The sequence below is a fragment of the Schistocerca cancellata genome, unplaced genomic scaffold (assembly GCF_023864275.1).
Source record: "Schistocerca cancellata isolate TAMUIC-IGC-003103 unplaced genomic scaffold, iqSchCanc2.1 HiC_scaffold_426, whole genome shotgun sequence".
NCBI classification, from domain to species: Eukaryota; Metazoa; Arthropoda; class Insecta; order Orthoptera; family Acrididae; genus Schistocerca; species Schistocerca cancellata.
The window spans coordinates 7,376,340-7,664,697 of record NW_026046443.1 but is presented as its reverse complement, the minus strand read 5'-3'; positions in this window follow the sequence as shown (position 1 = coordinate 7,664,697).

Sequence of the window (288,358 nt, the reverse complement as noted above, 5' to 3'; positions counted from 1 at the left end):
TGAGCGTTTGTAATCTAATCAGTTATTCAAAAACAGTCTTAATCGCATTTATTGTTATTATACCGCCAAGCGGTTTCAACCCGACGTAGGGGTCATTTTCTGGGCGTTTACACCATTGGTCGAGTGCTGGTGGTGTCACTCCTGTTGACATAGCTATAGTTTGCTGCCCCTATGTGAACAGGAGTGACACCACCAGCAGCCGATCAATGGTGTAAACGCTCAGAAGATGACCCTTACGTCGGGTTGAAACCGCTTGGCGGTATAATAACAATAAATGCGATTAAGACTGTTTTTGAATAACTGATTAATCATACAAATCGCTGCTTCATCTCCTCAACCATGTTGTCCAAAAATCGTTGTAGTCTAGTTTGGAGAGAACGATGCATGACCTCTATCCGTCATTGCTACCTGAACAGTCCGCTATTTTGCGGGTAAGACATTGTAAGATTCCCTCGAAAATCGTGCAGGTCCTTTATTTATCCATTTCGAGACGACTTGAAGCTGTTTCGAATGCCAACCGTGTTTTTGCACCATATTGGACATGAAAATACGTTGTCTTTTTAGTGGTTCCTTATTTTTGCTTTGATTATCTTTGCCTATCCACTGAACAACCTGTAATCAACCATGTTATTCAGAAATACCTCCTCGCTAGTAGCGCAGAGAGACTACCGACTTTGTAGGAATTTGACTGTATAAATTAATACGTGGCTGTTGGGTTGTTTTTGAGGGAGGAGACCAGACAGCGAGGTCATCGGTCTCATCGGATTAGGGAAGGACGGGAAAGGAAGTCGGCCGCGCCATTTCAAAGGAACCATCCCGGAATTTGCCTGGAGTGGTTTAGGGAAATCACGGAAAAGCTAAATCAGGATGGCCGAACGTGGGATTGAACCGTCGTCCTCCAGAATGCGACTCCAGTGTGCTAACCACATAAATTTATTTCAGTACAACACTAATGAGTATTTCATAACTTCATACTGCAGTACGAGTTAGCCTATCAGCAGGCATTGAAAACGACCGACAAAAATGGTTCAAATGGCTCTGAGCACTATGCGACTTAACTTCTGAGGTCATCAATCGCTTAGAACTAATTAAACATAACTAACCTAAGGACATCACACACATCCATGCCCGAGGCAGGATTCGAACCTGCGACCGTAGCGGCTGCTTGACTCCAGACTGTAGCGCCTAGAACCGCACGGCCACTCCGGCCGGCAACACCGACATTAGCACGATGTTGTCAGTAGTGGAACAAAGTCGAAATGACGCCAGTCTGTATTGTTGCCAACTTTATCAAAGATGTCAGCAATTTTAGAGTGGTCTGACCCCGCCTCTCCTTGCAATGTAGATGTGGCAACATCACAGTTAAATTTCATGCAAACTAATTAAATTGACAAGCAAGTTAATGAAATTAGTTACGCAAATTAATTGCATTAAAATTTAGAGGAAATTAAAAATGGCAGGAATTTAAAAAAAAAGTGGGAAATTCAAAATGCAAGAATTACAAATTTTGGAGCCCTAGTTCAGGTATTGAAAGTTGTAAAAATTACCGAACTATCAGTTTAATAAGTCACAGCTGCAAAATACTAACGGGAATTCCTTACAGACGAATGGAAAAACAGGTAGAAGCCGACCTCGGGGAAGATCAGTTTGAATTTCATAGAAATGTTGGAACACGTGAGGCAGAACTGACCCTACGACTTATCTTAGAAAATATATTAAGGAAAGGCAAACCTATGTTTCTAGCATTTGTAGACTTAGAGAAAGCTTTTGACAACGTTGAATGGAATACTCTCTTCCAAATTCTAAAGGTGGCAGCGGTAAAATACAGGGAGCGAAAGGCTATTTACAATTTGTACAGAAACCAGATGGCAGTTATAAGAGTCGAGGGGCACGAAATGGGAAGCAGTGGTTGGGAAGGGAGTAAGACAAGGGTGTAGCCTCTTCCCAATGTTATTCAATATGTATACTGAGTAAGCAGTAAAGTAAACAAAAGAAAAATTCGGAGTAGGAATATAAATCCACAGAGAAGAAATAAAAACTTTAAGGCTCGCCGATGACATTGTAATTCTGTCAGAGACAGCAAAGGACTTGGAAGAGCAGTTGAACGGAATGGACAGTGCCTAGTCGAATTAAATCGGTTGATACTGAGGGAATTAGATTAGGAAATAAGGCACTTAATGTAGTAAAGGAGTTTTGGTATTTGGGAGCAAAATAACTGATGATGGTCGAAGTAGAGAGAATATAAAATGTAGACTGGCAATGGCAAGGAAAGCGTTTCTAAAGTGAAGAAATTTGTTAACATAGAGTATAGATTAAAGTGTCAGGAAGTCGTTTCTGAAAGTATTTGTATGGAGTGTAGCCATGTATGGAAGTGAAACATATACGATAAATAGTTTAGACAAGAAGAGAATAGAAGTTTTGGAAATGTGGTGTTACAGAAGAATGCTGAAGATTAGATGGGTAGATCACGTAACTAATGAGGAGATATTGAATGGAATTGGGGAGAAGAGAAGTTTGTGGCACAACTTGACAAGAAGAAGGGACCGGTTGGTAGGACATGTTCTGAGGCATCAAAAATTCAAAATGGCTCAAATGGCTCTGAGCACTATGGGACTCAACATATTAGGTCAGAAGTCCCCTAGAACTTAGAACTACTTAAACCTAACTAACCTAAGGACATCACACACACCCATGCCCGAGGCAGGATTCGAACCTGCGACCGTAGCAGTCCCGCGGTTCCGGACTGCAGCGCCAGAACCGCTAGACCACTGCGGCAGGCTCTGAGACATGAAGGGATCATAAATTTAGCATTGGAGGGCAGAGTGGAGGGTAAAAATCGTAGAGGGAGACCAAGAGATGAATATCACTAAGCAGATTCAGAAGGATGTAGGTTGCAGTAAGTACTGGGAGATGACGAAGCTTGCACAGGATAGAGTAGCATGGAGAGCTGCATCAAACCAGTCTCAGTACTGAAGACCACAACAACAACAGTTCACCATGAGAGGACGCTGTTGCACTGTCCACTCTTCCCCTCTCCCTTTCCCCAATTCCCCACTCCCCTCCCACCACTTCCCACTTGCGAATTCATGGCAAAAAGACTCAATCTGCGCTCAGATGCTTGACTGGAACGTACGATATTTATTTAGTTATTTTGGCCGGAAAAATGTTCTTGGTGACGTTATTCTGCTGCTGGATTGTCCTAAAGCTGCCTCCACATTCTGCAGTCACCCAGGGCGCCAGGTTGGAATGGTCGTAAAAGGATGGAGTGGAATGTAAAACCTTTATCTTTGGCAGGAAATGTGTTCCATTGATGTTTTGGTGTTGGACAGAGAGGACTTTAATAAGTGTATCACCTGCAAGCGCACAGCATCCTACACAAGGGGTGGGGGGAGGTGACAACATAGGTCTGTGACTAAAAAACTGCATCGTATTTTTTAACATTTCCTTATAGATTTTGACCTCTCAAATATAGAAAAAAATATGTAAAAAATTCTATCACATAGGTTTTAATGTATGTTGCAGTATTTATGATCATTAATAATAAACCTATGTGTTTTCTTAATTTAGTAATTAATAAAAATTATATAAATTATATTTGATAAAATAAACTAAAATTTAAAAAATTACAGTGTTAAGTATTCTTTGTTACCACTTGCAGGTTTTACTGTGAACTCCTGGGCGCCAGAAGCAAATGCAAACAATCCTATTGTCCAGTTTTATCGTGTTGCGACAAGTCAAATGACGATTTGTATCATCTCTCAGTACACATATTGCTATTCAAGTGAACAGTGCTGTTGTTTCTGTCTAGTCATGGCTACAAGAGATGGTGTTATTTCTCAAAACAGTTTTTGATATATCTGTGGTGAATACTCTATTAAAAGTCAACAGAGAAATCTAAGTGATTTTGTGAGGAAAGTTTATTTTGCTTACTTTAAATTAAAACTTGGTGATTAAGATAAATCATGGGCCTTCTCCTCTCATGGAATAAAGGGTGTAGTCTTAAGCTTTTAAAACGAATACTGTGACAGCAACACTGCAAATAGCGTATATACGAACAACTGGGAAAGTAAGTTCCAATCGGTTGTAAAATGGAAACCATTGTGAAAATCAATTTTTTAATTGCAATAGTTAGCTGCATCTTCCAGCCACTTCTGTACATAGTAACTGCTCCAACATAGATGTTTCTGATAGCGTTGTACAGACTTTCTAATACTCATTACATAGAAGGTAGCCACCTGTGCTTTCCACCAGTTCTCTACGCTTATTTACAGCTCGTTGTCTCCAAAATGTTGCCTTCATAGCCAGTTGTTCATGTGAACAGAGGTGAAACTCAGTGGGAGACAATTACTGGCTGTTTTGTGTGTGATCAAACACTTCCCATCGAAAACGCTTCAGGAGCATCTTCATTGCCACTGCAGACTACAGCCGAGAATTGTCACGAAGAAGGAACCGCATGACAGTTTTTGTGGTGTCACCGCCAGACACCCCACTTGCTAGGTGGTAGCTTTAAATCGGCCGCGGTCCATTAGTACATGTTGGACCCGCGTGTCGCCACTGTCAGTACTTGCAGACCTAGCGCCACCATATGGCAGGTCTAGAAAGACGGACTAGCACTCGCCCCAGTTGTACGACGACTTTGCTAGCGACTACACTGACGAAGCCTTTCTCTCATTTGCCGAAAGACAGTTAGAATAGCCTTCAGCTAAGTCCATGACTACGACCTAGCAAGGCGCCATTAGCCTTACAGTGATTGTAATTAACCGTATCTGGAGATAGACTCATTTGTATCGTCAATAGCGATGTACCACAAGGATGAATTAAAGTTAAGTATTCAAGGAGCTGCATACTTTTCTTATAGCATTAATTAAGTATCCTGTTCCAGAACTCACGCCAGCCGGCGTGTGTGTACGCGTGCCTTTCGGCTACCTCCGAGTAGCGTGGCTGTCTTGCTACGCCACAACAGTTTTGTTATGTGGGATGCATGACATCAGGCCAAATGTCTTACCAGGTCCTCATACTTGGCGTGAGACACTATTTTCTAGGCATCTTTACGTGCTCACCGTGTGCTCAGAACTGAAAAGAGCGAGTGACACAATCGATGAGCATACGAGAGACATTGCCCAACACAAAGGTGCAAAGTTTCAACAGAATTTCACAGTCGTTTCCATTTCGTAGCTGATCGGAATTTACTTTCCGAATAGCGCTCGGTAATACAATGAAACCTCCAACTAAATAACTGTAAACTCACTATTGTGGTATTAACTACTGCTTGCTAAAATGAATATTGAACTGAGAACATTAAATTGTGTTGAATATACAAAATAAGCACTTAAAACCATCCAACAGTTCTTAAAAATACATTCAGCTAGCAAGTTCAGCACACTATGGTGAGCAAACAGTCTGGGACAGATAGACACATTTTTCTTGTGACTGGTACCAATGCATGTTAGGAGGAGAGAGACGTAATCCCCAAAAGAAACACGATAGTAAATTCTAGGTTAAGCTGTGTGTGCACACCGTTCTGGGTTCTAAAGGAAGACGAAACAGAAAACCGATGCTAGTCTCGCTATGTCGATGTTCACATTAAAACTATACGTGGTCTTTTAAACTGTGATTGTCAGTATAGTATGGAGATGCGATATTGCTTCCCATGATTCATTAAAAAACTATGCTCTTTCATTACCAACTACAAATGCCGCACTGCTCGTTGATTGCGATCACATTAGTCACGTATAGTCACCTAGTGGGAAGTGCAGGATCATGCCACCAGAAAGCAGGAAGCCACATGGAGTTAAGTCGTAATAAAGTGAACCATCTTGAAAGTTAACCTGTTTGTTTTGTGGCGGCGTTCGTAGCGACAAACACTTCGCTGTACAAACGGCTTACGAAGTCACCGCCACACTTTTAATAGCGGGCCGACCGGTCCGCTGGAACAGTGAACAGAAGATGAAAACCCAAACACTCTGATTAAATAAAAGTCGGTACTTATCTTTATTAACGAAGATACAGAAACACAGTAGTGAACTCCGTGTCTACAGAAATCTGTCTAGTTCGAGTCGGAGCGGCTAGGTCAGCGTCGGCTGACGACAAACAACAACTCTGCTGCGATGAACACACAACTGACTAGCAAGTACACAAATCGGTGGCGAGTATACAACTGAGCGGCGAATACAGAACTGTCCTAGCGCTCGCGACTCCAGCGCTTAAGAAGCCAGAAACCAGCGGTGGCGCGCGCAGACTTGCGGCGATTTCCTGTATCGCTGGCGTTGCTTATGCGGACGGCGTCCGGACTTTGATGCTGCCAACCTTTTGGCAGCGGGCTCGGTTGGCATTACTGGCTAGGATATAACACTCCTCCCCCCCAAATCGCCGCACCGTCGTTGAATAAAGACGTGGCGAGCGTCGACGGCGGGGGAGAGGTCTGGCCGCAGGCGGAGCAGAAGAGACCGGGGCGGAGACTGTTGTCGGTGGCAGTCCCCGGTCCGCACCCCAGCACTGGCTGCGCGGGGCCTCGGGAAACACCGACGGAAAACCGAGGTCAGGGTGCACGCCTGTGACCACGGGCGCAGCTTCTGGTACTGGACGCGATGGGGCGTCGGGTCCCACGAAGAGAGGCAGCGTCTCCTGACACTGCGTCGACGGCTGCTGAGTGGGCGCCGGACAAGGCGCTGCGGTGTCATACTCCTTGGGGGTGCCTAAGGAAAGCGGCGCCAGGACAGGCTGCACAGCCACCGCTTGGGATGGCGGCCCAGCTGAGGGGTCGACGTCCATCTGCTCCGAAGGCGGTGGCGACTGAAGAGGGACCGCAGGCGCCGGAGCGACCACCTGGGGCGCTCCCGGATGAAGCTGCGCGGGAGGCATCAACGGGACGGGCTGTCGGCGTGGTAGCGGCGACGGCTGCTGCTGCTGCTGCTGCTGCTGCTGCCCTGGTGGCGGCAGCGAAGTCGGAAGGCGCGGCTGGAACCCGCCGCGGACCAAATCTGTGGACAAAGAACGAGCGGCAGAATCCGGGCGGCCAGCGCGGCGCAACTGGTTCTGATGCCTCCTGTGCACCCCAGTAGCACCTTGAACAGTATAAAAACCGCGACCCTGGACACTTATCACGGTGCCTCGTTCCCAACGACGGCGACCGTGATAAACTCTGAAAAAAACGGCGTCGTTGCGCTGAAAACGCGTGCGATGCTCATAAGCGGCGGGTCGATCCGGGGGGTGCAACAACCGTAGTAGGGTGCGATGACGACGGCCGTGGAGAAGCTCCGCAGGCGAAGGGCCGTCGCGTGGCGTGGTCCGGTACGACGACAGGAACGTGATGAGGGCCTGCTGACGAGAGTGCGTAGCACGAAGGCGGTCCATATGATCCTTGAATGTGCGTACAAAACGTTCCGGTGCACCATTCGATTGAGGGTGGAACGGCGGAGTAAGAACATGGCGAATGCCATTGTCAGAACAAAAACTTTCAAATTCAGCAGAGGTAAATCGTGGACCATTGTCAGACACTAAAACTTCTGGAAGACCCTCAATACAAAAAATTGAAGTCAACGCCTGTATAGTTTGTGCAGACGTTGTAGACTGCATGGGCACAACAAACGGAAAATTACTAAATGCATCTATCACGATGAGCCAACGAGAATTCCAATATGGACCAGCGAAATCAATATGTACTCGCTGCCAGGGACCGGCAGGGCGTGCCCACTCAAAATAGCGTTGAGGCGGAGCAGCTTGGTGTTCGGCACACGTCGAACAATCTGTAGACATCTGCGTAATCTGCTTATCAATGCCGATCCATGTACAATGACGGCGGGCAAGCTGCTTGGTGCGGACCACTCCCCAATGACCTTGATGCAACAAGTCGAGGACCTTGGATTGGAGCACTTGGGGAACCACTACACGAAGCTGGTAATTCTCGGTGCGTAACAGCAAAACTCCTTGTGAAACAGACAACAGATGACGTTGCGGATAATAGCGACGAACCACAGGATCCGATATGTCCTTTGCCTTGGACGGCCAACCACGTTGAACAAAACGTTATAGTAAACTCAGATGAGGATCCGTAGCTGTCTCACGTGCCACCTGACGATAATCAATCGGAAAATCCCGGAGGGATTGATGCTCATCGGCGTCTATCTGATGGCAAGAGTCTTCAGAGGAATCTGAGACATCATCCGCAGCAATCGGCAATCTAGAAAGCGCGTCAGCGTTTGCATGCTGAGCTGTAGGGCGATACAGTATCTCATACTGGTATTGTGATAACAAAAGAGCCCAACGTTGTAGTCTCTGAGCTGTCCGCTGAGGAACTGGTTTAGACGGATGAAACAGTGACGTCAGAGGCTTGTGATGTGTTACTAAATAGAATGGTCTACCATAGAGGTAGTGATGGAATTTTGTGACACCGAACACAATAGCCAACGCTTCCTTGTCCAATTGGCTATAACTACACTGAGCTTTGTTTAGCAATTTAGATGCGAACGCAATAGGACGTTCGGTGTTACCGACTCGGTGAGACAACACAGCACCGAGGCCGAAAGAAGAGGCATCACAAGCTAACACTAGAGGCTTGTTTGGGTCGTAATGGACCAGACAACGATCATTCAATAAAGCCTCTTTAAGCTGCTGAAAGGCTGATTGGCAATCAGCTGACCACACAAACGGAACATTCTTACGGCGGAGACGATGCAACGGTGCAGCAATCTGTGATGCATTAGGTATAAACCTAATATAATATGTCAATTTGCCAAGAACTGCTTGTAATTCATGCAGATTGCGAGGGGCGGGCAAATCACGAATAGCTGCTAAATGTGACTGGGAGGGATGAATGCCTTGAGCATTAATAACATGTTCCAGATACTCCATCTCCGTAAGGAAAAATGAACATTTATCGATGTTGCAATGTAGGCCTGCCCGAGACAACACTGTAAACAAACACTCCAAATTACGGAAATGTTCAGCAGGCGTCCGACCGGACAACAATATCGTCTAAATAGTTGCAACACGATGGCACATTAGCCAGAAGTTGTGACAAAAAACGCTGAAAAGCAGCTGGAGCTGACGCACTACCAAAAGGCAAACGCAAAAAACGGAACAACCCCAACGACGTGTTTATGACAAAATACTGTTGTGATTGCTCGTCGAGGGGCAATTGCAAATATGGTTCACGGAGATCAATTTTGGAAAAGAAACGAGCTTCCCTTAACTTATCCATCAGCTCGTCCGGTCTAGGCAAAGGAAAAGAATCAATGACAGTCTGAGGATTAACTGTCGACTTAAAATCAGCACACAAACGTAACTTGCCAGACGGTTTCTTTATAATAACTAAGGGAGAAGCCCACTGGCTCGCTGAAACGGGTTGAATAACACCGTTGTTTTGCCAACGACGAAGTTCATCTTCTACAGGTGCCCGGAGGGCGTGAGGCACTGGACGAGCACGAAAAATTCGAGGCTGAGCATTATCTTTTAACGTAATATGAGCGGCAAAGTTCGCAGCACAACCTAGTTCGTCTTTAAATATGTCACCGTATTGTTTACACAAATCGGTTATGCTGTCTTGAGGAACAACAACAGAATTAATTTGCAACACATTGCACAGGCCAAACAAGTCAAAACAGTCTAATCCGAAAATGTTTACACTGTCTGCAGCGCGGAGCACTGTGAATGAAACTGTTTTTGTATTGCCACGGAATGTGTCTGGCACGCTACATACACCTAACACAGGAATTTGTTCTCCACTATAAGTAGCCAAAGAATGTTTTGCCGCTGAAAGTTTAGGGCGGCCGATAGCCGCATACGTAGCACTATTTATTAGAGTCACAGACGCGCCAGTGTCTAATTGAAAATTGAAGGTCTTATCCTGGATGCGTAGCTTCACAAATAGTTTATTACACTGTCTCTGGATCGGTGCAGTGGAGGCGGAAGACACAAAATCAGCGCGTTTAGCGCGTGTTCGCTGCTTACGACAACTCGTGGGTTGGGCGGGTGGAACAACAACGCCCGCTTCACTTGCAGTCTGTACATTACTTTTTACAGCGTTTGAATTACGCTTGGGTCGCATAGCAGAGGGCTGGGTGGGTGGCTTATTGCGAACAAGTTTATTACCCACACGAACCGTGGAAGAGTCTTTAAACGCGACCTCCTGGGCGGGCTGGCTTTGAATAACATGAATATCCATGGGCTGGGCAGCACTAGAATTGTTCTTGCGTTTACGCAAACGAACAGTCTGGATGTGTCCTTTCCTTTGACAAAAGTGACAAACCGCGTTTCTTAACGGGCAACGTTCACGAGGATGAGCAAGAACACACTTAGGGCAAGACTTAACTATCATTTTGCACACGCGGCTGACGAATGTGTTTAACATGACGCGGCCGGCTAGTGTTTACAGTCTGACTCTGCCGGTGGGGCCGCGGGCGTGACATAACTTGCTTAGCACAGGCAATTTGAGAAATACATGGCTGATCGAAGTCACACTCAGCATAGTCAAAAGTATCTTGGGCTTCAATGATGTTCATCACAGTCTCTAATGACGGGTCAGGCAACTTTAAGATAGCAGCACGAATACGAGAATCTGCAATGTTTTGAGTAATAGCGTCTCGTAACATGACATCACTGTAGGAAGCTCCACACACACAATTAAATCGGCACTGACGGGTGAGGCCCCGTAAATCTGTTAACCACTGTTTATTAGATTGATGTGGCAGTTTCTTTAATCTGAAGAACTTGAATCTGGCTGCTGCAACATGAACTCGCGACTCAAAATACTCAGCAAGCTTGTTAACAACGTCATAGTCTAAAGCTTCTGGCTTGGATTCCGGGAACAACTTACAAAGTAGTCTATAGACTTCCACGCCTGCAGTGGAAATTAAATAAAGCTGCCGCTTATTACCTGTGATTTTGTAGACTGTCATGTGCGCCTGCAACTGCGCGAAATATTCTCGCCATTCTTCTCTTGATGCATCAAAAGCACGGAAAGGTGGTGCTGCCTGTGCTTGTTCCTTTTGTGTTGGTGGATTAGCCGCTTGTTTGACGATTGCTTCCGCCAGACTTTGTATTTGCTGACTCTGTAACAAGATCAACTGTTGTAATTCGGCAAACATAGTGAACACAAATTAAACCAGCCCCCAAAATTTTATCTCAATAAGTAGTATAACAAAAAACAAGTTGAACCAGCCCTGCACACGAGTTCGGAAGTCCTCTTCGCCAGTTTTGTGGCGGCGTTCGTTGCGACAAACACTTCGCTGTACAAACGGCTCACGAAGTCACCGCCACACTTTTAATAGCGGGCCGACCGGTCCGCTGGAACAGTGAACAGAAGATGAAAACCTAAACACTCTGATTAAATAAAAGTCGGTACTTATCTTTATTAACGAAGATACAGAAACACAGTAGTGAACTCCGTGTCTACAGAAATCTGTCTAGTTCGAGTCGGAGCGGCTAGGTCAGCGTCGGCTGACGACAACAACTACTCTGCCGCGATGAACACACAACTGACTAGCAAGTACACAAATCGGTGGCGAGTATACAACTGAGCGGCGAATACAGAACTGTCCTAGCGCTCGCGACTCCAGCGCTTAAGAAGCCAGAAACCAGCGGTGGCGCGCGCAGACTTGCGGCGATTTCCTGTATCGCTGGCGCTGCTTATGCGGACGGCGTCCGGACTTTGATGCTGCCAACCTTTTGGCAGCGGGCTCGGTTGGCATTACTGGCTAGGATATAACAGTTTGGGGACTATACAAAAAAGTGTGATTGAGAATGTATGCAAAATGTAGTTTACTGATAACATTTGTTTTCCTAAAACAAAGATCTATGCTAAACACGTTACGATAGAATATCGTAAACAACTAACAGGTGGTTTAAGACCACGGTGGACAATGCTACTGGGTGGCAGAAGTGAGTCAAGCACACTGACCCTAAAAATGTGGATAACGCAATCTGAATTAATCTGATGCTAAGCAGACTTTGACTGTTCAAATATACATAAGTTTATACTGGTGCAGCTGACAGCAAGTGGCGTTTGGGATTTGTACGCCCTGCCAAGGCCTGAGCAGCAGTGTTACCCTGTTTACTTCGTGCACTGACGTAATTTGCAACTGGCGAGGCGTGTGCGGCAGAGGCGAGGCGTAACGCGGCACCTGTGAATCGATCGCTGCAACGAAAGAAATGCAAAATCTCACGATCTAGCTATCAGGCAGACGGATCGCAATTTACTCTCTACCAGAGCCATGAAATCTTGGTGGATTTCAGTGTGTGACACACCCGTTCGCACTTATTCGGACAGGGTGCATAAGGATGCCAAACGTCAAGAATGGTAAACCAAATACGAGTAAGTGTGCCCTCGGCAAACGAGAAGTGCGAGACGTTTGAAGTCACATTGTCAGTACAGTAAGAACTTCACCACAGGCTCCCCAGTCTAAATACTCGCAAGTGAAATCAGTCTTAGGACAGGTCCCAAGCACCAATCGCACATGCCAGAGCTTAGACCAGAAGTTGCTTCCAGACCGAAGTCCAGAACCCATGTGCCTCGCACATCTCCAGATTAAAAAGCTCCGTTTTTCCACAAAGTGCACGAACGACACTGCCTTACTCCGTCTTGAGCCAATAACAGCGTCTTAGAGGCGCTAAATCTCCCCTCGTACACGACAGCACCAACTCATGTCGAAACAGCGCAGTAGTTAAGAAACCGGCATCTCTGGAAGAAAAGAAACCGCCAGTTACTGGCTTTTTTAAGTTTTTATAGTGGGAGACGATGTATTTCTCCGAAGTCGTATTGCTCCCCATAGCAACAAGCAAGCAAATACAATCTTAAAGATTGTTATCTAAATTGCCGGTGCCTTGGAGCATGTTAGTCTTAGCTATGAGGTGTCATAAAGATTCTATCTCTAAATGTTTCCCAGACGCCAGAGTTTTCATGTACGACCGAGGCAGCCGATGGAAGTGGGTCACAGGCCTATTTGCAGTATCAGTGAAAATTAAACCTTGTGAATTTCTAATCGGCGTGACACAGCACACAATGCCAGGTTTACGACTCCACTGTGTAGACCCGTCCCTTCAGTCCGTCACCCCCTGCCCAGCCTTCAGTTGGCGTCAATGTAGGTATATTTTTTATTTTATTTATTGCCAAATTATAGACCTGTTACCTGATGTTTAAAACAGGTCGTACATCTTACAATTTTCGTTTTCATCTTTTTACAGTTTTCTTTCCTTTTGTTTTATCTACAACATTTACAAAGAATGATTCAAAATAACAATACATTGAGGTTGGAATATAAATAAAATTTTGTTGTTTTTAAGAAGAATATAAAAAGAAGATAGGATAAATGAGGGATTTGTTAGTATCATCACCGAGTGTGACTGACGGTGAATACCTCGGAATGGTTTCATCGAGCCGTTGACCGCCAGTCACACACACACACACACACACACACACACAAATGGTTATTAGTAGAGAAATAATGTTTCTTATCCTATTTGTTACTAATCATATGTATTAACTACATTAGGTGCGCATCCATGTACAGCATTTGGTGTTTTCTTGGCTAGATTGCCAGCAATTTGCTTATTTACATTCACATCTCAGCTTCCTCCTCCTGTTCCTCCTCATTGTCACTATTTTCGTCGTCACTGTGGGTATCGCTGTCCATCCTCCGGAGATTTCTGTTACGCTGCACATAGGCATGTCTGTGATGTCGTGTCCGCATATACTCTTCATGTGTTGTTTTTGAAATACTGTTTCTCAGTGCGTTTAATTGTGCCCATTGTTCTTCGTCTCTTATTGCTGTGTATATATCTATGTCTGTCTCTGTGTAATCTAAGTGTAGTGTATGTCTATTGTTCGCGTATTGCCCGCAGAAAAAGACAGTGTGTTCTGGGGAACCTTCTTTCCCGCATGTGCATGTAGGTGTCTGCCTCAGACTCACGTGGTTTAAGCGCGTGGGATAAGGTCCGTGCCCGGTTAAGAAATGTACCATACCTCATTCTCAACCGCTCCCTTATGTCAGGGAGGAAGTCGTGCAGTCTACGTCCCTTATCACTTACATCCCACTCACCTTGCCATGTATCCAAACGCCAACTTTTAAGGTGACGTATCGTCTCTATGGGCACACCGGTTATTGTGTGGACCTTATCTAGTCTCCCCACCTTTAACCAGTACCTTGCAGCTCCGTATTTGATCGTGATATCTATGGGGCATATTCCGAGCACCACACACAGTGCATCCGCTGAGGTGGTACCGAAGGCTCCAGATAGCCTAAGTAGTACACTTCTCTGCCCTCGTCTGACGGATGCTTTGTTGGTGACCACGTTCAGTCTATGTGCCCACGTGCTAGCTGCAAGGCTGAGTACTGATTCGAAGAGCGCACGGTGGTATGTACACTCTTTGACATAAAACTTGACCGGCGGCCGGCCGCTTCAGAGGCTAAGTCCGCGCCGATCGCGACATGGGACAAAGAAACTGGCCAACTCGCTAATTCTCTAAGTCCGGTTATCTGCACAATCTGGCAACACTGTAGACTGCGGCACTTCCTGGAGGAAAACTTGTCCCGAGATAGAGAGACTCTAGGCTGATTACGCCTGTGGTCTAGCGGTAGCGTGCGTTGTTTCTGTTCATAATGTCAGTGGATCGAGAGCAGCTGGCATAAAATATTTTTATAGCCTCTTCTGTCTGAATGCTGAAGACGTGAATGTAATGGTAGCGCAGATTCAATCTATTTCGCTTTGTGACACACCGATATCTAAATTTTATCTAGTAACGATTTTGCGGCAGATTTCCTGCAGACTGTCCTCCTCTGGACGCCGTATGCGGCAAAGCTCCGGGATCCATTTGCTGGCTACTGGCAGCGGCCGTGGCGACAGCAGCGGCGCTGCACTCCCCCGTTCTTTATCGAAAGCGCCTGCTACCGCTCATCGCTTTTGATGATTTAAAACGCTTTATTATTTAAATGTTGCTTCACAGAAAATTTCTACAATTTCCATTCACGCTCAAAAGCAACGGAGACAGACGCCCTGATTAGTAGGCGGGTAATCGGCAAGAGCTGAGTATGGCCCGAAATTAATTTTATAGACTGGGACGAAATTAAACCACCTCACTACATTCGATGAATTTATAAATGCTTCATACCTCGTTTCTTTTCCTTTCAAACTTAATTATTTGTGCAACTTTTGGTCAATGTTTGGATGTTTTCGTCAAGCCAGAGTGAGCGTCTGTGGTGTAAAGTGTATTACAGTTCTTGTTTCATTCCTTATGGTAAGTCTATGCGATAAACTGTGTGAATACCTTGCAATGCATGCTCTGTAGCAGTGCAGGCACACTGCACATTTGGAGTTCCATGTATGGGTTCATGAAGTATTTATTGTTGATCGGAAGTGATAGTTAAGGTCATCAGATTTAAACCAGAAAAATTTGTCGTTTTGAAGGTTTCAGAGAACGGAAAGGAATTGCTAACGCCGGTGTTAGAAAACGTCTACAGTTAAACGCTATTGCAAAAATTTAGAAGATGTGAACTATATTAATGAACATGTGCACTTCGTAAACAACCTTCTGACATGTTAGACCTATATGACGAACAAAGCTCAAATTTATATCGTTGACAGTCGGTTTGAATCTTTTCAGGACCTATTTTACAGTGAAGCACCTTGGAATTTGCAAAGCAGAAATCCATGATATTAACTTAATTTACTAAGTCGAAATCGGACGAAGATTGATGTTTAAAGGCATTCTTCAGATTTCGCATAAGAAATTTTTACTAGCAGTTTGTAACTCCATTAATTAAAATGGAAAATAAAAGGTTTTAGTCAGCGGCTTCTACCGTGATTCGAACTTATAGTACAAGCACTGCAACGCACAAGGGAACCTCTGAGCTAACGACACACTGGCGGCCAGGGGCGGACTATAGTCACTGCGATGTTGCCTGAGCCTCAAAACGCAACCTTAAACACAGAAACAGAGGAGGTGGAGATTACTGTTTTAACGTCCCGTCGACAACGATGTCATTAGAGACGGAGCACAAGCTCGGATTAGGGAAGGATGGGGAAGGAAATCGGCCGTGCCCTTCCTAAGGAACCATCCCGGCATTTGCCTGAAGCGATTTAGGGAAATCATTGAAAACCTAAATCAGGATGGCCGGGCGCGGGATTGCACCATCGTCCTCCCGAATGCACACACAAACAGGTGTTACTTATGTGAAGAACGCCGTTCTTGGAGTCCAGAAATTAAATATACTTTCTAATTGTGTCATCTTGCAGTGGATTATATCGTACGAGTCTTCGATGTGGAAAACGAATGTTAAGTGAATTTAGCGAGGTAACGCCGACCTACACCCGGAAGTAAATGCACTATCAGAGTGTTGACAAATACTTGCTACGACGCTGCCATTTCTCGGCTCTCTGACGAGGCAGCTCTTCAGCGAAATGCTTGCCGTGATTCTCCGATACGGTTCTTCAGAGTGGAGACGCGCGCGCACGTTTGGTTTTTATGCGGCGTTCTCCCCTGGTGGTTTCTGACGTCGCCTTGTGGGCTATGTATACATATGAGACATTCAATTATCATTAATCCAGAATGATACAAGTTTCAGCTTCCGGCGTGGAAGAAGGCTGTTGACGCCGACATTATATCATTTCAACGTAGGGAAAGCAAAACGGATCATTCAATGTTTCTCATTCAACATAAAGCATGTGAGATAAATTTCCGTAACGTTCATAATCATCTAAAAATACAAACGAAGTAAAAATACACCGGAATCTTATTCGAATTGAATATAATGTAAGATACCAAACGCTTTGCACCTCGATGTCGAATTTGTCCACTTGCAATCGTTTGCAGCATGCACATAGATTGTCATGATTACCACGAGAATGAAGAAATATGTTGGTAAGGATGGAAGCAAGAAGAGACGCAGTCAACAAATATTCTATTCCTCATGGCATTCATTTCATTTGACACGTAAGAAGAGGTAAAGCGGGAATTTACTTTCGTTAACACGAAAGATATGCCGCACATATTGATAACGAGGAAGTCTGCGTCTTCATACGTTTCCTCCTTGAAATCTGTATGCTCTATTATATACTAAGTAGCCCGATCATTGTTTCAGTAATGTTACCCTCTTGTTTGACCCCGTAACGATGAACAGATTCCAAATGCATGTCTCTGCGTGAAAGTAGCTGTTCGAACCCTTCCTGGGTTGTTTTTTGTGTTTTATTGCTTGGAATTCCTGAAGCAGACCACTGTGCCTTCCCCCCTCGTGGGTTAGGTCTCAAAACTAAACCGCTTTGTATTCAATGGCATAATTTATTCATACAGCATCAGCATAAGACTCTTGCGAGTGAGAGAATGACAATAACAATCGTAACAAGAACAAGCAAATAATGAATGATGTTTATTCCAACGCAGAAAGAGAATGGCTTTAAATATAAAAATCTATATCTATATCCATATCTATTGATCTTCGAGTTGGCACAATGAAAATATATTCTTAGCATTTAGTTACTGAATTTAGTTCTGGATGTTTGCAGAGAAAAGGAAAAGTCGGTACTTCTCGCTAGTGTAATATAATGTGAACCAGCAACTACCCTTTCCTTAGAACACGACTCAAGCAGGTCCTCAAGTAGGCACTGCTGCACTCTGTTCCCTGACATTGCTCTGATGACGGTTAATGCAGATGGTTCCGATTATGAAATACAAAACGTATTGCAGGTTAGTTCCTAGGATAGTAACATTAAATTTGCGTTGTAGACGGCACATGAACGTGACGACTATCCATATTACTCATCAATATAAAAAGACAGTATTTTGGGAATTTAGCAGGATTACTCAAAATGAATTCTGAAATTGGGTGACTGACCGCACAGGTGCTAAACGTCGTCAAGAGCATACGATGTCCTAATCGCATTAGGAATATGAAGATCGTCTTCGACAGCTCGCAACTTTCACATAGCTAACCCCACCCTACTCCAGACAGCTCTCGGTGGAGTTGCACTACGTTGCCGATGTTACGGAAGGCCTTCAAACCGACAACAGACCACATATTGAAAAATACAAGCGAATTCTCTTGCAGCGTAAGCTTATTGTAACTAATCTAAAAATTATTGGAGAGGAACATTGTCCTATTCAAAAAAGTAAAATGTTACACACTGTTGACGTCAAACGGACATTATCTATGTCCTGTCTTGTGTCCTACTCATCTATAATATCAAGTGTACTATGAAAATGATTATATATAATGGATTATAAGGTAATGCATTGATACCAGATGGTGGGGGCCGGCCGATGTGGCCGTGCGGTTCTAGGCGCTTCAGTCTGGAACCGCGTGACCGCTACGGTCGCAGGTTCGAATCCTGTCTCGGGCATGGATGTGTGTGATGTCCTTAGGTTAGTTAGGTTTAAGTAGTTCTAAGTTCTAGGGGACTGATGACCTTAGAAGTTAAGTCCCATGGTGCTCAGAGCCATTTGAACCATTTAACACAAAATGACATTAAAAATTTAAGTTATTCACGAGCAGCTAGTTGAGAATATGTATGAACATTAAATGACACGACGAACCGTCATGTTCTGCATATGGATTCAAACCCAGCTCATGCAGACTAAGCAAAGATTTCGTGACTGACGGAAACTAACAGTCATTCCTGATTAGGCATACAGAGAGTGATATACCTCGATTTTAGACAGTATCAGTTAGCAAATATCAACTTTAAATTGCATAACGCAAACATTTTTAACAGACGCGAATTCCTACCCAGCATCTATTGTCCCTGTTAACGAACTACGAGAGATGTTAAATATTGCTTCTTCACAAGTAACTTACTTGAAATGCCGTGAGGTAAAGCTGTGTGTTGGACACGGATTCGAACCCGGAACCTAATCGGATTGCTATCGAAGCACAGTCAAATGTGACATATCGGAATTTCGCGGCAGTAACTAGATGTTATAACTGAAATGACGAGACGAAAAATTAATTTTTTCCTTCCCAGGACTCCAACCCGGCACCTATCGCTGTTATATTCTAGAGAAAACTAACGTTAAATATGGGTTTGTTGCACCAGCAGTGACATGTGAGCATGTTTGAACTGAAATAATATGACGAAGAGTTCAGCGCTCACTGGGAATAGAGCCCCACACATATCGTTGTTGACTACACACAAAGAGACGTCAGCTACCGAATTTTTCTCCACCAGCTGCTCAGAATAGCATCTTGAACTTACAGTCATCTCGCAAAAAGTTCTGTGTCTCACTGGGAGTTAAAAACGTCAGATATCGTTAGTGTGACAGCGAATGAAAATACATTAAAAATCAAAATTATTATCCACCAGCAGACAGGTGTTCTCATGCTAGAGCTTGATAATACATAATTAAATCTTTAGTGCCGGGCCAGGATTCGATCCCATTCACGCATAATATGTGAAGGTGTTGAGGAATCTGCAGTTTTGAACAAACAACAAATTGTAGCCGAGCTGTATTGCCACGAAGGGATCAAATTCCGCGTTAAGGGCGGTCTGAGTTGCATTCCCAGTTCAGAACCAATTTTATCGACATACAGAAGCTCAAATAAAAGATGGAATAAGTGTCCTGTGACCATACATAGCGTTTGTGTCGTCACTTGAAATAAATAACTAGTATAAGAAAGGTTACTGGTGGTAGAGTTTCTACATGTCGCCACTCCAGACTTTATTGTGGTTCAACCTACCGTCTACTTGGTAAAGAAGGAGTATCATCTTTAATGTGAATTTTCTGACCATGCAGCCATTATATCTCCTTCACTTGGTGTAGCCAGGAGAGAATGGAACCTGTCTCTCCCTATCTAAAATCATTGACAGAAGTGGGAATCGAACCCAGACCATAGGTATAACAACCTACCATCCGTCCAACAGACCACGAAATCCTCTTCTCTGCGAGTCATTTTTCTATCGTAACGCAGTTGTGCCACACTGGATGAGAATTCTGACACACAGGCTCCCTGTAGTAATTTGCAGCATGTTCAGTAAATTCATTTACTTGGTTGACCGAATCACCATGAACTAGCTGCCTCGGCTACCCAGTGCATACATTCGACTATTTTGTAATCACAGAAATAAAATCACGTTACTGCCACCTACACACAACTGCCAACATTGTAGGATGCAGAAGTTTAAATAAGAAGTGTTCCTTTTCACTTGAGCTATTCTATTGCGCTGTCTGTTACTAGAAAACGTCGTTCAGTCCAAAAGAAAAGCTGTAACTGTTTGTCTCTCAGAAGTCAAGACATGGCCATATGCATAATCTCACAGTGCTGTGGAATCCAAAAGTTCTGAAGGAATAGTTGCTGAGCTCTGGAGCTGTTGTAGTTCCGTGTCAGCTTGTAGCATAGATAAGATGTCGCGAGTTCGAATACATTCAGTGCTACATTTTTTAAAACGCAATTCTGCTCTCTGCTGAAGTTATCAATCTAATGGAACTTTGAACAAATTCCCTTCACTTCTCAACCCAAAGTAGTCGCATGTGGAAAAAGGACTAACTACTGTGACATTTTGTCCTATTCAGGTTTAATAGACAGCAGGCAGCAGATGCATCTCGAAGATGTGCAGGGAGAGCGCAACGTGCCATAATATGTCAGAAAAGTATTTTCTACATTAGCCGTCGTGTGGTAGTGATATTTTATTCTTCTTCAAACTTTGATTGACAGCTTTAACTCAGAACAAATTTTCTACATGCATGTAATCAATAAACTGCATGTGCATTGTCAGACTGTCATAGGTAACATCAGAGAATTCGCATATATCGTTGATGATTAATTTCTCTCTCATGTTTACTATTGTTTTAACAACACTAAAGGAAACCTTACGAAAATTGTGCACTGTATTATAAGAAATGAAATAAAACTAACGATGATAACCTTACGACGAAAGTATCTGTACACAAGCATGCCTCTATCGACACGAATTAGTAAAATACTACTCACTTAGATTTTGATTGGGTCTGTGTTTAATTGGTATGCTGTGTCATACTCAATAGGTATGCAAATGTGGCATTTCATAAATATAGTTACGTATTCCTAGAAACCCAAAATTCGCTTGTCAGCAGCGGAAAGAGGCGTTACCTGTTGTGCAGCATTGTAAGTTTTTCAACATTGCACTATGAGCTGAAAGCATTTTCTTACGATTTCCGTATTGATGTTTGATCTGACTGCTTGTAGCTCTTTCACAGAAGGGATAAAAACGTTTCAGTCAGTGAGACTGGAACTGCGAACCGTAACAGACGCTGTTTCACATGTCAGCACGTTACCACAGAGCTGGCGAGGGGGTATGGGTCTCAGCTTCCTATTACGACGGCAATAGTAACTAGAACTCGTAAACCGCTATTTAAAGGTCGAGATTAGTTGCGATTTCCACCTGCAACGACTTTCTTGGGCTGAAAACCGTAAATTTTCAATCTTTTGTTACCCTTCAAGCTATAATAACTCAGGTTATTCAATGGAAATGACAGGTAAAATCAAGTGAACTTTGAGGCTTAATTCCGTGCACACCAGGAAGTAACTCGTCGATCACAGAGTTGCCAAACATACGTTGCCTTGTTGCCAAATCTCAGTTACAGTACCAGCAGGAAGAAGACGAACCGATGTGATCCTACAGCGGTCTGGGAAGTGACCATAGCTGGTGTCTCCAAGTCGCGGCTGCTACGGCCTGGAATACGTAATGCGTCTGATTCGCTTTCTGTAACTAGGTTTAGGGACTGGAGCGTAGTTACTAATAATACTCAGAACTGACTGCAAACTGAGCATCATAAATCAGTAACTCTCATTGTTGTTTTTATATTTCTTTCGTAAGTGCACTCAAAACTAAGAAAGTCATTCACAGGCGTTTTCCTGCCTCGCCGATAGTCGAGCAGAACATACAAATAAAAATAAAAAGGAATGTGTGTGTGTGTGTGTGTGTGTGTGTGTGTGAGAGAGAGAGAGAGAGAGAGAGAGAGAGAGAGAGAGAGAAATAAAAAGCAATGAGAGAGTGTGTAAAAAATTGTTGTAAAGAAATTGAATCATGGTATTTAAAGAAATCTTTCATTAAAATGACACGTTCCACATCATTACGAAATGTCGTATTCATGATCTATGGAACAAGAGTTAATCTTATGTAATGTAATCTAATCTAATCACATCATATTGATTATTAGCCATGAAGAGTCATGAACTACCGAAAGTTTTGCCAATACCAGTAACCAAATCTAAACTTGAAAATAAAAGACGACAATTTTTGTAATAAACCGTGACTCCTATCAAGACCCTTTCATCCCTGTTATCTAACCACGAAAGATGTCTGATATACCTCCATTCTGAAGTAACAAAGTGTGCATGCATTTAAAGATGAAGTGCATGATGTGAAGTTCTGTGACGGAGATACGAACCCAACACGTAATCCGATTGTTAACTAAGAAAAATCAAATGTTACGTATCGGTTTTTCTTACGAGCCGCTAGGTGTCTGAATCTAAAATAAGGATACAAACTTTTGTGCCTAAGCGACAATCGAACTGCACACCTACCGCGCATCCACGAATATAGCTTAAGTATCAGTTGCTTACTCATGAACAGTAAGATGTGTGCGTGTTTGACCAGAAATAACGACACCTGTTGCGATTGTTGGCAACACATGAACAGACATTGAAATTGCGCGTTAATTTTCACTAGCAGGTGGGTGTGCACTTGATAAAGCTAGAAATGAAATTATGAATATTTTTGTACTGGATCAGGTTTCAGACCCACATACTTACCTTTGGAAGAGAGCTAGAGAAGATTGCAGTCTTGGGAAAAGGAACGAAATGACTGAACTATACTGTTCCGAGAGATTCAGATCCTCGAAAGAGGAGATACGAATTCGAATCAGAGTCCAGCACCAAATTTTTAAACGTCTCTAGTTCAATCAAGTACAAGTAAAATAAGAGCCCTGTCCCTTTAAATGGCTATCGGTTCATCAAATAAAATAAAATTTTATAATGTAAGTAAGTTTACTGGCGACTGTATTTCTGTTTACCATGACTTCCGCTTTGTCATTTCCCAACGAAAACTGGCTCTGCTCAGTTGGTTATGAAGGAACGTGATGTTTAATGCGGATTCTGGATTATAACGTCTTTCTCTTGAGGTTACCAGAGGTAAAATAAATCTGTTTGTGCCTCTTAAAAGTAAATGCCTGAACCCACGCATTGCACCTGTGATAGCTCGTTCCACCAGACCATTGTGGCCACATTACCCAGCCCCAGGAGTGTGCTGTAACGGATGATGTGCTTAGCTTACAAAATTAGTCACGGTGGAAAAAATGCGAGTCTATTAAATGGTCAAGTAGAAGCAAGCTTCTGACGCAGAGATTATGCTATTCTCATGTCAGCAGGATGTAAAGACTCTTCTAGGCATCATAGGCTGGATGTGAAGCCATTTTGATTTTTCACAAATTCAGCAAATTTCTTAGTTCGAGAAAATCCACTGTGAAGTGTGAAGTTGCCGGATAATTCGATTATTACTGTTATTATTAATATCATTTTATTCATACTGCTGCTGTAACACAAGTGCTTGAACATCATTTAGTATCTTTTGGTCACTATAGAAGTAGTTTCCCAAGAACAGGTTCTTTCCCTGTCTACGGAATCCTTTTCATGTTAATATCAAACACCAGCAGTTACTCGTAGATTACATTAAAACTAAAGTAATTGACGAAGACGTTACTTGGTAACAAAAACGCACTGCCTTTCTTCATTTACTTTCGCCTAGAAGTGGCTATCGAGTACTGACAAACCAAAAGGCAAGAGATCTTACTGCCTTCCGATATACGTTGCTGTTAGTTCTTCCACATGATTTGGTCGACATGACCTGTTTCAAGTAGTGTATGACAGACAGTGTTTTAGAAAATCTATTGTTTCCCTTTGCAATAAACAGAAGTATTTTCATTCTAAGCTGTCCAAGTACAAAATTTTCGCAATATTAGTGCACATTTAATATTCGCTTCTATAATGTATAAAAGTATTTCACAGTCGCAAAACTCGCATCCGAAACGTTGACCTTACACTTAGTCGCTGACCATAAATTCTAGCTCAGAGTGACACCAGTTTAAATAACCTAATGTAGCGAAGACTGTTTGCCAGTGCTCTTTCTCACCGGAAAATACGCAATTGACTCATTTGGCTCCATAAGTACACTGTAACAGTAATTTCTGTGTGAAATTTGTCAATAAGCTTTCGCCTTCCAACCGGCAAAATACGGAAGAGTACAGCCGGTAAACAAATCACAAATCACGATTTAGTGCCGATAAGACGATTTCTTTAAACATTGTCGAAGCTGAGGGAATTTATTTTCTGCTTAAATCGTCTTAAGCAGCAACGTTCACAGATATCTCAAATAGGAAAAAGCTGAATATCCAGGTACGAAGGTTGTAAAACAAACTTCCCACAGTTTGTGTCAGGTTGATCTTTTCGTCTGATAACACTGCTTAAGCATTTTGTCTAAGAGGTATCACAAGTAGTATCCCTGTAGCTGTGGGAATCATTGGTTGAAACCGAGTTTAACACCAATGGGTACAGTGCTGCTATATTTTCAAAATTATTATCAACTTAAGTCTGAGTTCATCCACAAACTGAGGCGTATTTATAATATTGAAGCTAGACTGTGTATCCTTGTCTTTCTTGAGTGGTCACTGGAAGGCGTTTACACACACGTATACAATACTATGAATACTTCGAACATGGTTAACGTTGCTCTCACAAACTACTTTTTTTTAAAATTCTTCTGGGTCTTAAGCGAGCAATATGTGTTGTAGATACAGTCTCAGACCAAAAAATTGACCGCCGAGTCGTTCACGTAAGGTGGACAATACAGTCATGCTCCTCTCAGAATTCTATGTCCGGCAATATGCTCGATCTAGCAACATGTAGACTGCGGCACTTCCCAGAGGAAGTCTTGACTCCAGTCTTAGTACATTACTCTTGACTACGACCGTAGTCTTGAGGTTAAACGCGAGACCAACTAATATGATATTGTAGATTCGCTTGAATTACACTCATAGCTTCAGCGCCGAGAGGAAAGGGGCGATAAAAATTCTGTCGATATGTGCTTTCGGTCGCCAGACGTCATATTAGCTGGTCTCGCGTTTTACCTCAAGACTACGGTCGTGTTCCATCAGCGGTACGAATAAAATGATATTAATAACAACAGTAATAATCGAATTATCCGGCAACTTCACACTTCACAGTGGATTTTCTCGAACTAAGAAATTTGCTGAATTTGTGAAAAATCAAAATGGCTTCACATCCAGCCTATGATGCCTAGAAGAGTCTTTACATCCTGCTGACATGAGAATAGCATAATCTCTGCGTCAGAAGCTTGCTTCTACTTGACCATTTAATAGACTCGCATTTTTTCCACCGTGACTAATTTTGTAAGCTAAGCACATCATCCGTTACAGCACACTCCTGGGGCTGGGTAATGTGGCCACAATGGTCTGGTGGAACGAGCTATCACAGGTGCAATGCGTGGGTTCAGGCATTTACTTTTAAGAGGCACAAACAGATTTATTTTACCTCTGGTAACCTCAAGAGAAAGACGTTATAATCCAGAATCCGCATTAAACATCACGTTCCTTCATAACCAACTGAGCAGAGCCAGTTTTCGTTGGGAAATGACAAAGCGGAAGTCATGGTAAACAGAAATACAGTCGCCAGTAAACTTACTTACATTATAAAATTTTATTTTATTTGATGAACCGATAGCCATTTAAAGGGACAGGGCTCTTATTTTACTTGTACTTGATTGAACTAGAGACGTTTAAAAATTTGGTGCTGGACTCTGATTCGAATTCGTATCTCCTCTTTCGAGGATCTGAATCTCTCGGAACAGTATAGTTCAGTCATTTCGTTCCTTTTCCCAAGACTGCAATCTTCTCTAGCTCTCTTCCAAAGGTAAGTATGTGGGTCTGAAACCTGATCCAGTACAAAAATATTCATAATTTCATTTCTAGCTTTATCAAGTGCACACCCACCTGCTAGTGAAAATTAACGCGCAATTTCAATGTCTGTTCATGTGTTGCCAACAATCGCAACAGGTGTCGTTATTTCTGGTCAAACACGCACACATCTTACTGTTCATGAGTAAGCAACTGATACTTAAGCTATATTCGTGGATGCGCGGTAGGTGTGCAGTTCGATTGTCGCTTAGGCACAAAAGTTTGTATCCTTATTTTAGATTCAGACACCTAGCGGCTCGTAAGAAAAACCGATACGTAACATTTGATTTTTCTTAGTTAACAATCGGATTACGTGTTGGGTTCGTATCTCCGTCACAGAACTTCACATCATGCACTTCATCTTTAAATGCATGCACACTTTGTTACTTCAGAATGGAGGTATATCAGACATCTTTCGTGGTTAGATAACAGGGATGAAAGGGTCTTGATAGGAGTCACGGTTTATTACAAAAATTGTCGTCTTTTATTTTCAAGTTTAGATTTGGTTACTGGTATTGGCAAAACTTTCGGTAGTTCATGACTCTTCATGGCTAATAATCAATATGATGTGATTAGATTAGATTACATTACATAAGATTAACTCTTGTTCCATAGATCATGAATACGACATTTCGTAATGATGTGGAACGTGTCATTTTAATGAAAGATTTCTTTAAATACCATGATTCAATTTCTTTACAACAATTTTTTACACACTCTCTCATTGCTTTTTATTTCTCTCTCTCTCTCTCTCTCTCTCTCTCTCTCTCTCTCACACACACACACACACACACACACACACACACATTCTTTTTTATTTTTATTTGTATGTTCTGCTCGACTATCGGCGAGGCAGGAAAACGCCTGTGAATGACTTTCTTAGTTTTGAGTGCACTTACGAAAGAAATATAAAAACAACAATGAGAGTTACTGATTTATGATGCTCAGTTTGCAGTCAGTTCTGAGTATTATTAGTAACTACGCTCCAGTCCCTAAACCTAGTTACAGAAAGCGAATCAGACGCATTACGTATTCCAGGCCGTAGCAGCCGCGACTTGGAGACACCAGCTATGGTCACTTCCCAGACCGCTGTAGGATCACATCGGTTCGTCTTCTTCCTGCTGGTACTGTAACTGAGATTTGGCAACAAGGCAACGTATGTTTGGCAACTCTGTGATCGACGAGTTACTTCCTGGTGTGCACGGAATTAAGCCTCAAAGTTCACTTGATTTTACCTGTCATTTCCATTGAATAACCTGAGTTATTATAGCTTGAAGGGTAACAAAAGATTGAAAATTTACGGTTTTCAGCCCAAGAAAGTCGTTGCAGGTGGAAATCGCAACTAATCTCGACCTTTAAATAGCGGTTTACGAGTTCTAGTTACTATTGCCGTCGTAATAGGAAGCTGAGACCCATACCCCCTCGCCAGCTCTGTGGTAACGTGCTGACATGTGAAACAGCGTCTGTTACGGTTCGCAGTTCCAGTCTCACTGACTGAAACGTTTTTATCCCTTCTGTGAAAGAGCTACAAGCAGTCAGATCAAACATCAATACGGAAATCGTAAGAAAATGCTTTCAGCTCATAGTGCAATGTTGAAAAACTTACAATGCTGCACAACAGGTAACGCCTCTTTCCGCTGCTGACAAGCGAATTTTGGGTTTCTAGGAATACGTAACTATATTTATGAAATGCCACATTTGCATACCTATTGAGTATGACACAGCATACCAATTAAACACAGACCCAATCAAAATCTAAGTGAGTAGTATTTTACTAATTCGTGTCGATAGAGGCATGCTTGTGTACAGATACTTTCGTCGTAAGGTTATCATCGTTAGTTTTATTTCATTTCTTATAATACAGTGCACAATTTTCGTAAGGTTTCCTTTAGTGTTGTTAAAACAATAGTAAACATGAGAGAGAAATTAATCATCAACGATATATGCGAATTCTCTGATGTTACCTATGACAGTCTGACAATGCACATGCAGTTTATTGATTACATGCATGTAGAAAATTTGTTCTGAGTTAAAGCTGTCAATCAAAGTTTGAAGAAGAATAAAATATCACTACCACACGACGGCTAATGTAGAAAATACTTTTCTGACATATTATGGCACGTTGCGCTCTCCCTGCACATCTTCGAGATGCATCTGCTGCCTGCTGTCTATTAAACCTGAATAGGACAAAATGTCACAGTAGTTAGTCCTTTTTCCACATGCGACTACTTTGGGTTGAGAAGTGAAGGGAATTTGTTCAAAGTTCCATTAGATTGATAACTTCAGCAGAGAGCAGAATTGCGTTTTAAAAAATGTAGCACTGAATGTATTCGAACTCGCGACATCTTATCTATGCTACAAGCTGACACGGAACTACAACAGCTCCAGAGCTCAGCAACTATTCCTTCAGAACTTTTGGATTCCACAGCACTGTGAGATTATGCATATGGCCATGTCTTGACTTCTGAGAGACAAACAGTTACAGCTTTTCTTTTGGACTGAACGACGTTTTCTAGTAACAGACAGCGCAATAGAATAGCTCAAGTGAAAAGGAACACTTCTTATTTAAACTTCTGCATCCTACAATGTTGGCAGTTGTGTGTAGGTGGCAGTAACGTGATTTTATTTCTGTGATTACAAAATAGTCGAATGTATGCACTGGGTAGCCGAGGCAGCTAGTTCATGGTGATTCGGTCAACCAAGTAAATGAATTTACTGAACATGCTGCAAATTACTACAGGGAGCCTGTGTGTCAGAATTCTCATCCAGTGTGGCACAACTGCGTTACGATAGAAAAATGACTCGCAGAGAAGAGGATTTCGTGGTCTGTTGGACGGATGGTAGGTTGTTATACCTATGGTCTGGGTTCGATTCCCACTTCTGTCAATGATTTTAGATAGGGAGAGACAGGTTCCATTCTCTCCTGGCTACACCAAGTGAAGGAGATATAATGGCTGCATGGTCAGAAAATTCACATTAAAGATGATACTCCTTCTTTACCAAGTAGACGGTAGGTTGAACCACAATAAAGTCTGGAGTGGCGACATGTAGAAACTCTACCACCAGTAACCTTTCTTATACTAGTTATTTATTTCAAGTGACGACACAAACGCTATGTATGGTCACAGGACACTTATTCCATCTTTTATTTGAGCTTCTGTATGTCGATAAAATTGGTTCTGAACTGGGAATGCAACTCAGACCGCCCTTAACGCGGAATTTGATCCCTTCGTGGCAATACAGCTCGGCTACAATTTGTTGTTTGTTCAAAACTGCAGATTCCTCAACACCTTCACATATTATGCGTGAATGGGATCGAATCCTGGCCCGGCACTAAAGATTTAATTATGTATTATCAAGCTCTAGCATGAGAACACCTGTCTGCTGGTGGATAATAATTTTGATTTTTAATGTATTTTCATTCGCTGTCACACTAACGATATCTGACGTTTTTAACTCCCAGTGAGACACAGAACTTTTTGCGAGATGACTGTAAGTTCAAGATGCTATTCTGAGCAGCTGGTGGAGAAAAATTCGGTAGCTGACGTCTCTTTGTGTGTAGTCAACAACGATATGTGTGGGACTCTATTCCCAGTGAGCGCTGAACTCTTCGTCATATTATTTCAGTTCAAACATGCTCACATGTCACTGCTGGTGCAACAAACCCATATTTAACGTTAGTTTTCTCTAGAATATAACAGCGATAGGTGCCGGGTTGGAGTCCTGGGAAGGAAAAAATTAATTTTTCGTCTCGTCATTTCAGTTATAACATCTAGTTACTGCCGCGAAATTCCGATATGTCACATTTGACTGTGCTTCGATAGCAATCCGATTAGGTTCCGGGTTCGAATCCGTGTCCAACACACAGCTTTACCTCACGGCATTTCAAGTAAGTTACTTTTGAAGAAGCAATATTTAACATCTCTCGTAGTTCGTTAACAGGGACAATAGATGCTGGGTAGGAATTCGCGTCTGTTAAAAATGTTTGCGTTATGCAATTTAAAGTTGATATTTGCTAACTGATACTGTCTAAAATCGAGGTATATCACTCTCTGTATGCCTAATCAGGAATGACTGTTAGTTTCCGTCAGTCACGAAATCTTTGCTTAGTCTGCATGAGCTGGGTTTGAATCCATATGCAGAACATGACGGTTCGTCGTGTCATTTAATGTTCATACATATTCTCAACTAGCTGCTCGTGAATAACTTAAATTTTTAATGTCATTTTGTGTTAAATGGTTCAAATGGCTCTGAGCACCATGGGACTTAACTTCTAAGGTCATCAGTCCCCTAGAACTTAGAACTACTTAAACCTAACTAACCTAAGGACATCACACACATCCATGCCCGAGACAGGATTCGAACCTGCGACCGTAGCGGTCACGCGGTTCCAGACTGAAGCGCCTAGAACCGCACGGCCACATCGGCCGGCCCCCACCATCTGGTATCAATGCATTACCTTATAATCCATTATATATAATCATTTTCATAGTACACTTGATATTATAGATGAGTAGGACACAAGACAGGACATAGATAATGTCCGTTTGACGTCAACAGTGTGTAACATTTTACTTTTTTGAATAGGACAATGTTCCTCTCCAATAATTTTTAGATTAGTTACAATAAGCTTACGCTGCAAGAGAATTCGCTTGTATTTTTCAATATGTGGTCTGTTGTCGGTTTGAAGGCCTTCCGTAACATCGGCAACGTAGTGCAACTCCACCGAGAGCTGTCTGGAGTAGGGTGGGGTTAGCTATGTGAAAGTTGCGAGCTGTCGAAGACGATCTTCATATTCCTAATGCGATTAGGACATCGTATGCTCTTGACGACGTTTAGCACCTGTGCGGTCAGTCACCCAATTTCAGAATTCATTTTGAGTAATCCTGCTAAATTCCCAAAATACTGTCTTTTTATATTGATGAGTAATATGGATAGTCGTCACGTTCATGTGCCGTCTACAACGCAAATTTAATGTTACTATCCTAGGAACTAACCTGCAATACGTTTTGTATTTCATAATCGGAACCATCTGCATTAACCGTCATCAGAGCAATGTCAGGGAACAGAGTGCAGCAGTGCCTACTTGAGGACCTGCTTGAGTCGTGTTCTAAGGAAAGGGTAGTTGCTGGTTCACATTATATTACACTAGCGAGAAGTACCGACTTTTCCTTTTCTCTGCAAACATCCAGAACTAAATTCAGTAACTAAATGCTAAGAATATATTTTCATTGTGCCAACTCGAAGATCAATAGATATGGATATAGATATAGATTTTTATATTTAAAGCCATTCTCTTTCTGCGTTGGAATAAACATCATTCATTATTTGCTTGTTCTTGTTACGATTGTTATTGTCATTCTCTCACTCGCAAGAGTCTTATGCTGATGCTGTATGAATAAATTATGCCATTGGATACAAAGCGGTTTAGTTTTGAGACCTAACCCACGAGGGGGGAAGGCACAGTGGTCTGCTTCAGGAATTCCAAGCAATAAAACACAAAAAACAACCCAGGAAGGGTTCGAACAGCTACTTTCACGCAGAGACATGCATTTGGAATCTGTTCATCGTTACGGGGTCAAACAAGAGGGTAACATTACTGAAACAATGATCGGGCTACTTAGTATATAATAGAGCATACAGATTTCAAGGAGGAAACGTATGAAGACGCAGACTTCCTCGTTATCAATATGTGCGGCATATCTTTCGTGTTAACGAAAGTAAATTCCCGCTTTACCTCTTCTTACGTGTCAAATGAAATGAATGCCATGAGGAATAGAATATTTGTTGACTGCGTCTCTTCTTGCTTCCATCCTTACCAACATATTTCTTCATTCTCGTGGTAATCATGACAATCTATGTGCATGCTGCAAACGATTGCAAGTGGACAAATTCGACATCGAGGTGCAAAGCGTTTGGTATCTTACATTATATTCAATTCGAATAAGATTCCGGTGTATTTTTACTTCGTTTGTATTTTTAGATGATTATGAACGTTACGGAAATTTATCTCACATGCTTTATGTTGAATGAGAAACATTGAATGATCCGTTTTGCTTTCCCTACGTTGAAATGATATAATGTCGGCGTCAACAGCCTTCTTCCACGCCGGAAGCTGAAACTTGTATCATTCTGGATTAATGATAATTGAATGTCTCATATGTATACATAGCCCACAAGGCGACGTCAGAAACCACCAGGGGAGAACGCCGCATAAAAACCAAACGTGCGCGCGCGTCTCCACTCTGAAGAACCGTATCGGAGAATCACGGCAAGCATTTCGCTGAAGAGCTGCCTCGTCAGAGAGCCGAGAAATGGCAGCGTCGTAGCAAGTATTTGTCAACACTCTGATAGTGCATTTACTTCCGGGTGTAGGTCGGCGTTACCTCGCTAAATTCACTTAACATTCGTTTTCCACATCGAAGACTCGTACGATATAATCCACTGCAAGATGACACAATTAGAAAGTATATTTAATTTCTGGACTCCAAGAACGGCGTTCTTCACATAAGTAACACCTGTTTGTGTGTGCATTCGGGAGGACGATGGTGCAATCCCGCGCCCGGCCATCCTGATTTAGGTTTTCAATGATTTCCCTAAATCGCTTCAGGCAAATGCCGGGATGGTTCCTTAGGAAGGGCACGGCCGATTTCCTTCCCCATCCTTCCCTAATCCGAGCTTGTGCTCCGTCTCTAATGACATCGTTGTCGACGGGACGTTAAAACAGTAATCTCCACCTCCTCTGTTTCTGTGTTTAAGGTTGCGTTTTGAGGCTCAGGCAACATCGCAGTGACTATAGTCCGCCCCTGGCCGCCAGTGTGTCGTTAGCTCAGAGGTTCCCTTGTGCGTTGCAGTGCTTGTACTATAAGTTCGAATCACGGAAGAAGCCGCTGACTAAAACCTTTTATTTTCCATTTTAATTAATGGAGTTGCAAACTGCTAGTAAAAATTTCTTATGCGAAATCTGAAGAATGCCTTTAAACATCAATCTTCGTCCGATTTCGACTTAGTAAATTAAGTTAATATCATGGATTTCTGCTTTGCAAATTCCAAGGTGCTTCACTGTAAAATAGGTCCTGAAAAGATTCAAACCGACTGTCAACGATATAAATTTGAGCTTTGTTCGTCATATAGGTCTAACATGTCAGAAGGTTGTTTATGAAGTGCACATGTTCATTAATATAGTTCACATCTTCTAAATTTTTGCAATAGCGTTTAACTGTAGACGTTTTCTAACACCGGCGTTAGCAATTCCTTTCCGTTCTCTGAAACCTTCAAAACGACAAATTTTTCTGGTTTAAATCTGATGACCTTAACTATCACTTCCGATCAACAATAAATACTTCATGAACCCATACATGGAACTCCAAATGTGCAGTGTGCCTGCACTGCTACAGAGCATGCATTGCAAGGTATTCACACAGTTTATCGCATAGACTTACCATAAGGAATGAAACAAGAACTGTAATACACTTTACACCACAGACGCTCACTCTGGCTTGACGAAAACATCCAAACATTGACCAAAAGTTGCACAAATAATTAAGTTTGAAAGGAAAAGAAACGAGGTATGAAGCATTTATAAATTCATCGAATGTAGTGAGGTGGTTTAATTTCGTCCCAGTCTATAAAATTAATTTCGGGCCATACTCAGCTCTTGCCGATTACCCGCCTACTAATCAGGGCGTCTGTCTCCGTTGCTTTTGAGCGTGAATGGAAATTGTAGAAATTTTCTGTGAAGCAACATTTAAATAATAAAGCGTTTTAAATCATCAAAAGCGATGAGCGGTAGCAGGCGCTTTCGATAAAGAACGGGGGAGTGCAGCGCCGCTGCTGTCGCCACGGCCGCTGCCAGTAGCCAGCAAATGGATCCCGGAGCTTTGCCGCATACGGCGTCCAGAGGAGGACAGTCTGCAGGAAATCTGCCGCAAAATCGTTACTAGATAAAATTTAGATATCGGTGTGTCACAAAGCGAAATAGATTGAATCTGCGCTACCATTACATTCACGTCTTCAGCATTCTGACAGAAGAGGCTATAAAAATATTTTATGCCAGCTGCTCTCGATCCACTGACATTATGAACAGAAACAACGCACGCTACCGCTAGACCACAGGCGTAATCAGCCTAGAGTCTCTCTATCTTGGGACAAGTTTTCCTCCAGGAAGTGCCGCAGTCTACAGTGTTGCCAGATTGTGCAGATAACCGGACTTAGAGAATTAGCGAGTTGGCCAGTTTCTTTGTCCCATGTCGCGATCGGCGCGGATTTAGCCTCTGAAGCGGCCGGCCGCCGGTCAAGTGTTATGTCAAAGAGTGTACGTATGACTGGTAGAGGTAGTCTGTACTGTTTTGAATTTAGCCTCATCAGTTGGTGGAGTATTTTTTCTGCTTTGTCTGTTGTTAGCCTTATGTGTTCGTGGAAATTCAATTTTTCATCTATGTGTACCCCAAGATAGAGCGTAATGCGTGCTCGTTTGATGTTTGTGTCCCCAATTTTAACCGAAGGATTCCTTTGGAGTGATCCTTTCAGTAAAGTGTATGTTGTTTTGTTTTCGGCTATCCTGAGTTTGTTGTTGTGACACCACTGAGTAATTGTTTGTAGTAATCCACTGGCTTTTTCTTCTAACTGGGCTCTGTTGTTTGCAGTGAGTACAACTAATAGGTCATCTGCGTAGGTGTCAATTCCGTCTGACCTGTCATCCCCATCCAGAAGTTGTAGGAGGGGTTCGATTGTTATGTCCCAGAAGATGGGGCCGCAGATCGACCCTTGAGGACAGCCTTTGGTAATTCTTTTAATTACTTTCCGGCTGTCCATCTGCCATTCGACTACTCGGTCTTTACAGTAGTCCAGAAAACTGTTGTACAGTGATTGCGGTACCTCCAGATGTCTTAGCCTCTGAAACAGTGCTGGCCACCAAAGATTATCAAATGCTCCGGCGATGTCAATCATTATTGCCATGGCGTATTTCTGTTTTGCGGTGTTAACTATGTGCAAGGCCTGGTTGATGGCATCATTTATTGATCTGCCGGATCTGAAGCCGAACTGGTGTTGGCTCATACCCCTGAGAGCTCTGTGTGTTTGCAGGCGCTTACACAGTAGCTTCTCCTGAAACTTTGCTAGGGTGTTTATTAGGCATATTGGCCTGTACGTCTTTGAAGGATCCCTGTCCGCTGATTTCTTAATAATGACTGCTTTGGAGGTTTTCCATACTGTAGGTACCCTGCCCAGCCGTAAGGCATCGTTCAGTAACGTTGTTAGGAACGGGGTGATCTGCGGTGCTAGTTTTCTCAGTGTTTCCGAGTGGATACCATCTGGTCCAGGTGCTTTTTTTGTTTTTGAGCTCTGAGATTGCTAGCGCAACCTCTTATCGCGCAAAAGGACAGGTGACGGTTGCAGTGTTGTATGGTGTGTGTAGGTTTTCTCTTAGTGTTGCATGATATTGTGTGTCTGTATCGATAACGTCGTCAGGGAGCAGTTTATACAGCAGAAACTCCACTGTATTCCTCCAGCCCCTCGTCATCGTGCCGTCATCCTGCCTTAGCGTTCCCAGAACTAGTGGGGTTTTTATCTTCTCTGTCAGTATTTTGTATGGTTCCCCCCATATATCTTGCTCTGTTTGTGTTGTTACAAATTGCTGCCATTGTTGTCTACGCGTGTTGTATAGGGTCTGTCTGTATAAGTCTTGTGCATGCCTATATGCTTCAAGTCTTATTCGTCGGTCCCTATCTGCTGTCGCCCTTTGATATAATTTTCGTTTGCGTCTTGTTTGAGTCTCGTAAGTTCGTTGGTCCATGGTACTGGTGAACAATTTGTGTTCTTTGCTGTCGGTATTGATGTGTTTTGTGCATGTTGTATCACCTGTGTTAACTTGTGTGCTCTGTAATCGATACTTCCATTGATGTTTTGTAGATTGTGCCGTTGGATAATTTCCGTTAATTTGTTCCAGTCTTCTTTGTGCAACAGCAAGTGTCTGGTGTGTGATTTGGTCATTGTGTTCTGAGTGTGAGTTAGTGTGTATGTTATGACATTATGATCACTACTGGTTATGTTGTCGTGTACAGTCCAGTTTGTTACGTATGCCATTGCTGCATTATTTGCTAGCGTGAAGTCGATATTACTGCTCGTACCATCGAACCCTGCATGTGTTGGTATAGGTCCTTCCGTATTCATTATATGTAATTGTGTTTCTTGTATTAGATCGGTGATTATGCGTCCTCTGTCATCTGTTCTGTCTGAGTTCCAGAGCGTCGATCTGGAATTAATGTCAGCACTTATCACTAAGTTTTGGCCTCTGGCATACATTACTAGGTCTCTGACGTAGTCTGCATACGGCTGTATTTGATGGCTGTATTTGGCGTACATGGATGCAATAACCCATGTGACGTTCCCGTTAGTTATCTCTATGGTAACAAAGTGTTGATTGCATAACTGTGTTACCTTAACTATGTTATAAGTTCTATTTAGAATTACTATTGCAGCCTTACAGTCATTGCTGCCTGTTATTGTGGTAGCATGTTTTGGTAGACATATCAGTTGCCCGTTTCTGTTATAGGGTTCTTGTAAGCACATGATGTCTGCCTGCAAGTCTAGTGCTATTTTAGGGATTTCCGCGCTGACTGTCGTACTGTTTTTTGTATTATGTTGTAAGATATTCATTTTTTGCCTATGTGTTCTGGGTGTTTTACGTGCACAAAACATTTACTGCCAGTCTGTGAGTAATCAAAATATGTTCGTCCGTGTGCTCTTACATGATCTATATATATTTTGTCCAAGTCGAAAGACTCTGACCTGCGCAGGCAGACCTGGAGCATGAGATGGAGCAGCGGCTCTGCTGATGTAGAAATATTTTCTGTCTTTAGGATGATTCTGTCTGTTTGCTCAGTTACTGGAAAACAGAGAGAATCTCCCTTTGGATGGCACAATCTAAGTAGCATCCGCTGCGCTGTCTGCAGTATCTCTTTTTTCTCTAGCCTACTTAAAAGTAAGTTAAGTTTCTAAATTATCATAATTAGGTGCAGCTGGCATGCTGTTGGTGCTGGTTTCTGCTGCGGTCTCTGAGGTGGTACTGGACGGTCAATGTAGGTATAGCAGCATTGTCCTGCTGGAGACCTGTCTTGACTGCTGTACAGCTGTGGGCCTATCTTGCAAGATTTACTGAGGGATGGGCTCGCCGCCACTTGCTTTCAACTTCCAACATGCCATTTCTATGAACTAAGAACCATAAAAATACCTCAGGCTTTTAGCGCCCCACCAGGCTCCATCAACACCTGCTCAGGCCGTTAACTTCCTAGAGTCTCACTCCAGTTGCGCAATGTTGTAACAAAATCTATGAAAAATAGGTGAGAGAGTAACTTGTCCTCTCTTAATCTTACCTAATCTATAAAGTGATGACATGTGCACAGGTTTTATGTGATGGAGATGCTGCATTCACTCGACTAAGAGGCACCTGATGTTTTTCCGATGGGATGGGTGGCAGGGGGTGTGGGCGCTTAGTGGGATTCCTTTGATGGTTGTAAAATATCGAGAAGCAAAATGATTCTAAGCGAATACCGGAAACCTGTATGATGGACGCATTCGGAACCGCCCACTCTAAAGCGACGGCGGCTTCTAAAGCCCTCCTAGGAAAATCCTCCTAGGAAAATCAGCGAACACAGAGGAAGAACGCTAACCACCACTACCGCCTCATCATTCAGCGGCTGTAGAATGAGACTTTCACTCTGCAGCGGAGTGTGCGCTGATATGAAACTTCGTGGCAGATTAAAAATGTGTGACGGACCGAGACTCGAACTCGGGACCTTTGCCTTTGGCGGTAGAGCACTTGCCCGCGAAAGATAAATGTCCCGAGTTGGAGTCTCGGTCAGGCACACAGTTTTAATCTGCCGGGAAGTTTCATTCAGCGACTGCTTCAACGTCGTCCTTGGACATGAGCGTGAGTTGTATGGGGATGCAAGCATGAACCGCCTCACCCTAATGCGGCTGTTTTCAAGGTCTTCCTAGAAAAATAATGGTGAACATCGACTCTCACAGACAAACAACTACGCTGTCAGGAACCGCTCCATTCTTCAAAGACATCCATGAATCTGAGGAAAATATAGTAAATCCGGTTGCTTTGATGTAGACGACAAAACCCTCTCGAGGAAGGGGTGGAGAATGGCGACAAGACCTGCTTAGAAATCATGGATTAAAACATCCGGTACCTTTCATGTAGACGGCAACAGACTCTCGTTGGAGGAATGCAGAATGTCGGCAAAGGCTTCCCTGGAACTTTTCAATTTATTTTCTTGTCAGACTACTTCTATGAAGAGTCAGAAAGTATGCAGTTTGTATGAGTGAGAACTCGCAGTTTCGGCTGTAACACAATTTATCTCAAAGAAGATGTACGCTCACGACAGATTTCCCAGTGGAAGTCGGCGGGGCTGTGCTTGTGAAAGAGGAAGCGGACTGCCAGATCCGACGCGCGAGCCGCAGTAACAATTCCGCCAAATGCCACTCAACCGTTCTTCTGCCGCGCACCACTGCTGCAGGACAGGAAATCCCGCGGGAAAACACTTGTGCACGAGCCACTTACGAAGCGTAAGCCGAAAGGCGGGGCGGAAATCCCGAGACCGCAACCACTCACCCGCGGGCGGTGCAAGTGGTGGGAGGCATCCGACAAAAGACTGCGGCATCGCTAGCCCACCTAGGTGGAGTCGCTTTGCGAACCACGCGCACGTCTACCCGTATGTCTTTCATCAAATGTTGCCATATTCAATGATAGTGTCGATGCCCATCATTCCACATTGAACATAATCTGCCACACACCATGATTCACCACTGGCCATCATTCAGTTTTCACTCCACTCCTCTGACGGCACGCTAAATACACCGCATACCCGTCTAAAGCGCTGGACCGCGCGTTGCATACAATGAATCCCAGAACGAAACGTTCTGTATGCTTAATATATCAACTACTACTATGTCAGAAAGTCATATACAGAAATCCAGTTATTAAAGGTTTTAGAATAGAAGGTGAAATAACAATGACTTAGTTAAACTTAATCAGTCATTTGCTGCAGGAAGTATCATTACCTCGTATATACACTACTTGCCATTAAAATTGCTACACCAACAAGATGACGAACTACAGACGCGAAATTAAACCGACAGGAAGAAGATGCTGTGATATGCAAATGATTAGCTTTCCAGAGCATTCACACAAGGTTGGCGCCTGTGCCGACACCAACAACGTGCTGACATGAGGAAAGTTTCCAACCTATTTCTCATACACAAACAGTAGTTGACCGGCGTTGCCTGGTGAAACGTTGTGATGCCTCGCCTAAGGAGGAGAAATGCGTTCCATCACGTTTCCAACTTTGATAAAGGTCGGATTGTATCCTATCGCGATTGCGGTTTATCGTATCGCGACATTGCTGCTCCCGTTGGTCGAGATCCAATGACTGTTAGCAGAATATGGAATAGGTGGGTTCTGGATGGAAATACGGAACGCCGTGCTGTATCCCAACGGCCTCGTATCACTAGCAGTCAACATGACAGCAATCTTATCCGGATGGCTGTAACGGATCGTGCAGCTACGTCTCGATCCCCGAGTCAACAGATGCAACGTTTCCAAGACAACAACCATCTGCACGAACAGTTCGACGACGTTTGCAGCAGCATGGACTATCAGCTCGGAGACCGTGGCTGCGGTTACCCTTGACGCTGCATCACAGAGCCTGCAATGGTGTACTCAACGACGAACCTAGGTGCACGAATGGCAAAACGTCATTTTTTCGGATGAATCCAGGTTCTGTTTACCGCATCATGATGTTCGCATCAGTGTTTGGCGACATCGCGGTGAACGCACATTGGAAGCGTGTATTCGTCATCGCCATACTGGCGTATCACCCGGCGTGATGGTAGGGGGTGCCATTGGTTACACGTGTCGGTCACCTCTTGTTCGCACTGACGGCACTTTCAACAGTGGACGTTTCATTTCAGATGTGTTACGACCCGTGGCTCTACCCTTCATTCGATCCCTGCGAAACCCTACATTTCAGCAGGATAATGCACGACCGCGTGTTGTAGGTCCTGTACGGGCCTTTCTGGATACAGAAAATGTTCGACTGCAGCCCTGGCCAGCACACTCTCCATATCTCTCACCAATTGACAACGTCTGGTCAATGGTGGTCGAGCAAGTGGCTGATCACAATACGCCAGTCAGTACTCTTGATGAACTGTGGTATCGTGTTGAAGCTGCATTGGCAGCTGTACCTGTACACGCCATCCAAGCTCTATTTGACTCAATTCCCAGGCGTACCAAGGCCGTTATTACGGCCAGAGGTGGTTGTTCTGGGTACTGATTTCTCAGGATCTATGCTCCCAAATTGCGTGAAAATGTAATCACATGTCAGTTCTAGTATAATATATTTGTGCAATGAATACCCGTTTATCATCTGCATTTCTTCTTGGTGTAGAATTTTTAATGGCCAGTAGTGTATAAGTAGTCATCGGTACGCATTTAGCTTCGTCTAATAAACAAAAGGTGATTTGTCGGAAAAGAATTGGTGTCAGTTAAGTGAAATTCTTTAAGTTATTTTGAATAAAACAAACTTTATTTAATTCATCATCTTTCCCATGTTCACATATTTCCCAGTAGAAGTCGGCGGGGCTCTGCTTGTAAAAGACGAAGGGGACCACCACGGACTTAACTTGATGAATGCTTTCCTCCCAGGGAATGAACGGTTTGCTGATGCGATCGTTGTGGAATGTCAGACCTCGCTCTGTTTGTGTGTACGACGTTCGGTAAGTCAACCCTATTAAAATTGATTACCTAACAACCACAGCTAACATTTGCTATCCACTATGGGGTTCAAATCAATCTGCAGCTGTGAACACTCCAATTTTGGCAGTTTATATCGACATCAACTCGGTTTATGAATTGAAGAATTCAAGCTGTAATATTCTTTAACCATTTTACTGTCGTCAGGTAACATATTTTAGAAGCCGACGGGAATCCGGCAGTCTTGTTTTAGCCTAACTCAAGAACTAGCCACATCCTAAGCCGACAAACTAATAGTTTTTGCTAGTGATGCGCTCCTGTATAACCCAGGCATCGTCTTATTCTACACAGTGCATACTCGATCTGAACAACCAGTAGCGTAAACACGTAAGTATAGGGAGGAAAACTAGACGCTGCTGGATAAAGCCTCATTAACAAAAAAAAAGCTTTATTTAGGAGCAGAAAGCACTCTGTACTTGTTCTCAACAGTAGCAGCAGATGGTTGACGTTAAGATTCTACCACCAGCTGCAACAACACAATGTTATCCATGAAAAATCACGAATCAGGTAATATCGGAGCCTAATACCTCTGAGAGAACGGTTGCACACTACCTATACAGAGACATTTTATAATGTCGATTGTAATAGGAGAAGAAATGACTTGAGACAGATGTGCAGAAACTTGGTTCATGTTTGTCATAGTTTCGGGACTCACTAAAGAATAGCGTTTTGACAACGCCTGCAGAGTCACATGGTAAAGCAATGTTTTTTTGCAAAGCAGTTGACCAACTTACTAGCAGTGATTCGTTTGTCGCTACAACACTAAGAGGATGACTTCTCCCATGTCTAGGAGCTTCAGTCCGGAACCACGCTGCTACTACGGTCGCAGGTTCGAATCCTGCCTCGGACATGGATGTGTGTGATGTCATTAGGTTAGTTAGGTGTAAGTAGTTCTAAGTTTAGGGAACTGACGACCTCAGCTGTTAAGTCCCATATTGCTTAGAACCAATTGAACCATTTTTTCCCCTGTCTAATATTTCTTCGGAATTGTATGTATGTAAGCACTGTACTGTCAGTAAGAAATAGACTTCTGGCACGTTTCTTGGTAGAGGAGGTTTAAACACTGAATCTTTCACATAACCCCACATAAATAAATCGCATGGGGTTAAGTCGGGAGAGCGTGGAGGCCATGACATGAATTGCTGATCATGATCTCCACCACGACCGATCCATCGGTTTTCCAATCTCCTGTTTAAGAAATGCCGAACATCATGATGGAAGTGCGATGGAGCACCATCCTGTTGAAAGATGAAGTCGGCGCTGTCGGTCTCCAGTTGTGGCATGAGCCAATTTTCCGCGGGCTACGCGTTCAACCGTTTCTTCGCTCACTGCAGGCCGACCCGTTGATTTCCCCTTACAGAGGCATCCAGAAGCTTTAAACTGCGCATACCATCGCCGAATGGAGTTAGCAGTTGGTGGATCTTTGTTGAACTTCGTCCCGAAGTGTCGTTGCACTGTTATGACTGACTGATGTGAGTGCATTTCAAGCACGACATACGCTTTCTCGGCTCCTGTCGCCATTTTGTCTCACTGTGCTCTCGAGCGCTCTGACAGCAGAAACCTGAAGTGCGGCTTCAGCCGAACAAAACTTTATGAGTTTTTCTATGTATCTGTAGTGTGTCGTGATCATATGTCAATGAATGGAGCTACAGTGAATTTATGAAATCGCTTCAATCATTTGTAATAGCCCTGTATTTAGCGAAATAAAACAGGATTTAGGTATAAGGCTCCTATGTCTGCTGCCATGTAATGTCATTTACAACCGTTTACTGAAGTTTCAAAGCCACCTCTCGGTCAAGTTTTATTATTAAGCAGGGGATGTTGTGTATGCATCGGAAAAGCAAGTTTAAAGACTGCTCCAAGCATCTGCATTGTGGTGTTACGTTTTATTTGATTACTTGATTAACCGTGTGATGTAGCCAACGCAAAAATCAATCTCACTCCATCGTGAAGACTCAGTAATATTATTATGTGCACACTCTGCTTCTAATCAGTCTCTCTTCTAAATTAATCTAAAAAATGCCCTTGCAAGATAGTTCTGTTTCCAACACGAGTCAGGAAAGCTGGTAGGAGAAAAAGTGGGTAGTGATCAACTCCTTACACATGTGCGCCATCAATTATCTGCTCCTGATTGGCACTGACTGTGTGTATGTAAAAAAAAAAAAAACCGGAACTCACAGCATTATCTTCATTCCCTTGATTTGAAAAAATGAAACACTTTCTCTTCGCAGGTTGTAAAACTAAAATAAATTAGTCTTTCGGAATAACTATCGTAATATTACAACTCTTCAGATTGTCTGATATATTCTCTAACTACGCTAAAATAAGAGTCGCATCAACATATACCTTTATTCTGGACGACGAGAATAATCATCATAACACTCCCACATCGAACAACAATACAGGCCTTCCCATCATACAGTACATTATCACCACCTACATAATAGCCGGTATGTCCACCTTCGCCACGGATAAGAGTGCCGACGGGCCGTGGCGTGTAAGCAATGAGGCCTTGGTACCTAGCTGAAGGGATTTGGCACGACATCTGACTACACAAGTCACCGAATTCCCACAAATTCGGGGAGGGGGGCGATGACCTCTGTCACCACGTTCAATCACTTTCCTGGTGGTTTCGATCAGGATCAGATATGGCTAGTTGGGGGATTGCCACGTCAATTGGAACTCTCCACTGTGTTCTTCGAACGACTCCATCTTACTCCTGTCCTTGTGGAACGTTGAAATGTCTTGGTGAAATATGCCACTGCCGTCGGGAACCATGATCGTCATGAAGGGGTGTACGTGGTCAGCAACCACTGTGCGATACTACTTCACCATCATGGTGCCTTGCATGAGCTCCTTTGCACCCATGGATGTCTATCAGAGCACAATGGAGCAGCAAGCCAGTTTGTCTACGTCCTGCAGTACAGGTGTCAAGGAGCTGTTCCATGGAAGACGATGGATTCATGTCTACGTCTACATGGTTACTCTGCAATTCACACTTAAGTGAATGTCAGTGGATTCATTGAACCATTTTCATACTACTTCTCTACCATTCCACTCTCGAATGGCGCGTGAGAAAAAGGAACACCTAAGTCTTTCCGTTCGTGCTCTGATTTCTCTTACTTTATTATGATAATTTCTCCCTACGTAGGTGGGTGAGAACAGAATATTTTCGTATTCGGAAGAGAAAGTTAGTGGCTGAAATTTCGTAAACGGATCTCGCCGCAAAGGAAACCACCTCTGTTTCAGTGACTGCCACCCCAAGTCGCGTATCATATCAGTGACATTCTCACTCCTGTTGCGCGATAACACGAAACGAGCTGCCCTTTTTTTTCACTTTTTCGATGTTCTCCGTCAATCCTACCTGGTAAGGATCCTACACCGCGAAGCAGTATTGCAGCAGAGGACGGACAAGTGCAATTTAGGCTGTCTCTTTAGTGGGTTTGTCGCATCTTCTATGTTTTCTTCCAACAAAGCGCAGTCTTTGTTTCGCCTTACCCACAATATTATCTACGTGGTCTCTCCAATTCAAGTTGCTCGTAATTGTAATTCCTATGTATTTAGTCGAATTGACAGCGCTTAGATTTGTGCGATTTATCGTATACCCAAAATTATCGGATTTCTCAGTACCCACGTGGATGTCGCACTTTTCTTTGCTTAGTGCCAATTGCCACTTTTCGCACCATACCGAAATTCTCTATAGATACTTTTGTAATTGGAATTGATCGTCTGATGATTTTACTAGACGGTAAATTACAGCGTTATCTGCAAACAATCTAAGGAGGCTGCTCAGATTATCACCTAGATAATTTATGTAAATCAGGAACAGCACAGGGCGTAAGACACTACCTTGCGGAACACCAGATATCACTTCTGTTCCACTCGATGGTTTACCGTCTATCACTACCAACTGTGACCTCTCTCAGAGAAAATCACGAATCCACTCACACAACTGAGACGATAGTCCATACGCACGCAATTTGATTAATAGTCGCTTGTGAGGAACTGTATCAAAAGCCTTGTGGAAATTTAGGAATACGGAATCGATCTGAGATCCCCTGTGACAGCACTCATTTCTTCTTGGGAATAAAGAGCTAGCTGTGTTGCAGAAGAACGACATTTTCTGAATCCGTGTTGGTTATGTATCAATAAGCCATTTTCTTCCATGTGATTCAAAATGTTCGAGTACAGTAAAGCTCCAAAATCCTACTGCAAATTGTTAATGATATGGGTCTGCAATTCCATGGGTTACTCCTGTTTCCTTTCTTGAATATTTGTGTGACCTGTGCTACTTTCCAGTCTTTAGGAACAGACTTTTTGTCAAGTGGGCGTTTGTATATGGTTGATAAGAAAGGTGCTATTGTCTGTATACTCTGAAAGGAACCTGATTGGTATACCATGTGTCCTCCCATCGGCATGATGAAGCTGCCGGGATTCGATACAGTTCCGCACTGTCGCCTGATAAACAAAGTAAGAGCCTACGGAATATCAGACCAGCTGTGTGGCTGGATTGAAGAGTTTTTAGCAAACAGAACACAGCATGTTGTTATCAACGGAGAGACGTCTACAGACGTTAAAGTAACCTCTGGCGTGCCACAGGGGAGTGTTATGGGACCATTGCTTTTCACAATATATGTAAATGACCTAGTAGAGAGTGTCGGAAGTTCCATGCGACTTTTCGCGGATGATGCTGTAGTATACAGAGAAGTTGCAGCATTAGAAATTTGTAGCGAAATGCAGGAAGATCTGCAGCGGATAGGCATTTGGTGCAGGGAGTGGCAACTGACCCTTAACATAGACAAATGTAATGTATTGCGAATACATAGAAAGAAGGATCCTTTATTGTATGATTATATGATAGCGGAACAAACACTGGTAGCAGTTACTTCTGTAAAATATCTGGGAGTATGCGTGCGGAACGATTTGAAGTGGAATGATCATATAAAATTAATTGTTGGTAAGGCGGGTACCAGGTTGAGATTCATTGGGAGAGTCCTTAGAAAATGTAGTCCATCAACAAAGGAGGTGGCTTACAAAACACTCGTTCGACCTATACTTGAGTATCGCTCATCAGTGTGGGATCCGTACCAGATCGGGTTGACGGAGGAGATAGAGAGGATCCAAAGAAGAGCGGCACGTTTCGTCACAGGGTTATTTGGTAAACGTGATACCGTTACGGAGATGTTTAACAAACTCAAGTGGCAGACTCTGCAAGAGAGGCGCTCTGCATCGCGGTGTAGCTTGCTCGCCAGGTTTCGAGAGGGTGCGTTTCTGGATGAGGTATCGAATATATTGCTTCCCCCTACTTATACCTCCCGAGGAGATCACGAATGTAAAATTAGAGAGATTAGAGCGCGCACAGAGGCTTTCAGACAGTCGTTCTTCCCGCGAACCATACGCGACTGGAACAGGAAAGGGAGGTAATGACAGTGGCACGTAAAGTGCCCTCCGCCACACACCGTTGGGTGGCTTGCGGAGTATAAATGTAGATGTAGATGTGGATTCATCAGACCATGCAACACTGCCACTGCGCCAATGTCCAGTGACGACGGCTGGGTGCCAATTTCAGTCGTAGTTGCCGATGGCCGGTGTTAACATTGGCACTTCAATTGGTCGTCAGCTGCGGAGGTCCATCGTTAGGAGTGTTCGACGCACTGTGTGTTCAGACAGCTGTGCTCTGCCCAGCATCAGAGTCTGATGTTAGTTCCGTCACAGTTCTTCGCTTGTCCTGTTTTACCAGTCCGCCCTGCCTACGACGTCTAACATCTGTAATGAGCGGTGTACGCCCAACCCCACGGCATCTGGACGTGGTTTCACCTTGGTTTCGCCACGTGCTGAAGACACTCACCACAGCACTCCTCGAATACCCGACAAGTCGTACAGTTTCCTAAATACTCGTGCCTCAATGTAGACAAGTGTAATGTGCTGCGAATACACAGAAAGATAGATCCTTTATCATTTAGCTACAAAATAGCAGGTCAGCAAACTGGAAGCAGTTAATACCATAAATTATCTGGGAGTACGCATTTGGAGTGATTTAAAATGGAATGATCATATAAAGTTGATCGTCGGTAAAGCAGATGCCAGACTGAGATTCATTGGAAGAATCCTAAGGAAATGCAATCCGAAAACAAAGGAAGTAGGGTACAGTACGCTTGTTCGCCCACTGCTTGAATACTGCTCAGCAGTGTGGGATCCGTACCAGATAGGGTTGATACAAGACATAGAGAAGATCCAACGGAGAGCAGCGCGCTTTGTTACAGGATCATTTAGTAATCGCGAAAGCGTTACGGAGATGATAGATAAACTCCAGTGGAAGACTCTGCAGGAGAGACGCTCAGTAGCTCGGTACGGGCTTTTGTCAAAGTTTCGAGAACATACCTTCACCGTAGAGTCAAGCAGTATATTGCTCCCTCCTACGTATATCTCGCGAAGAGACCATGAGGATAAAATCAGAGAGATTAGAGCCCACACAGAGGCATACCGACAATCCTTCTTTCCACGAACAATACGAGACTGGAATAGAAGGGAGAACCGATAGAGGTACTGAAGGTATCCTCCGCCACACACCGTCAGGTGGCTTGCGGAGTATGGATGTAGATGTAGATGTAGATGTAGCCTCCGGGCCATCAGAATCTGTCCTCGGTCAAACTCACATCGCCCGCATTCCCATTCGACACACGGACAGCACGCTCAGTAATACTATATGCCCGTGCGTGTGTGACTAGCAATCAGTCCTCGTCAGTTGATGCTAATATTGCCTGGGCGGGCTTATGTCGATAGTAGGTCGGAGATCGTAATTTTGTGGCTGAGCAGTGTAAATATATCTAACGTCATGAATAGAAAATCATAATTCAAGTTTTAATAGTGATCAAGGTCGATATGATCGCTCTTCTCAGAGGAGTGACGACCCTCAGCTGGTAAGTAAGCACTCGACACACATCAAAACATCGGTCCTCAAATGCGTCGCCTATTCTTCTGGTGACTGGCAGCTACATGGAGAACAAACCGAACACAAATGTTTGTAGTTACGAAAGAAACAGTCTACATTAAAGCATAACAAATCTTATCGAAATATGCAGAAGGACATTTGGTCAGCTGCTACGGGAAAGTGTCTCACAAATTAGTTTGTGCCGGCCGGTGTGGCCGTGCGGTTAAAGGCGCTTCAGTCTGGAACCGCATGACCGCTCCGGTCGCAGGTTCGAATCCTGCCTCGGGCATGGATGTGTGTGATGTCCTTAGGTTAGTTAGGTTTAAGTAGTTCTAAGTTCTACGCGACTGATGACCACAGATGTTAAGTCCCATAGTGCTTAGAGCCAGAGCCAATTAGTTTGTGAAATTAAATCTCCCCTACCGCCAACCGGCCAAGGTATGCACTTCAAACCAATCTTATTTGAATCAAGACACTGTTATACACACTAACCATCGAAATTCAATTGTTGAAAATTACTTCACAATTATATTTCTAATAATTTACAGTTTCGTTTAAAGAGTTCTGGAATCCTTTACTCAAATTAACCGGTCTCGATTTTTCATTGCATTTTGTTTTCTCTCCGTTAGGTAAATTAATGCAAATCGTAATCAGCTTATTACCACTTGAAATGTGCTAATGACATTGTTTTGCTTTGTTGTACTGATTGCAGGTAAATGTTAGCTCAGTATTATAACCATGGGAACACCAGTCCATGGTTAAAGTACCTGCCGGCAGTCGTTACTACAGTCGGGATGCTACAGTCGCTTGCTCCCAAGAATGGAGGACTGTGAGAAATGAAAAGGAAAATTAAAAAAAGATAGAAAAATTCAAGGTGGGGGAACTAGCCCAGTTGGACTTCGTATTCCACTTAACTCACCCTCCATCTAACCATCGCCTACCGTTCCCTCTGTTTCAACCACAGCGCCGTATTTTACCTCATATTGTAACGAAGCAGCAAATCACAGCTTAGTTCTTTAGGAGCCACTAAAATGAAATAACGAACACCAGTGTAGCATCAGAGCAACTTCTTGGCTTTGTTCAGATGTACCTGAATTGTCTGAAATATTTGCGCCCTGTTCAAAAGTATTTCCCCAAAAAATCCGTAAAGGGCGTAACTTGCAGTATTTCCATATCTAAATTACGACAGTAAAACACACACACACACACACACACATTGTGTATGTGATCTTCATCAACTCAGACGTCAAGCAGACCTTGTGAAAGTCGGTAATTCGATCTTTGTGTCACACCCGTTCAGGTTATATATTTCCACAAGCACTTTGTTCTGTAATGCTTCTCAAATGTACAATGTTTATGCAACATCTAAAACGCCTCAAAAATACATGTCTCATTTTGTCAGGGATACATGTCAACAATTTTTACAATGATTATATAGAATTTTAGAATGGTTGTTCCGTGTCTACAACATTTATGGAGGTACGTAAAGTATGTTTGCATTTCGAATTGACACTAATTAATTCATGGCTTATAGAGCGAACTCGTATCACCTTCCAACAAACCTTCGTATTTCGAAATGTCAGCGACAGAATTATTCTGCGTAAAGCAGCGTTTATACCTACAACCAGAACTAATATCTTTTTCCTGTTTTTCACTGTGTGCTGTTTCTAACAAAATTAAGTACGAATAGTCGTCTTCTACGACTTTCTTTCTGGAGCTAATTGACAAACATAAGTAAACACTATGTCGCAATATATTTTATTAATAAGCAATTATAACTCATTTATCTCCTCGTTTGGAAGTGCTGTATCTAATCCTTTGATCTTCTTAACGATGGAACGTTTAATGTATTTTTGATCCTGTTAAATTGGTGGAAAGTGGTCGGTTTGGTGACGTAAAGCTTGCACACCGAAGCACGCAATGTTTTTCGTAGAAGTATTTCAAGATTGCTAAGTCGAGCCCACAATCCATGTTTCCTTTGCATTGAATTCTAACAAAAAGACTCGGTTTTGTACCACCAAGCTCCCCAGTTTGTAACAGCGTCTCCTGAGCCTAACGCTTTAGCTTCACAAAGAGAACGGGTATTTTATTTATTTAAAGTGTTTCACGAACCTAGAGTATTATCGATAGTTTCAATTCATTAATTCTCAAGCCTGCACTTCTACTTGTTTTCGATAATCTTTGCTGTCGTCATTGTGATGCGCCTTTCCTTCGTGAACATTTTATGTTCTCATTTTAAAACATTTAAAAAATCCTCGTTGGTACGAGACAGGTGCATTACACTGGTGATCCGGTTAGTCGAACATTCAGTTCATGTATATTCTATGTATGCAATTTTACAGTCATAGCATTGATACAAAATTTTGTGTCTCACGTACACTGGCAACTACGTATTACGGAAGAAACTAACTTGAAAGCCGAGTATAATACACTCCTGGAAACTGAAATAAGAACACCGTGAATTCATTGTCCCAGGAAGGGGAACTTAATTGACACATTCCTGGGGTCAGATACATCACATGATCACACTGACAGAACCACAGGCACATAGACACAGGCAACAGAGCATGCACAATGTCGGCACTAGTACAGTGTATATCCACCTTTCGCAGCAATGCAGGCTGCTATTCTCCCATGGAGACGATCGTAGAGATTCTGGATGTAGTCCTGTGGAACGGCTTGCCATGCCATTTCCACCTGGCGCCTCAGTTGGACCAGCGTTCGTGCTGGACGTGCAGACCGCGTGAGACGACGCTTCATCCAGTCCCAAACATGCTCATTGGGGGACAGATCCGGAGATCTTGCTGGCCAGGGTAGTTGACTTACACCTTCTAGAGCACGTTGGGTGGCACGGGATACATGCGGACGTGCATTGTCCTGTGGGAACAGCAAGTTCCCTTGCCGGTCTAGGAATGGTAGAACGATGGGTTCGATGACGGTTTGGATGTACCGTGCACTATTCAGTGTCCCCTCGACGATCACCAGTGGTGTACGGCCAGTGTAGGAGATCGCTCCCCACACCATGATGCCGGGTGTTGGCCCTGTGTGTCTCGGTCGTATGCAGTCCTGATTGTGGCGCTCATCTGCACGGCGCCAAACACGCATACGACCATCATTGGCACCAAGGCAGAAGCGACTCTCATCGCTGAAGACGACACGTCTCCATTCGTCCCTCCATTCACGCCTGTCGCGACACCACTGGAGGCGGGCTGCACGATGTTGGGGCGTGAGCGGAAGACGGCCTAACGGTGTGCTGGACCGTAGCCCAGCTTCATGGAGACGGTTGCGAATGGTCCTCGCCGATACCCCAGGAGCAACAGTGTCCCTAGTTTGCTGGGAAGTGGCGGTGCGGTCCCCTACGGCACTGCGTAGGATCCTACTGTCTTGGCGTGCATCCGTGCGTCGCTGCGGTCCGGTCCCAGGTCGACGGGCACGTGCACCTTCCGCCGACCACTGGCGACAACATCGATGTACTGTGGAGACCTCACGCCCCACGTGTTGAGCAATTCGGCGGTACGTCCACACGGCCTCCCGCATGCCCACTATACGCCCTCGCTCAAAGTCCGTCAACTGCACATACGGTTCACGTCCACGCTGTCGCGGCATGCTACCAGTGTTAAAGTCTGCGATGGAGCTCCGTATGCCACGGCAAACTGGCTGACACTGACGGCGGCGGTGCACAAATGCTGCGCAGCTAGCGCCATTCGACGGCCAACACCGCGGTTCCTGGTGTGTCCGCTGTGCCGTGCGTGTGATCATTGCTTGTACAGCCCTCTCGCAGTGTCCGGAACAAGTATGGTGGGTCTGACACACCGGTGTCAATGTGTTCTTTTTTCCATTTCCAGGAGTGTATATTTGGAAGGAAAAACTCCGAATGAGTGAACTTCAAGCAATGATAAAACAAATTATTAAAGTAATACTTTTGGAAATTGTTCTCCAACAACGAATCATACAAGGTAAGGGCAACATTACTGATTCTTCCTTGCCTAAGTGTTCGTGTTAGTTGACTGTTAACCAAATCATTCAAGGCCCATTAATTATCAGGAAAACGATTAATCGAATTTTTGCCACTACGTGCAGTAATTGATAATTAGAGTGCACAAGATGACTGACTTCGCGTTACCAGAATCCGGAATGGCGCACTGCTTCTTTATTGTTTCAACGAATTGACGTAGTCTCTCCAGAAAGTTCATTTCACTGATTTATTATTCGTATCCTGATTTCAAATTGAAATCAGTGATTCTACATGCGTAAGTTCGGCCACCATTTGTGTTATGTTCAAAATAGGAAAGCCCACAAAAATTTACTCAGAGACATGTAATGAGGTAGAATCAAATGCTGGTAATTCGCCGATGCGGCCATTGAAAATATACAGGTTAAATCTCACGCAACTGAGCGGAACATTGAGAGTGAGAAAGTTAAACCAACCACCAACGACACATAAGATCCGTTTAAGGCATTAAATAACAGGATACTTGTAGGTTAGTACAGTAACAGTTGGAGGACTCACCAAATGGCAATCTGAAATGAGACGAACATGAGCAGTATTCACATGCAAGAAAGCTGTGTAGAAAAATGTACAACTGATATAACTTCAACACAAAATCCCACTGTAACAATTACTGAGGTGGCAGATGAACCCAGTTCCACCACAATGAGTTCAACATACTAAATTCGGTCGCATTACGCCCACCAATTTTAGTTGTGGAATGGAGTGGGCGCAAAGTAAGAATCTATTGTTATATAACAATGACATGCACGTTAGTGACCAATTGATTACTGACCACTAGAAATTCTGTGATCATAGCAAAGAGGTAGCAACTGTACATGCTACTCTAGTACCGATTGCATTTTTTCTGAACACATGTACTATGAAATCAAATTAAGAAGTTAAAAATAATTTGAAATGGATGCTAATGTTGGCTAAGACAAATGAAGTTGCTAAGCACTCCGTCTTCAGGCCAAAAATGGACCATCAGGACCATCCGACCGCTGTGTCATCCTCGGCTGAGGATGCAGATAGGAGGGGCGTGTGGTCAGCTCCCGGTCGCTATGACGGTTTTCTTTGATCGGAGCCACTACTACTCGGTCGGGTAGCTACTCAACTCGCATCACGAGGCTGAGTGCACCCTGAAAACTGGCGACAGCACATGGCGGCACGGATGGTTACCCACCCAAGTGCCGAAAACGCCCGACAGGACGGGAACCGTTGGCTCCACTGCGGCAAGGCCGTTGCCAAGTTGTTAAGGCATTAAAGGAATTAAATTAATTTGTAAGTATTACGTGCTCGATGACAGTCTATCTTCATCCAATCCTAGGTATAAGAACGTGCACAGCGGACGAAGTAAGGCCGCAAGTGGACCATTGGGACCATCCGACCGCCGTGCCATCCTCATCTCAGAATGCGGACCGGAGGGGCGTGTGTAGTTTAACAAAATACACTTAATTTGACGTATTATGTAGCTCACCTACTCGTCATAATCGACTTCGACCAGATTTATGATGTATTCTGGGGTTTACCGCGACGGAAGTGAGAGCACAGGTGTCAAGGCATTTAGAAAATAATACCAATTTTGACACGAATAGGGCGGGGCTTAATCCATTTATCCCAGCGTAGATTCAAGGTGGTGACTGGCCCATAAAAAAAATACTGAACAGTAAATAACGGATCGTGTTGCCGAATCTCTATCCGGAATCTTTTCCTCGTTTGCTGTTTTTACGTTACTTAAGCTGCATATAATCTGAAATAATGGTCAGTGTATTACATGTATTAATATTTTCGGAAAAGGCATGAAAAGGGAACGCAAAGGAAAATTTATGTCAATAAAATAATTTCCAGGAAAGGATTGTAATTCAAGGTACAGGACTTCATTACATGTGGTTTGCTGCGAAACTTTCCGATAAGGTAGAATCTTTTACGAACGTAAACTACGATTGTTTTTACATAGGAACTTTAAAACAGCTATCTGATTGTAAAATTATGACCGTATTAACATGTGAAAAATGACGAGAAAATCATTGCTTTTCCGTTTCTACGATGATCATTACCCCAGCACGTGCAACTCATCAGCTACAAAATAATAAGTGTACGGTTCTATATACGAAGCTTTCGGGTACTCCTTACAACTGCTGTCTGGGAATTTGTTTGGAATCCGACAATTTCCTTGCTCTTTCGTTCCCATGACGCTTATGAGAATATTAATAAATACAGTATATTGAATATTATCCACTCTGTAGTCTTCCCGCTGTACTAATCACCGATTGGAAACAGCGCTAACATAAATGGCTCATGTCTCAACTGCTCCAAGCCAAAAATGCATTTTTTTGAGCTCCCACCTCCGTCACTTACATTTGTGACCAAGTACTGCACATACCGTAAATCTGGAGGTAATTGGTGATAACGAGTAAGTGTGATCTTCTTGTCAGTAACTGAAAAATTACCGGTACCTTCAAAATACACTACTGGCCACTAAAATTGCTACACCAAGACGAAATGCAGATGATAAACGGGTATTAATTGTACAAATATATTAGAACAGCCATGTGATTACATTTTCACGCAATTTGGATGCATAGATCCTGAGAAATCAATACCCAGAACAACCACCTCTGGCCGTGATAAAGGCCTTGATACCCCTGGGCATTAACATAGCTTGGATGACGTGTACAGGTACAGCTGCCCATGCAACTTCAACACGATATAACAGTTCATCAAGAGTAGTGACTGGCGTATTGTGATCAGCCAGTTGGTCGGCCACCATTGACCATACGTTTTCAATTGGTGAGAGATCTGGAGAATGTGCTGGCCTGGGCAGCAGTCGAACATTTTCTGTATCCATAAAGGCCCGTACAGGACCTGCAACATGCGGTCGTGCATTATCCTGCTGAAATGTAGGGTTTCGCAGGGATCGAATGAAGGGTAGAGGCACGGGTCGTAACACATCTGAAATGTAACGTCCACTGTTGAAAGTGCCGTCAGTGCGAACAAGAGGTGGGCGAAACGTGTAACCGATGGCACCCCATACCATCACGCCGGGTGATACGCCAGTATGGCGATGACGAATACACGCTTCCAATGTGCGTTCACAGAGATGTCGCCAAACACGGATGCGACCATCATGATACTGTGAACAGAACCTGGACTCATCCGAAAAAATGACGTTTTGCCATTCGTGGACCCAGGTTCGTCGTTGAGTACACCATCGCAGGCGCTCCTGTCTGTGATGCAGCGTCAAGGGTAACCGCTGCCATGGCCTCCGAGCTGATAGTCCATGCTGCTGCAAACGTCGTCGAATTGTTCGTGCAGATGGTTGTTGTCTTTTTGCAAACGTCCGCATCTGTTGACTCAGGGATCGAGACGTGGCTTCACGATCGGTTACAGCCATGCGGATAAGGTGCCTGTCATCTCGACTGCTAGTGATACGAGGCTGTTGGGATCCAGCACGAAGTTGTGTATTACCTTTCTGAACCTACTGATTCCATATTCTGTTAACAGTCATTTGATTTCGACCAACGCGAGCAGCAGTGTCGTGATACGATAAACCGCAATCGCGATAGGCTACAGTCAGACCTTTATCAAAGTCGGAACGTGATGATACTGATTTCTTCACCTTACAAGAAGCGTCAGAACAGCGTTTCACCAGGCAATGCCAGTCAACTGCTGTTTGTGTGTGAGAAATCGGTTGGAAACTTTCCTCATGTCAGCACGTTGTAGGTGTCGCCACCGGCGCCAACATTGTGTGAATGCTCTGAAAAGCTAACCATTTGCGTATCACAGCGTCTTCTTCCTGTTGGTTAAATTTCACGTCTCTAGCACGTCATCTTCGTGGTGTAAATAAAGCCTTAAATAAATTCACGACACCGCAGTGTATCAATGGGCTACCTCTTGTGGCGGCATGCTACGACAAAGCGGCCCGGAAATTTGATTAGGTACCAGGACGAGTAAACAAACGTGTGGTTCCTGAAGAGGGGCAGCAGCCTTTTCAGTAGTTGCAAGGGCAACAGTCTGGATGATTGACTGATCTGGCCTTGTAACAATAACCAAAACGGCCTCGCTGTGCTGGTACTGCGAACGGCTGAAAGCAAGGGGAAACTACGGCCGTAATTTTTCCCGAGGGCATGCAACTTTACTGTATGATTAAATGATGATGGCGTCCTCTTGGGTAAAATATTCCGGAGGTAAAATAGTCCCCCATTCGTATCTCCGGGCGGGGACTACTCAGGAGAACGTCGTTATCAGGAGAAAGAAAACTGGCGTTCTACGGATCGGAGCGTGGAATGTCAGATCACTTAATCGGGCAGGTAGGATAGAAAATTTAAAAAGGGAAATGGAAGAGGATGTAGATGAAGATGAAATGGGAGATACGATACTGCGTGAAGAGTTTGACAGAGCACTGAAAGACCTGAGTCGAAACAAGGCCCTCGGAGTAGACAACATTCCATTGGAAGTACTGACGGCCTTGGGAGAGCCAGTCCTGACAAAACTCTACCACCTGGTGAGCAATATGTATGAAACAGGCGAGATACCCTCAGACTTCAAGAAGAATATAATAATTCCAATCCCAAAGAAAGCGGGTGTTGACAGATGTGAAAATTACCGAACAATCAGTTTAATAAGCCACAGCTGCAAAATACTAACACGAATTCTTTACAGACGAATGGAAAAACTAGTAGAAGCCGACCTCGGGGAAGATCAGTTTGGATTCCGTAGAAATACTGGAACACGTGAGGCAATTCTGACCTTACGACGTATCTTAGAAGAAAGATTAAGGAATGGAAAACCTACGTTTCTGGCATTTGTAGACTTGGAGAAGGCTTTTGACAATGTTGACTGGAATACTCTCTTTCAAATTCTAAAGGTGGCAGGGGTAAAATACAGGGAACGAAAGGCTATTTACAATTTGTACAGAAACCAGATGGCAGTTATAAGAGTCGAGGGACATGAAAGAGAAGCAGTGGTTGGGAAGGGAGTAAGGGTTGTAGCCTCTCCCCGATGTTATTCAATCTGTATATTTAGCAAGCAGTAAGGGAAACAAAAAAAAAATTCGGAGTAGGTATTAAAATCCATGGAGAAGAAATAAAAACTTTGAGGTTCGCCGATGACATTGTAATTCTGTCAGAGACAGCAAAGGACTTGGAAGAGCAGTTGAACGGAATGGATGGTGTCTTGAAAGGAGGATATAAGATGAACATCAACAAAAACAAAACGACGATAATGGAATGTAGTCGAATTAAGTCGGGTGATGTTGAGGGTATTAGATTAGGAAATGAGACACTTAAAGTAGTAAAGGAGTTTTGCTATTTGGGGAGCAAAATAATTGATGATGGTCAAAGTAGAGAGGATATAAAATGTAGACTGGCAATGGCAAGGAAAGCGTTTCTGAAGAAGAGAAATTTGTTAACATCGAGTATAGATTTAAGTGTCAGGAAGTCATTTCTGAAAGTATTTGTATGGAGTGTAGCCATGTATGGAAGTGAAACATGGACGATAACTAGTTTGGACAAGAAGAGAATAGAAACTTTCCAAATGTGGTGCTACAGAACAATGCTGAAGATTAGATGGGTAGATCACATAACTAATGAGGAAGTATTGAATAGGATTGGGGAGAAGAGAAGTTTGTGGCACAACTTGACCAGAAGAAGAGATCGGTTGGTAGGACATGTTCTGAGGCATCAAGGGATCATCAATTTAGTATTGGAGGGCAGCGTGGAGGGTAAAAATCGTAGGGGGAGACCAAGAGATGAATACACTAAGCAGATTCAGAAGGATGTAGGTTGCAGTAGGTACTGGGAGATAAAGAAACTTGCACAGGATAGAGTAGCATGGAGAGCTGCATCAAACCAGTCTCAGGACTGAAGACCACAACAACAACAACTTTATTTTTCCGAAATGACAATTTAAGCCTCATGACTAACGCGCATACATGACTGACCCCATTTCATTCACAGTGCTGAGGATCGTATCCGGTCTAACTGGTAAGATTAACTTACATGTACTCTCGTCACTGCCCCACCTCAGAGATAGGTTCGCCACATAGGATTGCGTCACAACGAGCTCTCCTTCCTAGCAGTGGGTTCCCGCGATGAGTCACGGCCGTCGGATGCGGTGGGCGCGTCGCCCACGGCAGGGCAGGAGACCTTGTTCCACAAACCGGCGCGTAAAAGAAATGAGGACCAGGTGGCTGAGAACAGCGGGCGTGAAGCTACCGGCCCACCGGAGCCACTTGCCGCTCTTGCGACAACTGTGAGCGCTAAAATACTGCTACACATCGCCTGGGACCCGTACAGTACGCAGCGAACAATATGCAATGTGGAAGAGTTCCTGCGTCTTCGCATACGACAGCGTGGAACGACGTCACATACATCGCTAAAAAAAAAAAAAAAAAAAAAAAAAAAAGGGTTTCATTACGTAATATGAACTCAGTTCTGCGCATAAAAAGTTAGAAACACTGTACGATGCAAATACTTAGTGCTACAGTGTTGAATACCGATGTTTTGCTACCATGTCTGCAACCACAATACTGTTACATTCTAGCAGAGAAGTAAACAGCAACGTACCTCCGTTAATGCTATATATTTACACAAACAGCGCCATTATCGGGTTCAGACTGACATGTTCATAATGAGACCGCCGTTAACGTTTAGATTGCATTTATTGTAGATCCATTTCATTTCGGGAATACAGCCACATAAACTGGATTTCTTCTTCCTGTAATACAGGGTGATTCAAAAAGAATACCACAACTTTAAAAATGTGTATTTAATGAAAGAAACACAATATAACCTTCAGTTATACATCATTACAAATAGTATTTAAAAAGGTTTTTTTTCACTCAAAAACAAGTTCAGAGATGTTCAATATGGCCCCCTCCAGACACTCGAGCAATATCAACCCGATACTCCAACTCGTTCCACACTCTCTGTAGCATATCAGGCGTAACAGTTTGGATAGCTGCTGTTATTTCTCGTTTCAAATCATCAATGGTGGCTGGGAGAGGTGGCCGAAACACCATATCCTTAACATACCCCCATAAGAAAAAAATCGCAGCGGGTAAGATCAGGGCTTCTTGGAGGCCAGTGATGAAGTGCTCTGTCACGGGCTGCCTGGCCGTCCAGAACTTTTCCCTTTGCACCAACACCCATTCTCTGTAAACTGTTTATACCAACGTTTAATACACCACCTATCAGGAGGTTTAACACCATACTTTGTTCGAAATGCACGCTGAACAACTGTCGTCGATTCACTTCTGCCGTACTCAATAACACAAAAAGCTTTCTGTTGAGCGGTCGCCATCTTAGCATCAACTGACGCTGACGCCTAGTCAACAGCGCCTCAAGCAAACAAATGTACAACTAAATGAAACTTTATAGCTCCCTTAATTCGCCGACAGATAGTGCTTAGCTCTGCCTTTTGTCGTTGCAGAGTTTTAAATTCCTAAAGTTCTGGTATTCTTTTTGAATCACCCTGTATTTTGGCCGTATATCTTCCTCCAGTGTTCAGAGTGAACCAACAGACTGCCACTACAGCACTCTTTCCGTCGTTTTAAACAACGAACACCACAAGCTCTACAGCCGACGATTGGCGGAAATAGGATGTGTATATTGGATCTGTGCCTACTCGGTCGATCCATGCTGGAATATCTGTATGTCCCTATTATCTGCTCTGTGACGAGGTCTTTTTGATTTCATTAAAGAGAGCGTCGGTCTCCATTATTAGTCCAAGATGAAAGCGATATATTTGTTAATTATCGGTACTACATAAAATGACCGGAGTCGTTGCAGTGCTCTACCACATTTTAATTAATTGGGCTTGAACAGTTGGGTGTACCTGCGGTGTTTCATATCGATATCTCAGCTTGAACTGACTGCCTAGCCCCTCATTCCATTTACGCATACACTTCGCCGCTGATCATCGACTCTGCAACTGTGTTTCTGTGGTTCAAAACAGCGGAACGACTACTGTAGATACAGTCCAATCTGAATATATCCGTAAGGCATACGGGAAAAATATTAGAAAAACAAAAAATAACTATACCTAATAACAAATGTAAATAGTTTTGGGTTTCTCTCGTAGAAATTCCTGCGTCATAATCTTGCACCGTAGAACGCATATATTCACAAATTTTTTTTTTGGATCATCAGTCTTATGACTGTTTTGATGCAGCCCGCCACGAATTCCTCTCCCGTGTTGACCTCTTCGTCGAGGAACAGCACCTGGAACCTACGTCCTCAATTATTTGCTGGACGTATTCAAATCTTCCTCTGAAGTTTTTTACACCTACAGTTCCCTCTAGTACCATCGAAGACGTTCCCTGATGTCTTAACGGAAGTGTCATCCTGTTCCTTTTTGTCAGTGTTTTCCTCTCCGAGCAGAGCCTCCTCAATCCTTACCTTATCAGTCCACCTAAATTTCAATATTCGTCTGCAGCACCACATCTAAAATCCTTCGATTCTCTCTATTCCAGTTTTCCACAGTCCATGTTCCACTACCATACAATGCTGTACTCCAAACGTCGACTCTCAGAAATTTCTTCCTCAAGTTAAGGTCGATGTTTGATTTGTCGGTCCTAGATTGCTTTTGACGTCCTCCTTGCTCCGTCCGTCATTGGTCATTTTGCTGCCTGGGTTGTAGAATTCCTTATTTTCATTTACTTCGTAACCATCAATCCTGATGTTAAATATCTCTCTGTTCTCATTTTTGACACTTCTCATTGGTTTCGTCATTCTCCGATTTACCGTCAGACAGTAGTCTCTGCTCATTAGACTGTTCATTCCATTGAGCAGATTATGTAATTCTTCTTCACTTTCACTCAGCATAGAACTTTCATCATCGAATCGTATCATCGATATCGTTTTCACCTTTCCACTCATGAACCTCTCCATTATTTTCATCATTGCTTCTTCGATGAACAGATTGAACAGTAGAGGCGAAGGACTACATCCCTGTATTACAGCCTTTTTAATCCGAGCCCTTCGTTCTTGGTCGTCCACTCTTATTGTTTCCTCTTGGCTCTTGTTCATATTGTATATTACGCGTCTCTCCCTATAGCTTACCCCTGTTTTTCTCAGAATTTCAAACATCTTGCACCATTTTACTTTATCGAAGGCTTTTTTTCAGTCCGACAAATGCTATGAATTTCTTTCCTTTAGTCTTGCGTCCAATACCAACCGCAGCTTCAAAACTGTCAGAATTGCCATTCTGCTGCCTTTACCTTTCCTAAAGCCAGACTGATCGTCATCTAATCATCCTCAATTTTATTTTCCATTCTTCTATGTATTACTCTCGCTAGAAACTTGGATGGATAATTCTTGCACTTGTCAGTTCACAAAATAGTTAGAGAAATATAAACCACCTTTTCGCTATGTGAATATACACATAGTGTGGACTATCACACCCTGAGTTGGTACCACGCCACCGCTCGAATTTTGAGTAAAAACATTAGCAGTGACGGCCGAAGATTTCCAGCATAAGAACTCACCCTCATTCAGTCAACTGCCTTGAAAAAACACACATGGTTCACATGGCTCTGAGCACTATGGGACTTAACATCTATGGTCATCAGTCCCCTAGAACTTAGAACTACTTAAACCTAACTAACCTAAGGACAGCACACAACACCCAGCCATCACGAGGCAGAGAAAATCCCTGACCCCGCCGGGAATCGAACCCGGGAACCCGGGCGTGGGAAGCGAGAACGCTACCGCACGACTACGAGATGTGGGCCCTTGAAAAAAGTACGGAACAGCATACGGAGGTTCAGGATCTCTTGTCCCTGGGATTGGAAACTGCCTCTGGTATGCGGAAGAATCAGCAATATCAGGATGCATAAGGCAATGGAAACCACAACATTAAAGGTGCATACTATGGCCTGTAACTGGAAAGGTGTAATGAGGATATCTCCATTGGCAGAAGATTCCAGACTAGTCGCCCTTTTCGGACCTCAAGAAGGGGACTGCCAAGGGGGAGGTGACCATGAGAAAAATATTGAGTAACGAACGAAATGATAACTTTTTACAAGCCGCGACGTGGAACGTTAGAAGTCTCAATGTGAAAAGGAAGCTACAAAATCCAAATACAGACACAGTGGAGTCAGTAGGTGAAATCGAAAGAAGAGAAGGATTTCTGGTCATATGAGTATAGTGTCACACCCACAGCAGCAAAAAATGTATAACAGGAGTAGGATTCGTTTGAATAGCAAGGTAGGGTAGATAGCGAGTTACTGAGAGCAGTTCAGTAATAGGATTTTTCTCGTCAGAATCGAAAGAAAGCGGACACCCACAAGAGTAGCTCAGGTGTACACGCCGACGTCGCAAACTGTAGATGAAAAGAGAGAGAGAGAGAGAGAGAGAGAGAGAAAGTATGTGACTATACTGAGCAGGTCAAAGTATGTGAACGTGGAAGTAAAACTAATAGAGACGACTAGAGGAAGTAGGAGAAGAAAGAGTAACGGCAGAATATGGGCTCGGTAGTAGGAATGAATGAGGAAGAACTCTAATTTAGCTCTGTAGTAAAATTCGACAACTAACAGCGAATACTGGGTTGAAGAATCAGACGAGGGGAAGGTATACTTGGTATAGGCCGGGAGATACAGCTTGGTCAGGCAAAGATTCCTGAATCAGATACTGAATTGCAAGGCCATACCCAGGAGTATATATAGAGTGAGATCACAGTTTAGTAGTGATGAAAGTAGGCTGAAGATTAAGGGACTAGTTAGGAAGCATTAGTGTGCTAAGAAGTTGGATACGGAAGTACTAAGGAATGACGAGATACGCTTTAAGTTCTCTGAGGCTATATACACTGCCATAGGGATTAGATAAGTAGGCAGTTCAGTTGAAGAAGAATGGGCATCTCTGAAAATGGCAATCATGGAACTTGGGGAGAGATATATAGGTACAAAGAAAGTAACTACGAAGACACAGTGGGTAACCGAAGAAATACTTCAGTTAATCTGTGAGAGGAGGAAGTACAAAAATGTTCAGGGGAATTCAGGAATACCGAAATACCAGCCACTTAGGACTGATATAAATAGCAAGTGCAGGGAAGCTAAAGCGAAATGACTCCAAGAAAAATGTACAGAAGTCAAACGAGAAATGATTGTCAGAAGGACTGACTCAGCATATAGAAAAATCAAATCAACCTTCGGTGAAATTAAAAACAAGTGTGATAACATTCCGAGTGCAATAGGAATTCCACTGCTAAATACAGAGGATAGATCGGATAGGTGATGAGAGGACATTGGAGGTCTCCGTGAGGGAAAGACTCGTCTGATGACGAGATAGAAGAAGAAAACGGAATCCATAGGAAAGAGCTAAGAGATCCCTTACTAGAATCAGAATTTAAAAGATCTTTGGAAGATTCAGGATCGAATCAGGTAGAAGGAATGGATAACATTCCATCAGAATTTCTAAAATCATTTGGGGATGTGGCAACAAAACCACTATTCACATTTGTGTGTAGAATGTTTGAGTCTGTAGGTATACCATCTGACATTCGGAAAAATATCCACCACCCATGTCCTAAGATTGCAAGAGCTGAGAAGTGCGGGAATTATTCCAAAAGCAGCTTCATAGCTAATACATCCAAGTTGATGAGAAGTATAATATACGGAGGAATGGAAAAGAAAACTGAGGGTTTATTAGATAACGATCAGTTTGGCTCTCGGAAGAGTAAAGGCGCCAGAGAGTTAGTCCCGACGTCGTGGTTGATTATGGAAAGAAGACTAAAGAAAAATCAAGACACGTTCATAGGATTTTTCGAGCTGGAAAATGCATTCGACAATGCAAAATGCTGTAAAATGTTAGAAATTCTAAGAAACAAAGGGGGTAAACAAAATAGACAGACGGATAATATACAGTTTGTACAAGAGGCCGATGGAACGAAAATAGTAGAACATCAAGATTATAAAGGAAGTAAAACAGGGACCTAGACTTTTATCCGTACTGTTCAATCTAGACTTCAAAGAAGCAGTCACGGAAATAAAAGTAAGGTTCAAGATTGGAATTGAAATTCAAGGTGAAAGGATACCAATGAATCGATTTGCTGATAACATTGCTATCTTGAGTGAAATTGAAGAAGAATTACATAATCTGCTAAACAGAATGAACAGTCTAATTAGTACACAATATGGACTGATGATAAATCGGAGAAAGACGAAAGTAATGGGAAGTAGCACAAATGAGAGTAGCGAGAAACTTATCAGGTTTGTTGATCACGAAATAGACGAAATTAAGAAATTCTGCCACCAAGCCAGCAAAATAACCCATGAAGAAATGAGCAAGTAGGACATAAAAAGCAGGAAAACACTGGCAAAGTGAAAACTACTAGCAGCAAACATATTCCTTGCATTGAGGAATAAATTCCTGAGAATGTAAGTTTAGAGCACAGCATTTTATGGTAGTGAAACATGGACTGTCGGAAAACCGGAACAGAAGAGAATCGAAGCATTTGACATGTGGTGCTACAGACTAACGTTGAAAATTAGGTCGACTGTTAAGGTAAGGAATGAGGAGCTTTCCCAGAGAATCGGCTAGGAAAGGAATATGTGGAAAACACTGAGAAGAAGTGACAGTATTGTAGGACTTTCGGTAGGACATCAGGTAATAACTTCTATGCTACTTGACGGAAGTGTAGAGTGTGAAAGCCATAGAGAAAGACAGATTTTAGAATAGATCCAGTAAATAACTAAGAACGTAGGATGCAAATGCTGCTCTGAGATAAAGTGGTTGGTATGAATGTGGAATTCGTCGCTGGTAATAGATCCAGTCAGAAGACTGATGACTCAAAAAAAGTCCCAGATAAATTGCTGCTAAGGTATTTCCCTTTAAGAGATAATATGATAATGTAATTTATGTCACATCATCAAATTTGCTATCTTTGAATATGTCACTGCACCTAATTTGCACTGAATAAACTTTAATTATTAAAGTAAACAAACAGCGAAACAAGTTCACTAAAAACAATTACTGAAGTATATGTTTTGTAAATATTGTGTATTTCTAAACAGAAACAGTAATTAATGAGGAACGGTTGCACTTAAATAAATATTAGGACTGTGGATATTATATAAAAATGTGATAGTTAGTTGAAAAATTAAATTCATTTAAATATTGTATTAATGTATGAATAAGCAGGCTGTTATATTTTAGAGTAGTATTTCTTGCAGGGTTTGCGTCTACTTGTTGTTATCAAATGAAGTAGTGGTAATTTATGTTTTCAACTGGATAGCAGGCCAATGAAATTTTAATCCCTGGCACCACTAGCTATCTCAGCGTTATCATTGTGGAGATGATGCAGTGATTTTCTTTTATGGAGTATAATTCTATCTCTTCGTGTAGATTCCTAAGGTTACCATTCTCAGCAAGTACAGTATGTGGATATTGTCTTCAATGCTTTTTACTGGACATCACTTCTTAGTTGAATTACTTGCATTGGTGATATCATAGAAAGGTTCTAGTTTTAATAACGAAATAAACAAGCAAGAAGATGGTTTGGCAATGGGCAGTTGCGTTGCCTGGATGTTAACGAATATTTACATAAACCGCGTACAGCAAGTAATATGGAAAGCCAAAAGTCACATTACAGCAAAATCATTTAGTTTAAAGGTAAGTAAATGTTTCAGTTATTCCTGTTGATGCCACTAATGACTACATTTACACATTATCGACAAAATCTGATCAGCATGAACGAAAACCATTGAATTCACCACTGATCATGAGAGCAGTAACACCATCAATTCCTTAGACTTAAAAATCACCAAGAAAAACCATAAACGTTATTTTGATTTTTACAGGAAACAGTCCACGAAGTATTTATCAACAGCTAATCTTTTAATCCAAACCACCGTAAGATGGCATATTCTATGTCAGCATTGAACCTCCTATGCATAATTACACTATAACCATTTGAACAAAAAAGAAATTAATATAATTAAAACCATAGCTTCAGACAGTGGATTTACACTCATTATGATAGATAAAAGTGTCACAAAAATAGAAAAAAAATCATCAGACAGAGTAACTTCACAACAAATACTCAAGCAGTTAACACTAAACACAGTGGGAAGCAGCAGACAATTTCTAGCATCTACTACTTACAGAGAATAAATTCAGCAGTTTGTTGAAAAATACAAACGTAAAGATAAGACTCCACATAATCAACAAATATCAGTGGCTATCCGCTCACGTTTCAAGAAGTAGCCCCCCCCCCCCAAAATCCCCTGCTCCACCCTTACAAAAGATCAGACATCCACAAACCCAGCTGACAACGTTGCCCCTCCAAGTACTATATGCTTTATTGTCTTTTATATACCACAATATTTATAGAATATCTGTTTCAGTAACTCTTTCGAATGAACTGTTTTCTTATTTCGTTTATTGTAAGCGTAATCAGTGGCCATTCACTGTAAGATGCATGTAATGTAGCGTTCACACATACTAAATTTTCTGCTGTCACGTAGATATAGATACTGTATCATATTTGAAAAAGAAATTTCTTGGCTCTGTTTTATCCATTATATCGCCATCTTTGTATATAGTCTTCCACGTGCAAAGACTTTCTATGTGTGTGTGTGCGCACGCAGTGGGGGGGGGGGGGGGGCTCTATACTAATTGCATGTTTGTATATATATTTTACCATTATTTTGTGAACATTTGCAATCAAGAGTTCAATTTAAAGACTTAGGAATTTCAACGTAAATAATCCAGTCTAATCCAGATCTACTGTTAAGATTGTTACCTTGTTTTCATTTGCTGTTAGAAAATAAAGTTAAATAGGGCGTTTGTCACATTGTTTTTCATTGTAGGGCATCACCACTCCAGGCAAGGTTCATCTCAAGTGGGAAAAACAACCAACAACTAAAGTAAACAAAAACAAATACTTATCTGAATGTGAACATCCGCCTGAAGATGAACCTGTCCGTTCTTTGCAAATGACGGCGCAATTTCCGTAAATAAAAAGCATTATAAATAAAAAGCATTATTAACCTGTTTCTATGGCACAGATGCATGGAGATACAAAGCCATGATATGAAACTTTGTCATGGATAAGACCAGAGACTGCATAAATGGTTAATGATTTAAGAACTCCAGAAAAGCAAGTACAAACACAGTCGCCAAAGCACGTGGTGCGTGCAATTAACTGTCAGTGGACGTTAAACTGCTCAAGTAGGTACTATTGCAGTTAAACTAGTTTCGCGTCCCCTTCGTCTCAGAGGTTGCATCAACTGTTCGTACCACTTTTAGATGGAGTGAGTGTGGAAAATGAGTGCAGTAGAGACTGGGAATTCAGAGACAAGGTCGACCCCTGTACTCTGCTCTAAGTTAGGGACAGCTCTCTCTATGACTGACCAACGTGAGTGCCATCTCGACAACGAACGTGAAGCAATTGTATTCTTCGACGTGTCAGCAGCATGTGTGTTCTGTGGCCCCTCTAGAGCAAGTGATTTCTGAATTTGCTCTACGAAACTTAGCTGGTTCTGCCAGCATAGGAACTGGCCACTTGCTGTACATCTAGTGAGCTCCAAACAATATTAATTTTATAAACCAGTAAAACAAATTCCTACTCTAGTGGATTTTGTTATGATTAACCAATTACAGTATGGCACGGGAAGGAAGGAGAGGATCTCTTCTAGTACACTGCAGATTTCCAACCCCGGCCAAAAGTCTTGCATGCAGACATGCAAAGGGAAACGTGCCTTCTGTGGTGTCACCGCCAGACACCACACTTGCTAGGTGGTAGCCTTTAGATCGGCCGCGGTCCGCTAGTATACGTCGGACCCGCGTGTCGCCACTGTCAGTGATTGCAGACCGAGCGCCGCCACGGCAGGTCTAGAGAGACTTCCTAGCACTCGCCCCAGTTGTACAGCCGACTTTGCTAGCGAAGCTACACTGACAAATACGCTCTCATTTGCCGAGACGATAGTTAGCATAACCTTCAGCTACGTCATTTGCTACGACCTAGCAAGGCGCCATTACGAGTTTATATTGAGATTATAAATCATGTATCAACAAGAGCGATGTTCTCCAATTATGGATTAAAGTTAAGTATTACATCAACTACGTACTTTATTTGCTACTATGCATTCCCTTAACTGTTCCAGACCTCACGCCAGTCAGCGTGTAATTAAACGCGTGCATTTCGGCCTCCTCTAGCAACACGGTGTTGGCTCTTCTGCCAACACAACACCTTCTACCGAAATAATGATTATGAATCCATGCACACTTTTACTCAGCTTAACATGAAAATTTCTATGCTGCATGATCACAGAAGCCAGTCCCACTGTCTCGTTCTTTATGTTTTTCATATCGCTTTCTGACCTCATGTCGCCATGGACGATTAGTTCTGGCGTCTATCACAATGCGGTTTAATGTAACTCAGGTCTCGCTGCTACGCGGCTGCTGCGTAGGAACATGACACCGTGACTTCTCTGTTTTATACCAGCTGGGGGCAGCTTTAGGCTCCGGTCCTATTTCTAAGTTAGCTAGTTAACTTCCTAGCTGTGAGCAAGCTAAAGAAATCCCAAACACTGCAGAAAATAACGTGTCACACCGCAATAAAACTAAAGCAGAAGAGGAAGTAATTAACTGTACATTTATTGGCCGTTGTGAATATTGTCTGCAGTTTTTAAGTGGCGTAAAGTAATCGACTATATTGACTACCGGGAAGTGCGTATTACGTTATAAAATAGTTTACAGTTTGGGCACAAACTGCCACATAACATCTTGCATCACAAAACCTTTGGGACACAAGTCGTAGTTCCATCCCTCACAGATTGGATATCAGTAGGGTGCGGTATTTAAGACAATGTTGAGTGGAGGCTGTACTTTTCCACTTTCCGTCATTGCACATACAGTTTTATCTTTTCACGCCATTCTCGAGCGTTTAGCTAGAAGAAAATGACATACGTATAAAATCGCCTGTATGTTCGCTCGATGTGGTACCGTTCTCCAAAATGAATATGGAAATGGTTCAAACGGCTCTGAGCACTATGGGACTTAGCTTCTGAGGCCATCAGTCCCCTAGAACTTAGAATTACTTAAACCTAACTAACCTAAGGACATCACACACATCCGTGCCGAGGCAGGATCAGAACCTGCGACCGTAGCGGTCGCGAGATTCCAGACTGTAGCGCCTAGAACCGTTCGGCCACCCAGGCCGGCTACGACACTTCATACAGAAAGAAATTTTAAAATAATATTATGGCTAGTAATAAAAATATACATGTTTATCTGTAAAACAAGTGAAATACTCACTTTTACACCATTGTGACCAATGAATGTTTTTTATGTTTGTTTCTATACAGTTCCTTTTTGAACTGAATGCAGATATTAAAACAGAGTTTTGCTTTTTAGTTTTGATGCTTGTTTCAAAGCCAGATGGTGTTAAGGTCAATAGTGCCTGAACTAAATCAATAGCTATACTATCATCCTTCATTAAACCATATCAAAATAAAAATGGCAGATTAGCCGAAATACTAAAAGTGTAGAGAAAGTAGCAAAAAATATTGAAGATCATCAAGTGGGGATGGTTGGTAGATTACAACCTTAACGATCAATCGGATTTTCCTCCCAACACATTTCATAAAGTATGCGTTGTCATTACCATCGCATAACTGCCTAGCATATAAGGCAATTTTCGACCTAATCCACTGGCATTAGTAAATCATGCACGTGGCTAAAAATGTTGCGTACTGATTTTCTTACATCAAAGGATGTAACTGCTCGTCAGATGACTGCACTTGTTTGTCACATTTGGTTTATGTGTATGAAACCCACTATTAGCTGAATCAAAACACAGCTATGTTATATGCTACTATAACTAACAACATGCAAGCTTATCTTTTAAGTTCCACATATTGGTAATTGAGGTATTGATGTCTTCTGCTCTTCCTCCGCTTTGTAATTAACTAGCTGAGTACCTGGCGTTACACGGGTTATGTATTTAATCCATATCTTCTATTAGTCCAGCTCTTCCTTCCCCCCTTCTTGGTCCATCTCCTGTTTCCCCTGTTCTCACCACCCCTCCGCCCCCACTCTCTGTCCACTCTCGCCCTCTCACCCCTCTCTCTGTCCATCTCCTCCTCTTCCCCTTCTCTGTCGATTTCCTCCTCCCCTTTGTTTATCTTCTCCTTATCTTTCTCTTCCTCCCCCTCTCTCTGTCTATCTCCTCCTCTTCCTTTTCTCCATTTACGTCCTCGTCTCCCCTCTTTCTGTCCATTTCCCCCTCCCCTATCTTTGCCCATCTCTTTCTCCTCCTATTTGTGTCTATTTCCTCCTTCCCCTTCACTGTCTGCCCACCTCCTCATCCTTCCTTCTCTCTCCACGTTACCCCAGTCAAGCCAGCACGAAGCTGGTGGTTCTTATCCATACAACATTCCTTTCCGTTATGTGACTAACGTATGTCCGAAATTTGATTATAGTTGTTCTAGCGGTTTAGGAGGAGCTTTTTACCCTTGAACATACACATATGTCAAATACATTTCACACACATTTAAAAAATTTCACGCGTATTTGTACACATATAATTTTCTAGACATGCAAATGAAATGTGTGGATCTAGCAAATTCTGCACAGCAGTTTCAGTTTCACGCAGATCAATGTATATGACGTCGTATCTGCTGAACTGCGAGCTGTACAATGATAATTTTGCAGGTACATCGAGTGATGTGTGTGCCTACTGTCTGTGAAATGTGTTGTGAAAAAAAGTTGGCACTAAAGAATTAATAAATTTAAATGTCGAGCAGTTTCTCTAGTATCTCAGTATTCACTGAATTCATATCTCCTGAACTATGGGTCGTAAAATGATGTAGTTTTGTATATACATTCAGCGACACATATGGATATCTTCGTTGATCCATTATGGATCGTGGGACGACGGCTTGCATGAATTTCTTGATGCAATAATTTACCAACAGCCTTATGATTTGTAGAGGTTTATTTTATTTTATGAACTTCTATGTGCTACCAGTTTCGGCATTACGTTGATGCCATCTTCGGGCCCCACACGACTATGACTTCTACAAATGATGCAGCTGTTAGTAAATTATTGCATAAAGAAACATATGGATATTGTCTGTGAAAATGTTGCGAACTGAATTACTAGCAATGAAGCCATGCATTTAGACGTTCTCCATGAGGGAAGAGTTTTCTGCGCATCTGAGTGTTTATGACGTGATATCTCCTGACCTAAGTGTCGTACAGTGATGTGATTTTTCTGGTAGATTCGGAGGTATGTGTCAATACTATGCAAAATGCGTCACGAGTACGGTTAGTAGTAAAGAAATCGTAAACTGAAACGCCATGCTTCATGTGGAAGTCTTACAGCATGACTAGCGAAAATGTAGCAAGCGATGAACCTTTTCCCTTCGTCGTTTCGTTGGTGCTGTCAGCGAGAAAAAAAATTTCGTAAGGGCTCGAAATTACGTTTAAAGATTGTTACAAGTCCTAACTACTTTCATTCTGAAAACTGAATGACTAAAGTATGGGTATTTTCGCGTCGTGTGCTACACTGCTGTTTCAACTCCACCCACTTCGTGGTTCTTACCCCACAGCGAATCTTTCCAAGCAGTAATTGATGTATGTACCATGTTAGGTTGAAATCGGTTTAATAACTTCAAAATTATAATAGATATTAAAAAATTTTGCAATCTGTGATAACTCAAAATTTTGTTTCCTCATTCATACACAACAATGTGTGCCCCTTAGTGGCATGGATAGTGTCTAGCACTAACTCCATTTTTGTCCACTTATGTGTCAAGATCTCCACGGCGACACGTTCAAATGCATTGCGGGTCCGTCCTTTCAAGACCTGTAGTGCTGTAAGCTTGCTTTGATACACCAGATCCTTTACAAAACCAGGCTAGTGGTTTGAGGCCAGTGTGTACGAAACAGGCCACAGGCTGATCATTCGCCTGTGGGTGCCCACAACTGATCAGATTTTCGAATTCGATAACAAGCAGAAAGAGACAGGATTAGTCACTTCCTCTATGCCAGTAATCAATGGCCTACCATTGGATCGGAAAATGAGCATCGAAAACAGTGTCTACACAGTCTCCAATCGTTTTGTAGTACCTTGTCTGAAATTAAAAGGCACAAGGACTCAAATAGAAGCATCACAAGTTTCCACAGGAACAAATATATATGTATTGTCTTCTCAGAGTCTGTCTTCATGTTACCCAACACTACCTCTAGGTAGCTCATGAACCAACGTTCTGATAAGAGATACCTGTCCAGCTAGCAAGTACTCGCCCATTAAATCGCTACCTTTTTCACAAAAGCCGGAGAATAATCATACTGATCACTCAGGATGACTGACGTTACACGTTCGGAAACTACATCTACATCTACATTTATACTTCGCAAGCCACCCAACGGTGTGTGGCGGAGGGCACTTTACGTGCCACTGTCATTACCTCCCTTTCCTGTTCCAGTCGCGTATGGTTCGCGGGAAGAACGACTGTCTGAAAGCCTCGTGGGCGCTCTAATCTCTCTAATTTTACATTCGTGATCTCCTAGAGAGGTATAAGTAGGGGGAAGCAATATATTCGATACCTCATCCAGAAACGCACCCTCTCGAAACCTGGTGAGCAAGCTACACCGCGATGCAGAGCGCCTCTCTTGCAGAGTCTGATACTTGAGTTTGTTAAACATCTCCGTAACGCTATCACGGTTACCAAATAACCCTGTGACGAAACGCGCCGCTCTTCTTTGGATCTTCTCTATCTCCTTCGTCAACCCGATCTGGTACGGATCCCACACTGATGAGCAATACTCAAGTATAGGTCGAACGAGTGTTTTGTAAGCCACCTGTTTTGTTGATGGACTACATTTTCTAAGAACTCTCCCAATGAATCTCAACCTGGTACCCGCCTTACCAACAAATAATTTTATATGATCATTCCACTTCAAATCGTTCCGCACGCATACTCCCAGATATTTTACAGAAGTAACTGCTACAAGTGTTTGTTCCGCTATCATATAATCATACAATAAAGGATCCTTCTTTCTATGTATTCGCAATACATTACATTTGTCTATGTTAAGGGTCAGTTGCCACTCCCTGCACCAAGTGCCTATCCGCTGCAGATCTTCCTGCATTTCGCTACTCGGTTACTCAGCTCGGCCCCGCGGTAACTGCCACTCCCGTCCTACCATCGCAAGGGCTGCCAGCTGCTTCTCGATTTCAAAAACTACAAATCCAAGAAATTATTTTAATATGCAGACCATGCAGACGGTCGGTCTCTATGGAAGAATACACTGATCAGCCAGAACATTATGATCCGGTGGTTATCTGTAGAAACCTATCCAAGCGAAAGCAGCGACACCTGGAGAGGATGACTGCTAGTCAGACATCCGCACGTTGCATGTACACTCAAGAGGCAAACAAACTTGTACACCTGTGTGGTGTAGGGCCCCCGCGAGCACGCAGCAGTGCACCAACACAACGTGGCATGGACTCGACTAATGTCTGAAGTAGCGGTGGAAAGGAACTGACACCATGAACCCTGCAGGGCTGTCCATAAATCCGTAAGAGTGCGAGACGGTGGAGATCTCTTCTGAACAGCACTTTTCAAGGCATCCCAGATATACTCAATAATGTCCACGTCTGCGGAGTTTGGCGGGCAGCGGAAGTGTTTTAACTCGCAAGTGTTCCTGGAGCCACACTGTAGCCACTGTGTAGCAATTCTGGACGTGTGGGGTGTCGCATTGTCCTGCTGGAATTGCCCGAGTCTGTCGGAATGCACAATGGACGTAAATGGATGCATGTGATCAGACAGGATGCTTACGTACGTGTCACCTGACAGAATTGGTATCTAGACCTGTCAGGGGTCCTATATCACTCCGACTGCACACCCCCACACCATTACAGGGCCTCCACCAGGTCGAACAGTGCCCATCTGACACGCAGGGTCCATGGATTCATGAGGTGGGCGTAGACGTCCATCCGCTCGATAAAATTTCAAACGCAACTCGTCCGACCAGGCAACATGTTTCCAGCCATCAACAATCCAATGTCGGCTATGACGTGCCCAGGCGAGGCGTAAAGTTTTGTGTCATGCAGTCATCAAGGGCACAATAGTGGGCCTTCGGCTCCACAAGACCATATCGATGATGTCTGTTGAACGGTTCGCACGCTGACACTTGTTGATACCCCAGTATTGAAATCGGCAGCAATTTGCAGAAGGGTTGCACTTGTGCCACTTTGAACGATTCCTCAGTTGTTCTTGCTGCCGTTCTTGCAGGAAGTTTCGACGGCCGCAGCAGTGTCGGAGATTTGATGTTTTACCGGGTTCCTGATATTCACGGTACACTCGTGAAATTCTGCTACGGGAAAAATCCTCATTTCATCGCTACATCGAAGATGCAGTGTCGATAGCTCGTGCGTCGACTGTAACACCACGTTCAAACTCACGTAAATCTTGATAAAGCACCATCGTAGCAGCAATAACCGATCTAACAACTGCACCAGACACTTGTTGTCTTGTACAGGCGTTGCCGATCGCAGCGCCGCAGTCTGCCTGTTAACATAACTTTGTATTTGAATACGAATGCCTACGAAGTGTGGCTAGAAAAAAACCGGACTAGTACTGGTGAAACAATAAAACGAATGCAATAAGGCTGAAAGTCGCGTGGCCTGTCACGTGACTCTCGCTCCGCCTACTGCTCGAGTTTCATCTGCCTCCTGCACTCAGTCTGCCCGTGGCGTCTGTTTTAAGTAGTTGACGTTTTGTCTGTGCGTCGGAAAATGTTGAGTGTACAGAAAGAACAGCGTGTTAACATCAAATTTTGTTTCAAACTAGGAAAATCTGCAAGTGAAACGTTTGTAATGTTACAACGAGTGTACGGCGATGATTGTTTATCGCGAACACAAGTGTTTGAGTGGTTTGAACGATTTAAAGATGGCCGCGAAGACACCAGTGATGACACTCGCACTGGCAGACCATTGTCAGCAAAAACTGATGCAAACATTGAAAAAAATCGGTAAACTTGTTCGACAAGATCGCCGTTTAACAATCAGAGCAGTGTCTGAGTTAACAGGAGTTGACAAGGAAAGTGTTAGACAGATTCTTCATGAAAGTTTCAACATGAACAAAGTGTGTTCAGAAATGGTTCCAAAGTGTCTCACAATTGAACAGAAGGAACGCCGAAGAATGTTCTGACATCCTGGAAAACATTGAAAATGATCCCACCTTCTTACAAAATGTTATTACTTGCGATGAATCGTGGTTTTTTACTTACGATCCCGAAACTAAACGCCAATCGATGCATTGGAAAACTCCTGGTTCACCACGACAAAAAAAAGCACAAATGTCAAAATCGAAATTCAAGGCAATGATGATTGTTTTTTTTTTTGACATCAAAGGGATTGTGCACATTGATTGGGTACCAGAGGGACAAACAGTGAATCATTACTACATTAGCGTCCTGGCTACCCTACGTTAGCGAGTACGGAGAAAACGGAACGATTTGTGGATCCTTCACCAAGACAATGCCCCAGCTCACAGTGCGTTGTCAGTGAAGACGTTTTTGGCAAAACACAACATTCCCATCTTAGATCATCCACCCTACTCACCTGATTTGGCCCCCTGTGACTGTTTTCTTTTCCCTAAAGTCAAGTCAGCTTTGAAAGGAACTAGATTTGAGACTGTTGAAGCAGTAAAAGAAAAAGCGACGGAAGTAATGTATGGACTTACCGAAAATGATCTGCAGCATTGCTATGAACACTGGAAAATTCGTATGGAGCGGTGTAGAGACCGAGGAGGAGAGTACATTGAAGGAGATAACATGAAATTGTAAATAAATGTTTTTTCCAGCATCAGTCCGGTTTTTTTCTAGCCGCACCTCGTATACCAGTTTCCCTGGCGCTTCAGTGTAGTATCAGTGAGCATGCTGCCTGTGTTTACAAAGAGGAAGGCGTGCGATCTGAGTTTGACCGAGGGGAAACTCGTTTCGATCCGGAAGCTCGGCCGAGTATTTCGGAAACTGCACGGCTTGTCCCGTGTTCGACGAGTGCTGTGGTGAGTTCTTCAACACGAGGAGAAACCAAAGTGAAACCACGTTGAGACGTCGCCTGCTTAGGGGCCGCCCCTCATTACACATAAATTTCGTACATTGGGCAGACTGGTAAAACTGGACAGGCGATGAATCGCGACGGAACTAACATCAGACTAATGATGGGCCTCTACAGCCGACGACCAACTTATGTATCAATTGTAACAGCACAACAATGGCAACTACGACGGAAGTGGGCACGCGACCATCCACACTGGACGTTGGCGCAGTGGCAGAGCGTTGCACGGTCTGATGTATCCCGATGTCTTCTTCATCATGCCGACGGGAATGCTCGAATACTTCGTCTTCCAGGGGAACGGCTCCTTGATACAGGGTGTTTCAAAAATGACCGGTATATTTGAAACGGCAATAAAAACTAAACGAGCAGCGATAGAAATACACCGTTTCTTGCAATATGCTTGGGACAACAGTACATTTTCAGGCGGACAAACTTTCGAAATGACAGTAGTTACAATTTTCAACAACAGATGACGCTACAAGTGATGTGAAAGTTATAGAAGACAACGCAGTCTGTGGGTGCACCATTCTGTACGTCGTCTTTCTGCTGTAAGCGTGTGCTGTTCACAACGTGCAAGTGTGCTGTGGACAACATGGTTTATTCCTTAGAACAGAGGATTTTTCTGGTGTTGGAATTCCACCGCCTAGAACACAGTGTTGTTGCAACAAGACGAAATTCTCAACGGAGGTTTAATGTAACCAAAGGAGCGAAAAGCGATACAATAAAGGATCTGTTTGAAAAATTTCAACGGACTGGGAACGTGACGGATGAACGTGCTGGAAAGGTAGGGCGACCGCGTACGGCAACCACAGAGGGCAACGCGCAGCTAGTGCAGCAGGTGATCCGACAGCGGCCTCGGGTTTCCGTTCGCCGTGTTGCAGCTGCGGTCCAAATGACGCCAACGTCCACGTATCGTCTCATCCGCCAGAGTTTACACCTCTATCCGTACAAAATTCAAACACGGCAACCCCTCAGCGCCGCTACCATTGCTGCACGAGAGACATTCGCTAACGATATAGTGCACAGGATTGATGACGGCGATATGCATGTGGGCAGCATTTGGTTTACTGACGAAGCTTATTTTTACCTGGACGGCTTCGTCAATAAACAGAACTGGCGAATATGGGGAACCGAAAAGCCCCATGTTGCAGTCCCATCGTCCCTGTGTCCTCAAAAAGTACTGGTCTGGGCCGCCATTTCTTCCAAAGGAATCATTGGCCCATTTTTCAGATCCGAAACGATTACTGCATCACGCTATCTGGACATTCTTCGTGAATTTGTGGCGGTACAATCTGCCTTAGACGACACTGCGAACACCTCGTAGTTTATGCAAGATGTTGCCCGGCCACATCGCACGGCCGACGTCTTTAATTTCCTGAATGAATATTTCGATGATCGTGTGATTGCTTTGGGCTATCCGAAACATACAGGAGGCGGCGTGGATTGGCCTCCCTATTCGCCAGACATGAACCCCTGTGACTTCTTTCTGTGGGGACACTTGAAAGACCAGGTGTACCGCCAGAATCCAGAAACAATTGAACAGCTGAAGCAGTACATCTCATCTGCATGTGAAGCCATTCCGCCAGACACGTTGTCAAAGGTTTCGGGTAATTTCATTCAGAGACTACGCCATATTATTGCTACGCATGGTGGATATGTGGAAAATATCGTACTATAGAGTTTCCCAGACCGCAGCGCCATCTGTTGTTGACAATTGTAACAACTGTAATTTCGAAAGTTTGTCTGCCTGAAAATGTACTGTTGTGCCAAGCATATTGCAACAAACGGTGTATTTCTATCGCTGCTCGTTTAGTTTTTATTACCGTTTCAAATATACTGGTCATTTTTGAAACACCCTGTACCTGTACTGGGGGATGGAGACGGTCCGGCGGCGGCTCCATTATGCTCTGGAGAATATTCATGTGTGCGTGAATGGGTTCAGTGAAGCTCGTGCAATGCACCTTGTCAGCCAAGGAGTATCTTACACTGGTTGCAGACCACGCACGCCATTTCATGACGATCATGTTCCCCGAAGGCAGTGACATATTTCAAAAAGATAGTGCCCCGTGTCACAAGGTTAGGGGAGCGATGGAGTGGTTCGAGGAATACAGTGGATAGTTGCGATTGGTACGCTGGCGCCCTAACCCGCAAGATATAAACCCGATCGGAATCTAGGACGTTACCACGTGGAGTCAGAGCTCATCTCCTCCACTCACCAAAATTTACCGGAATTAGGTGACTTGTATTGTGTAGATGAGGCGTCAACTCCCTCCAGTGACTTGCCAAGGCCTCGATGCTTCCATGCCACGATGCGTCACTGCTGTTATCCATGCCAAAGGTGGACCAGTTGGCTACTATTAATGTTCTGTCTGATCAGTGTGTAGGCTTATCCAATGATCGTCTCCCGCTAACGTTCACAGTACTTGCTGTAAAGTGCTGCTTATTGCGAAAACATTCCAAACTTCCATTTCCAGAAAGCCTCAAGTGTCACCAGCCATCCTGTGGAAACCACACGCCATTGAAAAACAGCAGGGACGCCACACATTAGAATTAAGGGATGACCAGCCCATTATCCCCAGGATGGAGAATCGTCTCCATCCCACAGAAAACCAGTGCTGGCTTTAACAACTGCAACCAGCGCTAGCGGCCTGATCTGTTAGAAGATCGACTGCAGAACTGAGATTCAGAATAACAAATCTTAATTGAATGTTGGAAAAGTGAAACAGGGGATAAATAAAAGTTCCTAAACAAATTTTTAGAATTTGGTGCTCCTGGCAAATCTGCCTCACGACGTGAAACGTGTAAACGGTGAAGAGTCTGTAGCATGTGTGAATAATTCACACCCCTTGTTGTAGCGAGACACTAAGGACTAGCGGGAATAAAAACCATTCAGTTTCAAGAAACAGTCTGATTGTGAATGACAGTATATTGTGTTTCTTGTGAGATATTTACAGATTAACAATTTTAGAACTTTTTCTGTTGCTTGTAGAACGAAACCTTGCTTTTTGTGAAATTTCACGATTATAGGCCAAAGGAAATTGCGCTTAGATAATGATGAATGGGTTTTCAAGTATCTACATATATGAAATGGTTGTGTCTTTAGATTGCATTGACTTAGAAGCTTACATTCATTACACTGTCAAGAGACTTAAGTGTGTGACATATATTTCAATTTGATACGTTCGTGACAAGAAGCTGGCGTAACAGCCAGACGGACAGAAAGACAGTTCGGTAACAATTTTTTCGTTTTGGTTTTTTGGGGCGCAAAACTGCTATGGTCATTAGCGGCCGGTCCGGAACTTAAGAAACAGTAAAAAACCGAAAATAGAAACCAGCAGCAATGGGAACGAAAGTCATAAAATTGTAGAAACTAAAAACAGAAGGAAGGCTTAAAAATCCTCTACAGAAGGGGTTGCTTGTCCCCAAAAAAAGCTTCAAATGACTGACGTCATTTCACTGTCACTAATAAACGCGAGAACGCGATCGGCTGAGCGCGTGTCATCTGCTAAAATCGACGATATATCAGGCGACAGCTGTAGACGGGAGCGTAACGGATTAAAATAGGGGTACTCAATTAAAAGGTGTCTTACCGTCCACAGCTGAGAGCAGTGGGGACAGAGTGGGGGAGGATCGCCGCTTAAAAGATGTCGATGGCTAAAAAGACAGTGCCCTATCCGGAGTCTAGTTAAAATTACCTCCTCCCGACGAGGCGTTCGGGAGGAAGAGGTCCAAGCACAAGGAAGAGCTTTCACGTCCCGCAATTTATTATGGGGAAGTGTCGACCAATGTGCGTGCCATAAAAGAACAACACGACGACATAAAACGCTCCGTAGATCGGCGAAGGGAAGCGATTGAATAGCTGGCCGAAGAAGAGAGACTGCAGCCTTGGCTGCTATATCGGCCGCCTCAATCCCATAGATACCAACGTGTCCCGGGAGCCAGAGGAACGCCACCGAGACGCCCCGCAGGTGGAGCAAGCGCAGACAGTCCTGAATCCGGTGGACCAGAGGGTGCACAGGGTAAAGAGCTTGGATACTGAGGAGAGAGCTGAGAGAATCTGAGCAGATAACGTACTGTTTCCGCGGATGGCGGCGGATGTAGTGGACAGCCTGGAGAACAGCGTAAAGCTCCGCAGTATAAACCGAACAATGGTCGGGAAGCCGAAAGTTATTTGGGGTGTCGCCAACAATATAGGCACTCCCTATACCTAACGATGTTTTCGATCCATCGGTGTAAATAAATGTGGCTTCCTTCATTTGTGCACATAGAGCAGCAAATGCCCGACGATAAACAAGTGAAGGGGTACCATCCTTGGGAAATCGACAAAGGTCACGGAGCAGTCAGATCCGGGGACGGAGCCAAGGCGGTGCTGTACCCCAAGTTGTCAAGAAGGTTTTAGGAAAGCGCAAGGAAAGAGAATGGAGCAGTTGACTGAAGCGGACTCCCGGTGGTAGTAGGGAGGAGGGGCGGCCTGCGTACCCTACCTCAAAGGAGGCGTCGAAAAAGATGTCATGGGCTGGATTAGCAGGCATGGAAGACAGATGGCTAGCATAATGACTCAGAAGGACTGCTCGCCGATTGGACAGCGGAGGTTCAGCAGTCTCAGTATAAAGGCTTTCCACAGGGCTGGTGTAAAAAGCTCCAGACACTAAACGTAATCCACGGTGGTGGATAGAGTCGAGACGCCGAAGAATAGACGGCCGAGCAGAGGAGTAGACTATGCTTCCATAGTCCAATTTCAAGCGCACTAAGGCGTGATAGAGGCGGAGAAGGACCACTCGGTCTGCTCCCCAGGAGGTACCATTCAGGACACGGAGGGTGTTGAGGGATCGCAGACAGCGAGCCGAAAGATAGGAAACGAGGGAGGACCAGCACAGTTTTCTGTCAAACAAATGACCCAAGAATTTAGCGAAGTCCGAAAACGGAAGGTTGACAGGTCCTAGATGTAAGGAGGGTGGAAGAAACTCCTTACGTCGCCAAAAATTAACACAAACGGTCTTACTGGGAGAAAAACGGAAGCCGGTTTCGACGCTCCAAGAATGGAGGCGATCGAGACATCCTTGAAGACGTCGTTCAAGAAGGCTGGTCCGTTGAGAGCTATAGTAGATCGCAAAATCGTCCACAAAGAGGGAGCCCGAGACATCAGGAAGGAGACAATCCATAATTGGATTGATGGCAATGGCAAACAGTACAACACTCAGCATGGAGCCCTGGGGTACCCCGTTTTCTTGGGAGAAAGTACGGGAGAGAGTAGTGTTCACCCGCACCGTAAATATGTGCTCTGCCATAAATTCGCGGAGAAAAAGGGGCAGCCGACGTCGAAAGCCCCAAGAGAATAGTGTGCGGAGGATGCCTGGCCTCCAACAGGTATCGTATGCTGTCTCCAGATATAAAAATATTGCTACTGTTTGGCGTTTCCGGAGAAAATTGTTCATGATGTAAGTGGAGAGAGCAACAAGATGGTCAACTGCAGAACGATGCTTTCGGAATCCGCATTGGGCAGGTGTTAAAAGACTGCGGGATTCCAGCCACCAAGCTAACGGTAATTCACCATACGCTCCAAAACCTTACAGACACTACTCGTGAGAGAAATGGGGCGCTAGCTAGAGGGGAGATGTTTGTCCTTTCCAGGTTTCGGAACAGGAACGACGATAGCTTCCCGCCATAGTCTGGGAAAAGTACTGTCGGTCCAAATTCGATTATAAAGGCGAAGGAGGTAACGCAGACTATGTGTAGATAAATGCAGCAACATTTGGACGTGGATACCATCCGGTCCTGGGGCGGAGGAGCGAGAAGAAGAGAGTGCATATTGGAGTTCCCACATGGAGAAAACAGTATTGTAGCTTTCGCGATTTTGAGAGGAGAAAGCAAGAGGTCGCACTTCCGCTGCACGTTTCTTCGGGAGAAACGCTGGCGGGTAATTTGAAGAGCTCGAAATCTCAGCAAAGTGCTGACCCAATGAGTTAGAAATTGCGACGGGGTCCACAAATGTATCATGCGTGACAGTGAGCCCAGGGACCGGGGAGAAACTAGGCACGCCTGAGAAACGTCGAAGCCGACTGCAAACTTCCGAGGAGGGAGTTAAGGTGTTAAATGAGCTAATAAAGAATTTCCCGCTTGCCTTCTTGCTATCGCGGATGACACGACGGCATCGCGCACGGAACTGCTTATAGCGGATACAGTTGGCCAAAGTAGGATGGTGGCGGAAAACGCGAAGAGCACGTCGCCGCTCACGTATTGCGTCACGGCATGCCTCGTTCCACCAAGGAACTGGGGGGCGCCGGGGCGATTCGGAGGTGCGGGGTATTGAACGTTCCGCAGCTGTAAGAATAACGTCTGTAATATGAGTGACCTTATCGTTGACGCTAGGAAAGTGACGGTCATCGAATGTCGCTAGAGACGAAAAAAGTGTCCAATCCACAATTCATCCCGATTGGCTCGAATGCAGCGGATATTCCAGTGGACAATAGACATAGGGTGAACAGAAAATGGAGGAAGGTGACCAAGGGTGCTGTCAACTCAACGACTGCTCAGAGCTAGCAACCGACAGCATGGAATGGCATTCAGCCGAAGGCAGAAGATCCTGATCCATAGGTTGTTCAGGAGCAGCTCCCGCCACCAGCGATCGGCCGGTTGATCGGCCGCCAGCATTGCGCCTCCGCGACACAGAAGACCGCCGAGGGCGGTTACTGCCAGGTGGTGCTGTAGATGGGACACGCCTTGGCGGAGAAGGACACAAACTTGGTTTCTTTGTAGCCTTCTTGGATATATGATGTTTAGATGAAGGAGGAACCGATGGTTGTGAAGTTGGTGTACGTAAAAATATCTTCACGAGTATGCTGTTTTTTCGAAGTCTTGGTGTCTGACTTTTGGGATCGAGATTTAGCAGAACCTGATGAAGGGTGAGCCATAGAGTGGGAAGGCGAAAGTGGTGAGGTTGAACGGGCGATCTTTGCGCTGGCCGATCTGACGATCGTGGCACTAAAGGTGAGGTGGCAAGTCTGCGTGGCCGCCTCCTTTGTTGGCCGGGGGGAAGCAAGGACAGTGCTGTATTTTCCTGTCTGAGGCACGGTGGGCTGTCGACTGGCGAATAATTTTCGAGCAGCAAAGGTCGACACCTTTTCCTTCACTCGCATTTCCTGGATGAGCTTTTCGTCCTTAAAAACGGGGAAATCTCGAGAGAAAGCAGCGTGGTCACCCATACAGTTGATGCAGCGAGGGGATGGTGGTGGACAAGCACCCTCATGGGCATCCTTGCCACACGTAACACATTTGGCCGGATTGGAACGGGACTGGCTGGTGTCATTTAACCGCTGACACCGCAAGCAACGCGTAGGGTTTGGGACGTAAGAGAGGACGGAAATTATCTCATAGCCTGCTTTGATTTTCGATGGGAGTTGAACTTTGTCAAATGTCAAGAAGACAGGGCGGGTTGGAATGATGTTCGTGTCAACCCTTTTTATAACTCTATGAACATCCGTTACGCCCTGGTCAGACAGGTAGTGCTGAATTTCTTCATCAGACAATCCATCGAGGGAGCGTGTATATACGACTCCACGCGAGGAATTTAAGGTACGGTGCGCTTCAACCCGGACAGGGAAGGTGTGGAGCAGTGAAGTACGCAGCAATTTTTGTGCCTTGAGGGCACTGACTGTTTCTAACAACAAGGTGCCATTCCGTAATGTGGAACAAGACTTTACAGGACCTGCAATTGCGTTGACACCTTTCTGAATAATGAAAGGGTTGACCGTGGAGAAGTCGTGACCTTCGTCAGACCGAGAAACAACAAGGAACTGTGGCAACGATGGAAGAACCGTCTGTGGCTGAGAATCAGTGAACTTACGCTTGTGAGCAGACATAGTGGAAGGTGAGGAAACCATTGCGGAAGAATCCCCCATGATTACCGGCGTTGGCGCGCTCCTCCCTTGTGGGGGCCCTCTCTGAGGGCACTCCCGCCTTAGGTGATTGTTCACACCACAGCTCACACCTCCCGACAAACGGAAGGAGGGACCAATCGGCACTTTCGGAAGGTATCAGCTCGGGTAATCACCCCTCCCTGGGCCTGGCCGTTACCAGGGGGTATGTACGTGTCCTACCTGTCTACCCGGGGCGGGGAATTACGCGTTACCCCGTCACCGGCTACGCACAAAAATGCGTGAGTCGGCCTTCAGACACGCACAGGGAGGAAGAAAGAGAAAGGGAAAGGAAAGAAGAGAGGTCTCAAACGCCGCAGTGGAGAAAAGGGTAAGGAGAAGAGGTAAGGAAAAGAGAAGGACAAAGGAAGGAAGAAGACATACAAGTAAAGAAGGCGAGGAATGCGTTACATTTACAAGCGTCCGTCTCCGGACGTAGGCACAAACCATACTCCCAGATGGGGAGAAAGGGAAGGAAAGAGCCAGAGGTGAGGGGAGGAGGGGCGAAGATGGGGGATGGGGAAGGATGCGGAAAGGGAAGGTATGCAGCCCGGAAAGAAAGGAAGGCCACATTAGCTCGGGGTCCCGTGCTCACTACGCACGTATCCACAAAAGAGTTGTGGACCCCCTGGGGGGGTCAGTAACAATTGAATCTTTTTTTTGTGTGTGATACAATTGCACACTATCACATTTCCGGATTATTTTCTTTAGTTGTAGTGTGAAACCTTGCTTCATTTTATTATTTTAGGTCAACGGGAAGTACACTATGGATTTCAATGAGTGAGTTTTCGGGTATAAAAGTGTGTTATGTAAATGGCCGTAACTTTCGACTGATTTGACTTAGAAGCTTCCATTTTTATATACCGCCAAGGGACCGTAGACCTTATTGCTCACCGTAAATTTCAACGTAAGTCTACCTGTTCCTGAGAAAAAGGTTTTTAACAGTTGAACAGACAGATGGACTAACGGACAATAAAATGAGCCTCTAATGGTTTTGTTTTCACTGATTGAAATATCCTCAGAAATGACGCCAGGGCCTGGGAACGATGACGAAAGCAGTCTAGAAAAGTTCAATCTCTTCAGAGACCTCAAGGACAGTTACTTCCACCGTGATGTTGTACGTAGAACCGCGACTCATATGTTAAGACAACGGATGACAGTTCACAGTCCATCGGTGACGCTGGACGTACAACTGTCAACGCCCCTCTCACTCCTCACGCATCTGTGAAAGACACAACAATGGTCGCCATGACGACAGTCCTTGGAACTGCAGACGTCGTCGCACTGTCGGCGTGTATACTTCCTTGCTGTAGACAAACCGGTTTTTTGACTCAAGGTAAGTGACGTGCTGTGACTCTGCATGCCAGAGTGAACAATATGTCCGTACTCTCGGGCGCTAGTTGCGTGAGGCCGTTATTGTCCCGAAGTAGAGTATGGCTTCCACAAACCTGTATATGCCATAGCGTCCCGACAACCCTGGGACCAACGCATGCTGAAATTTCGTCGACAATCCATCGAGGGAGCGTGTATATACGACTCCACGCGAGGAATTTAAAGTGTGGTGCGCTTCAACCCGGACAGGGTCGACACATCACGTTTCTGTCACTGTCAAAAACCTGATGGTAGGAGTTTTTCTTTCTTACACGACGCATGGTACTATCTTCTCACAAAGTACCAATAGTTAAATGCGATGCCTGAATGAGAAACACTGTGTAATCTTTCGTTATACACGGAATGTAAATAGCGATACTTCAACCTGTGCTGAATCTCTAATCGTTTCCAGGTATACGGGGTGAATCACCTTCAAATGGCACCGCATATATTGCGGAAATGAAATGTGCTAGTGATGTGCGGTTTTCACTGAATGGATTGGTAGTCAAGGGCTCGTATTGTTAGTCGATAAACATTGTAATAACACATAGTAAGTGTATTTTTATGCAAACATACCCTTTTTAATGGAACAGTGCCTTTTGACATCAACAAACTAAGAATAGGGTTCGTTAGAATGTTAATGGTGTTTGCTGCAAGAGAATAGTACGTGTCGTTTACGAGACGTCGTTTGTTGAAAAGTTCCCACGGTGACACTTGTTTCTCCCATACAGCCTTTGTAGTTGCCAGGTAAGACGTTCTATTTGCTTACAGTGCGCTTGTGTGTTCCTCGAGTGCATTATGACTTGCTACTCAGTTAGTGTGACAGCCCAAGTAGTAGGTCATCAGTCGACGATGGGATTGGCCAATGCAGAAAACGCCGACAGGCTCATGGAGTGTGGAGAGTGTAGGAAGAATAGTGTATGCGGAAAGAGGTCCCAAAAGACGTAAACCATCACGGCAATTCTTTATCAAACTCTTCAACTAGTTACATGAAAGTGGTAGTCAAATACGTAGTCAAAGTAACAGAAGTCACAACAGAAAATGGGGAATTAACATTCTTACTGCTGTTGCAGTTGATCCGCACAAAGAGTCCATCCCTATCGTATCTCTTTCCGTCAAGAGCTATATCGAAACGATTATGAGAATCGTGTTAACTTCTGTACATGGGCATTAAGACAGAATATGCCTGATGCATTTCGTATCTTGTTTAGTAACGAAGCCAAATTTACAAATCATGGTCAGATAAACCACCGAAACATGCACTATTAGTCTGTTGACTGTCGCCTCTGGTTTGGTCAGGTGGAATGTCACAGTCCATGTAGTGAAAACGTGTGGTGTGGGATGGTGAAGCATCAGCTCGCATGCCCGTTTTTCAGAGATGGAACAATGAACGCACACTGGTATCCCAGCGTCTTAATAGACCATCTTCCTCAGATGTTATAAGACGTTTCACTGCAGACTCGGAGGACCCTGCGATACCAACATTATGGTCGTCCAGTCCTTAATGCACGAAGTACTACTCCATGTGTTCACGAATTGTTTCCAAATCACTGGACTGAATGCAGAGTACCTGCACTTTTGAGCGGCCCATTCCACGGGTTTGACGCCTGGAGACTTTTCGTGTGGGGAAAGTTTGAAGACAGTGTCTACAAGGACGTATCAACTACACCCAATGATACGCAACGACGTATAACTGCAGCCTGCTCAGACATCTCCGCTGAAATGCTACCACGTGTGCAGCAGTCGTTCCGTACCAGACTGGAAGCGTCTATTGCCACTATCGGTGGTCATTTTGGGAAAAATCTGTGATGGTCAGTTGTCTCGTTACTGGTCAGAATACACATAACTAGTCTATGCACTTCTATGTTTTTAGTGTCTGTTAGGACAGGTACCGTACAAGTGTCGGTCAGGGAACTATCCAAGGTACGATACCTCGTAAACGACTCGCTCTAGAATCCTGTGCCGGCCGCTGTAGCAGAGCGATTCAAGGCGCTTCAGTCCGGAACCACCTGCTGCTACTGTGGCAGGTTCGAATCCTGCCTCGGGGATGGATGTGTGTGATGTCCTTAGTTTAATTATTTTCAGTTACTTCTAAGACTAGGGGACTGATGACCTCAGATTTTAAGTCCCATAGTGCTTGGTGCCATTTGAATAATTTAGAATCCTGCAACAAACGCCACTGACATTCTAGTTAGCCCTACTTCTAGTTCGTTAGTGTCAATAGGCATTATTCCATTTAGAAAAGTGCATGTTTGCACAAAAAACATACTTTCGAAGCATTATTACGAGTAATCCCAAAAGTAAGGTCTCTTTTTTTTATAAGTACATAGTCCTGTTTATTTCTACAATGGTTTACATCAGTTTACAGCTTGAACGTTTAGCTACACTCCTTGAAATTGAAATAAGAACACCGTGAATTCATTGTCCCAGGAAGGGGAAACTTTATTGACACATTCCTGGGGTCAGATACATCACATGATCACACTGAGTGAACCACAGGCACATAGACACAGGCAACAGAGCATGCACAATGTCGGCACTAGTACAGTGTATATCCACTTTCGCAGCAATGCAGGCTGCTATTCTCCCATGGAGACGATCGTAGAGATGCTGGATGTAGTCCTGTGGAACGGCTTGCCATGCCATTTCCACCTGGCGCCTCAGTTGGACCAGCGTTCGTGCTGGACGTGCAGACCGCGTGAGACGACGCTTCATCCAGTCCCAAACATGCTCAATGGGGGACAGATCCGGAGATCTTGCTGGCCAGGGTAGTTGACTTACACCTTCTAGAGCACGTTGGGTGGCACGGGATACATGCGGACGTGCATTGTCCTGTTGGAACAGTAAGTTCCCTTGCCGGTCTAAGAATGGTAGAACGATGGGTTCGATGACGGTTTGGATGTACCGTGCACTATTCAGTGTCCCCTCGGCCAGTGTAGGAGATCGCTCCCCACACCATGATGCCGGGTGTTGGCCCTGTGTGCCTCGGTCGTATGCAGTCCTGATTGTGGCGCTCACCTGCACGGCGCCAAACACGCATACGACCATCATTGGCACCAAGGCAGAAGCGACTCTCATCGCTCAAGACGACACGTCTCCATTCGTCCCTCCATTCACGCCTGTCGCGACACCACTGGAGGCGGGCTGCACGATGTTGGGGCGTGAGCGGAAGACGGCCTAACGGTGTGCGGGACCGTAACCCAGCTTCATGGAGACGGTTGCGAATGGTCCTCGCCGATACCCCAGGAGCAACAGTGTCCCTAATTTGCTGGGAAGTGGCGGTGCGGTCCCCTACGGCACTGCGTAGGATCCTACGGTCTTGGCGTGCATCCGTGCGTCGCTGCGGTCCGGTCCCAGGTCGACGGGCACGTGCACCTTCCGCCGACCACTGGCGACAACATCGATGTACTGTGGAGACCTCACGCCCCACGTGTTGAGCAATTCGGCGGTTCGTCCACCCGGCCTCCCGCATGCCCAATATACGCCCTCGCTCAAAGTCCGTCAACTGCACATACGGTTCACGTCCACGCGGTCGCGGCATGCTACCAATGTTAAAGACTGCGATGGAGCTCCGTATGCCACGGCAAACTGGCTGACACTGACGGCGGCGGTGCACAAATGCTGCGCAGCTAGCGCCATTCGACGGCCAACACCGCGGTTCCTGGTGTGTCCGCTGTGCCGTGGGTGTGATCATTGCTTGTACAGCCCTCTCGCAGTGTCCGGAGCAAGTATGGTGGGTCGACACACCGGTGTCAATGTGTTCTTTTTTCCATTTCCAGGAGTGTATTTTTCGACATAATCACGATTTCTGTCGATGCATTTTCGTAGACACTGTGGCAGTTTTTGTGTGCCCATGTCGTACCAGCACATCGCCATGAAGTTGAGAAAGTTATGAACCTATCACCTCGTCGTCGGAGCTGAATCGCTTTCCGGCCAAATGTTTTTTTAACCTAGGGAATAGGTGATAGTCACTGGGTGCAAAGTAAGGACTATAGGGTGGGTGGATGATATTGTTCTACTAAAACTGTTGCAGGAGAGCAACGGTTAGCCGAGCGATGCGTGGGCGAGCGTTTTCATGGAGAATGTGTACGCCCTTACTCAACATTCCTCTTCTCCGGTTCTGAACTGCCCGTTTGAATTTTTCAGACTCTCACAGTACTTAATTGTGGTTCCAGCGATTCAAATCCGACGACGACGTGAGAGAAGAGGTTCATAACTTTCTCAACAGCATGGTGGCGAGCTAGTATGACATGGGCACACAAAAACCGCCACAGACTCTACAAAAATGCATCGACAGAAATGGTGATTATGTCGAAAAATAGCTAAATGTTCAAGCTGTAAACTGATGTAACACATTGTAGAAATAAACAGGTCTATGTACTTATAAAAAGTAGGAGACCTTACTTTTGGATCACCATCGTGCAATATGTTACTTGTCTAACAATATGAGCCCCTGACTACCCACTCATTCTGTGAAAACCGCACATCAGTAGCACTTTCAATTTCCACAAAATATGGGGGTAAAATTTTAGGTGATTCATTCGTTGTAGTACATTTGACGGCAATCTACCATTCGTTATAAGCTGCTGCAGTGTTGCAGTTTTAATGGCCAGCTGTGTCTTTCACTGAGGGTGGGGTTTTCGGAGATATATTTTAATATCTAATAACGCTTTCCATTTGTCCAAAAAATATTTTAGTTACTCTAGAAGCAGTAATTTCTTTCTCCGATTATTCTAATGCTTTCAACAAATATGAAAAGATTTTTTTTAAATTCCAGTCTATCTTACAAAGTAATGTTGTCGTATTATCGTTTTCAGGCATTAGTGGCTATTCTCAGTTGTGAATACATAATAAATAACATATATAATCGAAAACTGAGTCAGACTGACTGCGTCACAATGAAGCTAGGGTACGTGGTGTGAATGGTAAAGCAAAAGACGGCGTACAATTTTGTGTGCAACGTAATGGAAATGGAGTAAATTTACTATTATTGGTTATGTTGATAACTAACCCAGTCTCATTCTGAACCCAGTCATAGTTCATCGACTGTTGTTTAGAAATACAGCACGTTCATTCAAAGAAATTAACATGATATAAGAAACAGTTCAAATGGTGCAAATGGCTCGGAGCACTATGGGACTTAACATCTGAGGTCATCAGTCCCCTAGAACTTAGAACTACTTAAACCTAACTAACCTAAGGACATCACACACATCCGTGCCTGAGACAGGATTCGAACCTGCGACCGTAGCAGCAGCGACTAACACAGTTTCCTGTCTTGGAGTTACAAGTGCTTTGGATATTTATTCAGTAATTTCCATGCAAAATGTAACATTTTACTCGTTAGAAACAAGTAAGAGGTATTCTGAGAGGCTTAAGCTGAGGGCAACGAGTATCATATAATCGCGGCTAGAGTGACATCTCATTAAGCAGGCCTGTCGCAATCGCCGAGAGCGCTTCTTGGAATCCCGAGATTACCTCGCTTTTAATTTACAGTTTCACCCAGTTCAGAGTGAGAAGAGAAGCCTCATTAATTCTCTCTTCCGAGAGATTAAACGAAGGATGTCTCTAGCAGCTAATCGCTTCACTGATAATTTATCAGAGTTTTAGACACGAGCTTGTGTCAGTCGTATCTGTCATCTTAGAGACTCCAGACGATCTACAAGGAAAAATGTGACATTAAATACCTACCAGGTATCGAAGTCTCGGTGTATTCAACAACAGCGTAGTTAAAATCCCATTATTATCTGACAAATAAACATTTTAAGTTTTAGTGCTGTCATGTTTCAGCTTTGTTCCAAACGACGATGTGCGCTTTTTTCTGGGTCTTGGAGCAAGGCCTCATGTAAATTTTTGTGCTGCATAATTCAAACAACGTTTTAAAGGTAGAAAACTTTAGTGACTGGCGAAAAAAAGAAAAAATATAGAGGGAGTCCCACAGCATTCAGCTTTGGGTTCACCTGTTCCTTCTTGAAATGCCTAGGCTAGCAGGACAGAGCTGATTAGGTTGTGGAAAGGGGCAAAAATGAGTTCCTGTAAGTTGCACTCAACATACAAAATTTATTCATCAACACACAACATTAGAAACAGAATGCAAAACACTCAAAGCTTTAATCGACCTCCTTTGATTAACTTTGGATCGGCTGAAGGACACATTCAAAATCCATGACACAAGGCTTAAGCAAAATTGAAATACCAGGTTGTTTTGGAGGTTCCATCCAAGCACATTTTCTAAATCTTCAATCTGCTGAAGGCCTTGGCAATTTAATTTTAATGGAACTAGACTGGAGGTCGCATATTAAGCAATAAGAGGAGTTTCAATCAAAAGGCAGAAGTTTCCAGAATGAGATGTGCGCTGATATGAAGCTTCCTGGCAGATTAAAACTGTGTGCTGGACCGAGACTCGAACTCGGGACCTTTTCCTTTCGCGGGCAAGTGCTCTACCAACTGAGCTACCCAAGCACGACTCACGCCCCGTCCTCACAGTTTTACTTATGCCAGTACCGCAGGAGAGCTTCTGTTAAGTTTGGAAGGTAGGAGATGAGGTACTGGCACAAGTAAAACAGTGAGGACAGGGCGTGAGTCGTGCTTGGGTAGCTCAGTTGGTAGGGCACTTGCCCGCGAAAGGCAAAGGTCCGGAGTTCGAGTTTCCGTCCGGCACACAGTTTTAATCTGCCAGGAAGTTTCAAAAGGCAGAAGGCCATATCTTAAAACATTTCATATAAAATAAAGAATAACAGTCTCGTGCCTTAAGGGCAAGACAAGGACATTAATTTAAGAGCTATTAATACTGGGCTGAAGGCCACATATGAACCAAATAACTGAAATCCAAACAGGGAAATTACTACATAACACACAAGGAACGGCACTCAGAATTTCCCAAAGGTCGGCCTGGAATTGTAACACTAAAGCCCGTTTAGGTGAGACAGGCAGCGTGTCCAATGACTTCCTAATATGGAGGCAACCCAACCGACTGACAGCCGACCGATCAATCAACCAAATCAGTTCCTCTCCACGCAACCAGCGGAACGACTACAAGATTTTAATACACGACAAACAGAATATTGGCGCCCACAACGACCAACAACACCTCAGCTATCGAACTACACACCGCACTGGACAGCAACAACATGACAAGGAAAATACACTGGCTAAAATTACGTCAACGACCAGGGCAGGTAACCGGAACGTCAACGGCCACAGAGCAGAAGATACCGCTGGTGAACTTCCATAATAGGGTATAAATTAAGTTAAATTTCACAGGAAGACGGTGTGATGTTACAAAATAAAAGTGATGTTGTTATTCAATGGAAAGTTGGAAATTGAGATTTAGCTTACTGTTTTATCAATCACAATTGGCGTAAGAATCATGGATTGACCATTGTCATAAAATATTGCATTATGAGATGTGAATAGCTTTTACTTGCAGTTTTGCGTGGCTTGAGGCAGTCACAACTAGCGTGCTATTGATTAAGAAATCGCATTATCATCTTTAATTACTTCATGATCGTAGATACGATCATACCCGGTTGTGAAGTTATTGTTATGACAAAACAATTTCCTAAGGGACCAGAAAGTTCTTAAGGGCGCAAAAACAACTGTAACATCACACAAAAGGGAAATTCAATATTAAAGCTGATGCAAGAAGACGATAAAACAGTTTTCTTTTTATCAATGTAACACGCACATTGGACTGCTGATCTTGGTGTCTGTAATATTAGCAAATTGCATAATTAAAATAAAAATAATACTGAGGAGATAATAGAAATGAGCACTGCTAAATGATTCAGTATTCCCAGAACAAATATTTATTATAACTAAAACATATATCGTACCTTAAGCTTAATACTACAATGACGGTAGATTTTTATGTCCGTGTCATGTCCATTGAGCGCTCTTTTATATAGCCATTGTCTTCTTTGAGTCGCTCGTGCGTCGTCACGGTAAGTTATAACAGTTCTTTACACTTCACTCAAACTTAGACATAACACGTTTATATACATTTAGTAAAAATTAGATCAGACTACCACAAATCTGCGTCCGTCTTACTCGAGAAAAACAGTACAAGTCTTTTTAGCGCTCAAGGCTTCATTTGTTCTCCAGCGAACAAAATAGTGAAGGATCGCATACCTATCCGTATTTTTCTGTTTATATTGCCGCCCAAAGACGACGAATTACATTATTTAGAAAATTCCACCGTCGCCATGCGACGCCTCATTATACATTAATCATTATTTATAAACAAGTATTTGCCTTCTGACTGAAAGTATTAACTACTCGTATTTGCTGTTTTAATGAAGTCAAAAATAGCGAATATCACAACGGCTGGAATCTTAGCCGAATTATATACACACACGTGTTGCTCACGGGAATGCCCCAAAAGCGACAACCAGAATCAAACGAAGAAATGTAAACAGTTCAGGCTCGATAATAAGTTAAGTGAGGACTCAACTTTCATGTCCAAGATCGGTGGGGCGACGAACTTCGTAGCACTCGCAAGCAGCACCTCACATTCCTACTGCGTGTGCACGCCGCCAGCGGCTCCAGCCTGACTCCACACGACGGGGGCTTCCTTGCTGCCCAACACCAACCAACCGACTGGACTGCTGGTCCGTCCGTGACAACTGCTCCGTCGCGACTGCACTGCTGCTGCGTCTCCGACTCACTCACTACCCGACACACGACGACTCGGAAATAGTACGTCGCTCCAGAGATGGCACGACAGAGCGCTTATCGATACGCCCCGCTGCTGCCACTCACTGGCAAGTATGGCAGGAAGTTAGTGACGCCAGTAAATGGAATAAGAAAACGACGCGGCACTACCGTAATGGAAGGTGACAAACAATTAATGGGATGAACACGAGCCGTGCACAGCTCACTTATATACAGGGTTATTACAAATGATTGAAGCGATTTCACAGCTCTCCATTAACTTTATTATTTGAGATATTTTCACAATGCTTTGCACACACATACAAAAACTCAAAAAGTTTTTATAGGCATTCACAAATGTTCGATATGTGCCCCTTTAGTGATTCGGCAGACATCAAGCCGATAATCAAGTTCCTCCCATACTCGGCGCAGCATGTCCCCATCAATGAGTTCGAAAGCATCGTTGATGCGAGCTCGCAGTTCTGGCACGTTTCTTGGTAGAGGAGGTTTAAACACTGAATCTTTCACATAACCCCACAGAAAGAAATCGCATGGGGTTAAGTCGGGAGGGCGTGGAAGCCATGACGAATTGCTGATCATGATCTCCACCACGACCGATCCACCGGTTTTCAAATCTCCTGTTTAAGAAATTCCGAACATCATGATGGAAGTGCGGTGGAGCACCATCCTGTTGAAAGATGAAGTCGGCGCTATCGGTCTCCAGTTGTGGCATGAGCCAAGCGTGAAACTTGCCCGCACGCATTCAACCGTTTCTTCGCTCACTGCAGGCCGACCCGTTGATTTCCCCTTACAGAGGCATCCAGAAGCTTTAAACTGCGCATACCATCGCCGAATGGAGTTAGCAGTTGGTGGATCTTTGTTGAACTTCGTCCTGAAGTGTCGTTGCACTGTTATGACTGACTGATGTGAGTGCATTTCAAGCATGAGATACGCTTTCTCGGCTCCTGTCGCCATTTTGTCTCACTGCGCTCTCGAGCGCTCTGGCGGCAGAAACCTGAAGTGCGGCTTCAGCCGAACAAAACTTTATGAGTTTTTCTACGTATCTGTAGTGTGTCGTGACCATACGTCAATGAATGGAGCTACAGTGAATTTATGAAATTGCTTCAATCATTTGTAATAGCCCTGTACGTCAATGACTTTGCACTTAACATGTAACAAGCAGAATGGGTACTTTTTGCAGACAGTACCTGTATTATAATAAATCTCATTAGAGAGAAAGCAACAGAAAAGATTATTACGATGTTTGTCAAAAAATTGTTAGTGGTTCTCTGAAAATGGGCTTCACCTTATTGCTTCGAAAACACACTATTTTTAATTCTTTACAATTAATAGTCATACTAACTGTTAATGTATCACATGAACAGGAGTTTGTATAGAAGTTGAAAGCTCCAAACTTTGGGATGTACATTTGCATGAAAACTTGAACTAGAAGGAACATATTACTGAGCGTCTCAAACGATTAAGTTCAACTACCTTTGCTCTTAGTATAATTGATAGTGTTGGCAACAAACGAATCAACTTCATTACCTTTCTTTTTGTGAGTCATTAGACTTCTTACTGGATCAATGCGACACGCCATGAATTCCAATCCTATGCCAACCTTAGAATAACACCTGCAATCTACGTCCTCAATTATTTACTGATTGTATTCCAATCTCAGCCCTCCTCTGCACGTAGTTTTTACCCTCTTTACCCTCCACAGCTCTGTCTAGTACCATGGAAGTCATTCCCTGGTGTGATAACAGATGTCGCATCATCCTGTCACTACTTCTTGTTAGTGTTTTCCACATATTTCTTTCCTCTCAGATTCTGTGGAGAACGTCCTAACTTCTTACCTTCTCAGTCGGCCTAATATTCCACATTCTTCTGTAGCTTCATATCTCGAAATGTTCGAATCTCTTCTGGTTTTCCCGCAGACCACGTTTCAGTATCATACAATGCTGTGCACCAAACGTACAATGTTAGGAATTTCTTCCTCAGATTAAGCCCTACGTTTGATGCTAGTAGAATGCCCTACCGTGCGTAATCGTCTTGTTGACATTTCCCCCAATGCTGTTAGAAATTCTGATGGAATTTTATTTTCCCCCTCTGTCATATCTGATCTTAAGTCATCCAAATTTCCTTTAATTTCTGACTGTAATATCGGATCCCCCATCTCTTTCCTACCAACGCCTGTTTCTTCTTCTATCACGTCATCAGACTCGTGTCTCCCCATTCATACATCCACTCCATAAATAACCATTATGGAATAATTTTATGGAGTAACACAACATTCGGTAAGGAAGGTTTGATTGCACAAAGGCGAGCAGTGAGAATAAAATATGTCTTGTTTACCCTCGATCATCATGTAAGTACCTCTTCAGGGAGTTAGCCGTCTTCAGCACACAGTACAGTACATACAGGGTTATTACAAAAGATTGAAGGGATTTCACAGCTTTACAATAACTTTACTATTTGAGATATTTTCACAATGCTTTGCACACATATACAAAAACTCAAAAAGTTTTTTTAGGCATTCACAAATGTTCGATATGTGCCCCTTTAGTGATTCGGCAGACATCAAGCCGATAATCAAGTTGCACCCACACTCGGCGCAGCATGTCCCCATCAATGAGTTCGAAAGCATCGTTGATGCGAGCTCGCAGTTCTAGCACGTTTCTTGGTAGAGGAGGTTTAAACACTAAATCTTTTCCATAACCCCACAGAAAGAAATCGCATGGGGCTAAGTCGGGTGAGCGTGGAGGCCATGACATGAATTGCTGATCATGATCTCCACCACGACCGATCCATCGGTTTTCAAATCTCCTGTTTAAGAAATGCCAAACATCATGATGGAAGTGCGGTGGAGCACCATACTGTTGAAAGATGAAGTCGGCGTTGTCGGTCTCCAGTTGTGGCATGAGCCAATTTTCCAGCATGTCCAGATACACGTGTCCTGTAACGTTTTTTTCGCAGAAGAAAAAGGGGCCGTAAACTTTAAACCGTGAGATTGCACAAAACACGTGAACTTTTGGTGAATTGCGAATTTTCTTCATGAATGCGTGAGGATTCTCTACCGCCCAGATTCGCACATTGTGTCTGTTCACTTCACCATTAAGAAAAAATGTTGCTTCATCACTGGAAACAAGTTTCGCACTGAACGCATCCTCTTCCATGAGCTGTTGCAACCGCGCCGAAAATTCAAAGCGTTTGACTTTGTCATCGGGCGGCAGGGCTTGTAGCAATTGTAAACGGTAAAGCTTCTGCTTTAGCCTTTTCCGTAAGATTTTCCAAACCGTCGGCTGCGGTACGTTTAGCTCCCTGCTTGCTTTATTCGTCGACTTCCGCGGGCTACGCGTGAAACTTGCCCGCACGCGTTCAACCGTTTCTTCGCTCACTGCAGGCCGACCCGTTGATTTACCCTTACAGAAGCATCCAGAAGCTTTAAACTGCGCATACCATCGCCGAATGGAGTTAGCAGTTGGTGGATCTTTGTTGAACTTCGTCCTGAAGTGTCGTTGCACTGTTATGACTGACTGATGTGAGTGCATTTCAAGCACGACATACGCTTTCTCGGCTCCTGTCGCCATTTTGTCTCATTGCTCTCTCGAGCGCTCTGGCGGCAGAAACCTGATCTGCGGCTTCAGTCGAACAAAACTTTATGAGTTTTTCTACGTATCTGTAGTTTGTCGTGACCATATGTCAATGAATGGATATACAGTTAATTTATGAAATCGCTTCAATCATTTGTAATAGCCCTGTACATTCATTGCCGTAAGTAATCCATCACGATTTGAACATAATAACGGTGTCAACACATGGAACACTAGAGGGAACGAATGACCTTTATTACCTATTACTTAACTTACCTAACAGTGACATCTCTGACACTAGCCTCCAAAGACATGGACGATGATGAGAGTAATTGCGATTTCGTCTCAGTGCAAAAAAAAAAAAAAAAAAAAAAAAAAATTCTATTTACTCAGAGCTGTGATTCGAAGGTCAAAGCTGCAGTTTGTATGCTGTCAACTGCGTGACGAGCCGGCAGCTACAATCATATATATGAAGGACTGCACGGAGTGTGAAAAATTCAGGAATGTCTTCTTGGCTCTATTCTGGCCACCTAATGTAATTCCCAGTTACATTAATTCCGCAGTTCGGGATCCGATGAGGTACTTAAAAGAGGAAACGAGTAATAGAAATATTTCATATAAGCACAAATTATGGTGTATGACAATGTGAAGGACAATAGTGACTGTTCATATTAGTTTGAGTTGAGGATTTTATATGGTTTCAAAGTACTTTCTACTGTCATTTATAGATGTTTCACAGGGCATGTGCCCACTGTTAAAAAACTGTGTTTGATAAAATTTATGTTGTTACACTTTGCACTTTTCCACGGACAATAAGTAATAATTTTGAAAAGAGAATCAAAAAGTAGTTTGCTAAGAAAACAGCTTAAAAGGAGTAAGAATAAGAAAGCAAAACGCCGTGCAGTGATTTATTTCAGTTTATGATTCTGAGGTGCAGCCAGAACAGAGTCAAGTTATGAGTTGCAAGAAAAGTATTTGTTGTGGGGCGTAAACGAACATTTTGATAGACATTTAGCGTTTCAGTTAGTGAAATTTCATGTAAATTCAACAGACGGGTTTTGTAACAGGGCATATTTACAATAAAATGGCTCTGAGCACTATGGGACTCAACTGCTGTGGTCATTAGTCCCCTAGAACTTAGAACTACTTAAACCTAACTAACCTAAGGACAGCACACAACATCCAGCCATCACGAGGCAGAGAAAATCCCTGACGCCGCCGGGAATCGAACCCGGGGCATATTTACACTGAGGAGATAAAAGTCGTATCTCCTACTATCGTGTCGGACCTGCTTTTGGCAGGCTTAGTGCAGCAACCAGATGTGCCGTGGACTCAACAAGTCGTTGGAAGCCCCTTCAGAAATATTGACTAATGTTGACGCTATAGCCGTCCATAACTGTCAAAGTGTCGACGGTGTAGTATTTTGTGCACGAACGGACCTCTCGGTTATGTACCATAAATATTCGGTGGGATTCATGCCGGTCGATTTGGGAGGTCACATCATTCGCTCGAACTGTCAAGAAACTTCTTCAAATCAATGGCGAACAGTTGCGGTCTGGTGACGTGGCGTATTAGCATTCATCGTTGTCTGGGAACATGAAGTCCAAGAATGCCTGTAAATGATTTCCAAGTAGCCGAACATCCAGACGACACGGTCCGCACAATTATGGAGCCACCTTCAGCTTGCTCAACGCCTTGCTGGTAACTTGAATCTACGGCCTCATGGCGTTTACGTCACACTCGAACCCTACCATCAACTTTTACCAACCGAAATCCTGACCAGGCAAGGGTTTTCCAGCTATCTAGGATCCAAACTGAGTCGTGGTGCCAGTTAGTTAGTAGGCTGGTCTGTCTGGCGCCACTAGCTCAAGGGTAGTATCGACTATCTGTCTTGCAGCCCTGTTGCCAACATCTATGAGGTAGAGTTGGTATCTGTGGGTTGAGTCCTCAGAACCACTTTGTTTGCCGATATATACATATATATATACGGGTTCGCTGGCCCGAGGGAGGGCGGACATGCCTCCGCTGTCAGCCCTCGTCCACCTTCTCCAGTTTGCCGATGACACCGCCTTCCTTGCCCTTGCCCCTGCCCTACAGCGCTCCCAACACCTTCTCCAATCCCATCTTGCCGGTTCACCGCTTGGTGGAACCAGTGGTTGCTCAAGGTCAATCCCTCCAAAACCCAGGTGATCATTGTAGGCAAAACCACCCCTTCCTTTCGCCTCCTTGATTTCTATCTCACCGCCTATGGCCGTCCTATCGCCCTCACTCCCACCCTTAAGTACCTTGGCGTCACCCTCGACCGTCGCCTCTCCTGGACTCCCCATCTCCGGACAATCCAAGCCAAGGCACATTCCCGCCTCCGTCTCCTCAAGTTCCTTTCCGGCCGTACGTGGGGTCTGGACCCCTCCACAATCCTCCACACCTATAAATCCCTCATCCGCCCTATCCTTTGTTACACCCATGCAGCCTGGATCTCCGCCCGCCTTTCCTTTTATAAATCCCTCCAAATCCTTGAACGCCATGCTCTCCGCCTTGCCTATCGCATGTCTTCCCTCCCCCACGCGGATCCAGTATGATCTCATCACCTTCCCCCACCTCCTCCTTTTCCTTGAAAGGATACGGATCCTGTACACCTCCCGTAAACTTGATCCTCCCCACCCGCTCGTCTCCCCGATCCTCTCCCACCCCCGCCCACTGCCGCGCCTGTATTCGCACGTCCCACCCGGTCTCCATCTCTCCACCCTCCTTACCCTCTCCCAAGGTGGCTTCCGCCAGCTCCTCCTCCCTCATAATGCCCTCCTCCCCTCCATCTACCCCTCCTACCAACTTTGATCCTCCCGCCCTCCTCCTGTGCTTGCTCCTCTGGGCACCCTCCCTCCCTTCTCTCCCTTTTCCCTCCCTCCTCCTTTTCTCCCCCCTCCTCCCCCGGGCTTCCCCTCCCCTGTCCCTCTCCTCCTGCCCTCGTCTCCTCGGCCATTGGCATCCATTCTCTCCCCTCTCCCCCACCTCACCCCTGTTCCCCTCTTGGCAGGTCCACGGACTCTCACACGCTAAGTGGAGATTCGCGCGCCGGAGATCACCGCCATCAGTGTTTCGTGTGTGCCGTCGTGTTTAGTGCTCAGTGTTCACCGTCACACTCCATCGTTCACCACTGCCATCGTCATCTTCAGTGTTTGTGAGTCGTCTCATCAGTTAGCAGTGTGGATTATCGACGAGTGTGAACGGCTCCGTGTTTGTCTCTATGTGTCTCCTGTTTTATTGCCCACCGTTCTGTCACTTATGTGTCTTCTCACTGTTTTTGCTCCTTGTATATTCTATGGCTGAAGAGCAGCGTAGTGTGCTGCTGACAGCCTGCCTTTTGTACAGGTTTAAAATAACAATAAAGTAAAAAAAAAAAACCGAGGGAGTGGGCACCAAGCTTGGGCATTGACGGTATCGTCGCGACAAAAGGTGGTCACGAGGTCCGACTGGCCGAAGCCACAGGCTACGGAAGGAGGGCCTGCGCGCAGTAAAGATACCGGAGTACTTCAAGGGGGTCAGTGTCGACTGTAAGCAGCAGGCCCACATCCCGTCGGTCGGTTGGCGACATACGTGTCGCACGACCGCTCGCGGCCTCGCTACCCCCTTCTATCTGGCTACCGTCGGCACCACTCAGCCGCAACTCACTGTAGATCCATGGAGCTGCTTACTGATATAGGGGAGTTTTTTTGTTGTTGTCATCAGCCTACTGACTGGTTTGATGCGGCCCGCCACGAATTCCTTTCCTGTGCTAAACTCTTCATCTCAGAGCACCACTTGCAACCTACGTCCTCAATTATTTGCTTGACGTATTCCAGTCTCTGTCTTCCTCTACAGTTTTTGCCCTCTACAGCTCCCTCTAGTACCATGGAAGTCATTCCCTCATGTCTTAGCAGATGTCCTATCATCCTGTCCCTTCTCCTTATCAGTGTTTTCCACATATTCCTTTCCTCTCCGATTCTGCGAAGAACCTCCTCATTCCTTACCTTATCAGTCCACCTAATTTTCAACATTCGTCTATAGCACCACATCTCAAATGCTTCGATTCTCTTCTATTCCGGTTTTCCCACAGTCCATGTTTTACTTCCATACAATGCTGTACTCCACACGTACATCCTCAGAAATTTCTTCCTCAAATATTAGTAGACCTCTCTTGGCCAGAAATGCCTTTTTTGCCATAGCGAGTCTGCTTTTGATGTCCTCCTTGCTCCGTCCGTCATTGGTTATTTTACTGCCTAGGTAGCAGAATTCCTTAACTTCATTGACTTCGTGACCATCAAACCTGATGTCAAGTTTCTCGCTGTTCTCATTTCTACTACTTCTCATTACCTTCGTCTTTCTCCGATTTACTCTCAAACCATACTGTGTATTCATTGGACTGTTCATTCCGTTCAGCAGATCATTTAATTCTTCTTCACTTTCACTCAGGATAGCAATGTCATCAGCGAATCGTATCATTGATATCCTTTCACCTTGTATTTGAATTCCACTCCTGAACCTTTCTTTTATATCCATCATTGATTCCTCGATGTACAGATTGAAGAGTAGGGGCGAAAGGCTACAGCCTTGTCTTACACCCTTCTTAATACGAGCACTTCATTCTTGATCGTCCACTCTTATTATTCCCTCTTGGTTGTTGTACATATTGTATATGACCCGTCTCTCCCTATAGCTTACCCCTACTTTTTTCAGAATCTCGAACAGCTTGCACCATTTTATATTGTCGAACGCATTTTCCAGGTCGACAAATCCTATGAAAGTGTCTTTATTTTTCTTTAGCCTTGCTTCCATTATTAGCCGTAACGTCAGAATTGCCTCTCTCGTCCCTTTACTTTTTCTAAAGCCAAACTGTTCGTCACCTAGCGCATTCTCAATTTTCTTTTCCATTCTTCTGTATATTATTCTTGTAAGCAGCTTCGATGCATGAGCTGTTAAGCTGATTGTGCGATAATTCTCGCACTTGTCAGCTCTTGCCGTCTTCGGAATTGTGTGGATGATGCTTTTCCGAAAGTCAGATGGTATATCGCCAGACTCATGTATTCTACAAACCAACGTGAATAGTCGTTTTGTTGCCACTTCCCCCAATGATTTTAGAAATTCTGATGGAATGTTATCTATCCCTTCTGCCTTATTTGACCGTAAGTCCTCCAAAGCTCTTTTAAATTCCGATTCTAATACAGGATCCCCTATCTCTTCTAAATCTACTCCTGTTTCTTCTTCTATCACATCAGACAGATTTTCACCCTCATAGAGGCTTTCAATGTATTCTTTCCACCTATCTGCTCTCTCCTCTGCATTTAACAGTGGAATTCCCGTTGCACTCTTAATGCTACCACCGTTGCTTGTAATGTGACCAAAGGTTGTTTTGACTTTCCTGTATGCTGAGTCTGTCCTACCGAAAATCATATCTTTTTCGATGTCTTCACATTTTTCCTGCAGCCATTTCGTCTTAGCTTCCCTGCACTTCCCATTTATTTCATTCCTCAGCGATTTGTATTTCTGTATTCCTGATTTTCCCGGAACATGTTTGTACTTCCTCCTTTCATCAATCAACTGAAGTATTTCTTCTGTTACCCATGGTTTCTTCGCAGCTACCTTCTTTGTACCTATGTTTTCCTTCCCAACTTCTGTGATGGCCCTCTTTAGAGATATCCATTCCTCTTCAACTGTACTGCCTACTGCGCTATTCCTTATTGCTGTACCTATAGCGTTAGAGAACTTCAAACGTATCTCGTCATTCCTTAGTACTTCCGTATCCCACTTCTTTGCGTATTCATTCTTCCTGACTAATGTCTTGAACTTCAGCCTACATTCTGCGAACCTCATGGTGATTGGTGTCATTGACTGCCCGACCTCCTAATTATTTTCTGGTTTGTACCCGTTCCTCAGAGTTTTACTCGGTCGGCTCTTAGGTCGTAAATATAGGACGTAGTTTGAACTAAGACACTGGTTGTCGTTTAAAAATTCATCCCATTACTATATTGTCTTTCACTATTAATTTCTGTTTTGTTCCCGACCCTCAGAGGTTTACTCGGTCGGCTTTTTGGTCGTAAATATAGACCGTAGTGTAGAACTAGACACTAGCTGTCGTTTGAAAACTCGTTCTGTTATTAAATTGTCCTTCCTTTCTAGTTTATACCCGATTAGAAATGTTTTAATGAATCACCTCCTCGTTGGAAATACAATCGGGAAAACTGGACCAAGGCACACGTTGCCGTTAAACAAACAGGGGTCTTGTGGTTAGATTTAGATGTTATCCGGTCAGTTCCTTGATTGTAATTGCATTTGAGATAATCTGAACTACCTGTTCAACTAAGCTGTTCGTTCCTCTCTTTGAAAAACCATGTCATTATTGGTGTATTTTTAACTGGATCTTGTGGTTCCGTCGAGTGATTTCTCTTTCTAATAAGTGCTCATACGTAATGTTTCAAAACGTTCCTTCAGAGCGGCCTTCATAACTGAAAGGAAATTTAACTTTTGACATATTAACAGCCAACTGTCACCAGGGCTTTAGCCAGAATAAGTTTGTCAAAAGGGACGGGTTCGCATCCAGTCGCTCGTTTGTTGCCCATTGAAATGAAAAGGTTGCTAGCTTTGAAGCATGCCTTAACATTGTCATAATTGTTTCATAATTTGTTTAACCTTTAGGTGCTCATCTTAATGCCGAACCTCTCGACATACAGTGTCCAAAGTGAAAAAGAAAAAAAAATGCTTCATCTGTTTGAGTAATTGAAGCAGTATTGTCATCAATATTACTTACATGTTTTCATGTGTTGCAGAAGGGCACTGAATAAGAAAAACTGTGTCCAGCGTGGTAGTAAACACCGCTGTTTCACCAGATAACGGGGAGGCTGCAGGTCCGGGCACTTGTAATTATTGTCCTGTGTAAGTAGGCTGTTTATGTTTTCTTATTGGCAACGTTACGTAGCGCTCTGTGTGCTAGTTTGCATTGTTGTCTGCCATTGTAGTGTTGGGCAGCTGGATGTGAACAGCGCGTAGCGTTGCGCAGTTGGAGGTGAGCCGCCAGCAGTGGTGGATGTGGGGAGAGAGATGGCGGAGTTTTGAAATTTGTAACACTGGATGTCATGAACTACTATATATTTTATGATGTTAAGGTAAATATATTGTTTGTTCTCTATTAACATCTTTCAATTGCTAACTATTCCTATCAGTAGTTAGTGCCTTCTGTAGTTTGAATCTTTTATTTAGCTGGCAGTAGTGGCGCTCGCTGTATTGCAGTAGCTTGACTAACGAAGATTTTTGGACACCAGTTCATCAAATTAAGTAACTTGTAAGTTACATTTCACTGCACACGTTTCTGTTGGTCATACTATATGGACAATATGTGAGAAGTAGGGACTGATAGTGTTTGCACGTGTGTTAATAATTCAGCGAGGGACTGGATAACAGCATTGCTGGTTCGAAGGACATTTCAAAAAAATTTTTGTGAGTGCACAAGTGGTGGTTCATGGACTTGCTATATTGTCCACAAGACTCTTCGATGGTGATTGTGGCACCTGCACAGTCGCAATAGGTGGTTGCTGGCTGTCTCTACAAGGACTACAGTGGGTCTGAATCTTTGATGACCTACCAATACCATTATTTCTACAAGGACTACAGTGGGTCTACACCTTTGCTGACCCAACAGTACCATTATTTCTACAAGGACTGCAGTGGGTCTGCACCTCTGGTGGCCCACTAATACCGTAATCTCTACCAGGACTACAGTGGGTCTGCTCTGTGATGACCTACCTACCAATATTCTTGAACTTGGACTGACTCTGCTGTGGGTTTGCTCTGTTGTGACCCATTACCTGTCTGCATGTCGAGAGTGAGCACTGTCTTTACGTTGGAAGGACAACACTACTTCTTCCAGACTGCATGGAAATCCACTATTTCCGTGTGCATTTTCTTTTACTGCTCAGACTTTGAGAAAAACACTGCCATTATACTGTGATGATCAGGACTGTCTTTATGGACTGTGAGAAAATTTTAGCTTTTGACCAACGTTGTATCAATAAGTGTGTGCATTTGATTTCTTTGTTATTGTAATTGTGAAAAATTTTTTAACAAATATGTATTGGCCAGTGCCCAAAACAATTTCTAAAATTTTTTGTGGGGAGCATGGGGGCTATGTAAGTGGGCTGTTTATGTTTTCTTATTGGCAACGTTACGTAGCGCTCTGTGTGCTAGTTTGCATTGTTGTCTGCCATTGTAGTGTTGGGCAGCTGGATGTGAACAGCGGGTAGCGTTGCGCAGTTGGAGGTGAGCCGCCAGCAGTGGTGGATGTGGGGAGAGAGATGGCGGAGTTTTGAAATTTGTAACACTGGATGTCATGAACTACTATATATATTATGATGTTAAGGTAAATACATTGTTTGTTCTCTATTAACATCTTTCAATTGCTAACTATGCCTATCAGTAGTTAGTGCCTTCTGTAGTTTGAATCTTTTATTTAGCTGGCAGTAGTGGCGCTCGCTGTATTGCAGTAGCTTGAGTAACGAAGATTTTTTTTGAGGTAAGTGATTTGTGAAAGGTACAGGTTAATGTTACTCAGGGCCATTCCTTTGTAGGGATTTCTGAAAGTCAGATTGCGTTGAGCTAAAAAAAAATATTGTGTGTCAGTTTAAGCACAGTCTTGTATAATTTTTCAAAGGGGACGTTTCACCTGTTGTCCTTGTTTTGATTTCTCATGTAAACACTTATTCATTTCATAAATTTGTTAATTTGTAAAGCAAACAAATTTATGATTACATATTGTTAAATAAACACGTTGTGAGGAAAGGAAGTTACTTCGGTGGGTCTCCCTTCCACGTTTTCCTTAATACCAGTAAAAACCAAGTCTCACAAACGATATGGCCATGAGCCCAGGAGAGGGTGCTGCAAGCGATGTCGTTTGTCTGCTACCAGAGCCCATCAACGCCAAATTTAGCCGCACTGTCCTAACGGACACGTTCGTCGTACGTCCCACAGTGATTTCTGCGGTTACTGCTTGTCTGTTAGCACTGACAAGTCTACGCAAACGCCGCTATTCTTCATCGATAAGTGAAGCCCTTCGGGCACTGCGTTGTCCTTGTTGAGAGGTAACGCCTGAAATGTGGTGTTCTCGGTACACTCCTGACACTGTGGATATCGGAATATTTATTTCGCTAACGATTTATGAAATGGAACTTCCCATGCGCCTTTTTCGAACTACCATTCCACGTTCAAAGCCTGGTAATTTCCATCGTGCAGCCATAATCAGGTAGAAAATATTTTCACATCAGTCACCTCAACACAACTGACAGCTCCGCCAAAAAAAAAAAAAAAGGAGAAGAGAGGCAGGATTCGAACCTGCGACCGTAGCGGTCGCGCAGTTCCGGACTGTAGCGCCAAGAACCGCTCGGCTACTCCGGCCGGCCAGCTCCACCAGTGCAGTGTACGCGAAATTACTGCCATCTGTATATGGGATGTCGCTATCTCATGACTTTTTGTCACATCATTGTAAAATACATAATACGAGTACACTGCTGGCCATTAAAATTGCTACACCAAGAAGAAATGCAGATGATAAACGGGTATTCATTGGACAAATATATTATACTAGAACTGACATGTGATTTCATTTTCACGCAATTTGCGTGCATAGATCGTGAGAAATCACTACCCAGAACAGCCACCTCTGGCCGTAATAACGGCACTGATAAGCCTCGGCATTGAGTCAAACAGCGCTTGGATGGCGTGTACAGGTACAGCTGCCCATACAGTTTCAACACGATAACACAGTTCATCAGGAGTAGTTAAAAAAAAAAAGGTTCAAATGGCTCTGAGCACTATGGGACGCAACTTCTCAGGTCATTAGTCCCCTAGAACTTAGAACTAGTTAAACCTAACTAACCTAAGGACATCACACACATCCATGCCCGAGGCAGGATTCGAACCTGCGACCGTAGCGGTCTCGCGGTTCCAGACTACAGAGCCTAGAACCGCACGGCCACTTCGGCCGGCATCAGGGGTAGTGACTGGCGTATTGTGACGAGACAGTTTCTCGGCCGCCATTGACCAGACGTTTTCAGTTGGTGAGAGATCTGGAGAATGTGCTGGCCACGGCAGCAGTAGAACATTTTCTGTATCCAGAAAGGCCCGTACAGTACCTGCAACATGCGGTCGTGCATTATCCTGCTGAAAGGTGGGGTTTCGCAGGGAACGAATGATGTATAGAGTCATAGGTCGTAGCACATCTGAAATGTAACGTCCACTCTTCAAAATGCCGTCAATGCGAACAAGAGGTGACCGAGACGTGTAACCAATGGCACCCCATACCATCACGCGACGTGATAGGCCAGTATGGCGATGACGAATACACGCTTCCAATGTACATTCACCGCAATGTCGCCAAACACGGATGCGACCATCATGATACTGTAAACAGAACTTGGATTCATCCAAAAAAATGACGTTTTGCCATTTGTGCACCCAGGTTCGTCGTTGAGTACACCATCACAGGCGCTCCTGTCTGTGACGCAGCGTGCAGCGTCAAGGGTAACCGCAGCCATGGCCTCCGAGCTGATACTTCGTGCTGCTGCAAACTTCGTCGAACTGTTCGTGCAGATGGCTGTTGTCTTGCAAACGTCCCCATCTGCTGACTCTGGGATCGACACGTGCCTACACGATCCGTTACAACCATACGGATAAGACGCCTGTCATCTCGACTGCTAGTCATACGAGGCCGTTGGGACCCAGCACGGGGTTTCGTATTGCCCTCCTGAACCCACAGTTTTCATATTCTGCTAACAGTCATTGGATCTCGACCAACGCGAGTCGCAGTGTCGCGATACGATAAACCGCAATCGCAATAGGCTACAATCCGGCCTTTATCAAAATCGGAAACGTGGTGGTACGTATTTCTCCTCTTTACACGAGGCATCACAACAACGTTTCACCAGGCACCGCCGGTCAACTGCTGTTTGTGTATGAGAAATATGTTGGAAACTTTCCTCATGTCAGCACGTTGTAGGTGTCGCCACCGGCGCCAACCTTGCGTGAATTCTCTGAAAAGCTAATCATTTGCATATCACAGCATCTTCCTGTCGGTTACATTTAACGTGTGTAGCACGTCATCTTCGTGGTGTAGCAATTGTAATGGCCAGTAGTGTAGTTAGTGATTCTGAATATCGATGTGAAATATTTTTTTGTGTCCAATTTAATTTAGTCGGATCGATACGACATTAATTAAAACCATATACCTAAAGAGTAATTTGCATAAATAAGCACCTGTTCTTAAGTGGGGTAGCTAGATCTGAGCCTCTAATCGGAATGTAGAAGTCAGACAATTTTCAGAATGTTTTCGAAAAATTCAGTTACACACACTTTTTGGACACTATTTACAATGTAAGAGGCAACTTTAAAACGTCTGCAGCCCATGTACTCCAGTTCGTTACTGTATGTGCATGTGATATTCCCATCTTATTTTTTATGGAGGAGCTTTATTCTCATCTACAGTTTTTCTCTTGGTATCTGACATGAGATTGTATCGATAAATGGTGTGATACTGTATGTGGTGGACTTTTGATTTTTAAATTGTTATTGATTCGCTTTGCTTCTCTGCGTCTTATTAATAATTTATAATTTTATTGTTAATGGTTTCAAAGTTTTAAACATTTCTGTACAGCTCTGTGATATGGATGTCATTTCGAAGTGCACCTTGTAAGATGGTGATGTGTAGAAATGTGTAAAAACAATATTCACTAATTCCGATCTTACTACTAAGCTTTGTACACATAAGATGACAAAAATGAAACATCCCTGTAAAATAGGAGCAACTGAAGCCATGTAATAATTTTGGTAAAGTTTTTAAACAATGAGTGTGTAACGCATAAATACAGAGCTTTCGTAGGAAGTTCACAGCGTAGAAATGCAGTAATGCTACGTCACTAAGAGATTATTACTTCTTACCAATCCACAAAAAAAAAATTCCGCAATAAAATCCTAAATATTGCGACACCATCGGTTTCTCAGGAGCAATGCACTTGATCTTAACAACTGAATAATTCCAAATGGTTCAAATGGCTCTAAGCACTATAGGACTTAACATCTGAGGTCATCAGTCCCCTAGACTTAGAACTACTTAAACCTAACTAACCGAAGGACATCACAGACATCCATGCCCGAGGCAGGATTCGAACCTGCGACTCTAGCAACAGCGCGGTTCCGGACTGAAGCGCCTAGAACCGCTCGGCCACAGCGGCCGTCCTAAATACGTCGAAATAAAAAGAGAGCCCAGTTACAATTACATTGTGCTATTTATTTATATTGCAAATCTCTTTTCCGAAATCATAAAACTTGAAATGGGGTAAGTCTAAACCGGACAGCGGCTCCTACAGGGAGATCTGATTGTGACTGGAAATTCCCTCTAGGTCAGGGGCGGGCAAACGCTGCACGCCGCTCATGAGCACACAGCGCTGCACGTGTGCTGCTCGCGTGCAATCGTCGAACGGGGCAGTGCCGACAGCCTGCAGGTTGCGGCAGTGTAGTACCAGGCTAAGCTGCGGACGTTGAAGCGAAGCGACCACTACGTAGTGAACGTTGTATTTCAATAACCGGAAAAGGCAGAGTGAATCAAGGAAACGGAGAATTGGAGATTTGCTATCTTTTAAAAAGGAATGGGAGAATCATTTGTTCTCTGTGGAAAAACGTGAAAATTGGAAATGTATAATATGTGACAGTATTGTCGCTGGTGAGCGGAAGTTTAATATTGAACGCCATTATAATTAATTTCAGTATGTTGCCGTTCTTAGTGCAATAAAAGAGGAATTTCTCAAGCGATTTGGGGATATATCTTACTTATCCCAAGGTTTTGAATAGTTCTCGAGAGAATCTGGTTTCTGTAGATGATATTCATCTCAGTTTGCAAATGGAATTAATAGATCTACAGTGTAATTCTCGTCTGAGAGACAAGTTCCTTTTGGCAAGACGTGTAATAGATTTTTATCAGACTTTTCACAGCAAGAGTTTCCTCGTCTCCATCGTGAAGCCATGAAGATAGTCAATGTTGGGCTCGACATACTTTTGTGAGAGATTTTTTTCTGTTATAAAAATTAATAAGTCTCAGTTAAGAGCAAACATCAGTAACGAAAATTTACGTAACTGTTTGCGTTTGTCTGTATGTAGAAATTTTGTTCCAGACATTAAACGTATTGTAAACTCCACCTGTGATAATTAAATAAAACGTATCGTAGGTAATAGGTACTCTTTCAAACCATGATTTCTGTAAAGCACTCCTACTAACCTTATTCCTTCATTTAATAATGCAGACCAGGAAACAAAACGCATTACAGAGGAAGAATCGGAGAGACGGTATGGTGGGGAGGGGTGAGAAGCGGGTGGCCAGCTTGCCCCTGTGTGCACCTAGAACACCTGTTAACTGCACACGTGCATGTGCACAGCACACGTGCAGAATTCCTGCCCGCCCCTGCTCTAGGTCAACCCTTTCTCATCGCTGCTGTCACCTGGCGTGCAGTGTCGTTTAATTAAACAGAGATTTCCTGAACGTGTCAGCGGCGTTCCGCTACATCACGATAGTTCTGAGAACTGGTGTCAGTGTGGACATCTGTCAGTCTCTGATAGTGTCGTTGAAAAACGGGCGACACGTGTCAGCGCGAACACGCGTTTCACCTGCAGCACACACCCTGACATATCTTTCGTGTATGTCATGTCATGTCGTCACCTATGCCGGTAATCTGACCTTTGTAAAGAGTATTTGCCTTCCGCGTTTCCTAGCACCATGGAATTTTTCCCTGACATCTTAACCCATGCCCTGTCATCCGGCCTTTTCGCTACTCACGAAGGAAACACGTCAAGTGACGTAAATTTCACACAGTGGGAGAGGTGTCAAAATAAACGAAAGCGTGTTACGGCTTATAAGTAGATACTCGATCGTTTCTGACAAAATGACAGACAAAGTTTTTGTGGTGCTTTATGTGTCCTTCAGCGGGAAAAAATTTCAACCGATGGGGCGACAGAGTGGTTAGCCTTTCGGCTTCACGTTTCTGCCTCCCGTATTCGAAACCTACTTTAACGTAGGTTTTCGTTTCTCTGCCCATGTCCGTAGAAGATGATTCAACGAATGCTTTTCAGTGCATAATGAAATAGCGTTGTCCTTATTCGCCTACTAAATGTATGTCTGGCGAATGAATTAAGAAAAATCTAATCAAAAAAATTAAAAATGGATGAGAAAATTATTTGATACTGTTACTGGTAAAAGACATATAATATTGATTCATAATCAATTGGAGATGTGTGGTTTGCAGCGAAATTCTACCCGATGCGTGAAATCTTCAGCAATGTTAACGAAGTTGTACCCTACGCGTAAAATCTTCAGCAATGATAACGAGGGCCGGCCGGGGTGGCCGAGCGGTTCTAGGCGCTACAGTCTGGAGCCGCGCGACCGCTACGGTCGCAGGTTCGAATCCTGCCTCGGGTATGGATGTGTGTGATGTCCTTAGTCCCATAGTGCTCAGAGCCATTTGAACCAATGATAACGAGGTCTCTTTCCCGAGTGACATTCATACAAGGAAATGTCACCGTGGGAAACATGCCTTTAACACGATGCTCGTGATTTTCGGAATTTCTATGTTTCTACCATCGGTATCATCCAAGGGAATGCACCGGATCTTCCTGAAGAACAAACACTAGAATTAATGTAAGTATTGACAGAAAAATGAAATATAACAATACGAGAATTTAAACACTTGGAAATGGAAACACATACATTATAAATTTATGACATATACAGCAAAACTCAGCTGTCGTTTTACTATTACTATATCGCCGCTGCATCCCCTAACTTGATAAGGAATGTTCCTGTAGTAGCCTTCTGTGGAAATGGGTAGACAGATGAAAAAAATCGAAACAATAAACAGGTTTGGAACGAAAGCTTGAGAAATGAGAAGCCGCTATGCTAACCATTGCGCCCACAGTTACGTTGATGTTATCTCCTGCTACAAAAGTACTTAAATTACGTCAAACACTTTGACCGTCGGTTTCTCAGAAACGTTCGAGTAGCTACAGATTATCCGAGACATGTTTTCCCTTATTCTGGTTCCTCTTCCATGGAGCAAAGTTTATGATAGACCGGGTTATGGTGCCTGCTGAGTACCTCTCGTCAGTGTTTTGTGCATACACGTTTCCTCGCCGATTATGCAAACCTATTCATTTATTATGAGACCACCATTATCAGTGCACTGAATTTTCCGTATCCTTCCTTAGCATCCCAACTGAAACGCTTCGGCAGTCTTCTTTGCCGATTTTCCCACCGTCTATGACTTCCCTGTCATGTTGTGCTCCAGACGTACTCTCTCAGAAATTTCTTGCTCAAGTTAGTGTTCAATTTTACAGTCGTAAACTTATATCAGCGAGAAACACCTTTTCGGCTCTGCTAGTGTGCTTCTGATATTCTCCTTGCCTTGTCCGTTGTGCATTTTTTGCTTGCAAGGTAACGAATTCTTCATTTTCTCTATTACATGGGTCCAGAATTTGATAACGCCACATCTGCTCCGCGGGACGTTTTGAAAGGTGAGAAGCCAAGGGAATTCTGCGCACGGGTTTCTGAAACCTGGATTTCCTGAGCTGCGGATTGGTAAACGCCCCAGTCCTGCGTAACGGTAAGCTCTGGACAGCATTTCAGTGAGTACCATATTGGACGGCGGTGGAGCGTCGTCTGTCACTAGGATCTTGGCTTAACCACTTGGGTCACAAAGTCGGGAAAAAAAACCTGTCTTTAGGTGTGTTGCGGACCTTTGAGATGCATGGCTGATAAGGCGGGACTGTCGTTGGCGGCCTACCTCTGGGAAATCTGTACCAACTCAGTTGCATTTGGCTAACTCTGAGGCAGTCGCGGTGTATGAATGATTTTCTAGCGTCTCGTAGCAGCGAAATGCCCCACAAATAACAAGTTTCAAGCTGCCAGTGGGCCACTGGAGAATTTTCCTACCCACGCCACAAATCAGGATTGCTACTGAGGCTCCTGCTACCAGCGTCATAAAGAAACAGAGGGTTGAGTGGTACGGATACATAAAGAGAATCGACAGCGAAAGACCTGCCAAAGAGTATTTCAACCTAAACCTCGCAGGAAGAGGACAACGGGGAAGATCAAGAAAACAGTGGATAGACACTGGAAGATCATATGTAGAGGAGGAAGGACACAAATGGGAAGTCGTCCTGAAACAGAAGATGTATGAAGACATAAGGAGATGGCGAGCGCTTGTACACCACACCCGCGAAACTCCAGTTTGAAAAGGATGATGATGATGATGATGATAATGATAACCACAAAGAATGTGAACAAGCCACATAATGGATCTATTTAAATGATGAACAGTAACAGAACAATGCGATTGCAAAATAATGTATTCACTGTTATAAAGGAAAACGAAGTAACTTTCGATAGAATGGCCCCATTCTGATGTGTAGAAGGAGCTGATGGGGTTTTTATTAAAATTAACGGAATGGTACTCTCCTAGTAGAAATAATGACATGTAGAGAATTGTGTAAATACATAAACCAAAAAACTGCGAAATATCTTACATTTGTTGAAATGCACAATACCCTCAATTACAGCAAAAGCATCGTGTCAAATAGTGGTCTTATGGATGTGGAGCCCAATGACCTTTCCGAATGGAAAAGCGAAGGTAAACAAAGATTAAATTGGTGGATAGTGAATTAGAAAAAAACGCATACGTTGATGTTAAACTGTAAGTCACAAGGATTACCTGAATTCGTAAAGCCCAATCGAATGTCCCAAACCCGATGCCATACTTTCAGTGTCAGAGATTTGGTCATCCGGTTCCAGCAAGCAGAGCAAAGCCAAACTGTGGAAAATGTTGTTTCGACGCTTATCATACAGACTCACCGTGCACTTTTCCACCATGTTGTGCCAGTTGTCCAGGCACACATCGAGTCTGGTCAGTTGAATTCTCCATGTACAGGAACAGAAGACTCAAGAGCGTAGGATCACAAGGAAACTACCGTACGGAGACGAAAAAGATTTTCATAGCTACGCAACCTACCTCGCTCGCTATCATCGTAAAGCAACCAGACGCGAAGGCAAAGGCCTCAACGCAAACGCTCAGCGCGGATGCCAGCTTGTGCTTGTAGCTGCACCTATAAAGGCGCTGCTACATTTACGAGCTTGGCTAATAATCTAGCGTTGGCCAAAAGAAAAAGCAGGTGAATTTCGCGCAAAGAGTTAAGTCCAGGTACACATATACAGGGTTATTACAAATGATTGAAGCGATTTCACAGCTCTACAATAACTTTATTATTTGAGATATTTTCAAAATGCTTTGCACACACATACAAAAACTCAAAAAGTTTTTTTAGGCATTCACAAATGTTCGATATGTGCCCCTTTAGTGATTCGGCAGACATCAAGCCGATAATCAAGTTCCTCCCACACTCGGCGCAGCATGTCCCCATCAATGAGTTCGAAAGCATCGTTGATGCGAGCTCGCAGTTCTGGCACGTTTCTTGGTAGAGGAGGTTTAAACACTGAATCTTTCACATAACCCCACAGAAAGAAATCGCATGGGGTTAAGTCAAGAGAGCGTAGAGGCCATGACATGAATTGCTGATTATGATCTCCACCACGACCGATCCATCGGTTTTCCAATCTCCTATTTAAGAATTGCCGAACATCATGATGGAAGTGCGGTGGAGCACCATCCTGTTGAAAGATGAAATCGGTGCTGTCGGTCTCCAGTTGAGGCATGAGCCAATTTTCCGCGGGCTATGCGTGAAACTTGCCGCAGGCGTTCAACCGTTTCTTCGCTCACTGCAGGACGACCCGTTGATTTCCCCTTACAGAGGCATCCAGAAGCTTTAAACTGCGCATACCGTCGCCGAATGGAGTTAGCAGTTGGTAGATCTTTGTTGAACTTCGTCCTGAAGTGTCGTTGCACTGTTATGACTGACTGATGTGAGTGCATTTCAAGCACGACATACGCTTTCTCGGCTCCTGTCACATTTTGTCTCACTGCGCTCTCGAGCGCTCTGACGGCAGAAACCTAAAGTGCGGCTTCAGCCGAACAAAACTTTATGAGTTTCTCTACGTATCTGTAGTGTGTCGTGACCGTATGTCAATGAATGGAGCTACAGTGAATTTATGAAATCGCTTCAATCATTTGTAATAGCCCTGTATAATTTTACCACCCTCCCAGCAGGAAGGAAAAACAATGAGAAAAAGAAATTAACGTAGAAAGCACAATGTCAGACTCTCGCACCGTAGGGCTCCAGTTACTTCTGCTTGGGAAGGGTATGTGAAGCACATAGGAATAAATTTTGACGATCCAAAAAGTTCTCCCACCGCTCCTCCCAACATTTTAACTCCCCTCCTAACAATACTCGCCGACGGTTAAACACCATGGCTATAATTGCTCCCATCTTTCAGTCAGTGGAATGTCAACGATTAGTGGGCCTATTTTTAGAAATTAAACAGCTGTTACAGTGAAAGGAAGTGTATGAATTACAATTACGCTACCTCGATCATGATTACGAAGAGGGTGCCTTGGATGGAATGCCAGATAATAAGAAGATAATTTAATGAAGATTATACTGATACAACATAATAAAGCATAAATCAGGATATCTTGAACATGACCAGGATTTGATCATGTTATTCTCGTTAGGTTCGAGTCCTACTGGGCTTGTGTAAGATATGTGACTCTCTACGACTAAATTGGTCAAATAAAGACATTAATGTTTGAGATATGTACAATGAAGAACTATAAGATTACCTCACAAGCTCACTTATATGCACTAATCCATCTAATAACACAATATAAGTTATCATAAATTGGTTTCATCACGTTGGTGGAACAGACTAAACAAATGGTAATGGGTCAAGTTTCAGTTCATGAGTGGCATCAACAAAACATGGGTAGGGTAATTGTAGATAATGACAGTTTATTTATTCTTAAAATATGAGGTTCCTATAAATATTCACAATAGAGATACGGAAACGTCTTAAAAGCATAAACACACTGTTAACGAGACTAGTAGTGCAAAATTAATTAAAATTATTTCTTAACTTAGTTAATGAGACATGAGTACGGTCGGGATGGTATTACAGAAATTGTTAACCTCATGTAAATGGGGGATATGGAAGATTGTACGAGACACATGCGTCAGGAGTAATTCGCGCTGTCTGTACGTAAACATAGAAAATGATGTAGTAAATAACGGATAAGAGACCTCGCAACCTTTTCGTATAAGATCCAGCCGGAGTTAAATGGACGACCCAACATTCTCAGTCAAATCAAAACAAAACATCCGTCAAAGAAACGGTGCTCAAGTAAAAAAATCGGCAGAACGGCAGAGTCGATCACCCCAGATAGCAAGGGATCCTACAGTAAAAAGTTAACTGATCCGGCCTGAAAACAGAAGTGTGAAAATGTGGACTCAGAATGAGGGCGATTAAAAAAACGGGAATATAATTGGTTAAGCTCACCACTCGGAGCGCACCTTAATGCGGAACGAACTCCTGTGGCAGCAGCATAGGAGTGTGAAGTGGGGGGGTGGTAGGAGGGGGTGAGATATACAGGTATGCCTGTCTTTGTTCCGGCTACGTGACTACTGAATTTCATATTCTGGTAAGTTCCTTAACATCACCCCTCTTCCATTTTTCAACGACATTCGTTTAGTCTGTATCCCTTTTCCCCTCAACTTGTCTTTATTGTCCACTAATTATTTTTATTTTAGATTTCCTACTTTTGTAGTGGATTTTACCTGATGTGGTTTTCTGCCTGTATGCAACCATATGCTGCTGGCACACGAGTCTATTATGCATGATGATGCTCTCCGAAGGATTCCTTGCTGTCTAGGGTGGATGATGCTCTGCGAAGGATTCCTTGCTCTATAGGGTTGTCTATTATATCGTTCTGCTGGTTTCCTTACGTGACTACCGTTACTTCGATGGACGTTTGATTTTGATTGCACTGGGAATGCTGGGTAATCCAGTTTACTCTGGTCTGGATTTTATATGAATTCATTGTGAGCATTCTTATTCGTAATTTACTACATCTTTTTTTAACTTGGAGTATAGACAATGAAGTTTATTTTATTCTTCCCCCATTTTTCTGGTCAGATGTGTACTGAGGATGCAGCTATAAGCTGCAAAACCGACTTAACAAAGGTCAAAAACTCAACCTGTTGGAAGCCCTGGAAATTAACAAACATGATGCTCACAGTCCAGAGCTAATCTTAAATGAGCAGACATAACGTAACACTTCCCCCTCTCCTAAACTTCACATTACCCTCTATGTTTTCCATTACTTCCCACACTGTCTGTTCCTACATATTCCCCCATTTTCCTGTATTCATTATTTTATTAAAATTGTCTATATAATCCATACAGACTGTAGTTAGAATTGTAAGCCTTTCTTTTCACTGGCACCATTATTACTTTCCATGTTTAATACCCCTTGAAGTTGTCTCATCAAGTACTGTTTTATTTTACTTGGTTCATTTATTCAATGCAAACTGTTACACAGGCACAGTTTTGAGTATAGCGTTAATGTTTTTCCTGTTGTCTCCTTTTATACTGTACTACTTTCCAGTTTGTAAAATGCAGTACTACCACGCTCTCAAATACGACATTTACTGTATGTTCCCTCATACTCCTCCATTTTTTGCATTTACTCATTTCCGTTTATGTTTTGGATATTGGTTAAGTTCCCCACATATTTTGTAGTTACATTGATAATTCTTCGTTTTAATTGGTTTGTGTAGCACTTTCCATATTTTATACCTCCCAAAGTACCCTTATAAGGTACTCATTTTATTTTATTTTATCGATTTTTGTTTATTAATATAAAGTGTTATGTACGCTTGATGTCAAAGTTTTGTGATAAATCTTTTTCTTGTTAATTCCATTTATATTTATTTACTATTCTACTTTACATTTTTTATATTGCGTTACAACGACACCGACAAAGATGTTTTGTACTGTACGTTTCTGTTTGAATCTAGATGTGTAACATTGTAACTCCTTTGGCGACAATAGTCAGTAAATGTCTGAAAATGGCCTTGTAAGCTGAAAACTGGTTAACATAATAAAATTAATACTGTAGAAAAAAGGGAAACTAGCGTTTTTCATTTATTGTAATGTTATTCTAAGCCAAGAAGCGATGGAAGATTCAGTTAACATGAAAAATTTGTCCATAATAGGCTGTACAGTTATCCATTATTCGTTGTGCGATTGGCCAGTTTCGGCACTAACTCGAAGACATGTCGGTAGGTTCTGAAGAGTTCGTTTTAAACAAATGTGTCCCAGAAGCTAAGAGTCTGATCGTTCTCGCATTCCGGCAGTCTGCGTAGTCCCAGAAGTTGGAGGAGAGCACAATACCGCTACACAGTACAAGTCACTGCTCGGGGATGCTCAAGAGGAACTGCTGTGTCTTTGCCTTGTCATGCCTTTACTGTTATTCGCAACTATTGGAACATTGATAGGTCAGTAGCGAGCCAGTGTGTGTGTTGGACCTTCCATCAAGCTACGGACCCCCTTGAAGATGTCTCCCGCAGTTGGAGACGAAACGTTGGGAATCACCACAGAATTCATCAACCGACCACGGCATAACAGCCCGGATAATTATAATGGACATTGATAGGTTGGCAATGCTCGGGCATATAGTGGTTATCCCTTTGGTTCTCGCTGGAACTTTTAAAATATAGCTTCATACACTCGTTCAGTCGCTCAGAAGGGTACATAGAGAGGTCTGAGGACCAAGTAGGTACAATTAAGTAAAAATAAAGACATTTTCCCCTCGCAACCCTCCTCCAGAGACCCTGTCACTACAGCAAAAACGTGAGATTCAGAGTGATTCACGTGTTAATAACAAGCTCGGAAATTTTAAATGGCAAATCCTGTTATGAGCATATGTCTTCAGCGTGGTCCTGTGTTGGCAGGATTTACGCTTTACAGGAAGACTAACCTTCGTGGTGAACGAGCAAACGGTGGTGTACCTGTGAGCTGTGTTCATCAAAGAATCATACTACCCACCCATCACCCACACCACAAAGTTACAAGCGGCCTCAATAGCAGTGTAGATGCGGTTTCCCCTTAAAGTATGCTCTGTGTGCATCCCACCGCAGTGAACCCTTGACAGCATAACACTTACAGATCTCATGCGACAACTTCCGGCACGCACATTCCCCTTTTAGTAGACGGGAACACTTTGCACAGTGTGCTCTGGGGCTTATTTTACAATCAGCACCAAGGGTCGACTAATTGAGAGTGTGTTAGCCTCAGAGGACATTTGCATATTTAATACTGGGGAACGGGACTCTTCTGCACGGCCATTGGGTAGGTCTCTGCAACAGATATCTCCCTATGTTCTCTCGCCCTTTCAGGTAGCGTTAGTAGACAACGATCTATACGCGGATGACTATTTTCACAACTGGCTTCACTTATCTAAGAATACAGAGCCCGAACGAAGGCCTCCCATATGGATGTTCAGTAGAGCTGTCTGGTCATTGTGCATGGAATGGCTGCATTCCTACGCTGTTACAGTTTCCACGAGTGGGTGGATCACTTCACTAACGTTATCCACCACACTGCTGATTCCTTCATTCCTACATTTCCTAGCATACCTAGAAGAAGAGTCATCCTCTGGTGGAACGATGAGCGTCGATTAGCAATTAAAGGTAGGTGAGCTTAACTGCGTAGATTCAGGGATAGGCCAAATGTGAGTAACCTAACAGCCTGTCTGAAGGCGTGGGCTAAGGCCCGGCAGTACGACAAGGATAGAATTCGGACTGCGTGGAGTGAGTTTTTAGCGTCCCTCAGCCAATGTAGGTACGCGAACCAATTCGGAAGACGTCAAGGAATAAACTTCTAGGCCCAAAATCTACCATATTAAACAATGGTATCATCCAAACAGTACATTAGTAGTATAGCGCAGACTATGGTGAAACATGTTTTATGATTTATCCTCCACTTCTCATGTACCCTACGTACGGAGTTCACGGACAGACACAGACTAGACTTCTAGTCTAACAAACATGAAAAATATAACTACCTTTCCCCTTGTGGAATACGCGGTCTGCGCTCCCTACTGGAGATGACACTGACTTAGGAACTGACAGGATTCACTGTGCCATGCTTTGACACTTGAACATCGAGGTTCAAGAAGTTCTACTTTGACTCTCCAACAAAATACGTGCTTAAGGCCATGGAAGAACATATTAGTTCGAGATGACTACAGGAGTGTTGAGCCCACTATCCGTCTAGGAAAGATCCTTGAGCAGATATTAAACCGGCTCCTAGAGCGGACTCTCGAAATTAGGGGACTGTTTCTAATCTCGGCTTAGGAAATATCGATTCATGCTAGACAATCTACTCCAACTACACTTCACAGCAGATTCAAAGGATCACATTTCAAACCACCTTAATTCACACACAGTGCAACACTTACGTTTGGCCAGCCAGGGTGGCCGAGCGGTTCTAGGCGCTACAGTCTGGATCCGCGCGACCGCTACCGTCGCAGGTTTGAATACTGCCTCGGGTATGGATGTTTGTGATGTCCTTAGGTTAGTTAGGTTTAAGTAGTTCTAACTTATAGGGGACTGATGACTTCAGAAATAAAGTCCCATAGTGCTCAGAGCCATTTGAACCATTTTTGAACTTAAGTTCGAAATTTAGCTCAAAGATTGCTACAACTTTCGTCTGTAATTCTGCAATGGTGCAAAAGCGATGCGCTGTGTGACGTCACCGTCGGACTCGACGACACTTCAAACAGCTAGGAGTCGACACATACGAGAAAAAAAACACAGCTGAAAACGTATGTTACGTGATGTCACACTGCCACCAGATTTCACCACATTTCTGCCCGATGCCGTTTTCGACGTCACACGATCGGAAGGTGGTCACACACCATCTTAACCACCTGCCGCCCCCCTTTTCTTGGTGCATCTTTGATGGACGTCAGAACTGCGACGCAGGGTATTGAAATAACAGTTGTCTTGTGAGTGGCCGAGGAAAACATACCAGACAAACCACTGCTAAGAATCGGCTCTAAGAAGCGTTACGAGTGGCATATGAAGGACGTCAGTGAACCCATTTCATCTACATCTACATTTATACTCCGCAAGCCACCCAACGGTGTGTGGCGGAGGGCACTTTACGTGCCACTGTCATTACCTCCCTTTTCTGTTCCACTCGCGTATGGTTCGCGGAGGAACGACTGTCTGAAAGCCTCCGTGCGCGCTCGAGTCTCTCTAATTTTACATTCGTGATCTCCTCGGGAGGTATAAGTAGGGGGAAGCAATATATTCGATACCTCATCCAGAAACGCACCCTCTCGAAACCTGGACAGCAAGCTACATCGCGATGCAGAGCGCCTCTCTTCCAGAGTCTGCCACTTGAGTTTGCTAAACATCTCCGTAACGCTATCACGGTTACCAAATAACCATGTGACGAAACGCACCGCTCTTCTTTGGATCTTCTCTATCTCATTCCGTCAACCCGATCTGGTACGGATCCCACACTGATGAGCAATACTCAAGTATAGTTCGAACGAGTGTTTTGTAAGCCACCTCCTTTGTTGATGGACTACATTTTCTAAGGACTCTCCCAATGAATCTCAACCTGGTACCCGCCTTACCAACAATTAACTTTATATGATCAATCCACTTCAAATCGTTCCGCACGCATACTCCCAGATATTTTACAGAAGTAATTGCTACCAGTGTTTGTTCCGCTATCATATAATCATACAATAAAGGATCCTTCTTTCTATGTATTCGCAATACATTACATTTGTCTATGTTAAGGGTCAGTTGCCACTCCCTGCACCAAGTGCCTATCCGCTGCAGATCTTCCTGCATTTCGTTACAATTTTCTAATGCTGCAACTTCTCTGTATACTACAGCATCATCCGCGGAAAGCCGCATGGAACTTCCGACCCTATCTACGAAGTCACTTATATATATTGTGAAAAGCAATGGTCCCATAACACTCCCCTGTGGTTACCTTAACGTCTGTAGACGTCTCTCCATTGATAACAACATGCTGTGTTCTGTTTGCTAAAAACTCTTCAATCCAGCCACACAGCTGGTCTGATATTCCGTAGGCTCTTACTTTGTTTATCAGGCGACAGTGCGGAACTGTATCGAACGCCTTCCGGAAGTCAAGAAAAATAGCATCTACCTGGGAGCCTGTATCTAATTTTTTCTGGGTCTCATGAACAAATAAAGCGAGTTGGGTCTCACACGATCGCTGTTTCCGGAATCCATGTCGATTCCTACAGAGTAGATTCTGGGTTCCCAAAAACGACATGATACTCGAGCAAAAGCATGGAACTGCAGTGCAGTCTTCCTCCGTGAAAGAGCTTTGGAAAAAGGTGTTTAGTATTTCAGCTTTACGCGTGTCATCCTCTGTTTCAATGCCACCATCATCGCGGAGTGTCGGGATATGCTGTTTCGAGCCACTTACTGATTTAACGTAAGACCAGAACTTCCTAGGATTTTCTGTCAAGTCGGTGCATAGAATTTTACTTTCGAATCCACTGAACGCTTCACGCATAGCCCTCCTTACGCTAACTTTGACATCGGTTAGCTTCTGTTTGTCTGAGAGGTTTTGACTGCGTTTAAACTTGGAGTGAAGCTCTCTTTGCTTTCGCAGTAGTTTCCTAACTTGGTTGTTCAACCACAGTGGGTTTTTCCCGTCCCTCACAGTTTTACTCGGCACGTACCTGTCTAAAACGCATTTTACGATTGCCTTGAACATTTTCCATAAACACTCAACATTGTCAGTGTCGGAACAGAAATTTTCGTTTCGATCTGTTAGGTAGTCTGAAATCTGCCTTCTATTACTCTTGCTAAACAGATAAACTTTCCTCCCTTTTTTTTATATTCCTATTACCTTCCATATTCAGGGATGCTGCAACGGCCTTATGATCACTGATTCCCTGTTCTGCACTTACACAGTCGAAAAGTTCGGGTCTGTTTGTTATCAGTAGGTCCAAGATGTTATCTCCACGAGTCGGTTCTCTGTTTAATTGCTCGAGGTAATTTTCGGATAGTGCACTCAGTATAATGTCACTCGATGCTCTGTCCCTACCACCCGTCCTAAACATTTGAGTGTCCCAGTCTATATCTGGTAAATTGAAATCTCCACCTAAGACTATAACATGCTGAGAAAATTTATGTGAAATGTATTCCAAATTTTCTCTCAGTTGTTCTGCCACTATTGCTGCTGAGTCGGGAGGTCGGTAAAAGGAGCCAATTATTAACCTAGCTCGGTTGTTGAGTGTAACATCCACCCATAATACACTCCTGGAAATGGAAAAAAGAACACTTTGACACCGGTGTGTCAGACCCACCGTACTTCCTCCGGACACTGCGAGAGCGCTGTACAAGCAATGATCACACGCACGGCACAGCGGACACACCAGGAACCGCGGTGTTGGCCGTCGAATGGCGCTAGCTGCGCAGCATTTGTGCACCGCCGCCGTCAGTGTCAGCCAGTTTGCCGTGGCATACGGAGCTCCATCGCAGCCTTTAACACTGGTAGCATGCCGCGACAGCGTGGACGTGAACCGTATGTGCAGTTGACGGACTTTGAGCGAGGGCGTATAGTGGGCATGCGGGAGGCCGGGTGGACGTACCGCCGAATAGCTCAACACGTGGGGCGTGAGGTCTCCACAGTACATCGATGTTGTTGCCAGTGGTCGGCGGAAGGTGCACGTGCCCGTCGACCTGGGACCGGACCGCAGCGACGCACGGATGCACGCCTAGACCGTAGGATCCTACGCAGTGCCGTAGGGGACCGCACTGCCACTTCCCAGCAAATTAGGGACACTGTTGCTCCTGGGGTATCGGCGAGGACCATTCGCAACCGTCTCCATGAAGCTGGGCTACGGTCCCGCACACCGTTAGGCCGTCTTCCGCTCACGCCCCAACATCGTGCAGCCCGCCTCCAGTGGTGTCGCGACAGGCGTGAATGGAGGGACGAATGGAGACGTGTCGTCTTCAGCGATGAGAGTCGCTTCTGCCTTGGTGCCAATGATGGTCGTATGCGTGTTTGGCGCCGTGCAGGTGAGCGCCGAAATCAGGACTGCATACGACCGAGGCACACAGGGCCAACACCCGGCATCATGGTGTGGGGAGCGATCTCCTACACTGGCCATACACCACTGGTGATCGTCGAGGGGACACTGAATAGTGCACGGTACATCCAAACCGTCATCGAACCCATCGTTCTACCATTCCTAGACCGGCAAGGGAACTTGCTGTTCCAAAAGGACAAGCACGTCCGCATGTATCCCGTGCCACCCAACGTGCTCTAGAAGGTGTAAGTCAACTACCCTGGCCAGCAAGATCTCCGGATCTGTCCCCCATTGAGCATGTTTGGGACTGGATGAAGCGTCGTCTCACGCGGTCTGCACGTCCAGCACGAACGCTGGTGCAACTGAGACGCCAGGTGGAAATGGCATGGCAAGCCGTTCCACAGGACTACATCCAGCATCTCTACGAACGTCTCCATGGGAGAATAGCAGCCTGCATTGCTGCGAAAGGGGGATATACACTGTACTAGTGCCGACATTCTGCATGGTCTGTTGCCTGTGTCTGTGTGCCTGTGGTTCTGTCAGTGTGATCATGTGATGTATCTGACCCCAGGAATGTGTCAATAAAGTTTCCCCTTCCTGGGACAATGAATTCACGGTGTTCTTATTTCAATTTCCAGGAGTGTAATTCACAGGAACTATCCACTTCTATTTCACTACAGGATAAACTACTACCAACAGCGACAAACACGCCACCACCGGTTGCATGCAATCTGTCCTTTCTAAACACCGTCTGTGCCTTTGTAAAAATTTCGGCAGAATTTATCTCTGCCTTCAACCAGCTTTCTGTACCTATAACGATTTCAGCTTCGGTACTTTCTATCAGCGCTTGAATTTCCGGTATTTTACCAATGCAGCTTCGACAGTTTACAATAACAATACCGATTGCTGCTTGTTCCCCGCATGTCCTGACTTTGCCCCGCACCCTTCGAGACTGTTGCCCTTTCTGTACTTGCCCCAAGGCCATCTAACCTAAAAAACCGCCCAGTCCACGCCACACAACCCCTGCTACCCGTGTAGCCGCTTGCTGCGTGTAGTGGACTCCTGACCTATCCAGCGGAACCCGAAACCCCACCACCCTATGGCGCAAGTCGAGGAATCTGCAGCCCACACGGTCGCAGAACCGTCTCAGCCTCTGATTCAGACCCTCCAGTCGGCTCTGTACCAAAGGTCCGCAGTCAGTTCTGTCGACGATGCTGCAGATGGTGAGCTCTGCCTTCATCCCGCTAGCGAGACTGGCAGTCTTCACCAAATCAGATAGCCGCTTCCAGATAGCTGGCTTCCAGAGAGGATTTCCTCCGTTCCATAGCGACACACATCATTGGTGCCGACATGAGCGACCACCTGCAGATGGGTGCACCCTGTACCCTTCATGGAATCTGGAAGGACCCTTTCCACATCTGGAATGACTCCCCCCGGTATGCACACGGAGTGCACATTGGTTTTCTTCCCCTCTCTTGCTGCCATATCCCTAAGGGGCCCCATTACGCGCCTGACGTTGGAGCTCCCAACTACCAGTAAGCCCACCCTCTGGGACCGCCCGGATCTTGCAGACTGAGGGGCAACCTCTGGAACAGGACAAGCAGCCATGTCCGGCCGAAGACCAGTATCAGCCTGACACAGAGCCTGAAACCGGTTCGTCAGACAAACTGGAGAGGCCTTCCAGATCGACAAATCCTATAATTGTATCGTGATTTTTCTCCACTGTTGTTTCCATTATCAAGTGCAGTCAGAGCTGCCTCTCTGGCGCCTTTAGCTTTCCTGAAGCCAAATTAATCGTTTACGTAACTGATTCTCTGTTATGTTTTCCAGTCTTCTGTACAATAGTCTTGTTACCAGCTCGAATGCATGAGATGTCAAGCTAATTTTGTAATAGTTTTCACACCTATCTGCTCTTGCTGTTTTCGGAATTTTATGATGGTATTTTTCCGTAAGTCTGGCGGTTAGTTGCCAGTTTCGTAGATCCCACAAACCACCTTTAATAATAGTTTGGTCGCTCCTACAGTTTTTATATCTGCACTAATGTGCAGCCCATCCCACGAGGGACAAAGACCTTTACTTGTGCACGTTATGTCGCCCGGTCAGCTCAAGAGGAAACATGTGAAGGTACTGAAGAGAAGCTCTCCTATTCTCCCCTATGCTATGCAGTTATTATCAAGAGAATCAGCTGAAACCGAAACCATCGAAAACACGATCCCATGCCTTCACCTCAAAAACAGGGCATTCAGGAAGACAACTGTAGGTTATCTCGGAAGGTAAACTGCTAGAACACTGCTTCACTCCCAAATATCTAGCAGCAACTCTTGATCGAGCACTCATCCACAGAATAAACTGATCGAATACCAAAAGAAAAGTATCAGCGAGGAACAATATTCTCCGGATACTGTTTGAGACGGCATGGGGAACGCACCCCTACTCCTTAAGAACTTCAGTTTCAGCCCTTTGTTGTTGAGCTGCACAACATGGCTGCTTGGTCTGGTGCAGTTCTCGTCCTGAAAATCAAGCAGATGACGCCTTAAATGAGACCTGTGAACTCATTACAGATCATCTGAAATCTTCACAGCCAATAAAAAATTACTATCTAGCAGGTATTCCACCTCTGTTAGCACCAATGAGAGCACATTGAAGTGAATCTGACGACCCATACCTTACACGGGTATCAACAGACAAGCCAAAGCCTCAAGTCAAGGAAGAGCAGCCGTCGTGCTACGGAAAACCTTCCTGAAATAAGAAACTTCCAGGCAGATTAAAACTGTGTGCCGGGCCGAGACTCGAACTCGGGATCGTTGCCTTTCGCGGGCAAGTGCTCTACCATCTGAGCTACCCAAGCACGACTCACGCCCCGTACTCACAACTTTACTTCTGTCAGTACCTCGTCTCGCAGGAGAGCTTCTGTAAAGTTTGGAATGTAGGAGACAAGGTACTGGCGGAATTAAAGCTGCGAGGACGGGGCGTGAGTCGTGCTTGGGTAGCTCAGACGGTAGAGCACTTGCCCGCGAAAGGCAAACGTCCCGAGTTCGAGTCTCGACCCGGCACACAGTTTTAATCTGCCAGGAAGTTTCATATCAGCGCACACTCCGCTGCAGAGTGAAAATCTCATTCTTCCTCAAATATCTTGCTGACTCAGGATAAATTTAGTGCGTTCGAGATCTTCTGAAAGCCAACCAACAGATTAAGGCGAATGTTGGTCTATATGGAAAACGATCGAATAGTTGACGTTGGCAGAGAAAAAACGAACATGAGAAAATGGGGATTTGCCTGCAACTACACATTATTCGAGTTTGATGACGAACAGACAATGAATCATCTCCTTGTCGGCAGTTTATTTTCCATCTATATGCTCTGCTTTGAACGTGATTAATGCCACCAAGGAAGTACTTGAATTAACTGGATACTGGTCACACCATTATTTTGTGTAGCATATATTTAGTTAATGTCATTAACTGTTAGCAGAAAAGAAAGGCTTATTTTTATTAGTTCTTGTAATATTCTGTGGCTATAGCGTACAATCCAAATCGATTAAATAAATAAAAAGCGTGCATCCGTGGTCTAGTGGTACGTCTTTGACTACTAATCGAAATGTCGTGCGTCCCCGGTTGTATCCCAGCCACTACTTAAATCCATACATGTTATAAAAATGTATCTATGTATGTTCCACATGTCCTCCTAAGCCATTGGATCCATTTCAACCAAAGATCTTACACATATCAGTTACAGTATGGAAGAATATGAGATTGCAGTTCTGTGTTGTTCAACAGTAGGGTGCCATGTTCCTTCGAACAAATATACATGTCCGAATGAACATTTCATCGTACTTCTGATTAACACAGTCACTGCAGTATCGTGTTTATCCGCCGACACCCGGCAAGCGACTTTCAATTAAAATGTCTCCCATGTATGGATTTACGAGTGCAGGTTGTAGACACGTGGCTGACGACATGCGGAAGTTTCGGTCTGGTCTTGAAGCGTGCTCAGAAAGCCCAATGATAAGGCGACCACTCGCCATAAGTGGGAAATCCGGGTTCCAGTCCAAGTCGGCACAAATTTTCATCGTCGTCATTCTCACATCTGATGGTTGTACATATTCGGAACTGTGAATCCATTTAATGTCTGAAAACAATCGCCGTTGGACTAGGAAGCAACTACCTATCATAGGGGTGTGGGTGAGAGTGAAAAAGCACTGTAGGTCAAGATGCTCAAATACCCATACTTCAGCCATCCAGTATTTCAGAATGAGAGCACTTAGAGACTTACAACAAGTTTAAAGCTTTACAAAACTTTATCTTGCTGACGACCCCCACCAAATGATGAAAGGAAAATTTTTTTATCGTTTACTGCATTTTTACTCTTCATGCAGTAACATGGCCGTGTGATGCATGACGTTTTTATTTGTTACCCCTGTACTACTAACTTTATTCAATAAATATTTTGCAGACAGTATCCACATACGTCGCTGAATGTATCGACAAAAACATAGGATTGTACGATATATACCGTAGATCAGGAGATATAATGTCAGATACTGAGATGATTGAAAAAATGCCACGTGATGTATGACGTTTTAATTTATTACTTCTTTACTACAAACTCTATTGCAGCAAATTTCACAGACTGTAGTCAAATGTTCGAGTAACAGTACCGTTGCATTTATATAATTGTACAGCACGCAGTTTATAGCACGTCAAAAACACTGAGCGGCATGAAATTGAAACAGTAGGACGAAATTCGCTAGGCGCAGAGGTGAAATATGTGTATGTTTATGTGTGAAATAAAGAGCTCATCCTAATCCTCTGGAATGATTTTGAGCAAATTGCAACACATGAAAACCTCAATCTGGAGTGAAATCTGTGCTCATATTGCGGTGAGCGTGATAACGTGCGGAGATAAGAGTAGGTGGACCGATTGCGAGAGAGGAGGAGGAGGAGGAGGAGAAGGATAAAGAGAGGAGGAGGAGGAGGAGGTGGAAGGAGCAGATGGACAGAGAAGTGGGGCAGACCAGATTGACAAAGACAAAGGGGGCGAGGAGCTGGAATTAGAGGGGGAGGAAGAGATGGACAGAGTTAGAAGGAGCAGATGACAGCGAAGTGGGCAGCAGATTAACAACGAGAGAAGGAGGAGGAGGTGGTCAGAATGGTGGGTGAAGGAGGTGGACAGACAGAGGTGGTGGAGGAGATGGAAAGAGATAGGGGGAAGAGGGGGAGATTGGAATAAATGGGTGCCCGGGCAGCACTTGGTATTCAGCTAGTTCTTAATAAAAATCATCAGCAATAGTGGCCTAAGACTTCAGGTACAAGTAGTCGCCCACCTTCTGCCAACAGCCTTGAAATAGGCGGAATTTCAGGACATCTGTACTTAGGGAGACAAACTGCCCCTAAATACTGAAAGTAACAGCAATAATCAACGGCTGGAGAACGCAGAAGACAATTTAAACCACTGCATTAAAGACAATGTGTATCTACAGGACATATGGCCTGTAATTGTAAAAGAGTCATCATGATCATCTGTCCATTTGTAAAAGATTCTGGATTAGACCCGCATTCAGGTCCTCGGGAGAGGAATACGAATGGGGAGATGAACATGCCCAAGAAAGAGTAACATTCTAGAAGTAGGAAAGTGGGATCTCCGAATTCTGACTTGGTAGAGAAGTTAGAAAATTGGAAAACTTAACCTAAAATGCTCACTCTAGTTCTAGTGAGGATCAGTGAAGATAAATGGAAATACGGTAAAGCTGTCCAGCCAGAGGCATCAGTCCAATGTCAATAAAAGAAGAACAAGTTATAACAGCGTGGATTGGTTAGGAAAAGGAAAGCAGGGCAGAGAGTGAACTATGGTGAACAGTCCAGTGTCAGGATTGTTCGTTCCTTAATCGGAAGCAAGCCATATCCAACAAAAGCACTTAAAATGCACATTCCGACATCATAAACAGAAGAAATAATAGAGAAATTTTTGAAAATATTAAACCCATTGTTCTGTATATATAGGGATATGATAATCTAACAAATGTAAGTGACTGGAAGACGTAAATAGGGAAATGTATGGAAGACAGAGTTCCGGTGGCTTGGTAGTAAGAATGCCATTGTAGCAGCAGTAACCGAACTAACAACTGCGGCAGACACTTGTTGTCTTATATAGGCGTTGCCGACCGCAGCGCAGTATTTTGCCTGTCTCGATATCTCCGTAAGTGAATAAGCATGCCTATACCAGTTTCTTTGGAGTTTCAGTGTATACTGCCCGTCGTTCCTTATAACATACGAATATTTTTCTCAGAATTTCTAATATCTTGCATCATTTTACACTGACGAACGCTTTTCACATATCGGAAAATCCTAAGTACGTGTCTTGATATTTCTTTATTCTTGTTTCCATTATCAACCACAACGTCACAACTCCCACTGTAATGGCTTTAACTTTCCTAAAGCCAAACTCATTGTCATCCAACACATCCTCAGTTTTCCATTCTTCTATACGTTATTCTTGTCAACAACTTGGATACATGGGCTCTTTTAAATCCGGATTCTAATACTGAATTCCCCATCTCTTCTACATCGACTGCTGTTTTTTCTATCGCGTCATCAGAGAAGTGCTCCACCTCATAGATGCCTTCAGTGTGCTCTTTCCACCTGTCCACTCCCTCCTGTGCATTTAACAGTGGAACTCCCATTGCACTCTTATTGTTACACTCTTACTTTTAATTTCACCAAAGGTTGTTCTGGCTGTTCTATATGCTGAGTCAATCCTTCTGACAAACATTTCTTTTTGATTTCTTCACTTTTCATGCAGCTATTTCGCCTTAGCTTCCCTGCAATTCTTATTTATTCCGTTCCTATGTGTCTTGGACTTCTGTATTAATGAATTTCCTTCAAAATTGTTCTACTTCTTTCTTCCATCGAACAACTCAAGTATTTCTTCTGTTACTCGTGTTTTCTTCGCAGTTACAGTGTTTGTACCTATGTTTTCCCTTCCAACTTCTATGATTTCCCTTTATAGAACTGCTAATTCCAGTTCAACTGTACTGCCTACTGAGCCATTCCTTATGGTAGTATCTATACCTCCAGAGAACTTCAAGTGTAACTCTTAATTCCTTAGTGCTTCTATATTCTATTCTTTGCGCACGCATTCTTCCTTAACTGTCAAAATTCACCTTACTCTTCATCACTCACAATGTGAGTCTATATTCCATCCAGTGTACGCCTACAATCCATTATTTGATTTCGGAATCTCTGACTGACCATGATGTAATTTAACTGAACTCTTCCCATGTCCCCAGGCCTTTTCCATTAGCTCTTCTTGTGATTCTTGAAGAACGTATTCGCTACTAGTAGCTGAAATTTATTGTAGAACCAAATTCATCTTTCTCGTCTCTCATTCCCAGTTCCAATCCTACATTCTCCAGTGACTCTTTCTTCTGCTCCTTCCCTCTGCATCCGCATCGCAGTCCCCCGTGACTATTAGAATTACATCTTCCTTTATGTGTTGGGTACCCGTTCAGCATCCTCATATGCTTTTCTATCTCTTCATCTTCGGCTTGCGACGTCGGCATGTATACCTGAACTAACGTTTTCGGAGTTTAGTTTGGTGTCGATTTCGACGAGAACCAACTTACTACTGAGCTATTTTACAGTGATTTGCTCTCTGCCCTACATTCCTATTAATAACGAATTCTACTCCAGTTATACCATTTTCTGCCGCTGTTGATATTACCCTGTACTTGTCTGACCAAAAATCCTTGTCTTGGTTCCATTTCATTTCACTGACGGCCGCTATAACTAGATTGATCCTTTGCATTGCCCTTTTGATATTTTCTATCTTTCCTACCACGTTCAAGCTTCTGACATTCAACGCCCAGACTCGTAGAACATTATCCCTTCGCTTTTGATTCAGTCTTTTCTTCATGGTCACCTCCCCCTTGGAAGTCCCCTAGCAGAGGTCCGATTGGAGGGTACTCCGGAATCTTTTGCCAATGGAGAGATCATAATGACACTTTTTCGATTACAGACCTTTGATTATTTCTGGTTCTTCCGCCTTTAGGGCCAGTTTCCCATCCAAGGGCAAGAGAGTGCCCTGGACCTCTGTCCGATCCTCCTCCCTTTTTAAAGAGGCCGTTGGATGACTCATGGTGACTTCTTAGACTGACGACCTTTATTCTACATTTAAGTGGTAGCGTGGTTCGAACACCGACCCAAGGACATTCTGATTAATTATCGAAGACGCTATCCTTTTACCACAGCTATAGGCTCAATCAAAGACTACGGGTGTAGGCTCTTCTGGGATGAAGAATTTGGCACATGAGAGGAATTCGTGGTGGTCTGCATCAAACCAGAATTGATGAAAAAATTCGTGTATTTCCCTGTACATTTTTGTACTTCCTGTTTCATCGGTAAACTGGTATGTCTTCTGACACCCATGGTTTCTTCGCAGTTTTTGTACCTCTGTTTTTCTTTCCAATTCCTGTGATTGCCCTTTTCAGGAATGTCCACCCCTCTTCAGCTGAACTGCCTAATGAGCTATTCCTTGTCGTAATATATATAGCCTTAGAGAACATCAAGTGAATCTCTTCAGTTCTTAATATATCCATAAGCTCCTTGCTTACCCATTGATTCTCTCTGCCTAGTTTCTCAGACTTTAGCTTGCTCTTCATCACGTCTAAATTGCGATCTGAGTCTCTATCTGCTCCTGGATACATCTTGCAATACAGTATCTGATTTCGGAATCTCTGGCTGCCCACGATGTAATCTAACTGAAATCTACCCGTATCTCTCAACCTTTTCCAAATACACCTCCCTCTCTTGTAATTCTTGAACAGAGTATCCACTATTACCGGTTCCCGTCAGATTACCGAAGTTGAGCGGTTTCGGGCGTGGCCAGCAATTGGATGGGTGACCATCCGGGCCGCCATGCGCTGTTGCCATTTTCCGGGGTGCAGTCAGCCTCGTGGTGCCAATTGAGGAGCTACTCGAACGAATAGTAGCGGCTCTGGCAAAGAAAACCATCATAACGACCGGAAGAGCAGTGTGCTGACCACATACCCTTCCTTTCCACATTCCCAGCTGAGGTTGACACGGCGGTCGGATGGTACCGACAGGCCACTTGTGGCCTGAAGACGGAGTGCTTTTATTTACTATTACCCTGTGAAATATGTTGCACAAATCGATTAGTCTTTCTCCTCTCTCGTATCCTGAGATATATTGACATAATATCCGACGATGGAAACTTAGATTTGCAGAAACTGGTCATCAAAAATGAAATTATAATTAGTGATCATGGCAGCTGGATGTTTTACTTCAAAGCTTCATATTACCTCAGATCAACCACATACTTGAATTACGTCAGGCATATATAGGATAAATCATTAGCTACTGCCATCTAGAATAACTCCGAAAGTATGGTAGTAGCTGAAAAGTTTGTGGAACAAATGTTGCATGGAACAACGGGAGCCATAATGCGACTTTGGTTTTTTGTTGCTATGTGTGGTTGGTCAGAGATATGGTCAACTTTGTTTCTTTTAAATGGGATCCTACAGTTTGGTACTTATTTGTGATAGCGGCTTTCGAGACGAATCCAATGATGTGTAACAGTAAGGTCTTTGAAGGTCAACTAAGGTCAAGAAGGTGGCATGGAAGTCCATTCACAGAAGGGTTCGAAGTGATGACCATTGGTGTCACTGCACTGCTCCAATATTCTTATCAGGGATTGAGTGGTATTCCTTATCACATCGGCACTTATCGAAGCACATGCTCTGACAATTCTCTTTCGTATATCGTGCAAATAGTAAATACTCGACGAATAAGGAGCATCCATCTAACGTGCTCTTGACATATAAACACCGTTCGACGATTTCGCAGTAGATCACTAATAGGAACGGTAAGACTAGTATCGTCGAATCAAGCGAATGTGAATGATGTATTCCTTCGAAGAACAAGTCGATATGCTTCTCATTTACGAAGAATGCCAACGAAATTCAGTGAGAGCTACAGACTTATGCGCTGAAACGTATACACCCTACACGGCGTACATTTAAATATGTGTATTATAAATTGAGAATAACTGGATTTTAACACATCGGAAACATATACGGCAAAGGAAAGTTACTAACGAGGAAACGGAAAATGATACTCTAGCCATTGTGGTTGGAGATCCTGGTGTTACTTCGCGTCAAATCGCAAAGGAATGTGGCATGAGCCAGCGTAGTGTTATTCGTGCTCTGCATCGCCCTGAATATCATCCTTACCATGTCAGTCTCCACCAAGAATTAATTGATACGCATTGTATGCGTCGCATTGCATTCTGACTATGTACTTAGCTTCAGATTCAGAGGGATGACACATTTATTAATTTGATTTTATTTACTGACGAGGCTACATTCAAGAACCATGGACGTGTTAATTTGCCAAACATGCATTTTTGGGCAACTGAAAATCCATGTTAGCTGCGGCAAGTTGCACACCAAAAACCATGGTCGGTGAATGTATGGTGTGGGATTCTGGAGGACAGAATTATAGGCCCCTATTTCATCGAAGGAAATCTTAATGGTAGGAAGTACACCACATTCATGCAAGAAGCATTAGGTGTGTTATTGGAAGAAATATCGTAGGAACAAGGAACAGAATGTGGTATCAACACGATGGGTGTCGGCACATTTTTCACTGATGGCTAGAAATTAGTTGCAGAGACAATTTCGAAATCGTTAGATTCGACGCGAAGGAGATGTGTCATGGCCGGCTCGTTCACCAGACTTAACGCCTCTGGATTTTTTCTTGTAGAGATTCATAAAGGACACTGTTTATAAAGTTCAAAAAACACCTGAAGATATTCTAGAGGGAATTGTCAGAGCGTGTGCTTCGATAAGTGCCGATGTGGTAAGGAATAGCACTCTCCCCTTGGTAAGAAGATTGCAGCAATGCATTGATACCAATGGTCATCATTCGAACATCTTCTGTAAATGGACGTTCATACCACCTTTGTGACGTTCGTTGACCTTCAAAGACCTTACTGTTACACATCACTGGATTCGTCTCGATAGCCACTATCACAAAATAAGTACCAAACTATAGTATCCTATTTAAAAATACTAACTTTACTTTCATATCTCTGAAGCGACCCCACCTAGCAACAAAAAAGCAACGTCATATTATGGTCCGCATTGTCCCATGCAACTTTTGTCCCACAAATTTTTCAGCTATCATACTTTCAGAGCTATTTTATCTGGCAACAGTTAGTGACTCACCTTGTATGTTCGAGAGTTTAGTTGATCTTAGGAAGAATTGCGATCACGTAAGGCAGAAGAGATTGACAACATTCCTTTATAATTCATAAAATCATTGAGGAAAGTGGTAACCGAACAACTACTCGGATTGCCGTGTAAAAACTACGAGACTGGAGACATATCATCAGACTTTCGAAAAAACATCATCCATTTAATCCAGAAGATCAGATTGTCGTGTAGAATCTACGAGACTAGAGACATGCCATCAGACTTTCGAAAAAACATCATCCATTTAACCCTAAGATGTGGCAGAAAAGTGCGGGAAATATTGCACCGGCAGCTCAACAAGTCATGTGTTGGAGTTTTTAGCAAGAATAGTATACAGAGAATGGGCAAGGAAATAACAGGACTGTTAGGTGACGATCAGTTTTCATTTTCTGAAAGGTAGAGGCGGCAGAGAGACTGCTTCGACGTTGCAACTGGTAGTGGAAGCAGGTCTTAACAAAAATCAAGACATGTTCATGGGATTAGTGGATCAGGAAAAGGTTTTCAGCAATGCTCGAAATTCTGTTGAAAATAAGACTAAGCTGTGCTGAAAGTCGGTTGATATAGAATATGCATTAGAACTTATCCAATAGTATGAGAGAAATAGGAAAAGCTGTTATAGAAAGGCCAATAATATATAATGGGTAGAGCAACCAAAAGGGGAAAAATGCAAATGGAGTACCAGGAATAAATTCTCGGGTTTAAAAGGGTGTAAGATAGGGATGCAATCCTTCGTCAATTCTGATCAATTCGTACACGAAGCAGCAGCGACGGAAATAAAAGATAAGTTCAAGCGAGGGATTAAAATTTAGGGTGAAATGGTAACATTGATAATATTTGGTCATAACTTTGCTGTCCTCGGGGAAGGTAAAAAAGAGATATAGGACGTATTGAGTGAACTGGTCGAACGCGAGCAATAAATGGATTGAGATTAAACTGAATAAAGACGAAAATAATGAGTAGTAGGAGAAATGAGATAGGTGACATCAAGATTGGTCACCACGAAGTGAAGAAAGATGGGGATTGTGACACATTAGGAGCGCAAAGCACATAACTGATAAAGAAAGGAGGACATAAAAACAGATTAGCACAAAGAGCGCATTCCTAGCCAAAGAAGTTCATTAAAATGTTTTAATTAGGAGACGAAACATCTGAGGATGCATGTCTGGGTGCAAACCATTCTATAGTACTGAATCGTGGACTGTGGGAAATCGGGAAGGGAACACAACTGAAGAGTCTGAGATGGTATGCTGCAGAAGTAATTTGAAAATTACGTGACTGATGAGATAAAGAATCAGCGAAGAAAAGAACGTATTGAAAGAGCTGACAAGAAGGGGCAGGAGAGTAGGATATTTTTTAAGTCAACAGAGAATAGCTTCAGTGGTATTACAGGTAACTGTAGTTGGTAAAACTGTAAGAGAAGACATAGACTGGAATATATTCAACCAAAAATGAGATGAAGATTTGGAACAGAAGAGGAATTCGTGGTGAGCTGCATCAATAGAATGATGAGTAAATAAAAATGCACCTTGAAAACTGTGTAGTTGCATATAAACCACAAATTTTCGAAGAGGATGGGTGGAAAATAAATGTGATCCATATTCCACCCATCTCCACAACCGTCCCTTGGTGTGCAGGCTGCAGATGTAGATGGTGACGTAGTGGTCTGAGCAGCGCAAACTCAATGTATTCAGGAACCCGCTGAATAAATTCGGCATTACGAATCAGTTTCCATATTTTTTACTCACACATTAGAATAAAAAGCAACTTATAAAATGCAAAACAGTGGATCGAAAGAAACAAGGAAAACAGGTCGGAGCAACAGATCGTTTCTCAAAAATGCGACAAACTCATGCGAAAGTCACCAGCTAATCGAGATAAGGAGGAATACAGTCAAGATGTGTTCTGATATAATAGTTGTGATAAGTATTAGAAATACAGAAACGACAAAGAAATAAACGGAGAGTAAAATGAATCTGTAAGTGGCCCTAGTTAACGGTAGCACTTGGAACGCTTATGATTGCGGCCCTAAGCTGAGAATTACGTCTGTACAATAGAAAAATAATAATTACTTCATTTAAATGGTGCAATGAAACAAATTATCTTTTATTTCACGATCTTAACAGCAGTAACCAGGTGAAATCTTAATAATGAACGCACAAATTGTAATATCCTTCTGAAAAAGCTTGAGGGGCAGAAGAAACGTTTCGTTTCATTGCCAGCCCTCTTTATTTTTAGAAATAAAAGGGATTGTCTGCGTTTTCTTTTCCGCGCAATACTTTTATTTGTTTCCGTTTTAACGCCGCGTCCTGCGTCCTACGGCAACAGCGTAAATCTTGAATCAGATGTCCGTAAGCGTGGAGTGTCCTAATTGGGGTACAATCCAATTAGGATGGAAGCGAAGCAGCGGGCCCGGTAACGAGAATCACAAGCCCAGCCCGCTGACGCGGGACGGAAAGCAGACACATTCCGATGGAGAAAGGGACACTGTCTGCCGCCCACACTGAGTTCTCCACGAAGGCAGGGATTAAAAAAAATTCACGGCAAATATCGTCGTGTTGCACTAGCTACCCGCACTGATGCAGATATTACGATGTATGTAAACATACAGGGTGTTTCAAAAATGACCGGTATATTTGAAACGGCAATAAAAACTAAACGAGCAGCGATAGAAATACACCGTTTGTTGCAATATGCTTGGGACAACAGTACATTTTCAGGCGGACAAACTTTCGAAATGACAGTAGTTACAATTTTCAACAACAGATGGTGCTGCAAGTGATGTCAAAGATATAGAAGACAACGCAATCTGTGGGTGCGCCATTCTGTACGTCGTCTTTCTGCTGTAAGCGTGTGCTGTTCACAACGTGCAAGTGTGCTGTGGACAACATGGTTTATTCCTTAGAACAGAGGATTTTTCTGGTGTTGGAATTCCACCGCCTAGAACACAGTGTTGTTGCAACAAGACGAAGATTTCAACGGAGGTTTAATGTAACCAAAGGACCGAAAAGCGGTACAATAAAGGATCTGTTTCAAAAATTTCAACGGCCTGGGAACGTGACGGATGAACGTGCTGGAAAGGTAGGGCGGCCGCATACGGCAAGCACAGAGGGCAGCGCGCAGCTAGTGCAGCAGGTGATCCAACAGCGGTCTCGGGTTTCCGTTCGCCGTGTTGCAGCTGCGGCCCAAATGACGCCAACGTCCACGTATCGTCTCATGCGCCAGAGTTTACACCTCTATCCGTACAAAATTCAAACGCGGCAACCCCTCAGCGCCGCTACCATTGCTGCACGAGAGACATTCGCTAACGATATAGTGCACAGGATTGATGACGGCGATATGCATGTGGGCAGCATTTGGTTTACTGACGAAGCTTATTTTTACCTGGACGGCTTCGTCACTAAACAGAACTGGCGCATATGGGGAACCGAGAAGCCCCATGTTGCAGTCCCATCGTCCCTGCATCCTCAAAAAGTACTGGTCTGGGCCGCCATTTCTTCCAAAGGAATCATTGGCCCATTTTTCAGATCCGAAACGATTACTGCATCGCGCTATCTGGACATTCTTCGTGAATTTGTGGCGGTACAAACTGCCTTAGACGACACTGCGAACACCTCGTGGTTTATGCAAGATGGTGCCCGGTCACATCGCACGGCCGACGTCTTTAATTTCCTGAAGGAATATTTCGATGATCGTGTGATTGCTTTGGGCTATCCGAAACATACAGGAGGCGGCGTGGATTGGCCTCCCTATTCGCCAGACATGAACCCCTGTGACTTGTTTCTGTGGGGACACTTGAAAGACCAGGTGTACCGCCAGAATCCAGAAACAATTGAACAGCTGAAGCAGTACATCTCATCTGCATGTGAAGCCATTCCGCCAGACACGTTGTCAAAGGTTTCGGGTAATTTCATTCAGAGACTACGCCATATTATTGCTACACATGGTGGATATGTGGAAAATATCGTACTATAGAGTTTCCCAGACCGCAGCGCCATCTGTTGTTGACAATTGTAACTACTGTAATTTCGAAAGTTTGTCTGCCTGAAAATGTACTGTTGTCCCAAGCTTATTGCAACAAACGGTGTACTTCTATCGCTGCTCGTTTAGTTATTATTACCGTTTCAAATATACCGGTCATTTTTGAAACACCCTGCATGTGGCTGTATCTTATTTGCGTAGCTGTTCATTGCCATAGCGTAAGTACAGGAAAAGAAATACGTAACATTCTTTGAAATATTTAAAATCGTCGGGTGAAATGGAAACTTAACGATTATTAAAGTCAGTGCGAGGATTATATGAGACTGGAAGATACCATACGACATTTGGGAGATTACCATCTAAAAAATCCCAGAGATAGCAAAGGTAGATAAAAGAGCTAATGCACAACCAGTTTAACCCTTTATTGACTGGGGGACAAGGAGTCCCGGCAGATAGTGTTTGGAATTGTGTAACTCAGTAGCCCCTTAGACATGCAGGGACACGAAGGCCCCATTCGACATAATTTGTGCTTCCTGTGCCGCATGACAGCACACCCTGCACGCCATTCCGAAGTCTATGCACCAGCTCTAATGTGAGCAGCCACAATGCCAATGAGTACTTGGTGTGTGAAAAAACGCTGCAAGGTTACTTCAATCGAAGTAAGGTTCATATATGAACTGAAGTGAGTGATAATTTTTATGTTGTCACTTTTATACATACTACAAGTTAATATAAAATATCATTACAATACCCTTCCAATATTGAATTATAGCGTAAAATGTGGTTGGGACTTAGCAGTCCCGTCAGGTACATCTACATCTACATGTACATCCATACTCCGCAAGCCATCTGACGGTGTGTGGCGGAGGGTACCTTGAGTACCTCTATCGGTTCTCCCTCCTATTCCAGTCTCGTATTGTTCGTGGAAAGAAGGATTGTCGGTATGCCTCTTTTTGGGCTCTAATCTCTCTGATTTTATCCTCATGGTCTCTTCGCGACATATACGTAGGAGGGAGCAATATACTGCTTGATTCTTCGGTGAAAGTATGTTCTCGAAACTTTGACAAAAGCCCGTACCGAGCTATTGAGCGTCTCTCGTGCAGAGTCTTCCACTGGAGTTTATCTATCATCTCCGTAACGCTTTCGCGATTACTAAATGATCCTGTAACGAAGCGCGCTGCTCTCCGTTGGATCTTCTCTATGTCTTGTATCAACCCTATCTGGTACGGATCCCACACTGCTGAGCAGTATTCAAGCAGTGGGCGAACAAGCGTACTGTAACCTACTCCCTTTGTTTTCGGATTGCATTTCCTTAGGATTCTTCCAATGAATCTCAGTCTGGCATCTGCTTTACCGACGATCAACATTATATGATCATTCCATTTTAAATCACTCCTAATGCGTACTCCCAGATAATTTATGGTATTAACTGCTTCCAGTTGCTGACCTGCTATTTTGTAGCTAAATGATAAGGGATCTATCTTTCTGTGTATTCGCAGCACATTACACTTGTCTACATTGAGATTCAATTGCCATTCCATGCACCATGCGGCAATTCGCTGCAGATCCTCCTGCATTTCAGTACAATTTTCCATTGTCACAACCTCTCGATACACCACAGCATCATCTGCAAAAAGCCTCAGTGAACTTCCGATGTCATCCACCAGGTCATTTATGTATATTGTGAATAGCAACGGTCCTATGACACGACAGTGACGTCGCTTTCTTTCAGATTATCGTGGGAATGAAGTACACAGTGTACCCAGAATCCAGAGAGGTGGAACAAAGTGTGAAATGGGACGACTGACAGTTCAAAATGGTTCAAATTGCTCTGAGCACTATGGGACTTAACTTCTGAGGTCATCAGTCCCCTAGAAATTAGAACTCCTTATACCTAAATAACCTAAGGACATCACACATATCCTTGCCCGTGGCAGGATTCGAACCTGCGACCGTAGCGTTCGCGCGGTTCCAGACTGTAGCGCCTAGAATCGCTCGTTCACAGCGGCCGGCCACTGACAGTTATACAAGATTATAATGAAGACAGGAATGGCGTAAACAGGCCTCTTTATGAAATAGATAGGAAGCCGAAAAAGTGTTGGTACAGACTGTAATCGTATTGTCATACGCTGGCTTGGTTGCACAGTATCTTTGCGGGCAGCGCGTTTTGCAGGGTCGAGCACGGGGCACCGAACTGTTGTGTTGTTGTGGGTAGCTTTGCATGTGAGAGGCATTGTTATTGTAGTGGACTGACAAGACAGCCAGTCCACAGAGACGGGTAACCGAAAGGCACGCGTTTACACACGCAGGCTTGCTTTAGGTCTGAAAAAGGATACGTAATGAATGCTATAAAGAAAAGTATGTAGCTGCTGGAATACTTAACTTTAATCCATCATTTGTATACAGCATTCTTGATGATACAAGTGAGACTCTCTCTTGAAATGGTTAATGGCGCCTTGCTAGGTCGTAGCCATGGACTTAGCTGAAGGCTATTCTAACTATCTCTCGGCAAATGAGAGAAAGGCTTCGTCAGTGTAGTCGCTAGCAAAGTCGTCGTACAACTGGGCCGAGTCCTAGTACGTCTCTCTAGACCTGCCGTGTGGTGGCGCTCGGTCTGTGATCACTGACAGTGGCGACACGCGGGTCCGACATGTACTAATGGACCGTGGCCGATTTAAAGCTACCACCTAGCAAGTGTGGTGTCTGGCGGTGACACCACAGTTATTATGGAAGTTCAAGTGTTGCTACAAGTGCTATTGCAATAAGGTCATGAAATATGGAAGTGATTTAGAGGAAAGTGCGTAATGACGTAATTAATAATGAGCAGTTCCGTCGATAATGTATTTGAGTATCCTCTCGTTGGCTGTCGCACCGTACATCAACCATCCACGACGTGTTCGGCCTCTCAGAATGCGTGTTACAAGACTGTTCCAAGCGATGGTGGAAATGACCCCTTTGAATTCCTGTATTTCATGGTGTGACGTAAAAGGGTCACTTCCAATGATTCATTTCAAACGTAGAACTACACTTGGTCTACTCACACTTCGAAATAAAACGCCCAAAAAGTCGGGGAAGGGCCAAAAAGGATTAAAATTGTGGTGTCACCGCCAGACACCACACTTGCTAGGTGGTAGCTTTAAATCGGCCGCGGTCCGTTAGTACATGTCGGACCCCCGTGTCGCCACTGTCAGTAATTGTAGACCGAGCGCCACCACACGGCAGGTCTAGAGAGACGTACTAGGACTCGCCCCAGTTGTACGACGACTTTGCTAGCGACTACACTGACGAAGCCTTTCTCTCATTTGCCGAGAGATAGTTAGAATAGCCTTCAGCTAAGTCCATGGCTACGACCTAGCAAGGCGCCATTAACCATTTCTAGAGAGAGTCTCACTTGTATCATCCAGAATTTTGTATACAAATGATGGATTAAAGTTAAGTATTCCAGCAGCTACGTACTTTTCTTTATAGCATTCATTACGTATCCTGTTTCAGACCTAGCGCCACCTGCGTGAGTTGACGCGTGCATTTTGGCCTCCTCTTGCAACACAGTGTTGGCTCTTCTGCCAACACTACAAAAATTCTCCTCTTTCAGTTCCAAAGACAAGATAGACAGCATTTTCGCTATCAAACGACGCTCGATTCCAGAATACGGAATATCACTGGCCAATACTGGTCAGTTCAAGAGGCAGATGTGGTCTATGCTCATGTGTTCAGAGTGTAATATTCTGTTTGTATGTAATGAAAAAAAGAACTGTATTTATATCACCAGAAGCAATAATCCTAGACGTATGATCCTTTTCGGACTTTTCAGTCTGTAGTGTACTTCACATGTATAATCCTGCCGCAACTTAGAAGTCCTCTGAACATCGAACTCATTTTATTGACGTTGTGTCTTTTTTATGAAATAATTTGCTATTAATTCAGTAACGGTACACCGAGTTTTAAAGCAAACAATTTTGATCTTTTATTTTATATTTTATATAAGTACGGTAAATAAAAGGCTAAAGGCGCATATGTCCAATTTATTGAGATGAATAGTATACCGAAGAATGCTAATGAAACTGAGAATTTGTTAGATGACTTTCAATTTAGCTTCATACGTCAGAGCCACCATTTTGGCGTTATGCTTGGTAACAGGGGTAAGACATAAACCACCACACCCTTTGATACAAATTTCCAACCTAGAATATGCGTTGTACAACGGACAATGGTTCATGGTGCTTAAAATTGTCAGAAATGTAGCTGGAAACTATAAAGAAAGAAATGCAATATACAGTGATGTGCGAAACTTAATGAAGAAAGTGACTTCCACATTGCTCGATAAAACTTGGACATATACGAAAAGACTTCTATAGTGTAGTAAATAAGGTAACTTAACGAAATAGGCGATGATACGAAAAGAAATGACACTGTTGCTGAAAGACGGTAATTGAAATGAAGTCATCGCGATTCATGTTCCTCTGGACATTAAAAAATGGCGGGATATTTTTCTTAATAGGGTGTATGATCACCACTGGCCGAAGAGAATGGTCTGCGGGGCGCTCCCAGACCTACCATAGCCCGCATCTCGTGGTCGTGCGGTAGCGTTCTCGCTCCCCACGCCCGGGTTCCCGGGTTCGATTCCCGGCGGGGTCAGGGATTTTCTCTGCCTCGTGATGGCTGGGTGTTGTGTGCTGTCCTTAGGTTAGTTAGGTTTAAGTATTTCTAAGTTCTAGGGGACTTATGACCACAGCAGTTGAGTCCCATAGTGCTCAGAGCCAACCAGACCGACTATAAGTTTGGCAAGGAACTGCTTCGGTACGGCTCTCCATTGCTCCAGCAGTGTGGTTGACAACTACTCGATGGTAGTTGCCGCATATGGACGTGCTGTTACACGTCTCTCAAGCGTATACCACACGTGCTCGACGGGATTTAAGTTGGGGGGGGGGGGGGGGGGGGCGGGAGGCAGGGTGCAGGCAAACCAGCCCATTCGCCGAATATTTCTGTTCTGTTCTGATTTCAGACACGGGAAATATTCTGAGTCCATCGCAGGCAAAGAAAGATGAACGGATTCCGTCGCCTCCGTAAGGGCAGAGCTGAAGCTTAGCAATGCATAATGAACCATGCGTTGACTGTAATCATAAAACAAGATGGAAAAGGCGTTTAGTCTGTGTCGTTGTTGTCTTTCACAGCTGCGATGCCTCAATAAAATCTTCTCGGTTTCCAAGCCGCTTCACTTCGAATAAAACACTCGAGCTTTTGACAGCTGCCTCCGCAATCGTCATCAGGAGGAAAACGACGAACACTGATTTCAGGGGCTGACACGGCATTGTGCTAAAAGAGGCGCGACAGCAGCATCTGAAACAACGAACTTTAATGCACTGTGACGCTTTAGAACCCTTTTTACACTTCACTTTCACTTCACCCTTTAACCGTAAAGGATGACTACTTATCACTGTAAGATGATGGACAATCTAATTATCAAGCAGGGGTCGTATCTGATTTGGCAAAGAACGACAACGACATTGTTCGGAGACGTTTGAGCGAATTACTGGCACATATCTTGCATGAAATCAATGTAAGATACATTAAATGATCGGACTTTAATCTCAGGGTAGCTATGAGGAACGGCAAACTAATGACTGAATGCAGTCGGCGTTCGGTCATTACGTCTCTTCACAATGACCTACCGACTTCGCTGGATCCTGTCTGTAACAAATTATTCTTTAGTAAAAAAATAATCTAATTATCCTCACTGGGAGTAGGTAGATTTAACATACTTTAAAAAATTTCTAAGAAGATGCCACATTTAATTATTTTAAGCCAGCAAACATTATAATTTAAACAGAACTTACGCAGCATGTTTGCTCCCTACGACAGACTAACAGAGAAAGACCAAAAAGAGTGAATGACATCGTGCTCTTGCACAAAAGCAAGAGAAAAGTTTTCCTTATTCTGTTTTGTTTCAGTAACAGACCATTTCATTTTCGTCGGCAACGATAAATTTCCACTACGGACACACAGAATGCAACTGTAATTATTATTATATTTCACTGGACAACAAGACAATGTGTCAGATTTTTCTTCTTCCTTAGACAGAAACTAAGAAAAAACATATGCGCAGTGAGCTGGTTCTTTAGAAACATTAACGAAAATACATTCTTTCTCCAGAAAGTAACACTTTAACTGGTTAATTTAGGATATTCCTAAAAATTAAGTGATATAATTTATACCGGATAAAAAGACATTCTTTTTCATTTAAGTATACATATTTTATCAATTTGTGTGCTATATTCAATATCTTTCTCATTTTTCTCTCAAACATTTTTTGGACGTAACATTTTGTGTAGATCACACGAATAAAGCTCTAATTTATTTCTGTGTAAAAAGAAACAGTAATCCGATATAGTGATTTTCAGTCTGCCACGAAATTGGAAAACTTTTTGTTACTTGTGGATGAAAACTGCATAAATTATGTTCCACATGACACTTTTTTTTTTTTTGATCATCAGTCTACTGACTGGTTTGATGCGGCCCGCCACGAATTCCTTTCCTGTGCTAACCTCTTCATCTCAGAGTAGCACTTGCAACCTACGTCCTCAATTATTTGCTTGACGTATTCCAATCTCTGTCTTCCTCTACAGTTTTTGCCCTCTACAGCTCCCTCTAGTACGATGGAAGTCATGTTTTAGCAGATGTCCTTTCATCCTGTCCCTTCTCCTTATCAGTGTTTTCCACATATTCCTTTCCTCTCCGATTCTGCGTAGAACCTCCTCATTCCTTACCTTATCAGTCCACCTAATTTTCAACATTCGTCTGTGGCACCACATCTCAAATGCTTCGAGTGTCTTCTGTTCCGGTTTTCCCACAGTCCATGTTTCACTACCGTACAATGCTGTATTCCAGACGTACATCCTCAGAAATTTCTTCCTCAAATTAAGGCCGGTATTTGATATTAGTAGATTTCTCTTGGCCAGAAATGCCTTTTTTGCCATAGCGAGTCTGCTTTTGATGTCCTCCTTGCTCCGTCCGTCATTGGTTATTTTACTGCCTAGGTAGCAGAATTCCTTAACTTCATTGACTCCGTGACCATCAGTCCAGATGTCAAGTTTCTCGCTGTTCTCATTTCTACTACTTTTCATTACCTTCGTGTTTCTCCGATTTACTCTCAAACCATACTGTGTACTCATTAGACTGTTCATTCCGTACAGCAGATCATTTAATTCTTCTTCACTTTCACTCAGGATAGCAATGTCATCAGCGAATCGTATCATTGGTACCTTTCACCTTGTATTTTAATTCCACTACTGAACCTTTCTTTTATTTCCATCATTGCTTCCTCGATGTACAGATTGAAGAGTAGGGGCGAAAGGCTACAGCCTTGTCTTACACTCTTCTTAATACGAGCACTTCGTTCTTGATCGTCCAATCTTATTATTCCCTCTTGGTTGTTGTACATATTGTATATGACCCGTCTCTCCCTATAGCTTACCCCTACTTTTTTCAGAATCTCGAACAGCTTGCGCCATTTTATATTGTCGAACGCTTTTTCCAGGTCGACAAATCCTATTAAATTGTCTTGATTTTTCTTTAGCCTTGCTTCCATTATTAGCCGTAACGTCAGAATATCCTCTCTCGTCCCTTTACTTTTCCTAAAGCCAAACTGTTCGTCACCTAGCACATTCTCAATTTTCTTATTCATTCTTCTGTATATTATTCTTGTAAGCAGCTTCGATGCATGAGCTGTTAAGCTGATTGTGCGATAATTCTCGCGCTTGTCAGCTCTTGCCGTCTTCGGAATTGTGTGGATGATGCTTTTCCGAAAGTCAGATGGTATATCGCCAGACTCATATATTCTACACACCAACGTGAATAGTCGTTTTGTTGCCACTTCCCCCAATGATTTTAGAAATTCTGATGGAATGTTATCTATCCCTTCTGCCTTATTTGACCGTAAGTCCTCCAAAGCTCTTTTAAATTCCGATTCTAATACAGGATCCCCTATCGCTTTTAAATCTACTCCTGTTTCTTCTTCTATCACATCAGACAAATCTTCACCCTCATAGAGGCTTTCAATGTATTCTTTCCATCTATCTTTTCTCTCCTCTGCATTTAACAGTGGAATTCCCGTTGCACTCTTAATGTTACCACCGTTGCTTGTAATGTCACCAAAGGTTGTTTTGACTTTCCTGTATGCTGAGTCTGTCCTTCCGACAATCATATCTTTTTCGATGTCTTCACATTTTTCCTGCAGTTATTTCGTCTTAGCTTCCCTGCACTTCCTATTTATTTCATTCCTCAGCTACTTGTATTTCTGTATTCCTGATTTTCCCGGAACATGTTTGTACTTCCTCCTTTTATCAATCTACTGAAGTATTTCTTCTGTTACCCATGGTTTCTTCGCAGCTACCTTCTTTATACATGTTTTCTTCCCAACTTCTGTGATGGCCCTTTTTAGAGATGTCCATTCCTCTTCAACTGTACTGCCTACTGCGCTATTCCTTATTGCTGTATCCACAGCGTTAGAGAACTTCAAACGTATCTCGTCATTCCTTAGTACTTCCGTATCCCACTTCTTTGCGTATTGATTCTTCCTGACTAATGTCTTTAACTTCAGCCTACTCTTCATCACTACTGTATTGTTATCTGAGTCTATATCTGCTCCTGGGCACGCCTTACAAACCAGTATCTGATTTCGGAATCTCTGTCTAACCATGATGTAATCTAATTGAAATCTTCCCGTATCTCCCGGCCTCTTCCAAGTATACCTCCTCCTCTTGTGATTCTTAAACAGGGTACTCGCTATTACTAGCTGAAACTTGTTACATAACTCAATTAGTCTTTCTCCTCTTTCATTCCTTGTCCCAAGCCCATATTCTCCTGTAACCTTTTCTTCTACTCCTTCCCCTACAACTGCATTCCAGTCGCCCATGACTATTAGATTTTCGTCCCCCTTTACATATTGCATTACCCTTTGAATATCCTCATACACTTTCTCTATCTGTTCATCTTCAGCTTGCGACGTCGGCATGTATACCTGAACTATCGTTGTCGGTGTTGGTCTGCTGTCGATTCTGATTAGAACAACCCGGTCACTGAACTGTTCACAGTAACACACCCTCTGCACTACCTTACTATTCATAACGAATCCTACACCTGTTATACCATTTTCTGCTGCTGTTGATATTACCCGATACTCATCTGACCAGAATTCCTTGTCTTCCTTCCACTTCACTTCACTGACGCCTACTATATCTAGAATGAGCCTTTGCATTTCCCTTTTCAGACTTTTTTGGTTCCCTACCACGTCCAAGCTTCTGACATTCCACGCCCCGACTCGTAGGACGTTATCCTTTCGTTGATTATTCAATCTTTTTCTCATGATAACCTCCCCCTTGGCAGTCCCCTCCCGGAGATCCGAATGGGGGACTATTCCGGAATCTTTTGCCAATGGAGAGATCATCATGCCACTTCTTCAATTACAGGCCACATGTCCTGTGGATACACGTTACGTGTCTTTAATGCAGTGGTTTCCATTGCCTTCTGCATCCTCATGTCGTTCATCATGGCTGATTCTTCCGCCTTTAGGGGCAATTTCCCATCCCTAGGACAAGAGAGTGCCCTGAACCTCTATCCGCTCCTCCTCGCTCTTTGACAAGGCCGTTGGCAGAATGAGACTGACTTCTTATGCCGGAAGTCTTCGGCCGCCAATGCTGATTATTTATCAAAATTTAGGCAGTGGCGGGGATCGAAACCGGGACCGAAGACATTTTAATTATGAATCAAACACGCTACCCCTAGACCACGGGTACTATCCCCCCACAGCACACTACCAGCACAAAATAACAGTATTATGCGAGGTAAATATAACCATAATACTGTCTTATTTTCCAAAGTATAATTGTGTTCAAAATGCACATCACAATAAATACACTCCTGGAAATGGAAAAAAGAACACATTGACACCGGTGTGTCAGACCCACCATACTTGCTCCGGACACTGCGAGAGGGCTGTACAAGCAATGATCACACGCACGGCGCAGCGGACACACCAGGAACCGCGGTGTTGGCCGTCGAATGGCGCTAGGTGCGCAGCATTTGTGCACCGCCGCCGTCAGTGTCAGCCAGTTTGTCGTGGCATACGGAGCTCCATCGCAGTCTTTAACACTGGTAGCATGCCGCGACAGCGTGGACGTGAACCGTATGTGCAGTTGACGGACTTTGAGCGAGGGCGTATAGTGGGCATGCGGGAGGCCGGGTGGACGTACCGCCGAATTGCTCAACACGTGGGGCGTGAGGTCTCCACAGTACATCGATGTTGTCGCCAGTGGTCGGCGGAAAGTGCACGTGCCCGTCGACCTGGGACCCGACCGCAGCGACGCACGGATGCACGCCAAGACCGTAGGATCCTACGCAGTGCCGTAGGGGACCGCACCGCCACTTCCCAGCAAATTAGGGACACTGTTGCTCCTGGCGTATCGGCGAGGACCATTCGCAACCGTCTCCATGAAGCTGGGCTACGGTCCCGCACACCGTTAGGCCGTCTTCCGCTCACGCCCCAACATCGTGCAGCCCGCCTCCAGTGGTGTCGCGACAGGCGTGAATGGAGGGACGAACGGAGACGTGTCGTCTTCAGCGATGAGAGTCGCTTCTGCCTTGGTGCCAATGATGGTCGTATGCGTGTTTGGCGCCGTGCAGGTGAGCGCCACAATCAGGACTGCATACGACCGAGGCACACAGGGCCAACACCCGGCATCATGGTGTGGGGAGCGATCTCCTACACTGGCCGTACACCACTGGTGATCGTCGAGGGGACACTGAATAGTGCACGGTACATCCAAACCGTCATCGAACCCATCGTTCTACCATTCCTAGACCGGCAAGGGAACTTGCTGTTCCAACAGGACAATGCACGTCCGCATGTATCCCGTGCCACCCAACGTGCTCTAGAAGGTGTAAGTCAACTACCCTGGCCAGCAAGATCTCCGGATCTGTCCCCCATTGAGCATGTGTGGGACTGGATGAAGCGTCGTCTCACGCGGTCTGCACGTCCAGCACGAACGCTGGTCCAACTGAGGCGCCAGGTGGAAATGGCATGGCAAGCCGTTCCACAGGACTACATCCAGCATCTCTACGATCGTCTCCATGGGAGAATAGCAGCCTGCATTGCTGCGAAAGGTGGATATACACTGTACTAGTGCCGACATTGTGCATGCTCTGTTGCCTGTGTCTATGTGCCTGTGGTTCTGTCAGTGTGATCATGTGATGTATCTGACCCCAGGAATGTGTCAATAAATTTTCCTCTTCCTGGGACAATGAATTCACGATGTTCTTATTTCAATTTCCAGGAGTGTAGTAGACATGTAATATTCCATGGCTCATCTGTTTAATACGTAACGCAGCCTTTAGACACACAGGGTGCAGATATTTAACTGTCCTTGGCCAAACGTTACTCTGGATTAGTATGGTTACATGGAAAAGAAAGAAAAGAGAAAGTTCACGTATGTAATATTTATGGGAATTGAATATACACCCTAATCTTCTTCCCTCTCTTGTCTCTGTCCATCTCCTAATCCCGTTCGATTTATCTGTCTCCTCCTCCTTCCGCCTCTCTCTGCCCAACACCTCTTCCCGCCCTCTCTGTTTTCCCCCATCTCTCTCTCTTTCCTCCTGCACATCTCTCGCCAAATCTCTCTCTCTCTCTCTCTCTCTCTCTCTCTCTCTCACACACACACACACACACACACACACACACACACATACACACATATCTTCTCCATTTCTCTGTCCCTTCTTCTTTATCCTTCTCTCCACCTCCTCCTGTCCCCTCTTCCCCCACCACTCTCAGTCCACCTCCTACCGCCTTTCTGTCCATCTCCTCGTCCCCTTCTCTCTCTCCATCTTCTCGTTGCCTTCTCTCTCCATCTTCTCCTGCCCCCCTTTCTCAGACATTTCCCTCCTCCCCGTTTCCTGTCTCCATTTCCTTCCACCCCATGTCCATCACATCTTTTCCCTCTTCTCTGAAGTCGAGTCTCGTTTGTTATTACATATTCGTGTTCTGTTCTAATCATTAGCTGATAAGCACTAAAAATAGCTCTCTCGTTTTCCAACGTTTCGCTTTTATACATATTGCAAATATGCTTGTTACATTCATCTGAATGTTTATTAGATTACTGTATGTAAATTTAAAGTAAATCTGTCAAGAGTCTTTCGAGATTTTTAGTAATGAGGTTTCACATTTATGTATTACACATTCATTTATATATCATATAGATTTAAAAATAGGTCTATAAAAGCAATTGATGAATATCTTACTGTAACTTACGATTTAGTTCGAACAAAAACTACGTTTTTATCGATTTCCCGGACCACTAGTATGTATTATATAAAAACACATGCATATTCGAATGCAACATTAAGCCAAAATTTCAGCTCATTTTATTTAACTGATGACGGGTTTACGATACCAGAATCAATTATTCATATCAACCTAATAGAGAAAACGGTGTATACTGTGACAGTACCTAAACGACATTAATACTGTACATGCTTTTGTCTAAATGAAATTTTTCTGTGCCCATGGACAGCACAAACTTGAATTAGAAACAAGTATATATAGTATTACGAGGTTAAAGTGCTATGGCAGAATACAGGGTGTCCATAAAGTCCCTTTACAACTTCAAAATTCTATTACAACGGCTGTTGTTGAAATATTTTAACAAAATTTCTTTTATTGTATTCAACGTTTACTAAAGTTTTTATATAAACTAAAATTTTGATTTTCAGTTACTCTGTCGATGGAAGGACTGAACCTCTATAAAATGGCAACTCCTCAAGAGAAGGCCAAATGTGTGTACTGATTTATTGAGACAAAATTGGATGTTCAGACTTAACGAAACTTCGGAACGAAATACACTCCTGGAAATTGAAATAAGAACACCGTGAATTCATTGTCCCAGGAAGGGGAAACTTTATTGACACATTCCTGGGGTCAGATACATCACATGATCACACTGACAGAACCACAGGCACTTAGACACAGGCAACAGAGCATGCACAATGTCGGCACTAGTACAGTGTATATCCACCTTTCGCAGCAATGCAGGCTGCTATTCTCCCATGGAGACGATCGTAGAGATGCTGGATGTAGTCCTGTGGAACGGCTTGCCATGCCATTTCCACCTGGCGCCTCAGTTGGACCAGCGTTCGTGCTGGACGTGCAGACCGCGTGAGACGACGCTTCATCCAGTCCCAAACATGCTCAATGGGGGACAGATCCGGAGATCTTGCTGGCCAGGGTAGATGCCTTACACCTTCTAGAGCACGTTGGGTGGCACGGGATACATGCGGACGTGCATTGTCCTGTTGGAACAGCAAGTTCCCTTGCCGGTCTAGGAATGGTAGAACGATGGGTTCGATGACGGTTTGGATGTACCGTGCACTATTCAGTGTCCCCTCGACGATCACCAGTGGTGTACGGCCAGTGTAGGAGATCGCTCCCCACACCATGATGCCGGGTGTTGGCCCTGTGTGCCTCGGTCGTATGCAGTCCTGATTGTGGCGCTCACCTGCACGGCGCCAAACACGCATACGACCATCACTGTCACCAAGACAGAAGCGACTCTCATCGCTGAAGACGACACGTCTCCATTCGTCCCTCCATTCACGCCTGTCGCGACACCACTGGAGGCGGGCTGCACGATGTTGGGGCGTGAGCGGAAGACGGCCTAACGGTGTGCGGGACCGTAGCCCAGCTTCATGGAGACAGTTGCGAATGGTCCTCGCCGATACCCCAGGAGCAACAGTGTCCCTAATTTGCTGGAAAGTGGCGGTGCGGTCCCCTACGGCACTGCGTAGGATCCTACGGTCTTGGCGTGCATCCGTGCGTCGCTGCGGTCCGGTCCCAGGTCGACGGGCACGTGCACCTTCCGCCGACCACTGGCGACAACATCGATGTACTGTGGAGACCTCACGTCCTACGTGTTGAGCAATTCGGTGGTACGTCCACCCGGCCTCCCGCATGCCCACTATACGCCCTCGCTCAAAGTCCGTCAACTGCACATACGGTTCATGTCCACGCTGTCGCGGCATGCTACCAGTGTTAAAGACTGCGATGGAGCTCCGTATGCCACGGCAAACTGGCTGACACTGACGGCGGCGGTGCACAAATGCTGCGCAGCTAGCGCCATTGGACGGCCAACACCGCGGTTCCTGGTGTGTCCGCTGTGCCGTGCGTGTGATCATTGCTTGTACAGCCCTCTCGCAGTGTCCGGAGCAAGTATGGTGGGTCTGACACACCGGTGTCAATGTGTTCTTTTTTCCATTTCCAGGAGTGTATGAAAGAGATCCATCATCGCGTTCTTCAGTCCGTGCATGATACAAAATATTTATGCACACAGGGACAGTGTGGGATAAAAGGAGGAGCCGGCGACCAAGAACATCCAAGGAAAATATCGATCGCGTTTTAACCGTTCATCTGCGAAGTCCATCCGCAATACTGCCAGACAAGTTGCAATTAGCACGTTCAGCTGTGCATAAGATCCTCCACCAGCACTTACGGTTGTACAGTTACAAAGTGCAGCTGTTGCAGACAATGAACCAAAACGGACAGTTTATACTCAACATGCTGGAACGCCTTTCGGAGGATGAAGCATTCCCCAAGCCAGTTTGTTTCAGTGACGAGGCAACTTTTCATGTTTCTGGTACATTAAACAGACACTAAATACAGAGATACTAAATACAGATACTAAAAGGTATCAGACAGATTATATAATGGTAAGACAGAGATTTAGGAACCAGGTTTTAAATTGTAAGACATTTCCAGGGGCAGATGTGGACTCTGACCACAATCTATTGGTTATGACCTGTAGATTAAAACTGAAGAAACTGCAAAAAGGTGGGAATTTAAGAAGATGGGACCTGGATAAACTGGAAGAACCAGAGGTTGCACAGAGTTTCAGGGAGAGCATAAGGGAACAATTGACAGGAATGGGGGAAAGAAATACAGTAGAAGAAGAATGGGTAGCTTTGAGGGATGAAGTAGTGAAGGCAGCAGAGGATCAAGTAGGTAAAAAGACGAGGGCTAGTGGAAATCATTGGGTAACAGAAGAAATATTGAATTTAATTGATGAATGGAGAAAATATAAAAATGCAGTAAATTAAGCAGGCAAAAAGGAATACAAACAACTCAAAAATGAGATCGACAGGAAGTGCAAAATGGCTAAGCAGGGATGGCTAGAGGACAAATGTAAGGATGTAGAGGCTTATCTCACTAGGGGTAAGATAGATACTGCCTACAGGAAAATTAAAGAGACCTTTGGAGATAAGAGAACCACTTGTATGAACATCAAGTGCTCAGATGGAAACCCAGTTCTAAGCAAAGAAGGGAAAGCAGAAAGGTGGAAGGAGTATATAGAGGGTCTATACAAGGGCGATGTACTTGAGGACAATATTATGGAAATGGAAGAGGATGTAGATGAAAATGAAATGGGAGATACCATACTGCGTGAAGAGTTTGATAGAGCACTGAAAGACCTGAGTCGAAACAAGGCCCCCGGAGTAGACAACATTCCATTGGAACTACTGACGGCCTTGGGAGAGCCAGTCCTGACAAAACTCTACCATCTGGTGAGCACGATGTATGAGACAGGCGAAATACCCTCAGACTTCAAGAAGAATATAATAATTCCAATCCCAAAGAAAGCAGGTGTTGACAGATGTGAAAATTACCGAACAATCAGTTTAATAAGCCACAGCTGCAAAATATTAACACGAATTCTTTACAGACGAATGGAAAAACTAGTAGAAGCCGACCTCGGGGAAGATCAGTTTGGATTCCGTAGAAATACTGGAACACGTGAGGCAATACTGACATAAGACTCATCTTAGAAGAAAGATTAAGGAAAGGCAAACCTACGTTTCTAGCATTTGTAGACTTAGAGAAAGCTTTTGACAATGTTGACTGGAATACTCTCTTTCAAATTCTAAGGGTGGCAGGGGTAAAATACAGGGAGCGAAAGGCTATTTACAATTTGTACAGAAACCACATGGCAGTTATAAGAGTGGAGGGGCATGAAAGGGAAGCAGTGGTTGGGAAGGGAGTAAGACAGGGTTGTAGCCTCTCCCCCATGTTATTCAATCTGTATATTGAGCAAGCAGTAAAGGAAACAAAAGAAAAATTCGGAGTAGGTATTAAAATCCATGGAGAAGAAATAAAAACTTTGAGGTTCGCCGATGACATTGTAATTCTGTCAGAGACAGCAAAGGACTTGGAAGAGCAGTTGAACGGAATGGATGGTGTCTTGAAGGGAGGATATAAGATGAACATCAACAAAAGCAAAACGAGGATAATGGAATGTAGTCGAATTAAGTCGGGTGATGTTTAGGGTATTAGATTAAGAAATGAGACACTTAAAGTAGTAAAGGAGTTTTGCTATTTGGTGAGCAAAATAACTGATGATGGTCAAAGTAGAGAGGATATAAAATGTAGACTGGCAATGGCAAGGAAAGCGTTTCTGAAGAAGAGAAATTTGTTAACGTCGAGCATAGATTTAAGTGTCAGGAAGTCATTTCTGAAAGTATTTGTATGGAGTGTAGCCATGTATGGAAGTGAAACATGGACGATAAATAGTTTGGACAAGAAGAGAATAGAAGCTTTCGAAATGTGGTGCTACAGAAGAATGCTGAAGATTAGGTGGGTAGATCACATAACTAATGAGGAAGTATTGAATAGGATTGGGGAGAAGAGAAGTTTGTGGCACAACTTGACCAGAAGAAGGGATCGGTTGGTAGGACATGTTCTGAGACAGTGAGGGATCACCAATTTAGTATTGGAGGGCAGCGTGGAGGGTAAAAATCGTAGGGGGAGACGAAGAGATGAATACACTAAGCAGATTCAGAAGGATGTAGGTTGCAGTAGGTACTGGGAGATGAAGAAGCTTGCGCAGGATAGAATAGCATGGAGAGCTGCATCAAACCAGTCTCAGGACTGAAGACCACAACAACAACAGACACAATGTGAGAATCTGGGGATCTGAACACCTCCATGTGACTAGGGAGCTTCACCGGGAAATTCCAAAAGTGAATGTGTAGTGAGGAATCATGTGCAACCGAATAATTGGTCCATTTTTCATAAACGAATCAACTATTACGGCAGATGTTTACCTCGACCTTCTGACCTAATATGTAGCACCAGAATTGATTGACTTAAAACCAACTATCATTTTCCAGCAAGATGGTACACAACGACATTGGGGACTGCATGTTCGTCAGTTCCTCAATGAAACATTTCAAGGCAGATGGATTGGGAGGGATGGGCCAGTTCCTTGGCCCATGCGTTCGCCAGATATCACTCCCTTGGACTTTTTTTACATGTAAAAGATATCGTGTATCAAACACAAATACGGGACATTGCCGACTTGAAGAAAAGGATTCGTAACGCCATTGCCACCACTGATGACTCTATGCTACAACGAACATGGCAAGAAATCGGGTACCGTCTTTATGTGCTTCGTGCAACTAAAGGAGCCCCTATAGCGTTCTATTAAACGAAGTAAAAAGAAGCTTTTATAAACACTGATTACAATAAAAGAAATGTTGTTAAAATATTTCAACAGCTGCCGTTGTAATAAAATTTTGATGTTGTAAAGGGACTTTATGGACACCCTGCATATAACTTTTTTCTGTTTGAAAGATTCGACAAAGGGTTCTGATACTCGAAATTGTCATCAGTTAAGGGGCTCCGGAGAGGTTCAAAATCATGAAAAGTTCAATTTTTACTTTTTTGCGTTTTCTGAATCTACAGACTGTTACCTTTTAATAGATATATAATTTATTCAACTCCGAAGACTACAACTATTTTTAAATTTTTTTTGAAATGTGTTCTACATGGGCGTGACCCACTGTGGCACTATAACAAAGGATTGCTAACTGGTGAAGTGTACACTCATAAGCATAGTCTGCCTCATGCAATAATGGAGGTGATAAAACCTATTTTCAGAGACTTAGCAGCACCTGAACTGTTGAAAAAGTGTATTCATGGAAAAACTCAAAACCCCAATGAAAGTGTAAATAGTGTTATATGGTCGAGAATCCCCAATACTGTATTTGTTGGAATAGAAACACTTCACTTTGGTGTGTATGATGCTGTTGCGACTTTCAGTGATGGCAACATTGTAAGGTGCAAGGTATTTAGAAATATTGGAATGAAGATAGGTTCTAACATGGTACGAGCGATGCTTGCTTTAGACAAGGAACGTCTTCGGGCTGCAGACAGGGCTGTGAAGAGGCTACAAATACAAGCAAGAGTAAACAGGAGGAGGAACAAGAGGAAGCTGGAGGAGGAGTTTGCAGAGGATGAAGATAGTCCATCCTATGGACCTGGAATGCACTAAAAAGTTAATCCAATCTTTGTCGCCCGATTCTCAAAACTTTTATTTTCTCATACTAATTACATGTGTACTAAGGATCTTCCAAACATATTTGTATCAAACTTTCAGTAAATGTTACACAGTACCTTCGTCATAATTGAACACAGCCTTTTTCCAAAAAACTGTATATTTTTGAATATATAAATAAAAAATTGCAAAAAAAATGTTGTGAATTTTCATTACAATTGAAAAAAAATCATCTTTAATAACTGAACTAAAATTTTGTAAAATCCCTGTGTTAAGTTGTAGCCCATATTCCAATAAATAATCTGTAAAAAGTTCAACTTCCTACCTCAAATACTTTGTGAGGAAAGATGTAATTTATAAGCGTTATTTTAACATTGCAAGTATACGGCGTTCCGGAGCCCCTTAAGTGCTCGTGCGCGGGTGAGGATGCTTACGTAGCTGGACCGTTTGTGGCGCCGCTCGCCGCCGCCTACCTGGCGTGCTGGCCGTGGGGGAGTGCTTGACGTCAGCGGGCCAGGGAGTGGGCTCAGCCAGCCGTGCGTACGCCAACTGCACTCTGGAGTTTCGCTGTGTGAGCATGGGGAAGTCAGTTGGGACACATCTGCATGACTGTAATGTCTGAAGTAAAGGGTCATTTTACAGGTATTTACAGAAGGCTATTTCCGTCGCGTGTATGGAGGGTGTGTGACGTAAGTGGGGCGGCGGCGCAGTGATTGTACAGTTATTACGCGCGCGCGAGAGCGAGTCAATTAGCGGGTGTTCTAGTGCGGTCCAAAGGTGCTGTTACGTGGTCGTGGTGGATTCCACTGTCGAACAAACTTTGCCGCCAAAAGTGTAGCACTGCGTTCTCGCTCGCAGAGGTACACGTGGTGGATGGTGAGCGGTCGGCATCGACAGGTTTGAACGTGGTGCCGAAAGTGTTGCAGGGAAACAGCCGACCGTTGTGTGATTCAGCTCCGAGGCAGACAATTTTGGCGGGTCACGTGCGGAGGTGACGAATACACGTGGTGAGCTGACAAGGGGCCGCTGTGACGTCAAACTCGACAAGTTCCACTGCTATGTCAACTAACATGACCATAAGAAAAAAATTGCGGTAATTTTGAATTTTTGCGGGAAAATAGTCCAAATGTGATACGTCCACTAACCTAAGCCACCAGAAGAAAAAAAAAGCTGTGGGAAGTTTGAATTCCAACATGATAATTCATGCAAAACCGTACTTCTCTTTATTATTATTATCCATTATTATTGATGATCATTTATTAACATTCATTATCATTTATTATTGTTTATTATCATTTACTATTATTTATTATCATTTATTATTATTTATTATTATTGACCTGCCTCCACTAGAGGATTCCCTCCAAATTCAAATTCCTACACCATAATCGCTGCAAGACCTTACTTTTCTTCATTATTCATTATCATTCATTATCATATATTAACATTTATTATCATTCATTGTCATTTATTATCATTCATTGTCATTTATTATCATTTATTGTTATTTATTATCATTTATTATTATTTATTATTATTGACCTGCCTCCACTAGAAAATTCCCTCCAAATTCAAATTCCTATACGATAATGCCTGCAAAACCTTACTTTGTTTACTATTATTCATTATCATTTATTAACATTGATTATCATTCATTGTCATATATTAACATTTATTATCATTCATTATCATTTATTATTATAGGCCTACCTCCAGTAGAAAATTGCGCCAAATTCATATTCCAACACGATATTCTCTCGAAAACTGTACTTCTATGTATTATTATCATTTATTATTTATTCAAGATGTCCAATTTTCTCGGTGAGAAAGCCATTCTCCTTACATCCATAACAAAAATCTACCAGAAGTTCAAATCCCCAACACCATAATTGATCACATGTACGAGTTTTCTCCATCATTTATCTTTTTTTCCACTGGTAGCCTATCATAATCGCATCAAATTATAAACTGCACTTATAGTAACGTAATTCACGTCCCTTGATTATGCAGGGGGGAAGGGACTGAAGACATTATTTCAAGCAGTACGGTCATCACTTGTTCTCCAACACAGTCAGCACACACATCTTTGATATCACAGTGCAGTCACCATGATGTCCGCACTCCAACTGAATTAGTTCAAATCCTCACCACACCCTGGCCAGCATGCGGAGACACTGCCTAAGCCTGTCACGTGAGGTGGCCGGCCACTAGCGCGGCGGGCGAGCCCAGCCATCGCCCCCACATCGTAAACCTGTTTTCGCTGAACACAGTGGAACTTGTCGAGTTTGACGTCACAGCGGCCCCTTGGCAGCTCACCACGTGTATTCGTCAGCTCCGCACGTGACCCGCCAAAATTGTCTGCCTCGGAGCTGAATCACACAACGGTCGGCTGTTTCCCTGCAACACTTTCGGCACCACGTTCAAACCTGTCGATGCCGACCGCTCACCATCCACCACGTGTACCTGTGCGAGCGAGAACGCAGTGCTACACTTTTGGCGGCAAAGTTTGCTCGACAGTGGAATCCACCACGACCACGTAACAGCACCTTTGGACCGCACTAGAACACCCGCTAATTGACTCGCTCTCGCGCGCGCGTAATAACTGTACAATCACTGCGCCGCCGCCCCACTTACGTCACACACCCTCCATACACGCGACGGAAATAGCCTTCTGTAAATACCTGTAAAATGACCCTTTACTTCAGACATTACAGTCATGCAGGTGTGTCCCAACTGACTTCCCCATGCTCACACAGCGAAACTCCAGAGTGCAGTTGGCGTACGCACGGCTGGCTGAGCCCACTCCCTGGCCCGCTGACGTCAAGCACTCCCCCACGGCCAGCACGCCAGGTAGGCGGCGGCGAGCGGCGCCACAAACGGTCCAGCTACGTAAGCATCCTCACCCGCGCACGAGCACTTAAGGGGCTCCGGAACGCCGTATACTTGCAATGTTAAAATAACGCTTATAAATTACATCTTTCCTCACAAAGTATTTGAGGTAGGAAGTTGAACTTTTTACAGATTATTTATTGGAATATGGGCTACAACTTAACACAGGTATTTTACAAAATTTTCGTTCAGTTATTAAAGATGATTTTTTTTTCAATTGTAATGAAAATTCACAACATTTTTTTTGCAATTTTTTATTTATATATTCAAAAATATACAGTTTTTTGGAAAAAGGCTGTGTTAAATTATGCAGAAGGTACTGTGTAACATTTACTGAAGGTTTGAAACAAATATGTTTGGAAGATCCTTAGAAAACATGTAATTAGTATGAGAAAATAAAAGTTTTGGAAATCGAGCGACAAAGATTCGATTAACTATTTAGAGCATACCAGGTCCATAGGATGGATTATCTTCATCCTCTGCAAACTCCTCCTCCAGCTTCCTCTTGTTCCTCGTCCTGTTTACTCTTGCTTGTATTTCTAGACTCTTTACAGCCCTGTCTGCAGCCCGAAGGCGTTCCTTGTCTAAAACAAGCATCGCTCGTACCATGTTGGAACCTATCTTCATACCCATATTTCTAAATACCTTGCACCTTACAATGTTGCCATCATTGAAAGTCGCAACAGCAACTTTACTTTTACTCATTATTATACTTCAACAAAACAGAGACTCAAGAAACAGAATTAATTACGAACATTTTCGAGATAACGACAGAGTAAATAAACATGAAACAATCGACAATCACACCAGCGATATATATTGAACCATCACAGGTTAGACACAACACATATTTATCTCACATCACTAAAATGTACCTGATAAACGTGGACGTTAATAATAACACCATTTGACAGCAGTTTAACAGCGCCACAGTGGGTCACGCCCAAGTAGAACACATTTCAAAAAAAATTAAAAATAGTTGTAGTCTTCGGAATTGAATAAATTATATATCTATTAAAAGGTAATAGTCTGCAGATTCAGAAAACGCAAAAAAGTAAAAATTGAACTTTTCATGATTTTGAGCCTTTCCGGAGCCCCTTAATGCTGGACATGATGCAACCTGTCGACCGCGTGCCGTACAAAGGATACGTTTGGCGCCAGAGTTTGACCGACAGTGGAATCCACCATGACCGTATAACAGCGCGTTTGCTCGTCGCGAGAACGCTCGCTAATTCACTCTCACCACCCCGCTATATTAAATAATTCCATTTACAATTTCATATACATATTCAAACGTTTTCAACTCCCTAATTTCAACTACTTTTCTAGGACCAGAACGCCACCTCCGCCTCCTCCTAGGAACCAGCGTAAAGTTTGAAATCTGCCAGTAAACAATGCTCACTTGCGCTTCCGCCACCAACCTAAGAAAATTGTTTCAAACTAAGCCACCAGCACTCAGCCTCTTCCTACAGGTTTCTGGTAAACGGACTCACCCTGCACTACGTCTATGGACTGAGGAACGAATTTACTTTATTTAGGAATGGAGTATATATATCACACCGACATGTCCCACGTCATACAGACCGGCAAAACACTCCTACATAACTTATTTATAATGTTATAGACACACGCTTGCTAATTGTAAACAGTTAAAAGTAACTCATAGCACAGCCTACAGACATGCGAACCGCTCCTAAATAATGCAAAACATTTACCTCCAAATAGCCAAACAACTGCTAATTTTCGCAAATAATTTCAGTGCATAGGCTGATGGAAGGAAGAACGAGTGTACTTTATTTATCTGCTACATATCTTTTTCAAACTTTTACTTCTCATACGTTTCGATATATAAGGCTGACATAAGGCAGTTTCTGAACTCCAGTAGTGCACTACACTTGGCAACACAACCACACCCATCAAGATATTCATTCCATTCCAGACCTGTAACTTTTCTACAGATAAATTTGTCCAGTTATTTGTCTACTCACTCACATTCTGACCAGATTGCCGTTATTGCGCAAAAACAGCTTAGACTGCGCTGTGCTGCTCGGGGAAGTAAGGAAGGGCTGCACTCTATTTGTTTGGAGCCCTTTTATTTAGTCGTGGAGTATATTTGTCACAAAACACCTGCACTGATCCGACTGTTTTCATCTGACACAGGCCACAAACACGTACACATCTCCTAATTTCACCACACAATAGAAAACAGCTCTTAAATAATGCAGTACACAATATCAGTAGACGAGCTCTGTATTAAACTCTCCAAATAAAGCATCGCACAGTGCACAGACATGCTCGCAAAATAGTGCAACAGACGCACCCAAACACCACCAGCTACCAAACCAACCAAAAGTCTCTACTCGGCCTCCCCCAAACATGACCTCAACACAGTCGCATTCGCACCTATCACCGGAGAAATTGATATCGCCTATGCGCCTTAGATTACGCTCCAAGGCAGCCAGCGCGCGCGTGTGGTCGACGGGGAAGGGGATACCAGAGTCTCCAGCCAAGATCATCTTCCGAGCGCTCGTGACAGCCAACACATGTGAAAGCTGCATTGGTCTTCTCATGTATACCGCCGGCGTCTCAGGTCTGGACCTGCCTTCACGTCTAAACTCAGAACAGCTCATAGCTCGTTGGTGTCGATTAACGCGGCCGGGAAAACATTTACTACTCGCATGTAACCGAGATGGTGACGGAAAAACCAAATCACTCTGATCTGCGCTGCAGGCGCGTGTAATCATTGACAACACTATTTATTTTTTTTTCGAACAACTTATTTAACCATACAGTGTATCTAACACGCTATCACAAAACACCAATCCCAGATGTGCCCTGGACCTTGTTGCACAGCCCACAGACACGCACCCAATCATAATTTCAGTACACATTATAGCAAACTGTACTAAATAATACATCACACAGATGTGTAGATACGCTCAGTACTTGTAAACTTATAACACTCCTACCTGCTACTGTTATACCATAACCTCAAAACTGGAGGCAATTTGCAAAACAGAATTATTTTGTTGGATTAATAATGGTATAAAGCAACAGAACAGTGTTACCCTCTGAGAGGAATTTTGCTAGGTTGACCGTGTTGTTCCTAACGGAGGTGGCTTATCGGAAATGAAAGTCAGAATTAAGTAAATATTTGAACAGTAACAAACAAAATTTTTGCCTATCTGCACTGTTTAACGTATAAAGAAAACGGTCGCCAGCCTAACTAGGCAAGAGAATGATTAACATTCTGGTTCAAGAAAATAGTTATTAGTAACTTTAAGGGATAAACACAACCTATACTTTGTCACACGCGAGTGCAGTGAACTCTGACACATACATATTTTTACGGTAAGCTTGAAACTCACAGAGCAGCAGAAACAATTTGCAAAATTATAGCAGATACCGAAACACACTATTACTTTCAGGGCTTACACAAAGTGAATGGTCTTTATAACATTACTATTAATATGCACTTCTAATACACAAGAGAGACAAACATGAGTATATAACGTTTCACAACTGCAGCTTTCTCACTTTTACTACAGCGAAACACAATGTTGACAAAATTGCAAGGAACTGACGCACCTTTTAGAATTTACTACAGACAACAATGTGATCATTTACTTTATAAGCCTCAGTATTAAGCTCTTTTAATTTTGAAGTTGGCAACAGCACTTTAATAAGCAGTTTTAATAGGAATATTTTCAGCAAACAACATTTACTTTAACTCACTCTCTTGCCACATTAACTTTAACTTTCTTTTTACTATGTTGAAGAGGCATTAATGAGCAAAATACTGGGCTTTAACGTTCTTTTAGTAAGGACACTCGGATATCACTTTAGCTCAAACGGAGAGGAACCTGAGAGGTGTTATGATGAGGAGAAAAAATCAGGGTAGGTACATAAATTCAGATATAAATTACCTTATATTTGAGCACACTAACACATCCATTAAGCTGATCCTTCACTGTACATCATTGTAGTATTCCGATGTAATGATGTGGTGGCAACTGCATGTTGTTAGGTGAAATTGCAGGTAGAATTGCTGGACTTTGTCATTTCTTGGTGGCGATGATTGATACCAATCCCAGAATATTTCCAGCTATTTATCCATTCTTCCGAGGCATTGGAAAGCGGCAGGAAAAGCCTCTCTCGGAACCAGCACAATATGCATCTTTTACATGGCAGTTCCTGACTCGTAGCTCGTCTCCGACTCGTAACTCGTCCCTGACTCGTAGCTCGTCTCCGACTGACTATCAGTTCCACCTTTTCTACGTAGGCCAACCACAATTTGCGCGCGCTACACAGTTCCGTTCCCGAGGGGAACCACTACACCTTTTACATACAAATTAACTAAGAGCCCTAAGTGAGGATCAGCAGTTTACATAACAGCAAACAAATACATTAAATAAAACAGAACATATGCACATATTGACATTTCTGCAAAAAATTATTCACACAGAAATTACAATTATATATGGTAAGTTTTGTTCCCTCCAAATGGGACAAAGATTTTAAATTACAGATACACTACTTTGCATAGAATCAGACCATGACTCAAAGTTTGTACAAAGAAAGGAGTATACAATTCTGTGTTATCGATTCAATCAAACAATATTTACAGAAGCTCAACGATGTAACGTTAAATGGAACAAAAGCAAAATAAATCAATAGAGTATTAGAGCTATGGTGTTACAAACTATCCTAATAACGCATAGCAGAGCCTGCAGATCCACTCGCAAAATAGCTCAGCAGACGTGCGCAGGTACCCCCACTCTGCACCCTGCCCACTGGATCGTGAAGTCACCCATCTGTCTGATTTCAGACCTCGCACAGCCCCTGCTCGCCTTCCACAAGCGTGAGTTGGCGCGGTCAACGCGCTCGTCAGCGGTCAAAGCACACGCATACGTCCCTCCAGGACCGCGATCCCGAGCCGCGACCACCGATCGAGGGTGAAAGTCAACTGTATATCAACGTAGCATAATTCCAAAGCGCAGCCTCCATACGCTAGACGCATCATAGCAGCACATGTCTTTACCTCCTATGACACTGTAGCACACTGCACATTGCTCCTTACAAGACATTACACGGCCCTTTAACTAAACATAACTACACATCCCTGCTCTCGCCTCGTCACGTGACCAGCCATCTAAAAACCTACTCAATATTATTCTTACTTTACAACATTTTCTTAAAAAATAAGATCTAATATACACCTCTCACCGCACCTAACCTCACACCCGTCCCACCATCAACATACGCAAACGTCCTCAACCCTATCTTGATACTCATATATCACCCCCACAAACCATGCCCATCAATCAATTTACCATTCTCATCCCCTCTTTTCGAATTAATAACGTAGCCTCTATCTAAACACCAATCACCAATCAACTCGTCTTTCTTGGACTTTCAACAGTAAAATTAATTTTACACACACCCAGAAATACCAAACCCAATTAAAGATTCAAACTTTTATACAAAGCATCAAGCACATACGACAATATTCAAAGCCTGGTCCCTGATCTCTGCAATTTAAGTCGGAGAAAGACATATCTATTACCTTCTGCAACCTGTCTATAAACAGAACGATCTCATTTACTACAACAGGACCTTGTTTTGACCATTCGCCAGGAATGCGTGCAATGTTGTATGCCTCAAAGTAAGTGCAAGTACAACAGATCCTCAACACCCAGTCATCTTTATCCTCTACCTTCAAACAGTGACAAAGTCACGAAGGCACCAATGCGACATAAAATCAAATGAAACGCTAAAACTGATTAGCGCATAGATATAAATTAACCTAATATAGACCGAAATTCGGTGAAAATTAGAACGTACTTGCTTATCTCCTGGCCCGCATCTCGTGGTCGTGCGGTAGCGTTCTCGCTTCCCACGCCCGGGTTCCCGGGTTCGATTCCCGGCGGGGTCAGGGATTTTCTCTGCCTCGTGATGGCTGGGTGTTGTGTGCTGTCCTTAGGTTAGTTAGGTTTAAGTAGTTCTAAGTTCTAGGGGACTTATAACCACAGCAGTTGAGTCCCATAGTGCTCAGAGCCATTTGAACCATAGCTTATCTCCTGGTTCGCATTGGGGAATTTCTACGTATGCGGCAACAAGAGGAATGCAGGAAAACGATGACTTCGAAGCGAGCCCAATTAGGAAGGCAGTCAATTTTTTCTCGTTGAGTTCGTATTATAGTGCATGTCTACTGACGTACCAGTGATTCTCGCGAATTGAATACTGAATTTGATGCTTTTCAGGAGGACAGAGAATCATTCACGTCTAAACTTACTCACATCTGTGTTAAATCATAACAGAGGGTGTACGGGATGATCGTTTGTGGCACCGCTCGCCGCCGCCCACCTGGCGTGCTGGCCGTGGGGGTGTGCTTGACGTCAGCGGGCCAGGGAGTTGGCTCAGCCAGCCGCGCGTACGCCAACTGCACTCTGGAGTTTCGCTGTGTGGGCATGGGGAAGTCAGTTGGGACACACCTGCATGACTGTAATGTCTGAAGTATAGAGTCATTTTACAGGTATTTACAGAAGGCTATTTCCGTCGCGTGTATGGAGGCTGTGTGACGTAAGTGGGGCGGCGGCGCAGTGATTGTACAGTTATTACGCGCGCGCGAGAGCGAGTCAATCAGCTGGTGTTCTAGTGCGGTCCAAAGGTGCTGTTATATAGTAATGGCGGATTCCACTGTCGAGCAAACTTTGCCGCCAAAAGTGTAGCACTGCGTTCTCGCTCGCACAGGTACACGTGGTGGATGGTGAGCGGTCGGCATCGACAGGTTTGAACGTGGTGCCGAAAGGGATGCAGGGAAACGGCCGACCGTTATGTGATTCAACTCCGAGGCAGACAATTTTGGCGGGAAACGTGCGGAAGTAACAAATACACGTGGTGAGCTGACAAGGAGCCGCTGTGACCTCAAACTCGACAAGTTCCACTGCGTCCAGCAAAAACAGGTTTACGATGTGAGGGCGATCGCTGGGCTCGCCCTGCGCACTAATAGCCGGCTGCCTCACGTGACAGGCTTAGGCAGTGTCTCCGCACGCTGGCCAGGGTGTGGTGAGGATTTGAACTACACTCCTGGAAATGGAAAAAAGAACACATTGACACCGGTGTGTCAGACCCACCATACATGCACCGGACACTGCGAGAGGGCTGTACAAGCAATGATCACACGCACGGCACAGCGGACACACCAGGAACCGCGGTGTTGGCCGTCGAATGGCGCTAGCTGCGCAGCATTTGTGCACCGCCGCCGTCAGTGTCAGCCAGTTTGCCGTGGCATACGGAGCTCCATCGCAGTCTTTAACACTGGTAGCATGCCGCGACAGCGTAGACGTGAACCGTATGTGCAGTTGACGGACTTTGAGCGAGGGCGTATAGTGGGCATGCGGGAGGCCGGGTGGACGTATCGCCGAATTGCTCAACACGTGGGGCGTGAGGTCTCCACAGTACATCGATGTTGTCGCCAGTGGTCGGCGGAAGGTGCACGTGCCCGTCGACCTGGGACCGGACCGCAGTGACGCACGGATGCACGCCAAGACCGTAGGATCCTACGCAATGCCGTAGGGGACCGCACCGCCACTTCCCAGCAAATTAGGGACACTGTTGCTCCTGGGGTATCGGCGAGGACCATTCGCAACCGTCTCCATGAAGCTGGGCTACGGTCCCGCACACCGTTAGGCCGTCTTCCGCTCACGCCCCAACATCGTGCAGCCCGCCTCCAGTGGTGTCGCGACAGGCGTGAATGGAGGGACGAATGGAGACGTGTCGTCTTCAGCGATGAGAGTCGCTTCTGCCTTGGTGCCAATGATGGTCGTATGCGTGTTTGGCGCCGTGCAGGTAGGCGCCACAATCAGGACTGCATACGACCGAGGCACACAGGGCCAACACCCGGCATCATGGTGTGGGGAGCGATCTCCTACACTGGCCGTACACCACTGGTGATCGTCGAGGGGACACTGAATAGTGCATGGTACATCCAAACCGTCATCGAACCCATCGTTCTACCATTCCTAGACCGGCAATGGAACTTGCTGTTCCAACGGGACAATGCACGTCCGAATGTATCCCGTGCCACCCAACGTGCTCTAGAAGGTACAAGTCAACTACCCTGGCCAGCAAGATCTCCGGATCTGTCCCCCATTGTGCATGTTTGGGACTGGATGAAGCGTCGTCTCACGCGGTCTGCGCGTCCAGCACGAACGCTGGTCCAACTGAGACGCCAGGTGGAAATGGCATGGCAAGCCGTTCCACAGGACTACATCCAGCATCTCTACGATCGTCTCCATGGGAGAGTAGCAGCCTGCATTGCTGCGAAAGGTGGATATACACTGTGCTAGTGCCGACATTGTGCATGCTCTGTTGCCTGTGTCTATGTGCCTGTGGTTCTGTCAGTGTGATCATGTGATGTATCTGACCCCAGGAATGTGTCAATAAAGTTTCCCCTTCCTGGGACAATGAATTCACGGTGTTCTTATTTCAATTTCCAGGAGTGTATGTAATCCTCGTTCTGTTGGTGATTGCGCAGCACGGGGGAACGTGATTTTGTAGAATTTACATTCCTTTTATTCTCTTGACACAGAGCTTTGGGTTCCATGATAACACTGGGGTGGTGTAATAAAATCGAACATCTACTGTCGTCCTTATGATGTTATTTGTTACATGGCTACTAGGTTCAATGTTTCAGTGCACCATCTTCAGGCCGTAACTGACACTAAGGAGGTTAACTCCATTCTTGTACACGATTCATTCATGGGTACAAGTGAACTCGTCTCGCAAGGTCGCAGGTATTCCACTCTATTACTTAACTGAACGGGTAAAGTCCCTGAAACCTCCAATCAGAAGGATGGATATACATAAACACAATGTTGAGGGTGACCTGCGAATGGTTATGTAATTTTTTTACACCATATGATTGAATTTTAAGTGTTTCGAATCCGGTCATGTATATACAGTAACAAAAAATTGTTGATGAAGCAGCTGTCGTGCGGTTTCTTCATTGACATAAACGCATTTACCATGAACAAGCAGGTCTCTCCACATTCGTTCCTTTTAATGTGTGTCAGGGCGCTGATGACCTCGATGTTGAACGCCCATAAACCCCAACACACACACACACACACCATGAACAAGCGAATACAGAAGTAGCGTTCTTTTTTGTCGTAGAGATATGATAGTGACATTGGTCAGTGCCCAATTTTTTTGCGACACAACACATTTCTTCCTCATGATGGAGGAAAGAATACATTTTTTTTTTTTTTTGCACTGGACGGAATTTGTGTGTTTTTCGTTTGAAGAGGGGACTATAGCGTGCAACTTATTCCAGATATCACTCCACCTCTGATGGAACACATTCGCAATTGTGTACCTTGCATCAATTAATTGCAGCAACATCCTGTGCTTACCATCCATGCTAACAATAAGTAATGGCCAGCCAGCCTTGAGCCGTCGGCACACGGACCTTGCTTTCGTCCTTCAACATTGAGCGTGCCGAGTTCACGCCAAGTTCACCAACGCTCGGAAACGATGTGTCTTGTGCATACGTCAAGTGTGCCTCGACATGGTAAACGTGATCGCAGCGCGCTCCAGCGGCAATTGTCGGCTGTATCTGGCTCGCAAATTGTGCTGTTTACGAAATGGACGGGAGTAAAATTTCTACGTCAGCTCTCTTAAAGCTCGCGTTTCCTCCCTGGGTCATATCCTAGCCATGTTGTACTGTCTGTAGTATACATAGCTGGAAACTTAAAATTCCACGAATATGCTTTCAGGCGAAAAGCAATGTACCACACCCAATCAATAAGGACATCGATTTATAAAATTCCCGTTACCAACAGTGTGTTACAAAGTTAAAATAGTCCTCCATATAAGATAAAAATTATTTAATCGTTCTCACTATTTAGTAAAGCCCGAAAATCATTCTTATTTGATTATTGTTCCTATTCGCTAGCAGAACCTTTACAATATATAAAATATAGGACTTACAACTAGGAAGTGCAAAATACCTTACTACAAGTAGTGCAAGACGTCTTGTAGATTAACCCAATCAGTTCTCAAAATGAGCACATTATTATTATTATACAAATTTGGCCGTTAAAGACCGTGAAAACAGTTATTTCTTGCGCTTCTGGGAAGTCTTCTTTCTCTCAGTCCACACTTCTTTCATTCTTGCGCTGAAGGCGGCATTTCTCTCTTCAGACCATTTAGTTCCACAAGTCTTCTTAATTTTCACACCGAAACCCGTGAATGAATTCAGTTTTTTTCTACAAAGATTTCTGTTAAATATTGTTTCCTGATCTATGTCCATTTCTTTTAGATCTCTTTCTGTGTTGATAAACCATAAATTTTTATTTTTTAGATTTGCGATGTACGAAAATATTTGTTTTGTAAGCCTATTCGGGTTCATCCTCATGATGTGAGCATAAAAGGAGCATCTTCTTTTTCTAATTTCGTCTGTAATTTTACTGCACTTCGTATACACTTCTTTGTTGCTTTTTAGTCTGTATAGAGGCTTGCCTTGATCATCTGTTATTTTCCTGTGTCCAAGAATTGTCCTCACAATTCTTCTTTCACGATTTTCTATCTGTTCTGCGTATGTAAAATTTGCCAGTGTTTCTGATGCATATAGTATCTGCGGTCTAATGACAGTCTGGTAGTGTCTGAGTTTAATGTTTTTGGATATACATTTTTTTGAATACATTTGTCTGCAGTAGTGAGTTGCTGTCTCTAGTTTTTGTATTCTAGCCCTGCAGGCTGGATGACCTTTTGCCACAGGCTGAATTAGTTCACCAAGATATTTAAAATGTTTAGATACCTGTATTTTCCCGTATTTCGTAATTATTTTCTTTGGTGGATTTTTGATATTTGTAATGATTTCTGTCTTTTCAAATGAAATTTGCAAGCCTGCTTTTTCAGCAGTTTCTTTAAGTAATTCTATTTGTTTTATTGTGTCTTTTTGTGTGTAAGCTAAACAGGCGAGATCGTCAGCGAAGGCAAAACAGTTGGTTTCAATGGCTTTGTAGCACTTCCCTCCAATTTGGACTTTCTCGACTCCATGTTTTTGCGTGAGTTTTCTCCATTCCGCTATGACTTTATCTAGAACACAGTTGAAGAGTACCGGGGACAGCGCATCTTCTTGTCTGACGCCGGTTTTGACCTCGAAATGCCGTGAAATTTCTCCTTGGAATTTTACTTTTGATGTTGTATTTGTTAATGTTTCTTTGATTATGGTGATTGTTGTTTCATCTATTTCATATTCTCGAAGTGTTTTGATGAGTGTGTCCCTATCGATTGAGACATAAGCCTTTTTGAAATCAATGAACGTTATGAAATATTTCTTGCTCCTTGTAGATAAATAGTTCATTGTTGTTTTGAGGTTAAAAATTTGTTCGGCGCAGGATCTTCCTGGTCTGAAACCAGCTTGACATTCTCCAAATTTTCCCTCTATATTTGGTGATACACGATTGAGCAGGGCTTTTGATATAATTTTGTATGGGACTGGGAGAAGCGATATTCCACGATAGTTGTTAACATCCCTTTTGTCACCTTTTTTAAACAAAGGGTGAATTAGGGCAGTTTTCCAATGGCTTGGGATTTTCTTGGTTTCCCATACTTGTTCAAGTTCTTTGTGTAGTGCTTCTACTGATGTTTCTCCCCCAAGCTTGAGCATTTCTGCTGTAATTGTGTCTTCTCCACATGCTTTCCTGTTTTTGAGATTTTTGATTATGTTTGTGATTACCTCTCGTGTCGGAGGTGTTGAATGTGTTGGTAATGTTTCTGGTTGCGTAAAACTGAGAGTCTGGATGGGTGTTTGGCAGTTTAGGAGTGTCTCAAAATATTCAGCCAGGATTTCACAGTTTTCAGTATTGTTGGTGGCGAGAGTCTTATTATTTCTCATAAGGTTTAGGCAATGGGACTGGTATCCTCGGAGTTTCTGGTTGAATGTTTTGTACCAAGCTGCCGTGTTTCATTTCTTGAAATTCTCTTCGATTGAGTCCAGTTGTTGTTTATCACATTGTCTCTTGGTGTTGCGAATAGTTTTCGAGGCATTCTTTCTGGCTTGCTTAAATTCATCAAAGTTGTTTTCAGTTTTATGTGAGTTCCACTTTTTCCAGGCTTTAAGTCTTTCATGCAGAACTTCATTACAGTTGCTGTCCCACCACGGGTGTCTCGGTTGGTCTTTTTTGGAAAGGTTGTTTCTGTTGCCTCAATCAAGTTGTTCTGAAATTCTTGGAGGTTTTGTAAAGGGGAGAATGTCTTTAGTTTTTTCTGAAAATCCTTGAGGTTAGAGGTTTAGAGATTTTCGGACACGTGTGTTCAATATTTCTTTTTCACATCTGGAGGAGATGGAAACGTGATCTATTTGAAATTCTCCGATAGTCTTTATCGGAGATACCCAGGTTTTTTGTTTTCTGGGAAGATGTTTAAAACGTGTTGACATTAGCTTGAGTTTAAACTGCTTACAGAGCATAATTAACCTTTCTCCATTTTTGTTGGTTCGTTTGTGTGCGGAAAAGTTGGCGACAATATCGCGGAATTTCTTTTCTTTTCCAATCTGAGCGTTAAAATCTCCTAGAAGTATTTTTCCATTGTTTTCTGGGATTTCTGATATATGATCCTTAAGGTTTTCCCAGAATTCATCTGTTTCTTCCCTATTTTTAGCATTATTTTTGTCACTTGTGGGAGCGTGAACATTAATTAATGTGTATTTTTTATTTGCACATAGAAAAGTGAGGAAAGATGTTCTCGATGATGTTGACCAAAAATTTTCGACAGAGTTGAGAATTTTTGTGTTTACAGCAAAAGCTGTGCCAAGCTGAGGGCATTTCTTCATTACAATTTTTCCAGGTTTTCCTTTAAATATTCTGAATTTGTTTGATTCAAATGTGTTTTCATCAGTGAAGCGAGTTTCTTGTAGCGCCACAATTTGTATGCCTTCCGTGTGTAAGGGAGTTTATGTTGAGAGTTGCTATGTTGAAGATTTTTCTGGGTTTAATCTTGTTGGATTTGCATGGTGTTGCAGACTCCCCAGAATCCATGGGTCTGCTTGCGTCGTTGCCGACGGTGGATTGGCCACCTGGGGTAGTTTCCATCATGCGTTAAGATTGTAACTGTTGAAATTCTTCAAAGTTGGGGAGATTACTTGCGTAACCTACCAGGAATACGACTAACGTTGTTAGCGTTAGAAGGTTTTCTTGAAACAGCCGCCTCTAACATGAGGAACAGACGCTGCCCACAAGCCGCCCAATCTGGGTACAGACGCTTGCAGTTATAGATTTTTGGTTCCTCCGCTCTCTCAGCCGTTGGGAGTTAAAAATTCCTCATCCGCCTATGAGACCGTTGACCGGTTTTCACCCGTAACCCTAGGCAGGGGTCCCTCACAGGGTGCTACCAACCGGAGCCAGATGGACCCATGTTTTTTTTTACGAGGTGTTACTCCTCCGCCTCCTCCTCCCTCATCACTTGTAAGATGAGGATCCGGGCTTGGGACCGGCAATGGCGGAGTTAAAATGAGCACATTTATATATACGTAACATCGAACATTAAAGGATATACCTTATCAATCTTAGAAGAACCTATTTAAAAATTGAAACTTAGTAAAAAAATGTTTGAATCCAGTGAGACACGAACCAGCAACACAGCACCTGGTATTTTATAATTCTGCGATGCTACCAAATACATTATAGCGATCATGATATTCATTCAGTCACATATTTCGCATCTTAACATATTCCGAAAGCTTTAATCGTACGTATATTATTAACTGTCACTTAGTTATAACAAATTGTACTAACAACAATGTTATTTTTATGGATCCTCCAATGTCCTGTTGTCTTGAAACAGCACTTTCTCACAATACGCAAAGTCCAATAATTCTTTGACCACCAATATGACGTTTCCTGTCATTTTACAAATCATACAGTTGACGAAGGGTTTCGACAGATCATCAATTTTTGGTGCTAAAAAACAGCGTACAGTATACACATATGAGTTTCAACTGAAAGAAGGGAAGTAAGTCGCGTTCTCCAATCTCATTGGTCTACGTTCAAACGCACGTTCAGATTATCTGACACGCTAAATACTGCTCTGAACGTTCAGAAAGATTGCCATCGCGCTTTTTCCACGCTATAACGTCAAAAATTCGGCATGTTCAACGCTCAACGTTGGAATGCCCAGGTGAGCGCCACAATCAGGACTGCATACGACCGAGGCACACAGGGCCAACACCCGGCATCATGGTGTGGGGAGCGATCTCCTACACTGGCCGTACACCACTGGTGATCGTCGAGGGGACACTGAATAGTGCACGGTACATCCAAATCGTCACCGAACCCATCGTTCTACCATTCCTAGACCGGCAATGGAACTTGCAGTTCCAACAGGACAATGCACGTCCGCATGTATCCCGTGCCACCCAACGTGCTCTAGAAGGTGTAAGTCAACTACCCTGGCCAGCAAGATCTCCGGATCTGTCCCCCATTGAGCATGTTTGGGACTGGATGAAGCGTCGTCTCACGCAGTCTGCACGTCCAGCACGAGCGCTGGTCCAACTGAGGCGCCAGGTGGAAATGGCATGCCAAGCCGTTCCACAGGACTACATCCAGCATCTCTACGATCGTCTCCATGGGAGAATAGCAGCCTGCATTGCTGCGAAAGGTGGATATACACTGTACTAGTGCCGACATTGTGCATGCTCTGTTGCCTGTGTCTATGTGCCTGTGGTTCTGTCAGTGTGATCATGTGATGTATCTGACCCCAGGAATGTGTCAATAAAGTTTCCCCTTCCTGGGACAATGAATTCACGGTGTTCTTATTTCAATTTCCAGGAGTGTATATTTATTATACTTTACTAGTTTTGAGAAATTAATTTATCATCATCAGGAGACTACAAAATTATGGATATTATAAATCATTAGATCTCGGCTATACATTTATTTGAAGAAGTATGTTAAAGTAATTACTTGGTATTGGCTTAACAGATGTCGATATAATCGTTACAGAAGCATTATGCGTGACATATCTAGAAATGAAGAACATACTGACATGTCCTTAAACAATACTAAGTAAGTATCTGTAACATAATGGCATGATACGTCCAGAAATGAAGATGATTTTGACATCTCCTAAACCAATATAAGAAAGTTTCTGTATTATACTTATATTTCACATAAATGTGTAGCCTAGGTCTAGAGATTTATAATTTCCTTGATTTTCTAGGCTTCTGGAAAGGAAAAATTAATTTGTCGTAACTTGTAAAGCGTAATAAAAACATATTTGCAACTGGCAATTGCATTTTATTCAGAAAATATGTACTACAGTTGTTGAAAATTACAGCCATGAACAAAATAATAAATCATAGACATTGTTTTGTAACATTAATACACACTGCAGTAACTGCGCTGGTTTGTACATAATTTGTATGTAGTAGGACATATATACGTCATAAAACTTCATAGAATATAGAAAACATTGGTGTGTGCTATGATAAAGTCACCTTCAGATGTTATGTTCAAAACTTGTGTGCGATATTTCGCATGAAATATTGTCAGGAGAATCGCTGTATTTTGATACTGATTTGTTACACGTTTTTCCATAATAGTTATCCTGATGAAATCATTCAAAAATTAAAATTTTGACTCGGAAAATCCTAGGTTCACATGAAAACATGGATCTAGATTGGTTTATGGGACGCATATGTTTCATTTCTACGATTTTCAGATTGGGTCAGCATACAATTTTTTGGCAGTGAAACAGGAAAACAGGTGTTGACCACTTATTTTTCAAGTATATACTAACTAAATTTCAATCTTGAAAGTGTTAATGTGGGTAAGACAGTAAACTGTAAGTAATGATGTTGATCTTTCTGTGATAATGTCGCTTTGAGCAATTACTGGAATTGAACGATAACCCGGAATTTCTGGGTCCAACAAAGAATGTTTTACATAAATAATATATAAATCTGTCTCACATTGATAGTATATGGTTCTGAGCAGGTGAACAGACGGAAACCAGTGTCGGAATGCGAAATGTGAAGCAGAACTGGGTGTTGCTTCACTACCTGCTCTCAAGGCGTGGCGTTAGCAACGAAACAGAGGCGGGAGGACTTCTGCGAAACAGTAAAGCATTGTGTGCAGACCAGTTTCACTGGACGGAAAAGGGGAGCAGCAGAGAATAGCTGGGGGCGTTAAGTCAGTCGCCGACCTCGATTATTAGCGATATTTATGCAGTCTGCTATGGGAAGATAACATCAAAAGAGCAGGCTGGGTTGAAAGACGTCGTTAAGAGCTTAAGAACTCTAACCACTACTCACAGTATGAGTCATGAATTGGCAATAAATTACTGAGCCCCTTTTTCGAGACTCCGGAATATAAGTCGGAAAATTAATGTTGTAATCAAAGCTATAGTACCGAGTCGCAAAAAAGTAAACAAATCAAAAAGAATAAGAAGATAACTTGGGTAAATATTGTGCAACTGCTATTCTTCCTTTAGCGCTTCCTATGTTGTAAACAGTTCACCAATTTAAGAAGTACCTTTCGTGAGGCCTGCCTCTGATCTTACCACAACGGATAAGCCATGTTGCAGTTTTCCCCACGATCTGAAATGTCCTGTCGTAATTTTTTTAGTTAGCCTCTAACCCGCTCGCATTTAACTGGTATTGCATGTCGCAGTTTCCCTATCCCTGCAGGCGTGTTACCACTGAGTTCTGTAAGTCTCGTTGCAAAGCGATTGTTTGCGTTATGTGGCCCAGTATTATCCAGTGTAAATAATCAAATCATGGTGAACAACGAGGTGCTTAACAACTGCTAACAAAGCGTAAAGGACACTACACAGTATAAGTACAGTTTATTAGCTAGTTTATAGAATACATTAACTTCATATAACTTACTTGTTTTTCTTTGGTGTATAGCTTATTCAAAACGCATGAACGACCTTCTTGCTGGGGCAGACGCGTTCCTCTTCAGGTAATTTGCTCTCATGCTGAAAGCTATCCGTAAAAAGGGTCCCAACATCTGTGGCGGAAGATTCCGGGGTAATTCACCGTTCTGATCTCCAGGACAAGATTGCCAAGGTTCAAAAATGGTTCAAATGGCTCTGAGCACTATGGGACTTAACATCTGAGGTCATCAGTCCCTTAGACTTAGAACTGCTTAAACCTAACTAACCTAAGGACATCACACACATCCATGTCCGAGGCAGGATTCGAACCTGCGACAGTAGCGGTCGCGCGGTTCCAGACTGTAGCGCCTAGAACCGCTCGGCCACCAAGGCCGGCAGATTGCCAAGGGAAGATGTCTGTAAGAAAAAACTCAATAAACAACGAAAGGGTAACATTCTGCGAATCAAAACATGAAATATCAGAAATATGAAAATAATGGGAGGAACCTAGAAGAACTGAAAAGGGAAATGCAAAGCCTGTATCTAAATACAGTGCGCGTCGCTGATGTGAAATAGAAAAAGATATGGATTTGTGGTAGGACGAATAGAGAGTAGTATCGACAGCTGCAAAAAACAGTACAACGCAAGTAGAATACGTTATTAATAGGAAGATGAGGATCGGAATGAGTTACTCTGAGAGGCATTGTGATTGCGTTGTTCTCAACAAGCACATGTATGATTATATGATAGCGGAACAAACACTGGTAGCAGTTACCTCTGTAAAATATCTGGGAGTATGCGTGCGGAACGATTTGAAGTGGAATGATCATATAAAATTAATTGTTGGTAAGGCGGGTACCAGGTTGAGATTCATTGGGAGAGTCCTTAGAAAATGTAGTCCATCAACAAAGGAGGTGGCTTACAAAACACTCGTTCGACCTATACTTGAGTATTGCTCATCAGTGTGGGATCCGTACCAGATCGGGGTGACGGAGGAGATAGAGAAGATCCAAAGAAGAGCGGTGCGTTTCGTCACAGGGTTATTTGGTAACCGTGATAGCGTTAGGGAGATGTTTAACAAACTCAAGTGGCAGACTCTGCAAGAGAGGCGCTCTGCATCGCGGTGTAGCTTGCTCGCCAGGTTTCGAGAGGGTGCGTTTCTGGATGAGGTATCGAATATATTGCTTCTTCCCCCTGCTTATACCTCCCGAGGAGATCACGAATGTAAAATTAGAGAGATTAGAGCGCGCATAGAGGCTTTCAGACAGTCGTTCTTCCCGCGAACCATACGCGACTGGAACAGGAAAGGGAGGCACGTAAAGTGCCCTCCGCCACACACCGTTGGGTGGCTTGCGGAGTATAAATGTAGATGTAGAAAAAAAAAACAGTGCCAACAGCTGTAGTTCAGGTGTACATCCTAGTGCCACAAGCAGATGAAGGAGAGACAAAGGAATAATATGAGGATATTGGACGGGCAATTTGATATGTAAAGGAAGAAGATAAATTAATAATCTTGGGTATTTGGTATGAGGTAGTGAGGGAAGGAACAGTAGGGAAAATTATGCGAGACTATGGGTTTGGTATAGGAAGAGAGATAGTGATTCAGTCCTGCAAAAAAATTTCTGTTAGTTTCAGTAAATGCACAGTTCAGAAATCACAAAAAATGGTTCAAATGGCTCTGAGCACTACGGGACTTAACATCTATGGTCATCAGTCCCCTAGAACTTAGAACTACTTAAACCTAACTAACCTAAGGACATCACACAACACCCAGCCATCACGAGGCAGAGAAAATCCCTGACCCCGCCGGGAATCGAACCCGGGAACCCGGGCGCGGGAAGCGAGAACGCTACCGCACGACCACGAGCTGCGGGCTCAGAAATCACAAGGGGGGCCATGAGACACGGGAAGATTCTAGCTGGATTACATCGAGGTCACACAGGAATTTCGAAATTTTCTATTACACTGTTAGGTTCGCCAAGTAGCAAATATCGATTAGGGCTGTGATGAAACGTAGACAGAAATTTAAGACCGTTGTTCGGAAGAATCATTGTGGAAGGAGGTGGGATACTCACCAGTTATTTTCGTTGTTCCTCTGGTTGCTTGTCTGATCATTTCTCAGTTCTTGACTGAAAAATGATCAGACAAGCGACCAAAAATACCAAGGAAATAACTGGTTAGAAATCTTGTGAAACAGACGAAATAATTCAATTGATCCACAATTGGAGGAAGGACAAAAATGTTCTGAGATTGACAGGAGTGGAGCAGTATGAAACAAATAGGAAGTGCAGGGAAACCAAAGCGAAATGTATGACGGAGAAATGTGAATAAATCGAAAAAGAAATGGTCATCGGATGGACTAAGAAAAGTCAGTTCCCTGAAATTAAAAGTAATGGAGTCAACACAGGAGTACGATCGGACTTCCACTGCGAAACCCAAAGGACAGATTGGTTAGGAGGAAGTGTGCACTGAACGGAAGCAACTCTCTGATGAAGTGATAGAAGACGAAATGAGAGTCGATGTGGAAGACATAGGGAATAAATTATTAGTCAGAGTTTGATACAGTCTGGAAGAATTAAGATCAAGTAAAGCAGAATGGTAAGGTAAAGTTCCTTCGTGATTTCTAACATCATTGCTGGAAATGGGAACCAAACAACCACTCTAGGTCTACGAGAATGTATAAGAGTAGAGACGTAGCACTAGACTCGAAAAAGTATCAACGACGAAATTACGAAAATAGCACGAGAAGATAAGCATCTACCAAAAATCGACGACTCCAAGTTGCTGAAAAGAATAATATACAGAAAAATGGAAAAGGAAATCTAAGAGCTGTTGAATGACATTCAGTTTAGGTTTAGGAAAAGTAAAGGCATTAGAGAAACAGTTCTACCGTTGCGCTTATAATGTACGCAGGAATTATGAAAAATTACGATACGTTCTAGAGATTTGCCGATGCGGAAAAAGCGTTCAGTGTACAATGATAAAAGATGTTTGAAATCCTTAGATAAATAGGACCACGATAGAGGGAAAGACGGGGCATCTATACTGCTACTTAAAGAAAAGTCGTTGTTTAACTTTGTTAGGAAAACTCGCGAAAAGCTATTGACCAGTATGAGATTTTCACTCTGCAACGGAATGTGTGCCGATATGAAACTTCCTGTCAGATTAAAACTGTGTGCCAGACGGAGACTCGAACTCGGGATCTTTGCTTTTCGCGGGTATGTGCTCCACCATCTTGTTTTTTTAATCTCATTTTATTCAATACTGTTCGTTGAATTTTTTTATTACAGAGGGCAGCTACCCCTCTTTTTTTTGGTTAATCTTATTTTATTCGTAATTGATCGGGCGGATGTCGTTCGACACTTGTTGAAGTTCATCGTTGATACATTAACTCAGGTTTTTTTTTATTATTATTATTACAGAGGGCAGCTAACCATCTGGCTGAACACGATGAGCCACCGTGCCGGCAGTGTCTGACCGAAACACGCCGAACTACCGTGCCGGCACCATCTGAGATACCCAAGCACGACTCACGACAATTCCCCACGTCTTCATTGCTGCCAGTACTTCATCTCCTACCTTCCAAACTTCACAGAAGCTCTTCTGCTAAACCTTGCAGAACTAGCACTCCTGGAAGCACTTGCCTGCGAAAGGCAAAGGTCCCGAGTTCGAGTTTCGACCCGGCACACGGTTTTAATCTGCCAGGAATTTCAGCTCTTGACCAGTTTACTTCAGATCTTTACAGGATAGTCTTACAAACCTTTGGAAGCACATATTACATATTTCCTGAATATATATGGTATATACATATCGCCCTCTAAACAAACAATAATAAATCCGGGATACAATGTAACAATATTATGAAAAGGACAGTTTATACTCACCGTATACCGAAGATGATGACTAGCATATAGGCAAAGAATGTCGGAAACTGAGCTTTGGGCCAACAAGACTTTCGTCGCAAATAGACAACATACAGACTTACACACTCACGCAAACGCAGCTCATACACACTTGGCCACAATCTCTGTCACCTCTTTAGAGTAAAGTGTAGAAACTTTAAGTTAGTCAACAACTTTTCACGATTTTTGATAAAACCGTAAACATCGACTTGTTTTGTACTGGAGTATAGATATTAGACATATGCTATACAAATTTTTGAACAACACTGTCCAGGTATTCTGTTAAAACCAATTGCAAGAAAGATGGCGGTGTACTAAATACGCTTTGCTGTGAAAATGTGCGGTTTCGTTTTCTTTCCGGCAGTCAGTTTTAACTATACGATTGTAGGACAATCTAACATTTTGACAATTTCTTACTCCAACATATGTTTTCTCCTTATATTTACACAGTCAGCAGTTCGTGGTCTCGTGGTATCGTTCTCGCTTCTCGAGCACGGGCCCCCGGGTTCGATTTCCGGAGGGGTCAGGGATTTTCACCTCCCCTGAGATGACTGGGTGTTGTTGTGTCGGCTTCATCATCTTCATTCATCCCCATTACGGTCAGAGGAAGGCAATGGCAAACCACCCCTATTAGGACCTTGCATAGCACACCTGTGCGGGTCTCCCGCATAGTTTTCCTATGCTCTGCCAAGAAGCATGGGACTTCGTCTCCATATTTAAACAAAAGCTGTATACAAAAATATGTGCTGTTTTGTTTTCTTCCTCGTTGTTGGCTGTAACAGAAAACAGGAAAGTAGTAATTAACACTTATCGGTTTATGGTTAGGGTACTACTACACAATCCGAAACTTCCGAAACTTTGTAATCCCAGCAGTCTGCAGATTAAAACTATGCTAAATACTGCAACTGTAGCTGCTGTCCTCACAGATTCAGCAGCAGGAAAGGTCTCAAACCAGGTATACCTGTGATGCCTGCCGATTTACCCGTTGAAGTCACATAAATTCCCAACCGAGATTTCGTTGGCAGTAGCAATAAACGACGCTCAAGATCAGCGAGAGGAGGAAAGTAAAATGTCCAGAGAGGGGGAGGAAATGAGCATAGAGAGAGGAAAGGCGGAGATGGACAGAGAGAGAGTGAAGGAGAAGGTGGAGAGAGATAATGTAGGATGAGCTGTATAGAGTGAGGGAAGGAGGATGAATTAGGCAGAGAGAGTGGGTGGGGGGAGGGGGATAATGTGACCATATCCAATTCCCATACATATTTAGCAGTTGTGAAGTGCACTGGTATTCTTTGTTTTCATTCCCTTGCTGGTCCAGCGTCGCTAATGTCCAGCTGCGGCAGCCGTGGGAGCTTGGCACCCATATTGCACAAGCAAATGTCTAAACTCTGCAAATTTATCTCAACGATTTCAAGACATAGACATCCATATGATACTGCAATGCCTGTATTGTTAAGAAGAACAATGGAATGTTCCATTGCATTAGTTTCATAAAAATACAGGCACTGTAATGTGGTACTTCACCGCCGATACCATGCAGCCAATTAAAATGTCCTCCCCTCGTCAGGAATTAAACAATCTATGTACCAAGTACAGTTGTGACACAGGAACGACGACTTATGACAGTTTGGTTCTGGCAGTAACTCGTGGAGATGTAACTCAAACCAAGTGTTCCCACAAGTTTGGTAGACGGCTACGTCTTTCTAAGTAACGAGAGATGTAACTGACGAAGGGGACTGAGTGGGGGCGTACATGTGGTGTGATTTATTACCTAATGTGCTGTACATATGGTGATTAATTAAGTTCACCAGATTGTAGAAAATTCGGCAACGAAATATGCAGTCGCGCTCCTGATTGAAACCGCATTCGCGGTCGACAATCTTCGGTGGCCTGCGATGTTCGCTTGCCTTCGAGATCTTACTGACCACAAATGTATGTATAAGAGCTTTGTAGTAGCGCCCGGTGGCTTGCGGGACAGAGCAAGGTAATCAAAATGATTACCAAGGGCTGTCCTCGAGGCTCCATAAATGGACCACTGTTCTGGAATTTTAGTATTGATGCTGTTCAAGATGTCACATACGCACATGACTTCCTAGAACATTTGTCTGCAGAGTCCCGATTGACAGTCGAGGAAAAGGCGAGTGATGTGCTTGCTCAGAGATGCAGCAGTGGTGCAAGAGCAACAAACTGACGATAGCTGTTCATAAAACCAAAAATATACTTCTGAACGGAAGATCTCCTTTTGCGAGGAATCCTTCCCTGAGGCTTGGCGAAATATTTGTAAAACGCAGCAGTATTTTTAGAAATTTAAGCATTCTTCTAGACGAGGAAAGAAATTTTGTAGAACACGTAAAATCTGTTACTAAGAGAGCGGCCAAAATTATTCATAGGACTGCCCCTGCAAGTACTGCTAAGTATAGATTATCGTTGCATGCGCTGCGTTCATATAAGGAAGCTATCTGTAACTGCCTTGTGAACTTCGCTGCCAATGTCTGGGCGCGTCGCCTTAGACTGTTGTTGTTGTTGTGGTCTTCAGTCCTGAGACTGGTTTGATGCAGCTCTCCATGCTACTCTATCCTGTGCAAGCTTCTTCATCTCCCAGTATCTACTGCAACCTACATCCTTCTGAATCTGCTTAGTGTATTCATCTCTTGGTCTCCCTCTCCGATCTTTACCCTCCACACCGCCCTCCAATGCTAAATTTGTGATCCCTTGATGCCTCAAAACATGTCCTACCAACCGATCCCTTCTTCTAGTCAAGTTGTGCCACAAACTCCTCTTCTCCCCAATCCTATTCAATACCTCCTCATTAGTTACGTGATCTACCCACCTTATCTTCAGCCTTAGACTAAGCAGCTAAAAAACAATACTGTGAAGCATCCTTCTGAGGCTCACCGGTGCCTTTCGTACTACACCTGTAAAGCGTTTACTGGTAACCCTCAGGATATGTCCGATGATTATATTGGTACGTTACAGGGCAAAGCTGTATTGTTTGGGGCGTGGACAATAAGATGGTGTGTACGAGATCACAGGACACCATGTTACTGAAGAAAGACATTTACGACCCGGGAATTAAAATGAATGATGGGCTGGCTGGGACACTTGGTTCACTACAAGGCTCGTTTACAGCATATTCCCAAGCATCAGGAACAGGCTGAAATAGCGCGACATTGAAACTACTCGATATATGGTGCACCTATCGACAAGTCATGGCCCTATCCCAAACATCTGCATCGCATGGGATGCACTAACACACCACCCTGTGAATGTGGAGAGGAAGATTCCGCTCATCGGAAGTACACTTGCAACGAATCCCCAAACAATACGTACCTCTCATGTATTTTCACATGGCATGTCCCCTCATGCCATAATTTTCGTGACGTATTCGCTAGAATGTCCCAGAAAGAGACTGCAGCTGCTTCCAACACATTACTTAATCCGAACTTTCTATTGTGGCGCAAGCACTAGAGTGGGAGGACGCCTTCTATTCCCTTCTCGGGTACAAACTTCATGGACTTACTAACAAACTTACTCAATTATAAGACAACTATGTTCCTATAAAGACCGGCAAAGTATGCAGGCAACTTGCGCATTGGCTAACTGAAGAACTAAAACAGTTTATTAATCGCAGAGCCGTGCACACCTGGCAAACGAACTATGCCACACACAGAAGCGCAACAGTCAGTCTGTGAGCAATTCAAAACTCAGGCATGCACATTTATTGTCAGACAACAGAAGTAGACCATCTGACCTATGAAAAAACTGGCGTGATGCTGGTATGGACAAAGTAAAAGCAGCAATTGGTCCCATTGTCCCAGCCGAAGAATTGAACCGGTATTTCACATTGCCTACAACCACAAATGAAACAGACTCTTTGATTACCTATTGAGGGTGCACAGTGCCTAACATGTTCTTAGTGTGTGCACAAGGACATTTCTTGCATGTTCTTCATGACACTTTATTACTCTGTGTTCATGATTAACCATTACAAATCAAACACAAAATTCATGAACTCACAACATCATGTCAGCAAGACAAGTTATACAGAGCAGATGGACTTCATCCCTTACTTAGTTCATTGAACATTGTCCAGAACTAATTCGCTTTGTCATTGTACAATATGATTACGGTTTCTTAAAACAAACGGCTCTGAGCACTATGGGACTTCATTTCTTAGGTCATCGGTCCCCTAGAACTTGGAATTACTTAAACCTAACTAACCTAAGGACATCACACACATCCATGCCCCAGGCAGGATTCGAACCTGCGACCGTAGTGGTCGCGCGGTTCCAGACTGTAGCGCCTAGAACCGCATGGCCACTCCGGCCGGTGTTGTGTGATGTCCTTAGGTTAGTTAGGTTTAAGTAGGTCTAAGTTCTAGGGGAATGATGACCATAGATGTTAAGTCCCATAGTGCTCAGAGCCATTTGAACCATTTGAACCACTCCGGCCGGCGATTACGGTTTCTTCTACATATACATTGGAGCACCAAAGAAACTGGAATGGGAATTCGTATTCAAATACAGAGATATCTAAACAGGCAGAATACGGCGCTGCGGACGGCAACACCTATATAAGATAACAAATGTCTGGCGTACTTGTCTGGTCGGTTACTGCTGTTACAATGGTAAGTTATCAAGATTTAAGTGAGTTTGAACATGGTATTATAGTCGGCGCACAAGCGATGCGACACAGCATCTCCGACGTACCGATGAAGTGGGGATTTTCCCGTACGACCATTTCACGAGTGTACCATGAATATCAGGAATCCGGTATAACACCAAATCTCCGACATAGCTGCTGCCGGAAAAAGATCCTGCAAGAAAGGGACCAGCGACGACTGAAGAGAAGCGTTGAACGTGACAAACGAGCAACCCTTCCGCAAATTGGTGCAGATTTCAATGCTTGGCCATCAACAAGTGTCAGCGTACCAATCATTCAACGAAGCATCATCGATTGGATGAGAAGCTAACTTGGAGCGCTCCCATTAAGAGCATCTGCTCCAAGGCAAAAAGTACCCTAGTGAGTATTAGGAGGACTTGTGGCAAAAACTGTGGCCTAAGCCCGAGGGGTATGCACTGGATATACACCACAGTGGTTAGACCTAGGATTTGCTACGGGGCCGTAGTGTGATGGAAGAAGGTAGGACAGCGGGTTGCTGCTAAGGAGCTTGCTAAGGTGTAGAGATTGGCCTGCTTAGCCATTGTTGTTGTTGTGGTCTTCAGTCCTGAGACTGGTTTGATGCAGCTCTCCATGCCACTATATCCTGTGCAAACTTCTTCATCTCCCAGTACCTACTTCAACCTACACCGTTCTGAATCTGCTTAGTGTATTCATCTCTTGGTCTCTCTCTACGATTTTTACCCTCCACGCTGCCCTCCAATACTAAATTGGCGATCCCCTGATGCCTCAGAACATTTCCTACCAACCGATCACTTCTTTTACTCAAGTTGTGCCTCAAACTCATCTTCTCCCTAATCCTATTCAATACCTCCTCATTAGTTATGTGATCTACCCATCTAATCTTCAGCATTCTTCTGTAGCACCACATTTCGAAAGCTTCTATTCTCTTCTTGTCCAAATTATTTATCGTCCACGTTTCACTTCCATACATGGCTACGTTCCATACAAATACTTTCAGAAACGACTTCCTGACAAATGTATACTCGTTGTTAACAAATTCCTCTTCTTCAGAAACGCTTTCCTTGCCATTGCCAGTCTACATTTTATATCTTCTCTACTTCGACCATCACCAGTTATTTTGCTCCCCAAATAGCAAAACTCCTTTACTACTTTACGTGTCTCACTTCCTAATCTAATTCCATGAGCATCACTCAACTTAATTCGACTACATTCCCTTATCCTCGTTTTGCTTTTGTTGATGTCCATCTTATATCCTCTTAGCCGTAATGGGTGGAATTAGCAGCACACCAAATGCTGGAATGGAAGCCATGCATGATATGCCTCCACTTCAAATTTGGGTCGAGATGGAGGCAGCAGCTGTGGCATACAGACTTAAAACTGGCAAAAACTGGGTCTCATTCGGATATCCAGAACCACACACTAACATAGTGAGGTAAATATAGGAATGTCTGGGCGACCATATAATAACACCCAATTGCTTCGACAAGCCTTACCACATAATTATTGGAAATAGGAAGCAGTGCGAAAAACAGTTTGACACCGTAAGGGGGGCATCGTTTGGTTCACTGATAGGTCGAAAACAGACCAAGGCATTGGGGCAGGGGTGTACGGGGTTCAGTCAAGACTTGAGAGCATCATCTCCCTAGGGAAACTGGCCTCTGTATTCCAAGCTGAAATCGATTCAATCAGAGCATGTGTGGAGGAGAATATGCGTAGGTGTTACAATGACTGTAGCATCTACAACTATTCAGACAGCCGGGCAGCCCTGAAATCATTGGAAGCTCCTGCAACAAGATCTAAGATCGTTGCAGATTGCCAAAGGGCTCTGGTGGAGGTAGGGGGAAGCAATATGGTAAACCTAGTGAGGGTCCCTGGCCACTCAGGTATCTGTTGCAATGAACAAGCCGATAGATTGGCTAAGATGGGGGCAACAACTCCATTTATTGGACCGGAACCTGTCCTGACAATCACCAGGAAACAGCGCGTAGGATATTGGACCAAGATCCATAAACATAACATGACAAGGTAATGATGGCCAGACCATGTTTTAAAAGAAGCTCTATTATCCTGAGATTGAACAGGAAAGAGATCAAACTCATGACTGATGACCGGCCATAGGAATTTCAAAAAGCACCTTCACAAAATGGATGTAACTCAAGACGACCCTAAATGCGGGATCTGAGATGAGGGTGAAGAAACTGCATTTTACCTTATCTTCAAATGCATACAGAATCTTCGGGACAACTAGACCTGAAGAAAATGTGTCTAGCTAAAAAATGGTAGAGGGACTCCTTGCACTATTTAAGGGCACTGGTTGGCTTTACTAGATATACAGGAAGCGATACCGCGCAATAAACCTAGTTTCGCTGCAGGCAGTGGCAGGTCAGACCTAAGCTGTTTTAGCTTCCCTGTTGGAATCAATCAATCAATCAACCCTACCAAAAGTTGTTACATAAATGAGTATTGAGATGGCTTTGAAATGAGGCTTCTCCCCTTTTAACTTAACTTTTGTGTTGTTCCTTCAGATCAGATGGATGACGGTATGTTTGACAATATTGTACGAGTAATTTTATCTACCGCGTATAATAACTGATTACCTAAAAAGTGTCTGCACTCATTTAGTCTCCTGCCGATTTCTCACATATGTTTTCATGGTGTATATTTTCTATTCCAGAGAGAATGTCTGAGGAAGCGCGACGTACATCGTTCGATGGCCATCACATCAATCACGTATAGCGTCTTTCTGTTCAAGCACTTCATTTAATATGGAACCTGCTTCTTTCTTTATCGTGAAGTTCGCATTATTGTTGTTACTACTACTTATGATGGAAAATAATTTGACATTTTTCACGGTCAATTCGCTTCACGGCTTGATGCACTCATCAACCAGTATTTTATTTTCCTGAAATACAAACCAGCAATTTACAAACTAATATTTGACATATAGATTTAAATTCAATGCATCATGCCATCGATTTTGTACTGTGCTTTAGACAACAAACCTTTACTTATGAACTACATACTGTGAGCATATTTAATTATCTTTTTCATTTTCGTTTGCTCTCTACTGCCAGACAAAGGATACATCACAAACGGATGATTTTTTGTCCTGCGAACCATATACGAAAACGTTGTTCTTCTTTCGAAGAACGAATTTTAGAAGATCTCGACCTAATAGAGATCTCTAAGGATAACGATAGCCTTACATTTAGTTACGGTTACGGGGGTAATCCCAAAAGTAAGGTCTCCTATTTTTTTACAAGTACATAGACCTGTTTATTTCTACAATGGTTTACATCAGCTTGAACATTTAGCTATTTTTCGACATAATCGCCATGTCTGTCGATGCTCTGGCAGTTTTTGTATGCCCATGTCATACCAGCTCGCCGCCATGCTGTTCAGAAAGTTATGAACCTCTACTTTCACATCGTCGTCGGAGCTGAATCGCTTTCCGGCCAAACGTTCTTTTAACCTGGGGAACAGGTGATAGTCACTGGGTGCCAATACAGGACTGTAGAGTGGGTTGGTGGGTGATTATGTTCCACTGAAACTGCTGCAGGAGAGCAACGGTTTGCCGAGCGATGTGTGGGCGAGCTTATCATGGAGAATGTGTACGCCCTTGCTCAACATTTCTCCGGTTCTGAATTGCTGGTTTGAGTTTTTTCAGAGTCTCACAGTACCTGTCAGAGTTAGTTGTGGTCCCAGTGGGTATAAAGTCGACCAACAATACGCCTTTCCGATCCCAGAAACGCTTGTCATGACTTTACCGGCAGACTGTGTTTGTTTGAATTTTCGCGGCTTGGGCGAAGAAGGATTCCGCCACTGGCGTGATTGTTGCTTGGTCTCAGGAGTAAAGTCGTATACCCAGGTTTCGTCACCCGTGACAGTTGAGTCCAGGTCGTATACCCAGGTTTCGTCACTCGTGACAGTTGAGTCCAGTAAGTTGTCCTATTCGGCTGCAAGGCGGCGAAGAAATACGCGGGAAGCATGAACTCGTTGTCCCATGTGGTCCTCAGTCAGCATGCGTGGCACCCATATTGCGCAGGCCTTCCGGTAGTTCAATGTTTCCGTTAAAATTCCATGAGCGGTGCTTCGGCAAACCTCAGGAACCAACGTGCAGAGATCATCCAGGGTGATCCGCCAATCTTCACGCATGGTGTCTCCACAGAAATTGACGGTCTGCCGCTCCTTTGGTCGTCGTGAATTTCTGTCCGACCAGCTGCAAACCCTCTACACCACTTACGAAGATTTTTGACGTCCATGCACGACTCCCCATACACGTCCGTCAATTGGCGTTGGATTTCAATCGGCGCAGTGGCCTTTGCGTTCAAAAACCGAATAACTGCGCGCATTTCGCACTTGGCGGTAACATCCAACGGGAGCTCCAATCTCAACGGCTGCCAAGCCAAGACTGAGCGCCTCAGCGCGGCGTGCGCGTGTTAACACTGCGCATGAAGCAGTCTTCATAACAGTGTGACCAACTGCCACACATATAGAGTTCTGTACTCGTAAAAAAATAGGAGACCTTACTTTTGGGATTACCCTCATAGTAGGGTGGAATGAGAGAGTATGATATCTGTAAATGATTATTAGCGTTCACACAACTGAAATTTTTCTTTTAAAATGCACTTTTTTCTTTGTCCGGAGACTGGCCGTTTAGACCCTGGTGCGTTTTATACACATAAGCAACAAACTTAGTATTCGTTTCTTCTCTCTTTGTTCCCTCCTATCTGGGGCGTCTCCAGTCCCGTCTTCGGCCTGGAATCTAATTGACTCAACTAGGACTGTCTTCAGTGAACTGAGCTTTGAACTGAGGCTCGATGACAATCGAAGACGAGTCTGGAGAGGCCCCAGCTGGTGGTGTGATACTCACCTGATTGTCAGCAGCCGTACGGCCCGACAACCAGGAATGATGTTCGAGGGTGCCATTTCATTTCATAATCGGACCGGCATCCATACAGCGCAGCGGTACGTCGACGATATTCTACATTCCGTTTTGCTGGAAAGCTATCCTAGGCTTGTATTTCAGCAAGATAATACCCGCCCGCAGGTTTAGTGCTACCTGTCTCCGTGCTTGCCGAACCCTACCCTGCCCAGCAAGATCGTTGGATCTCTCCCCAACTGACAATGTTTGGAGAATTATGGGCAGGGCCGTCCTACCATCTCGGGATTTTGACGATGAAACGCGGCAATTGGACAAATAGTGGCACCATAACCCTCATCCTACAACTTTGTCACTCAATGCCAAGCCGAATAACTGCTTCCATAGAGGATTGACACGGTATTAACTTGCCAGATACAGCAGACTGTCCCGCATGATTGATCTGAAAAGATGCAGTCTATAAAGCTAAGAAAAATATTTAATAACACCAGCACCGAAAAATGTTTGGAATTAGTCAGCACCTTCAAGTACGCAGTGTTTGACAGGCAAGGACGGGCGAATGAGGTTGCCTAGAAAACGTGTGACGAAATTTTTAATGTCATTATTAGTAAGTCTAGGATCCTAACGAAGTTGAATCAACGTAAGATTCAAACAGAAAGCTGTAAGAGGCTCGGCGAGTTCTTTCAGTCTTTGACAGAGCACCACTGAAGTACTGAACAAGCTCAGGAAGGATGTTGCGTTTCATCTGATGGCTTACTAATGGAATTACGAGATCGCACGTTTCTTGGAGATTACAGAAGCATATTCTTCATATTAATCACGTGAATGCAGTCGGCCAATTTCTTCGACAGCCACAGATATTTTCACCTCCACAGAGGAAATATGGTTCTAATGGCTCTAAGCACTATGAGACTTAAGACCTGAGGTCATCAGTCCCCTAGAACTACCTAAACCTAACTAACCTAAGGACGTCACACACATCAATGCCCGAGGCAAGATTCGAACCTGCGGCCGTAGCAGCAGCGCGGTTCCCGACTGAAGCGCCTAGAACCACTCGGCCACAGCGGTCGGCTCCACACGGGAGGTGATAAAGGATTCTCGCCACCTTTCTCTTTATATTCTGGTCGGGAAGAAAGATGATAGTATGTTACTCGTTTATAGAAAACCAACTCACAGTGATCTATATCTTCAGGCTGATAGTTGGCACCCTCTGGCTCAATGTGAAGGGCTACTCAGTACGGTCGTTCGTCGGGTCCACGTCATCTCAGACCCTGAAAGTTTGTCTGCTGAGTCATCCAGTGAAAGACAAATGAAAGGGCGCTGCGGTTCGACCAACCGTGAATATCTTCAGCATATGTTATCGTTGGCGAATATAGCTGTGACCTGACGCGAGGTCCCATTCTTCAATGCTTGACTGAGGGAGCTCTAACGGCACAACTGTACATCACGGATATCTTCGTGTGATATCTCCTATGAAACGGTAGTGTGGTGCCATTTTTCAACAGGAGAATGCTCGTACTGAAATTGGTTGCTTCTATCTGAACCCTCTGTCTGATGTTGCGGTAGTCCCGTGACCAGCAATATCTCCAGATAAGTCCCAGATAGAACTTATATCGGACCAGCTCGGGCGTGCCTGTATCTGTGTTATCAAGGTCGAACCCAATCAGTGCACGCCTCCAGCCCAAATGGGGTGCAACGTCGCTCTCTTAGGTGGGGACACACTGCCATGTTCTTAGGACTGGATTCTCTAAGTACTTTAATGACGTAACGTACTCCTTAAACCTGTAAGGCTCATTTTGTTGTTCAATTTTTGTCAGACAGTGTAGTTAGCACTACCTGCTCATCCATTGATGGTCAAAATTTCCCTATCGATGAAGTATGAGGTTGGTCACCATTACGTGCGTATGAGGTGGCGCAAGCTGCTTAGTAGCCTAGTCAGAAAAAAAATTCGTGTAGTCGCAACTTTTGTACAGTGTTAGGGGAGATTTTCACGAGCAACATATCAAAAATCTTAACCCGTGGGATATGAGCGTGGAGCTGGGGGGCCATGTAAAAGTAACTGTTTTAGGTTTTCCTTGACTGTCTCGAAATCGGTGGCATCAACGGAAAATGTTTTCCTGTACAAAATTAAACTACGTTAAATTTTCCACAAAAAATATCATATTCATTTTTTCTCTATGGTTAATAGATTCTGCGGTGCACAGAAAGGAAAAATTGCAAGTTATTAACAATAGTGTTTTAATGATACAAAATTCATGTTTATTCCTCAGTGCAGTGGTTTAAGAAAAAAATATGAAATGTGTGTTGCCCATCTAAGTCCAGTACAACTCTATTAATGGATTAACTGTGTGCTGGTGGTGCAACAGGGTGGAAAGGCGATGGGCCGGCATAGAAGTTAGAAGCGTGAGAGACGGTAGTGGTTATGTACTTCTATCCTTTATTGGTCTGTAAAATGAAGAGTAAGCAGGTAATTCTCCATTCTCTCTACAGCACTATGCTACGTCACAAACAGCAGCTACACAGTATTTCACAAAATTACACCGACCCTTCCGCAACTCGCCTTATGTCACTGGTGACGCAGTGTGCAAACACTTGCCTGGGGGAAGTGTATTTTCCACAAAGTGTGTTGACACTGTATTGAATGCAGATGTGAGTTGGTAATAATACAAACGCTAAGACAGCATATCGACAGATTCTACATAAATGTAGCACACTTTTCTACGCTGCCTTAGGGGAAATTAATTCCCACTTATCCTTTACGGCAGTTGTAGCATTCTTCCTGGAATGGCGAATTCCCCTATCGCCTCGTTTTTCAATTTACATATCAGCTACACTTCTTCAGTATTTTCTGTTCATTTCTCTTTTATTCATAGACGAAACAATTTCACTGAGCTCGTGTTGACGCAGAGGTACTGAGTTCTTACTTGTAGTTAAGTGAATTTCAGTGTAAAATATGTTCCCATAAACAAAAGATTTTGAGTGTGATTAATGTAGTGTTTTGGTGGTAAAGTGATTGGATTGGCAAATGTGGCAGCTTGCGGTTTCTGTCGTTGACAGCATACTCTAAAGCTGAGTATTCATTTGGTGGATAGTTGATGAATGACGAGAAAGTTACTGCACTTCATTCACCATTCATTGTGTTATTGGTAAACTGCATAAATCTCTTCCATTCCGGAGTTTCTGGCATTCGTGGGGTGGGCAAGCTGTGTGGAGGGATGGGCGTCAATCTGTCCAATGGAATAGGACTGTCCGCCGACCGGAATGGCCGTGCGGTTCTAGGCGCTATAGTCTGGAACCGAGCGACCGCTACGGTCGCAAGTTCGAATCCTCCCTCGGGCATGGATGTGTGTGATGTTCTTAAGTTAGTTAGGTTTAATTATTTCTAAGTTCTAGGCGACTGATGATCTCAGAAGTTAAGTCGCATAGTGCTCAGAGCCATTTGAACCATTTTGAATAGGACTGCTCATGTTTAAATTTAAAGCAGTAATCTGTTGTAATACCTTGCTTCACTTCTGTGGAAATAACTGATGTTCTGCAACACCTAGGTGACCTACTTCTGTTGCAGAGGGAGCGAGTTGAAGCCTATGGGCCTTTTCAGGTGATGGGAGAGGTGAGGCTGATGTAGTGGGTTTGATACCCTTAAGCTGTGCAAAGTATTTCTGTCACTTATAGTGGAGACACACTGAAGTCATGTTATGCACTTGGAACAGGCTCTTCCGTGTGTTAGACTGTTGGCAGCTCCAACTGTTGAGTTTTTGTTAGAAAGTAGTTTGCTTATTTAATAGCGACATATGAATACTCATTTAATATCTGAAAATAACTCCTCGATATGAACACGAGCTCGAAGTTATTTTGGCTACTAACATGAGACCACTGGACAGGAAATGCAGGGAAGGAATAGTCCGCCTGTAAACTGAAGAACGAGCAGCAATCGAGAGGGGATGAGGGCAGTTGCATTTCCAGGCAGCACGATTCAGCTGCCGTACAGGATAATTAAGAATCAATTTCACCTTTAGCAGTATGCAATAACATGCAATTACACTCCCGGGAATGGAAAAAAGAACACATTGACACCGGTGTGTCAGACCCACCATACTTGCTCCGGACACTGCGAGAGGGCTGTACAAGCAATGATCACACGCACGGCACAGCGGACACACCAGGAACCGCGGTGTTGGCCGTCGAATGGCGCTAGCTGCGCAGCATTTGTGCACCGCCGCCGTCAGTGTCAGCATACGGAGCTCCATCGCAGTCTTTAACACTGGTAGCATGCCGCGACAGCGTGGACGTGAACCGTATGTGCAGTTGACGGACTTTGAGCGAGGGCGTATAGTGAGCATGCGGGAGGCCGGGTGGACGTACCACCGAATTGCTCAACACGTGCGGCGTGAGGTCTCCACAGTACATCGATGTTGTCGCCAGTGGTCGGCGGAAGGTGCACGTGCCCGTCGACCTGGGACCGGACCGCAGCGACGCACGGATGCACGCCAAGACCGTAGGATCCTACGCAGTGCCGTAGGGGACCGCACCGCCACTTCCCAGCAAATTAGGGACACTGTTGCTCCTGGGGTATCGGCGAGGACCATTCGCAACCGTCGCCATGAAGCTGGGCTACGGTCCCGCACACCGTTAGGCCGTCTTCCGCTCACGCCCCAACATCGTGCAGCCCGCCTCCAGAGCTGTCGCGACAGGCGTGGATGGAGGGGCGAATGGAGACGTGTCGTCTTCAGCGATGAGAGTCGCTTCTGCTTTGGTGCCAATGATGGTCGTATGCGTGTTTGGCGCCGTGCAGGTGAGCGCCACAATCAGGACTGCATACGACCGAGGCACACAGGGCCAACACCCGGCATCATGGTGTGGGGAGCGATCTCCTACACTGGCCGTACACCACTGGTGATCGTCGAGGGGACACTGAATAGTGCACGGTACATCCAAACCGTCATCGAACCCATAGTTCTACGATTCCTAGACCGACAAGGGAACTTGCTGTTCCAACAGGACAATGCACGTCCGCATGTATCCCGTGCCACCCAACGTGCTCTAGAAGGTGTAAGTCAACTACCCTGGCCAGCAAGATCTCCAGATCTGTCCCCCATTGAGCATGTTTGGGACTGGATGAAGCGTCGTCTCACGCGGTCTGCACGTCCAGCACGAACGCTGGTCCAACTGAGGCGCCAGGTGGAAATGGCATGGCAAGCCGTTCCACAGGACTACATCCAGCATCTCTACGATCGTCTCCATGGGAGAATAGCAGCCTGCATTGCTGCGAAAGGTGGATATACACTGTACTAGTGCCGACATTGTGCATGCTCTGTTGCCTGTGTCTATGTGCCTGTGGTTCTGTCAGTGTGATCATGTGATGTATCTGACCCCAGGAATGTGTCAATAAAGTTTCCCCTTCCTGGGACAATGAATTCATGGTGTTCTTATTTCAATTTCCAGGAGTGTATTTACGTAGATACTGCCCATATGCTTTTCTTAGGTTGGTGTTGTTAGTAATTCCATCTTTATTTCATTTAGTGTTAAGGAACGTCGTGGAAAGTAAACATCTCCGGATGTGAAACTTCCTGGCAGATTGAAACTGTGTGCCGGACCGAGACTCGAACTCGGGACCTTTGCCTTTCACTGGCAAGTGCTCTACCAAATGAGCTACCCAAGCACGACTCACGCCCTGTCCTCACAGCTTTACTTCTGCCAGTATCTCGTCTCCTACCTTCCAAACTTTAGAGAAGCTCTCCTGCGATCCTTTCTTTCAGGAGTGCTAGTTCTGCAAGGTTCGAAGGAGAGCTTCTGCAAAGTTTGGAAGTTAGGAGACGAGATACTGGCAGAAGTAAAGCTGTGAAGACGGGGCGTGAGTCGTGGTTGGGTAGCTCAGTTGGTAGAGCATTTGTCCGCGAAAGGCAAAGGTCCCGAGTTAGAGTCTTGGTCGGACACACAGTTTTAATCTGCCAGGAAGTTTCATATCAGCGCACACTCCGCTGCAGAGTGAATATCTCATTCGGGATCTCCGGATGTGTCTGAACGCCTTAGGAATCGGTATAACTTTGTGAAATACGATCTACTTTGTTTTTGTGACGTATTACAGTAGAGAGAATGGAGAACTACCTGCTCACTCTTTATTGTGAAGACGAATGAAGGAGAGAAGCGCATGAGAACAATCCGGCGAACAAAACTACCTCATGTTTCTTACTTCCACCCCCGCCTTTCATAGCTGTTGCAACCCCTGAACACAATTTAACGCTTTAAGTGATTCTATTGAGTTAGACGTGACACAAATAATATTTGTTCTTCATTGAACAATAAACATCAATTCTACGCAATTGAAACGCTATTTTTAATAATCTGAGATTTTTCCACCCTCTGCGCCTCGGAGACTACTAGTCTTAAAGAAAAAATGAATTAGACTTTTATTGTAATTAAATTTTGTACACGACAAATTTTTTGCTAGATGCCACAGTTTTCGAGATAGTCAAGGAAAACATATAACAAGTTAACTTTAAACGTCCCCACCATACCCACCCTCGTACCCAACACGTCAGCCTTTATAGTATGTTTTTCACTACACTCTTCCCTACCACTACAGAAAAAATTTCGGCTAGACCAGTTTCTTCCTCTAATTTTCCTTCGGTGACTGCACGATAAAGTGTTGTTGTCTTTCTGCATACACCGTCGTTCGGCTTCCTTATTGCTGCAGTCGAGTCCACCGAGGATTCACCCAGGCCGTACTCGTTTCAATTTGCGTCTCCGAAGTGACGGAGTCTTTACCAGTCTAAATATCGCCGGTTTTCAAGCACGTCACTAGGATCCATTCGCATGAGTTAATTGAATATTCGATACGCCAGTGCAGGATCCAGTTTCACAAGGAGAAAACTGTTACCTCTCAAGTAGGTTTCGCGTAACGATCATTACACGAAAATTAGGAAGTTTTGAGCTTTTATGCAGGTGTGTCGACAGCGCTTTTCATAACTTCTTAATTGCAACAGCAAAATGAAGGAAGAAAGGAAGATAAGCGTTGAACGTCCATCGATGACGTCGATTTCAGACGGGTAAAATGATACTGTTACACTGTTTCCTCACGGAAACGCAGTAGGTAACTTGCGAAGTTAACGTCGGAATGAAGAAGATGCAATGGTGAAAAGTTTATAGTTCTTTTTCTTAGCAACTGCAAGTGATCGAAAAATATAATGTCTTTTTCTGAGTGTTCAGCTAACACATGTGAGGCAAGTTAGGATCGATAATAATTTTACTCAACTCAGCCTTGTGGGTTGTCCACTGAGGTCAACGTCTGACAGAGGAGTTTATGCTACAGTGCTTCTTGGTGCAAGTACATTAGAGCTTTCCATTCTGTTTTTACTGGCTGCCTGGCTGCAATTGTCTTATTTTGTTATTCTACGAAATCGGTAAAAATAAACGAATTTGGAGGTTAAGATGAGAGCGGCTGCTTCCTTCAGTGTAGAAGTGATTGTTAAAATGTGTGCTGATCGACTCTCAACAATTAAATGATGAAGGTAATCTTGATCATCTTGAGTTTGTAAGTAGGCTGTTTATGTTTTCTTATTGGCAACCTTTGCTGACTCACCAATACCATTATTTCTACAAGGACTGCAGTGGGTCTGCTCTGTGATGACCTACCTACCAATCTTCTTCAAAATGTCGAATGACTCTGCTGTGGGTTTGCTCTGTTGTGGCCCATTACCTGTCAGCATGTCAAGAGTCAGCACTGTCTTTCCGTTGGAAGGACAACACTACTTCTTCAAGACTGCATGGAAATCCACTACTTCTGTGTGCAATTTCTTTTACTAATGAGAAACTGTAATTACTATTATGATGAATGATCAGGACTATCTTTATGGACTGTGAGAAAATTTTAGCTTTTGACCAACATTGTATCAATAAGTGTGTGCATTTTATATCTTTGTTACTGTAATTGTGAAAATTTTTTTCAAATCCGCCACAGTAGTAGTGATACACATTTATTAAGTCACCACCTGTTTCTTTCGAAAGAACATCAGTCTATACTAGCAAGTCTTCATAAAAAGTCACACATACTGACATAACCCTGTGGGGATTTCTTATGAAGACTATTGTCAGTGCAACCTGATGATGTTCCTTCAAAAGAAAAGAGACATTACATAATAAATGTGCTTCCTTCCAGTTTCTTATTGTTATTTAATAATGAAGAGTTACATCGATGATAATAGAAAAGCAAAAGAAAAGCCGGCCGCGGTGGCCGTGCGGTTCTAGGCGCTCCAGTCCGGAGCCGCGCTCCTGCTACGGTCGCAGGTTCGAATCCTGCCTCGGGTATGGGTGTGTGTGATGTCCTTAGGTTGGTTAGGTTTAAGTAGTTCTAAGTTCAAGGGGACTGATGACCACAGCAGTTGAGTCCCATAGTGCTCAGAGCCATTTGAGCGATTTTGAGCGAAAGAAAAACATGCTGTGTGACAAAAAATTCCTTGCAACTACTGCGCTTTTTCAGGGAAAGGCGGAAACAAGAAACCGTGTCATATGAAGGTTTAAAATTCTTATAGCGGGGCCTGGTATGACTTTCAATGTCATGTAACATTCAGGTATAACCACTGGGCGATAATATGTCTTTGTGAAATATTAGCCTTTCAAGAACAACATTTTGTCAGCAGCAAGTTAGTATTTTTATGCATAGTACACCACCTATAGTAACATATAGCCCCGCGGGATTAGCCGAGTGGTCTCAGGCACTGCAGTCAAGGACTGTGCGGCTGATCCCGGCGGAGGTTCGAGTCCTCCCACGGGGATGGGTGTGTGTGTGTGTTTTTCATTAGGATAATTTAGGTGAAGTAGTGTGTGTGCTTAGGGACTGATGACCTTAGCAGTTAAGTCCCATAAGATTTCACACACATTTGATCATTTTGAGTACCATATAAACAACCCAATCTTAATGCCAAGTCTTCAAACGCTTCACAATTAGAGATATTCTTAAAGCTTTTGGGGTAGTTTACAACTGTAGAATAGGCGACGGGAATCCTGATCGTGGAAGTAACTTCCACCGTTTATGCTTGACCAGCGAGGTAAGGAAAGTTTTGGCGTAAGGTTCGCGATTACTAGATGCAGAGGGAAACTTATATCGACTAAAATACAAACTTCTCTGCAGCGTAACAAGCAGTGACAACTTTCAGCTCTGCAGGTGATCCTTAGGGACGGTCAGACGGTTACGTTCAGCTTGGTATACTTAGCTTGTTTCCAGCTCGTGATTCGTGAGTTGTAAACTGTGCTCTAGTACCGGATATCACCCTTCCTCATCTCTTTCATCATTATCAAAAACACAAACAAATCTCGCAGTCATCGTCTTTTCCTGCTGCAAAGACTCAAATTCGAGGGTATGTCGAAAACAGAAACTAATGTACAGTACGAAATTAGAGTTGATTAATACCTCCTGCTGCTAATGGGCGTTGATATATATCAACGGGGACAAGTGAAAATGTGTATTCCGAGCGGGACCCGAACCCGGGATCTCCTACATGGCAGACGCTCCACCCATCTGAAGTCAGGACTCAGAGGATAGTGCGACTGCAGGGACTATCTCACGCACGCCTACCGCGAGATCCACATTCTCACCTTGTATGTCCACACACTACAAATTCGTAGTGTTCCACATCAACACACTCATTACTCGTGGAAGACATTCTTTCCAAGTCCAGTAAGAGTTCGGGGAATATGTGTGCATCCGCACAGAAGAAGAAGGTCATGGTTGATATTGGCAGAACTACACGCTTACAGTCCACCCCGATAGCTGAGTGAATGCCTGCACGGTAGCTCAGCGTGTTCGGTCAGACGGCTGGTTGGCCTCTGTAATAAAAAACTGAGTGGAAGGATCAACAAAACGAACTTGACCGGATGTCATGTGACGTACGCAACGACCAAACACATCGATCAACAACGAACTAAATGAAAAGAAAAGTGTCAGGGCGGCGGTCTGTCATGCCAAGGGTCCCGGATTCGATTCCCGGCTGGGTCGGAGACTTTCTCCGCTTAGGGACTGGGTGTTGTGTTTTTCTCATTATTATTTCGTCATCACCAGTGGGAGGCAACTGGAAACCACCAATGGAATCACTTCCATAAACGCTTATGCGGTGGACTTCTCTGACGAGGCTTCCCCCATGACAAGACCTGCCGTAAGGCAGAACTCAAGATTCTATACTTATAGGGATATGTCCGAAAGAACAGACACCATATACCTATAAGAATAATGTACAGTTCATTTGAACGCCTTCACGCTGAAGCAGTGTGCTTTTTCTTGTTAGTGTAGCCCATGGATGATACCTAAACGAAATTAAATGGATTCATCAAAAAGGTTACTTTTCAAATATATTAGCATTAACTAGGACTGTATTCCACACTGCAGCCAGTGGTATCCCGTAAACAAACATCTCCATCCATCACTCGAAGAACTCGTTCGCGGTGTAATATTTACTGGAACATTTTTATTTCTGTTATCATGTAATTTCATCATTGTCAGTTTTCACTATTAATTATGATACGCCCTGCATATACAAGACGTGAAACAATACTGTCCAAATTTACCACCTGAACATGAAGCGGTTTGGAAATTTGCCTCCAGACAGAGAGGTCAGTGGATAGTGTTTGTACATTGCATGGGAACTGGAACGAATTATACAGCACCTCTACAAGAATAATAATTCCTCAGAAAAGGATGAATCAGAGTGTTAATCATGGTGCCTATGATATGTTTGCATACAGAAAACATCAACTAACTATTTCTGAGAAACATATCATCCAACGAATAAAGAAAATACAGTTTTATTAATTTCTGAAGACCACTAATCACATTTTAGTATAAAGGTCATTCCTTATGGCAGGAACCACAACATTAATACTCTCCATTTCTCGACACAGCAGCCACACAATTACACCGCTGGATTGCTTCTCTTTCAAGCAGTGGAAGAACTGTTACTCACATTAACAATTCTGACCATGTAATTAATAAGGTTTTATAGCTGGACTGTTAAAAACCGTTCTTATTTATTCGCTTTTAGTCCAAGACGTCAGATAGCTTCTACATGGTAATCAGGTGCCTTTCCACACATGTCTACATCTACTACATCTATCTACATCTACATTTATACTCCGCAAGCCACCCAACGGCGTGTAGCGCAGGGCGCTTTACGTGCCACTGTCATTACCTCCCTTTTCTGTTCCAGTCGCGTATGGCTCGCGGGAAGAACGACTGTCTGAAAGCCTCCGTGCGCGCTCGAATCTCTCTAATTTTACATTCGTGATCTCCTCCGTAGATATAAGTAGGGGGAAGCAATATATTCGATACCTCGTCCAGAAGCGCACCCTCTCGAAACCTGGCGAGCAAGCTACACCGCGATGCAGAGCGCCTCTCTTGCAGAGTCTGCCACTTGAGTTTGCTAAACATCTCCGTAACGCTATCACGGTTACCAAATAACCCTGTGACGAAACGCGCCGCTCTTCTTTGGATCTTCACTATCTCCTCCGTCAACCCGATCTGGTACGGAGAACATCAGCACGTATTCCCCTACTCAAAAAGAAAAAGCATCAACAAAATGACTAAACACAGAAAATAGTGTACACAGAGTATAGGCAGATAGTAAACATGACATAAGTCCATTGTGAAAATGAACAGTTGCGGGAAGAGAAAGAGAAGAGAGCTACAGAATGTAACCAGTTTACGGTAATATAATAAATACAAGCGTGGTTTGTCCAGACATGCAGCTATAACTACAATCCACGCCAGCATCCTCAGCCGGGGCCTTGGTAAGGGGTATACAGAAAGATTTCGGTTGGGAACTGTAGGAGTTGGGTTCGAAAATGTAGATGCTAAAAGAGGCCGTAACGCCAATGAAGCAGCTGGAAATCCAGTGTCAAAGTGGCTGAGAGTGGCCAGAATGTTGCTTCTACAATTTCCTTGGAGAACTGCCTAAAACCCGTGGAAAGTGGGTGTGCTCTAGATTTCACGTGACAGCAGAGATAAAACTCGTCAAGGATAAAATATAACCATCGATCATAGTACGTCAAAGATAAAAATTTCTCATCGATTCTGTAGCGCCACTGTCCATATATCGCTAAGTTTCATAGCTTCTTCTTTTCTGTTAAAGTTATCCCCACGTTTATATATTTCGAGGGCTTCTCTATATAGCCGTGGATAATAGTTTGTCATAGGTTATAAAACATCAGTTTCCGAAAATTTCATTATGTGATTACCCGACTGAAGAGAGTGTTCTGCGAAGGCTGACTTGTCTGTTTTCGCCAGTCAGCAAAGACTTTTATGTTCCTTCAACCATGTATTCACACTTCTCTTTGTAGTTCCGATGTAGACCCTCAGCGATATATGGACAGTGGCGCTACAGAATCGATGAAACATATTAGAAAGTTCGACGATTTTATAGAATATTAAGGAATCTTGATGAAGTTTCTAGAATGTTCTAGAATATTTAAGGAGTTCTAGGCCTTTCCAGAATAACCTAGAATGTTCCAGGATGATCAGGAAAGTTGCTGAATGTTCCAATATCCCGTTGTGGCGGGAAGACATTCCACCTTAGGAGGATACGTTCGGGATTTATCTAGAAAGTGCTTGAGCATTTAAGAATATTCTTAAATGTTAACGAATGTTTTCGAATGTTCTAGAACACGCCACAGTGTTCTAGATAACGTCAAAGAGCTCTTTAACATCTCCAAATGTCTTTCAGTGCTTTAAAACTCTCTTGAATCTTCCAGAAAGTTCTAGAGTTATCGTTAACATACTCGAATATTGGTGAATATTTTGAAATTCTCTCTGAGTTCTGTAATGAAGATTTAACTGACGGAGCACTTCACTTGAAATGAAAGTATTGTTGATTACTTACAAGTATTTTCGACTATTCGAGGGTACCTATGAGCGTGAAGCAGCCAAATTTTCAGATTCTTCTTTGAATATCTATTTCTGTGGTGTGTTCTAGCGATCTGGAATGATCTGAGAAAACAAATGAGGACAGAGGTTAACCGATGAAGGTATTTTTCAGTTAACTAACAATAAAAGAACAATAATGGATGAACAAATTCCTGTCATCGGTGAGTTGTGATGTAATGAAACGCTGATTAAAATGAATGATGTGCCAAAATTTTATTGCGTCACGAGACATGAACACCGTTAGCCTCATCTGGTCATTAGCACGTATGCTTGAGGTTTCTTCTGTCTATAAAACTCCTTTTTGACCGTGAATTAAATGCTGGCCTGTAGTTCTTCTGCCGTTGTAATTCCTCGCTCTACACATCTCTGTGTTACTTTATTCATCAAACGGCCCGTGTGTGTGTACCAACGTTAATACGAAATTAATAGAAACGAATTTGGTTTAAACGGAGAAAATGCGACTCAAGGGATGAAAAGTGATCTGAGGTCATATCCACAAATCTCACCAATGATCACCTGCACAATCACAGTGGGTCACATCATGGACGACAGCGTAAAAATTATGCAAATGTATTAAATCTGTTAAGTAAAAATAAGTGAAGCAAGAGGAAAAGCAAATAAATTCACAGTAATTTGAAGCAGGATGATCACTTACAAAAGACACGGATGAGCCAGTCACTCTAGTAACACCTTAAAACTCTTGTAACATTCGTTGGATCGCCAATTAAAATAGAGGAGAAATGTGTCGGCAAATGAACTGCAGTCCGGCCGAGAGATAATGCCTTGGGATATAGACTGGTGAGGCAGTCTATACTCGCAAATTCGCCACTCAAAACACACTGCCTGACAAAAAGAAAAAGATAAGGTAAAGCAACCAAAAGGGTAAGAGGAAACGAAATGCAGTTTCATGGGCCGAGGTCCGAGGTCAACATAGGATGTTGTCGACACCCCTCATATGTATTATCAGCTCTGGTAACAATACTAAACAGGGACGACGCTAACTCACTCTGGTGGCAGTTCTACCAGTCAGAGAGAACTGCAGTTCTAATCATTTACATAGGCGGCTACATCCTGTATGTTTACAAGGTTACGTTGACATTCCACTATGGAAATTTCAACTGTTCTGTTAGGCAGAGTATGTCCATAACAGGATTCCGTAAATACACTCCTGGAAATGGAAAAAAGAACACATTGACACCGGTGTGTCAGACCCACCATACTTGCTCCGGACACTGCGAGAGGGCTGTACAAGCAATGATCACACGCACGGCACAGCGGACACACCAGGAACCGCGGTGTTGGCCGTCAAATGGCGCTAGCTGCGCAGCATTTGTGCACCGCCGCCGTCAGTGTCAGCCAGTTTGCCGTGTCATACGGAGCTCCATCGCAGTCTTTAACACTGGTAGCATGCCGCGACAGCGTGGACGTGAACCGTATGTGCAGTTGACGGACTTTGAGCGAGGGCGTATAGTGGGCATGCGGGAGGCCGGGTGGACGTACCGCCGAATTGCTCAACACGTGGGGCGTGAGGTCTCCACAGTACATCGAAGTTGTCGCCAGTGGTCGGCGGAAGGTGCACGTGCCCGTCGACCTGGGACCGGACCGCAGCGACGCACGGATGCACGCCAAGACCGTAGGATCCTACGCAGTGCCGTAGGGGACCGCACCGCCACTTCCCAGCAAATTAGGGACACTGTTGCTCCTGGGGTATCGGCGAGGACCATTCGCAACCGTCTCCATGAAGCTGGGCTACGGTCCCGCACACCGTTAGGCCGTCTTCCGCTCATGCCCCAACATCGTGCAGCCCGCCTCCAGTGGTGTCGCGACAGGCGTGAATGGAGGGACGAATGGAGACGTGTCGTCTTCAGCGATGAGAGTCGCTTCTGCCTTGGTGCCAATGATGGTCGTATGCGTGTTTGGCGCCGTGCAGGTGAGCGCCACAATCAGGACTGCATACGACCGAGGCACACAGGGCCGACACCCGGCATCATGGTGTGGGGAGCGATCTCCTACACTGGCCGTACACCACTGGTGATCGTCGAGGGGACACTGAATAGTACACGGTACATCCAAACCGTCATCGAACCCATCGTTCTACCATTCCTAGACCGGCAAGGGAACTTGCTGTTCCAACAGGACAATGCACGTCCGCATGTATCCCGTGCCACCCAACGTGCTCTAGAAGGTGTAAGTCAACTACCCTGGCCAGCAAGATCTCCGGATCTATCCCCCATTGAGCATGTTTGGGACTGGATGAAGCGTCGTCTCACGCGGTCTGCACGTCCAGCACGAACGCTGGTCCAACTGAGGCGCCAGGTGGAAATGGCATGGCAAGCCGTTCCACAGGACTACATCCAGCATCTCTACGATCGTCTCCATGGGAGAATAGTAGCCTGCATTGCTGCGAAAGGTGGATATACACTGTACTAGTGCCGACATTGTGCATGCTCTGTTGCCTGTGTCTATGTGCCTGTGGTTCTGTCAGTGTGATCATGTGATGTATCTGACCCCAAGAATGTGTCAATAAAGTTTCCCCTTCCTGGGACAATGAATTCACGGTGTTCTTATTTCAATTTCCAGGAGTGTACAATGAAAAGCCGAATAAACAGGTACACCTGACTAATATCGTGTAGGGACGCACCAAGCAACTAGGAGTGCCGCAACACGACGTGGCGTGGACTCGACTGATGTCTGAAGTAGTGATCGAGAGAACTGACACCATGAATCCTGCAGGTCTGTCCATAAATCCGTAAGAGTACGAGTAGAAGGAGATCTCTTCTGAAAAGCACATTGCAAGGCATTCCATATACGCTCAATAATGTTCAAGTCTGGGGAGTTTGGTGGACAGTGGATGTGGTGTCACCGCCAGACACCACACTTGCTAGGTGGTAGCCTTTAAATTGGCCGCGGTCCGCTAGTATACGTCGGACCCGCTTGTCGCCACTGTCAGTGATGGCAGACCGAGCGCCGCCACACGGCAGGTCTAGAGAGACGTACTAGCACTCGCCCCAGTTGTACAGCAGACTTGCTAGCGAAGCTACACTGACAAATACGCTCTCATTTGCCGAGACGATAGTTAGCATAGCCTTCAGCTACGTCATTTCCTACGACCTAGCAAGGCGCCGTAGCATTTGATAATTATTATTGTGAAGCCTGTACAGTAACGAGAGATGTTCACCAATTGTGGATTAAAGTTAAGTATTCTACCAGTTACTATTGTTTTGCTAGTCTTATTTCTCTGACCTGTTCCAGACCTCACGCCAGCCTGCGTGAGCTTAATCGCGTGCCTTTCGGCTTCCTCCAAACTCCGTGAATTGGCTCCTGCCAATTCACAACAGTGGAAGTGTTTAATCTCAGGGGAGTGTCGCTGGAGCCACTCTGTAGCAATTCTGGACGTGTGTGGTATCGCACTGTTCTGCTGGAATTGCCCAAGTCCTTCGGAATGCACAATGAACATGGATGAATGCAGGTGACCAGACAGGATGCTTACGTACGTGCCACCTGTCAGAGTCGTGTCTATACGTATTAGGGGTCTCATATCACTCCCACTGCGCAAGCGGCACACCATTACACAACCTCCACCAGCATGAAAAGTCGCCTGCTGACATGCAGGCTCCATCGACTCGTGACGTTGTCTCCATACCCGTACACGTCCATCCGCTCGATACAATTTGAAACAAGACACGCCCTACCAGGCTCCGAAAGCCAATATCGATGATGTTTCGTTGAATGATTCGCACGCTGACATTTGTTGATGGCCCAGCATTGAAAATCCAGAAATATGAGTAAGGGTTGCACTTCTGTTACGCTGAACGATTCATTTCAGTAGTCGTTGGTCCCGTTCAGGCAGGATCTTTTTCCGGCTGGAACGATGTCGGAAATTTGATATTTTACCGGGTTATTCATATTCGCGGTACATACGTGAAATGGTCATACGAGAAAATTCCCACTTTATCGCTACCTCGGAGATGCTGTGTCCCATCGTTCGTGCGCCGATTATAACAACACGTTCAAGCTCACTTAAATCCTGATAACCCGCCATTATAGCGGCAGTAGCGAATCTAATAGCTACTCCAGACACTTGTCGTCTTATATACGCGTTGCAACCCGCAGCGCTGTATTATGCCTGTTTTCATATCTCTGTATTTGAATACACATACCAGTTTCTTTGGCGCTTCAGTGTAGATCCCGGTACGATATTTGCTAAACCTTAGCGGATAACCCGGCAAGTTTTCTGACACATGTAAGTACTTTTTAACATTTACATTTGTCGAATTGTAATAGTGGCTTCGTTTTTTTTTTTCAGGTTTTTTGCTGGAAGTCTTCTGTTCGTGAGGCAGTGTTTTCAGATGTTGTTCTCTTGTCACCACTTTACCAAGTTCCTCACATATTAGTCGTTGAAAACCACTTCAGAAGCCCATTCCAAAGTCACAGAAACAGCAAATTGCAGGTGTCAGCAATGTGGTGGCCATCGCTGCTATAACACCAACATGGCGTCATTGTACCATACTTCCACTGCTTGTCATGGACACATCCCCGAGGTACACATCGGCCAACTCTTCATCAGAAAGGAACTATGACTGGGTTTAACGTCTCATCGACGTCGATGTGACTAGAGACGGAGCACAATCTTAGACTGTCGCAAGGATGGAGAAGGAAATCGGCCGTGTCCTTTCAAAGTAAACATACTGACATTTGCCTCAAGCGGTTTTGGGAAATCACTGAAAACCTCAATCCAGATGGTCGGAAATGGGTTTGAACAGTAGTACTCCCGAATGCGGGTACAATGTGCTAATCACTGCGCCATCTCGCTAGTTCTCTTCATCAGTAAACCCTTCCATACCACTGTGTAACCGGCCGAAGTGGCCGTGCGGTTAAAGGCTCTGCAGTCTGGAACCGCACGACCGCTACGGTCGCAGGTTCGAATCCTGCCTCGGGCATGGATGTTTGTGATGTCCTTAGGTTAGTTAGGTTTAACTAGTTCTAAGTTCTAGGGGACTAATGACCTCAGCAGTTGTGTCCCATAGTGCTCAGAGCCATTTGAACCATTTTGAACCACTGTGTATCACTGTTAACGTGCAACTCACACTGCAGTAAAAACAAACCCGAGAGAGAACCGCTTGAGGGTGAAGATTACACTGGCTACTGCCACGTTCAGTAGCAAGTAACGGAAATGAATGAAACCAGTTTGTCTCCAGACAGTGTACAAAGCTGCATGTCATCGAAATTTGTATTGCAGTGCGGATGTTTTCAGTGCAACGCCCATACCAAATCAAATGGACGTAAAAAAATTCATACTACTCTGAGGTGACGAAAGCCGTGGAATACCTGCTACAATCGTGTCGGACCTCCTTTTACCCGATGTAGCGCAGGAACTCGTCGTGGCATGTACTCAATAAGTGGTTGTACGTCCCTTGCCCTACTATTGAGCCATGCTGCCTCTATAACCATTGATAATTGTGGAATTGTTTCTGATGCAAGATGTTCTGCACGAACTGACCTGTCATTATAAAAAATGGTTCAAATGGCTCTGAGCACTATGGGACTTAACATCTATGGTCATCAGTCCCCTAGAACTTAGAACTACTTAAACCTAACTAACCTAAGGACAGCACACAACACCCAGCCATCACGAGGCAGAGAAAATCCCTGAACCCGCCGGGAATCGAACCCGGGAACCCGGGCGTGGGAAGCGAGAACGCTACCGCACGACCACGAGATGCGGGCGTGTCGATTATATCCTATAATTGTTCGATGACATTCATGTCTGGCAATCTGGGTGCCAGATGAGTTCAGAATGTTCTTCAAACCAAATGCGAACAACTCTGGCCCGCCGATCGCTGTGGCAGAACGGTTCTAGGCGGTTCAGTCCGGTACCACGCTTCTGTTACGGTAGCAGGTTCGAATCCTGCCTCGGGCATCGATGTGTGTGATGCCCTTAGGTTAGTTAGGTTTAAGTAGTTCTAAGTCTATGGGACTGACAATTCAGATGTTAAGTCCCATAGTGCTTAGAGCCATTTTTGAACTGTGGCCCAGTGGCAGGACATCGTTGTTTGGGAACACGAATCCCATGAATGGTCGAAAATTGTCTCCAAGTGGCCGAACATAACCATTTCCAATCGTGATCGGTTCAGTTGGACCAGAGGATCCAGTTCATTCCATGGAAACAGCCCGCATAATTATATAGCCACCACCAGCTTGCATAGTGCCTTGTTGACAACTTGGGCCCATGGCTTCGTGGGTCATCGCTGCACATGAATCCTACTATCAGTTCTTAGTAATTGAAATCGAAACTCAAGTGACTATGCAGTCAAAAAAGTGGTTCAGATGGTTCTGATCACTATGGGGCTTAACATCTCAGGTCATCAGTCCCCTAGACTTAGAATTACTTAAACCTAACTAACCTAAGGACATGCCACAAATCCATGCCAGAGGCAGGATTCGAAACTGCGACCGTAGCAGCAGCGCGGTTCCGGACTGAAGCGCCTAGAACCGCTCGACGACACCGACCGGCGACTATGCAGGATCCACCGACATAGTAACGACCGCAGGAAGGCACAGCAGTCCATGTCGTGCTGTTAGCAAAGGCACTCGCGTCAGTCGTCTGCTGCCATAGCCCATTAACGCCTGATTGCCCCGCACTGTCCTAAGTGACACGTTCATCGTACATCCCACATTGATTTCTGCGGTTATTTCAGGCAGTGGTGCTGGTCAGTCAGCACTGATAACGCTAAGCAAACGCCGCTGCTCTCGGTGGTTATTTGAATGCCGTCGGCCGCAGCGTTGTCCGTAGTGAGAGGTAATAACTGAAATTTCCAGAATGAGATTTTCACTCTGCAGCGGAGTGTGCGCTGATATGAAACTTCCTGGCAGATTAAAACTGTGTGTCCGACCGAGACTCGAACTCGGGACCTTTGCCTTTCGCGGGCAAGTGCTCTACCATCTGAGCTACCGAAGCACGACTCATGCCCGGTACTCACAGCTTTACTTCTGCCAGTATCTCGTCTCCTACCCTCCAAACTTCACAGAAGTTCTCCTGCGAACCTTGCAGAACTAGCACTCCTGAAAGAAAGGATACTGCGGAGACATGGCTTTGCCACAGCCTGGGGGATGTTTCCAGAATGAGATTTTCACTCTGCAGCGGAGTGTGCGCTGATATGAAACTTCCTGGCAGATTAAAACTGTGTGCCCGACCGAGACTCGAACTCGGGACCTTTTCCTTTCGCGGGCAAGTGCTCTACGCGTCCAGTATTCTGGAAACATGCCCCAGGCTGTGGCTAAGCCATGTCTCCGCAGTATCTTTTCTTTCAGGAGTGACGGTTCTGCAAGGTTCGCAGGAGAACTTCTGTAAAATTTGGAAGGTAGGAGACGAGATACTGGCAGAAGTAAAGCTGTGGGGACCGGGCGTGAGTCGCGCTTCGGTAGCTCAGACGGTAGAGCACTTGCCCGCGAAAGGCAAAAAGTCCCGAGTTCGAGTCTCGGTCGGGCACACAGTTTTAATCTGCCAGGTAGTTTCAACTGAAATTTGGTTTATTCGGCACGCACTTGACACTTTGGAGCCCGGAATATTGAATTGCCTACCTATTTCCAAAATGGAATGTGCCACAAGCCTAGCTCCAAGTACCATTCCGCGTTCGAAGTCTGTCAATACCTGTTGTGTGGCCATGATCACGTCGGAAACCTTTTCATACGAATCACCTGAATACGAACGATAGCTCCGCCATTGCGCTGCCCTTTGTACCCTGAGTACGCGATACTACCGTCATCTGTATTTGAGCATATCGCTAACTCATGACTTTCGTCACCTCAGCGCAAATGCAATTACGGGTCGCCAGATACCATGGGTCTATTATACCTCAATGGTCAGTAAATGTCCGTGAATAGTCCTCCGAAAATTTTTCAGCGGTTTTCCGATTCACGTTGTATAGTACTGTTTAAAAAAAATCGGTGTAACAATTTGATGGCTACAAACTTTAAAATTAGGATCGTACCTCAGAAAATGTAGCATATTGTCAGCTACACCATAGCGAAAAGCACGCCTCGACATATTTACTTGCTTTTGACAGATTCAGAGTGACCTCTCTGCTCTACCTCATCTTGTATGCGCTCCATGTCGTCAACGCTCGCTGTATTCTTCTCCAGCCACTGAGCGCCAACGGGAGAGAACTTCGTAAGTTTCTGGAAGTTGACGTAAATGCTCCATCTATTATCGGGCACCGGAACAAAAAGAAACTTTCCTCGTTTCCCGGTGAGCGCTACGGCACGTGTAACGAATAGGCGCCCTGGATTCTATTGACTCAACGTTTTATGTCTCCCTTTCGATACTCAGCCGTGGTTCCCACGAAGTTAGTGAACTTCGCTCCCATCTCCAATACGAGGCAGCTATTGGTGCAGCGTTGTAGACACAACCAAGCAGGAAATGGGCTTTCTCATGACGCACTTTGTAACACGATAGCTCTAATGCTGTACTGATTTATTTTGCCTTTTGTTTTGTTTAATGCTATAACGTTGGATTGAATCGATACCATGACAGTGTTTATTCTTTTCTCTTTTAAAAACTTTGATGTCTTTTAGAGTGTAGGAAGTCTAATATCTGTAATATGTACAATATGAGCAAATTATATGTTTGTCTTTGTCTGGTGCCGAGAGAAGCTTTCCGTACTGCTTTCCAATGCCTCGGATGGATGGATAAAGAACTGGAACTATTCTGGAATTGGTATCTATCATCGCCACCAAGCACGTATAATCTCTTTGGTTATCTTTAAAATTAAATACTTTTGTGTAGATCTAACAATATAAGCAAATCTTCTGTTTTATTTAAAATGATTCTTTGCTGTTATGTAAACTGCTGACCTTCACTTAGGATTCTTAGTTATTTTGTATGTAAAAGGTGTTGTGGTTCCTTCGGGAACGGAACTGTATAGCGAGCGCAAACTGTGGTTGGCGTAAGAAGAAAAGATGGAACTGAGACTCAGTCGGGGACGAGCTACCAAACTATCAACTTATGTAAAAGTTGTATACTGTGCTGGTGCCGAGAGAGGCTTTCCGTGCTGCTTTCCAAACCTCGGATGGATGGATAAAGAACTGGAACTATTCTGGAATTGGTATCTATCATCGCCACCAAGAAATGACAAAGTCCAGCAATTCTACTTGCAAATCCACCTACCAAGATGCAATCGCCACCACATTGCGCAATCTCTGTAATGGAACACTATAGTGATGTACAGTGAAGGATCAGCTCATAGGATGTTGTACTGAACCCAAATATAAGGTAAAATTTGACTTAAGTGATTTATCCTGAGTCACATATCCGCTTAGGGTCCCTCCCACGCTTACGTGTTTACCGAGTGTCCTTTATTGAAGGCATATTAAAACTACTATGGCAATAGAGTGTGCTAAAAATTAATATTGCTTGTTGAAAGGATCTTACAGATATCTCAAATTTTGTGTTTCCATGCAGTAAAAGTTCAGAACTGCAGCTGCTGAGAGTTATATGTTCATGTTTGCTAAGGGCTTGTTTCTTTAGTGTACTGAAAGTGCGTTTAGTTTGCTCTGCTACAGTGGTCAAGATTAAGGGCCCCCAGCTTGAAAGTAGTTAAAAATGCACAAAGTTACTTAATTATAGAAAGTTTCAGTTACTCTCGCTATTTACGTTAAAATCTGTACAATATTGGGTTCCTCTTGTGTATTAAAAGTGAATATTAATGGCGTGACAAGATCCACAGTTTGTCTATTGTGCTCATGCTAGATAACGAATAATAGAAAGACCACTATCTATGAACACAGCAATTTCTTTATTCAAAAGACAGTGAGAATTAATTTGTTAGTGAACGCCATTTAATTTTCATTCTAAATAGAAAGGTGTGTAGTAGTGAGAGACTTAATCTATGCATAATAATTAATTTTGCTGTGAACCATATCCATATTACATGTCAGATAGGAATATGTTTGAAAAAGTAATACAGAACCTATGTCCAATTTATAATTCTAAAGTGCACTGTAATACTAATATTATTGAAACCACTCGGTTTGACCAAGCTTTGAAGGCAAAAGTGTATGTCATTTTCTGTTGTCCTTATGCAAATAGCCTTGTTCTCCTATAACTGTTAGCACTTTCTTTAACGTCAACATCAGCTAGTGACAGAGCTCATTGCACTCTCAGGTGATAAAGTATAGGCTGTGTCTATCCATTAAAGTAACTCATATCTATTTTCTTGAACAAGAATGTTACTCATTCTTGTGCCTAATTAGGCTGGTGACCGTTTTCTTTATCCTTTGAACAGTGTGGATAGGTAAAATATTGTTTGTTACTGTTTAAACATTTACGTAATTTTGACTTTCACTTCCGATAAGCCACCTCCGTTAGGTACAACACGGTCAACATAACAAAATTCCTCTCGGAGGGAAACACTGCTCGGCCTCTTTATACTCTGCTTGAATAAAAATAATTTCATTATACGAGCTGCCTCCGACTTTTAGGTTATAGTAGTAGCAGACAGAAGTGTTATACGTGGCGACCGTGACAGGACTAATTGTTCTGTTTGGGCACAGTGCGTAATAAACCAAATTTGGTAGTTGATTACACAAGATACGTCAATGCCGGTTGCAGTGTTATAACTTCTCACTACAATAGCAAACCAACTTGGTAACATGTTCGCTGCAGTCTAACAAAAATTAGGAGACATCTTTTACATTTAGTAATTAAATTCGACCGTTTTGAATATGTGCGCTTTATACTTCGAGACTACATTTGCAATATATGCAGCTATGGGAGTTGCTTCAGAATTGACAGCAGTACGAGGTGCATTCAAGTTCTAAGGCCTCCGACTTTTTGTCTCCGGACTGGAAAGAGATAGAAACATGCACATTGTTTTAAAATGAGGCCGTGTTCATTGTCAATACGTCCCAGAGATGGCACCACTGTGCGGTAGATGGAATTTTACCGCCAGCGGCGAGAATGAGAACTGTTTTAAATACTTAAAACGGCGACGTTTTCCTTACTTGAACCGCGTGCAATCATTCGTTTTCTGAATTTGCGTAATTTGAAACAAATTGAAATTCATCGATAGTAGAAGGAGACATGTGGTGATGGAGTTATGGATGTATCGAAAGTGCGTTCGTGGGTGCGGCAGTTTAATGAAGGCAGAACATCGTGTGAAAACAAACTGAAACAACCTCGGGCTCGCACAAGCCGGTCTGACGACATGATCGAGAAAGTGGAGAGAATTGTTTTGGGGGATCGCCGAATGACTGTTGAACAGATCGCCTCCCGAGTTGGCATTTCTGTGGGTTCTGTGCACACAATCGTGCATGACGACCTGAAAATGCGAAAAGTGTCATCCTGGTGGGTGCCACGAATGTTGACGGACGACCACACGGCTGCCCGTGTGGCATGTTGCCAAGCAATGTATGGGACTTTCTTTTCGTCGGTTGTAACAACGGATGAGACGTGGATGCCATTTTTCAATCCAGAAACAAAGCGTCAGTCAGCTCAATGGAAGCACACAGATTAACCGCCACCAAAAAAATTTCGGGTAACCGCCAGTGCTGAAAAAATGATGGTGTCCATGTTCTGGGACAGCGAGAGCGTAATCCTTACCCATTGCGTTCCAAAGGGCACTACGGTAACAGGTGCAACCTACGAAAATGTTTTGAAGAACAAATTCCTTCCTGCACTGCAACAAAAACGTCCAGGAAGGGCTGCGCGTGTGCTGTTTCACCAAGACAACGCACCTGCACATCGAGCTAAGGTTACGCAACAGTTTCTTCGTGTTAACAACTTTGAAGTGATTCCTCATGCTCTCTACTCACCTGACCTGGCTCCTAGTGACTTTTGGCTTTTTCCAACAATGAAAGACACTCTCCGTGGCCGCACATTACCAGCCGTGCTGCTATTGCCTCAGCGATTTTCCACTGGTCAAAACAGACTCCTAAAGAAGCCTTCGCCGCTGCCATGGAATCATGGCGTCAGCGTTGTGAGAAATGGGTACGTCTGCACGGCGATTACGTCGAGAAGTAACGCCAGTTTCATCGATTTCGGGTGAGTAGTAAATTAGAAAAAAAATTGGAGGCCTTCGAACTTGAATGCACCTCGTAATGGGCGGTGCGGCAAAATGTAGCAGCTAATGGTCAGTAAATGGGTCAGTATTCACTATCGAATCTTAACCATCTTCATTTCAATTAGCCTCTATTTAGTTTTCGTACTGTTTATACCAGTTTACGTATGAAACCGCTGTAATACATTCACAACAGCAAGAGACTGAATGTGATCTTGACATTTTCTTGGCCTTCTGACAAGGGAACGTCCCCAACGCACCCCCCTCAGATTTAGTTATAAGTTGGTACAGTGGATAGGCCTTGAAAAACTGAACACAGATCAATCGAGAAAACAGGAAGAAGTTGTGTGGAACTATGAAAAAATAAGCAAAATATACAAACTGAGTAGTCCATGCGCAGGATATGCAACATCAAGGAGAGTGTGAACTCAAGAGCGCCGTGGTACTGTGGTTAGCGTGAGCAGCTGCGGAACGAGAGGTCCTAGGTTCATGTCTTCCCTCGAGTGAAAAGTTTGCTTTTCTTATTTTCGCAAAGTTATGATCTGTCCGTTCGTTCATTGACATCTCTGTTCGCTGTAATAAGTTTAGTGTCTGTGTTTTGCGACCGCACCGCAAAACCCCACGGAATACATCTCACGTATTTAATGCACTCTCGTCCAAAGTAGCGAACTGTCAACTGCCAGCCAGGGAGCCTCGTTAGCAGGAATACTCTCTTCCGTGCGCTGTAGTCCACTGACTTCGTGTGTTTCGATTTTTGTTTAGGTGTAGCGTCCCCATACTACGGCGCAGTTACCTCGCATCGGAAGGACGGACGGACAGATAATAATTGTATGAAAATAATAAATTAAACTTTTCACTCGAGGGAGACCTGAACCTAGGACCTCTCGTTCCGCAGCTGCTCACGCTAACCACAGGACCACTGCGCTCTTGAGTTCACACTCTCCTTGATGTTGCATATCTTGTGTATGGACTACTCAGTTATATATTTTGCTTATTTTTTCATAGTTCCACACAACTTCTTCCTGTTTTCTCGAGTGATCTGTGTTCAGTTTTTCAAGGCCTATCCACTGTGCCAACTTATAACTAAATCTGAAGGGGGTCCGATGGGGAGGTTCCCTTGTGAGCTATTTCTTGTCAGTATTACTGGGCATGAGTTGAATGCTTAATGGATTTGGCATTAACGTCCTAGAAGATTTTCAGGGTGTATAAAAATACCTTTATGTACTTTCGGGACAGATTCCTTGCACTAAATCACCAAAAAGGTTCAGTAACCCAGAAGAGCTACGAGCAACTGTTCACAGTGTTTCACAGTATCTAAGATGAGCAAATGCTTATAGTTCTTACGGTAGCCTGCGCTTGTTAAAGCTTGAGACATGCTGAAAAGAGGGTTCTCATCTCTTGGGCCCACTGAAGAAAGGCTCTGTCTTAAGAATGAGAATAAAAATGTGGCCACCTAATATATTATTTGAATTTGTATAAATCATTACATAACAATGGAAGAGCTGTTTACCTTCATATATTGGGTTATTACTTAGTTGATCTCGATAAATTTTCTGTAACATATTGTGTAACCATTTGTAGTGCAGAAGTTTGTACCTGCCATCAAGGAGATCAATATCTGACGACTTTCATTAGATGTTTACGCCGTTTCAATACTATTCGAAAATGTAGGAAAGTAATATTCATATAATTTGGTTCACAGTGTTGAAATAGTGTTTTGATATTCATTACTAGACAATTAATGATCGGTTTGTTTGGTATCTGTAGCTCAAAATACAAGTTTACTGATTAATGGAGGACATTTTACGAAATATAACAGAGGAAATTTAGGTCTAGAACATCAATTTCAACATTGTTATTTACTTGATTCTGAAATAATCAGTGACTTATGTAATGAAGGTTGGTCACTTTCGTTTTAGTAAGCTACAGTGACAGTAGAACACAACTTTATGTAAATGCAGTAGAACCTTGATTATCCAATCTTCGATTAACCGACTCTTCGGATTGTCCGACCATCAATATGCACTCCACGCTGAGGAGCTTCCAGCGTTATGGATCTATTTCACTCCAGTCACCACAGGTCCAACGCTGTGAGCCCCACCCCTTCAAAAGCATGATCGTGCATCCTGTTTATTACTAAGTTCAGAAAAGCGACTGAATATGCTGTAATTTATTTAAAGGTTGGTGTTAATGTGCATTTGTTCCGGCTGTTACAAAATTCTTGAAATGAAAGGCCTTCCAGCCCAGACAGTTGTATTGCTACACAACGCCCCAAGTTTCTCAAGCTAGGGAAGAAGGTAAGCAAACCACTGTAGAAAAATTGGGAGAAGGTTTCTCCTAGCGTAAATTAAGAGTATATACTTCCACAAACGACTGAGTCAGACACCGCAGATTTAGTGACTGATCTGCAAACTCTTCATAATGATCTCCAACCTGGTAATGTAGACCAATGGATAGCAACTGGCGACGTTGTTGCTGTCACGAATGAAGAACCTGAAGATGATCTCTCTTGTAAAAGGAAGAAGAGGAAGAGATCAGCCACTCTGCAGCAAAGGATGCCTTCGAGACTGCACTGAAATATTTGGAACAACAGCCGACTGCTACAGGCATGGGCAAGTTGTGGATAAAGAAGTGGTATGATGCAGCCACAAAGTAAGGTTTAAGAAATTGAAACAAAGATACATTCTACACATTTTAAATATATTTACAGTGCCTAAAATTTTCTGTTTTCCTTTCTGTTTATCAGAGAAGTATAATTTTTGACTTAATTTTGATTTAGTACATCGTTAGTGACTTGTTAGTGACTTGTTCCATGCTCCTTTAATTATCCGGCCTTTTTAGCACTCCGACCATCCCTGGTCCCAAAAGTCATGCTTAATCGAGGTTCCACTGTCTCTATTAAAGATTTGGACGAGAACATATTGGAAAAGGCATTTTAGCCAATTTGTCATACCCTCATGCTATATAGAAAAGGAAAACGTTAAATAGTTTACTTGCTACAAAATTAAAAGAAAAAATCCAGTAACTATTAGTTTATGTAGTACTCAGTTAGAATACAGATAAATAAAACTATTTGTAATTAGTTTCAAAAGCAAGGAAAATAATCAGATATCAGAGAAAGGACTTTACAATCAAAACTACAATAAAAGAAAACAGATGAAAAGTCTACCCTAGATACAAAGAAATAAGGGATAAAGGTAGTATAGCAAAATCTCAGACAGTTTTTAAATAGTTTGATGGATTTTCATAGATTGAAACTGAAGAAACTGCAAAAAGGTGGGAATTTAAGGAGATGGGACCTGGATAAACTGAAAGAACCAGAGGTTGTACAGAGTTTCAGGGAGAGCATAGGGGAACAATTGACTGGAATGGGGGAAAGAAATACAGTAGAAGAAGAATGGGTAGCTCTGAGGGATGAAGTAGTGAAGGCAGCAGAGGATCAAGTAGGTAAAAAGACGAGGGCTAATAGAAATCCTTGGGTAACAGAAGAAATATTGAATTTAATTGATGAAAGGAGAAAATACAAAAATGCAGTAAATGAAGCAGGCAAAAAGGAATACAAACGTCTCAAAAATGATATCGACAGGAAGTGCAAAATGGCTAAGCAGGGATGGCTAGAGGACAAACGTAAGGATGTAGAGGCTTGTCTCACTAGGGGTAAGATAGATACTGCCTACAGGAAAATTAAAGAGACCTTTGGAGAGAAGAGAACCACTTGTATGAATATCAAGAGCTCAGATGGCAACCCAGTTCTAAACAAAGAAGGGAAGGCAGAAAGGTGGAAGGAGTATATAGAGGGTTTATACAAGGGCGATGTACTTGAGGACAGTATTATGGAAATGGAAGAGGATGTAGATGAAGACGAAATGGGAGATAAGATACTGCGTGAAGAGTTTGACAGAGCACTGAAAGACCTGAGTCGAAACAAGGCCCCAGGAGTAGACAACATTCCATTTGAACTACTTATGGCCTCGGGAGAGCCAGTCATGACGAAACTCTACCATCTGGTGAGCACGATGTATGAGACAGGCGAAATACCCTCAGACTTCAAGAAGAATATAATAATTTCAATCCCAAAGAAAGCAGGTGTTGACAAATGTGAAAATTACCGAACTATCAGTTTAATAAGTCACAGCTGCAAAATAATAACGCGAATTCTTTACAGACGAATGGAAAAACTGGTAGAAGCCGACCTCGGGGAAGATCAGTTTGGATTCCGTAGAAATGTTGGAACACGTGAGGCAATACTGACCTTACGACTTATCTTAGAAGAAAGATTAAGAAAAGGGAAACCTACGTTTCTAGCATTTGTAGACTTAGAGAAAGCTTTTGACAATGTTAACTGGAATACTCTCTTTCAAATTCTGAAGGTGGCAGGGGTAAAATACAGGGAGCGAAAGGCTATTTACAGTTTGTACAGAAACCAGATGGCAGTTATAAGAGTCGAGGGGCATGAAAGGGAAGCAGTGGTTGGGAAAGGAGTAAGACAGGGTTGTAGCCTCTCCCCGATGTTATTCAATCTGTATATTGAGCAAGCAGTAAAGGAAACAAAAGAAAAATTCGGAGTAGGTATTAAAATTCATGGAGAAGAAGTAAAAACTTTGAGGTTCGCCGATGACATTGTAATTCTGTCAGAGACAGCAAAGGACTTGGAAGAGCAGTTGAACGGAATGGACAGTGTCTTGAAAGGAGGATATAAGATGAACATCAACAAAAGCAAAACGAGGATAATGGAATGTAGTCAAATTAAGTCGGGTGATGCTGAGGGAATTAGATTAGGAAATGAGACACTTAAAGTAGTAAAGGAGTTTTGCTATTTAGGGAGTAAAATAACCGATGATGGTCGAAGTAGAGAGGATATAAAATGTAGACTGGCAATGGGAAGGAAAGCGTTTCTCAAGAAGAGGAATTTGTTAACATTGAGTATAGATTTAAGTGTCAGGAAGTCGTTTCTGAAAGTATTTGTATGGAGTGTAGCCATGTATGGCAGTGAAACATGGACGATAACTAGTTTGGACAAGAAGAGAATAGAAGCTTTCGAAATGTGGTGCTACAGAAGAATGCTGAAGATAAGGTGGGTAGATCACGTAACTAATGAGGAGGTATTGAATAGGATTGGGGAGAAGAGAAGTTTGTGGCACAACTTGACTAGAAGAAGGGATCGGTTGGTAGGACATGTTTTGAGGCATCAAGGGATCACAAATTTAGCATTTGAGGGCAGTGTGGAGGGTAAAAATCGTAGAGAGAGACCAAGAGATGAATACACTAAGCAGATTCAGAAGGATGTAGGTTGCAGTAGATACTGGGAGATGAAGAAGCTTGCACAGGATAGAGTAGCATGGAGAGCTGCATCAAACCAGTCTCAGGACTGAAGACCACAACAACAACTAATAATATTATAGTTTCCAAAATATTACATTACTTACAAGCACATCTTACAGATCAGTTCCCTTCGATTTTCTTCATACGTGTAGCATTTGAGGGTCAGTGCACAAATAGCAGTTTCCTACAGCCGTACGACATAAATCCTGAAGAAACAAAAAAATCCATGTTTGGAGATCAAGAAATTTCTGAACGTAGAGTTTTACAAGTGGTTCTATAAGCCCCTGGTCTGATTCATGTTGAAAGCAACATCTTTTTTACTTTCGTTTAAACTCCGCATCTGTTATCAAATGGAATTGGTCAATTAACAAATATTGAATCACAATAATCCAGAAAAAAATATTGTAATTACGAAGTATATGAAAATGCAAGTACACAAAAAATTTACAATTTCGTGGAAATTTTAATAGCGGGCCGACCGGTCCGCTGGAACAGTGAACGGAAAGATGAAAACCCAAACACTCTGATTAAATAAAAGTCGGTACTTATCTTTATTAACGAAGATACAGAAACACAGTAGTGAACTCCGTGTCTACAGAAATCTGTCTAGTTCGAGTCGGAGCGGCTAGGTCAGCGTCGGCTGACGACAAACAACAACTCTGCTGCGATGAACGCACAACTGACTAGCAAGTACACAAATCGGTGGCGAGTATACCACTGAGCGGCGGATACAGAACTGTCCTAGCGCTCGCGACTCCAGCGCTTAAGAAGCCAGAAGCCAGCGGTGGCGCGCGCAGACTTGCGGCGATTTCCTGTATCGCTGGCGCTGCTTATGCGGACGGCGTCCGGACTTTGACGCTGCCAACCTTTTGGCAGCGGGCTCGGTTGGCATTACTGGCTAGGATATAACAATAACAGACTTTCAACGCGGAATGGTAGTTGGAGCTGGATGCATGGGGCATCCCATTTTGGAGATCGTCAGGGAATTCAGAATTTAGAGATCCTCACTGTCAATCGTGTGCTGAGAACGCCAAATTTCAGGCATTACCTCTCACCACGGACAACGTAGTGGCCGACGGCCTTCACTAAACGACCGATAGTGGTATAGTTTACGTGGAGGTGTAAGTGCTTACAGACACACAACAACTCGTGAAATGACCGCAGAAAGCAATGTTGGACGTACAATGTGCCTTTCCGTTAGGACACTGCGGCGGAATTTGGCATTAATGGCCTATGGCGGTAGACGACCGACGCGAATACCTTTGCTAACAGAACGCCTTCGCCTGCAATGCACCTCACCTTGGGTCAGTATCATATCGGTTGGAACCTAGACGGCTGGAAAATCGTCAGATGAGTCACCCGATTTCACTTGCTAAGAGTTGACGGTAGGGTTGGAGTCGAGCGCCGATCCCACGAACCCATAGACACGAGTTGTCAACAAGGCACTGTCCAAGCTGGTGGTGGTTCCTTAAGGGGCTCCGGAAAGGCTCAAAATCATGAAAAGTTCAATTTTTACTTTTTTGCGTTTTCTGAATCTGCAGAGTATTACCTTTTAATAGATATATGATTTATTCAATTCCGAAGACTACAACTATTTTTAAATTGTTTTTGAAATGTGTGCTACATGGGCGTGACCCACTGTGGCGCTGTTAAACTGCTGTCAAATGGTGTTATTATTAACGTCCTTGTCCATCAGGTACATTTTAGTGATGTGAGATAAAGTATGTGTTGTGGCTAACCTGTGATGGTTCAATATATATCGCTGGTGTGATTGTCGATTGTTTGATGTTTATTTACTCTGTCGTTATCTCGAAAATATTCGTAATTAATTCTGTTTCTTGAGTCTCTGTTTTGTTGAAGTATAATAATGAGTAAAAGTAAAGTTATTACAAATCCTCTGAAGGCTTTTAAGATGGCTCTGAGCACTATGGGACTTAACATCTGTGGTCATCAGTCCCCTAGAACTTAGAACTACTTAAACCTAACTAACCTAAGGACATCACACACATCCATGCCCGAGGCAGGATTCGAACCTGCGACCGTAGCAGTCCCGCGGGGCTTTTAAGAAAAGGAGAAATGTTGGAAAGCCAAAGGTATGTGTTATTACTGTAAACTTTGTTTCTAACATGGTACGAGCGATGCTTTAGACAAGGAACGCCTTCGGGCTGCAGACAGGGCTGTAAAGAGTCTAGAAATACAAGCAAGAGTAAACAGGAGGAGGAACAAGAGGAAGCTGCAGGAGGAGTTTGCAGAGGATGAAGATAATCCATCCTATGGACCTGAAGTGCACTAAAAAGTTAATCCAATCTTTGTCGCTCGATTCCCAAAACTTTTATTTTCTCATACTAATTACATGTTTTCTAAGGATCTTCCAAACATATTTGTTTCAAACTTTCAGTAAATGTTACACAGTACCTTCTGCATAATTGAACACAGCCTTTTTCCAAAAAACTGCATATTTTTTAATATATAAATAAGAAATTGCAAAAAAATGTTGTGAATTTTCATTACAATTGAAAAAAAATCATCTTTAATAACTGAACTAAAATTTTGTAAAATCCCTGTGTTAAATTGTAGCCCATATTCCGATAAATAATCTGTAAAAAGTTCAACTTCCTACCTCAAATACTTTGTGAGGAAAGATGTAATTTATAAGCGTTATTTTAACATTGCAAGTATAGGGCGTTCCGGAGCCCCTTAATGGTGTGGGCTCTATTTACGTGGGTCCTGTGGTCCAATTGAAACGATCATAGACTGGAAATGGTTATGTTCGGCTCCTCGCAGACCATTTCCATCCATTCATGAACTTCATATTCGCAAACGACGATGGTATTTTTACGAACGGCAATGCGCCATGTCACCGCGATTCTGGACAGTTCAAGCGAATGATTTTGCTACCCACTGAGCCCGCGCGCGGCTCGTGTTCATCCCGTTTATTGTTTGTCCTCTTCTCTTGCGGTACCGCCGCCTCGTTTTCTTATTCCATTTACAGGTGTCACTAACTTCCTGCCTTACCAGCCCGTGAGTGCCAGCAGCAGCGCTTGTCGATAAATGCACTCTCGTACCGTCTCTGGAGCGACCGATAGTATTTCGCGGCCGTGGTGTATCGGGAAGGTGGAGAACCACGCGGCAGTTCAGTCAGGACTGAGCAGCAGTCAAGTCGGAGACGGAGCACCAGTGAGGCGCCGACAGTCAATACAGGGCTATTACAAATGATTGAAGCGATTTCACAGCTCTACAATAACTTTATTATTTGAGAAATTTTCACAATGCTTTGCACACACATACAAAAACTCAAAAAGTTTTTTTAGGCATTCACAAATGTTCGATATGTGCCCCTTTAGTGATTCGGCAGACATCATGCCGATAATCAGGTTCCTCTCACACTCGGCGCAGCATGTCCCCATCAATGAGTTCGAAAGCATCGTTGATGCGAGCTCGCAGTTCTGGCACGTTTCTTGGTAGAGGAGGTTTAAACACTGAATCTTTCACATAACCCCACAGAAAGAAATCGCATGGGGTTAAGTCGGGAGAACGTGGAGGCCATGACATGAATTGCTGATCATGATCTCCACCACGACCGATCCATCGGTTTTCCAATCTTCTGTTTAAGAAATGCCGAACATCGTGATGGAAGTGCGGTGGAGCACCATCCTGTTGAAAGATGAAGTCGGCGCTGTCGGTCTCCAGTTGTGGCATGAGCCAATTTTCCAGCATGTCCAGATACACGTGTCCTGTAACGTTTTTTTTTTTTTTGCAGAAGAAAAAGGGGCCGTAAAATTTAAACCGTGAGATTGCACAAAACACGTTAACTTTTGGTGAATTGCGAATTTGCTCCACGAATGCGTGAGGATTGTCTACCGCGCAGATTCGCACATTATGTCTGTTCACTTCACCATTAAGAAACAATGTTGCTTTATCACTGAAAACAAGTTTCGCACTGAACGCATCCTCTTCCACGAGCTGTTGCAACCGCGCCGAAAATTCAAAGCGTTTGAATTTGTCATCGGGTGTCAGGGCTTGTAGCAATTGTAAACGGTAAGGCTTCTCCTTTAGCCTTTTCCGTAAGATTTTCCAAACCGTCCTCTGTGGTACGTTTAGCTCCCTGCTTGCTTTATTCGTCGACTTCCGCGGGCTACGCGTGAAACTTGACCCTCACGCGTTCAACCGTTTCTTCGCTCACTGCAGGCCGACCCGTTGATTTCCCCTTAACAGAGGCATCCAGAAGCTTTAAACTGCGCATACCATCGCCGAATGGAGTTAGCAGTTGGTGGATCTTTGTTGAAATTCGTCCTGAAGTGTCGTTGCACTGTTATGACTGACTGATGTGAGTGCATTTCAAGCACGACATACGCTTTCTCGGCTCCTGTCGCCATTTTGTCTCACTGCGCTCTCGAGCGCGCTGGCGGCAGAAACCTGAAGTGCGGCTTCAGCCGAACAAAACTTTATGTTTTTCTACGTATCTGTAGTGTGTCGTGACCATATGTCAATGAATGGAGCTACAGTGAATTTATGAAATCGCTTCAATCATTTGTAATAGCCCTGTACTTGCCCGACCGCTGGCGAACACACATGCGTTGCCCGACATAAGGAGATTTGGGCAGGGACGACCGTTGGTTGGTTGTTCGGTCGGTCGTCTGATCGGGCGACGTGTTACTGGTTCTGACCGTTTCTGGGCCCCTTCAATTGGTCATCTCGCCGGACGTGGGTCGGTTTCTTGCCTGTGCAGACATGTCGGAGTGTTACCTCTGCATGGTTGGGTCCCAGGTCGTCGTGTGTCTGAGTTTCGGGCGGACCAGCAGTGGAGTCAGTCAGGGACAGACCAGCAGTGCAGTCGGTCGGTTGGCGCAAAGCAGCGAGGAGGTCCCCGTCGCGCGGACTCGGGCCGAAGCGGCTGGTAGCGTGACCTTCGCTAATGAAGGATTGAGTTAAATTAAGTTAAAAACCCCATCCAAGAAAGCGTCTGCAATTCTAGCCGACATCAACGAACACCCAGTGTTGTTCGCGAGAATCTCACAGAAAGCAACAACGGTGATCAAACGAAGAGAAGTGATAGCAGTTGAGGCTTGATAGTAGGCAAAGTGAGCACTCAACTTTAGTGTCCAAGATCGGTGGGCGACGAACTTCGTGACCCTCGCAAGGAGCACCTCACCCACATCGTCCGACATGACTCCCATCGGACAATTATGAGACATAACCGAGATGTCGGTTCGTGCACAAAATCTGCACCAGCAACACTTGGGCGATTGTGGACGGCTGTAGAGACAGCGTGACTCAGTATGTCTGCAGGGGATTGCTAGCGACTCTTAGAGTCCATAGCTGCAGCAACTGCAGTGGTAGGTCTGATACAATATTAGGTGCTATCCCATGAGTTTTTTCATCTCTGTTTGTGTGCAACTGCAACATTAGATCATGCGAGAAATGTGCACCAGAAAATACGACGAGCGCTTCCAAAAGCTTTAATTTATTTTGTCTTCATTTACACTGACGAAGAATACATGTTGGAATTCAAAGTAGGCCTACAACGCTGGTGGACTGCTAATGATCGTTACAGGACGAGAAGAAGAAGCCTGAGCTCGAAGAAGGGACTTTTTTTCTTCTGTCCATTTCCCACGAGAAAACAGTTAAATTCAAGACATGAGATTTAAAAAATCTGTCCAGAAAACGAGAGAAAAAAGTAATCCAGACGTAGTGTCGTTGGGTATTAACGAAATGTACTGGGTCACGTGTTCGAACCGAACCACATCTAACATTTTAAATGAAAATCATCAGCATAGGTGTCTGAAGTAAGAGGGGCAGGTAATTTTTTCGATCTTCTTCAAGAGTTGTGTTGCATTGCTTTAGGGAATTTATGTTCGGGCACTGTCCTTCAAATGATATAACAATAATCAAAGAATGATGGTCCATGAGATTACCTTGTATTAAATAATATGGGCGGACATAACGAAACAACTCTAAATGTATGAGTGTTTACCAAACTATTATAAAAGTAAAGGCTCTGCAGTCAGTGAAAACTTTACTTCACAAAATCCGAATGAAATAATTACTTCCCCTGCGCAGAGTACATATGAATGGTTGTGGGTAAGAGTTGAAATTACTGTTTTCTAAAAGGTACGTTATTTGTAATTGCTGAAGTCCGGCGGCGGTGGCCGAGCGGTTCTAGGCGCTACAGCCTGGAGCCGCGTGACCACTACGGTCGCAGGTTCCAATCCTGCCTCGGGTGTGGATGTGTGTGATGTCCTTAGGTTAGTTAGGTTTAAGTAGTTCTAAGTTCTAGGGGACTGATGACCTCAGAAGTTAAGTCCCACAGTGCTCAGAGCCATTTGAACCAGTTTTTTGCTATTACTAAAATTCAGAAAAGTGAGTTGTAGAGAGACATCTGCGACTTAAGTTTAGAGGACAAATTTCATCGCGAATGCGATCTTCTAACTGTTGCAAACTTTTCGAGCGGTCGGAGTACACTGTCGCCTTAAAATGAGCACATAGACGAAAGTCTGGCACGGATAAAACAGGTCAGCGAGGCGTCCGTTCAACACAAGCGCGTTTGGAAACTGTAAGATTACCAAACGCTTCGCGGAAAACTTGCAAGGTCTTGTTGGATGTGTGGCATGTCGCGCCGTCTCGTCGGGACCAAATTTTCGTAACAAATGACGAGGACTCGCCTGTAAACAACCACGCACACGTTCGATTTCCTCGGGAGGTCGGATGGTTTTCCGAGTGCCGGTTGATTTTCGATTCGATAGACTGGTAGTTGCACGGAAGCTTCTTACATACTTTTCCACGAGCAGCAATTGAACATCACGGCTGAAGCTTGAAATACACTCCTGGAAATGGAAAAAAGAACACATTGACACCGGTGTGTCAGACCCACCATACTTGCTCCGGACACTGCGAGAGGGCTGTACATGCAATGATCACACGCACGGCACAGCGGACACACCAGGAACCGCGGTGTTGGCCGTCGAATGGCGCTAGCTGCGCAGCATTTGTGCACCTCCGCCGTCAGTGTCAGCCAGTTTGCCGTGGCATACGGAGCTCCATCGCAGTCTTTAACACTGGTAGCATGCCGCGACAGTGTGGACGTGAACCGTATGTGCAGTTGACGGACTTTGAGCGAGGGCGTATAGTGGGCATGCGGGAGACCGGGTGGACGTACCGCCGAATTGCTCAACACGTGGGGCGTGAGGTCTCCACAGTACATCGATGTTGTCGCCAGTGGTCGGCGGAAGGTGCACGTGCCCGTCGACCTGGGACCGGACCGCAGCGACGCACGGATGCACGCCAAGACCGTAGGATCCTACGCAGTGCCGTAGGGGACCGCACCGCCACTTCCCAGCAAATTAGGGACACTGTTGCTCCTGGGGTATCGGCGACGACCATTCGCAACCGTCTCCATGAAGCTGGGCTACGGTCCCGCACACCGTTAGGCCGTCTTCCGCTCACGCCCCAATATCGTGCAGCCCGCCTCCAGTGGTGTCGCGACAGGCGTGAATGGAGGGACGAATGGAGACGTGTCGTCTTCAGCGATGAGAGTCGCTTCAGCCTTGGTGCCAATGATGGTCGTATGCGTGTTTGGCGCCGTGCAGGTGAGCGCCACAATCAGGACTGCATACGACCGAGGCACACAGTGCCAACACCCGGCATCATGGTGTGGGGAGCGATCTCCTACACTGGCCGTACACCACTGGTGATCGTCGAGGGGACACTGAATAGTGCACGGTACATCCAAACCGTCATCGAACCCATCGTTCTACCATTCCTAGACCGGCAAGGGAACTTGCTGTTCTAACTGGACAATGCACGTCCGCATGTATCCCGTGCCACCCAACGTGCTCTAGAAGGTGTAAGGCAACTACCCTGACCAGCAAGATTTCCGGATCTGTCCCCCATTGAGCATGTTTGGGACTGAATGAAGCGTCGTCTCACGCGGTCTGCACGTCCAGCACGAACGCTGGTCCAACTGAGGCGCCAGGTGGAAATGGCATGGCAAGCCGTTCCACAGGACTACATCCAGCATCTCTACGATCGTCTCCATGGGAGAATAGCAGCCTGCATTGCTGCGAAAGGTGGATATGCACTGTACTAGTGCCGACATTGTGCATGCTCTGTTGCCTGTGTCTATGTGCCTGTGGTTCTGTCAGTGTGATCATGTGATGTATCTGACCCCAGGAATGTGTCAATAAAGTTTCCCCTTCCTGGGACAATGAATTCACGGTGTTCTTATTTCAATTTTCAGGAGTGTACTTAGGAATGGCACGTTGCACGCGCACTAGAGATCGCCTAAGTGGAAACAGAACTCCACCAGGGATGTACTATGTTGCTTCGACCAGTGAGGAGTGATTACTGTCCGTCCGACGATCAAGATTTCAATTTTCCGTGATTTTTCTAAATCGATTAATGCAGATACTACAATAAAAGGCAGGGTTCAATTCCAAGTCAATTCCTTCCCAAACCGAAAGAACTGGGCTCGCAGTCTGGAGCGTGGCAGTGAAAAGAATGGATCGTTATTCTAGAATAACTCGAAATACGGCAATGTATGTGATTTTCTTTGAACACGTATCGCCTCTCCCAGAGTCCTGCTGTTAACTCTTCAGTCTACCTTCCCCAGTACAACTTACACATCTTCCTTTTGTTTCAGATACCTTCGTAACGTGCATTTTAGGAATTGGTACGATTTGCTACGTGCCGACGTTCGCCAGAAATTATAAATTAAAATAATATTATATTCTTTTCCTTTCGTGTTTTCTTTGTTTTCTTCACACAAATACATGCTTCCGTAGCAATCCTAGAAATTTCAAACGAAATGGCCATATTTCAACGTAATCATTTAACTAATAGTGAATTACAATCATCTGGTTTCTTTCGTCAGTGCTCTGACTCACTGTAAGCGTCCAGCAGCTATAAAAATTGTTCACTGCTAGTTCTATAATCAGCTACCTACGATCGAGTAATCTTACGTCAGCGTGTGAAAACGTCCACTGCTGCGAAGCTAGACGTATGATTAGGTTCGCTGTTTGATTAGCAGAGAAAGATGTAAGTAGAATCCCTGCATCTACGGAAATCAAAATACCTTCTCAAAACCACTCATATGTAAAGTTCAAAACTACGAGGAAGTCAGTATTAGCAAATATGCGAGTGCATCTCGGTAATCAAAATATTCTCATATTCCAAGATGAAATCGGCGTCACCGATACAGGACCTAAGAATCGGTGAAGCAACTCACGTAGTGTTTCAGCGTAAAAATGATGAGCGAAACTATCTTTCTAAAACACCTCTTGAATCTTTCTCATTAACTTTCACTCTGCAGTAGTAGAGATCTTTGCGATACAACCAAGACTGCGTATAATGCAAGAGAAGGTTAGGTTAGTGGTGTTTAACGTCCCGTCGACAACGAGGTCATAGAGACGGAGCGAAAGCTCGGGTTAGGGAAGGATGGGGAAGGAAATCGGCCGTGCCCTTTCAAAGGAACCATCCCGGTATTTGCCTGAAACGATTTAGGGAAATCACGGAAAACCTAAATCAGGATGGCCGGAGACGGGATTGAACCGTCGTCCTCCCGAATGCGAGTCCAGTGTGCTAACCACTGCGCCACCTCGCTCGGTATAATGCAAGAGAACACGGCAGTATTACAGAAAAATGGACGCTACATTTATCCACAAATTCCAATGAATGTATCGTTGATTCTAACTTGGAAATTTATTTAGGTGTATGGCGCAGTCAGTCAAACTATTTTACGCAATGAGTAATTTTGGTGATATTCTGCAACTTAAGCTGTTCAGCTTGAGAAACAAATTTTGCTAAGTATAACCATTTGTGCTTGAATGTGCCATTTAAAATTATACAATAAAGAATAAGTTTCGTCGCTGGAATGATTGTTGGTAGAACACATTACAGTTGTTCAGAATCCGGCATGAATGTGTTGACTGCAGGTATCTTTTACAAAATCTGTTCTGAAACATATCAGTCCACTCACTAAGTAACAACAGTACATCTACATCTACATTTATACTCCGCAAGCCACCCAACGGTGTGTGGCGGAGGGCACTTTACGTGCCACTGTCATTACCTCCCTTTCCTGTTCCGCTCGCGTATGGTTCGCGGGAAGAACGACTGCCGGAAAGCCTCCGTGCGCGCTCGAATCTCTCTAATTTTACATTCGTGATCTCCTCGGGAGGTATAAGTAGGGGGAAGCAATATATTCGATACCTCATGCAGAAACGCACCCTCTCGAAACTTGGATACAAGCTACATCGCGATGCAGAGCGCCTCTCTTGAAGAGTCTGCCACTAGTGTTTTGCTAAACATCTCCGTAACGCTATCACGCTTACCAAATAACCCTGTGACGAAACGCGCCGCTCTTCTTTGGATCTTCTCTATCTCTTCTGTCAACCCGACTTGGTACGGATCCCACACTGATGAGCAATACTCAAGTATAGGTCGAACGAGTGTTTTGTAAGCCACCTCCTTTGTTGATGGACTACATTTTCTAAGGACTCTCCCAATGAAACTCAACCTGGCACCCGCCTTACCAACAACAAAATTTTATATCATCATTCCACTTCAAATCGTTCCGTACTCATACTCCCTGATATTTTACAGAAGTAACTGCTACCAGTGTTTGTTTCGCTATGATATAGTCATACAATAAAGGATCCTTCTTCCTCTGTATTCGCAATACATTACATTTGTGCATTTTAAGGGTCAGCTGCCACTCCCTGCACCAAGTGCCTATCCGCGTCATAAAGCGCCTTTCGCTGAATACAGAGATACAAAACATGGGGGCTTTTGAATGCGGAACGATGAAAGAGCGCCGCATACAGTTGCGTCTGACGCTGCACGACGGACATAATGTTGATAATCATCTGAGACTCCGTAACGTAAGTGTTACCTTGACGACCCAGATCAAGAATTAATTGAAAAACACGAGAAACTGTGTTTTATAAATAGGTGGCTTGGTTGATTATTCAGCAATCGTGAATTTTATATGTTTTACGTGCGCTAGTTTTAATCGCGTTTTTGCAGCGGACTTCGTGACTAAGAATACAAGAAGTAGGTTGTACATAATTACTGCAGTTACTAGTTATTCAGTGAGACAAACGTAAAGGCGGGTAATAGATTACGTATAGACTGGCTACTTCTAATCATGAAACGAAATCACCGACATTCCAAAAGTATGAAGTGTTAAAATACAAATATACCATTAATGACAGGGGAAGTAAATAAGCACTATACAAAGCGTCTATTTGATGGTCTTACTATTATTCTCCGAAAACATTTTAAATAAGGACACATCCTTACAGGTAGGCACTGAGAGGGGGAGAGATATTGCACGAAGTGACAATGTTGCAAGACAAAAAAAAGGAATATGTTTCCTGTTATCAACATTCTGAGGTTACATATCATGCAAGACCCTTTCTTATGATAACAGAATTCCTCCAGAAGTTACGAAAGATGTGTTTTGAAAAACTCGATGAAACTCATTGAGTATTGTGTAGCAGCTAATGGTCATTATTTGTCCGATGTTGTATCTCGTAAGTAGACTTGAATAAATATTGTACCTTGTGTAAAATGGTCAATTTTGTTTCCCAATTTGTTTGTGTGTTATTCAAATTTGAAATCGTCGAAATGTTGAGAAACACCCTGTATTCACGGAAGTGCTGCAAGACATAAATGTGCGTCATAAAGCGCCTTTCGCTAAATACAGAGATACAAAACATGGCGCCTTTGGAATGTGGAACAATGAAAGAGCGCCGCATACAGTTGTGTGTGACGCTGCATGACGGACATATTTGAAAGCTTTATTAAATTCAACGTAATGACATTTTCAATAGCGAAATTTGGCGCCGAAGTAACTGTTTCACGTGACTTTGCTTTTGTTGGACTGTTACTTTGATCCTCGATCGGTGAAACATATGTCCGTCACGAAATATTGGAAAATTCTCTGCCGCAGACAATCCGGGAACAATTTTCAGAGGGCCTTACTTATAATCGAAATGAGTGTCCCTGTCTATACATCGGAGCTCATAGATGAGTTGACTGACGAAATGGAACCAGAGGAGGAGTAACGAAATAAGTAAGTATATGTTGTAGGTCTCGCGAAAATTCTGTCAGTACTGACGGGGGCTGTGGTATACATAGTATGAACGGGACTGATTCCCTCTGTTGACATAAGGTCTCCAGACGGGTATCAGATAATTAGCTGTTGCAGATATTAAGTGACAGAGCTGTAACAGACTTCTGGTTCTTAAAGCGCTTCCTTCTCTTGGCACAGAACGTTCATTTGCTGCGGAGCGCAATAATTCCCTAGACTGTTATGCAACAAGCTTTAATTACTCCATCAGAAACTGATTGCGCAGGTCCAATTTTTTTTCGAACTTACACTCCTGGAAATTGAAATAAGAACACCGTGAATTCATTGTCCCAGGAAGGGGAAACTTTATTGACACATTCCTGGGGTCAGATACATCACATGATCACACTGACAGAACCACAGGCACATAGACACAGGCAACAGAGCATGTACAATGTCGGCACTAGTACAGTGTATATCCACCTTTCGCAGCAATGCAGGTTGCTATTCTCCCATGGAGACGATCGTAGAGATGCTGGATGTAGTCCTGTGGAACGGCTTGCCATGCCATTTCCACCTGGCGCCTCAGTTGGACCAGCGTTCGTGCTGGACGTGCAGACCGCGTGAGACGACGCTTCATCCAGTCCCAAACATGCTCAATGGGGGACAGATCCGGAGATCTTGCTGGCCAGAGTAGTTGACTTACACCTTCTAGCGCACGTTGGGTGGCACGGGATACATGCGGACGTGCATTGTCCTGTTGGAGCAGCCAGTTCCCTTGCCGGTCTAGGAATGGTAGAACGATGGGTTCGATGACGGTTTGGATGTACCGTGCACTATTCAGTGTCCCCTCGACGATCACCAGTGGTGTACGGCCAGTGTAGGAGATCGCTCCCCACACCATGATGCCGGGTGTTGGCACTGTGTGCCTCGGTCGTATGCAGTCCTGATTGTGGCGCTCACCTGCACGGCGTCAAACACGCATACGACCATCATTGGCACCAAGGCAGAAGCGACTCTCATCGCTGAAGATGACACGTCTCCATTCGTCCCTCCATTCACGCCTGTCGCGACACCACTGGAGGCGGGCTGCACGATGTTGGGGCGTGAGCGGAAGACGGCCTAACGGTGTGCGGGACCGTAGCCCAGCTTCATGGAGACGGTTGCGAATGGTCCTCGCCGATACTCCAGGAGCAACAGGTCCCTAATTTGCTGGGAAGTGGCGGTGCGGTCCCCTACGGCACTGCGTAAGATCCTACGGTCTTGGCGTGCATCCGTGCGTCGCTGCGGTCCGGTCCCAGGTCGACGGGCACGTGCACCTTCCGCCGACCACTGGCAACAACATCGATGTACTGTGGAGACCTCACGCCCCACGTGTTGAGCAATTCGGCGGTACGTCCACCCAGCCTCCCGCATGCCCACTATACGCCCTCGCTCAAAGTCCGTCAACTGCACATACGGTTCACGTCCACGCTGTCGCAGCATGCTACCAGTGTTAAAGACTGCGATGGAGCTCCGTATGCCACGGCAAACTGGCTGAAACTGACGGCGGCGGTGCACAAATGCTGCGCAGCTAGCGCCATTCGACGGCCAACACCGCGGTTCCTGGTGTGTCCGCTGTGCCGTGCGTGTGATCATTGCTTGTACAGCCCTCTCGCAGTGTCCAGAGCAAGTATGATGGGTCTGACACACCGGTGTCAATGTGTTCTTTTTTCCATTTCCAGGAGTGTATTTTCAGTCAGATTAGAAATACGACACCTTACTAATCAATTTTCATTAACACGTGGACAGTGAAAATCGACTTTTGCGAAATAAGCTATATGATGAACGTCACCGCTTGATTCAGTTTATGTCAAAGAGATTCCAAACAATACTGGTCAGGTAAACAATATTCCTTTCTTACCAAGAGCAGGTTCTCATTGGAAAGTGCGTCCATGTTCTCAAAAATATCTCTAGAATGATGAAATCAAACGATCGTTATTAGACAGGAGCAGCAAATCAGGGTAGTACAGACAGGGTAGTTCCGTAATTACACTACAAATTTTCAGAGATGATGGAGAAGGGCCATTGTATGAAATTGAGGTAAAGGATCCTGACCCGGAAATGACAGAATCAAAAGTTATAAACCAATATCGTTCTGATACCTCTCACGGTTGAATACATGTACCTGTATTGCTGTTGCTACAGTTGTAGAGTAGCCAACTTTCAGAGGCAGTAATGCGATCGAAAACAAGAAAAAAAAACTGTCTAGGAAACGTAAGCTGTAAGATGCACACCTGAAGAGCTATTATCACTTGTTCATCTTCTGTGAATCACATCTCTGCTACGGAACAAGTTCCCACAGCTCTTAGCGAATGAAATTTATACCCCACATTTACTGGACATTGTTCCTTGTTGTAGTCCATACTACCTCTTCCAAAAGAGACTCTAGTAAAAGAGATGTCTCCCGTAGTATTAAAGATGAACAAGTGGTCGTAGCGCTCCAGGTATACATTGTAAAGCTCATGTTTACTATAAATTTCTTTTTTGTGTCGGTCGAGACTACCACTTCTGAAAGCTAGTCTCCCCTACAATGGTGCTGGCACATGTATTCCACTGTCATACTATCAGAACTGTTTTCTCTTGTAACTTTCGACTCCGTCGTTTCTGTGCCAGCGTCTGTCATGCAAAACTGATACATTTACCCTTCTTCATCATCCCTACAAGTTTGTGACATCATCATGAAATGACCTTGTATAAACTATTATCAGTACATTCGTACGTGTAGCGACTCTTTTAATTGTGTAAGCATTGAAGCTGTTAACTATCAAAGTTTTACGGAAATACAAGAAACGAATGAAAGTAGCAAGTTGAGACACGATGTTTCACAGTATCGATTTGGAAAATATGCGTGCTTCATTGGCGGTAATAACAAACAACCTTGCGAAGAAACACTGAACACATTGCCAGGCAACTGCGTCCAAAGAAGTACGAGAATCTACGGTGATGCATTCCTGAGAGGTATTAGCGGACACGATGCTATTAAAGTGGTAACTGTGAAAAAAGACAATAATGTCATCTTTTTTTTATTTATTGAGTTCCTACAATTTTTGTATTTAATTATTATTATTATTGAGATTAGAGAAGCTAATTCAGAGTCAGTCAAATAAAAGACCAACTTAGGACACTTATTTCTCCTCCTAAAATTGCAGAAAATTAGTTAAAGCTCAAAGACATCAAACGCCATAGACTACAGAAGTACGAAGGGATTTCTAAAAGTAGGTTACACATTACAATAGTGGCCAAGTAATTCTTACTGAATGCTGTACTACACTCCAAAGTGACACAATTACGTGACACTATTTTTCAGCATCGTCACCATGGGTCTGTAAATAACGGTCACAACTTTATACTAGCCATTCAGTTCCTGAACGATAGAAAACCGCTTCTTGGTCACGAAGCCATTCGACAACCACTGGCTGAACATCCTTATTGTTGGGAAATCTATTTTCCACCAGATGTTCCTTCCGCCTGTCCAAAAGACAGAAAGCGCAGGGATTTCTCTGTCAACATCATCCATGTCTGTGCAACCTTGGTCGAATTATTGGCACAGTTTCTCTAATGATTGGACGCGACATTGCATTTGGACCATACACCGCCAGAATGTCACGATAAATCTGTGGGAAGTTTAGACGTTTTGCCTACAAGAATAATACTCTCCCGCGTACTTCAACTTTACAGTACAGTTCCAGATGATCGCACTATCAGTATCACAATATAAATGTGTCTGCAGGTAACGCGGAATATGTCATCTCTGCTGATAATGGGACACTGCATTTGTGAAATGGTCTTAGCTTGAGAATACATGTGTAAGTTAATGAAGTACCTATGTACCAAATAAATTAATGATAAATGGCAAACACTCACCTCATTCAATAGTGTCAGCAATTTATTTTCTCTGGGGTCCGCAGCATGGTTGATGTCTTGTAATGACATAGAATAAAAGACGGTAATGTACCAGAACGCTGCTACAATTTTCATTAGCAGTAGGCCTACTTCGGCACTATCGCCATCTTCGGGCTATTTGTAACCAAATAGGCTTTGTTAAAACTTGTAACAGCATAACTAACAACAATTTTGTTTACTGTGTGCTAGTACTTACTTCCTTATTGCAAAACTGTTCAAATGTGTGTGAATTCCGAAGGGAACAAACTGCTGAGATCATCGCTCCCTGGGCTTACACACTACTTAAACTAACTTACGTTAAGAACAACACACACATCCATGCCCTCCGGCGGGAGGGGCCTCGCTTCCATATTGCATCGTGGCGCTGTCGCTGTCTTATAATCTTACTGCAGCTAGGGCGTTTCCGACTGCAGACAAGTTTTTAAATATTTATCTTAATCTCTATTTACTGCTGTTGTTCGCAAATGTAAGCTATGTCTTTTATCGCAAGTACATACTGCTAGAGTTTTGACAGCTACGATTTATAGCTAATCCAGGGATGCTGTATGGTTACAATTTGTTTATTCATTTACCTACGTGTCGTAATTATCTGTGGCGTGGTAAACATTCCATTCAGTCCCTCCCGGATCAGTCTAGTGCTGAAACTAAAGATGGCAGGCGAAAAACAGAAACATTAAATTTCACATTTGAAAACTACACTGCTGTGCAAAGCGTATAGACGAAAGTAACTTTGCACGATGTGTCACTGCCAGTAACACAGCTGAATAAAAGTTGGACCATACTTAGAAAGAACTGCTACAGCGCAGAAGGTAACTGAAACAAATACGCAGTGAGACGAACACAAATCACAATTTTATTCGAAAACAGTAACTACGCTGAAGTCATCTTTACTTATGAAGGTCTCCTGGATATTACAAAAGGCGGCAAATGATTCTTAATAGGGCGTGTGATAACCACGGACAGAAACGTAGCCGGCCGGGGTGGCAGAGCGGTTCTAGGCGCTACAGTCTGGAACCGCGCGACGCTACGGTCGCAGGTTCGAATCCTGCCTCGGGCATGGATGTGTGTGATGTCTTTAGATTAGTGAGGTTTAAGTAGTTCTGAGTTCTAAGGGACTGATGACCTGAGAAGTTAAATCCCATAGTGCTAAGTGCCATTTGAACCATTTTGAACAGAAACGTATGCTATACAACTTCCAATCATGCTAGTCACAGAATTGAATCGGATTTCTTGTGGCAGGGCGTTCCTTTCCTCCACCACCATAGTTGACAATTGCTGGACGGGCTTGTTGCATGTGGATTTGCCACAGTACGTCTCTCCAGCACATCTCCCATGGGCTCGCTTGGATTTAAGTCGGGGAAACGCGCTGGCTAGTACATACCCTGATTGTCCTGTCGTTCCCAGGGCTCCTTCAACTGGACTCCGAAGTCATCGCGCACTGGAATCCATAAAAATTAAATCGAGGCTGAATGGACCCCAGAAAAGACGCACCTGGGGAAGGAGACAGTGTCACGAAAACACTGGACGGTGAGTGCACAGTGATCACAGATTAGGAGGTCAGTAAAGCCATGCAACATTACGCCTCGCCATACAATAACATCTGGGCCATCAAAACGATCATTGTTCGACATTCCTGGACGTGTACCATCATATGGCAAGAGGCAGGAATATTGTTCAGTGTGATCGTCTTTGTGGTTAGGTGTTATTCTGTGCGGAGGTATAATGTTTCATCGGCGTGCAGACATCAGACTCTTTAAACACGCCATTTACGTGTTTTTAGGGGTGAATTGGAGCCTGGCTGCATTCTAATGAATAATAATGTGCGCAGCATCGAGCAGCGCAGGTGGAGGAGTCTTGGAACTAGAGTGTATTCGACGCATGAACTGTCCTGCCTGTACCGTCGACTTAACTTTCGGTCGAGCACATGCGAGGTACGTTGGGCGGACGCACTGCAGAACGTGCGCATGCACCAACGACCGTAGAACAGTGCGCAGATGGAGGAAACGAATACCCTATCATATGAACTCTTAACATTGTGACCAGCAGGGGAGCGTGTTGTAGAACATACATTGTTGTCCGTGGTGTTCACACTGTAACACCCCAAGAAACCCGAAAAGCCTAATAAGAATGTCATGATAATTTACAGTAGGGAACAGTGTTATCCTGAGAGGTATGACAACTTTGACACTAACATAACACCTTAAAGTTTTGATGAACACCAGTTTCAATAATTACTGAGTATGTCATGATGTAAAGGTAGAAAGAAAGAAAGGTTATTTTTAATTAGCCATCAAACATCTCAGTAATAACTGCAAATCAGAACAACGTAAGTTAAGTCCAAAGTAATATGTCGGTCATCGATAACATTTATTGTGGAACAGAGTTGTAAACGCGGCGAAAAGGAAATTCAGTGCGTCTACAATGCTCGATATGGAAATGTTAGTCGCTTGCTGCTTGCTGTCAAGTCGTGAGAGAGCACCGTTTGCTGTAGTACCACGAACAGAACGCTACGAGATTGTTTCTATTCAAAAAAAGTACTATTGTGTGATAAAGATGCGCGGACTTTGCTCTCATTTACTCTGACTTGAGAACTTGAACTGAAGTGATATTCTGATTGTGTACGACGAGTTCATGAACTTTAATTATTGGAGATATTATTGTTGGACTCGACCTTCATCAAAGTGAACAGTTACAAAGAAGAATGGACGTAGTATCGAAGACCGCAATACCTGATTAGCCTTGAGTACGAAACATTAACACGACCACACGAACATAATACAAATACGCCGATTGTCAAAGTTGTAATTGTCACGATCACCGAACTGAAAAGAATCGTAATTGATCTGATCCATCGGTGTACGCGTGGTGTGATAATTATAAACTAACTGCTAAGAAAGAACAATAAAAATTGTTCGTCAGTAATGGAAATCTCACGTATTGGCTACATGATTAATTGAACTGTGCGATAGTTGATGATCAAAATGAATTAACTGTGAACATTTTAATTGAAAGAGTGACTTGATGAACATTGAGCATTGAAAGGAGTGTTTTCCCGAAATGATATAACGACGCACGAAAGCCAGATAGCATTACAGATTATCTCTGGATTTGCGTCGTTCCGTTTGCGTCTGCCGTCTGCGTCTGCCTAGCAACGTAACAACAGCTACTGACACTGAATCGCAAATGAATTATTCCTCGCTTCAGTGGTGTGAAACGACGCCAGTGATAAATGACTCACTCAATACTGCAATAACTATCTAACTGGGCATAGCAAATCATCATAAAACTAGAAGACAATTAAAATCAGCAGTTCGCTGTGCGGACTCACAAACGGACTTTCATACATTACGCGAGGAACAATTTTCTTTAGAGATTTTCAGGTGCTGTTCCACGTTATCCGACGGGGACAACCATCACTGCGCGTCGCGTCTCCATTCCACCGACAGAGCTGTAGCAGTAGCGGCTCAACATCAAACGTGACAACAAAAGGGGAGAGGGGACGTCACAACGCGAAGTACACTCCTGGAAATGGAAAAAAGAACACATTGACACCGGTGTGTCAGACCCACCATACTTGCTCCGGACACTGCGAGAGGGCTGTACAAGCAATGATCACACGCACGGCACAGCGGACACACCAGGAACCGCGGTGTTGGCCGTCGAATGGCGCTAGCTGCGCAGCATTTGTGCACCGCCGCCGTCAGTGTCAGCCAGTTTGCCGTGGCATACGGAGCTCCATCGCAGTCCTTAACACTGGTAGCATGCCGCGACAGCGCGGACGTGAACCGTATGTGCAGTTGACGGACTTTGAGCGAGGGCGTATAGAGGGCATGCGGGAGGCCGGGTGGACGTACCGCCGAATTGCTCAACACATGGGGCGTGAGGTCTCCACAGTACATCGATGTTGTCGCCAGTGGTCGGCGGAAGGTGCACGTGCCCGTCGACCTGGGACCGGACCGCAGCGACGCACGGATGCACGCCAAGACCGTAGGATCCTACGCAGTGCCGTAGGGGACCGCACCGCCACTTCCCAGCAAATTAGGGACGCTGTTGCTCCTGGGGTATCGGCGAGGACCATTCGCAACCGTCTCCATGAAGCTGGGCTACGGTCCCGCACACCGTTAGGCCGTCTTCCGCTCACGCCCCAACATCGTGCAGCCCGCCTCCAGTGGTGTCGCGACAGGCATGAATGGAGGGACGAATGGAGACGTGTCGTCTTCAGCGATGAGAGTCGCTTCTGCCTTGGTGCTAATGATGGTCGTATGCGTGTTTGGCGCCGTGCAGGTGAGCGCCACAATCAGGACTGCATACGACCGAGGCACACAGAGCCAACACCTGGCATCATGGTGTGGGGAGCGATCTCCTACACTGGCCGTACACCACTGGTGATCGTCGAGGGGACACTGAATAGTGCACGGTACATCCAAACCGTCATCGAACCCATCGTTCTACCATTCCTAGACCGGCAAGGGAACTTGCTGTTCCAACAGGACAATGCACGTCCGCATGTATCCCGTGCCACCCAACGTGCTCTAGAAGGTGTAAGTCAACTACCCTGGCCAGCAAGATCTCCGGATCTGTCCCCCATTGAGCATGTTTGGGACTGGATGAAGCGTCGTCTCACGCGGTCTGCACGTCCAGCACGAACGCTGGTCCAACTGAGGCGCCACGCGGAAATGGCATGGCAAGCCGTTCCACAGGACTACATCCAGCATCTCTACGATCGTCTCCATGGGAGAATAGCAGCCTGCATTGCTGCGAAAGGTGGATATACACTGTACTAGTGCCGACATTGTGCATGCTCTGTTGCCTGTGTCTATGTGCCTGTGGTTCTGTCAGTGTGATCATGTGATGTATCTGACCCCAGGAATGTGTCAATAAAGTTTCCCCTTCCTGGGACAATGAATTCACGGTGTTCTTATTTCAATTTCCAGGAGTGTATTAAGATCCATGTACCGCCTTTTGTAATGTCCAGATCACCATCATGAAGATCGGTAAGTTTAGTGCAATTATTAGTTACCTTCTGGGCTCTACTGTAGCAATTCTTTCTACGTACGGTACAAGTTTGATCGAGGTATTTTACTTGGCGGAGACACATTATGCGAAAGTATCTTTCGTCCTTAAATTTTGCGCCCAGATGTATATTAACACATAAGAATACTGTCATATCAACTCGTTGCTATATTCAGAAATGACAGGATGTTTAACGAATTTAAATGCAGATATTTTTATACGTGGTACCTTAATATGTACACACATGAGTGTTTTGGTTGTTTTTTTCTCCGTGTGAGACCGTCTTCCAGCAAACTCGTCCAAAATTTTTAAGACCTGATATTTGCTGCAGGTCCTAACTGCACAACAAATGGACTTGCCCGTTGGTGTAGACTAACCGTTTACATGTCCATACTTCAACTCATGACATGCAGCGCGGGCGAAGGCAAGCATCAATGGCTTGCTCTTTCCACATGTTCTTGGAGGTACGGGGTGACAGTTATCGAACTATATGAAATACAATCCTCATAAATTGTGAACGGGTTGCGTTAGGACGTTCAAACTGCGTGGTTGGCCGCGGGGCGTGATGATAATTAGCATGCGCTGTACGGTTTGGTTTAGAGACGAAACACACTTTCATTTGGATGGGCTCGCCAATAAGCAAAACTGGCGCATTTGGGGGACTGAGAATCCTCACTTTGCTATCAGGAAGTCTGTTCATCCTCAACGGGTGACTGTGTGGTATGGAATGTACAGTCACGAAACAATTGGTCAAGATGATTACCGAACGGTACGTGAAGTTTTGGAAGATGATTTCATCCCCATAGTCCTTGATGGCAAGATGATTACCGAACGGTACGTGAACTTTTGGAAGATGATTTCATCCCCATTACCCAGAATGACCGTGATTTTGACAAGTGTTGAGTGCTATTGATAAGGGATTTCAGATCGACTCCGTATTTTTGGATTTCCGGAAGCCTGTTGACACTGTACCACACAAGCGACTCGTAGTGAAATTGCGTGCTTACGGAATATCGTCTCAGTTATGTGACTGGATTCGTGATTTCCTGTCAGAGAGGTCACAGTTCGTAGTACTTGATGGAAAGTCATCGGGTAAAACAGAAGTGCTTTCTGGCGTTCCCCTAGGTAGTGTTATAGGCCCTTTGCTGTTCCTTATCTATATTAACGATTTTCGAGACAATCTGAGCAGCCGTCTTCGGTTGTTTGCAGATGACGCTGTCGTTTATCGACTAATAAAGTCGTCAGAAGATCAAAACAAACTGAAAAACGATTTAGAAAAGATATCTGAATGGTGCAAAAAGTGGCAGTTGACCCTAGATAACGAAAAGTGTGAGGTCATTCATATGAGTGCTAAAAGGAACTTGTTAAACTTCGGTTACACGATAAATCAGTCTAAACTAAAAGCCGTAAATTCAACTAAATACCTAGGTATTAAATTACCAACAACTTAATTTGGAAGGAGCACATAGAAATTGTTGTGGGGAAGGCTAACCAAAGACTGCGTTTTATTGGCAGGACACTTAGAAAATGTAACAGACCTACTAAGGAGACTGCCTACACTACGCTTGTCCGTCCTCTTTTAGAATATTGCTGCGTGGAGTGGGAACCTTACCAGATAGGACTGACGGAGTACATCGAAAAAGTTCAAAGAAGGGCAGCACGTTTTGTATTATCGCGAAATATGGGAGAGAGTGTCACAGAAATGATACAGGATTTGGGCTGGACATCATTAAAAGAAAGGCAGTTCTCGTTGCGACGGAATCTTCTCACGAAATTCTAATCACCAACTTTCTCCTCCTAATGCGAAAATGTTTTGTTGACAACGACCTACACAGGGAGGAACGATCACCAAGATAAAATAAGGGAAATCACAGCTCGTACGGAAAGATATAGACGTTCATTCTTTCCGCGCGCCATACGAGATTGGAATAATAGAGAATTGTGAAGGTGGTTCGATGAACACTCTTCCAGGTACTTAAATGTGATTTGCAGAGTATCCACATAGATGTAGCTGTAGATGTAGATGTAGAAGATGTGGTTCATACAAGACGGAGCTCGACTCCATCGAAGCAGGAGAGTGTTTGATGTCCTGGAGGAGCACTTTGGGGAGCGCATTCTGACTTCGGGGTAGCCAGAGGCTACTAGCATAGGCCTCGATTGGCCGGCATATTCTCTGGATCTGAATACATGCGACTACTTTTTGTGGGGCTAAATTAAAGACAACGTGCACAGCAATAACCCCAAACCATTGCTGAGCTGAAAACAGCCATTCAGGAGGTCATCGACAGCATCGATGTTCCGACGCTTAATCGGGTCATTCAGGATTTTGCTATTTGTCTGTTTCACATCATCGCCAATGATGGCAGGTATATGCAACACGTCATAACTTAAATCTGAAAATCTGTAGTGATGTTTACATGTTGAACAAAGTGCATGCACGTCGTAATTAGTAATTGGCGTGTTTCTTCATATAGTTGGATAATTGTCACCCTGTACTAATCAACCTACAAACATCCTACTCCTGATAGTTATAATTATTAGTCTGTCAATGAAGCAAAAACTGATGTAATGTTGTTCAGTACACCGTTCTCAGTCACCAAGAGATATACAGGGTGTTTCAAAAATGACCGGTATATTTGAAACGGCAATAAAAACTAAACGAGCAGCGATAGAAATACACCGTTTGTTGCAATATGCTTGGGACAACAGTACATTTTCAGGCGGACAAACTTTCGAAATTACAGTAGTTACAATTTTCAACAGCAGATGGCGCTGCAAGTGATGTGAAAGATATAGAAGACAACGCAGTCTGTGGGTGCGCCAGTCTGTACGTCGTCTTTCTGCTGTAAGCGTGTGCTGTTCACAACGTGCAAGTGTGCTGTGGACAACATGGTTTATTCCTTAGAACAGAGGATTTTTCTGGTGTTGGAACTCCACCGCCTAGAACACAGTGTTGTTGCAACAAGACGAAGTTTTCAACGGAGGTTTAATGTAACCAAAGGACTGAAAAGCGATACAATAAAGGATCTGTTTGAAAAATTTCAATGGACTGGGAACGTGACGGATGAACGTGCTGGAAAGGAAGGCGACCGCATACGGCAACCACAGAGGGCAACGCGCAGCTAGTGCACCAGGTGATCCAACAGCGGCCTCGGGTCTCCGTTCGCCGTGTTGCAGCTGCGGTCCAAATGACGCCAACGTCCACGTATCGTCTCATGCGCCAGAGTTTACACCTCTATCCATACAAAATTCAAACGCGGCAACCCCTCAGCGCCGCTACCATTGCTGCACGAGAGACATTCGCTAACAATATAGTGCACAGGATTGATGACGGCGATATGCATGTGGGCAGCATTTGGTTTACTGACGAAGCTTATTTTTACCTGGACAGCTTCGTCAATAAACAGAACTGGCGCATATGGGGAACCGAAAAGCCCCATGTTGCAGTCCCATCGCCCTGCATCCTCAAAAAGTACTGGTCTGGGCCGCCATTTCTTCCAAAGGAATCATCGGCCCATTTTTCAGATCCGAAACGATTACTGCATCACGCTATCTGGACATTCTTCGTGAATTTGTGGCGGTACAAACTGCCTTAGACGACACTGCGAACACCTCGTGGTTTATGCAAGATGGTGCCCGGCCACATCGCACGGCCGATGTCTTTAATTTCCTGAATGAATATTTCGATGATCGTGTGATTGCTTTGGGCTATCCGAAACGTACAGGAGGCGGCGTGGATTGGCCTCCCTATTCGCCAGAGATGAACGCCTGTGCCTTCTTTCTGTGGGGACACTTGAAAGACCAGGTGTACCGCCAGAATCCAGAAACAATTGAACAGCTGAAGCAGTACATCTCATCTGCATGTGAAGCCATTCCGCCAGACACGTAGTCAAAGGTTTCGGGTAATTTCATTCAGAGACTACGCCATATTATTGCTACGCATGGTGGATATGTGGAAAATATCGTACTATCGAGTTTCCCAGACCGCAGCGCCATCTTTTGTTGAAAATTGTAACTACTGTAATTTCGAAAGTTTGTCTTCCTGAAAATGTACTGTTGTCCCAAGCATATTGCAACAAACGGTGTATTTCTATCGCTGCTCGTTTAGTTTTTATTGCCGTTTCAAATATACCGGTCACTTTTGAAACACCCTGTATATGCACTAATACCCTTTACACCCATAATGCAAAATTAAGAACTATACTTTCGGCGAACCGGACTACTCAAAGCAAGTAAGCCAAGAGGATCAATTGCAATATTAAATTCTACAGTTAATACACTGGAGAATGAGCCCTCTTTCGTAACTCATATTTATCGAAGATCTCTTACTCATTGTAAATGGAAAAGATACAGATCAGTGCTGTTTTAAAAAAGGATAAAGGAAAAAAGTACTGAGTTGCTGATCTATGTAATTAATGAATCCTACGCATACCAAGAACTGTAACCATATAACATGCCTGAAGGGAAGGAAATTCGTCTCAAAGAGACACCTCGTACAGAACCAGTGCGGATGAAATTATTCACAAACAGCATCTTGGCAGATAATATATTCAAGTCTTTCTCGATTTACATGTCGCGTCGTATGTGCGTAAACCCTCGGACTTAAGGCGAAATCCTACAACACTTCCATCAGAAACAATTAACTATCGTGCTGCTGTTGTGGTGATCTACAGGGCTATTACAAATGATTGAAGCGATTTCATAAATTCACTGTAGCTCCATTCATTGACATATGGTCACGACACACTACAGATATGTAGAAAAACTCATAAAGTTTTGTTCGGCTAAAGCCGCACTTCAGGTTTCTGCCGTCAGAGCGCTCGAGAGCGCAGTGAGACAAAATGGCGACAGGAGCTGAGAAAGCGTATGTCATGCTTGAAATGCACTCACATCAGTCAGTCATAACAGTGCAACGACACTTCATGACGAAGTTCAACAAAGATCCACCAACTGCTAACTCCATTCGGCGATGGTATGCGCAGTTTAAAGCTTCTGGATGCCTCTGTAAGGGGAAATCAACGGGTCGGCCTGCAGTGAGCGAAGAAACGGTTGAACGCGTGCAGGCAAGTTTCACGCGTAGCCCACGGAAAATTGGCTCAACTGGAGACCGACAGCGCCGATTTCATCTTTCAACAGGATGGTGCCCCACCGCACTTCCGTCATGATGTTCGGCATTTCTTAAACAGGAAATTGGAAAACCGATGGATCGGTCGTGGTGGAAATCATGATCAGCAGGTCATGTCATGGCCTCCACGCTCTCCCGACTTAACCCCATGCGATTTCTTTCTGTGGGGTTACGTGAAAGATTCAGTGTTTAAACCTCCTCTACCAAGAAACGTGCCAGAACTGCGAGCTCGCATCAACGATGCTTTCGAACTCATTGATGGGGACGTGCTGCGCCGAGTGTAGGAGGAACTTGATTATCGGCTTGATGTCTGCCGAATCACTAAAGGGGCACATATCGAACATTTGTGAATGCCTAAAAAAACTTTGAGTTTTTGTATGTGTGTGCAAAGCATTTTTAAAATATCTCAAATAATGAAGTTATTGTAGAGCTGTGAAATCGCTTCAATCATTTGTAATAACCCTGTATTACAGCCCATAGACGGTATGTGATTGTGAGTGCCATCACTAACAACACAGATGTTGTTGTTATGTCCTGCTACAAGAGTCTACTTCATATTTGCACTGGTTGGGCCATCACTGCCACAGCACTTTTGTCAGTGTCCTCTCGGCGTGAAGAGGTCTCTTGCGCACACACTACTAAGATTACCGTTCGTTTCGCAGTTCAGATGGTCCAAGTACATTCTGATGTCTACTGCTTCTTTAGTAACAGACTCGCAGTACGAAGAATAATCTACTTTCGTCAACCTTTTTCTTTGTTAATTGTGAGACCGTGTTCAGCAACCAGTGATTTCTCAGATTCTCGAATTTAGTGTGCTATCCGTGTTCTACATAGCGGTTGCTGACGGTACGGATAAACCACCCAGTGTAGTTGTTTCCGCACTCACTGGTAGCCATACAAACCCCAGCGAGCCTAGAACCGAACTTGTGTTTAAAAGATCATAGATTTTCCTTTGACATCATTCAGCGAGGCTGAGTAACGTATCGTTCGAGCCAACTCTGGTTTGCTTGAATTCATCAGTGAACATAAGAAAGTTTTAATATGAGATTCTCAGATGATGCTGTGACCCCACTGTTGCGATGAGAATCCATTGTTTCTTGACGTGTGAAAAGTGTTTGAATCAATGCTACAACAAAATTTATTAATGGATTAATGGAAAATAAAAGAAATGAGTGTACTTGGACATACACAAAAATAAATAGAATGAACAGTTTTTATTCCTCGTAGTGAGGTAACTCATTAACCCTGTGGTGCAGTTGTCCACTGTAATGAACAGCTGATAATGTTGTTTCTGTGGCGTTTTTAATCAGTCCTGAGGCCTCAGAAGCACTGTATCCACTCCAGCAGACACTTCTAACTTGTGTTGTTCCCTGAAATTCATGTTTATCTGAAGTGTTTTGTTCGGAATCACTAGACGTGTAAGATTCTTTCTGACTCATCCTCAAAAACTGGTAGTAGCATCAATCGCGCCCCAGGAAAGTCTGCTGGAATCTTTCTGCTCATAATGCCCTCGCTGACAATATTAATAATAACGTGGACTACTTGCAGATGATGCAGTTACCAATAATGAATTATAACATGCTAAAAGTAAACAAATACGTTACGTGTGACATGCCCGAAAGAACAGAAGCCAATTCGATCCTGCAGCCACTAGGAATCAAGGCACAGAAGAATTAATGACATTAGCTGCTAGTGGTAATTTATATAAATCAATGATAAAAGTTAAAATTTCTGCCGTAGCGGGATTCGAACAACGGTCTCCTGCTTACTAGGCATAAGTTCTGACCACTACACTATCTTTTTCTTTTCCTTACCTTTCGTTAATAGGCAGATGTTGCATCATTTTATTTTTTAAAGGAAAAGAAACAAAACTTGACTTCATCCTACGTGGTTTCCACCGATGAAACAAGAAAAAGTATCTTTCCCAATCAGACCTACAACAATTTTTTATTATTTTTTATTAATTAAACACAAAAAACAAGACGAACAGGGCCACAAAAATTTAATACATTATCAAGCAATACAGCTACAAGGGACCACGACGAAAATACCAAGAGTACTAGTTAACACACTTTTGTGATGTTTACCAGAAGCAAGGTAACATAAAAGGAACTCCACACTTCATCCAACTCCTTGACGACTAAATACCACGTACAGCATATTCGCTAAAAGCTCACAATACTGTGGCAGCCTTTGCCATGTGCAATGGGCCATAAACATATATTGGTAAACGGCACAAGGGTCCGTGTAATATCCGCTCTCCACCACGTAATATATATGTGTCCGACGAGTTAAATACGATATTGTTCTTGGTTCTGGGAAAGAAGCTTAAGTCGGGGAGCCGGAGATTCTCACTGGAGATTGCCGCTTCCGTCGTCCTGGCAAGAAAGGCCAAATCCGTCTCCATGCGCAGGCGACCAACCGATGACATAATGTAAGCATTTATGGTAACGACAGTATCGGTCTGTCTCATCAAGACCAATGCGAAAAATTCGAACGTTGTTGGGAAGAACGTTACGAACGACTTGATACTATGAGGACGCCACTTTCACCGGAAAACTATGTAGGCTAGCAATGGACGAAACAACCTTCCAATCTGTGTCTGGCGACAAGGACAACACAGAGGAAGCGTGTTTTGGAAACGTCCAGCGAAGTAAAGGCATTTCGACAGAGAGACGTGACTGGGAAGAATATCAACCCCATGTAAGTGACATCTAGAAAAAAAATTGACGAATATGCCTATAATTTATTATTTACTCTTCCGACATCTATTGGAGGGGCTAAGCTCGCAGGTCACAGAAAGGTGAGCTGTAGGTGACTCTTGCCTCGCACATCCGGGAGGCCCAAAGTTCTCATCAGCTAGGGCCTCGCCATAACCTCACAGCTTATAACACTCCTGTTTGCTACTGTTATACCATAACCTCAAAACTGGAGGCAATTTGCAAAACAGAATTATTTTGTTGGATTAATAATGGTATAAAGCAACAGGGCAGTGTTACGCTCTGAGAGGAATTTTGCTAGGTTGACCGTGTTGTTCCTAACGGAGGTGGCTTATCGGAAATGAAAGTCAGAATTACGTAAATATTTGAATAGTAACAAACAAAATTTTGAGTAGCTATACTGTTTATAGAATAAGGGAAACGGTCGCCAGCCTAATTAGGCAAGAGAAAGATTAACGTTCTCGTTTAAGAAAGTAGGTATAAGTAACTATAATGGACAAACACAACCTAGACTTAGCCACACGCGAGTGCAATGAACTCTGACACACACATATGTTTTAAGATTGAAGCTTACAGTCAGAGCAGCGCAAACTATTTGCAAAATTATAACATATACCGAAACACACTATTACTTTCAGGGCTTACACAAAGTGAATGATCTTTATAACATTACTATTAATATGCACTTCTAATACACAAGAGAGACAAACACTTAGCAATCATGAATATATAGTTTTCTACTATTGCAGTTTCCCACTTTTACTACAGCGAAACACAATGTTGACAAAATTGCAAGAAACTGACTCACCTTTTAGAATTTACTACAGACAACAATGTGATCATTTACTTTATAAGCCTCAGTCTTAAGAACTTTTAATTTTGAAGTTGGCAACAGCACTTTAATAAGCAGTTTTAATAGGAATATTTTCAGCAAACAACATTTACTTTAACTCACTCTCTTGCCACATTAACTTTAACTTTCTTTTTACTATGTTGAAGAGGCACTAATGAACAAAATACTGGGCTTTAATGTTCTTTTAGTAAGGACACTCGGATATCACTTTAGCTCAAACGGAGAGGAACCTGAGAGGTGTTATGATGAGGAGAAAAATCAGGGTAGGTACATAAATTCAGATATAAATTACCTTATATTTGAGCACACTAACACATCCATTAAGCTGATCCTTCACTGTACATCATTGTAGTATTCCGATTTAATGATTGCGCAATGTGGTGGCAACTGCATGTTGGTAGGTGGAATTGCAGGTAGAATTGCTGGACTCTGTCATTTCTTGGTGGCGATGATAGATACCAATTCCAGAATAGTTCCAGCTATTTATCCATTCTTCCGAGGCATTGGAAAGCGGCAGGAAAAGCCTCTCTCGGAACCAGCACAATATGCATCTGTTACATGGCAGTGCACGGACTCGTAGCTCGTCTCCGACTGACTATCAGTTCCACCTTTTCTACCTAGGCCAACCACAATTTGCGCACGCTACACAGTTCCGTTCCCGAGGGGAACCACTACACCTTTTACATACAAATTAACTAAGAACCCTAAGTGAGGATCAGCAGTTTACATAACAGCAACCAAACACATTAAATAAGACAGGACATTTTCACATATTAACATTTATACCAAAAATTATTCACACAGAAATTACAATTATATATTGTAAGCTTTGTTCCCTCCATATGGGACAAAGATTTTAAATTACAGATACACTACTTTGCATTGAAACAAACCACGACATCAAAGTTTGTACAAAGAAAGAAGTATACAATTTTATGTTATCGATTCAATCAAAAACACTTACAGGAGCTTAACGATGTATTATTAAATAAAAGAAAAGCAAAATAAATCAGTAGAGTATTAGAGCTATGGTGTTACAAGCTCACCCGAAAAATAGAGTTTCGTCAGATGATCTTGCCCAATAATGGTTATAGCTTTCGAGACGTTATCGCAGGAAGGGGAAATATTGGGGCAACATAATAGACTTTGCTCAACTCCTAAGTTTCCGAGGTCCGAACCCTATGAAGTAAACGACAGGGAGCGCCGCTCGTGTTCAGGAATCGTTCCTTGTATCCTGTCATTGATGCACTTCCAATTTAACGCGGTCTTCTTCATCGGACAGCGATAAGCTATAATGCTCAACCGCATCAAATCCCCGCAAACAGAGTTACCGTTAACCTGTGCTCCCACCATGGTAACGCTGTGATCAGCTCGGCTGCACGGACTGCCATGGTACGTCTCCCGTCAGACCCAAATTCTCAACTTGCCTACACAGTTCTGATGCAGGAACCCTGGCCCATCCCAATGTACAGGGCTGTTACAAATGATTGAAGCGATTTCATAAATTCACTGTAGCCCCATTCATTGACATATGGTCACGACACACTACAGATACGTAGGAAAACTAATAAAGTTTTGTTCGGCTGAAGCCGCACTTCAGGTTTCTGCCGCCAGCGCGCTCGAGAGCGCAGTGAGGCAAAATGGCGACAGGAGCCGAGAAAGCGTATGCCGTGCTTGAAATGCACTCACATCATTCGGTCATAACAGTGCAACGACACTTCAGGACGAAGTTCAACAAAGATCCACCAACTGCTAACTCCATTCGGCGATGGTATGCACAGTTTAAAGCTTCTGGATGCCTCTGTAAGGGGAAATCAACGGGTCGGCCTGCAGTGAGCGAAGAAACGGTTGAACGCGTGCGGGCAAGTTTCACGCGTAGCCCGAATAAAGCAAGCAGGGAGCTAAACGTACCACAGCCGACGGTTTGGAAAAATCTTACGAAAAGGCTAAAGCAGAAGCCTTACGGTTTACAATTGCTACAAGCCCTGACACCCGATGACAAAGTCGTGGTGGAGATCATGATGAGCAATTCATGTCATCGCCTCCACGCTCTCCCGACTTAACCCCATGCGATTTCTTTCTGTGGGGTTATGTGAAAGATTCAGTGTTTAAACCTCCTCTACCAAGAAACGTGCCAGAACTGCGAGCTCGCATCAACGATGCTTTCGAACTCATTGATGGGGACATGCTGCGCCGAATGTGGGAGGAACTTGATTATCGGCTTGATGTCTGCCGAATCACTAAAGGGGCACATATCGAACATTTGTGAATACCTAAAAAAACTTTTTGATTTTTTGTATGTGTGTGCAGAGCATTGTGAAAATATCTCAAATAATAAAGTTATTGTAGAGCTGTGAAATTGCTTCAATCATTTGTAATAACCCTGTACTTGCGGCATTTCGTCGATTCCCGACCCATAACTGTGCACTTCACAAATTGCAGAAACGCAGTATGGTTCAAGTGGTTCAAATTGCTCTGAGCACTATGGGACTCAACTGCTGAGGTCATTAGTCCCCTAGAACTTAGAACTAGTTAAACCTAACTAACCTAAGGACATCACAAACATCCATGCCCGAGGCAGGATTCGAACCTGCGACCGTAGCGGTCTTGCGGTTCCAGGCTGCAGCGCCTTTAACCGCACGGCCACTTCGGCCGGCAGGCAGTATTCGAACCTGCGACCGTAGCGGTCGCGCGGTTCCAGACTGTAGCGCCTAGAACCGCACGGCCACTCCGGCCGGCAAAACGCAGTATGCTATGACTACAATAAAGATGAGTCATTCTAATTAGTCAATTCAGACAAATACCGAAATGTATGACTTTGTGGGGATTTAAAATGCAATGATCGCGTAGGCTTAGTTGTAGGTAAATGAGGCCTCAGGGTTCCTTCCACTGGGAGGGCAGTGGAGAAGTCGGCCGCAGTGACCGAGCGGTTCTAGGAGCTTCAGTCTGGATGCGCGCGACCGCTACGGTCGCAGGTTCGAATCCTGCCTCGGGCATGGATGTGTGTGACGTCCTTAGGTTAAGTTTAAGTAGTTCTAAGTTCTAGGGGATGACCTCAGATGTTAACTCCCATTGTGCTCAGAGCCATTTGAACCATTTGATAGTGGATAAATTCAGTAATTCTGCAATGTAGACTGGAGAGTGGTCAAGAAACCTCTTACGCTCTATCCAAAAATGTCGCTGAAGTATGTAGCACCAACAGTAAACAAGATTAAATAGGATTTTCAACGTATACAAATAATACCAGCAGGAATGGTCACAGGTTGGCTCATGGCGAAACGACACAGATATGTTAAAAATACTAAATTTCGCGTACGGTTGAAGATGGACGTCAAGTATCCGTCGAAAGACGACATGGAATGTTTAAGGAATCAGTGCTGGAGAATGTGAAAATATACTACAGCTACCTTCCTTAGGGTCTGGGAAGTCAAAATTTAGGTAGTCATTCTTTCGGAGTTCCATAGGCGATTCGGAGGAGATGAAACCGTAATATACGTCAGAAAGGAAAGCAACCCCTCCCATCCATTTCACTGAAGGTTACAGAGCATGTATGTAGATGTGAATATAGATTTAAATGTTCAAATATGGTTGAAATGGCTCTGAGCACTATGGGACTTAACATCTGAGGTCATCAGTCCCCTAGAACTTAGAACTACTTAAACCTAACTAACCCAAGGACATAACAAACATCCATGCCCGAGGCAGGATTCGAACCTGCGACCGTAGCGGTCGCGCGGGTCCAGACTGAAGCGCCTAGAACCGCTCAGTCACAACGGCCGGCATACATTTAAATCTAAGTTTAGATGTACAATTGAGAATCTGAGAGTACAAGTGATAAAAATGCTTACTGGAGCAAACTGGCTAAATGACTGTCAACGATAAATGGCTTTGCATGACTTATGTGAGCTACTATCGAAACGGCAGACAGTTTTTCCTAATGGTCAGTTAATATGTGCATAGTTGTTGGTGAGGTTAGAGACTGTGGTGCGGCCCACTGTACAGGGTGATTCAAAAAGAATACCACAACTTTAAAAATGTTTATTTAATGAAAGAAACATAATATAACCTTCTGTTATACATCATTACAAAGAGTATTTGAAAAGGTTTTTTTTCACTCAAAAACAAGTTCAGAGATGTTCAATATGGCCCCCTCCAGACACTCGAGCAATATCAACCCGATACTCCAACTCGTTCCACACTCTCTGTAGCATATCAGGCGTAACAGTTTGGATAGCTGCTGTTATTTCTCGTTTCAAATCATCAATGGTGGCTGGGAGAGGTGGCCGAAACACCATATCCTTAACATACCCCCATAAGAAAAAATCGCAGGGGGTAAGATCAGGGCTTCTTGGAGGCCAGTGATGAAGTGCTCTGTCACGGGATGCCTGGCGGCCGATCCATCGCCTCGGATAGTTGACGTTCAGGTAGTTACGGACAGATAAGTGCCAATGTGGTGGCGCTCCATCCTGCTGAAGTATGAATTGTTGTGCTTCTTGTTCGAGCTGAGGGAACAGCCAATTCTCTAACATCCCCAGATACTGTAGTCCAGTTAGAACTTTTCCCTTTGCACAAACACCCATTCTCTGTAAACTGTTTATACCAACGTTTAAGACACCACCTATCAGGAGGTTTAACACCATACTTCGTTCGAAATGCACGCTGAACAACTATCGTCGATTCACTTCTGCCGTACTCAATAACACAAAAAGCTTTCTGTTGAGCGGTCGCCATCTTACCATCAACTGACGCTGACGCCTAGTCAACAGCGCCTCAAGCGAACAAATGTACAACTAAATGAAACTTTATAGCTCCCTTAATTCGCCGACAGATAGTGCTTAGCTCTGCCTTTTGTCGTTGCAGAGTTTTAAATTCCTAAAGTTGTGGTATTCTTTTTGAATCACCCTGTATTTTATAATATATTAAAAATGCTTATACTCCTTGTGTCTTAAAAATTTTTAATAGACTCTAAGAAATGGGAACAGACAACTTTTGGAAGAGGATGGATAAATGTGTGCCAAGGATGGTGAAAAGGGAACACGTCGATACCAGGGCATAACCCCACCCGCACAGGCCATGAAGGCCCAAAAGTACCGACCGGCCGCCGTGTCATCCTCAGACAACAGGCGTCTCTGGGTGCGGATATGGAGGGGCATGTGGTCAACACTCCGCTCTCCCGGCCTATGTCAGTTTCCGAGATCAGAGCTGCTACTTCTCAGTCAAGTAGCTCCTCAGTTTGCCTCGCAAGGGCTGAGTGCACCCCGCTTGCCAACAGCGCTCGGCAGACCGTATGGTCACCCATCCGAGTGCTAGCCCAGCCCGACAGCGCTTAAAGTTGGTGATCTGACGGGAACTGGTGTTAGCACTGCGGCAAGGCCATTATCATCCAGGGCATAAAGTCTTGGTGAATATCATTCCGTGAAAAATACTCCTGCAGTTGTGCTCAAAGACGTGTGGTGAAATCGGCGAATCGCTCGACGTTTGGGTAAGAACGACGCCACTACTCGACGGTGTTGGCAGGAATATGTCAACCATGGGGGAAGCTGTCGGCCTAGGAGACGAAACACTATTGGTACAGGGCAGTCGTTAGAGAGGCACTCCGCGCTTCGGACTCATTATTATCGTCGATCCGACGTGCAACTGGTACTTCAGTGACTACAATAACTATTAATAAGTAGCTCAAAGAGAGCGGGTGAGCTCACGCGTCCATTGCGCCAATGTCCGCCGCTCGTGGTCTCGCGGTAGCGTTCTCGCTTCCCGAGCACGGGGTCCCGGTTTCGATTCCCGGCTGGGTCAGGGATTTTCACCTGCCTCGAGATGACTGGGTGTTTGTGTTGTCCTCATCATTTCATCATCATCCAGGAAAGTGGCGAAATTGGACTGAGCAAAAGATTCGGTAATTGTACGGGCGCTGATAACCACGCAGTTGAGCGCCCCACGAACCAAACATCATCATCATCATCATCATTGCGCCAACTACCATTGACCTCTCTATATTAGCAAGCCCGTTTACAGTGGTGTCGTGAACATTCCGCCTGTAATCTTATTGACTGGAGTAGGGTTGTGTTCAGTAATGAGACCCACTTTGAACTGATCTCCGATAACTAGTGAAGACGTGTCTGGGGATGCCAGGACAGCAGTGTGCTACCAACCTGAATGTCATCTGCCATACGGCCCGGAATTTAAGAGTGATAGTCTGGGATGCCCTTTCATTTCGTACCAGGAACCCCTTAGTTGCCATCCATGATGTGGTGTCACCGCCAGACACCACACTTGCTAGGTGGTAGCTTAAATCGGCCGCGGTCCATTAGTACATGTTGGACCCGCGTGTCGCCACTGTCAGTACTTGCAGACCTAGCGCCACCACATGGCAGGTCTAGAAAGGCGTACTAGCACTCGCCCCAGTTGTACGACGACTTTGCTAGCGACTATACTGACGAAGCCTTACTCTCATTTGCCGAGAGACAGTTAGAATAGCCTTCAGCTAAGTCCATGGCTACGACCTAGCAAGGCGCCATTTGTAACATTGCATGTATCTTAATGAGTCTCACTTGTATCATCAAGATTGCTGTATACCAAAGGATGCATAAAAGTTAAGTGTTCTAGTAGCTACGTTCTTTTCTTTATCGCATTCACTAATTATCCCGTTCCCGAAATCACGCCAGTCGGTGTGTGTGTACGCGTGCCTTTCTATCGGCTACCCGTCACTGTGGACTGGCTGCCTTGACAGTCCACAACACATGACACCCTAACAGCACGGCCGTATTTAGACGATATTCCACTAGTTTTCTTGCCCTTCATGCCCAACTATGTTGGGCTTACACTTCACCGAGGAAATGACAGTGTCTTCTGTTGTGACTGACAATTCGCAATTTTTCACAAACTTAACTTTTATTGATGTAAGTTCACAAAGTTGAGATGACTGAACATACAAACGAAAGCTGACAATAACGATGCCAGTAAACGTCTCCTGATTGGGGCAAACGAAAGTTCACTTCTAATTTTCCACAAAGGTTCGTGGTAACACACTCTCACCCTAGTAGCAGTCCAATTCAGAGACGAAGACGTACGTGAATTCGGCATCCGGCGTGAACTGAACTTCGCGGCTGATTCTTGCCCTTATATAGCTGCCTCCAGCCAATCATGTTTTGGGGTAGTGATACTTCTTGCAGACCGTGGCTCATGCTCCCCTGCAGTAAGTAGTGCTCCGAATATCTGTTTCCATTATCTCGCATGTAAATAGCCAGTGTTTACCATGGTGCTTTTGGTACGCCTTGGGCGTAGACAGCCTCGTTCTCTATGGTGTAATATAGGTTGCCGACCCTCAGGGGCTACCAAACGTCTCCTGATTGGGGCAAACGAAAGTTCACTTCTAATTTTCCACAAAGGTTCGTGGTAACACACTCTCACCCTAGTAGCAGTCCAATTCAGAGACGAAGACGTACGCGAAGTCGGCATCCGGCGTGAACTGAACTTCGCGGCTGATTCTTGCCCCTATATAGGTGTCTCCAGCCAGTCATGTTTTGGGGTAGTGATACTTCTTGCAGACCGTGGCTCAAGCTCCCCTGCAGTAAGTAGTGCTCCGAATGTCTGTTTCCATTATCTCGTACGTAAATAGCCAGTGTTTACCATGGTGCTTTTGGTACGCCTTGGGCATAGACAGCCTCGTTCTCTGTGGTGTAATATAGGTTGCCGACCCTCAGGGGCTACCTTGGCTCTCGTATAACATCTTCTGTCTGTCCTCGTACATACAAAACCCTACCTTGGCCAGCAAGGTCGCCGGATCTCTTCGCAACTGAAGACGTTTGTAGCATTACGGGCAGGAATCAGCCACCAGTTCGTGGTTCTGATGATCTAACGCGCCAGTTGGAGAAAATTAGGCACGATGTCTCTCAGGAGGACATCCAACAACTGTATCAGTCAACGCCAAGCCGAATAACTACTTGCATAAGGGGCAGAGGTGAACCAATGTGCTATTGACTTGCTCATGTTGTGAATCTCGAATTTTTCTTAAATTTTAATCATTTGTTTGTCTGTACATGTACCGTATTCCATCACATTCGCATATCTTTTATGTGGTGCCCCGTTTTCCTTGTCTTAGAGCGTATACATAATTAGATAAACGTTCATTATGAAGCAAAGATATGTGAGTAATTAACATGGAAAGCTGAAACACAATGGGTAATAGTAAATAAAATTAAAATGCCGAACTAAATTATGCTGGTGTGGTTCCAACATGTAAGAGAGATATTCATAGTCACTTTCTATAATCCCCTCACACTTAGTATGTGTAGGATCATAATCGTTTCCTTCTGTGGTATCTCTCGAAGAACGTCCTTCCAGGTAAAGCTTGGTATGTAGGACAATTGTGTTGTGCACTTCTCAGTCTTCCTCGTCCTCTTCTTTGACCAAGTCCTCTTCTTTCTCCACTCGCTTAATGCAGAAGAGATCCAGACTGCAGCTTTCCAAAAGTACATGTAGACCATTTTCTTGCGAATTGTCACTTGTACTACTTGTACCATGAACTTCTAATATCACTCCTTAGTGCCTATGGACGTGGAGCAAAATCCTCTCACTTCTTTTAGTCAAGTTCGTCAACTATATTATCTCTTGTATATATTTCGGTAGAAGTTATTGTCATTAAAGGGGTTTCAAAGTTTATTAATTATAGAAGCTATGATATTGTGAACCAGATTTTTTAAACAAAATTAAGAAAATTTATTGCCAAAATTATATATCAAATCACATGACATATCTCTCACAAAAGAGATTTTGGTTACGATGTGTACTAACGACTATTCCGGAACTCGGTACCCCATACCAACTGCAGATTGTTTGTCTAATGGCTTCCAGGGGTAACATAAGTATGATTTTCAATGTATTGTGTAATTGCACTGACGAGCCAAAGAAACTGGTACACATGCCTAACGTCGTGTAGGGCCCTCGCGAGCACGCAGATGTGCTACAACGCGACATGGCATGGACCCGACTAATATCTGAAGTAGTGCTGGAGGGAACTGCCACCATAAATTCTGCACGGCTGCCCATAAATCAGTAAGAGTACGAGGAGGAGGAGATCTCTTCTGAACAGCACATTGCAAGGCATCGCAGATATGCGCAATAATATCCATGTCTGGGGAGTTCGGTGACCATCGGAAGTGTGTTCCTGGAGCCACTGTGTAGCAATTTTGGACGTGTGGGGTGTCGCATTACCATGCTGGAATTTCACAAGTCCGTTGGAATGCATAATGGATAGGAGTAAATGCAAGTGATCAGACAGGATGCTTACGTACATGTCACCTGTCAGAGTGGTACCTAGAAGTGTGGAGGAGGGGGTTTGTTCCCATATCACTCCTACTGCACACGCCCCACAACATTACAGAGCCAGCTTGAAAAGCCCCCTGCTGACATTCAGGGTCCATGGATTCATGATATTGGCACACGTCCATTCGCTCGATACAAACTGAAACGAGACTCGTCCGAGCGGGCAACACGTTTCCAGTCATTAACAGTCACATGTCGCTGTTGACGGCCCCAGGCGAGGCGTAAAGCTTTGTGTCGTGCAGTCATCAGGAGAACACGAGTGGATCTTCGGCTCGGAAAGCCCATATCGATGATGTTTCGTTTAACGGTTCGCATGCTGACATTGACGAAGACCAAACGTCGAAATCTGTAGCAATTTGAGGAAGGGTTGCACTTCTGTCACGTTGAACAATTCTCTTCAGACGTCGTGTTCTTGGAGGACCTTTTCTCGTCCGCAGCGATGTCGGAGGTCTGATGTTTTATCGGATTCCTGAAATTCGCGGTAGACTGGTAAAACTGTCGTAATCCCTGCTTCATCACTACTTCGGAGATGCTGCGTCCCATCGCTCGTGCACCGAGTACACCATCACGTTCAAACTCACTTAAATCTTGATAACCTGCCACTGTAGCAGCGGTCACCGATCTAACAACCTGTTGTCTTATATAGGCGTTGCTGACGGCAGCACCGTATGTTGCCTGTTTGCATATCTGTGTATTTGAATACGTGTGCCTCCACCAGTTCCTTTGGCACTTCAATGCATTTACCGTAATTAAAACGCTGTCATAATCTACTCATTAAGGGGCATAACTTTGTGTTAAAGGTTTAACTCAACAAGACAATTATTGCAGTTACGAAATGTCTCATTTTTTTGAGGCAGTGTAACTGTTGACAAACAAACATCCAGATTTTATTCACAATTATTTGCGAATGAGAGCCGTTAGAGACTTCCAACAAACTTTAGAATTAATTTCAAACCCTAATTAAAGTTTTTATCGCTGACACTCCTGCACAATGTAATGAAAGAAAAATATTTTATAGCTTGCTGCGCTTTCGTTGCTCATGCAGTAAAGCTTCAGCATCAAAAATTATTTCTTTACAACTCATTATATTTGCACATACAGGCTGGGTCACTAACTACTGCCACCAGCAATAACTCCGAAAGTATGATAGGAGCTGAAAAGTTTGTGAGACAAAAGTACCATGGGACAACGGGGGCCATAATATGACGTTGGTGGTTTGTTGCTAGGTGGGTTGGCGTCACAGATATGTATGTCAACTTTGTTTTTTTAAATGAAATGCTATGGTTTGGTGCTTACACTATTGACCATTAAAATTGCTACACCACGAAGATGACGTGCTACAGACGCGAAATTTAACCGACAGGAAGAAGATGCTGTGATATGCAAATGATTAGCTTTTCAGAGCATTCGCACAAGGTTGGCACCGGTGGCTACACATACAGCGTGCTGACATGAGAAACGTTTCCAACCGATTTCGCATATCAAACAGCAGTTGCCCGGCGTTGCCTGGTGAAACGTTGTTGTGATGCCTCGTGTAAGGAGGAGAAATGCGGACCATCACGTTTCCGACTTTCTTAAAGGTCGGATTGTAGCCTATCGCGATTGCGGTTTATCGTATCGAGACACTGCTGCTCGCGTCGGTCGAGATCCAATGACTGTTAGCAGAATGTGGAATCGGTGGGTTCAGGAGGGTAATACGGAACGCCGTGCTGGATCGCAACGGCCTCGTGTCACTAGTAGTCCAGATGACAGGCATCCTATCCACAGGGCCGTAACGGATCGTGCAGCCATGTATCGATCCCTGAGTCAATAGATGGGGACATTTGCAAGACAACAACCATCTGCACGAACAGTTCGACGACGTTGGCAGCAGCATGGACTATCAGCTCGGAGACCATGGATGCAGTTACCCTTGACGCTGTATCACAGACAGGAGCGCCTGCGATGGTGTACTCAACGACGAACCTGGGTGCACGAATGGCAGAACGCCATTTTTTCGGATGATTACAGGTTATGTTTACAGCATCATGATGGTCGCATCCGTGTTTGGCGACATCGCGGTGAACGCACATTGGAAGCGTGTATTTGTCATCGCCATACTGGCGTATCACCCGGCGTGATGGTATGGGGTGCCATTGGTTACACGTCTCGGTCACCTCTTGTTCGAATTAACGGCTCTTTGAATAGTGGACGTTACATTTCAGATGTGTTACGACTCGAGGCTCTACCCATCATTAGATCCCTGCGAAACCCTAAATTTCAACAGGATAATGCACGACCGCATGTTGCAGGTCCTGTACGGGACTGTTGGACACAGAAAATGTTCGACTGCTGCCCTAACCAGCACATTCTCCAGATCTCTCACCGATTGAAATCATCTGGTCAATGGTGGCCGAGCAACTGGCTCGTCGCAATACGCCAGTCACTACTCCTGATGAACTGTGGTATCGTGTTGAAGCTGAATGGACAGCTGTACCTGTACACGACATCCAAACTCTGTTTGACTCAATGCCCAGGCGTATCAAGGCCATTATTACGGCCAGTGGTGGTTGTTCTGGGGACTGATTTCTCAGGATCTATGCATCCAAATTGCGTGAAAATGTAATCACATGTCAGTTATAGTATAATATATTCGTCCAATAAATACCCTTTATCATCTGCATTTCCTCTTGGTGCAGCAATTTTAATGTCCAGTGGTGTATTTTCTGATAGCAGCTATCGAGACGAATCCAATGATGTGTAGCAGTAAGGTCTTTGAAGGGCAACGAAGGTCACAAAGGTCGCATGAACGTCCATTAATAGAATTTGTCCGAAGTGATGACCATTGGTATCAATGCAGTGCTGCAATCTTCTTACCATGGACTGAGTGGTATCGTTTATAACATCGGCACTTACCGAAGCCCACGCTCTGATAATTCTCTCTTGCACATGTTCAGGTGTTGTTGGAACGTATTTATAAACAATGTCTTATACGAATGCCCACAAGAAAAAATACAGAGGCATCAAGTCTGGCAAACGAGCTGGCCACGCCACATCTCCTCCGCGTCCAAACGAACGATTTTGGAATTGCCTCTGCAACTCATTTCTACATTTCTAGCCACCAGCAAAAAATGTGCCGGACACCCATCATGTTGATACAACTTTCTGTTCTTTGTTCCTAAAGGTACACTCCTGGAAATGGAAAAAAGAACACATTGACACCGGTGTGTCAGACCCACCATACTTGCTCCGGACACTGCGAGAGGGCTGTACAAGCAATGATCACACGCACGGCACAGCGGACACACCAGGAACCGCGGTGTTGGCCGTCGAATGGCGCTAGCTGCGCAGCATTTGTGCACCGCCGCCGTCAGTGTCAGCCAGTTTGCCGTGGCATACGGAGCTCCATCGCAGTCTTTAACACTGGTAGCATGCCGCGACAGCGTGGACGTGAACCGTATGTGCAGTTGACGGACTTTGAGCGAGGGCGTATAGTGGGCATGCGGGAGGCCGGGTGGACGTACCGCCGAATTGCTCAACACGTGGGGCGTGAGGTCTCCACAGTACATCGATGTTGTCGCCAGTGGTCGGCGGAAGGTGCACGTGCCCGTCGACCTGGAACCGGACCGCAGCGACTCACGGATGTACGCCAAGACCGTAGGATCCTACGCAGTGCCGTAGGGGACCGCACCGCCACTTCCCAGCAAATTAGAGAGACTGTTGCTCCTGGGGTATCGGCGAGGACCATTCGCAACCGTCTCCATGAAGCTGGGCTACGGTCCCGCACACCGTTAGGCCGTCTTCCGCTCACGCCCCAACATCGTGCAGCCCGCCTCCAGTGGTGTCGCGACAGGCATGAATGGAGGGACGAATGGAGACGTGTCGTCTTCAGCGATGAGAGTCGCTTCTGCCTTGGTGCCAATGATGGTCGTATGCGTGTTTGGCGCCGTGCAGGTGAGCGCCACAATCAGCACTGCATACGACCGAGGCACACAGGGCCAACACCCGGCATCATGGTGTGGGGAGCGATCTCCTACACTGGCCGTACACCACTGGTGATCGTCGAGGGGACACTGAATAGTGCACGGTACATCCAAACCGTCATCGAACCCATCGTTCTACCATTCCTAGACCGGCAAGGGAACTTGCTGTTCCAACAGGACAATGCACGTCCGCATGTATCCCGTGCCACCCAACGTGCTCTAGAAGGTGTAAGTCAACTACCCTGGCCAGCAAGATCTCCGGATCTGTCCCCCATTGAGCATGTTTGGGACTGGATGAAGCGTCGTCTCACGCGGTCTGCACGTCCAGCACGAACGCTGGTCCAACTGAGGCGCCAGGTGGAAATGGCATGGCAAGCCGTTCCACAGGACTACATCCAGCATCTCTACGATCGTCTCCATGGGAGAATAGCAGCCTGCATTGCTGCGAAAGGTGGATATACACTGTACTAGTGCCGACATTGTGCATGCTCTGTTGCCTGTGTCTATGTGCCTGTGGTTCTGTCAGTGTGATCATGTGATGTATCTGACCCCAGGAATGTGTCAATAAAGTTTCCCCTTCCTGGGACAATGAATTCACGGTGTTCTTATTTCAATTTCCAGGAGTGTATTTCTTCCAATAACAGACCTAATGTTTCTTGCAGGAATGTGGTGTACTTCCTACCATTAAGATTTCCTTCGATGAAATAGGGGCCTATAATTCTGTACTTCAGAATCCCAACCATACATTCACCGCCCACGGTTTCTGGTGTGAAACTGGCCCAATAATGCATGGTATATAAATTAACATTTCCACTGTTCGTGAATGTAGCCTCGTCAGTAAATAAAGTCAGATTAATATATGTGTCATCCCTCTGAATCTGAAGCTAAGCCCGCCGGCCGAAGTGGCCGAGCGGTTCTAGGCGCTACAGTCTGGAACCGCGCGACCGCTACGGTCCCAGGTTCGAATCCTGCCTCGGGCATGGATGTGTGTGATGTCCTCAGGTTAGTTGGGTTTAAGTAGTTCTAAGTTCTAGGGGACTGATGATCTTAGAAGTTAAGTCCCATATTGCTGACAGCTATTTGAACGATTTTTTGAAGCTAATCCCGTCGGCAGAATTCAATGCGACGCATACAATCCGTACCAATTAATTCTTGGTGGAGACTGATATGGTAAGGACGATATTGAGGGCGCTGCAGAACACAAAGAACACCATTCTGGCTCATGACTGACACGAACTAACACAAGGATCTTGAACCACAGTGGCAAGAGTACCAATTTCCGTTTCCTCGTTAGTAACTTTCATTTGGCGGATATGTTTCCGACGAGTTAAAGATCTAGCTGTCCTCAATTTGTCAGACACATATTTAAATTTACGACGTGTAGGGTGAGTACATTGAGGATATGTTTCAGCTTATAAGTCTCTAGCTCTCACTGAATTTCGTTGGGATTCTCCGTAGATGAGAAGCATATCGACTTGTTCTTCGATAGTGTTGTCTTTAAAACCGTCGAATGGTGTTTACATGTCAATGGTACGTTAGAGCCGACCGGAGTGGCCGAGCGGTTAAAGGCGCTACAGTCTGGAACCGCACGACCGCTACGGTCGCAGGTTCGAATCCTGCCTCGGGCATGGATGTGTGTGATGTCCTTAGGTTAGTTAGGTTTAAGTAGTTCTAAGTTCTAGGGGATTTATGACCACAGCAGTTGAGTCCCATAGTGCTCAGAGCCATTTGAACCATTTGGTACGTTAGATGGATACGCCGTATTCGGCGAATATTTCTATTTGCTCGATATACGAGAGAGAATTGTCAGAGCCTGTGCTTCGGTAAGTGCCGAAGTGATAAGGAATACCACTCAATCCATGATAAGAAGATTGCAGCACTGCATTGATACCAATGGTTATCACTTCGAACATCTTCTGTAAATGGACGTTCATGCTGCCTTTGTGACCTTCATTGATCTTCAAATAACTTACTGTTACACATCATTGGATTCGTCTCGATAGCCGCTATCAGAAAATAAGTATCACACCTAGCATCTCAATTTAAAAAAAAAAACAAAGTTGACCTTCATATCTGTGACGCGACCCCACCTAGCAACAAAAAACCTACATTATGGCCGCCATTTTTCTCATAAGCGCGTCATAAGGTGCGTGAAAAACTTCCTTTTGCTTAAGATGAAGACGAAATTACCCAGACAGTGTTCAACCAACGTTTCATGGTGAGAGCTATTAACGATTGCCAACAAACATCCTGCAAATTTCTAAATATTTCCTTTCAGCCGTAATTTACGTCAAATATTTAACACATTAATCCATTTATAAATTAATAAGTCGTTTAAAGCTATTTTATTTGTGGAAGTTTGATTCTTTAACGAATCTGGGGTTTATGGGTTTTATTCTATTTTGAATCTAACAACCTTTTTTCACATATCACAGTTTTTGATAAATCGAAAATCTACTACCTGGAAAAAGTAAATAGATCATCACAAGTATTATCACGCGATTTATCGAAAAGTCGCTTTATCGATACAACAGAAACTTTTGCCACTTCCATTCGTAATTTAGAGGTACCAGGGCCTTGCACTAGCTGCGTTGTGAAATGCAAGACGTAGAAAGAGGTCGGCTAAAGGATTCGTAACGGGGCTCTGTTCTGTTTACAGTGTGAGCAGACATCTATCCTCTACAGCGAGGCCTATCAAAGCGTGACATCCATACCTCTGCTGCATGCTATTGTGGGAACTATTCGCGCCCTCGGCGGTAGAACAGCATTGCAACATCAGGGATACAATGTCTCTAACCACAGTAGATGACTCAGACGTTGATGATTGTATCCCGTTCTACTATATTTGAATATTACTGAATTTATAATCACTGTGTGTTTCAAACATTGCAGTGAGCTGTAGGGAAACATTACGGTTCATGTCTTCTGTGATAGGCAAAATTAAGCATGCTCCGCATTTGTAGATTATACGGTAAATGTTAGCCACAGCTGCCATGGCTACTTTGGAGTGTCAGGTCAGCCGGAACGTCCTGTCTGATACGTGGCCGCTGCGATTTCGGCCGTGGCCCCAAACAGGTTTCTAGCTTGCTCAATCCCTGAGAGTGGCAGTAAAGCCTAGCCTTAGGCGTCGTAGGAACTTTAAAATATACCGAGTATTGGGACTAGGCGCTTTCTCTCTTTACAGTTCCTAGCGTCCAGACGCACGCCGCTCCATTAACGTCGCTGTCTCCGGTAATAACCGTGTTACCTGTCACCACTAATGTTCTCATACATTCAGGGAACAACTTCGCTGGTCGGTTATTTTATGTCATTAGAATACCTGCCTATCTGCACTAATTTGAACTGGAGTGTAACAAAATAAAAGAGAATTCCTGTTTATGGAAATTAAACCACTGATGTTTATACAATGAAACCTGACTCATTAAGTCAAAAACGGTGTCCCTCTGGAAGATTAACGGAGCAGCTCTGAAACATTACGTCAGAAGGGTCATTTCGTATGCAAAACAAATTAAAGATGAATTAAGTGACTCAGAAATTTGGTTCAGTGCCGGAGAATACAACAAAAGTAAAACTATATAGGTGAATTAATCAATAAAAAGAGGAAAGTCTCGTAGTGTACAACTCAATGTGAGAAAGAAATAAGGTACCAGGCATCACACATTCTCAGCCATTAGTGAGCCACGACAATTTCAGGACAATACAAGAGCTGTATGTGCACAGTACCTACTGGACACCAACCATTTCTTCGTGTATGGACGTACACTTTCTGCACACAGAGATAAACAGCTTTACTGACTCATCCATTGATTCCAACTGGAACTACGTGGAAATATTTCCGATTCGCCACGAGCAGTGAATTTGGTCTCCTCCAGTTTGTCTACATAAGCAAAATCGTGGTAGGCTGACGTCCAGTTAGAGGAAGAAATTGAATTTGAATCATCTTCTAGCTTTTTCAATTCGTATTACATACTGTACATCAAGTAAACTACACAGGAACATTGCCTGTACACTCGCAAAATGATTCAGCGTTGTTCTTGTCAAATACCATGAAGAAATGAGTATCAGTTTATGTCTCGGTTTCCTTTACTCCAATACCCGTCAAATTAACTTCAAAGTTTTTCCTTTTGCACTGATGGTAAACTTATCCTATGGTAACATTCAATCAATATCTTGAACATATTTTAATTGCACACAGAGATAGCTCAGTTTTGTAGACGTATTGAGATTGCTATACTACAGCGTGACTCTTACAGATAACAGCTTCTCGAATCATGATGTTCAACGGCTGACGCGTAATGCGTTTGTGGAAAATGTAAATAATAAGTGTAAATGGCGAATAGTGGTAAATGAAAGAGGAAATAAATTCAGGAAATATTTGGGAATACAGAAAGAGTTGCGTAATGCACCTGCAGTATATATCACGAAATAAGCATCAAACGAAAAAACTACAAAGAACGAAACTCGTCTAGCTTGAAGGGGGAAACCAGATGGCACTATGGTTGGCCCGCTGGATGGCCCTGCCATAGGTCAAACGGATATCAACTGCGTTTTTTTAAAATTGGAACACCCATTTTTATTACATATTCGTGTAGTACGTAAAGAAATATCAATGTTTCAGTTGGACCACTTTTTTCACTTTGTGATAGATGGCGCTGTAATAGTCACAAACGTATAAGTACGTGGTATGAGGTAACATTCCAACAGTGCGGACGGTATTTGCTTCGTGATACATTACCCTTGTTAAAATGGACCGTTTACCAATTGCGGAAAAGGTCGATATCGTGTTGATGTATGGCTATTGTGATCAAAATGCCCAACGGGCGTATGCTATGTATGCTGCTCGGTATCCTGGACGACATCATCCAAGTGTCAGGACCGTTCGCCGGATAGTCACTTTATGTTTGACCTCCTCTTGAGACAGTATTACAACTCAGGGCACATATTGGTTGAGTGCACCGATGATGGCTGTTAATCACTTGAAATCGATTTGCAAAAGTGAATAAATAAAACATGATTTTGTGACTGGTTGCTGCATATTTGGTAATTAAATGAATAATTGTCTGCAGCTGGTAAAGTTTTTGATGTAATAGGGTAACATTTTCTCTCCCATATTTCGAGAGATTGTTACAATATTTTTCCGACAAAATAGTCCTTTTTTTAATTATGGCCCTAATCTGACTTGAGATTCCTGAAGGCAGATACAAAGCTGCGGAAAGAACAGTCTGTCGATACCTACCACTGGCACAAGCGACCCTGATTTTATTTCAGTCGCAATAGTAAAATTAGGTTTGCGAGTAATTATTCCCTGAATCCAGTCTGACTGACTTTGTGCGTAGCATTTTAGGGGGTAAGAAGAAGCTAAGATTTGTGTCTTGTACCACCTATTAAGGATGTCTCCTCTATACGTTTATTTGAAGTAAACTTCGTAATTCTGCGACTTACTTTAGGTATAATTTTCTGAAACTGTTTAAGTGGGTAGGAGAACACTGGAAATATATAACATTTATCTCACCTGGAGTTCAGAAAGCCTAGGCTTGTAGAATCCTCTCGGTAACGGTACATGGACGATAGGCAATTAATCTGAGGGACGCAGTAGCAAGAGTACTAATTGTATTCGGCCATTTCGTCTTCACGCCACGATCTTTTAAACTCATATTGATCGTTGGCTGTCACAATAAAGCGTTAAAACATTTCATGTATCACATACCTATTACGAGAACTGTTGAAATGGGAACTCATGAGGCTTAACTAATACACATTAACTTACACACATGAAAAAAAAGTTTTGCATCACTCCGGTTCCCAGAACTCTTGAATATAGACGTTGACTGTGGATACTGCATCACAGACACAGTCCCTTTGACTGTTCAGAAATGTCACTAAAGCCTCCCAAATATGTAAACAACCATGCATGAGCAGCGCCTATTAGACGGAGGGGTCGGACAGCCAATCAGTTCTAGTCATTCCACCAGGAAGGAGGTACACGTCTCGTGTTGTCTGTAGTTCAACTATGCCTAGACGGTCAGTACCGCAGTTCGATCGCGTCCGCATTGTTACTTTGTGCCAGGGAGCGCTCTCAATAAAGGAAGTGACCAGGCATCCCGGAGTGAACCAAAGCGATGTTATTCGGACATGGTGGAGAGACAAGAACTGTCGATGACAAGCCTCTATTAGCAATCCCAAGGGCTACTGCTGCAGTGGCCGACCGTTACCTACAGATTATGGCTCGGAGAAACCCTAACAGCAACGCCACCACGCCTTTGGCTCACTGTCCAGCGAGTGCAGCAAAGTGGAGGTTCCTGATGTTTAGGGGTGGTGTTATGTGGGGCCGACGTACGCCACTGGTGGCCATGGAAGGCACCGTACGGCGGTACGATACATGAATGCCATCCTCCGACAGATCGTGCGACCGTATCGACAGCGTATTGGCTAGGCTTTCTCTTCATGGGCGACAATTCGCGCCCCCATCGTGCACATCTTGTGAATGACTTCCTTCAGGATAACGAAATCGCTCGACTAGAGTGGCCACCATGTTCACCAGACATGAACCCTATCCAACCTGCCTGGATTGGAGATTGGAAAGGTCTGTTTATGGACGACGTGACCCACCAACCACTCTGAGGGATCTACTCCGAATCGCCGTTGAGGAGTGGGACAATCTGGACCTACACTGCCTAGATGAACTTGTGGATTGTATGCCACGACGAATACAGGCATGCACCAATGCAAGAGGACGTGCTATGGGTATTAGAGGTACCGTTGTGTACAGCAATCTGGACCACCGCCTCTGAAGGTCTCGCTGTATGGTGTTACAACGCGCAATGAGGAATAAAAAGGGCGGAAATTATGTTCATGGCCCTCAGCTCGTGGTCGTGCGGTAGCGTTCTCGCTTCCCACGCCCGGGTTCCCGGGTTCGATTCCCGGCGGGGTCAGGGATTTTCTCTGACTCGTGATGGCTGGGCGTTGTGTGCTGTCCTTAGGTTAGTTAGGTTTAAGTAGTTCTAAGTTCTAGGGGACTGATGACCACAGATGTTAAGTCCAATAGTGCTCAGAGCCATTTGATGTTTACGTTGATCTCTACTCCAGTTTTCTTTACGGATTCCGGAACTCTCGGAGCCGGGGTGATGCAAAACTTTTCATGAGTGTGTAATTTCTAAATACAGGGCTATTACAAATGATTGAAGCGATTTCATAATTTCACTGTAGCTCCATTCATTGACATATGGTCACGACACACTACAGATACGTAGAAAAACTCATAAAGTTTTGTTCGGCTGAAGCCACACTTCAAGTTTCTGCCGCCAGAGCGCTCGAGAGCGCAGTGAGACAAAATGGCGACAGGAGCCGAGAAAGCGTATGTCGTGCTTGAAATGCACTCACATCAGTCAGTCATAACAGTGCAACGACACTTCAGGACGAAGTTCAACAAAGATCCACCAACTGCTAACTCCAGTCGGCGATGGTATGCGCAGTTTAAAGCTTCTGGATGCCTCTGTAAGGGGAAATCTACGGGTCGGCCTGAAGTGAGCGAAGAAACGGTTGAACGCGTGCGGGCAAGTTTCACGCGTAACCCGCGGAAGTCGACGAATAAAACAAGCAGGGAGCTAAACGTACCACAGCCGACGGTTTGGAAAATCTTACGGAGAAGGCTAAAGCAGAAGCCTTACCGTTTACAATTGCTACCAGCCCTGACACCCGATGACAAAGTCAAACGCTTTGAATTTTCGGCGCGGTCTGCCGAATCACCAAAGGGGCACATATCAAACATTTGTGAATGCCTAAAAAAACTTTTTGAGTTTTTGTATGTGTGTGCAAAGCATTGTGAAAATATCTCAAATAATAAAGTTATTGTAGAGCTCTGAAATCTCTTCAATCATTTGTAATAACCCTGTATTGAATGGAACTTGGTTGAACTATGACGAAATAAATTTCCCCACCGCGTTTTTCATTCTGTTCGTGTGTGAAGGCTACTCTTAGTAAACACTGGACAGGTTTTGATACTCGAGACTGGTGCCATCGCCCCACCCCATCGACAAATGAACAGCGGCCGAGGCGCAGCGCCTTTTACGCATGGCCCGACTTCGCAGCGGATTGTGGTCGGGCAGTCCGCTCATGTCTTTAAGCCGGTATTACATGACACACCGTACGTGTACAAGACATGTGTAGACGGCCTGGCACCTAGCGGCAAACGGTTAATTCCACCACGTACCAGTAAGAACTGTTCTATTCTGCTGTGGATCGCGCATAAGCAGTAGAAGCGGTGCCTGCTTGCGCTGTATTTCGAGCTGTCTTTCTGCCTGTCATTGTTTCCACTTATGGTCAACAGATTAGAAATACGTGAGCTCTTGAGTACTCTCTTGGCTATTGCGGGACATACTCTACACATTTTTCAGCGAGTAATTTTTTCGTAAAACCAGTAATAAAACAAATGACAATTCTCTTTTTTGTATTATCTTTGAGAAAAGCTGTATATCTAATCATAACTCCTTGTTGTATAAATGGAATGCAACAAAGGATGTATAAACTGACTGTTGAGGAATGTTGCGCCGAGTGGCCGCGCGGTTTGAGGTGTTATGTCAAGCACTGTACAGCCCTCCCGCGGGAATGGGTGTGGGTGTTGTTCTTAGCTTAAGTTAGTTTTGTTTAAGTAGTGTGTGAGTCTAGGGATCGATTGTTGTGTCGGCCGATTAGCCAACACAACGCACACAAATTTAGAGGAGGCCGAAATGCACGCGTCAACTCACGCAGGCTGGCGTTAGGTCTGAAACAGGATACGTAATGAATGCTATAAAGAAAAGTACGTAGCTGCTGGAATACTTAACTTTAATCCATCATTTGTATACAGCGTTCTTGATGATACAAGTGAGACTCTCTCTAGAAATGGTTAATGGTGCCTTGCTAGGTCGTAGCCATGGACTTAGCTGAAGGCTATTCTAACTATCTCTCGGCAAATGAGAGAAAGGCTTCGTCAGTGTAGTCGCTAGTAAAGTCGTCCGTACAACTGGGGCGAGTGCTAGTAAGTCTCTCAAGACCTGCCGTGTGGTGGCGCTCGGTCTGCGATCACTGACAGTGGCGACACGCAGGTCCAACATGTACTAATGGACCGCGGCCGATTTAAAGCTACCACCTAGCAAGTGTGGTGTCTGGCGGTGACACCACATCGGTGACCTACGCAGTTTGGTCCCTTAGTAATACACACACATCTGAACATTTGTTGAGGCATATAGGAAGAAAAGTTTTCTATATGATTCTGTAGATACGCTGTATCATAATAACGCACAACCTACAAATGTTTAATTCTGAGTTTATATGATTTACTTTCGATATGTGTTCGTATCACCTTAACTGTTCAAAGTACCGCAAGTGTTTAATTTGACTGCATCTTTTGTATTAGTTCAGCAGGTCAGGAAGGACATAGCTATCAGAGTCAGAACAGTTGTGCCGGTCGCGACCATTGCGCACTCTAAAAGCCATTTTGCATCTTTGCGGACGCAACATAGCGAAATAGCTTCCCCCATTACTGTGAGATATGCGCGAATTCTTTCACATACGATCGACAGCAGATTGTCAGGACAGGCACATCCTCTCTGACAGAGTTTCTAAATTACTGCGGATCGCCAGCCGCGGTGGCCGAGCGGTTCTAGGCGCTACAGTCTGGAACCACACGACCGCTACGTTCGCAGGTCCGAATCCTGCCTTGAGCATGGACGTGTGTGATGTCCTTAGGTTAGTTAGGTTTTTAGTAGTTATATATGACGGTAGTACCTGTTCCCGAAAGAACAGTTACCGTGGATGACCATGCAGCTTTGCTAGAAATGAAATGATAATTAAATGGACACCCTAGCTGCAAGCAGGCGTTGATATACTTCATTGGGGACATGTTGAAAATGTGTGCCCCTACCGGGACTCGAACCCGGGATCTCCTGCTTACATGGCAGACGCTCTATCCATCTGAGCCACCGCGGGCACAGAGGATAGTGCGGCTGCAGGGACTTATCCCTTGCACGCTCCCCGTGAGATCCACATTCCCAACATGTCCACACCACTACATTCGTAGTGCGCCTTATAGATGTTTGCCCATCATACTCATTACTCGTGGCAGATTAATCTACCAAGTCCCGTACGAGTTCGGGCATAGCGTGTGCGTTCGCACAAGAAGGTCAATGGCCGGGAAGCCATATTTTTAACTACAAGGCGCACTACGAATGTAGTAGTTCTAAGTTCTAGGGGACTGATGAACTCGGAAGTTAAGTCTCGTAGTGCTTAGAGCCATTTGAACCATTTACTGCGGATCTGCGTGTATCAACTCCTTTCCTTGCCTACACCCTTTGTTCCAGCCAGGGTTACACCCAATACCTACTCCTCGTGTTACCTCATCATTCTGCTAACGATTAGGGCAGATACTGTGACAGCAAGTGCTACATAGGTAATTGATACTAACAAAAACTTAGGGAATCATCTGTTTCTTCCAGCATGACATAAAACTATCACTTTACTCCATAATTCTGTGTAATCATAAAGTAATTTAATTATACACTGATGAGCCAAAACGTTTTCAGTGCTTGCTTAAAGGCTTGTTTTTCCGATTTTAGGATGAAATGCATCACTAATTATGCGTATCAGGGGTCTGAACGTTTGCTTGTAGCTTTGTGGAAGTATAACGCACCAGATGTCTACCCACAGATCATGTTATTCAAGTACACAACGGGCCGCTGATTTGCGTGCACCGAGTAGCAAGCCAACTGTGTTCCATATGATTTACACCAGCCGGATTTGGTCGCCGGGACATCAACGTGAGTTCACGATAATACTCTTCAAACCACTATACCACGGTTCTGGCTCCAAGACACGGACAATTATATTGCTGAAAGATGACATCACCGTCGGGGAAGACATAAAGCATGAAGGGATGCAGGTGGTTTGCTGCTGTCAGGTCCCATGGAAGCGCAAGAGAATGTCTCCCACAGCATTATACTGATTCCACCGGCCTGCGTCCGTGACGCTCTGCACGTTTCGAGCCGCCGTTCACTTCGATGATGGCGTTTGTGGAGACGACCATCGATCTAGCTTAGAAAAAATGCGATTCACCCAAAGAGCCAATGCGTTTGCATTGATCGACAGTCGAATCCCAATGGTCCTGAGCCAACTGCATTCCATATTAACCACGTAATTGAGTCAACATGTGAACATGTAGGGTTGGTCTACTGAGGAACCCCGTGTTCAACAATTTACGCTGAACAGTGCTCTCCTAAACATTTGTACATGCACGAGTATTGTGACCTTTCGGCAGAGATGTCACAGTTCAACAACTATCCGAACCTCACGTTCTGTGACGATTCGTGGACGTCCAACAATTTAGCCCCTAGTAATATGAGGCCTATTCGGAATGTAAGATCCGATCGGTCGGAGAATGGAAGCCACTGTGGAAATCAAAAATCTTGGCTACACCTTGCAGCTAATTCTCTGCATAGTTGCCGCTCCGATTTAGACATTTGTCGTAGCGTTGTGCCAATTTTCCAATCCCTTCGTCATAGAAGGCAGTCGCCCGTGCTTCGTGCCAATTCTCTTCGCTGGTGTATAGCTCGTTGTCTGTGCCAGAGCATTGTCTTCATTTCCAGCGGTTTATGTGAGTAGATATGAAACTCAGGGAGAGTCCATTACAGGCTCTATTGTGGATGATCAAACACTTTCCATCGTAAACGTTGCAGGAGCACCTTCATTGCCCCTGCAGTATGCGGCCGCGAATTGTCATGCAGCTATGTTATGTGGGCAGCATGACATCAGGAAATCTGTTATCAGGCCCTCATACTTGGTGGGAGACACTATTGTTCTAAGTTTCTTCACGTGCTCACTGTGTGCACAGAACTGAAAACAGCGGCGTGACACGATCCACGGGCATACTTGAGCCACTGCCCAATGCATCTGTGCAAAGCATCATCGGATTTTCACTGTGGTTTCTATTTCGCACCCCATCGGACCTTACTTCCCCAATAGCCCTCGTAGTTTCACTGTCCTTGTACCCTTTTCCGTAGATGCCCGCGACAGTTTATCTCATTGGATGTCCCCATTTGCAGCCCATTTTTTCACTAGGATGATCCCCCTTTCGTGTCTGCTCTGAATACATACTTTTGCTACTGCGTAGCCTGCCTGCAACGCCATCAGTCGACATCCGACATCGCGGTGGGCAGTGCTCATAACGTTTTGGCTCATCATTGTACCTGTACAAGATAACAATAACTGTTTAATAAATACGAACCTACAGCTGTTAGAAGATTCAATATAAGTAAGAGCGTTACAAAAGTATCAGCTTTGACACTCAACAACGTAAACAGTCCTAATCTTGGGACATCGGTGCAGACCTGTATACGATACTTGTGTCGTGTAGAACTGTATTTTGGCGCTGCAGTACACCTGCAAGTGGCGAGTACACAAATCTGTTAATTTACATGGAAGTGATAATATTCAGTTACCTGACGTTGTTATCCAATCTACGTGGTGGCCTGAAATGTAAACAAAAATACTTCTACGCCAGACAAGTCGTCCGGTCTTGTATAATGGCTGTGAGCACTATGGGACTTTACTTCTGAGGTCATCAGTCCCCTAGAACTTAGAACTACTTAAACCTAACTAACCTAAGGACGTCACATACATCCATACCCGAGGCAGGATTCGAACCTGCGAAGGTTGCAGCAGAGCGGTTCCAGACCGAAGCGCCTAGAACCGATCGGCCACAGCTGCCGGTAGTATAATTAGTGCTACCCTTGCGGAGTAGGGGCCTATCGCTGCTCGCTTATAAAACTCGAATATTTGTGATTGGTAGAATTTCGGCTTATCCTCAGCGTGTATTGTGGATAACACGTGGCTTTTGTGCACTGTTCGTTTGATTTGAAAGCAATATACATAATTTATCTAAATTTGCTGTTAGTCGTTTCTGCTTTCGTAGGTTATCTATTGAATATTTACCCAAGTTTGTGGTACATTCCTTATCTGATGCCATCTTGTGTGCACCTGTTGAAAAAATTCCCCACTTGTCTATTTAATGGAAGTAAATAATGCATAATATTGTTCGCATACACTTTTCCCATACTGATAGTGATAAATATCTCGTTCTTTGCGCGTATGAATTTTAGTTTGTGGAATTATGTTCTGACGCAGGTTCCTCTACTCAGAGCTGCTGTGGCAAACGTTTCTTTTTCCTTTTTGCATTGTGTGTCTCTATTTCTCCACGAAATAACTGTCCGCAACTCGTGGTCGTGCGGTAGCGTTCTCGCTTCCCGCGCCCGGGTTTCCGGGTTCGATTCCCGGTGGGGTCAGGGATTTTCTCTGCCTCGTGATGACTGGGTGTTGTGTGATGTCCTTAGGTTAGTTATGTTTAAGTAGTTCTAAGTTCTAGGGGACTGATGACCATCGATGTTAAGTCCCATAGTGCTCAGATCCATTTGAACCATTTGAACGAAATAACTTGCACAGAACGTGATACTGATGCCTTCAGCACTGCATAATAATTCTTGTAAATTCAGTAATTTGAATCTGACCATCATTCAGATGATCTGGAGAACTATTAACAGTATTTATCATTTTCATTTTGAGACACTGTGATGGGAAATAGGAGCCATGATTCCGTTGTACAATGCTCAGCTATAAGTTGTTCACTTCCACAATTTGCAGTTTGTTATGGTCTTACGAGTGACTTTCAGAGTACTTTATGTTCAGTTATAGAAGCGGTGCCTCACAATTACTAGTTGCACTAATAACGGCTGCTTATGCTACTGTTTCTTCTGCTTTTCTATTCACTAATTCAGATTGCGTTACAGGTTTGATTCTTGGTTCATGAGGTTACTAATAATTAGACATATTTTCAGTAAATCAAGGCCTAAAGATACTATTTGCTAGCGCAGTCCAGTTTCATAAACAGCAGCCGTCTTAAAAGCTATTCATTCTTTCGTACCTTAGACTTTTGTAGCTTTTAATCTTATTGCATATATTCGTTATTAAAAATTATTAAGTTAATTGTAAATTTACTTTTGTGGCTATACATCGCTCCGTGAACTTTTGTATGTCTGGTAATCAACAGTGTCATCAGAAAATTAATAGTTCACGATTAAAGGGCGTGGACGTTTTTATGGATTCACAGGTTTCCATCTCCAATTTTTACACACAAACAAGACTTTAGTTACATAATTTCCTACGCCACAAGACTAATTGAGCTTGTCAATCGCTCCTGTTCTCAACAAATTTTTATATCACTTTCAAAATAATTACAAAAAGTCTTTGCAAAATTTAGTTTTTGAACTCCATTGTTTGCTTTTGCACGTCCATAGTGCTATCCTTCATGCAGATTATATATTAGCAGTTTTTATTTTATGTATTATTTTAAGTTTGATAAATATGAGTGTCGAGTACTTGTCATGCCCCACATCTTCATAATGTACACGTTTCGCTTGTTACTCCGCATTTTATTTACCTTGAATGCTGATATTGTCGTTCATCCATATGATTTTATTTCTGTGCAACACATAATTTGTGAAAATTTTCGGATGGTAACTGCTCCATCTTGTTATAAACTCAGTTTACGAACAGATCTTTATTGACATCGTCATAGGTTGAATGAATTTTGGCCATCCGAACTGCTTCAGAAATCAATAACAGTTTCCCAACGTACTTCCGGCAGCTCACTCAAGTGAGAAATTGATTATTGACGCGTAGGGGAACACATATGGTACATCAGTGTCAGAGCACTGGTGCTACCTCCCGTAAGCCTATCACAGTGGTGAAGCCAACTGCAACATTCCAGTGCTGTCTGCAGTACCTCTCTGTCCAACGAAAATGAACTACTGCTCCTAGATTTCACAGTAGGTTTTGCCTGACTATGTCACAGAGTCACGAAAGTATCATGATTTCCATATTAATGGATTTCATTTATACCTTCTGATAAAGGTTTTGCAATAAATTTCTGCTATTAATAGACAGTTCACTGTTCCAAAAACACAAGAGGAGGAGATACACCTGAAAAACGCATGGAGACGAGGAAGGATTTCAACTACATTACATCATCTTCAGATAGCGTATCCGGAAGAGATACTAGATTGCTTGCCGCAACAAAAAGGAGCAAAATAATCAAAGTTTAATAATGATGAAGAGTAGACTGAAATTTAAGAGAAAAGTCCAGAAAAATAAATGCGGGAAAACTGGGATACTGGAGTACTCAGGAATGCGAGCATTTGAGGTTATCAGAGACATTAGGTACTGTGATAATAAATACCACAATTATCACGGAAAGACAGGAATACACCGTTATAAGTCACGATTGAAACAAGCAGGAAGTGCAGAGAAGCCAAGAAGAACTCGCTATAGGAAAAACGTGAAGAAATCGAAGAAGAAATAGGCGAAGGGAAGATCGATTCAAAATATAGAAAATTGAATACTACCTTCATTGAAGTTAGAACCAAAGGTGCCAGTATCAAAAGTGCAAAGGGAAATCCACTGTCAAACGCAGAGAGAGAGCGCAAAGGTGTAAAGAGCACATGGAAGGCCTTTGCAGTGGGGAGGATGATGTGATAGAAAATGAATCAACATGAATGACATGTGATATACTAGTAGAGTGAGAGTTTAAGAGAGCTTTTGAAGACTTGTCATCAGATTAGATGGAGGGCATAGACAAAACTCATTCCCAATTTCTAGAATCAATCGGCGAAGTGGCAATGAAACAACTATACAAGTTGGTATATAGAATGGATGAGACTTGAGACATTCCAACAGACTTTAAAAAACATTTCACCAATCAAAGCTAAATTCAGAAAGCGCAGATAAATACGATAACAGTAGCACAATCTCAGCTCAAGTATCGATAAAATATTCCGAGGAATGGAAAAGAAAACTGAACATCTGTTGTATGGCGATAAGTCTGGAATGCAGTTACCAGAGAGGCGATTGATAATGGAAGCAAGGCTTAAGAAAAATCGAGACACGTTCGTTGAACAACAGTCGACAATGTAAAATCGTCCAGTATGTTTCAAATTCTAACAAAATAACAGTAAACTATAAGGAAAGATTAGAAATATAAATTATGTAGAAGGAACGAAAGGGAACAAGAAGGCTGAAAGAGCTAGAGTGAAGGACTCGAATTAAAAATTTGTAAGGTAGAGATGCAGTCTTCCTTTCATACTGATCAATCTATGAACCGAGAGACAATGACAGAAATAAAAGAAATGTTCAGCAGCGGGATTAAAATTAGAGCGAAAGGGTATCAGTGATGATATTAGTATCTTCAGTGAAAGGGAAAAAGAAATACAAATTCTGTAGAAAGAGATGTACACACTAATGGGCAGAAGTTATAGACTCAGGGTAACCCAAAGATATATTGGAATAATGAGGTGTAGAAATACGAATAGCGAGAAACGTAACTTCAAAGTTGTTGACCACCAAGGTAACGAATTCTGTTACTCGGGAAGCAAAACATATACTGGACCAGGGAAGGGGGACATAAGAAGCAGACTCGCACGGATATATGCAATGAGGGTATGAACGGACAAAAGAATTCTAGTAGTATCAAACATTAGCTTTGTAGTTAGGAAGAAATTTCTGATAATGTACGTTTGGAGCACAGAATAAATAATCATGGAATATCCTCCACGATAGGTGAGGCAACTGCAGGGATAAAAATCGTATGGAGGAAGGTAGGTTGAACACAAACAACAAATAATTGGTGCAAATGATACTCTGAAATGAAGAGGATGGCACAGGACAAGAAGTCATGATGTCGTAGCGGGCCACGTCATAACCAACCCCTGTCATAAGGAATAAAAAATGGAAATTGTGTGGGTAGTGTTGGCATCCAGAAACTGAATATTCAGAATTAAATATGTGGAGAATTTACTTGACAAGGCGTTTGTGATGATACTAGAGAACACAAGGTGAAGAGCGTACGCCACACTGAAAACTTGCAACAGTATTATCTTCTCAACGAAGACAGTGAAGATATCGTTGAAAGCATTTTCTGTACCTTAGATTGGTTGTGGGATACCGATGTATTAGACAGTCTTAGTTCTTTAAGACAGGACAATTAAACAAAGATATACTAGACAAAATGTTATGTTTATTGTTCTTTCTCATCCGCGAAGTTGTGAACGCTCTCCGTCCTCTTCCCTTTCCTTTCATCTTCCTTTTTTCTCAATTCACTTAAAAATATTTCGCTACGAGTCACAACAACCGCCAGGCTCACATTGTGTGGCGCCTCACTTCTCAAACATTAGGTTTCCGACATAAATATTATTCAATAGCGACCTCTAAGGTACGTATTAATTTGGCTGTTACAGTTTGTCACGGAAGATCCATCGCAATGAGAGCTCTAAAAGAAAAATCCGTTGGAAATTTTAATTTACCAGTGTAATAATCCTATCTGGGGCCTCCAATTTAGCATCTCAATGCAATGCAAAATATTCTGGCGCTACGGGCGTCTCCACTGTAATAACTGAACACAGAATGATAAAGCGTAATAGAATGTCTCAGTGCACACAGCGAGTTTAAAAACTAAAAGACTTAAAAGCTATACACTGCGCAAAATTACTTACAGTGAAATGAGAATACTTTCAGATCAGTACACAATGTAAAGTAAACCACCAATCACCGAATTATAATCACATTATACTCTTCAAATTTAGTTACAGAAACTGCCCCACGTAAAATTCTTTGCGGTCTTTGAAAAATTTCAATATTAACTACAAAGGCGCTAGAATATATCAATCAGCCCAGAACGAGTAGAATACGGCGACTAGCTGTTCAGGATTGTCTCGAGTTTTGCAAACAACTGCTAGTCGTGGACGCCGTTCCCCGGAACGTGAAGCTGCTTGGTGAGTTGGACGTTCCTACCTGTGTACATGCAACAAATATTGCCCAAAATTACTAATAGATGAATTTTTGCCCAATTGTCACCCTTCTTCCATCGTTCAGCAACAGTTTGACATTCACTGTCCTATACCTTTACATACATTTGATATTGCAGCGGGATGTAAGAAAACACTATCCAACTGCAGTGTTAGGGTTAACAATTGATATTAGGCTTGGTGAGCAAAAAAAAACCAACCACCGTCCGGAAAGCCCTTGAAGGCCCAACGGTACCGACAGGCCGGTGTGCCAGCCTCAGACCGGGGGCTTCACAGGATGTGGACGCGGAGGGCACGTGGCCAGCACACCACTGTCTCGGCCGCTGCTATTTCGCAGTCAAGTAACTCCTTAATTGGGCTCACAAGGGCTGAGTGAACCTCGCTTGCTGACTGTGAAACGTCCCCTTTATACAATTATACAAGACTGTGCTTAAACTGACACACAATATTTTTAGCGCAACGCAATCTGACTATCAAAGATCCCTGCAAAAGAATGGCCCTGAGTAACATTAAACTATACCTTTCAGAAATCACTTATCTCACAAAAATCTTCGTTACTCGAACTACTGCAATACAGCGAGCGCCACTACTGCCAGCTAAATAAAAGATTCAAACTACGGAAGGCACTAACTACTGATAGGGATAGTTAGCAAATGAAAGATATTAATAGAGAACAAACAATGTATTTACCTTAATATCATCACAAGTCATAATATATGTAATTTCAAAACTCCGCCATCTCTCTCCTCACATCCACCACTGCTGGCGGCTCACCTCTAACTGCGCAACGCTACGCGCTGTTCACATCCAGCTGCCGCTGCCCAACATTACAATGGCAGACAACAATGCAAACTAGCCACAGACTGCACACAGCACAGCCAGTGATTTTCATATAGAGCGCTACGTAACGTTGCCAATAAGAAAACATAAACAGGCTACTTACATAGCCCCAATGCTCCCCACAAAAAATTTTACAAATCGTTTTGGGCAATGGCCACTATTGATTTGATAAAAGTTTTCATAATTACACTAACAAAGATATCCAATGCACACACTTATTGATACAATGTTGGTCAAAAGCTGAAATTTTCTCACAGTCCATAAAGACAGTCCTGATCATTCATCACAATAGTAATTAAATTTTTTTTCACAAAGTCTCATTAGTAAAAAAAAATTGCACACAGAAGTAGTGGGTTTCCATGCAGTCTTGAAGAAGTAGTGGTGTCCTTCCAACGGAAAGACAGTGCTGACTCTTGACATGCTGACAGGTAATGGGCCACAATGGAGCAAACCCACAGCAGAGTCATTCGAAGTTGTGAAGAACATTGGTAGGTAGGTCATCACAGAGCAGACCCACTGTAGTCCTGGTAGAGATTGCGGTATTGGTGAGTCATCAAAGGTGTAGACCCACTGTAGTCCTTGTAGAGATAATGGTATTGGTGAGTCATCAAAGGTGTAGACCCACTGCAGTCCTTGTAGAGATGGCTAGCAGCCATCCGTTGCGACTGTGCAGGTGCACAATCACCAATGAAGAGTCTTGCAGATAATAGAGGAAGTCCATAACCACCACTTGTGCACTCACAAAGTTTTTGGAATTGTCCTTAGAACCAGCAATGCTGTCATCCAGTCCCTTGCTGAGTTATTAACACATGTGCAAACACTATCAGTCCCTACTTCTTACATATTGTCCATATACTATGACCAACAGAAATGTGTGCAGTGAAATGAATGCTTACAAGTTACTATATTTGATGAACTGGTGTCAATTACAATATTATAACATGAGAATACAATTAAAGAGGTACAAAAGACATCATTAAAGAACATAACAATACAGATAAGATTTGTAGTACAGGCTTTACAACAGACTAGAAATAAACATACACATCAGTGTTACAGGAATTATGACATGAGTACATACATAAAAGATCAGAATAATTATTGAAACATCAACTTTACACATATGCAACAAAACAGAATAAATAATGTCTCAACATCTTTACAAAGTAAGTAACGTAGTATTAGGAAAATTCTACAACATAGCTCTCATCAGCTAAACACATAAAGACAGGAAAAACACAAATACACAAGGGTACACAAACATATAGAGGGATGACACAAAAGGAAAGGACAGGGTTTGTTTTACTGCAGTATTTTGCATGGAGATCTCCCTTTGTTCATCATTATTCCCAAAAGTACTATCTAAGCCTGCTTTCTGTATTCTGTTCACATCCTCTGTCAAAAATAGTTTTTCTCCACTGTACAGCATCCTTTTTTTTGCCCAAACCATTTTCATATAGCTTCTCAATACATTTCTTCCAAGTCATCATAGTTAGTTTCTTATATAGTCTACCCCTCTTAAGCTAACTTAAATCTACTGAGCTCAGATGCTAAACTAAGGGACAAGGCAATGCAGCAGCATAAAACAATTAACACAAACATCAAGGACAAAAATTTTAAATAGGCAAAGCAATTGCAGTACTATAACTAATATAAGGCACTGTGCAGCAAACAAGAAAAATAAATCCGTAGTAAAACTGGCTTAACAGCGTAATACAAAGTCAAATTCAGTAACACTATGCTTGGCAAACAGAAACAGCAAATTCATTAACTTATATCTAAACATGTCAAACCCACATGCAGAAAAAATATTACACTAAAGATGGCCATGTCTAATACCTATGTCACATCTTATTGCCTATGTGATTAAAGTGGTGCACCACAAAAACTAATTCTACAAAAAATTACCAAGTACTTGAAAAGAATATTATGTATGCAGTTACTGTTACTAGTCCCTTCTTATTGTTCTTTCCATTCCAAGAGCTCCTTTTTCGAAGAATGTGGATCATAAAATAATTATTTAATAGATCTGTTGACAGAAAGTGTTCACATTAGCAAATGCATTTAATTTTATTTTATGAAACCAATGCTGCAAGACAGCTGGAAATCAGATATTAAACAAAATGAGCAATCTCTCAACTACAAAGACAATAGATGTAAAATGTTTCTCATCATTTCATTAGGCATTTTAGTAAATATCATAAATTACGAGCTCCACAGTATGCTTTCAACAAGGAAATGTCAAGAGCGAGGATAATGGCCTCCCCTTTCTTTTTTTCTCCCTGTGCCTCTGCAAGGCACTCACTAATGGCTTTCTTTTGTCAGACGACTACCTCTCAGCTGGGTGCCCATGACGCATTACGTGCAGGTGATCACTTAACTTTCTTACGGAAATATTCACGACAGCAGTTCCCGCTACAGTGACAGTCTCATATAAAAATTTCACAGGTCGAAAATTTACGTTACAAATGTGTAGAAACAAAATCCTATGAATATAACAGTGTCCAAAAAAATTTTCGCCGGCATTGTGATACATTCACACATTTACACATACATTTCATAACTCTTAAAGTACGTTTCTTGGTTTCCAACATCCTTTTTATAAATCAGAGTCCCTAAACACTACTCATTATTCCTTACCTTATTCGTCAACACTTCTGCAATATTTCATCTTAATAAAATGTGGCATAATCAAATTCCTCATACAACATCGGCTTATTGATCATAAACATACCTCAGCAGCATAATCCACATCGTCGTCGTAATAATATCATAACACCTCAGTCAACTCTCAAAATCGTCGTAGCTTCCTCCAATAATTAAAAAAATTCTCTGCTCATGTCAAAAGTGTCATCTGCCTCAAACGTACTTTAAAAATCGTGATCCCATACCAAATATATCATTCAAAGCTCTCATAATATCACAATGGGTCCAAAAAAATATGAACAGTTCACAAAGTACAGACAAAATACAATTTCGTAAGTGTGAAGTTATCCAACTGTGTAATTGCGTAAACATGTGTCACTGATGTAGTAAAAAAGTCTGTCTCTCTCAGTTAAATGATCAGATAGCTGTGTAATTTGTGTTAGAGAAATATGGTACCAATGTGTAAAGTTGTATAAGCAAATACCATATTAGCTAGGGCTCCTTGTGCTTGCCAAACACATGGTACACAAAGCAGGCGTGTACCTCCCTGAGGATGAATGTAATTATACCCTCAGGTGTTACAGATTACAGCAATGGAATGAAATGTATCACGGAAAACTTTCTTTGTAATTCAAAAATCTTTAAAAATAAATGTTTTAAGTACAAAATTAATCACTCAAATACGTGTCCTGTAGCGCTAAATGTGTGTCTTGCTGTAAGATAATCTCTGTGGAAGTGTCGTAGTTATCGTCCTCCAAAAGCTAAGTTCTGCAGAAGTCAATGTACTTACCTCATGATAAACAAAAGTGAAATGCTTTGCGTATAGATATCTTACTTATTACGCTTATTGCCCTGATGAAGAAAGTACTGTGCTGTAACGTATTGTTGTGCTACAGAAAAGGCTGTCTCCTTGTAGCTATACCACAAAAGTTACTACTAAAACATGTTTTGCTTTCCAGAAGAATTCAGAAAATCCGTGCAGATATAAAACAGATACTCCGCAAAAGCAACAATGTAAATTGTGTCACATATTAGTAACGCCGTGATATAATCGTGTAGCTGTCACATAAACTAACTATTGTCTCATCTGGTATCTCACAGAAAGTACCTTAAATCCAGAATGTATTTTCAAGTAAACCAAAATGTTGCATTAGAATCTTAATTATCAGTACTGGTAAATGTTCTAAGTACGTGAGCCTTATAGTCGTTACGTAATCGTACAACTAACAAGCAAGAATGCACACATAACACTGTGTCGTCTGTTCACAATAACAATGCATTCGTAATTTCTGTTTAAATAAGTTCTCTTGGTTCTTGACTGGATAGTTAACTTTAAAACATAGTTGCATCTTAACAGTTTCTAAGATTGAAAAAGAGTACTAGTAACGTGAAGTGAATAATTTTATAGCAAAGACTAAGTTAAAAAGCAGATTATCTCCCAATAATTGGTTTTACATGTGAAATGTGGTGTAGCCCTTTGCTCTTCCTAGTATGCAGAGTTTCAACTGTAACGCAATTATCATGTGGTATACGTCGGTAAAGAATACTGGAATTTTTCTCAAGGTTAGCGTCTATGTTATTTTTCCCTGAGCCAGCGGGCGCAGGTGGCTGCCTGCGGTGCAAGTTATTGTCTGTCTCTTCGTTGGCGCGTGTCGTTATTGGGATTTGGAGACCTAACTTCTCCAAATTCACCGTGACGAGAATCCCGCCAGTTCTGATGCAGTTCAGGTCTGTCATTACGATCATATCGTCTGTCGTCATGTCGGTAGATCCCACAGTTTCTTTCTTGTCGGTCACGTCGTGGAGAATTTCTCCCTGAATTGTAACTGCCCGCTGAACTGTTGTGTCTGAAATTTTCTGTCTCCCGTGATAATAATAGTTCTGGTTGCCAAATTGTCTGTTTCTATGCTTGTCTCTGTCATATTCATTACTATGGAAATGCGATCTTTCTCTGTAACTATTACTCTGCCAGTGGTTGTCATACGGGTGGTGTCTGTTTTTGTCACGATTTACGTTGTAAGAATAGGCTTGTCATGGCCATTTATTGTTTCTGTCGTCACGGAATTGTGACGGATGTGACCTGTAGTGATTGTTTTCCTGTTTTCGCATCCCGCGACTGTCTGTGTCAATTTCTAATTCCTGTAAGAGTCCCTGAAAAGCTTCAATGTCGTCGTTGCAACGTCCTGCCAAAATAATATGCCGTAAATGTTCAGGTAATTTGATTAAGCAAATGCGGATGAGTTCTGAGGGGCTGTATGGGTTTGACAGGTACTGATTCTTGTGCAACATGTCTTCAAAATATTTGACAAAACTGGAAAATTCAGATTGTTCAAAGTGTTTCATCATCATGATGCTATGTTTTACTCGGTCTTGTGTAGCTTGTGACCAATATGCTGAGAGGAACGCATGGTAAAATTCTCCTTCACTGTGACAATTGTGAATGACCGATCGCATTCTTACAGCTGGTTCATTCTCCAAGTAGCCACACATAAATTCTAACCT